Source organism: Aythya fuligula, chromosome 15, assembly GCF_009819795.1.
Source record: "Aythya fuligula isolate bAytFul2 chromosome 15, bAytFul2.pri, whole genome shotgun sequence".
In the NCBI taxonomy this organism is placed as follows: domain Eukaryota; kingdom Metazoa; phylum Chordata; class Aves; order Anseriformes; family Anatidae; genus Aythya; species Aythya fuligula.
The window spans coordinates 10,807-296,810 of record NC_045573.1 but is presented as its reverse complement, the minus strand read 5'-3'; the positions used below and the strand labels follow the sequence as shown (position 1 = coordinate 296,810).

The 286,004-nt window shown below is 39.9% G+C and overlaps 12 protein-coding genes and 2 long non-coding RNA genes across 26 annotated transcripts in view; 11 read left to right on the top strand and 3 right to left on the bottom strand.

The window, feature by feature from the left end:
• Positions 1-40,904: 40,904 nt before the first annotated feature.
• On the top strand, positions 40,905-46,917 carry KDM8 (lysine demethylase 8). The gene is made up of 7 exons (XM_032197453.1): positions 40,905-41,372; positions 41,469-41,635; positions 43,143-43,275; positions 43,710-43,751; positions 44,547-44,696; positions 46,310-46,402; positions 46,489-46,917. The coding sequence occupies exons 1-7, from the start codon at positions 40,905-40,907 to the stop codon at positions 46,651-46,653; spliced, it is 1,218 nt and encodes a 405-aa protein (XP_032053344.1). The 3' UTR covers positions 46,654-46,917.
• Positions 46,918-47,650: 733 nt separating this feature from the next.
• On the bottom strand, positions 47,651-55,861 carry NSMCE1 (NSE1 homolog, SMC5-SMC6 complex component). The gene is made up of 8 exons (XM_032197454.1): positions 55,624-55,861; positions 55,058-55,201; positions 53,387-53,508; positions 52,014-52,091; positions 50,500-50,646; positions 49,447-49,563; positions 48,510-48,630; positions 47,651-48,054 (listed from the first exon to the last, which is right to left on the bottom strand). The coding sequence occupies exons 2-8, from the start codon at positions 55,173-55,175 to the stop codon at positions 47,990-47,992; spliced, it is 768 nt and encodes a 255-aa protein (XP_032053345.1). The 5' UTR covers positions 55,176-55,201; positions 55,624-55,861; the 3' UTR covers positions 47,651-47,989.
• A 286-nt stretch (positions 55,862-56,147) lies between these two features.
• Positions 56,148-70,822, top strand: IL4R (interleukin 4 receptor). 3 transcript variants are annotated; one of them, XM_032197547.1, is made up of 11 exons: positions 56,148-56,288; positions 59,948-60,061; positions 63,206-63,341; positions 64,239-64,390; positions 65,428-65,582; positions 65,979-66,135; positions 66,927-67,026; positions 67,631-67,700; positions 67,838-67,914; positions 68,031-68,824; positions 68,879-70,822. In XM_032197547.1, exons 2-11 carry the CDS (start codon positions 59,989-59,991, stop codon positions 69,958-69,960), a joined length of 2,796 nt encoding a protein of 931 aa, XP_032053438.1. In that variant the 5' UTR covers positions 56,148-56,288; positions 59,948-59,988; the 3' UTR covers positions 69,961-70,822. The 3 variants fall into 3 exon arrangements, with proteins under 3 accessions (XP_032053438.1, XP_032053437.1, XP_032053439.1); XM_032197546.1 differs by having other exon boundaries at positions 68,031-70,822; XM_032197548.1 differs by lacking the exons at positions 56,148-56,288; positions 64,239-64,390 and having other exon boundaries at positions 59,985-60,061; positions 68,031-70,822.
• Positions 70,823-84,615: 13,793 nt separating this feature from the next.
• IL21R (interleukin 21 receptor) lies at positions 84,616-96,558 on the top strand. Its single transcript, XM_032197433.1, has 8 exons — positions 84,616-84,670; positions 87,812-87,917; positions 88,573-88,769; positions 89,327-89,475; positions 89,901-90,078; positions 91,677-91,773; positions 92,572-92,653; positions 95,656-96,558. The coding sequence occupies exons 1-8, from the start codon at positions 84,616-84,618 to the stop codon at positions 96,556-96,558; spliced, it is 1,767 nt and encodes a 588-aa protein (XP_032053324.1).
• A 4,142-nt stretch (positions 96,559-100,700) lies between these two features.
• Positions 100,701-117,588, top strand: LOC116495287 (interleukin-9 receptor-like). The gene is given in 10 exon segments (XM_032197685.1): positions 100,701-100,910; positions 110,134-110,224; positions 110,593-110,701; positions 111,926-112,119; positions 112,816-112,952; positions 113,281-113,317; positions 113,320-113,454; positions 113,776-113,890; positions 115,548-115,632; positions 116,575-117,588. Coding segments are annotated over 9 exon segments (1,437 nt in total). The 5' UTR covers positions 100,701-100,910; positions 110,134-110,145; the 3' UTR covers positions 117,121-117,588.
• A 6,890-nt stretch (positions 117,589-124,478) lies between these two features.
• Positions 124,479-148,686, top strand: PDPK1 (3-phosphoinositide dependent protein kinase 1). 2 transcript variants are annotated; one of them, XM_032197722.1, is made up of 14 exons: positions 124,479-124,607; positions 134,697-134,966; positions 137,884-137,926; positions 138,129-138,266; positions 139,448-139,592; positions 140,763-140,860; positions 141,646-141,721; positions 143,167-143,235; positions 143,747-143,843; positions 145,340-145,513; positions 145,920-146,137; positions 146,825-146,882; positions 147,773-147,925; positions 148,462-148,686. In XM_032197722.1, exons 1-14 carry the CDS (start codon positions 124,584-124,586, stop codon positions 148,567-148,569), a joined length of 1,671 nt encoding a protein of 556 aa, XP_032053613.1. In that variant the 5' UTR covers positions 124,479-124,583; the 3' UTR covers positions 148,570-148,686. The 2 variants fall into 2 exon arrangements, with proteins under 2 accessions (XP_032053613.1, XP_032053614.1); XM_032197723.1 differs by lacking the exon at positions 124,479-124,607 and adding an exon at positions 125,147-125,248.
• A 4,977-nt stretch (positions 148,687-153,663) lies between these two features.
• On the top strand, positions 153,664-187,494 carry KCTD5 (potassium channel tetramerization domain containing 5). 3 transcript variants are annotated; one of them, XM_032197466.1, is made up of 8 exons: positions 153,664-153,940; positions 164,962-165,070; positions 166,216-166,307; positions 167,330-167,425; positions 169,448-169,543; positions 170,543-170,659; positions 178,124-178,249; positions 186,026-187,494. In XM_032197466.1, exons 1-8 carry the CDS (start codon positions 153,704-153,706, stop codon positions 186,053-186,055), a joined length of 903 nt encoding a protein of 300 aa, XP_032053357.1. In that variant the 5' UTR covers positions 153,664-153,703; the 3' UTR covers positions 186,056-187,494. The 3 variants fall into 3 exon arrangements, with proteins under 3 accessions (XP_032053357.1, XP_032053358.1, XP_032053359.1); XM_032197467.1 differs by lacking the exon at positions 169,448-169,543 and having other exon boundaries at positions 153,666-153,940; XM_032197468.1 differs by lacking the exons at positions 169,448-169,543; positions 170,543-170,659 and having other exon boundaries at positions 153,671-153,940.
• Positions 184,576-195,260, bottom strand: LOC116495174. Of its 2 annotated transcripts, none has more exons than XR_004253928.1 (3): positions 195,018-195,260; positions 194,281-194,516; positions 184,576-186,130 (listed from the first exon to the last, which is right to left on the bottom strand). It is a non-coding gene; the product is annotated as an uncharacterized LOC116495174 (long non-coding RNA). The 2 variants fall into 2 exon arrangements; XR_004253929.1 differs by having other exon boundaries at positions 194,281-194,404.
• Positions 195,261-195,460: 200 nt separating this feature from the next.
• Positions 195,461-213,381, top strand: UBE2I (ubiquitin conjugating enzyme E2 I). Of its 2 annotated transcripts, none has more exons than XM_032197461.1 (7): positions 195,461-195,539; positions 201,162-201,240; positions 201,474-201,557; positions 206,963-207,035; positions 208,614-208,723; positions 208,978-209,057; positions 212,154-213,381. In XM_032197461.1, the coding sequence occupies exons 2-7, from the start codon at positions 201,175-201,177 to the stop codon at positions 212,215-212,217; spliced, it is 477 nt and encodes a 158-aa protein (XP_032053352.1). In that variant the 5' UTR covers positions 195,461-195,539; positions 201,162-201,174; the 3' UTR covers positions 212,218-213,381. The 2 variants fall into 2 exon arrangements, with proteins under 2 accessions (XP_032053352.1, XP_032053354.1); XM_032197463.1 differs by lacking the exon at positions 195,461-195,539 and adding an exon at positions 195,743-195,898.
• A 1,774-nt stretch (positions 213,382-215,155) lies between these two features.
• TSR3 (TSR3 ribosome maturation factor) lies at positions 215,156-219,174 on the bottom strand. The gene is made up of 6 exons (XM_032197460.1): positions 219,107-219,174; positions 218,784-219,000; positions 217,764-217,957; positions 216,779-216,949; positions 215,463-215,526; positions 215,156-215,385 (listed from the first exon to the last, which is right to left on the bottom strand). The coding sequence occupies exons 2-6, from the start codon at positions 218,930-218,932 to the stop codon at positions 215,265-215,267; spliced, it is 699 nt and encodes a 232-aa protein (XP_032053351.1). The 5' UTR covers positions 218,933-219,000; positions 219,107-219,174; the 3' UTR covers positions 215,156-215,264.
• A 101-nt stretch (positions 219,175-219,275) lies between these two features.
• GNPTG (N-acetylglucosamine-1-phosphate transferase subunit gamma) lies at positions 219,276-229,276 on the top strand. The gene is made up of 11 exons (XM_032197848.1): positions 219,276-219,326; positions 219,400-219,454; positions 219,685-219,752; positions 221,907-221,961; positions 222,078-222,161; positions 223,117-223,210; positions 224,781-224,895; positions 225,380-225,462; positions 225,733-225,861; positions 227,891-227,972; positions 228,509-229,276. The coding sequence occupies exons 1-11, from the start codon at positions 219,281-219,283 to the stop codon at positions 228,616-228,618; spliced, it is 921 nt and encodes a 306-aa protein (XP_032053739.1). The 5' UTR covers positions 219,276-219,280; the 3' UTR covers positions 228,619-229,276.
• Positions 229,277-229,446: 170 nt separating this feature from the next.
• On the top strand, positions 229,447-230,293 carry C15H16orf91 (chromosome 15 C16orf91 homolog). The gene is made up of 2 exons (XM_032197614.1): positions 229,447-229,485; positions 229,562-230,293. Exons 1-2 carry the CDS (start codon positions 229,460-229,462, stop codon positions 229,914-229,916), a joined length of 381 nt encoding a protein of 126 aa, XP_032053505.1. The 5' UTR covers positions 229,447-229,459; the 3' UTR covers positions 229,917-230,293.
• Positions 230,294-231,602: 1,309 nt separating this feature from the next.
• On the top strand, positions 231,603-277,844 carry UNKL (unk like zinc finger). Of its 6 annotated transcripts, XM_032197324.1 has the most exons (15): positions 231,603-231,684; positions 233,521-233,730; positions 239,852-240,028; positions 243,063-243,196; positions 245,140-245,275; positions 246,026-246,143; positions 248,624-248,708; positions 251,509-251,663; positions 257,996-258,184; positions 259,654-259,716; positions 263,366-263,531; positions 271,846-272,076; positions 272,413-272,615; positions 273,428-273,682; positions 275,887-277,844. In XM_032197324.1, exons 1-15 carry the CDS (start codon positions 231,605-231,607, stop codon positions 276,040-276,042), a joined length of 2,358 nt encoding a protein of 785 aa, XP_032053215.1. In that variant the 5' UTR covers positions 231,603-231,604; the 3' UTR covers positions 276,043-277,844. The 6 variants fall into 6 exon arrangements, with proteins under 6 accessions (XP_032053215.1, XP_032053216.1, XP_032053217.1 ...); XM_032197325.1 differs by lacking the exon at positions 259,654-259,716; XM_032197326.1 differs by lacking the exons at positions 257,996-258,184; positions 259,654-259,716.
• Positions 277,845-285,152: 7,308 nt separating this feature from the next.
• The window catches only part of LOC116495496, a 1,347-nt gene continuing 495 nt past the window's right edge, over positions 285,153-286,004 (top strand). Inside the window, exons 1-3 of the long non-coding RNA XR_004253946.1 lie at positions 285,153-285,221; positions 285,493-285,546; positions 285,647-286,004. The exon at positions 285,647-286,004 is cut by the window's right edge and continues 495 nt beyond it. This is a non-coding gene — a long non-coding RNA (uncharacterized LOC116495496). The remainder of the gene's footprint in view (positions 285,222-285,492; positions 285,547-285,646) is intronic.

Here is a 286,004-nt window from a genome sequence, read left to right as displayed (position 1 = left end):
AGTCTACAATTGAAGTCATTTGTGCAAAATGCTGTGACAATGTCAGCTGTAATTGCATCAGTCATGCCACACAACAAGACAAATGTGACTGGAGATGGCGTGTCAACATCAGAAATTGCTTAAGACTGAAAAGCAAGTGGGAGAAAGAGCAAGCATTCAGAAACAATTATTTTACTATGGTAGGAATAACAACAGCTCTCATTTCCTACACACAGTTCTCCTGGGAAATGATATAGAAAGTTGCCAGTCTCCTCCCTTTCCCATGGGATACTATCAGACTGAAAAATAAATAAATAAAATAAAACTCAGAGAATGTGTCCCATTTTTATTAGGGGTTCTGAAGATATAAGATGCACTTGCCCTGGACGCAGGAGTATCCTTTTTGAAATCTCCACTCTTCACAGCACACAATAGCACACAGATACCTGCCTCTACAGAAAGTCCAGTTCTGCTATATAGTGAGTAATTCTGCCCTGCCAAATTCATGCATAAGAGAGAATGCACTTGTCCCTGTTTCCTCCAGTGAGCTGTGAACAGACGTCTGATACAGCCCTGTGAAAATGTCGTCTTGACCACACATCAGATTGGCAAGCCTGTGCTGAAATGACTTCACGTTATACCCATGGGAAAGGACAGGGCAGGTTTCCACCTCAGCAGACTCTTAACCTTGTACCAGAGCTGCCTAGAGTAGAGGGCGTAGGAGGGATTCTTCTTACTAAAATTAAATAAATCTTATGTGAAAAATGCCATTTTCAATGTCTTGAGCTGTCAATTGCAAGAGAAGGAGATATTGATTTCTACAGAAACTTTATTTAAGTGAGTGACCTATTAAATGAAACTTATGTGACACCAGATGGCTCTTGCAATTTAATTCCTGAATGAAGTGATGTCTCCAAGGCTTTATGATGTTCTTTATCTTGAATGATGAAAGGCATTTTCCTTACAGCCATTTGCACCTGTATCCCAGGACATTTGCAAACAAAGTCTTCCAAAGAATCCAGAATGCTTATACCTCCATTAGCGAACTCCAGCCAATAAACAGATAGCCCAGCACATACCAATCCTTAGGAGCAAAGCTAAAAGGTGCAAAGAGACAGAGAACTGCCAGGCTCCAGCCTCCCAGACTAATGAAGGCACTAAGGAAAGCAGGAGGAATGCCAGGACATCAGCTGCCACATGCCTACCAGTCCTGGCCCTAGCAAATGCTTGTGGTCAGAGAAGTGCAGCTCCCAGAACTGAACAGTCAGGGTGACCTTTCAGTCCTTGTCACAGAACTCTTCCTCTCAAAAGCATGCTTAAAGTTATGGAGCCTGCATACCACAACACAAGCATTCCCAAGAGATGTCTGCAGAAGTGTTGGGGCTGCCTAGCCTCACCAAGCTCTCTCCTCCCACCCTGGGGCCATGGCAAGGAATTCACCTAGGTGAGCCCTCCTTTAACAGCAAGACAGTTACACTCATGGCTTTTCTGTCTGCACCAAGGTTAATTCCCTAAGAATGGTCTGCCAGTAAGCGGCTCCTGAGGACATGCACCTAAATCCTTCCCTCACAGGCAAACTTGCCTTGGGGCCTGACCATCACCCTGTCCTTCCCCAGCACCCACTGCCAGCCACAGCTTGGGCACAGCATCTGCCACCAACAACCGGTCTTGGCAATCTGCAAGAGCCACCAGTCCTACAGAGCAGACATCAGCAGGATGCTGCCTGAAGAGGAACAGGCCTGGGATTTCCAAAAGCTGCAGATAAACCTCCTAGGCCAGCAATTCCTTCTATATGCAAACTGAACTCATTGTGGCAGCTTTAGATTTGCAGCTTCCCAAATGCCTTGCAGCCTCTGTGGAAGGTGGTCTCACAAAGGTGGCATGGGTCCAGGAAGCATCAAAACAGACTCTCTGCCACCAATATCTGCACCCTAGAAAAAGTAAGTCTGTCACTGGCAGTCCCCAGGAATGTCAGCTACTCCCAGGCAGCCCCTCCAGAGAAAATCTGCCACTGTGTGGTCCATGCCCCTTCTCAGAAGGTGGCAGCAGCTCCTGGAACAGGCATCCACAGGAACAAAGAACCAGCCTCGGAAGGGTGAAGGAACTGATCACTATCAAACAGGTGATGCTACTCCTTGACTATTCTTTGCAGTATCCCCCGAGACCATCAGTTCTTCAGGGCAGGAACCATGTCTCCCAGAATGCTTGGGCAGCATCTGCACTTGATCTCACTCATCCCCTTGCATGCACTGCAACAGAAACAACAAGCGGAGAATGCACCAGTGTCACATCGTCGGGATGAAAGTGAGAAGCAATGAAAGTGAGAAGCACCCTGCCACTTAGGCAGGGAAGCAATTGGCAAGAGCTCATCAAGAGCAGTGTGCTCTCTGCAGTGCTTTTCTGATGGTGTTGATGCTGTGCCAGCCTTCTGGAGGGATGCTCAGACTCTAAAACCTCCTGCATTTCCTCCTGTGCATTTCTTTCCACAAGTCTCTCAAGGCAAAGCTAAAGATGGGAAGAGGCATTTGCTTTTCAGTCCAGCCCACTCTGCACCGGCCATTGAAGTCCTTGTTATCTGGCTGTGCATATAGAGCTATCTGCCATGCTTCAGAGACCACTCACTTCTGTTTACAAAAGCTTTTCTGCAGTTTGTTCTTTTAAAAGAAGCCAATTTATTTTTGTTCAAAATCTATAAGAAACAATTGAATAGTAAAACTGTCAGATTCTGTCTGTTCCATCAAAATGACTTAGTTGTGTCTGAAATGCCAGCGCCAAATAACAACCCAGCTCCTTTGCTTGCCCACACTCCCAAATGCTTCTGCTGCTGCTGGTCATCATGCAATCTTAGCAAGCACTAAGCTCTGCAGCACAGCAGTAAGCTCTGCAGCACACCCCAGGAAGCACCACTTTTACAGAGAGATGAATTCTAATGGTCCTTCTCACTCAGAAGCCCTTCCCAAAGACCCTTCATGGGCACAGACACAGTTATTTTGTAGTTTTAATCTCTCTCTTCCCCAAGACCAGGAGCTAAATCTGTCCCAATTTCAGGAAGCCTTCTTGCAGCTGCCTGCCATGCAGCACTCACAGGAGGACAAGGCAAAGCACCTTGCTTGTGTACAGGATCCTACTGTGATGCTCTGAACCATGTGTGGGATGGGCAAAGTCACACCTTGCTGTGCATGTGTTCATAGGACTGCTCCAGGAAGTTTTGGGGCTTAGTAAACACCTCAAGGCTAATGATGGAGATAAGCAGTGGGCATCTTCTGGGGAAGATGCCAAGCCAATGATACTCTTTCCTTCTGGGAGACCTCAGCCCATGGTACTGGATGCCGAGCAGCCCTAGGGAAGTAAAGTTGCCATCAACAAGCCAACAACACACTTACAACTTCCTGATCTGAGCAAGAAGCTGTCTGATCAGCTGCTCTTCCCAGTAGCTCACAGCAAACATCCCATCCCAGGGGCAGGAACAGCAAGCAGAGGCCTCTGTTTACTATGTCCCCCTTACAACATCAGTGCAGCATTATGGCTTCAAGAGCATGCAGCTGTTTCCTCATTTCTTTTCACAAGCCTACTGTTGTCCCACCTGTGTCCTATAAAGGGGCAGTACAGCCCAGCACCAAGTGCTTCCCCCTAGCAGGCAGACATCCAGACTTTCTATAAAACCACTTCTTACATTGCCCCTAATTCTAGTTCAGTCATGGCAGAGCAGCCCAAGGGATGTGAATGCAATTTTCTCACTGAGTTACACTAAATCCTTTGGGGAAGGAGCCAGAATTATGTAGAACCCATAAAAAACGAAAGCAACATTGCTATTCTGCATTTGAACTCTGTTATTATTTAGAGTTAACCTTTTCTACTTCTAAATCATAAACTCATTTTACATCCCACCGTCAGATATGGGCCATAAGCTACAGGAAACATGAGATGACTGTTTCATACTCTCATGAGTTAAAAGATAACAGGGCACCCAGTGGTCATTGCTCCTCAGAACCAGGCCTAGAGCAATAAATTCACTCAAGCACACTAACCTATAGTCCTTTTGTTAAAAAAGGACAAAACAATATAGATGAAAAGAAACATGGATAATACTGCAACTCACCCAGCTTGGCACAGGGTGCTTCACTGGCAGTGGACAGAAAAAGCACTCTCATTGCAGCAGAGATCCTTCCACGGTCATCTCCATCAGCTTTAAATGCATCAGTTGGAATCTAGAACATAAGTACATGTACAGTAAATACTACAAAAGTTGGAAGGCCACATTTAAAAAAGATCTGCTCTCTGCTAAGCTGTGAGAGTCAATACAGCCTATAAGCAGCACTGGAAGCTGAAAGGACTACTCTCTGCCAAAGCAATGTGTATTAGTTTTTATTCCAGGAATGGAAAATGGACTTGATGGACAGAGAGTTATACTACCTCTGACCCCTTCCATGTTCGCTACCTGCAGGACCAAGTTATTGAGGGCTGGAAGCAGCTGCCACAGCCACAGCTCTCATGTCCAATCTCTCTGCTGAACAGCAAGCAGTGTGGCATTTCCTCCACTCTGAACAACCAGACTGCTGCACCTATCCAGCCCCATAGTTGTACTCCTGTGGCTTCTTGTACCACAAGAGTTAAGGTAAGATCATTTCAACCTTACCTTGGAGGGAGGAACAGAAGTGGCAAGTATAGACTCAAATAGAACAACAAATTGGACTGGTTTATATGTTGATGGTAGTTTGATTTTCCCAGGAACCACAGCCTCACCTGTTCTGCTGGCAGTGCACCTGCACATACTGCATGGACATGGCTGTGCAGGATCCTTTTCAGCTAAGCTTTGATGGTATCAGTATCTAAACTGCTTTGAAGCATTACAAGGCTTTCTGGCTAGTGCACTGGGCATGTGCTGTCTCACAGAAAGGAGCAACAAGTTTAATCATCCTGTCAGTTCAAAGCAGCAGCTCATGCCACAAACCAGTAATTTGCTACTAAAACCAATTCCTGCCAAAGGTATTGGTACACTGCTGGAGCCTCCCTGCATACAGCTGATGGACTGCCACACTGATCTCTCACAGCTCTCTACAGATAACTGAAAGAATACATCCTTAAAAAGAAGTTTCCCTCATCTAACGTTTGTTTTGTCCCAGCTGCCTTTCCAAATGCCAAACCCTCTTTAAAAAGAAAGCACACAAGGCAGAGTTTAATTTATAAAACACTAATTTCCTTCTGAAATTTCAGCAAAGCTGAAACTTGACTTGAAAATTAAAACAAGCTGCATTTACTCTGTATACAATTAATTCCCTTCATGCCAAGTGTTACTTTGGGAAAGAGAAGCAGTCATAAACATATTCACCTGTCAAAAGAAAAAAAAAAAAAAAGCAGTTAAAGTAAATAATTCAAGAGATTTAAAAATAAATTCACACTTTCACAGAAACAGACTTCCAAGCTTCTTTTTATCTCTTCTCAGCAGCACCTTGCTGTAATAGAACAGTGATACAAATGTAAAGGGAGAGAGAACACAGAGCAGGTTCTGGGCCCATCTAGCTTTAAAACCAAAGGAGTCTGTTTGCAGGGACAGAGTCCTATGAAATTCACACAGAGGCATCCTGGATTTGCAGGTACACCTAAAGAAATTAAACCCTTGATATTCTGGGAAACCGTTACTAAATAAGTGCTGCTTCTGTAAGTAGTAACAAGCCCCAACCACAGCCCAATGCTCCATGGTGCCTGGTGGTTCCCCTCATCCTGGCTGGGCTCTGGGACTTTACCTGAAGTTTTCAGGCCTATCCATATCTGGAGAGGTAAAAAACTGCATTGTATCTATTGGATACAGTGTGGATTCTTGCCAGCCATGAACCCCAGACCTTGCGTCCCATGCACTGTGCTGAGTGGAGGAAGGCTCTGACAGCATTTACAGACACAAGAACACCACTGCAGCTTAGTAGCTTGTTTACACCCTGCTCAGTATTCCAAGTTTGTCATTATGTCAAAACTATGTTCTTGCTGTGGAGGCAGCAGAGAGAAAAGGGCTGTCTGGTGGTCCCTGGCCTGTCAGCTCTTGGAAAGCAACCTGGGCTCCTGCTTTTCTCCAGAATAAAATTCAAATCCTGGGAGAAGATGATGCATGCAGTCAACACTGCCATTAGCAGCTGAGGGCTCTTGCCAAGTCTGTCAGGGTGATTTGCACGGCCAGTAGGCTGATCTCCCAAAAACAGGACCTGTGGTCACAAACCCTATTTCTTTCCTTGCCTATAGGAAGCAACCTTGATTCATTCATTCAACTTGTATTGATCCTCTTTTCTTTATTTTTATGAGAAATGAATGGTGAGGAGCTTTTTCTCTGTTTAAACTTCAGAGGATATTGTTCAAGGACTTGTTGTGATGTTTCTCTGTCTGACAGCTTTATTGGGTAATAGCCACTGATGGTATATGTGTGCACAGACAGTCAGACCTTTTATACTATGTGTGTTCCCATAAAAATGATTGGTTTTAAGGTGTTATTCTAGCATTGTTGTGATTGTACCATGAGACCAAACAGTCAAAAAGGCAGATGTGAACTGAAGGCTGATTAGTAGATGTGCATTGATTCTCCCTCTTCTCCATGCCCCTATAGGGAGAAGCCACACCACTATCTGCCTGCTAAAGACAGATAGCAGGGAAGGCAAAAGCATGGCTTATTGGAATTCAGTTAGTAAATAATAATCAGACATCCCAGCTCCCAGGGAATGACTGCAGCCTATATTTCCCTGCCCTCCTGAACCAAGCTGGAGAAATTTGTTTGGGCCTAAAGAACCAAATGCATCTCTGTCACCCTAGGCACATTCTGCCTGTGACAGTGTCCCTGGCACCCAGCACCCAGGCAGACAGCACTGGACTTTCAGAGAAGCAGTGTTCTTTAGCAGGGAGACAACCAGAGTTCACTGCCCTCCAGGGCCTCTGGAAGCCCACTCTTGTAGCACTGGAAATGTTGTTAGAGTAGCCTCTGCACTGCTGCAATAATAGCAGCTATTTATGCAGACAGCCAGTTCTGCCCCCTTAAAAGCTGTACTGAAGACATAATTGATGCCACTAGCATCCTTGTTACTCTATTTCCAAAACAGAATGTGTGCATTGTTAGTTTCTTAGCCAGTGCCATTACCTACCAATAGTTAATTATTACACATTAATTGTAACTGAGATTTCAGATGATTTGTAGTTTTGATTGCTTATTTTTTCATCAGTGGTTCCAAAACCCCATCCAGCCAGAAGTGAAAAAGTTTAAATGTTATCTCAGGGATGGCTGGCTCACTTTGACACTGGTAAGCGAAGGTAATAAGGAAGAGTCATTGATTATTTCAAAAGAGAAGAACAGATGTTCCACATATTAAGGAGCTATTACACTAAGTGTCATCCCAGTGACTTGCGGGAGTGGCACACTCATTTGTCTAAGATTAGCTGTTACAACAAGGTCATTTATGCTTTAATGTAATTAGTTATGCCAGTATTGATAAAGAAAGAAAAAATAGAACCCTGGAAATGAAGCATCATTATCTCATCACAAGACTATCTCCTTGAGTTCAGGCTTCCTCAAAAATCCCAATAGAGTCCAGTTCATGCATGACACAAGGTTTTGCTCCTTCCTTTCCAGTGCTGCAGAGGAAAAAGGAGTATGAAATGTTGAACCCAATACCCCAATAAGAAATCAGAAAAAAATTTAGAACACCACTCTCCTGGGAAGCAGCAAAACAGCTAGAGAGCCCAAGAGATCCTTGTCCAAAACAATGTCCAGGAGAAACAGCCCCATGCACTTAGTGACCAAAAATATGTTGACTCTAGTTACTCCTACTGCAACTTGCCAACTTCTCTTTGGACTGCACCAGGCAGGACTTTGGTCCAGTGACCAAAACTTAAACCCTCCTCAGACCCAGCATTGGTTTTCTGGGCTTGACCTGATGTAGCTGTCATGATAAAGGGCATAGTGTTCCTGAGACTTACTGAAAGAACACAGCTTTTTTTCTATGTACGTATTACTAAGATTGAACCAGAAGCCTGGTGGTGCCAGCAGTTGTAAGCATTTCTATTTGCTTACGTTCCAGAGGCATGTTTTTTTTGTGGATGTCAGCTGGTCATCATATGAAATACTGATGCACACAGTCTTGACATCTACAAACTGTGAAACAAAGCAGCTTCAGAGCACTGCCTCCACTGCAGCATGTTGTTGAAACCTCACTAGCTGTTTCTGCAGCTTTTCAGCATCTTGAACAGCAGAGAGCAAGGAGGCCTCCATGTATCCTGCCCCAATTTGCAAGGAGACAGTGGCCTCTGGTCTGTCATCCTGGCAAAGGTTTCTGTCCTACAAACAAGGAAGATGAAACCCCTGGACCTTCTGGCAACAATGGGAAGAGTTCACCTTATAATCTGGCATGGCAAAGGACAGGCTGGTATCTAACCTGGTGTGAAACAATGCCAGCACCACAGACAGTAACCAGGTGAACCAGCTGCTAGAGCCAAACACGTGAAAGGGATGCAGGAGCAAACATGCCCACTGTCTCCAGGCCCTCCTGCCACCAGAGCATGCTGCTCTTGGCTGCTGGGCCCAGGCCTGCCAGCTGCCTCAGCCCACCCAACTCCGCTCAGTAGCCAGGTGAGCCTGCCGGGCTCCACGCTGCAGCCAGCCACGGCCCTCTCCTGGCCCGACTAAGGCAGCCGTGAGAGGCACCTGCAGCAGCTCCAGACCCTGCATCTCCTCTGAGCCCTGACCTCAGCATGCTCCACCGCAGGTCGCCCCCAGCCCATGCCTCGCATCAGTGGGCAAGCACATTGAGCGCACATCCACACCTTCTCAAATGGTGCAAAGTAAGTGAAAGAAGAAATGAGACTTAAGAATATTCAAATGGCTTGTGAAATTTGCAGGAAAGATAGTTTAGAAGTTTGCATCATATTCAAATAGTCTAACAATAAGTTTTTCAACAGCTGTTTCAAGAAACCCAGCTCTGAATCCACCCTCTCTTCTCTACAGTGCATGTCAAATCTGCATCAAACCACTTGCCACCTGTTTCCACTTTGCAGGCAACCAATCATTGTTTATCAAAGTAACAAAGCTGCTTTCAGTTTGAAAGCAACAAATCAAAGTTTAATTATTTTGTCCTTCAGAGCTTTATGCTATCTTTTATGAAGGCTTTTTCAGATATGAAGAACTATCATTGGCTGCCTTAAAAAAGGGAATAATTGACTGACAGCTGAAAAAACACTTCTAAGGACAATAGTATTTGTCAGTCTGGTATTTTTCACTCTGAAGACAAAACACATTTTATCAACACCCTGAAATTATTTTGTCAACAAAATTCACTTTGTTGCATTACCTTCATCTGTCAAACTGACAGGACATTCTCCAGAGCACTAAAAAAAAAAAAAAAAAAAAAACATTTTGCTAACACAATTAATTTCTGCAAAATTAAATTTTGCCTTTTAATCATATGTATGGGAAGATGTTGCAATACATGCACAGGAAGGTGTGAACAGCAATGCCATTAGCTCACTCACAGCTAGGAAGAGATCTGACATGCAAAATCTATGCCAGAGGAACACTACATCAGCCTGATACAAGTTGAAGAGACGCAACAGCTGATCAGTTAAATATAGACAAGTTCCCCACTTCAGTATATCACGTTTCTACAAATTATTTGATCATACTTAAAACATTTCAAATAACTTTATATAGCATTTTCCACAGCAATTAGAGAAAAGTGTGCGTGAATACACAAAATGAAGCATTATCTCCCTAACCCAAGTAGGATACATTATATATTCACTGGGTGGTTCTGTCACCTAATGGCATGGATGAAGTGGAAAGATGTACAAGTACCCCACACAACAACAACACATTGTACTAGTGAAGAATGATTTTTTACACACTCAGTACATTAATACAAGTAGCAAACAAGTGCTTTGGTTCTATGCCATATGTGGGATTTTTAAAAGGACTTTTCTGAACAGACCTTTATCAAATGCATACTTGTGATTTGGACACCAAACTCTCAATTACTTTGTACAATTCCTCTCGGACTCTTTTGACCATGCTTCTACCTGAATTTAAATCTGCAGCAGACACATAAATGGACAATTTTCATAGAATCTTTGCATCATTCAGGTTGGATATGTAAATGGACTATTTTCCTTATGCGCACTTTGTTTTTTGGTAAAATAATCCACAAAGAGGTCAAGTAACTTTCTTAATGTCATGCATTTGACCAATACCAGGTAAAGGAGCAAAACCTAAGCTTTCTGCCTCCAGTTCTGTCCCCCTATACAATAATACGCATGAATGTTACTCATGCATTGCCAGAATTACATGAGTGTGCCTAGATGAATAATGGGTAAATTGAGATGTTCTCAGAAAAGATTATATGTGCACTTGTAGAGACAGAAAGTATCTCTCTCACACACACACACCCTCTTCATGAATCACAAAAGTTGCATTTTGAAACTCAGAAGGTTAAAGAAAAAGGCATTGCTGAAACTTTAGAAATGAATTTACAGGCAACTGAAATACATTTCCCAAGAGCTGTATGACTGGGACACTTTGTGAAATCAGTAGATAACTAGAGAAACTAGTGTTCAAACTAAAGTGTGGATCTTCCCAGACTTCTGGTCTTCTGTTCAGAAGCACAAACACACAGATGCTCACAAATACTCAATACAAGAGTTGACCAACACAGTCGGACATGCAAATTTATGCTGTATGCTGAGAAATGCTGATAATTGTTATTCTAAGAAACAAAACATTCCATCAAAGTGTCTCCTTAAGCTTGTTTCTACATCTTTTACCAGTTTCTATCATAAACCTCAGACTCAAAAGTCAAGCTTGGAGAACAAGTTCTGCCTCACACCTTGGTTTCTTTTCTCTAATATTCTGCAATGCACTTTCTGATTTCCTGGGAGCTGATTCAGGGTGAAGCAAGGAAAAGCTACACAGTAAAGAAAAGCCAGAACACCTACACAGGTTTCATCATGAACACAAATTCCTTCCAGATGTAGCAGTGTCTGTGCGGTGTCTTCTTTATGACGTGTCTTCATGGTTAATGGCTGAGCTGCAAAACTTGAATTTTGACCTAGCAGGTGATGCAGCTGGTTATCTCTTACTTTGGCACTGCCTTCTGAATGCCTTGAGAGACCACATCTTCAATAGCCATTCACTGTCATGGAATTAAAATCTGGTACACCCCCTTCCCTGCCTTGTTTTTTCTGGGGCTTTGTAACAGCCACTCAGCCCCTCTCCCAATGCTCAGTTTCTTCTCAGCTCCAGAAACTGTTGAGGTTTTCATAGTCACAGCCACAAGACTTAAATACACTTACTCTCCCTGAACCCTTTTTGACACTGAATCATTTATTCATTAATCTGTTTTTCATATTTCTAAATAGAAACAGACAGTACTGGTGCGAATGATCAATCGCGCATTCTCTCATTCCTGCCTGTTTCCATCATTTTAGAATCTACCCTGCTTTTAATCTTGGGTCTTTTTATTAGAATTTGGTTTTGTGAAGAATTTGATACTTCATTATGGTAGTCCTATACTAACAGAGTTATTAGTTCCTATCTGCATTGGTCACTTACAGCTGACATCGCACATTCAAGTCCCTCTTGCATCTACCTGAAATACACTCCAAGAGTAAAAAGACTGGCCTTTGAGATCTGTGCCCCACTTTACTGCCAGTAAAGACACTTCCAGAGTGTATCAGGGCTAAGTCCATATGCCTTGCCTTCTGCTGCCAGAAGCGTTCTGCTAACGCTTTTCTCTTTCCTTTACACTAGCCTTGCACATTTGATGCTAGCTGCAGCCAGCACAGCAGCCCAGCTCAGACAGCACAGTCCAAAGCAGCAGAGGTGGTATAGCCTACAGTAGCACCATAGCCTAAATCTCTAGAAAGGGCTCATTGCAGAGCTATCAAGACCAAGACACACTTGGTCAGACCCAACCCAGACTCCTTCCAGCTCCGCATTCACATACTTGCCAGATAACCTTCAAGAACCCATGTGCTAAATGCAGTGAGAGAGACCCCCATTTCCTGCAGTACCAACCAGGTGACTCTGGCATGTGGATTCCCGAAGCAAGAGACATTGCAGAGGCAAGCTGAAACGCACCATCTGGTGGAGTCCCATCTCTGCAAGTCACCTTGCTAGATGACATCTTCCCTAACAGGAAGCCCAGCATTGTCATCTTTCCACCACATGATAGCCTGGCCTGTTCGGTCCTGTCTTCTGTCTACCACAATCCCTCTGTTGGATCTCTGCTGTGATCCAACATGCTAGATTTTCCTAGGCACTGACTCTTCTCAGGCTGTGGTCTGATGTGCCAGCTGCACCCATCCCTGGACTCACACAATCTCACATGAGTGACCAAGTGAGCTGACAGGTGTGCAACACTGCGAGGCTTCATACAGAAGGCAGCTAACTGAAGAACTCTGTGACCAGAGCTTCCATCTGGCTGTAATGTTCCAGAAAGAAAAGGACAAATTAAAGACAATCAGGTTTATATAATTATTTGGAGCCCAAAGCTGAACACAGTACTTGAGGCACAGTCTCACCAGAGCAGAGTACAGGGGGACGATCACCTCCCTGCTCCTGCTGGCTGCACTATTCCTGATACAAGCCAGGATGGCCTTTTTGGCCATCTGGGCACACTGTTGGCTCATGCTCAGGCGAGCATTGATCAACACCCCCAGATCCTTTTCCTCTGCACAGCTTTTTAGCTACTCTTCCCCGAGCCTGTAGCGTTGCATAGGGTTGTTGTGACCAAAGTGCAGGACCCAGCACTTAGCCATGCTGAACCTCATTGCATTGGCCTCTGCCCATCAATCCATCCTGCCCAGGTCCCTCTGCAGGGCCTTTCTACCCTCCAGCAGATGGACACTTCTCCTCAACTTGGTGTCATCTGCAAACTTACTGAGGGTGCACTCAATTCCCTCATCCAAATCAATAAAGATATTGAAGATGAAGGACCCCAACACCAACCCCTGGGTAACACCACTGGTGACTGGTCACCAGCTGGATTTCACTCCATTCGCCACCACTCTCTTGGACTGGCCATCCAGCCAGTTTTTAACCCAGCAAAGTGTGTACCTGTGCAAGCCACAGGCTGAGAGCTTCTTATGGAGGATACTGTGGGAGACTGTGTCAAAGGCTTTGCTGCAGTCTAGGTAGAGTATGTCAACAGCCTTTTACACCAGGTGGGTCACCTGGTCATAGAAGGAGATGAGGTTGGTCAGGCAGGACTTGCCTTTCATGAACCAATGTTGTCTGGGACTGGCCCAGGTTGTCCCACACATACTGTGATAAAGGCATATTCCAGGATGTAGGGAGTATGAGAGAAAGTTGCAGTTGTCCTGAAAGAAGCAGTGCCAGAAAGAGGTCCTACAGTACCTGGCAGAGCTCAGGATGTTGCTGTCTGCTACCAGCAATGAATACAGGACAGAGACAGCTACTTGAGGTAGCCTTTATAGGAGAGGCATCTTTTCCTGTCAAGCAGCCTAACTCTTGCACAGATCCTCAGCACAATAAATCCCAGTATTATCTCTTGCAATTGTAGATAGATCAGTTTTTCCCCTTAACTTTGTGATTTCTCTTGAAACCAGCTGTTCTTTCTGTGAGTATCATGTGCCTCGGGGCAGGTCTTCTACTAGAAAATAGTTCATGAACACAAAAAGTTCACAAAATTTACTTCAAACAGCCCAGCCAAAAAAAAAAAAAAAAAAAAAAAAAAAAAAAAAAAAGCAGACGACATATTTGCTGCAAATTTCAGAAAGAAAACCATGTCTCCCGCTTTTATGGTAACAGGAAAATCTGAAAAAGGCATTAACAGCTCCTTTAATCATTATTACAGAAGATGTCATTCTCTCTTCCTGCAATGAATGAACACATTGGTAGTTGGCCCCCAAACCCTCCCTAGCTGAATTACAATTGCTCTGTGCTAGATTTCAAACCAGACTGAACAAAGGCTGCATTTCCTTTCACTGTTGCTATAGTAAAAGCCTAATGGTCAAGGCTGCTCCCTTGAAACAGGAATTTGCTCTGTATAAAAGGTTGTAAACCAGCCCAGGTTCAGACCAACTAAAGAGGAAGCAGCAAAACACGAGACAGACAGTTCTGCCCTGTACCCCACACTCTGTCCTGAGGGGAATACAAGGTAACCCAAGAGGTCTTTCAGGTCTTTCCCACCTTTTACTCTGGTGGCTTTGGAAAGAGAAGGTTTTACCCTGGAGTTGCAAAGACAATGACAGAACATTATAACTTTTGTTTACCCAGTTCCTGCCTGTGTTTTCAGGAGATACAAGAGACCACAGACTGCACCATTGCCTATGCAGTGTAGTGAGCTCTGTACTGTACCATGCAAAGATGAAAGCAGCGAACCAGGGATGGCACACAGAGCTGCTGCACCTCTTGGTGACCTGTGCATGTGAGGCAGAGAGAGAGAAGGCAGCAGTGGCCACCTCCCTGTCAGAAAAGGGCCTACACCTTCCTGCATCATGACACCAACAGAGCAACATAGCCCAAGCCACCCATTCCTTCAGTCCTCCTGGCTCCTCCATGGTCCACCATGGAGGAGAATGTGTCACCCACATGGCAAGCAAAGGGGCAGAGAGGTGGATCACACAGGATTAGAGCCTTCAGCTGTTACACACACCTCTGGCAGCAGCTCCCTTGTCAACCAACCCCAGCAAGAATTTATTAATGAAACTTGCCTGATTGTTGATTCATTTGATTGTTAAAGCTTGTGGAACTTGTGCTGTTATTATTCATTGTTATTAATGTTCACAGCCCAGGTTCTCTCTTTCCAGTATGCTCCACAGAGGAAATCGACGGCTGAAGCCAATCGTTAGAGTAAATGAATGATGAAGCAGCTTGGGGATAGGAGTACCCTTGCTGCTCTGGGACTGTTGCATGTTACTAGGAGTCAGTTAATCTTCGGACACAAGGACTGCAAACTGAAAGGTTGTTTCAGGTCCATTCTCTGCTCTGTGCACAGCTTCTTCAGTCAACTGGTCAGTGAGAGTCACCCTGACAAAGCTGTCTCTGCGTCGGACCAGTTACCCAGGACAGGCTTTGATCTATGTGTAGAAACAGGTCTGAGTTCAGCAGGAGCATGGCCACTGCTAGGTGTGTTAGACACAAACGCTGAGACAGACACTACAGGCTATTTGTCACAACCTTGCAGAAAGCACACCTCCATATGACTATACATACTGGAAAAAGCAGAGCTGGCTGTCCTCAGAAAGTTTCTCCTTTGCACTCCTCTGCAAGTGCATAGGACAACACCAGAACAGTGCAGTAGGTGGTAGACAGAAGCTCAGGAGTGCAATACTTGCATATACCGTGTAGAAGAGGAATAGCATGCTGCTTGTTTCAGTATTTTTCCTCTCTTCTGCTTCTGCAAGCCTTCTCCACCTTTCCACAGCCTCTTTGCTACATGATGATTTCCAGTTCTTGCACCACATATAAATTCCCCAGGCCAGAATGGTAGAGGCCCTACCTGTCTGGTAGTCAGAATACCTCCAAATTCTCAACAGAGTTCTTATGCCAGCTTTCCAGAACAATGTATTGGTTCATGTTATACCTTTGGTGTCTACAGAGCTGTCACATACCGTATTCAGCCCATTATTCATCTCAAATAGAGAATTCTGCAGAGCAAGAGGAAATAAAAGAGAGCTTAATACAACTGTACTAAAATGGAATTTGCCAAAGACTCTTAGAAAAATGGATTTAATTAGGGCTGCTAATGGGGAACAGTTTGTTCCTGTGATTTAAGGCAGAAGTTAGATAGTGTCTATAATTTCAACATTTTAAATTATATATGGCAAGTTATTTCTCTTTTCTACCTTAATTATAAAAATCCATCTTTATGAATCACTATTTTGAGGCAAATAAAGCAAAGGCAGAAAAAAAATTATATTTTATTTAATAAAACTTGTAAGAACTCACAAAAGAAGCAAAAGATTGTGGATGAAACAGACAGCAAAAAAAAATGTTGCTGGACAGACTTCTGTACAGTACTTATAGACAGCACAAAAAGGTAATTTTTTTATTTGGGAACAGATGTATAAAGGAACAAGGTGTGTTCTGTTATAAAAACATGAAACTGTATTTTTTTTGCAATAATGTGAATGTCCTTCATTTCATTTTGCAGTCAATCAGAATACTACAGTTGCAGGCACTAATTGGCCTAAAGTGTTCCCTCTAGAAATCCTGTATTCTAGAATTCTCTGCTACCCCTTCTTAATTGATTACTGTCAAAATCTCTGAATTGCCTGAAAATTCCAGATAAAAGGGCCAAAAGATCTTGTTAGAACCACACCTCCAGTGCCTCTGCTGTAGCCTTGGTTTTATTTAAAAGTAATGAATGTTGCTTTTGTGAAATTCCTCCTGTTAGTTGGCTATGACCAGATGACCTAAGTAAATGAGTCCTAGAATTCTAAAGCACTGATTAATTTAATAACAAATAGCACAGGCAACTGACTAGCAAGCTAGACCTAACTTCTGTCACTGCTGCAGCTTCTGTACCCACTGCAATGTATTTTAATGCTGCATCTCAGATCAGAACAGAATCAATGAGTGAAGTTCAAATGTGGCACATTTCCTATTTCCCTGACAGCTTATTTCATGGATCACAGGGACCAAAGTACAGCTGCTTACTCAACAGAGGAAAGAATGAATCAATTTTCATTCTTTAATACACTATGTGACCTATTCTCTGATGCTCTATCCTTTACAATGGCTCTAGTCTCTTCAAGGCCTTCAATTTTGTCAGATAGAGAAAATTTAAAATAATGACAAAATGCCCTGCCCTAGGTCTGCTTCCAACTAACTGCTCTGCTTGTAATAAGTCCAAATGAAAGATACTGTGTCACTCAGGTTGAATTAAACAGACGAACTATAATCCTATATCATTAAGAACGAACATATCTCGTGGAAGATTTCTATGCTTTTGCTCCAAGTTACCCATGAAAGGTGCTGGACTCCATGAAGATTTTGATCCTCATCTGCTCCAGTAATTTCCCCTACTTCAAAACATGAAGGAACAACATGACAAAATGGCAGCCACTGCAGCAGCATCTGGCTGGAAGAGCAGACACCTTGCTGGGGAAATCCTGTGCCCACCTGTTGCCTTCTTAATTGAAGAGAGAGCTCTAGCCTTATGCTGTCTCCCAGGAGGGCAGTGAACCAGCAGGAAGGCAAGACACAGAAAGGCAGAGAATTCTCCCCAGCCTCAGTCCCTACACCGAACTAGGACATGAAGTTCTGTTGCTGTGCTCACCTGCATCAGACTTTCTCAAGATGGCAGATAAGGTCGACATTTCTATTTAGGCAGTGCTAATTTGGGCAGAATTAATATACTGAGAAGCATCATTTTGCAATTTCAGTGTGAAGATTATTTTTTTCATTTAGAAATATCCCTTGGTATTGTGGCTTTAATTACCCTCTGTGTGCCTTGTGTTTGTATTGCCTTATTATTTATTCTGAGTTCACAGGTGATATTCACACTGTTCTTGTCATTGATAACTTTGTTTCAGCCTGAGCATTCCCATGGTTGTAATCTTTTGCAGAAGGAAGGTCAGGTTCTGTGAAGGAGAAAGAAGCATGGCGGTGAGCATGACAGACAGCCACCCTGGGCACCACAGCCAGTAGGTGTTGGCTCCCCTGAGCCTGGGCAGGGGGTTCCCTGCACCCCTGCTGAGGGCAGCATGCGTGCACCTTGCATCAAGACACACAGGCAGACTATTGCACTGTGTGAACTGGACAGACTGCCAGGGAAGCACTAAGAGACCTCCACTGGCAATCAGGATTTCTGGCTTTCTTTCTCAAGCTTTCCAGCAGGCCCTCCTTCTGCCTCCTTGAATTTTATGGTTGGGACAAAGGTGAGATCCCATGAGGCTTACCTGGGCTTAACCCATGATGGTAATAAATCAGGCCTTATCAGAATATTATGTAGATGAAACTGACAACTCATGGCTGCCTTTTTTGCCTTTTTTTTTTTTTTTTTTCCTATTTATCAGGTAGTTCAATTTTAGGGCTTTCAAAGCATATGGATTTAACAAATATCAGTACTTCAGGGCACATGGGCAGACAAATTACTTTCTCCAGTTCAGAAGATGAATCTGAAGAGGCTGGGTCACTAAACTGTTGCAACAAATGTTCCATTCCAGACCTGTGTTTAAACAGGCTGGCAGCTGTTGTGGAGGTTGCTGGTTTGATTTGTTTGCTGCTGAGAGATTCATTTTCCTTTTTTATTTTTCTGCCTTTCATGAAGGAAGTCCAGAGACACATTACAGCTTAGAACACCCCATTAGCAACAGCTGTTCCACTTGCTGCTTTGGTCTAAAAGCAAACAGGACACTCAGTCTGTGGGAGCAGGTGGCTGAGCTGTGAGCACTACAGTATTTGCCATCCCTCCTCCTGAGGCAGCATTTTAGATGACAAAAAGAAATTTGGAAGAGCTGAGAATAGCAAGTGCTCTGATTTTGACATACAACCCTTCTCCTTCCCCTCTCCCCAGATTATCCATCTCTAATACAAAGATCTGTTCTTGTTGTTTGACAATGGAGCAGTTCTGAATGTTAATCAATTCTCCTTTCAACCATTAAGCTGCCCTTGAACCCAGAAGTCCTGTAGAATGAGAACAGACCTGAGGGTGCTATCCAGCTTGCATTCCCTGAGCCCCCCTGGAAGACAATTCTACAGCAGCACTGTGTGCATCCCAGTTTGCCCTTTGCACATGTGTATTGAATTGAAGTGCATCTACATGAGAATATTACTGCTGAAGCACTCCCCAGTTGTGGAGACACAACAGAGCCTCATAGCTGGCATCGAATGGGTTACACCCTTCTCACCACAGACATCTTCCCTTCACCCCAGCCTGTAAACTTGAGGCTATCTTCACATCTTCCATAAAAAGATTGACTTTTCCTTCACAGCTTTACCACGCTTATCCTTCTTCTCTCCTGTCCCTCTCCTGAGCAGATGAGCTGCCCATGGACTGGCTACTAGCAGTGCTCAGTTCACCGTGACAGTAACCTGGAGCTTTGCTCATCTGGCCAGGATTGTACAGCAGCTCAGCTTCGCATATATCAAGTTCAACTAGGTGATCTTGGAGGTCTCTTCCAATCTAAATGATTCTGTGATTCTGTGAAGTTTTGGCAGCCAGTTCTAGAGGACAGTGTTGAAGAGATGGAAACTGAGTAGCCAGCAGCTGTTGTACCACCAGCTGCTGAGTAAGTGGGTTTTGATGAAGTTCACCTGATTAGCTTTGGGTGCACAAACAGGAACTGTGTATGCAGCACTGAGCACATACAGCCATATGGGTTAGCACTTCATATCCCTGTCACCAGCACCCATTTGTCCTCCAGCTAGCAGAGGACATGAAAACTGCCCACCATGCTCTGTCAAAGTAATGTTTAAAATGGAATTCTAACAATATCTTTTCCCTTCAAACAAGCTACAAATTAACAGTCAGCAGCATTTGAAAAATGGCCCTAAGCCCTGTCTGCATTGGGAGTTTGTTCCCAGTGCAATGTGCCATATTATGACAACAATATATTCTTCAAGTGAATGAAAACTAATGAATAACTAACCTCCTGACAGTCTTGCTATTACTGAGTGCTTAGGAGTTGGGTAAAACTGACAGAGCAAGATGAATACAGCACTAAGATGAGATGTTACTTTGCATGACTGGTCAGGGGAATCCAGATTTAATGGACATTACAGATGGGTTAATTCTAAAGGCTGAATTTGATTCCAAGCTGTAGCTGCTCTTTGAGCAAGAGCTCATCTTGCAAATAGGAAGGCTTAATTACTTGGACAACTGAGTCACAAGGACTGTAGCCCCATTTATGAAGGAAACAGTGGGGGCATGGTCCTGGGAAGAAAGAACTTGACCTGTTGTCTCCATCTCCCAGGGAGCAGGCAGAGCCCTTCACCCTCCTTGTCAGAGTCCAACAAAACTCAGGCAGATGCCTCATCTACAAATGCAGCCAGAAAGGTTGGACTGTCCCTAGGAGCGATCACCAGAGCACAATGACTGTGTGCTAGCCTGTGTTCACAACACAGGAATCACAAGGCACTGGTGAAATTGTCAGGTATCAGACTGAAGGAGGAAGGGCGGTATGACCCCAGAACCAAATGTAGTGATTTGCCCAGAATGCTGTGGAGCCCAGATGTCTTCATGGGTTTTAAAAGGCTTCAGGTACACTCCCGGAGCATAGGCATAGCACATGATGGTAGGACACAACCACTACTCCGGAACTGTGAGAACAATCTCTGAGGACCACATGCAAATAATCATGTAATCCATGCCCTGCCTGTTATATGCTTTTCACAAGCATCTGCCAATGGTTATGGCCAAGGAGAGGCCCTGAGCTGGCCGACCACCACACTGAGCTTTCTCTGAGATTGCCTCCATAGTGGTGCTAGAGACCTTTCAGCAAAGGATCACCTCTCCTGATCCTCAGCAGAGGACCACCACCTCCTGTGTCTCAGTGAGCTCTTGTCCCTCCCCAGGCTAAGACAAACAAGTGCAAGGCTTGCAGCAGTAAGCAAATAACATACATTCCTGGAGTCATGACATGGCTGCACCTTGTTTCCACCCTCTTTCCCCACAGTTTAAATGCAACCAAAGTCAAATCTCCTCTCTCCTCTGGAGATGTGGAACAGGCCCCAGTCGGTACCTCTTTTTTCAGGTGATGATAACCTCATACTGCATCATCCCAGTAAAACTGTGATCACAGTCGTGTTGGGACATTAGGCACAAACCAGGAGGAGCCAGTTCCTGTAATTACAAAGTTGAACCATATCAGAGGAAAAATAATCAGCTTGCTGGATGCCAGCAAATTAAATATTAATCTAACTATTACGAACACAAAAATGTTAAACTTCAGATATTTTCTGACACGAGTGTCAAAATCAGAGCAGAACTAAGGCTTTGTTCATTTTTCATTATCAGTTTAAATAAAAACACTCAGAAAAAGTGGGCAATGATGTACAGAAGCCACTCAGCACAGATAATTAGAATGTAAGTTTAGGCAGCTAATCACTCCTAGAATATGCTTCTGATCGAGATAACTCGGACTGGCTTGTTTCCGTACTTTGTTAAATCAGCTCAGACAGTCTCTCAGCTTTGCCTGATGGGGATGAAGTTCCCAGAGGCAGCATCTTTAAATAACAAGACGGCTGTCTGGGAGGCTTGAAGGTTCACCCCGCCAGCCTCTACAACAGGAAAGCAAAGCAGGAAGAGGGAGGAACACAGCAGCCACCATGCTGGGAGGTGGGGCAGGGAGAGCCAGCAGGAGCTCTCTTGATGGTGCTCAGACAGGACAAGCTCCACAGGTTGCCCATGTAGCAGCCAGCTGCACAATCCTCATGCCTTGTCATGACCACACAGTGGTTGCACAGGACTCTCACCTGCTGCTGTGCTCCAACTATCACAGCAACCGTTTTCCCCACTGAGCCCTAACAGGCTGGAGCAGCAATACTGAGAGAGAGGTCAGGAAATGCAGCCAAGAGGAAATACTTGCACTGAAAGCAAAGGATTCTTCTCCAAGAAAATTCATTTATTTGGACTGTGGGCAGGAGGTAATTTTTTACAACCCTTTCACTGGCTTCTCCCAGTCCCAGCTTCCCATCGGGTGCCAGTGTGACTGCTGCCTGCAGTCACAGCGAGCACACACATCACAGTGGCAAGCAGGACTGGTGAACTCCCACTCAGCATGGGGCAGATGCCATGAATATGGTCCGTGTACTGAGAGATGGTGCAAGGAGCACCTGCATGAGACACAGAGCACACTCAGCTGCAATATGAATAATTTTGCATTCACCAGTATGTTGAAGCAATGTCTGACCATTGTATTTACTCTATCCAGAATGGAAAAAAAAAAAAAAAGAACTCCTCTTTATAGTTCCAGTTTCAATTTTTATGTTCTCAATCACCAATTTACATTGGCTTTTTGCTTGGAACTAGGGCAAGAAATATTTTATAACAGCAATCATGGATATTCTCTCCTCTGCTTAATTATTAATTTTGTTGTAGTAAATAAAGGGTGTTTATGAATTCCATCAATCTCTACAAACCTTTTGCATGTCAGGCACTCCAAGACATTTGTAATGAAGAAACAGCTTTCACTTTTCCTTTATTTAAAGGAATGAAATGATAAATATAGTTCTGTGGATGCTCTTGTGCAGTTCCTTAAATTAGAATGCCTGCCAGCAATTATGCCTGACTTACTAGCTGTATGGTTATAACAACCTAAAAGATAGGAGTGGACTGGAATAAATTGGGACTTTAAGAGCTTATATGCCCTTCAGCAACACAGGTTTTCAGAGGCAGCAGAAGCCTCTGAAAACAGTTACCACAGTGCTCGGTATTCTCTTTTGAAACTACGGTATCTCTCCATGTCAGGAAATGTGCATCAGTTGAACTCTTCAGACATGTCTCTGAACTCTGCTTCTCACAGACTCTGATCACTGTGGTGGTAGAGAGCTGCTTTGGAGGGAAGTGCAGAAATTCCATATTTGTTTCCTTTAGCACATTTTATGTCCAGCCTTTCTTTAGTCATTGTGATGGGCTTGTATTTTGAGGAGTGCTGCATTGCGCTATTTATTGTCCTCAAGACAACTGGCCTCACCATTGCAAATGCATCTCTCTAGAGACAAAAACTAAAGCAGACATTGTTCCTGGGTGTTACTCATCCCAAGACATTTCTTTCATCTACTTATACCCCATATTGCTAAACAGGCATTGACAGGGTTTCTTCTAATCGAGTCTGACCTAGACAAACAGTTGTTCCCCTGAAACAGACACTGGAGAATGTTCACTTCTGCCTTCTAAATAGCTATTCATCTTTTCCCCCCCTCTTGATTTCAGAAAGCCATAATCTTCAGGTGCTTAGCTGTGCTACTTAGGATGCTAAGGGCTCAATGCAAGCAACTGATACAGAAACCAGCAAATGATTTCAGCTGAGCAACATAAACAACTAGAGCTTTTGTCGATATAAAATGAAAATGACCATGCTCTCATTCGGGAAGAAACTGTGGTATTAGAAAACACGGGTTTGACAAGAAAAACTAAAATCTACAGTCTTCGGATTCCAATAGGCCTACACCATATTAATTATTTATCAAGATGTTTTCTTAAAGTAGTGTCTTTGTGCCTTTAATTTTCAATTCCCTTAATGCTATGAGGATCTCTGCTGGCAACTCATCAATTATTAACAGAGTTAAAACAATATTTGTTTTCCCCTGAATACATTTTTGAATGCTGTCCTCATACCAGTTAGGTTTTTCTGAAACTTTAATGAGGGTCTCTGATTTTCTCCAGACTCAGCTGAGGCACAGACTTGGCTGGGTCTTTGATTTGGCTGTCGGAGCATGCATAGCACTGCATCTTTCACACTGTCTCACTGGAGTTGGGGGAGTGATCAAGCTAAACATCTGTGATGAGGGAGGAGATGCAGCAGCATGTCTGTATTTGGGAATTTCATTTGCTGAGTTCAGAGGTTCTATTGTTCTAGGGACTGTTTTGCATTTTCTTATTCTAGCAGGTGTCCCCAGCCTCAGTAAAGAAAGTCTGTGCTTTTCCCACTTTGGAATACTTTTCTCCTAACAAAAAAAAAAAAAACAACAGCATGGTTCCTTTAATCTACAAGAAAGCCATTTCAATTCAGCAAAAGGACATTTGAAATATCACAGTTTTAAGAATTTTATGCTATCTCAGCCACTTTTCTCTCTGCCAGGGCAGATATAAAAAATTAAAATCCCAAATACTGCATCGTGCTTTTTTATGCCCTAATTATAAATACATTTTCACAAGGAGGAGTCAACTTAAGCCTAATATTGTGTGAAATCTTATAATTTCAATAGTCTTCACTTGATGTGGATTGGTAATTGGAGCTGTGGAATCAATTTTTCCCCTACTTGAAACACCCAAATGAGTATAAAATGTGTTGCATTTGTTCCATGCACGTCTATAGTTCTGCACTTTTCTTGGAGTGGGATGATCATTCTGATGTATTTTTTATAACAGAGCAATGTTTCCTCAGACTTTGATGTTCTACGTATGGAGCTATTATAACCATTTGCTATTTAGATGCATGATCTGTGGCTAATCTAGAAAGCTTTGATGCATGCAGTAATTATTACTATTGATGTCATTTGACCATATTTTAAAATATGAACATGTTTTTGTAAGTCCTCCACTCATAAAAAAGGGAGGCAACTTGTTCACCCTAAGGCTGGAGATTTCCTGTTGGTAAAGAGAAAACCTCTGAAACAGTGTAAGATGACATCCTATAACCTTCAGCGAGGCAATGGTGATGATGAATGCAAGGGCTCAGAGGGCAGGAAGGTGATGTAATGTCTGCTTTGGTCTCTGAACACAGAGAACTGCTCCAGGAAATTAAGCCCTGGGGTCTCCAGACGCTGCATTTTGACAATCCACTCTTGACACTTGACCTCAACTCTGCCTTGAGGCATGTTTCAGCTAACTCCCAAATCTAGGACTCTGAGTAGTTTTATCTGTGCAGTGTGTCACTGGTATTCTGGAGCCTGGTGTTCACTCAACCCTTGGTGTTCAGATCTGGCTAAACAAAACACCTGGAATTTCCCTGAAACTCTCCACTGCCCTATCATGAAAGCTGGGGCTGGACAGGTTGTTGCTTGGGTTGTTGTCATGACATTTTTTTATGAGAGCTGCAAAACACTGTGAGTTAAATATCCCTCTTGGACTAGCCAAGACAATGCCTTTCAGATATTGACATTTAATCAGAACTACTTGTCCTATACACATGCACAGGAACATGAGGAGAAAGTGATAGTCCCCAGAGAAGTTTGCTACTTGGGCATAAATCTTGGGGGCAGGTTTAGAACTGGAGGAACAAATGTGCTTGTAAAATTGAAGATGCTGTGATGTGGCTTTGTTATGCTGTAGTGAAGTCAAGGTTGCTCATGAACTTCATCAAAAAGCTAATTTCTATTCTCCTGCAAAGCGTCCTTACTCATTGATTGCTTCTTCAGCTTTGAAACAACAAAAGCCCAAATGTTCAATAGCAGCACCTTGTGATGAACTGGGAACCAGTGAGGAGGAAAAAGCTGCCATTTTTTTATGGCAAAGTAAACAGACCCTGGAGAGTCTTTCTGGTGTTGGAGGCAGAGGGAGAAAGTTGGGGTTCCTCTAAAATTGTCCCTCTATTCAAAGTTTTTTAAAAAGAGATTAATTCAAGAATCAAACAGATTAAGTTCAGAACACAGGTAGTTGTTAATCAAGCCTGGCCTGCATTCTGGACCAGGCCAAGAAACTCTCAGAGATGCACATGAAGATGACACAATCACCTCAACAAAGCTGCACAAGAACCTCTGGGGTATTTAACCATTCATCGGGCAATGTAGCACACTAGAGGGTTGCTTTAATGTAGATTACCAGCTGCCCTTCATGATTTATTTAAAATAAAACAGAAGTAGTGATGGGGGGCATTTCTCATAAAAATATGTTTGTATATCTAGATGGCATGGAATAAAGCTCTCTGATATAAAACTGATAACACATTAACCCTAGGTGTATATGCCTAGGGTTACCTACATTTCCAAACTAGTATTTCCAAACCAACACTTCATCTAGATTGCTCTGAATTCACAGAAATAAGAAACTCAGCCAGCACAAGGGCACTTCTGTCCCATCCCCTTGTGCTCAGTTCTTCTGCATCTGTCATCAGTTCCTGGATGGAGATGTGGCTGAGCGAGCACCATTGGCTGAGGATAGTACCACTCTGTCAGATTACAATCTGAGCACAGCATTTTTTTCTGGACAGAGCTCTAGCATGCCTGCATTGTCACCCAAGGACTCAGGATTATGGTGACAGGAAAGGAATGATGATATTTCCACAGGAGGGAAAAAAAAAAAAAAAAAAAAAAAAAAAAAAAAAAAAAAAAAAAAAAAGGTTAACCTGCTGTAGAGCACAGTGCTCTTTCCCATGGCACAGGAATTTTTTGGGCTGTGTTTTATCGTTTTATCTGACAACTTGTTCCAAACTCATTTCTCAATGTGAAAACAGACACACAGGACTTCATCGCCAGAAAGAAGTTGCCTTGGATGTTATTGTACCCCCAAACAAGTACAGTTGAAATACATGGCACTTCATTTTTAGGCAGTAATGTCAGCTTTGGCTTTTTAACTCACTATTCAACCTTAACCTGCCACAGGAATCAGTATGAACAAGGCTTGCTCAGCTTCTGTAGCATTCTCTCATTTATTAGCTGCCCAGGTCTTAGCATGCAAAGCACATAGCAGTTGGAACAAATGAACAGTCCTGTCTGAGAGAGAAGCAGCTGAAATATCCATAATGAAATGTTCTGAACTTATTTTCATTTTTTCTGTCTCATACTAAAAATCATTATTATTATTACCAAACATTTGATTTCATTTTTAAAAGTGATTATAGAACTGAGAATAACAGTAATATTGAGTTAGCCTTCTCAAGGTAGGCATCAAAGGTAGAGACTTGTTTAGGTAACTACTGAGCCTGTAGATGGAATGCAGACACCACATAGCTTCTAAGATACAAAATGGGAGTCTGGAAAGGATCCAGATATGACTCAGCTGGAGAGCAGAAAGGAGAAAAAATGAATTTTAGCAGTTGCTGGTCTGGTCACTCTGTCAACAAACCAGTAAAAGAGCCTCAATATTTACCATGAGAACTTCAAATGCTGCATCATTGTTGCATCCTCAACACGCTACTGAGTAGTTTCCCTGTTCTCTGATGTCAGTTCCAAAGAAGAAAGTTCTTATGAACAATTTGATAACACATTGGCTGAATAGGCTTTGCATAAGAACACCAGAACTCCTTATCTCTCGTCAGCCTATAAAGACAGTGGAAAATCTATGGGGAAGTGACCAGGCATCATATGCAGCAAGTTACACTCAGTGCTTAGCAAAGACCAAAAAAAAAAATAGCAAAGAATGAAATGCCACGCACAGAGAATTTCGACTATTTTTTCTTACTAAGTTCCTTATTTTTTCTGTACAATCTCTATCACACAGGACAATGACTCCTAGCACAGTCAGATGATGGCCTTCTGTGGCCAAATTCTGTATACATATACAATGTGGGAAACTGTTTTTACCACTGGAAGTTTTTCTTCTGAATCCCAGAACAGAAAAAAGCTGTGGATGCCTTTATAGCAGAGAGATAGGGCTTGGCAACAAAACAACAGTCACTTCAGTACCTTACTGCCTGTGAGAAATTTGGTTCTTGTCCCTACATCACCTCTCCAGAGAGTTCTCCTCATTTTTCCCAGTGAGGCTGGAAAACTTCTCAAGGCTAGGTTCACTACAGCTCTCTCCAAGCAGTTAAGGAATGAAAAAATGGCATACTTTTCTTTACTCAGCCCTCTCTCTCTTCCTGTCCCATATCTTTTTGGATAGCCAACTAGTCAAAGAGTCACATTCTGGGCAACTTCAGGAATAACAAAAAGACCCCAATTCTTTCAGCAAGGAGCCAGAGCTGCTTATCATCTGGATACACTGAAGAAATACCTGTATAGTATATAAATCACCTGTCATTACCCTCCCCAGAAAACTCATTATAATAATAGCCTAATCATTGTGATATCCACTGGTATTACTCACACTAACATTAATCCTGATTAGTTCATCTGGTATTAATGTGGATGTCACAAATACTTCCACAGGATTTTCCAGACTTCTTGCATGCTGTAGCCCATCCTGGTTTCTCCTTTGTGGAAAGAAAAATATTAAAAAAAAAAAAAAAATGCTGCTCATTCATCACTTGTAGACAGTCAGGCACCAAAGTCCCAGGATTTGTTAACTATAAGCTGATCCTTTCCCTTGCATCTCAAAATGTCTTCCTTTTAGTGAAAAGCACTTCATATGCTGTCATTGTACAAGCTCCTTGGTTTAGGGGCTTTGTGTTTTCATTCTGTTATTTTGTGTATATTCCACAGGATGGAGTACAACATCAGTGCTCAATAGTTAATTCTAGAATCATCAAATCCATCTGATATGTGGGGTCAGTCTTTTAAACTGGGGGGAGTATTTGGGGTTTCCTAAATGTTCTCTTTTCTGTCTGTGCATTCCACTGGACAACAGAGAGGGACAAGTCTGTAGACAGGTCACACAGGCACCACTTATTTTCATGTCAGACAGTCCGTGGCAAGGTAGCACAACTGCTGGTGAAACACATATTCTCCCACAGTAACAGGAAGAGGTATAACTCTGTCTGCTCAGTCCAGGCATCTTATCACAGAAACAAGAGTTTTACTACCAATTCCTTCAATGCTCTTCTAGATTTTACTAGCCCTGCCTTAGACATGTCTGGAATATAAAGTATAAATCCATGGGAAGGAACATGAGCTAACCCATGCTGCCCTCTTCAGGAGCTGTCATTAATTGATTTTCAGAGTGCTGCAGCAGCCTGCCAGATAGAGAATAATTTGGGCTTGGTTTTCATAACCAGGCACATAAAGAACTTCTTTTTAGCAAAGAAGAAAAATGTTACCTCTATGTGAAGAGAAAAAGAGGATTAAGAGCATCTACCCTTAGCAACAAGCTCCTGAAATCACTTTCCCAATGTCACTCCAGTGTGCAAAGTGCAGCAGGGGGTCCCAGAGGCACACTTGGCAGAGGCAGAGCACCCGTTCTCTGGAAGCCGCGTGGTGAGCAGAGCAAAACCACTCGTGTTGCAGAGCCCTGCAGAGGTTTTTAGGTCACTGGGCTGAGTGGCACAAGGTAAAGACAGTGCCCCTCAAAAGGAAGAACTTTTTGTAAGGTACCAAATACTCATATTGGCCCAGGCTCATAGAAGCAAGAATCAGCTTTTCTTCAGGAAGAACATGCACCCAGGAGATGCAAAGGAAGATAAAGGGTAACCGTGGAAGTAGCTACAGCCTTTGTGTGTAACTGGGGGTGGGGTATATAACGGATAGAAGGAGAACAGCAAAAGCAATGCTTCCTGTTTCATCTCTGACAAGCGGTCTTATAAAAGGGTGGAGAAGGACTCTTTACTCAAGTAGATAATGACAGGACAAGGGGGAGTAGTCAAACTAAAGGAGGATAAATGTAGATTAGACATTAGGAGGAAATTCTTCACTGTAAGGGTAGTAGGGCACTGGAACAGGTTTTGAAGAGAAGTTGTGGATGCTCCATCCCTGGAGGTGTTCAAGCCCAGGCTGGATGGGGTCTTGGCCAACCTGCTCTAGTGGGTGGCATCCCTGTCTATGGCACGGGGGTTGGACTTAGATGATCTTTAAGGTCCCCTCCAACCCAAGCCGTTCTATGATTCTATGATGCAGAGTATACCATTGAATCATTCAGGTTGGAAAAGACCTCTAAGATCATCTAGTCCAACCCTTAACTTTTAATATGGCATATATGGGCATTCCCTGATGGCATACACCATCACACTTAGATCATAGTGAGCTCAATGGTTTGATCACAGTCACAGACTTGAAACACTGGAAGATTCTATTTTGACAGAGGACTTCGTTGTTCAGGAAGCACCAAAGCAAGCTAGTTGGTGCACCCAGTGATAGGAATATGTTTTCTCAGAACTGGAAGGAAGGACATCTCATGCAAAGGAGAGGAAGAAACACCAGGAGCAGATGAACATGCTTGTCTGGGGTTTGTCCTGTCATAAACACTTGAAGTAGGTGTGGAGAGGGGGTGAGTATCAAACAACACACACAACAGAGACATAACAATCAAAATGCAAACATGAATGGATCACATGGAGTGGGAACAAGGGAATATTTTAGCATTACATCAGTATGAGGGGAGACTTGAAAGAAATTCAGAGAATTTCAACTATTTATGTTTCATTAAAGAGATAAGAACTCAGCATAAGTCTGTGTTTGAAAGGTGCAACTCTGTCTGGGAAGATCATAGTCTAGCATGTGCTGCAAAGGACTGACAGTAATGCTGTCTCAGTGAAGGGCTTTAAGCTTCTTCCCATTACACAAGAGAAAAAGCTAGTCCTATCATATCCAAAGCAGATATCTGGAGGCAAACTAAGGCACATTTCAGAGCTAGTGTGCTTATAGTGCAATGATATTTAAATCTTTTACTTCCATCTGCCACCCAGGGACATCTTTGCATTTTGCTTTTATTTATCACCAGTCTATTCTCATTCCAGCCCACAGAGGCTGGGGAACAACATTTCTTTATTTTTCATTCCAGGGGGGTATTACTTATGTTGAACCCATTTGTCCCTAACAGAGATGTAAGATGTAGCTCCCTAGGAATTCAGATGTTATTTAAAGTTCTTTTACAATATCTAATTTGCCTTTTGTTTATATAGGGAGTTATTTCAGCAGGAACCTTGCTGTTGAGAGACACCATGACTTGTTTACAGTGCTGGTCCTGAAGGCAGCCAGGAGCTGCGGGAGTCAGGCAGGCAGCAACATTACAGATTAAAGAAGTAATTACAAGATAGAATATAACACCTTAAAAAAAAAAAAAAAAAAAAAAAAAAAAAGACAAGGGAGGAAAAGGAAACATAAACTGGGAAGAATACACTAGTGCTTAGAATAATCACAGTGAGGGGACTGGACTGTGCTCTTGTGCAAGCACTTCTCAGCCAGACATTACCTCTTTTTGGAGCAGTTCTCCATACACATGTTGTGACGTGGTATGTGACTGCTAAATCACCCTGGCAGAAACACACCAGAAACACGCCTGGCCTACACCTTTCCGAAAGCTGTAGGCCAGGACTACAGCTGTTGGTTGCCGGGCTACTTCAGTAAAAAGACTCATCTTGCTGCAGCGTGAGCAAAGGGATGCTAACTCCCAGCAACAGATACAAGAATCCCTGTCCATGCCCAGCCCTGCCCCAGTGCAGAAATACTGTGCAGCCCTGAGCAAGTCTTTTCACTTTCTCTTCTGTCAGAGGTGCTAGTTGATAATGGCACTCCTTGCTCTCTCACAAGAAAGTGATATACTTGTGACTGTTCACAGCTGCTCTGAGCTTGCCTGGTAGGAGAGGAGGGGCTGAAGAAAATCTTGCAGGCATTCCCAGGCCCCCTCATGGCACAGCTTACAGCCAGACGCAGCAAGAAAGGGGGCTTGACTCGGTCAGGGACCAGAGGCTGAGAAACCTCATCCATGTGGAACCTCCTTGGGAGTAAGCCTCCTAGTATTGAGAGTGAGCTCAGATCCCTGTGCATGGCTCCACACTGCCAGACAGACACTCCCTCCGCAGCAGCAAAATAACCCACTCTAACTGCTCAGACTTCTGAATAAACATGAAGAAGACATGTCCATGCCTCAGATACAAAGTAGCTGCTAATTATTCCCCCTGCTTTTGGTTTCCTTTGGTCTCACTCTGTGATCATTTAATGGGAAGTAGCTTATGCAATAATTGAATGTTGGAACCAGCAGATCCCTCCACAGCAGGGGATATCTGTTATTTGCCCGTAAAAAGTATTCCAAAGGTTATTGCTATGTAAACTGTGATTAATTAAATTCACAGGAATTATTTCTGAGGCATGTAAGTGGGAAGATTCCTGCTAAGGAAAAGCTGGGAATCTGGCTCCACCCTGGCAGAAACAGCCATGGAGTGAGAGGAAGCCCTGAATTTACCCCCATGATTCTTGTACTACAGAGACCAAAGCATGCAAAGGTATGGGAATGGTGGAGACTGGATTCTGTGTCCCATTAACTCATTGAAATTTCCATCTAGAAGGGACACAGACTGCTGAACATCTGGTTTCCTCAGTGCTAGCAGGGTGTTATCCCCTTGCACAAGCATTAGGAATACTCAACAAAAAGGCACATAGGCTTAGAACAGCATCCACTGCACAGAAGTTTCCATAAGCACTCCCAGTGCCCCAGTGACTTTCTCACAGAGAATTCAGAATGGATCCCAGATGCTGACTGAGCCTCTCCTTCCTCTTTCTTCCTCCACCTTAGTCAGCAAAACATCACCAGATCAGGGGCTTGCTTACTGATCTCCAGTGGAATCTGAAAACCACACAGCAAAGCACTCGCCTCCTGTCTTTAGATTTGGCTTTCAGGGCTGCCAACACAACCTCCACTGCAAGCACAAAACACAACACAGCCTGAGGCTGCAGTAATCTCTGAAGATTCAGAGGTAAATTTTAGAGATAAAGTAACAGTAAAAAATATTGGACCTAAACATCAAACTCTATCATATGTAATTTCTTACCTAAAATGTGTCGAATTTAGAATAATATGGACATATAAGAGTGGCCACATGAGTTCAAACCTTAAGTCCATCAGCCCAATATCCTGGTTTTGGTAACAGACAAGAGAAGAAGAACATTTAGAGAAGAATGTAAGAATTAGAAAAGACCACAGCAATATAACCCCCAGCCTCCAGCAATGTGCATGTAGCTCCCAATCTTCCTGAGACAGAGAGGGGTGGGTCTTTGGTATTTAATGTTAACAAATGGCTTTTTCTTCCACAATTGTGTGCTGTCACTTTTTGAACTCCTGTAAATTTTTAGCACCTACAACATCCTCATGCAAGAAGTTCCACAGCTCCACTATGCACAAGGTGGATAAGAAGCCCCCTTTTCTTTTTGCTTTGAATTTGATATGTGTTATTATGGCTTTCTTCCCATCCCCAGCTCCTTCATAAACAAAGACAGTGAACAATCATTCCTTCCTCCTTCTTCCTATCCCACATGATTTTATAGACGTATATTTCATTTAACTGCATTTTTTTTTCCAAGCCAAAGCTTCCCCCCCAATAAATAAATGAATAAATGAATAGATAAAGTTACAGACCTTTGATCATCTTTGTGACTCTTGTCTAACATTTTCTAGTTCTGCTTTCTGCTTTCTGAAAAGGGAGAACAGTACTTCATAGAGTATTCAAGGTATGCAGCACCAGGAATTTATGAAAGGACATAATCATGTTACCCGTTTTTCTCCTTCTCTAAGACCACCTGACATGTTATTTACTATTTGATTTATATATCGTTATTTACTATTGGATTACTACTAAGTTCTAGGCCACCACTGCCATATAAGTATTCATTACAATCCTAAGTCTTATCCATTACTTAACAATCACTGCAGTACTCATTACTGTACATGTAATGTACAGTTTTTTAGGGTTGTTTCTCCTTCTATTCATCACTTTATATTTATCTACACTGAATTATATCAGATCAGTCACTCACTATACAGATGGGTTTCCACAGATCTCTGCATTCAGCTCGTATTTTTACTGTCTTCAGTAGCTGAATATTGTCAGCAAACATGCAGTCATTGCTCCCCCTTTTCTCCAGACCGTGTATAAATTTGTTAAACAGCTGAAGCACAGATCCACAGAGGATCCCACTGGTGACCTCCCTTCACCATGAAAACTGAACATTTACTCCTACACTTTTTGAGTTCCTTGTCCATCTGGGGATCTGTTCTTTTATCCCATAGCTGCTTGCTGTATTTAGAAGACTTTGACTAGGGACTTTCTTGAATTCTTTGGGGAAATCGAAGCAGAATATACAAAACATTTTTTTTTTTTTTTCTGTCCTGCATTTGTTGTCTCCTTCAGAGAACTCCAAGGGATTTATGAGACATACCTGTCTCCACAGAAGTCTTGAGTCTTCAGTGCATCACGTTTACTCACATGCTACTGACTACACGCTTTCCTAAAAGAACAAGACACTGGACTCTTTCCCCTCTCTCACTCTCTGCCCATGTTGTCTCCAGGTTTTCCCTAATTAGGTTGCAATGACTAATATACATGGAGCCTTCCCATATGCCAGCATTGGCCTATCCAGGGAATATTCAGCCAATTGTTCCCATGAAATCCTGCCTGAAGTCACAATGAGCAGCACAGGCCAGCTGGGAGAGGTGCCTCCATTCCTCTCAGTTCAGGTGCATACCAGAAAGGTCATAAGCGGTGCAATGAGGAGCTCTATCATATTCTCATGATAATGGTCCTTTCTCTAAGGGCACAGGAAAGCTTCCTGGTTCTAGCGTGCCAATCCACAGTTCTGCCACTGGCAATGAGCTGTTGATCTCTGCCCACTCATGCAGCTCCTAACATCCCACACCACAGGGATTCCTAAAAACAGCTTTAAAGCAAGGTTTCTGTTCCACTCTCAGAATAGCCTTACAGGTACAGACTGAAATAGCATGTGTAACTTGGGAGCCATTTGTCACAAACTTTGTTTAACTTCTTAGAGTGAAGAAGACAGAAGAATATAGGATTCATCACTTTAAATTCTATATAATGACAATCCAGCAAGAGCATTTAAGATCTGAAATATACTTTATAGACAGTAATGGCCATTGTTAAAGTGTAACCTGGCATTTGGATTATCAAAGACAGAGGCTATCAGTTTTAGCTTTTGTATTAAGGTTATTTTTTTTCCCCCATCTGTTGAAAGTGGATCTTTGTGATTTCACAGGGCATTACACTTTATGTGTCTCATTTGCTGCACCCAAAGGATTTCATTCTGCTACATTAAATAATACCTTGGAATGCTGATTAAGCTTTTAACTTTCCAGGACATGCTGTTGCATGTCTATCTCCATCCCAGCAGTTACCTTCTTTGAATGTCTAATTTATGCATACATACATATATGTGTATGATGTAATTCACAAGTCATACTGGTCTTGTCACAACAATCAGGATTCTGTCTCCATCCCTTTGTGCCAAATGCATAGTCATCAGCTCAGCTTCTACTACACTTGGTGGGAAGTGATATACTTGACCTCTGAAGAATACTTAGGTTCTGTATCAGTGCACTACACACAGAGGGAGGAACAGGAAACTTCTTCAGAGTTCATTTTGCCACAGACATCATGCAAATGCATACTGTACTCACATGCAGGTACATGTGGGCATTCTTTCACTCTCATGTTAATCTTTATTTTTATTTTATTTTTATTTTAAGGTAAAGTACAGGTCATTCTAGCTGTATGTTATCAATACCAAAGAAGGACTAGCTCCTGGAGAATCATCCCAATCATATCACTATGACTACCGTTCATTACAAGTGCCATCACAAAACCCACTACCAAATGCATCATGTTTACTTCCTCAGCAACCAAACATTGCTGTCACCAGTGATCTTGCCTCAGGAGTAAGTCTGGTCTCCCATCTTGTCCCAGGCTCCCAATGCCTGCAGCTCCCTGCATGTTTGCCTTCCTGTTATTGTCCCTATTACTTCATTGGCTCAGATCTTCCTGTGGTAAGATTCTTCTTCCAAAGGATCTTGCTACAAAGTAAATTTGGCAAAGTTTAGTACATTGCTCAACCAAAGCTTTCCACTGGGTCTTTCCCAGCCGTACTATTACTTCACAAAGCTGTTAACTGGAACTGATGGTATAGCGTGGTAGGTGACTTGAACCTGCCTTGCAACATACACTGCCAAAAGCAAAGAAAGGGCTAGGTACTGCACAATTGTGCAACCTGGTAGACCACCTTTTTTTAAGCACCATTCTAATCTGCAGTTTTCAAACACAAGCTGTGTGTACAACAAAGCTAGGTCACTCACTGAGAAATGCAGCCCACATCAAGGATGATGCATATTACATTTCTTTTTAACTCACTGTGGAGAGAATTTCCAGGACAGGGGAATCTGAACAGCACTTTCATGGCTTTTTAAAACACAAAGGGATACCGAGTGCACGCTGCTTCTGTCATCTTCACCACAGTGACCCAGAAGGTTCTCTTCCCCAGTGGTTTCAGCCTGCTTGAACAAGAGAGGTGCTCACAAATGGAGGACACGCCTTCCCAGAGCATGTATGAAAACACACCCTTAACTTTCTATTAATTCTCCTCACTGTGACAAGTAGCTGCTAATCTGAGCACAATGGCAGTGTGAGCTGATTTTGCAGCATGCCAAGCACTCCAGCTCTGGCCAGACTCTGCGTAATCTGTGAGGAGCTTTGCTACCACCCACACCATATGCAGTTGCTCAAGAAAAGTCAAAAACAAAATTCCATTTTGTGTAAAGCACATCTTGGAACTAGTCAGGAAGAGGCAGCAGAGCAGTAAGCATTTCTGTCACTGCAGCAAGCATCCATCTACAATCTGACAGCATGGAGAAAGAAAAAAGTATACGCAGTTTGAGAAAAATGCTAGAGAGCAATGCTAAGAAAAAGCCTCCTGTTTCTTGCTGAGCACCCACAGCGTCACAACAGAGTGGAGTTTCATTTCTTCTGCTGCGATTCACACCAAATAACATCAACCTACATACAAAACAAAGAGGTGCTGGGCATTACAGGCAAAAAAAGAAAAGTCTGAGCTTGATGTGTTTCTCTTCAGCATTTTCTCACAACCTCCAATATTATTGTGACGCACAACACCAGAGAATATAATTGCTGTAGTGATTACTTACAGCCATTACATTAAGCTTTAAAATGCTCCTTTCAAATTGAACAATGTTTTTTCAAAGTCAACAGCTGGCTCACAGCTTGAAAGCAACAGTTAAGATAAATTAAATAAAAAGGGTAATAAAATCACAGACTAAATTTAATTTCTGAAGCACATGCAAACTCTAGCAAAGGCTTTAAAATATCTTTTAAAAACATCCAGAGAAACAAAAGTCAACACAACCAATAATTATACAGTGCTCATTAATAAGAATGTGATGTATGAACACATATTATTGTGTACACTTCTAAATATACTTAAAAGAGAGTACAAAAACAAATTCATGCAGCATTCATAGCCCCAGTCTAGGTGACAAATCAAACAAAAGTTTCAAATGAGTTTAGTAATTCTTGGGGGCAAGAAAAAAAGTGTTTATGTGTATATTCCCCTCATTGTATGTATGCATATATAACATGTGGTTTATAAAAATGATTTTCCCACCCTTAGGATAAAAAGGTGATCTGGTATATGCTCAAGATCAGTACAATGCCAGGAGCCTTTATCAACTCTTGAAATGAATTACTGGAATGATATGCAAGATTTGAATTTATAGAGAGCACAACTACACTTAAGTGCCAAGACACTTTTCTCTGGCCTGGTTTTCTGTTTGCCATTGCAACTCATAATTCAAATGGCCTCTGCTCTGCTGGCTGACAAAGAAGTGACAAAACGAAACATCCATTTGGATGAGGCAGGGAATCTTAAAGGAGTCATGCGCTGAGCTTCTTTCACACTTCTGTCAAAAAAGCTTTCCGCTTACCACACCTTTCCAAACAGGCTGACTAGCAAGCTCTCTTTGCTTCCATCCTTCATACTTTTTTACCGTTATTCAGCTGTTCAGTACTTTACATCTTATCACACTTCAAAAAGAAAATGACACAAGAATCAAGAATAAATATTCCACTTTCTTTATCACAACTTTTTTTTTTTTTTTTTTTTCCTTATCAGAAAGGGTATTTTTTCCCCAGTGCTCAAAAGATAGAAGAAATATCCTAAATCAGTTTTCCTTGTACCTCTTACAGTGGACAGCCAGATTTGGTGTCACAGTTTTACAACACACCTATAAGAGACCTGCCTGAAACAGGCAGGTATGTTCTCTGAGCTATACACCATGTTCCTTCCTTCCTTGTGGTTCATTCCTTGCAAGTAGCAACAGGAACTAAGACAGAAAGAAGAGATTGCCCAACTACTTTCCACAACAGGTGATGACATTGGTGGACAAAGGAAGGGCAACAAATGTCATCTGCCTTGATTTATGTAAAGCTTTTAATAGGGTTTCACACAATCTTCTTGTCCCCTGGAGCACTGCATTCAGCTCTCAGGGCTCCCAGCATAAGAAAGACATGGACCTATTGGAACAGGTCCACAAGAGGTCACAAGGGATGATCAAAGGGCTGGAGCACCACTCCTATGAAGAAAGACTGAGAAAGATGAGGATGTTCCGCCTGCAGAAGAGAAGGCTCCAGGGAGTCATTGCAGCCTTTCAGTACTTAAAGGGGGCTTACAGAAAAGACAGAGGACAACTTTTTACATGGGCAGATAGTGATAGGACAAGGGCGAAACAGCTTTAAACTAAAAGAGGAGAGATTTAGATTAGACGTTAAGAAGAAATTCTTTACTCAGAGGGTGGTAAGGCACTGGAAGAGGCTGCCCGGAGAAGCTGTGGATGCCCCATCCCTGGCAGTGCCCAAGGCCAGGCTGGATGGGGCTTTGGGTGACCTGGCCTAGTGGGAGGTATCCCTGCCCATGGCAGAGGGGTGGAAACAGAGGGTCTGTAAGGTCCCTTCCAACCCAACCCATTCTGTGATTCTACTTACTCTGGAAATCATTGGTACTACCTGTGTAGTAAAAAACACATTAAGCACACATCCAAAAGAATTAGTTGAATATGTAAAAGAGGATGTATCCCATTAATCATAAGTAGACATCTCTGTGAAGACAGATTACACCAAATATTTTGCTACACTTAATGCGCAAGCAAGCAAGCACTCAGAACAAGAAGATGTGTTGGTTTATATTAAGTATGTCATTCACCTCACCTACACCTTGCCATATGAGGAAGAACTTCTTTACAGTTCAGGTAACAGAGCACTGGAACAGGCTGCCCAGAGAGGTTGTGGCGTCTCCTCCTTTGGAGATATTTAAAACCCACCAGGATGCAATCCTGTGTAACATGCTCTAGGTGACCCTGCTTGAGCAGGGGGTTGATCTCTGAGATGATCTCTGAGATGATCTCTGGAGGTCCCTTCCAACCTCAACCATTCTGTGATTGTGATATATTTATCTGCCTAAAAGGCAAGAAGGTCATCTAAGGTAGTCTTTTAGCTTCCTTCTATAGACTGAGGAGAGAAGCAGACACTCACATAGAGCAATTTACTTCACTTGCTTGTCCACCCTAACTACCCCATTTCAGGTTGGGAAGAATCCCTCTCTAAAGACATCTCTCTCCCATTACTCAAGAGAGCCTAGAAGAACAGCTTAGACTGGACACCTCATGGAATAAAATTATCCCCCTCCCCCATCACACACACACACACCTAGGGTCCCCTAGGGTCCAGCTGAGACAACAGGAGGAGTACCTACTGACATAAAGAATTTTGTAAAAATTTCTTGTAAACATTTTTTGTTTCATTTAACATTGAAGAAGCTGTCAGAATATGTTTGCAAATATGAAGGAGATTCAAACTGATATAAGCAAAAAGAGAAATAATTGAATTTTAAAAATAGTCTAACTTACACAATTTCCATTCAGCAAAGGTAATTAAGGCTACATATGTAAGCAATACTAATAGTGAATATGTCTCATTTGCTTCTTAGCACTGCCACGTATGTCCCAGATGGATGTTACATAAGATTTTTGGAAAAAGAAGCATTTTCCAATAATTTCTGAAAGTAGAACTTGGTGTGCTTTTATAGCCTGCTCCAGAAAGAACATTGTGTGTCCTACACATACTGCAATGAAATGCACTCCAAAGTGCCAAGCAAAATGCCACCTTATCTCACTTAAAGCTATTCCATCTAGTAATATCAGAGAAATTATGACAATATGTTGTTCTACATGAAAGTACATGACAGCGCTATTTGTGAGACCTGGCAGCTGCCACTCTGAGCAGAGCAGATGGCAGTGATAAAAACACAATGCAGGGAACAGGTTGATAAAGACATATCCATCATTACACTTTTGCTTTACAGTTATGCTTGACTCCAAGATACAATCAAAATGCGTGGCTTTGTCACTCTTGAGCAGGAAGAATTTGCTTATCTGTGGAAAATAATTCTTGTGCAACAGTTAATTCTCTATGTATTATTAATCAATATTATTCATCTCCTATCCAAAGGAGCAGGTAGAGGCAGCCAGGAAGACATCCAAAATCTGTAAGTCTTATGAGTTTATTATTTTGTTCTTTCGGAGGAAGAGACAACCATTCATCCTCTGTAATGGAAAATCAGTGTCAGTCATGATAACAAACAGTGCCATGGCAATTATCAGTTTACACTCTCACCAGAGGACCACAGGGCACACTTATTTATTTATTTATTTATTTATTTATTTATTGGGGGGGGGGCAGCTGGGGGGAGGCTAGGAAGAGCATTAAACGAATGTAGTTCTCATGGAAGGTACCAGCCCCAACAATCCTACTCACAACCTGTTTACCCTAAAACACACATGGCAGAGCAGCAGCAGCACCAGCCTTTCCTCCACTTCATCCCTGCGCCCACTGCTAACACTGACAGGCATCCTCTGCTGGGATGGGCAATGAAGGCTTACACCACTCAGGCCCTTCACGAGTGCATCTTCCCCGCTTAGACTCTTGCAGGGGATTACATATCCACCATCTCACACAAGCATCAAAATCACAGACATCGGTCACCATGGGCACAGTGCTAGTAGCCCTGACATGGCAGGTTGTGGTGCCTGCAGCAGCCCAGCAGTTTGTACGCTTGTGCCTGCCACCAGACACAAACCCACCTGAAAACCCTTCTCTCTTGCTGCAGAATGAACGAGCTACAGGTGCCAGCTCTGCCTAGATCAACTGCTGGAAATAGATTCAGAGAAAAATGGCTCTGAGCAATGTTCACTAATGTTAATGAATAAATATTGTTAGCTCCTGTTAACTCCATTAAAACATTTGTATATATAAGGATTTCTTTTTAAGTGGGCAAACTAATAAAACCAACTAGAATTTTAAGACACTCCACAAAGAAAACTAGATTGGATATGTATATTAATACAAATAGCTGCACCAATCAATCACACGATTACTAAACTCCAGTAGGTTTGCAGGTGAAGGGCCCAAGTGACAACTACACTGCGTGTTGGCGATTATTACAGCGTTCACAGAGACCTGGGCCGTAGGGGACACCTGCGCTACGAGGACACCCGGACAGCCGGCTCCCCCCCGCGTGCCCGGCGGGACGCACCCGCTCGCGGCTCCCGGGGCCGGCCCCGCCCGGGCCCAGCCGGCGCTGCCCGCCCCGCGCCCCGCCCGCGGTCGCCGGGACGCGGCTCCGCCCGCTCCGCAGCGCCGGGACGCGCCCGCGCTCCCCCGGCGGCGGCGCGGCCATGGCGGCGGCGGGCGCGCTGTGGGCGGAGGCGCGGGCGCTGCTGCCCGGTGCCGAGGAAGAGCTGTCCCTGGCGCTGAGCGGCGAGGTGGACGACTGCGTCCCGCCCCTGCTGCGGCGGGCCCGCGGGCTGCTCTACGGGGCGCCGGGCCCGCCGTGCGGGGCGGCGGCGGCGGAGCTGCGGCGCCTGGGCGACGTCCTGCGCGACTACGCCTGGGAGAAGCTGAACGCGGGGCCGTGGCGGGAGGTCGGCAAGGCCTGGCGGCAGGTCTACGCCTACGGCTGCCTCTTCGGCGCGCTGGCCGAGGTCGCCGCCTGCCGCCCGCTGGCGCCCGCCGTTCGCCTGTGCGACATGGGGCTGCTGATGGGCGCCTCCGTGCTGGACAACGCCCTCGCCCGCCTCGTCCGCCTCCTGCAGGCGCGGCTGCCCCGCGGGAAGCGGCGCGCCGCGGCCGTGGGCAGCGCCAAGGTACGGCGGCCCGGGGCTCCCCGAGGCCCCGCTCCGGGCGCGGTGGGCGGCGGAGGGAGCCGCGGGGACAGCCTGACGAGGGCGTTTCTGTTGCAGAGGGCCCGGGTTGACCCCTCTCCGGCGCCCGTGGTGCAGCCAGAAGAAGCGCTTCCACACGTTCGCTGCCCTTCGCTAGAGCACTTCAGAGACAACTATCTAATTCCGCAAAAGCCTGTTGTCTTGGAGGGAATTATTGACCACTGGCCGTGTATGAAGAAGTGGAGGTGAGAGATCAGTGTTTCTTCCCCGTGCTTATAAGGACGAGGATCATTTTGTGCATCAGATGTCTTGGCGCGCCATGTAGCGGTAGACACCTCTACAGAAGACAAGCACCGAGAGGACTGATTTTTGTTGGGTGTATCTTCCTGCTGCAGTTCTGTCTTTGCTCAGTAAATGTTTTTCTATAGATGCTAGAAGTAAAGTGAATCAAATCAGTTAGAACATCGTGTTGTAAGTGCTCCCGTGTGCCAGGGAAATCAGGTGCTGGCAGAGACTGCATTGGAACCCAGCTCTTCCTTTCAGGGTCTGGTGCAGGAGAGAACCCTGGCAAATTCCCTGCACGTTGTTGTACGTAACTGGAAACTAGAGGTGAGTATGAACCACTAACTATATCAGTGAATTTACTCTCATTTTAAGATCAGATGCTGGTGATACTTACATCCCAGAGTTTGCTGATAAATAGTGCAATAGGAATTTAATTTCAGAGAGGCATGAATAAAGCATAACTGTCTCTTTCATTCACAAGTGCGAGTAGTGATGTTTGCTCAGTAGCACTTTTGAGTGTTCAACTTCAGACAGCTGAATTTAGGAGTGAGTAATAACATTGTGCCATTAGTTTAATGTAGGCAATGGTGCCAACATTTCCAGTCATGAGAACCAAATATTTGTGAGCTAAAGCTTGTGATTCCTCTTAAAGGAAAAAAAAATAGTCAGGCTTAGTTTGAAGAATTGCTTATATCCTTCCATTCCACAGCCAAGGGTAAAATCTGTGTTAATTTAATGATTTAATGTAGATTGTTGTTACATATTTTATATATAACATTATGTGTGTGTATGTATATATATAATACAACTGGTTATCTATATTTTATATGTGTATGTATTATGTATGTAATTTTGTTATTTCTTAGGTATTTTTGTCTTTTTTTTTTTTTTTTTTTTTTCAGCCAAGGTACTCTTCTGCCTATCTTCAGATACTTAAAATAATGAACTTCTTAGTATAATTAATATCATGGTCAATGAAGAGATGTGTATCACCCTTCAAAGGAATTCCTCTGACTTTAGCCAGGGTGGATATTACTGGCACCTGTATACAGAATCTGGCACTGGTAGACAGTTGATCTAGCATTAATAGTAACAAGAAACAGTATTTTATTTAGCAAACTTGGTTGCAGGCAACAAAAAGATTAGCCATCAGTAGCCAAGAGACTAACTGCTTAAATCTCCCTAACTGTTAAGGAAACAATAATTAACTGATGTAAACAAGGTTTTAAAAACAAACAGGCAGTATATTATTTCTGTGTATTACACAGATGATGTTAGCCACTTGGTTTCTTGCTGCTTGGGTTGTTTACTGCTAACCTTTGTCTCTCATTTGTTGGTTTAAGAGAGGAAAAACTCATGGTAGTGGTTTTATTACCCTGAAAGATTTATTTCGACTGATTGTCCTCACATTCAAAAATGGTAACAAGAGAAATATAAAAGAGTGATGGAACTTTTTTTTCATTTCAGCGTGGACTATATTTGTCAAGTTGCTGGGTGTCGCACAGTCCCTGTAGAATTGGGTTCCCGATACACAGATGAGGAATGGTCTCAGAAGCTCATGACTGTCAATGACTTCATCAACCAGTATATTGTGAATGAGGTCTGTTACTCTAATTTTCTTTCATTTCCAAAAGCATCAGTGTGTACTGGTATAGAATATTTGCCTAGTTGGAGCTTATTAGAATAAACACGCTTGGAGGTGGTCCTGAAGGTGGGGTTAGGCGATAAGCATAGCACTGAATTAAAAGGTTTGACATTTGTGAGATCTGAAGCTACAAATAGTTACTGCAACGACCGTGGTTGTGGGGATGCGTCTACACTCTTACAATTTCAGTATAGATGTAAGTTGGTATTTCAGAAGACCCCTTATGCTAGTGAACTATTGAAGCAATTCTAGTACTCTTACTCTGAAATAGTACATTGTAAATACATGTTCTTACTTACAAGTAAATTTTTACCTATAAGTACATTAATGACCAAGAAGTCTTACCCTGTATGTCACTATGCATTTTTCTTTCTCTGCTGTAATTTCAGAACAGTGTAGGATACCTTGCTCAGCACCAGCTTTTTGATCAGGTAAAACTGCATAAATGTTTTTCCTCTCTGCAGTCAAGTGTTCCCTTTGTGTGTCAAATCATCCCTGAGACTGTCATTTCTACTAGATGGAAGGGCATATGAGGAATTGACAATAAGTCTGAAGTTTATATTCCAACTGTTTTGAAGGAAGGATTTTGTTCCAAAGGGAGGATTTTGTTCCACCTGAATGAAAGGAGTGGAAACAAAAGCCTTTCAGAGGTGAAGGTGTTTGATTTTAGGGCTGTTTCGGTACAATGTAGCACTTATTTACAGGGATATTACCTGGAAAGCAGCATTTTCCCAAAGAATAGGCAAGTTAGGGAGGAGGTTTGGACAGGAAACCGACTTCAGTGGCGATATGTTCATCAAATCTGCGATGTCATTTTAGCTAAGCAGAGATTAGGTTGGTGGGAGATAGGAAAAGGAATCATACAGAGAATCAAGCTTAGTGTATAAAAGATAAGCTGCTCTTTTTCCTTGAATAGCAAACCTGCTTATTCTTGTAGTTCTGTCATTCCCTGAGTTTCTCTGGCTTCTGCTGAAGCAAATGGGGTCTCTGAAGTATAAGAAACCCCTTTCCTTTTTTCTTCCACCTCCTTTCAACAGAATCTGCTAGGACAGAAAGCGTGAGGACATGTCCTGCAGATTCCCAGCAGCCCAGCTATTTCTCTGCCACCATTGCAGAACAAGCAGGTCAATTGTTTTCTTTGTGTCAAGCCCTGTTACTCTATGAATTGTACACCTTTTGCAAGTTAGTACATACCTTTTTTAATGTTCATTTCTTTATGGGAGTAGATCCCAGAACTGAAAGAGGATATCAGTATCCCTGACTACTGCTGCCTGGGGGAAGGAGAAGAAGATGACATCACCATTAATGCTTGGTTTGGCCCGGAAGGAACTATCTCGCCTCTTCATCAGGATCCCCAGCAAAATTTTTTAGCCCAGGTCTGTACTCTGCTTACTCTATGCAAGCCGTCAATGCTATAGCTAGAAAAAATGTGTATGGTGTGTAAGTATTAGAGACAAGGACAGCAGACAAGTTGATGGATAACTGAAAGATAGTGAATAGGCAGATACTATTTCGCTATTCTCTTGCATTGATGCAACAACACTGATGCAACTTAATGTCATCATTAACTACAACCAGTCATTGAGATTAACCATCACTTACCCTCATTCTACAGGTGAATGGAAATGACAATGCACAAATGCACCTTGAATATTGTTTTCAGTTTTGGGCCACTTACTACAAGAAGGAAATGGCCTCAAGTTGCACCAGGGGAGATTTAGGTTAGATATCAGGAAGAATTTATTCACAGAAAGGGTGGTTAGGCATCGGAACAGGCTGCCCGGGGAAGCGGCAGAGTCCCCATCCCTGGGGGTATTTGAGACATGTGGACGTGGCACTAAGGGACAGACAGGGTTTAGTGGTAGACATGGTAGTGTTAGGTTGATGGCTGGACTTGTTGATCTTAAGGGTCTTTTCCAGCCTAAATGATTGTATGATTCAATAACAAGAAGTGGCTTTTCCAAGGCCACACAAGGAATTTGGAACCAAATTGGGAAAAACCTTGATCCTGTTACAGTGTCCAAAGGACTTTGGTTTTCCTGAACAGCAGGATGGTGGGTAGACTTAGGTGCATCCACTTCATGTTACCCCATGAGATTATCTATTTGTGCATGCATTGAGAGTTAGGTGAAGTAGTATTTACAGTAACTAACATTTTACATAGTTCCATGCATTAGTAAAAATACCACCTAATGCTTGGTTCCTTAGAGAGCTAACTAATATCCATATTAATATAGAAAAATACCTTAAGGAAGGGTGCAAAGGAACTGGAGTTAAGCTCATTTCAGTGGTGCCCAGTGATGGGATGAAAACCAATGGGCACACACTGAAATGCAGGAGGCTCCATCAGAACATCAGGAAACACTTCTTTACTGTGTGGGTAACTGAGCACTGTCAGAGGTTGCCAGAAAGGTGTGGAGTCTCCATCCTTTGAGATGTTCAGCTGCCTGCTCATGCCCCTGAGCAAGCTGCTCTAGCTGGCCCACTTGAACAGTGGGGTTAGACCAGATGACCTCCAGAGGTCCCTTCCCACCTCATCCAGCCTGTGAGTCCGTGAACTAATTTAACGATGATACATAAATAATAACTAAAGGAGTACATGGAAGTTTAACATTCACTGCCAGGCTGTATCTCTGTCTGCTGATGTATTCTCAGTTCTTCTGACAATTGCTTCCTGGCTGTAGGGCTCAAATAACATTGCATAAATTGGGTGCCTTGACCACTGAACTTAGAAGTAATTTGGTTATAGGTGTTTGCTGGTATTTTGAATTTCATCTGTTCCAATGGAGCAGGTACTTGGATTCCCATACTCCGATGTAACTTTTTATTATAATAGCATCTCTACTAGTAACAAAAATAACTTATCTTTTATTTAGTGTTAAATGCCAACTGTAGCCAACAGTATGGTATGCTAGTTAATTGAACATGTCACTTTCCAAAAATAGGTAGGTTCATGGCAGATAGAAAACATTCATTTTAATATGTGCAGGTATTTGGAAGAAAGTATGTCTGTCTTTATTCACCACAAGATTCAGAAAACCTTTACCCACATGAAGGACAAATTCTTCACAATACTAGCCAGGTAAATAGTTGTTGTATTTTTAGTGTCAGTAATGTTACTTTATCAAATCATATTTAACACATTCTATTGTTGTTTGTTTTTAATAGGTTGATGTAGAAGATCCGGACTTAAATAAGTTTCCCAATTTTAGAAAGGCTGCATGTCAGTCCTGCATTCTGATGCCTGGACAGGTTCTGTTCATTCCAGTTAAATACTGGCACTACATACGATCTCTTGATATTAGCTTCTCTGTCAGTTTCTGGTGGTCATAACTTTGAAGCATGCATGAAGTTTGTTAGTATTGTAATAGCAATTAAAAGTCAGGAAAAGTAGCATCTAGCATGCTTCCCAAGTGAATTCTATTTAAACATGAGAATATTTTTTCACTATCCAGAGGCCAGAGCTGGATTAAAAAATAAAAATCCTTGTTTCAGTATGATGAAAGAATCTGGATGGGTAAATGTGGGTAAACAGCAGTTGCTTCAATCACTTTATTTTTGTGGATGTTTTCAATATAACTTTCTTGTAAGGAGCAACTGTTGGTTCATTATTGTGTATGTGTGTGTGTATCTGAAACACATCTGTGTATCAACAGTGCTATGACTGCTTTTCAAACTGGAACATCAGGTTAGTGTTATCTTCTACTTGTATTTAAAAATAGTAAAAAATGGAGTAAAAGTGACAGCCCAAAAGTTCAATATATCTGGAAAAAAAAAGTAACATGAAGCAAGATACCAGTCTCCTAGGTGGAAGAAGGTAAGTGTCAGGGACTAGGAAGGTAACTAAGTGTAGTTAATCCTTAGTTTAATAGCAATTAAATAAACTGAAGCTTAATCATACTTTGATAGTCAGCTGAACTGCAGACATTCTGCAGTGGAAGTCTTTGAGTCCCTTTCATTTCTACCAAGGTAAGATGTATTAACGCTCTGCTCTGGCACCTGGCAGTAACATTGTCTTTTCTTTAAGTCGCTTTTTAAAGAAAAATGAATCTTTACAGAAAACTGGAGAGAGTGAAGTCCTAGTTCTTAAATAAATAAACATTCAAGATTCTTTTAATACTTCACAGATCAAAGCTGAAATTGCCCCAAGTGTCCTGTACTACTCCTTCCCACTAGTTTTGACTGCGGGAATATTCCATCTCTTCCTGACCATAGCAGTCTGCAACCTGGTTCTGTAACATGTACTCCCTTCTGTCAAAAGAAAGGACAAAAACCAAGCCAACAGTGCCAGCTGAGAGTTCAGACTCTAGCCTTACATCAGACACAGGCATGGTAGCTGACACAGGTTTTAATAGTTCACAGGCATAGATCAGCTTTCAAGACTGAGCAAAAACATTTACAGTTTTCATTCCCATACATGCACTGAGAGTCCCAACCCAAGAATATGGAGACTTGTGTACACACAACCACCCTCAAGAAAGTTGTCTGGGCATAACTGTGTAGGAGAAGAAATCAATGATTGTTTTATTGTAAGCCTTTTAAAACTTCAGAAAAAAAAGTACACTTAACAGTGTACTGTTACTAATGAATACAATATAGTCTGGCTATTCTGCCACAGAATGGAGAAAAAAAATTAATTGAAAGTAATTTTTATTAACATTGTCTAATGCTAAGAATGAAGTTCTTTTCTGCTATCTCTTTTTGATGATGACTGGGACTCTATCCGACTCATGTCTGTAAAGAAAGAAAAAAAGCAAAGTTAATGACAGAGAAAAAAAAAAAGGGATGATACAGTATGACTTACAGATTTTAAAAATGCTTTATATATTTCTGTGCTCCTGTTCAGAAATGCCCAATTTCCCTGGTTAAATGGAGAAATCCTTAAAGAGTTTCCTATCTTCTTAGAAACTCGATATTTCCAAATGTTTTTGTGCTGTTCCTATTCATCCCTCAAAACTTTAATGTTACGATAAATGTATTCACAGGATCTGCTAGTGACCATAAGATAGAATTTTTGCAGGTTCAGTGTTGCACAAGGATGGTTAATTCTCAAATATACAACTGAAGCCAGAAACAACTGATAATCAACTACAATTGTAAATAATACTGGCAGTGCCATTGAATACCACAATTCATTCTTAAGTATTATTACACTTTTTTTTTTTTTTTTAAAATATATTGCTTGGTACCTGGAATCTCATGAGGCCAGAAATCGTTACAATGAGGACATCGTGGTTCAGTTTGAGCTTTGAAGTACTTTGCAACACAAGGTAAATGCATTGCAATTCCACAGGTTTCACATACTTGGCTCTGAAATCAGAAGTGTTACTAGAAAACCTTTCTAATCTATCCTTCAGTTCAACATAAAGTTGTCCCAATACACATAGGCAATGCTTTATTCCTGAGAATGGTTCATACATTACAGTTAGAAGACATCGGAAATCAAGGCTGGTAAAGGATAAAGAGTTTTTCTCCTAGAAACTAAGAAATGCTGTTTTCCTATATGGATATAACTTAGCTTGCAAGCCCAACAACAAGCTGCAATAAAGGAGAGCAATTAGGATGGAAAAAGTAGTATTATGGAAGCATGTTAGCTGGAAGATAAGATTCAGTGGTAAGGAGCAAGAAAATTTGGTAGTTTTGGAATAGGAGTTCAGGTTTTAACTTCTCACGCAAAACCAAACTGGAAACTTGCTATGTATCAACACATAGTCCTTTAGTAGTGCTATATATAAATACATGTTCACTCTGAGCCTAAATCCCCAAACCAAAGATGAATGGTTGTCATACAGAAGATTACCATTTGTAAGGTCCAAAGATAAGACAGCTAGCACTTAACTGTTATGCCTGTTTAAGGATAAGGGTTCATCTCAAGCCTGCTGGCTTTGGAAAGTAAGACAGGACAATAGTGTTGTTGGTTGGGTGAGTTCCCATCCTCCAAGTTTATACATTTTTTTCCAAAGACAAGATAAAAATATCTACATTGAAACATATATACATGTGCAATGTTTCCAGATTACAACACCAGTATTTTCAGGGTCTGTCTAATACTTGAGAAAGTATCACAAACTTTTGCTGTGACACAAGCCCATCAAGAGATGCCTGCTGTGGTAATCAAACTGTTACCTGGATGGCAAGGCTATGACAAATGTTACACTTTCTTGCTGTATCTTGGTAGATGCTGAGGATGTATTGTTCCATCTCCATTATGCAGCGAGTATGCAGAGTATATTCCCCATTTCTCTAAGGAAACAAATGATGAAGTTAGCACTATCTTTTAGTTCCTTTTTCCTTTTCAGATCTTCCTCACCACCTGCGAGGAAGCATTTGATAGCCAAGTTTTTTCTGCCATCATGAAACAAACATTCTTACATTGATAAAATGCAAAGCTGAAACACTTTTGATGAGGCAGAATTAATTTAAGAGAATTGTAAGAAAAAATCTCACACCTTTAACATAGTCCCTGAAAGGTACAGAGGAGCATACATGTTCTTCTTAAAGGCATATGGTTTGGGAAACTTTCATTTGAACATTAGCAGAACTTGTACTGTTTTTCTACACATCTAGACATTTACTACTTGAGGTGTCTGAAAATCTCTCTAACATAAGAAAACGTGGCAGCAATTCGGAGATCTATGATGTGATAAATCCAGGAGAAAAGGGATTGAGGTCTTACTTTTCATGGCAAGCAATTGTCGTGTCCACATGGTAAAACTAATCTCAATTTCTCCAATTTTTCCAAAAATGCGTTTCTGATACAGGAGATTTCAATGTGCTTGGCCTCACTGCTTTTCAAAGAATTCTAAATGTAACTGACAGTTCTGATCAACCTAAAAAGTTTTTCCCCAGCTTCTGTTTCAAATTTTAAGTATATCATGCTGCTGTGTAAAAAGGATGCCTTTTATGTTCTAAGGCAGGGCTGAGCACAGATACCTGCACTAGCTCAGGTACAAGAAACTGAAACCTCGTTGTCCCGTGTAGACCTACCGGAGGACTTTTTGCTTGTAAATGTACAAGCTTTTCTGCAAAAATCATTGACTAGAGTACCAATAAGCACAGGCTTAACAAAGCCATTTTTGCTATCATTTAACAAACAGCTACAGTTTCAGCCATCAATCCATGAGAAAATAACAGCTGGACCTATTAAAATACAAACGCTTTAAAAGAGAAAGCAGTTACCTCAGAGAGCCACTTATCCTCCACAAAAATTTTCAGCACTTGTTCTGCTTCCTTCTTCTTCATTTTCTTTGTCTTAAGTTGGTCAGCTAAGTTTAAAATATCTGTAGAACAGGCAAAGCCATTTTCTGATAAAATGATTAGGTCCATCTGTCAAAAGAAACATTTTCAATCATTAAAAAAACATGCAATTAGATAGACACACCTTATAATAACATGCAGCTTTTTCAGCACCCATACAAACCATCCATATGTATGGGTGCTGATAAATACTGCAGTATATGGCTGGAATGAGAACTGCAGAACGAGGGCCAAAGGCTAAAGCCATCATTGTTACCTTGACAATTTTAATCTTTGCCAAGAAAGCATTTCCACAGTAGAACTGTTCAGTGCTGCCTAAATGAAGCCGCAACCCTTCAGCATTCTCAGAAGTGACAGATCTGTTTCTTCTTATATGACCTCTGCCAATGTTCTTTTGAAGAAAAGTCTTTCACTACTAAAGTAAGATGGTGCGCTCTGGATTCATTTAACACTGCTGAACCTATCTGGCACACAGAGGTTATAGCAGTATTATCAAATTTCAGAGATTCTCTCATTGGGAATATTCCTGCTACACGTTATCACAGAGCAGAATGCAGAGATTATATGCTAGTAGTAACATGCACCATGACAACACCATCTCTGCGTTGCCGACATGGCTGTATAGGTTCTACCCCAATAAAGAGGGTGGGAAGACTCTACATACTACCAGTTTAGATGACACTTCAGCAGCTGTCACAGAACAATCAATACACCTCTTTCTAGTTTGTACAAAACAGTGTTAGAGTGCAAAATCAAGGAAAGTCTAATGGCTGGAGAAATTATGTCTTCCAAGTGCTAGAAAATTCACTAAAACATGCAAGATACAAAGCTATGATCACAACTCATTAATGTTTGTTGATATGAAACTAGACATTGCATGTTCTGGCATCTCAGCCCAGTAGATCTATTTGGAACTTTAGAAATTTCTCAAATGTATGTTTTCTTATTTGACGATCAGCATTCTGAGTAGTTTAATAAACAGAATAAATTGGCAACAGCAGTAATGACACAATCATTTCCATTCAAACCAGCAAAGGAATAATGTTTTTGTAATAACATTAAAATGTACAGTGTATTACTAAACTACTGAAGACAGTGAAAAATTCAGCAATCACAACTGAAACATCTAGGAGAAAGTTGCTGAGGAAGGATGTTTGTCTAACTAAAAGAAGATATACCAAGTCATAACTCCAAGGAGCACTCCCCCATTCACAACTACATTTTATCAGTAAGTGATTTTCATTCAACAGGCAATCATTACTTGCATATATTCCCATCTCTCACACCACACGTCCTATTTGATTTGAGATAAAATTAATTATTAAAGTTGTGCAGGATGGAAACTAATTCTTGAAAGACATCTCAAATTTTCATTCATTTTAACAGAGTACCTTCCCAGATAATGTGATTTACTAACAAGTAACTGACATACTTACAGTTTTTCTAAACAATTCTAATTCATTTTCTGCATAGTCAGATGCCATTTTAGTAATTTCAGTTTCTGCCAGATTCACCTACAAAAAAAAATACACTGAATTCAAAGCGCCCATGTGTTCCTACACCATAAATTGTAAAAAATCTCCCAGGGTAAAGAATACATCATCTTGAAATTAAATGAATGTCATTTCTTAAGTGAAATAAATGTCATTTCTTTAAGTGGCACAAAGATGGTACCCGACTCCTTTCTTTAAAACCCCTGACCTTTCCAGCCACACGTTCTCCAAAGCTGCCTCTGCCTAGTCCAAATTCTTAAACAATCCTACTTCCCACCCTCCATAGCCTGGAACAAAGGGAGGTAGACAAGTGCAAAGAATTTAAGGCCAAATTTTAAGCTTGTATTAAGCTAACAGAAAAAAATGACGAATTCTGACAGAAGACGCAAAGGAATACAGTAGAACTATATTCCACCAGCGTAATTGTGCTGCTGGACAGTAGCAGTAAATACTTTGTGATACACACTTGTTTCATTATGAAGAACAATAACTGATACTTAATATTCCTATTGTACACCCTACTGCTATTTATTACTAGCTCAACTTAATTCGCAAAATGACACACAAAGGTTAAAAGCAGAATCTAGTATTAGAAGACCTCTATGGTCTTTTGAAATCACTATATAACCTTCCTTCTTTGGCATTTGCATTACAGAGCATCCAGTGAAATTTTTTAGCCTATTCTTTAGCACTCCTTTATACTATTTTTTTTTAATTTTGAGAAAAAAAACCACACTCATATTGGAGAGCTCCCCATGTTTTCTAGTTTAAAAATTCCTCTCAAGAAAAAGTCTCCTGTGAAAAAGAAATCTTACTTCAGCACTTAAGTAATGTTTATGCTAAATAAATCAGACACTGCTATGGTCCTTTCTGCCATGTTCTGTTCCCACACACCTACACTCTTGGCAGTTTATCTTCACACTTCCACATTCTACAAGTAGCTTCTACAGCAGCTGTCAGCATAACAGTGGAATAGCCCCACAAAAACAAAACAAGACACTGCTAAGATTAAGTCTCAACATGCTGGCAGATGCAGCCTTCAGTTCTAACTAACTGATTTTTCTAAATAGCACTTGTATTATATACTGTAAGGATCTTAAGTAATTCAGTCTTCTTAACATCCAAAGATGGCACTTAGATTCAGTTAGGTTTTTTGCCCAGTTTACAATCAGAAGGCATGCATACTTTTTATTGGCACATTATTCAAAAGTTAATTTTAAAGCAGACACAGGAGACTGTACTGTTCCATGGGGTTCTGTGTATGCCCTCGTTATGAGAAGCCAAAAACACAAGATGGCAGCACATCACATACTTACTAAGGCATAATGGGCTCTCCCATCACCTTCAGACATTCCTTTCCGGATCTGCATAAACAAAGGCTGCAGCCGGATATTAATTGTAGTGATAAAATCATCCAGTTTATCATGTGCATAGTAGACTGAAAATAAGTAAGAAAAAAAACACAGAGAAAAAAAAACACATCAGGCAGACCTTTTTATGTGTTACCTACTGAAACATTTTTCTTACGTGTAATTAATTGCTAAGTTATTGAGGCAGAATTCAAACATCTCTAGCATTTATGATAAATTCTTTTACAGAAGTACGGTGGCTTGGTTCTCACAAACACAGGAGTATACCTTCAAAGGCCAACCATGTTATCCTACTGTTCCATTTTTTCAGTTGAAAATTTGAACAAGTGTTGAAATAAATTCTTTTGGCTTCAGAGTTTGAATACCTATGGACTCTGACTCATTTTAACTAAGGAAAATACATAAATTGTGCCATCACCCAGAAAGGACTCCACTTCTGGCAACAAGGCAAGATGGAGTTCACAACAGGTTGTGCACATCAGTCTCTACAGTCTCCTAACAGAGAAGAATCGATAGCACTTGTGCTGCTGAAATTATTGTCGCTTAGACATCTTGAAATGACCAAAAGCCCCAAGTAACATTTCAGAAGACTTTTAAAATAAAAGTCTCAAATACTAGAGAGCTAGCAAATAACTTCAGAGCATATCAGATCTCAAAATGTGTAATGGAAACTACATTTGCTGGAGTTTTCTGCCTTTTAATAGTAATTGGTTAAAACCACTACTTTGAACTGCATTTTGATCTTTCCTTTTAAATGGCTCTTTTTAATGGCTCTTTTTCCTTTTAAATGGCTCTTCTTACATTCTTTGTCCTTTTCAATTTTGTTCATAAACAATGATGAAAATACAGGAATTTTATTATTTTAATTATTTTCTGGGAAAATGTGATTGAGATATCTAAAACCAACTAATCAATTAGTGCTAAAAACATCACTCATTTCAGCTTTATTTCAGTTTGTGCCCACCACATTCTCAAAATTAGAGGTGAAACAGATCTCTGATCTGTGAGCAGATATCTGAAAAAAAGCATGAGCTGATTACACATTTCTGTACCATTGAAGTCTCAACATGAATTTCAAACAAATTAGACAGTACACAACAAAACTTTTGTTCCACATGCCATAAAATTGAGCTTGTTATTGCATGTATTAGAATTAACCAGTTTACAAAATAATTAGTCATGTGACAGATTTACTTGAGATGGATTAACAGCATACACTTCATATTATATTCCAAAGCAAATCTTTCCAAACAAGTATGAAGGAGAACATTCTGGAAACTTCACAGCTATGAATGTCAAAATATATTTAAAAATATGTATTTACACAGTCTAAAAAAAAAAAAACTTTGATAAAATAAAAAGCGTTCTTACACTTTTCATCAGAAGTGTGTATAAGTCTGATGGGATTAAAACTTAGTTTGCATAGTGCTGTGTTGTTGGGTTTTGTTTTGTTCTTTTAACTTTAGGAAAGAAAGAGAATATGTTGTTGAAGATTTTGTTGGTTTTGTTTTCTAACTTTTTTTAGGTGGTGTATGGTATTCAGAAATCTAAATATTTGTACATCACAAATGAAGAAAAAAAAATCTCCATCTCTCCACTTTTTCTCCAGAGACACACCTTTATGGATTTCACAGCAGCACCTGTGTAACTTCCTAGCCTCTGATCCTTCCATTATCCCATGTGACATCAGGACCTGCAAGAACCGTCGATGAGCATCAGACATCTGAGCTGCCATAGCAGCATTCCACCAGGCTTCGTATGCTGCAAGACACAGACACTGAAATTAATGCATATATTTCCACAAATTACAAATAATACACCCCAAGCATAAATAAGGTTTCAGTTCAACTCTCTACCATTGTATCAGGGCAAAGAAGCTGATGGCTCAGCTTGTTCTTCACACACAGTGCCTAACTACAACAGCCTATGAGAACGCTGCCAAAGCCCAATGAATTCTGCCTAACACTTTGAGCTACCAAATAAAACGACGCAGGCACTGCGCTGTCATCCCCAGGCCAACTCGGCAGCGTTACGCGCTACAGTCGGCAGCGCATCTTGCACAGCTTTGTATCGGATGCGTTTGCTCGCTACTCATCCAAGCACCTTGTCTAGTTAGAGCGCAACCTGCTTACGACAGGAAACCCTCCTCTGCACGTGCCGAAAAACGCCAGAAGTAAAATAACCTCGGGAAATTCCTCGCCCGCGCAGCCAAAGAAAGACAAAAGCTTCCAGAAACCGCCAATCCCGAAGAGCAAATAACCGCCCAGCCCGGGACACGCCGCTCCGGGCCGGGACTCGGGTCCCCCGCGTCGCCCCCGGGGGCGGCTCTGGGCTCTCCAACGGCCGCCCGAAGGCGCCGCCGCCTCCGCCTGCCACCGACCCGCTCGGCGGCGGCCGCCCCGGGCTGTGCGCGAGCGGGCGGAGGCGCGCGCCGTCGCGTGGTGACGCGTGCTGACGTATGGTGACGCGTGGTGACGCGTGGCGGGGGCGCGCTTCCCGCGGCTCCGGCGGAGGAGGGGCGGGGCGGCAGGGGGAGGGTGGGGCGGGGCTTCGCCGCCCGGCGCCGTGGGGCGCGGCTGCGCCCCCGCCCTCCCGAAGTCCCCGGCCGCGCCGCTCGGTGTCGCGGCCGCCTGGAGGCCGGCCCGGCCCGGCCCGGCTCTGCCTGCTCGCGGGGCTGCCGCGTGTGCTCGCCGCCCGCGCCCGGCGGGGGCAGTGGGAGGCTGCGGAGGCGAGCGCAGCCAGCGGGACGGGACGGGACGCGACGCGGCCGCAGGGGAGGGCTCCGGGCCGGCAGAGTGACAGCCGGGCGCGGGGGGCGCCGCGCCGCCCCGGCCGTGCGCCGGACCAGGCAAGTACAGCGGCGGGCCCGGCCGCGGCGGGAGCTGGCCGCCTGCGGTTCGCCTCGAGCGGCCGCTCGGTCCCTGCTGCCGGGCCGGCCGGTGCCGAGCGGCCGCCGAGCTGCGAGGGGCGCGGCAGGAAGCAGCGGGCGCGCCGCCGCCGGACGAGCCCTGGGCCCGCGGGCCTCGCGGGAGCCTCGCGGGAGCCGGCCGGGCCCGCGGGGTGCGGCCCGGGGCGGGGGGGTGGGAGGGAATCGGCCGCTTCCTCCCTGGGCCCGGCCGGAAAGCCGCTACGGTTCGTGTGTCGTTAAAACCGGCATTGGCAGGAATACTTCTTACTGAGACTGCTTAATTCAAACACTTCTGAAGCAACTGATTTTCAGGATAAAACCGGTAAAATTCCTAGAAGACTCCTTTCTGCTGGAAGACCTGCTACAGGAGGCCCAAGGGCTCTTACTGTAGCAGAAACCTCAGTAGCCGGGACACGTTTACTTCGATCTGAGAATCTGTCCCAGTAAGCTTGCTCTGAGCCGATGGTGAGCTGCTCCTGAATCTCAGGTTTCATTCTTTAAAATCTATTCCCAGCACATACGGATTCTCAGAGAGAACTTAATAGCAATTCACGATGAAGACTCGGAACCAGAGTCAGAGATGTAGGACTGGGAGCGAGCAATTCTCATTAGGCGCTTTTGTCTCTGGTGTTTTTGTCAAGGTGTCCGTTCTCAGTGATCCCTGTAGTTTCTGTCTGTTATAAATGGGAAAACATCTGAAGTTGCTTGCAAACTATGATTTGTAGCTCATCAAGTCATGAGAAAGTACTGCATTCGTTACAGGCTGAAATGACGTGTTGTTGTGCCCTTTGCTGTCTTTTGTCATCTCGAGCTCTCTAAAGAGAGCCTAGTCTAACTGTTCATCTACACCTCCTCCTCAATGCAGCATACTGGACTCCAACTTCCAAGTTCTTTTGAAAATCCACTTTGAGGCACCTACTCTTTTTCAATACACATGTTCTTTATGTGGTTGCCTCTAACAGTCTTACTGAGTGTCAAAGAGTAGGTATTGTGAGTTATGTTCCTGCAGGTCTTACATTTTGTATCATCACTCGGAGAAAGAAATAATTAAAAGCAGCAGTAATGAGAAATGATTCCCCAACTTCTTTTCAAATTTCGATACAAAATCAGTTGATGAACTTCTGCTTTGCTTTTGCTTTGTTTTTTAATGCTTATCTCATTTTAGTTTGCAGTTGTAGCCAATGCTTTAAATCAGAAAGAACAAGTTGAGCTGGACTTCAATTTAATTTTTAAAAAGTCCAGTTTTAAAACAGGGAGTTGTCCTTTACCTCTATAATAGCAGCAAAGGTGAATTAAGCAGTCTGAGGTAGAAATGACTATCATCTATGTTCTGGGCATGAGTTACACTTTGAACATAACTGTTTTGCAAATTATGCCTGTAGATGAAGTAGGACCCTAATTTATTTAGAAGTCCATTACAGGTGTTACAATTTTTCTTGATACTAAATGGAATCTTTTCAATCACATTATTTCTTCCCGATAGACAGGAATGAGCAACGATCTGAGCATGTAACTTGGGCCAATAAACAGGGCTGCTTCCAGCCCTGATAAAGATTTCTTTCATAGTTTTTAGGAAAGTCACTTCTGTCATTTACACTTTATTTCCTCGTACATATTGAGATTGCTAGGTTTGCTGTGAACTTAGTATTCTCTGTGTGTTGTATATTCCTCATTAATGTTTATCATCAGATATAAAGAAAAACTTAAGAGCCAGCAGACATGAAAGCTGTTGTCATTTTTTTCATCTTCTCTTATGTTTAGATTATAGTCCACAACTCTTGTCTTTTTAAAACAAACAAATAAAAGGTTTGTTGTTTCATTAGAACTATGGATTAACTCAATTTTTTTATCAGCACATGCAGAACATTTTTCCTATGAGGGAGATATTTTTTTCTCTGTCATCCGCTGATTCACATGCGCTTATGCGATACAGGATTCTTTGCCAAAGTTTTATGAGTTTCTTGGAACTCCAGTCATGGGACACTATTACCTAACAATGGACCGAAAAGCAAATACTTCCTCTCTTGTGAACACCAGGAAAAAAAAGGGGAAAGAGTGTTGTGTGCTGGAGCGGTTTGCCCTTTTTCTCTGAGCAGCAGAAAAAGCATTTATGTTCTACTGTGCTCAGCCATGTTTTGTCTATTTCCAAATGTGTACAGCTTAGCTCTTGAGTGTTCATGAGAAATGCATTTTTAAAGTATGTCCTGTATTTCTCGATAAGTAGTAACTACTGCAGATAAGATCACAAAGAAGTTTCCATTCTGGTCTTTGATTTTCACTCAGAGTTCGCATCCCTTTACCTCTGAGATTGACATCTTCCATGTTTAATCTTTGGAAGCTTATTTTAAAGTATGGCTAATCATGCATGTGAGAATGGAAATAGTGTCAGGGGACATGCCTTTTTCTGATGAGCACTGCGAGTTGGGATATGAGTTAATTATCTTGGAGCTGAATCTGACATGCTGAAGTCATGATTTACTATACTAGAAGCGGTAGTGTTGTTAAGAACGTTGAAGAAATTAAGATTCTTTTGCTACAGTTCTCATCAGTTTTATTAATAAATAAATCTATATAAATCAAAGGTCTGTTGTTCTTTCTGTAGAAAAAAAAAAAGTGATATTTCTGTCCCTTACTCAGCTGGAAGGTCGAGCTCTTGCCTATCTTGTGTTCATTCTAATTGGCAACAAATATGCAGTAGCTGAGCTTGAGAATCTTGCTAGTTGCGAGAATCTTGCTTCTTGCTTTGAGACGAGTTGTTTGAGGGAATATGGCTTTGGTAGCATGCCTTTGAGGCTACACAATCTTATGTATACAGTGCTCATACGCATACTTCCACAAGGTTATTAAACTTTTCCAAAGCTAATTACTTAACAAGGTTATACCACAGCAGAGTTTCTGATCTGTTGCCAATTCCTTGTGTCTTGTGTGCTGGTGAAACTCAAATCTGTTATAAGTGTCAAGGGCTGTCCTACTACTGTAGCTGAATTAAAGCTCAACTTCACTATGCTCCAAGAATTCTAATATATAAAAGCTGCATAACTTTCCTTCTCTGAAGTTGTGCTCATGGTCTTATATAATGATATATGTTTTACAGCTTCTAATTATTCACTGTTTTAACGAATCTGCATTCTGTTGAAGCAAAACTTAGAGTTCTTTGCTCAGAACTTTTTCTCTAACTAACTACGGTACTGGAGATAGGACTTGAGGAAATTGTATTACAATTAATAGATCAGACACACCTTGCTCTTCAATTCTTCCAGTTATCTGAGAGGAATCACAGGGCTCCAGAGGCATGCTGATACTTTGGTCTAGGGCTTACTCTTTAAATATGTTGCATACTAGAAATGTTCCTTTTCTAGTAGCTGAAATAAGTAGGCCCACTGCTGAAGTCAATCTAGTATCCTCTGTAATTAAAATTTTACAAAGAAGTCATCTAGCTCATTTGTGTTGTTCTTACTCTGCTACACATCTTGTTGAACAGCCTTTAAAGGGATTGGGCACTCCAGGAGATCTGAATCCTAACATCTAGCAGGACAAACTGCATCCTTACACTACTTGGGACACTGATGTGAGCTTTTAATAATGTCTTTTGTTGGCAGAATTTCAGCACGGCGTGACCTTCTGAGCCTGGCTAGTGTCAATGATGGCAAGACTTCTACGTGCTGTACTGCATACCCTGTGGATCCTTTTGTTTTCGTATGCAACAAGTGAAGGTATATTTATTAATGTTTTAAGTTACTTTATTAAAGTTTTTTCCAACATCTTTTTCTCATGACTAGGAATAACTAGCAGGCAACACTATTGCGATTAATTAACTAATACAAAATACGTCTTAGATCTCTTCATTTATTGGCCTTTTCCATGTGGGCAAGAAGAAAAAAAGAATTTGCAAGAAGGAGAAACCGAGGTTTTAAAAGACACCTCTGTACTTGCACATTGTCTAATCTATACTGGGCACCATGCTGCAAATAGGATGCTCAACAATAAACCAGTAACATCTCTGTAGAAATCTCATAAGAGTAGAAAACGTTAGTCTCAAATTTGTTCATTTTTATAGCTGCCACTGTGTGCCATGTGGACTAACCAGTAATAGACCTGCAGGAAGCTATGCTCATGAACAAGAACAGGAGCCTGTAGATCTACTGTCAAAAGGCATCTGCCAGTATGTGTTCTCCAAAGTGTGCAAAAATGCTGAATCAGAAAACTGAGTTGGCTAGATTTGAATGGATTTGGAAGGCATTTGCTTTCAGACAGTATGTATACTGATTTCTGCCTGTACACGGGGCCAGATGACTTCCGTCTGATCTTCCGTCACTACGCCTTTCATTTGGTCTGGCAAGATGTTTAGCTGCATCATGTTTTAGTGCTGCTTCTTAGATGATGGTTATATGATACAGTTCAACTCGAAGGATCTGAACGTGCATTTTGCTGGTATCTTTTAAAGATATTTCATTATAAAAAGAAGTTAGAAATATAAAATCATATTTTCTGACAATGCATCTTCATTCTCTGAAAAATGCATCTTACATCTAGCTTTTAAGTTATTCCACAGTAGTCTATGGGGGGAAGGTTACGGTTTGGTTTTGGTTGGCTGTTCTTAAAAACCAAAATAGTAAAATAATAATAATAATAATAATAGACCGTCCAAAAAAAAAAAAAAAAAAGATTTCTTAGCCATATGGCCCTAGTATACTGCAGGGAATCTTGTAATTTTGATTAATAAGAAGAGTAAAGGTTTGCAGGAGCATAATTTCTATGTCATCTGATTTAGGTAATCCCAGTTTTTCTGTAAATTATCAAGGTTTAATTTTACATCTTTTTTTCCACTAGGTAACTACATGTTTCAAGTTTCTTTATTATGTTACTCTAGTTGAGGATTAAAAAAGAAATCCAGCATTTCAATTCCCTTTTCTAACTACATGAACTGAAAACAAATTCTTTACTGTATGGGGTTTCAAAACAAAATTCTCGAATGTATGAGGTTTAAAAAAAAAAACTAATGTATTGTATCAGGGTTGAAAAAAGGGAAAAGATCACAGGAAAAGAATACAGAAAATAAGTCAGAGTCCTAGAAAGACATGAGGATGCTGAAAGGCAAGATAAAATTGCTAGCTTAACAGCAGGAACAGCTTCATTTAATTCCAGTACTCTTGAAATCGTAAGATGATTAATACATTGGAAATTAATGAAATTCATCTTTTAAAAGCCCATCATGAAGTGAACAATAAAAATAAAAAGGACAGCAACATATAAACAACAGTAACAAGGTAAACAGGTAATGGTTCTATTAAAATAAATGAGCACTGTGTCTCTCATGATATTATAGAAGTTTAATCTTTAACTTGTTGATGTTCTGATGATTTGGGGTTGTTTGGTTTTTGTTTCGTTTTTGAAGAACCATGGACCATTCAGAACAAAAGGGAACTAAACGTGGTGCTGCCATCCAGAAAGGATATGAGTGATAGTTCTTATCTACAAGATAATTATCTAGCCGTAGTAACTAAAGAAAAACATTTTCTAAATATTTGAATGATGATGAAACCATGAGCTGCAGTCAGTTCTAGGTTTGCAACCAGTCAGTATAGTAGGCAATTTAGGTTATGATTTTCACCAAACTTTAGAATGGTTCCTTGGTGTTGCCATACATCCTCATTTTCATAAGTGAGCTTCACTAAGATTATTGAGCTTACTCCAGTGATCCAGGACTGCTTGTTAATGAAGTTTTATGGGAGGCCTTCTAGGAAGGCAAATGAAAGTGATATATGGGTTTGAATGAGGATAAAAAGCCACCCATTAGCAGTACTAAACAATTAAGTGTTTGAGTCAAGTTTTTACTGAAGTACTGCGTGGTCTGGTGGTAGATACAGTGGTATGTAATGTATCACTATACCCACTAATAGAGAGTTGGCCATCATGTATGTTGCATTTGCAGATACTGTACTAAATCAGAGTGTGCAGAATTTGCATGAGAAAATTCAGGACAACAGAAAATTAGAAGTGTAAGAATAAGAATGAAATTAGGTATTTATGAGAACAAAAACTTTCAGAGGAATAATCTGGAACAGATTATTCCCACTGGAACCCACTGGGAAGAAGTCATCTTTGAAACTGCAGTGGCTGAAGAACATTACAGGATGTGAATTGTTGTCAACTAATCTTGAATTTGCAATGTAAATGACAAGAATGGAGAGTTGGTGATGTGCCAGGCTGTATAAGCAAAATTATTTACATACCATAGAGAAATGAAATCATGTCTCTATGTGTCCTTTATATAACTGCCACAAGAAAACTTCTAGCAGCATCCCTAAAGAAACTCAGAAAAATAACAGTTGATAGAATTATAAAAATCAACCAAAGCCATTCTGAATTTTTATAGGGAATTTTGATGTACAGCAGGAAAGAAGGAATTAGATCTGCAATGGGGAACTGTTCCAGGGAGACAGAGGGTATGCACTTGGAAAGCTTAAAACAGTTGTGGATAAAGCACAAATTCAGGTGTGTAGGCAGTGGTTTTGGTCTAAATCTGTTAATTATCTGCATTTTTGGCTTTTGAACCTTTTGTGTATAAAAGATAGGCTGATGCTCTTTCATGATAAAAATTTGGTGGTTTAGAGTTTGCATAATTAAAACTTGGCATTCATTAGAACCTCGCTCTCAAAGACGTTGTCTCCAGAAAGGTGGAGATACTTGGTAACATGCATCTCTTTCCATTTTACACAGAACATGAAAAAATTGCTTACTTCCTTTATAGGGGCTTTATGCTTCTGTTTAGAGGGAGAACTAATGTTTATGCTTAGTTCAACTTATTCCTTGGATTTTCTTGCTTCTTATTGTGTGCTACTTCTCCCTACTTACAGCTACAGGACACATACAAGAATTTGGATGCTTTAGTGACTTTGCAAAAGAGCTCGTTTGTGACTGGAAGGTGCCTGCACAGACAAACTGCTCCAAAGAATACCTGCTCTACTACAGGGAGGAAATTTTATCTCCCCAGTGAGTGTTTAATAGGGTTTACCTTCTTTACCGTTGGAACATTAAATACCCTACAGCCGCTATCAGCTTTGATTTCTTTACTCTGCTATGAGTGCCTGCAACTAAATATAGTCAGGACTATCCTCCTTGCAAGGAGGGAAATGTTTTGTTGCAATTAACAGTGTGCTCTGTTCAGTGGGCTAGTCTTTGACAGACCTCTGTGTTCTTGGTACAGAGGGTTGGTCAAGTACTGCTTGTAGGAGTTGTAGGGCTCTCATAAGTTTACTAAACCTTCACTTCATGAGAAACTTTAAATGATTTACCAGGCTGTAGCCTGTGTAAAATGAAGTCTCCCTTGGAACATCAGTGAATATTTCTGTATACAGTGTAACTTGGTATTCATGAACACACCGTTTGCACTGCTCTACAGCCAAGGCAGTATTCTTGTCATCTTCTACAGAGGAACATACATCAGGGCTTTCCTAGTCCTCTCCATAGAGGGGAGCAGTATGATTTCTCCATTGAGACTTCCCAATACCTTGATTTGCACTGCAATAAAACTGTTCCTGTACTAGCAGAGCATCAGTCCACTCCTTTGGAGGTTAAAGCGTAGTGAAGGTTGCTTTTAGTGCTAATTTTTCTGCTCGGGATCAGTTCTTAGCTTTTCATTAGTGCAATACCAATAGGTAGCCAAGAGGTATCTGGGTAGCCAAGAGGTATTTGGTCATCTGGAAGCTGTGTGGAGGGGTAAATTTTTGTTTTGGATTTGTTTGGACAGAGTGCTTCTGGGAACTGAATTTGAGCTTGCTTGTTTCAGATTTGATTGGCTCTACACATTGATAAGCTTGATTCCACATTTTGAAGAAATACTGTGCCACACTGCATAAACAATCATATCATTTTCTGCCTGTTTTTCAGAAACGTGTGTGTCCCTGAGAATGGAAAAGAGAATTTCACATGCACTTGTACAATATATCCCGATTATTTTGTATCAGGCCTCACCTATGTTCTAGCTTTACAGTTCAATGGGACTGATATGTGGAATTACAGTGTTACACCAGCCCTGGTTGGTAAGACATTGTTTATTTTGTCACCAGGATATCTCGTTTCAGGCTTTGCAATCTTAGCTAACTCCTCATTAATGACACCGGAATGGTTTTTCCTTATTAGATGTTAAGTGTCATGCTGGCTTGAATTAAAACTCCATTTGGTGTAGATACCTGATCCTGGACAAGATTCTAAAGGAAACAATATAAGTAATGGGGCAAGCAGAATGATTATTCCTCTCAGCTGCCAGCCATCCACAGTTTGTGGACTTAACAGTGTATTTTGTGCATTTCACTAGTGGCTGTAGAATTCAGGGATGAAGAGGACACTAGACTATCCCTACTCAAATTCTTCCATTCTCTGTCATCCTCTAATTTTTCATGCTAGTTGAATCATGCCCATGAACAGAGCTTTTTCCAGTAATTGTTGGATTACAACAAACCATGGTAAAAGGTGAATGACTGCTCTTTCACGTGACAGAGCATAAATACAGTTTATCTCTGTCAGCACCTGGTTTGTTTAAACCAGTGTGTGTTCATAACACTGTCATCTCAAACACTCAGAAGTCTTCCACGTACCTTGGGTGGGCATTGATCTACAGCAGTGAGCTGGTTCCTTTCCTATCCAATGTCACTGCTGCTCCTCAGCAGAATAAGCAGGAACCTGCATCTAAGACTCAGGTAGCCAGGACAGTCTGGCTGCAAAGTGGTCCTAAGCTCTCTGCCTACCCTACAGCACAGCGTGTTGTTGTGAGGGTACAAGTTGTTATAATTTCTGCAGGTTGAAAGCTGCATCCAGTGCACCAAAAATAGGACTTGAAGTTTGTTCAGCCAGCTTGAATATTCAATGCCTGTTAACAAAGACCATGCAGTTGCTCTGTCTTGGCTTCTATATCCTTGCACTATAGTGTAGTGAAAAGGTCTAAAATGGAAAGACTGAGATTCTGGTCTCTGGTGAATATCTTTATCTCTGCTTCTTTCTGTCAGTGCTGTCTCATTGCCTTGTTCTCCTTGTGTGTTTTTTTTTTTTGTTCTTTTTTCTTTTTTTTTTTAATATACAGTTAAGCCAAGGGCCCCCAGAAATCTTGCCATTGAGAAAGCTGAAAATGGTAATTTCAATCTGAGCTGGGAGGAGAGCTACACCCCTCAATCTATGCTCTCTGGACAGCCAGTCATCTTTGAAATAAAATATTGGAGCAAACAGCACCCAGGAGAGGTAAGAGAAAGCCAGTCTCTTCATTTTCTATCTCTGGAGCTTCAAGGGTTAAAAAGTCTTTTTTTAAAAGAAGTCTTGAAGGACTTTGAAACCATGTCATGACTAATGGTGTAAGGGTCAGAAAAGGAATGTTCCTGAGCACACTTGCTACTGATCACATTCCCTAAAGGTGGTTCAAACTGAACTTTAAGGGACTGAAATTCTTCTGACTAGTACCCCAAAGTGTCTGGTGATTACATTAGACAGGGAAGAGATTTAAAATACAGTACTTCTGTTACCCAAACTTAATTTTCTTTTTAGACATCAGGAAAACTTATGATGCAATTGGTATCTAACTACTTCCACTAACCCTTCTTCCCATAAAGAAATCAGTGAACTTCCTTACTTTCTTTTCAGGTTTCTATAAAATCAATTAACTACCAGGCAAAAAGCTTTGAAATTACTGCAAGCTCCTTGCAGAGAGGCTATGATTACATTGCAAGTGTACGGTGCAAGTATACAGACTACCCAGCCTACTGGAGTGACTGGAGTGACAGAGTTGAATTTCACTGTGGTAGGTATTGTAGCAAATAGCAGCTTGATAAAAGGATAGTACAGTTTTATAAACCCTGTTGTATATATGCCACTGCCTTTTAATTACCAGAGGAGAGTTACAGAATTATTATCTTCATCCGTTTGAATATATTGTGGATCAATCTGTAAAGGCTTCCAAGGAGACTCAATGCAAAAAAGCGGCTCTTGGGGAAACTGAGGAAGAGAAGACCAAGTTGGATCCTTCAGTCTTGTGGAAAAGAAGGCTGAAAGGGAATGTATTTGTTCTCTTTGCATATTTCATGAAGTAGGCAGCAGGAAAGAAGTCATGTTTAAACTAAAAAGCAATGTTTACACAAGTGGGTATAAATGAACAACAGATACTTAGGAAATTAAGCAATACTTTAACCATTAGAGGGCTGACTTTTAAAAAGAAAAAAAAACAAACAACAAACTGAAGAACAGTGAGGGTAAGAAGCATAGCTGCACTACAGCAGAGATGATAATGCCATTCCAGAAACTATGTGGCAGGTTTGTCTCAGAGAGCTGACAAATGGTTTCACAATTCATGTGGTCTCCCAGTTCCTTAATCACCAACAGTAACTGACTGAAGTACCTGCATTGACCTTTCAGACATGACACATACTATTGCCACTGGTAGCTGCATATGTTCTGTTTATCTGCTATGGGTTAATTTTACATCCTCTAAAGTAGCATTGCTTTAATATGCAAAAGAAGAACACCAGAATTCGTGTTGTCAGTACTTATGTTTATATGCACATATAGACGTAAATATATATTTTTATTTAACAGATTATCAAGTAACATCTGAAGACATTCTGCAGATGGCTGTTCCTATATCTTGCATCCTGATCATGGCAGTAGCTGTAACTTGTTATTTCTGTTTTACCAAGTATGTATCAATGTTCACAGGTTTTATAGACCAGCAGTTTGCACAGATATCAGTATTGCCATTGCTTAGTTGAATGTCTAGTAGTACAGGAATCTAATGACTTACTTTTCCTCAGCACGTTTATCTCAGACTCTATGAGCAAACATAAATCAGTTGTACTGTCATTTTGTGAAAAGAAAATTGAATATTTTCTACTAATCTTACTAGAATGGCTTGTTAGAGTATCCAAAACAGGTTGCATTTATAGGTCTGTCAGTTTCACACTCAGTCTTTGCTGCAGTTCCAGTAATGATGGTTAAATATCACTGGAAAAAAATGAAAAGAAATACTGATAATGTGAAAGTCGGATCCTATCTGTCTCACACAGCATTTTAAACGTAATTAGAAAAACATATGACTGTGGTTGTGCAGAGCAGTCACGCACAGAGCATAAACATCTTTGTACTAGGTTAATGAAAAAGCAGCATTTGGAGATATACGGAACAAGCACTTCCTGTTTCTGCAGTGCAGATGGCTAAGAGGGAGAGAAGAACAGAAGAGAGAAGTGTACACTGATCAAACCAAGATTTAGTTAAAGCAAACAATTTTAATTCTTGCCTTGCAGAGTGAAGAAAGAATGGTGGGATCAAATCCCAAATCCAGCAAAGAGCCATCTGGTCGTAAAAAATGTCAAGGTAACTTACGGGCTTTGCAAAAAATACCTTTTCCTGATCACCAGAAATAGAATACGTAATAAATGCTCTTGGCTGGCTTGTACATGAAATACGAAATACAGTTCTTGTGTTCTAAAACTCATTTCTGTTCTTATTAGCTTTCAGTCTTGTGCTACATCGATGAAATTAAGTTCCCTTTCCATGACATAAAGCAGAGTCATATGGAAAAACAAATGTAAGTAACATTAACCAGAAGGGGGAGGGGGAGGGACACACCTCCACTTTACGGCATGAAATGTTTTCCTATTACATAAACATTAACTGTCCTTTCCTTTTGATTTCCAAAAATAGAATTTGCAAAACCTGTCTGTCTCAAAGTTTGTCAAGCCAAAATTTCAAGGGAAAAGATAACATCAGAAACGCTGAGAAATCTTGCAGTTGCCGTAACAAGACTGGAGAATGGTTTCCAAAAGGCAGTAGTGCAGTTTTAACCCCTGAGACAATTCTCATTGAAGAGTCTATAGAAATCTGTGAATGTTTAACAGACATTGAAGCTGAGAGCCAGGAAGAAACTCATGACCAGATCACTATGTTTGAGTCTTGTGAGACCAGTGTCAGTGCTTTCAGGGAGCACAACGAACACAACGATGCACTAGCTAACATGTTCATTGAGCTCTTGGAAGATGAAAACAACATGAAAGATGATAAAGACCCAGATGTCATCACAAGTGAAAATAAAACCTTTGAGAAACTTGAGTCAAAAAATGAGTCTCAGCGAAGTCCTACAGAAAGCACAGCCCAGAGTCAGCAGACATACGGTATTTTTCATAGAGTTTCCCCTTTCACCAGAGCCTCTCAAGATGAGTACAATTGCAGTATAACCAGCAAGAAGTCAGTAGAATCAGAAGAATCCTTTGAATCTGGCTATCAGAGCTCCAGCACAAATTCTGCTTCTCTGGATGCAAGAGATTCTCCCCATATGCTTCATCAAAGCCTTTTTCCGTGCAGTTCTGAAAGTCAGCGTAACTCATCTGTCCTGATGGAGGAATCTCCAAATAAACTAGCCTTTGTGACCAACAAAGACAGAATAAGCAACCCTGCATACAAGAGCTTTGACACCCTTGTGTCTCCACCTGGGGAGCCAAGTAATTCTGCATACAAGAGCTTTAACACCCTTGTGTCTCTACCTGGGGAGCCAAGTAATTCTGCATACAAGAGCTTTGACACCCTTGTGTCTCCACCTAGGGAGCCAAGTAGCTCTGCATACAAGAGCTTTGACACCCTTGTGTCTCCACCTGGGGAGCCAAGTAGCTCTGCATACAAGAGCTTTGATACTCTTGTGCCCACATTCAGGGAGCCAAGTAGCTCTGCATACAAGAGCTTTGATACCGTAATGTCTCAGTCTATGGCAAACAGTAGCTTGACCATGCATTTTGAAAATGTGTGTTCCTCACTGCCTTTGACCCAACTTTCAGAGACACCAGAGCTTTGCTGCAGAGATCAAGTTTATCGACCCCCTAGCAATCAGTCATGTTATACCAACTGCAGATCTCCCTGCAATGAGCTTGATTTTCAAAACACCTGTTCAGAACATACTGATGCTCCATCTTTCTCCACACGTGCAAATGATGGAGTTTCAGCTTTCCTACCAGAGGAGGAAATACATAAGCAAGTAGCGTATCAAAATGTTCAAAAGACAGCCAACATGCTTTCTTGCCCTGTTGGACCTCAACCGTCTGGTTATCAACCTTTTGATACTGCAGTTAAATGTAATGGTACATACTTTGACAATGACAGTGAAATGATTTCTAAGTCATTGTATGAGCCCTTCATTCATGTGTTGTACAACAACCTGAGAGAAACACCGCCAGATACCATAATCCATGAATCTGACCAGAAGATAGATGACCATGTATGTTTGATTGTACAGGGCAATTGTACAGATTGTGGCATTGTCCCAGGTGTAACCTCTAGTGAGAATATCACACACAGTAGTGTGTGCTCTAACGAGCTGCCAAGTGATAGCAAAGATGAAAATGCCAGCAGAGGTAAACAGCTGTTGCATTTGTTAGAGGTGAACTGTCAAGATTTTAACAACAGAGAAAGAACTCTAAAGGGAACAAGCTTTAATGGCTATAACTGTAATGGTAAAGGAATGCAAGAGGACAGCAGTAACAAGCTAAATACTGTCCTGTGCCCCACACATAACCATTTGAGGAAGTTTGGAAATGAAAGGGAAAAAAAAACAGGTAGGAAGCAGAAGGTGTGGCTCAACAGCTAATTTGTCAGAAGAATCACTAGGCAGCATTGAGCTGAACTTAAAATCTGCAGAGCCACTGGGGCTCTTGGTCTCAGACAAGCTGTCAGCTCCTCTTTGTATGGATAACCACTGCCCTTCTGATTGTCTCACTGTTCACACTGAGGGTTGTAGACTGGCACCTGCAGTTAAAAAAAGACCAGCAGAATTATTGAGGGAAAACATCCGGAAGAATGAGAAAAGAATTAAACTTTTACATGCTCTTGCCCAAGAGGACAACTGTTACATGAAGGTAGCCTAGTCATATTTGCCAAGAGAACCACACCAGCCTTTGGAAATAAACTGTGTGGCAAATTGAAATGGTGCTTATTTGACCAATTTTGCCTAAAGTGAGGGCTACTACAGTACAAATGTGGATTGACTGGGTTGTAACACATACTTGCTGCAAAGGTGGCAGCTGGTATGTGAGGTGGGCCATTGGGGGACAGCAGGGGCTAGCACCTAATGTAGCTACAGCTCTGTCAGGAAAGCACAGAGCTGAAGTTTATCTGGCTATGATCATTCCTTAAAAGTGAGCAGGAGCTGCATAAACTATGAGTTCTTATTTGGCGCAGCTCCTGGGGTTGGTTACTGCTATGGGTCTGTATGTTGTTTGGGAAGCACAAAAGATGATATGGAAGTTGCTGACCTGGAAGTGGGAAGTACGTGCAAGTCAAAGGGGAAGTGACTGCCTTGCATTGGTGGAATTGCATACCTTCCGTTATTTGTTTATTGGAGGGGGTGCAGGGGGTGTTTCTGTGTTCCTGGCACCAGCATGTGGTATATGTTTTTATACTTCTTTAATCAAGATCTGAAATAAAGATTACTGTCATTTGGGCTTAAGAAATTGTTATTGATGATCAGCCTCTTACTTTAGAAGTAAGCAGTTGTTTCATACTTACACAGCTGTAAATGGAATGAGGCATCTCTAACCTGTTTTCCCAGAAAGTTTATCCAGTTTACAATCAGACTCCCTAAGTTCGTGGAGTGTTTTTTCAGCTTCTTGGTTTTGTCCAGTCAGAATGGAACTTATGCTTGCAGCTATAAAATAGCATATACTTCTTCTTAGATAATAGTTCCAGAAGTTTTGCTCATGACTGAACTTTTCTAGGGCGTTATCATGTAGTTTGGTATTGTAAATTCTTCACTAGTATGTTGGCAGTGGCACAAAACAGTTAAGTAATTTTATGTGTATAAACATACATACATATGTTCTCGTTATTTAGAAACCCCTATTAGTATTAACATTCATGAACAAAGATGGAAAGAGTAGTGCTAAGAGTGGATTTGTGGATGCTGCACAGAAACTCATTTGACATGTCTTGTAAAACTTTCATCCTGCAACTCTTCTGATGTTTCAGGTTGGCCCAGCAGTAGAGGTATTCATGCATCAATTTTACAACGGAAAAAAAATGGTACGTAAGCCCTGGAAGGAGGGTTGCAGTGAAGTGCCTGTATTCAGATGCAATATTAACTCTTGTGTAGGCACTGATTTATAGCCCACTATGGTGCTGATGAACATGTTAATATTGTTTTTAATTGAAAATACATGGTTGACTTTTATTTCCACATGGATGAGATTTAATCCTCAGAAATACTCTTAGAATCGTAGGATCATTGAATCATTAAGGTTGGAAAAGACCTCTTAAGTCCAACCATTAACCTAGCACCTAACCTAAACTCTTCCTGGAGGCAGGCAGTGCTGAAGTGGAACGGCTGTGGGGCAGAAAGATGAAGAGGCATGCCAGGACCCTTCAAACAAACCCTTGCTGAAATGGTGGAACAGGAACATGCACAGAGGTCATGAGCTGTCTCATGAGAGTGCTGACTCACTTCCCTATGTCCTAATGAAGTCAAGTTTAAGTAAAAATCCACAGCTACTTACTATGGCTACTCAGCATGGGTTACTCACTATTTGCGGTAGTAGCACAGGGCTTTTAGGGGAGGCACAGGGGCACAAGTGGTATTTTCTTCCCCTTCTGCCCCTGCACTCTCCCCTGTGCTCTGGAGGGAATTGTCCTGGAAGGCCTGCATTTGGCTGTAGCAGCCAGGAGAGCTCTGCTCGGGCAAGGATTGGAAAGCTGTTTGCTGTAGTAGTTCCTCTGCGGAGCCCCAGCTTCACTCTGCTTTTCCCTGGCCTTTTTTTTTCCCCCCCCCCTACATAGTAACCTTCCCCCCTCCCCCATCTACTTGTTTCTGTTGGATGACTTTCTGTGCTAGGGTGTTCTACCTGTGCTTTTCCGTTCAGTATTACTCTGGTGAAATCAAACTGCAGCTCTTTAAGAAGAGGGAGCCCTACTCCTGTGCCTTTGCAGAACCCAGAACTTGTGTTAAACATCAGGGCTGTCTGGGCTGCTGGCCTGCTAATCCCCCTATCATATGTCAGGCACAGTGCATGCATGACTGAAGTGTGATCTAAGTCAGTGTTCCATCTCCCACTTCCTCCACTTTTGCAATCTAGAGCAATTGCTAGGCTATATAACAGGTATGTTTCAAATGACAAGTTTCTGACTTAACTGGGAGTGTGCAAGAGTTCTGACTTTCGGCAGGCTTCCAGGACTGCCAGTGTGATGTATTGGCCTGAGTCACACATCTGAGGTACTAGTCTGTGTTTGCAAAAGCAGCTTATCCTCCCAGGAGAGGAGCTTCAAACCTAGAAGCTGGGGCCCTCCAGGCCTTTTTAGCTAGTAGGGGGTCCCTACCAGTTCAGAGAATTACCTCTCGCAGTAAGTGTATTTTCTTTTTTTTCTTTTTGTTCCCAGTTTGTTTTGAAAGACTGCAATGCAAATGGAGACTTGTGCTGAGTTTTAGCCTAGTTATAAAGCCATTTATTACTTACTCGTAGTCATTCCCCCTTCATACATATCATCCTTACCTGGCTGCCTACCGCCTACCAAGTATTAGTAACCTGACTCATCATTGTCATGAATGAGTGAAACAGGTTCCTTAGAAAAGCAGGTGTATTCCCAGTTCAGGAGAAACTAGTTCTGGTTAACTGTTTTACTTTTGCAGAGAATGTCACAGGCTTTCTTTGTTTGTTTTGTTTGTTGATTTTGTTTTCTAAATGTGAAGTTTAACAAGAGCAAGTGCTGTATTCTGCACTTGGGAAGGGACAACCCTGGCTCTACAAATGGACTGGGAGATGAGATGCTGGAGAGCAGCCCCGCAGAGAGGGATCTGGGGGTTTTGGTCGACAGCAAGCTGAACATGAGCCAGCAGTGTGCCCTGGCAGCCAGGAGGGCCAACCGTATCCTGGGGTGTATCAAGCACGGCATTGCCAGACTATTGAGGGAAGTGATTGTCCTGCTCTGCTCTGAACTGGTGCAGCTTCAACTCGAGTACTGTGTGCAGTTTTGTACACCACAATATAAGAAAGATTAAAAATAAATAAGTAAATAAACTGTTAGAGAGCCTCCAAAGGAGAGTTGTGAAAATGGTAAAGAGTGTGGAGGACAAGACATATGAGGAACGGCTGAAGTCACTTGGATTGTTCAGCCTGGAGAAGAGGATACTGAGGGGAGACCACATAACAGTCTACAGCTTCCTCACAAGGGGAGCGGAGGGTCAGGTACTGATCACTTCACTCTGGTGACCAGCGATAGGACCCAAGAGAAGGGCTAGAAGCTGCGACAGGGGTGGTTTGGGCTGGATATCAGGAAAAGGTTCTTCACTGAGAGGGTGGTCAGGCACCGGAACAGGCTCCCCAGGGAAGTGATCACGACACTGAGCCTGCCAGAGTTCAAAAAGCATTTGGACAACTCTCTGACAGTCTGATTTTTTGGGTGATCTTTTGGGGACACAGGAGTTGGACTTGGTTCTTGTGGTTCCCTTCCAACTCGAGATATTCTGTGATTCTTATCAATGCTCTTTAGAAATACGCACCTATATTGAAAAGGTGTTGACAAATTCCTATCAATCACAAATTTTGTCATTGCCCTTGGAAAACTAACCATAACCCCAAGAGAAGGGTGAGAGAAACATGGAGGTAGGGGGGTAAGCAGACCTGTGAAACAAGTTCCTGGGGGTAGAGGTAAGTTAACCAGGGCTGGGGGGTGTCCTCAGCTTTTTTTAATAACTTGTGTCTGCATCTTGTTATGGAATGTATGTTGTTCAAACAGGTTGCAAGGATGTCTAAGTGCTCATCCATCATAAGCTACTGTGGTGGACCAGACCCAGTACAGCTACAAACATTATCTAAGAAAACAAGTTCTGTTAGGTGTTGCTTTCCAGCAGCATAGTCAAAAACCAAAGGACTAGAGAACCAGATGTGTGACTTCCCCTACCCTGCTCTGTAATGTTTATCTCTGACTGTGAAATTATGTGAGAAAGCTCTTTAGTGAATAGAGACTGAGAAGACAGTTTGCTTTCTCCTAGCCATGTCTTTTTTTTGTGGGAAACTCCTTAGCATGATTTTTGCAGTTTGTACATCCAATGTATGTAAATTTGCATGCAGATGCCTTCACACAGAGTAGGTGTTTTTCTCAGAGGGACTGTGCCTGTGCAGTGCACATGCATGTGTACACATGCACACAAATATTTCCCACCCTCTGCAGACTGGTAAGAACAAATTCTGGCCTGGGCTCCCATATGGTGATGTATCATGATCACGTTAACCACAATTTTATTTTTTTTTTCACCACACTACTATTCCTGAGGCAGTCATGCTATGCTGTCAGATTTTCATCGGATCTTGCAGCCACTGCACAGAGCCTTCAAAGCCCCCCTGCCTAAACTGTGGTGATACGGTTGGAAGTGAAGCAGTAGCTCAGCAGGAATTTGCTGACAACCTGAGGAATGAGACAAATGTACTGGTCTGGTTTTCAGCTACAGCACTATAATCCTTACTTGGCTCTCAAAGAAGATTGCTCCAAGCAAAAGAAAACAGCATAGCAAAGAAGAGGGCACCTCTAAGGTACCTCACTAACATACTAATCAAAATTATAGTTTACCAGATTGCTGTACCTCAGTGTGTTTTCACAGAACTCCCATCAGCACCACTAATTTGCTAAGTCCTGACTACTGTCTGTCCTTTGACAAGCTGAGGAAGCAGTGTTGAGAGGAACTTGACATCTCTGTGCTGTACTCTCGCCACAGGTGCTTTGCTCTCTTTGTCTCTTGTGCTGTCCCATTTACATCCTGTCCATTTTCAGGCTTTCTACAGCATGGAATTTCCATGCACCCTTATTTCCACCCTTTACAGAACCATTGCAAGATGAAAGAAAAGAAAAACTGACCACAGTCCTGGAATGAACAGAGCAGGAGAACTGACTGCTGTGGCACTTGTAACTGCATAGTGAGGAGGAGCAGATGGTTTTTGTTTTGTCTTGTGCTTAGCCAGAACATTTTCTGTATAACTGAACACGTACACATTATGTGTTCTGAGAGCAGAGGGGCAATTGTAACAGCAAGAGTTGGAATAGTACCAATATAACCTGTGACATGTCTTTGGTAGAGGGGTGGCCGTGTTAGACCTCTCCTGGTCCATGAATTGCGGTAGGTGCCCTAAGGAGCTCCTATCTTGGTTGCTGGTTCTGTGACGGATCAGCCGCTCCCATGGTCCTATATGTGCTTGTACTGCACTGTATTAAGAGCAGGGCACTCAAAGCAGTGTGGTGTTTGTCCTCTGCTTGAAGGTGACTGAGTCAGTGACTAACATATCACGGGGACTTTCCTACTTGCTGCTGTTTCCCCAGCTCTTAGACATGGGGGAATTTGCCATAAGCTGAAGAGTTTGAGGTTGGCTGCTTCTCTCCAGCTCAACCACTGCTGGTTTCACTTGCAGTAAACCACCCACACAGCAACAAAAATTATAACAGAGTGCGGAAGTACTGGACTGCCTTTTGGGGAAAGAATTTCCACACCTGGCTCAGGGTTTTAATCAGTCCCATTTTTTTTGTCCTAGTGCTGTACATGATTGCTGTGAAAACCAGCTCTGCACTGGCTGTGGTTTGCCCTGAAGATAGTATTCTTGGTCCATGGTGAGCAGCCAGCAGAGGTCTCAAGGAGATGGCTCTAGCAGGTTTATGTTGTGTTGCATTCACTAACCAATAAACACAACTGACAGACTCTCGGCTTGAAAGTTATACAGGGCAGTTCATTTCTGGGGATTCTGCTCTCCCACTGCTTAGCAGAAGTGCTCCAAGAATACCTAGGCTTCCCTAATGCTCCTATACCATGGCCTCATTCTGAGCTGCGGTGGGTCTTCACAATAGACCTTGCTGTCCTGAAGCAGCAGGAAGCTTCCCACTTCTGGTCAGATGACCTCTGCTGTTATTATTTGTCTCAAAAAACCTCCATCTGTGTTCTCCAGTGTGAAGGGCCAACACATTCACCTGCTGTCCATGTTGTCTGTATTTAGCATGCTGTCTGCCATTGCTTCAACTTCTTGCTGCTCCTAACACATCACTTTCCAGCTTCTGCACATGCACAGTGACCGGGTAAGCAATGTGGAAACTGGGCTGTTCAGGGTTACTCTTTGCTGATCACAGAACAGCAACTAGGGGAGCCAAGCAGCTTCCCTATTTGAGCAAGAGCTTCACACCACAGCCAAAGCCACAGTAGAGCATGGAATCCCCCAGTCCCTACATTTTGTAGGAACAGTGTTCAGATTCCTCTTCTTGCTGAGCATTGTAAAAGTTTACCAGTGCTGATTTGGATGCAGATGTACTGATGTGACATGATTTCATTGCATTAGTCCCTAGGACTAATGGAATGAAACTAGGACTCTAGAGGAGCCAATAACCCTGTGTTTTGGCCTTTTTAGCCTCAAATAAAATAGCTGCTACCTTCTGCCACCTTACAGTGAACTCTTACCAGCTTCAGAGCAAAACCACAGCTTCCAGCAATAGGGACAGTCCCAGGATGGTTTCAAGAAGTCTTTTAGCTTCCCTGTGCAGAAATGTATTTTGAATTTTTGGAAACATTGGTTGCTTTGGAAGAGTCTGTTTCCATGAAAACCTTGCTTATCTCTAGTGTTGTTAATATGCCTCAATGTATTGCAAGGTGCTTCTCATAAACTCTGCTTGTTTGTCCATCCCGCATACCTATTCCACTTTTTCTCCTAAGGACATAGTATGTCCCTGCCAGTGATGTGAGGAGCAGCCAGTTGTGGTAGGACTGCATGGTCTGTGGGTTTGGGAGTGAGCCAGCAACACTACTGGACTCTGTACATGCCATGCGATCATCTGTAGCTTGTTACTTGCCACATGGAGGCAGCATGCAGCACAAGCCATTAGCTTTTGCTTTGAAAGTGTTTCCACACTCGCAAGTTGAAAGTAGCTAGTGTGTTTATCACCCTATTAGAGATATCAAAACTGTGCAAGGTACACGGGATTGCTGTACCCAGCCCAGGGCGTGGAAGGCCTGCTGCAAAAACTTGTGGCCAGGCAGTGTGGGTGAGGCACCCTGATTCCTGACAGCTCTGATAAAACAAAGATTCAAGAGGCTCAGGTGGGGCTCTTGCCATGAAAAGCTATATGCCAGCAGCAAGCTGTGATGTTGGCGCATCACAGGAAGCAAACAGGATATGCTGATGGATGATGTCCCTAAATGGGTCAGTTTCTGCTAACCTGCATGAAAGGAACAGGGAGCTCTGCCCGCACTGGTGACTCAGGGGAACACTGTGAGAGCATGTGGACTTCCTGACCTCATGCAGGGTCAATGTCATTTGTAAGCACAAACACAGAGTATGGCCTGAAGTGACTCAGGACCAGCCTGAGACTGGCTGTGATAGGAGACGGAGGAGAGGCTGGGATACATCAGCTGAACAGACATGAAAAGGCTGATGCTCAGTTTGTGAAGCTGCAGGAGCCCAGCTGTGGGATGTAGCTCTGATAAACATTTTTGGGGAGGGGCTGTCTTGTGGGGTATCCAGAGGGATCCACGATCTCTGAGGAAGGTGGTGTGCAAGATATCTCAGAGGGAACATACTTTACTGTAGGTTGAATGTACACCAGTCAGGATCCAGTGTAGTAAAGTGAGAAGAGGGTTCTGGGCACGTCCTTCATTGTGCAGATGAGGGTGATGGGTCTGAGGCTGAGCAGAGCTGTAGGTTTCTGTTCCAGATGGTCCGAGTGAGTTCACAGGCGCAGTCATTCCTGTTTCTGCTTACCAGCATATATCTGGTGATTTCCTAAGAGAAGATACATGCCTCTGTGTGCTCCCCTCCGTGTGAGCAAGATGTACGTAGTTACAGCTCTGTGAAGGTAAGCCCTTTTCCTCTGGCAGGAGCCAAAGCAATGTTCTCCTACTACAGCCTTCATGGAGAAGGTGTTTAAGCTTAATGCATGTTGGGGGAAAATAGAGGCTGAGCCCAATGTTGGTGGCTGTAAAGAAACAATCAGCAAAGGCAGAAGGGAGCCAGAAGGGCAGGGTGCTGGGGTCTGTGTGGGTGGCACTCAGCATTCCCCAGACTAAGAGCAAAGTACTCCTCTGTGCAGCATCCTGTGTCAGCTCACAGGCCAACATCTGGGGCTTTGTTGTTTTTAAACCTGCTGCTTTGCTGACTAACACCTCCGCATTCTGCCTGGCTCATTCATATTTTACCCCATTTCCTGAGCTTTGAGGTGGTTTCTTCTATTGCTTTCCCTTCCAGTAGAACACTGTTACTCAGGCTTCAGCTGTTCTCCTGTCATTTTTGACTCATTGCTTATGGTAATTCATGATTATCTCCCTCCTAAATGTCACCAGCCAGTAAAGATGTCTTTGACTCTAGAATTATAATACCTGGTCTTTATCTTTGAGGATACTTTGGATGTTGTTTTAATTCCACTGTGACAAGAATAAAATACAAAGGTAGTACTGATTGTGCAGATACTTTCCCCATGTCATGAACTTGATAACTGGAAGTGTCACTAACTCTCTCTTCTAGAGAAAGGAATTGTTAGTTCTAATTGTTATTTCCTTTGTATTTTTTCTTTCTGATAAATACATATAGATGTTGTCCTTCTTCCAGTCATGATAAAATGATTGTCTCATCAATAACTCTACCAGAATCTAGCAAAGCCTTCCATGGTATGCCCTTTATACTTGCTGTTTGTTGGATATAGCTACTGCAGGCTGTGCTGAGGTTACAGCTGAGTGCAAGTAGTTGCCTTGTATCTTGAATCAACATAAATCCATTACAACTGATAATCTTCAGGTCTAAATGCTTTATTTTAGCTGCTTTGAAGTACCATGGAACCTCAGGCATCTTCTGAGGTGCAGGGCAGACAGTGCAGAGTACCTCTAGAGCAGTATGTTCTTGGAGATGATCACTGCACAGTGAGACCACTGACTTGCTTCATTCAGGTGATAACAGGTTATCAGGGCTTCTGGAGATGCTGCATTTATATCCTACGTCATTCCAGGTTGGATAGAGAGAATACGGCCACTGAGAGACGTGGTGGTTCACACTGTGCTGGGCTTCCCAGGACTGAAGAGGTAAGCATCTCACAAGGATCACAGAAGGTGAGCTGTACAGATCTAAATTTTGGCAGTCTCTGAGAGATAAACTTCCTTAAATTAAAATGAACTGTTTTAAACAATTTCTAGCTGCCACTGTTTCCTTCTCTCAGATCTAACAACTTACCTTCAAACCTGCTTCTGCTTCTGTGCCCCTAGACAATAAACATCTCAATGCCCCTGGCTCACCCTTGGTTGTGAGAGGGGGAACAGGTGTCTTGGACCATTCAGGCCAGGGATGGTGTCTCTTGACTATGCTTGCCAGGTAGCTGCTGTTAACTGTGCTCGGCAATGTGCCAGTTGTATATTGATACAATATGCATGCAGAGGATCCTGTTCATGCATCACCTACAAGCATGGCATCAGGCCTGAACTTCTAGAAAAGGTTTGTCCCAGCAGATGCTGCCTATGGGTTGTAGATGTTGTTACTGCTGCGAATAGTGTGGCATAGTACAGGGTCAAGTAGGCTGTGAAACTAAGTTAAACACTTTGCAGGCAGTCAGTAATACTTTTCAGTTATGAGGTGAGAAGGCCAGGACAGTGGTAAAGCTTTTGCTCCATGGTTAGACAGGACTCTCCAAATTATGCTAGCACTGTAATTTATGCAGCAGAAGGAGGAAGGGACAGCATTATGTGACAGAGATTGTCCTGCAGGCACAAACCATGCTACTTCTAAAACATGCAATAATAAGCATTTGATATTACAGAGCTAATTTTCAGAACAATAATACTGGTGGTACTCTTACAACTACACCTGCTTTATGAATTTATTTTTGCATCTAAACACTTGTATTTTTCCTCAAACTTAACTCATTAAAATGAAAAAAAATCATGCATTACTTTAATATTTTCTTTATAACTGATTAGGCTGCAATTATTCTGTATTCTTCTTCTCCTGGGAATATCCCCCTGTGTAAAGATATCTCTCCTTGTTCCTCCCTATATATCAACCTAGAAATCCGAGAGCTGCTCATTTGTATTGTTATTAACAGTTACTTCATGGTTTTATATTCATTGCTCTAGACTGGGATTGGCAGCCATTTGAGGATGGGGTTCTCCTTTTCAAGAAGATATCATATATGCTGGTAGCAGTAAGCTCCTGATTATTTTTTTCAAATACCTTATCAGTACATAAGAGACAGCTGCTACTACTGAATGTGGACCCGGGACCTTCTGTCATTAGCATCTGACAATCTCATACTCTCTATGGTTTGTGATTGCTGCCTCCTGGTCTGCATGAGAGATGGGGTTTATTCTGTTTCTAACCTACCATAAGATTGTTTTGTATGTAGACCAACCAGCCATGACTCTTCTGTATCTTCGGTTTCCCGTTATGGTTAGCAGAGCCTTGGGTTCTGGGTGTGAGCTGGCCCCTGCTGGCAGAGCATCTGCTGCTATGCTATACCAAGTCTTTGCATCTCCTGCTGCTGCATGGTGGGTACATGTTTTTTAGCTCAGCATGTCTTGAAGGCTGAACACACAGCATAGGCACCCTGCACCCAGCTATTTTATGCCCACTTCACTGCTGCTGTCTCCTTGGATTGTTCCAGCTACTTGATCCTCAACCTCCTGCCACCTGACTATGCTGTATGTGCTGAGTCCTGTTCATAGTGCTGTTCCAATTCCTTTCTCCCTTGCCCAGGGGCACAAGGAGTATGCATTGTCTCCTTTATCCCCGCTTGATGTGCTAAGAATAGACCATCTTCCCTCAGTGGCAGCCTTGCAATCTGCAGACCTCCAGCCCAGCTATGAGCTGCAGGCATGGAGTTAGGGCGGGGAGAGGCATGGACCCACCACCTGTGCAGGAGCCAGACCACCTCCCTGCCTGTGGTGTGAGGGTTGTGCTGTCATCCTGGTCTCAGGGGCCATTTTAGAGACAGGTGGTAGCAGACCAAAGCGGTACTTGGGTGCCTCAGATGTGGTACATACTGTACTATTTAGCCAGGTTTAACCATTTAATGCCTTGACACTGATACCTCACCACTGCAAGCCTCTAACTCAATCAGCCCCACTAGTGACCTTTTAGCTCTAAGGTTTGTGAGTTTGTTTTATCTACTCTCCCACCTTTTTCTCACATAAGAGTAAGAGAGCAGAGCAATACAGTCATAAATGGTGTGTGGGTGTTTGGACCTGAATTCATTGCCTCCTCTGTGCTCACCACATCCTTCTATCGGCACAGTAATACTGATACAGTGCTGACGTCAACTGCCATCTATCACTGTATATTCCAATACACTGCAGCTCCCGGCTGCACACAAGTAGGCTTTACTCTGACTCAGTGCTGATGAAAGACACCTGCTTTCCAGCTCCCGCACATGCAGTGTCTGCACTCACAGTAGTGATTTAGCCAGGCCTGCCGTGAAGATGTTGAAGGGCTGAAATGGACAGCTGAAAGGACGGGGCAAGGTAATGTCCATGTTCCCATCAAGTTTCCCTGCTGCCAGTTTGTTACTGCTTGATATCTGTCACTTCATTGTAAATCTTTCTTGTCGCTGACGTGGCCCTGTGTCCCTGTTGCTTTAGCTTTGTGATTAGGTGGCAGTGTACGTTGAAAATGAAGTTTTCAGGAAGAAAGCTTGCTTTTGTGTTTAGCAGGTGGACAGAGAGACTTCCCCAGGCCTTCCACTCCTTTTACGTGGTTATAACTGTGACATTTATTTTCTCATGCTTGGAAATATCAAAATTATTTTTTTCTTACTTCACATAAACTGGACTCTTAGGTTCTTTATCCTGTGGAAATTTGACAAGTGCATATAGTTCCTGGACACATTTCAAATTGTGAGCTTAGACTGTATCCATGTTTGGCAGCTTGTAGTACCCTACTTCCAGAACCTTAGCAAAATAATCTTAAATGAAAAAAAAAAAAAAAAAATCCAATCCTTCCTCTGCCGAAGAAGAGGCAGCAAAATGTCTGTCTTGGCTTACAGGGAGGCCAAGACGGTGGTGCGTGGCAATCTCAAACCAACCATATTGAGATTGGGCTTCTGCAGCTGGTCACAGCACTAAGGGGACACTATTTCACTCCACGGTCCTAGAGCTGATGCTGGGTTACTGTCTGTGAAAGAGCATGAAGGCCTGAAGAGGAACAGCAGTAGCGCTGGGGATTCTGCATTTCCATCTGAGCAGGGTGCTGGCATCCTAGGCAGTGGGATCCCTGAATATTGCCAGTACAATTATTTTCTTGGCATTCTGCTGGTAGAAAGATGATTTTAAAAGGTAGTTGACAATTGCATAGCCCTGACTCTAGGACTGGTGACTTCTAGGCCTGTTCTAGACTCAGTGACCTGTTCATTTGGCACACCTCTTCTATGAACATGCTGCAAGAAACAGAGCTCTTGATGCTAAGAGGTCATGAGCAGATGCTGCATCAGCTGAGGAGGAGGCTGCCCATCTCCAAGGTGGTTGTTTTCATGATGCAGCCAGTCTTAGCATGGAGTTGGGTGAGCATGTTTCAGGTGGCATGATAACAGGGTGCCTTTCTTAAGGGAATAAGCCAAATTAACTTAGAGAAGAGTTGTGGATAAATGCATGGGAGCATGGGTGTGGTTCAGCAGTGGGCTGTGCAGCAGGCAAGAGAGACTAGCAGGGTGGATGGGGCTCCGTGCTGAACCAGAGCAACCATTTCATTTGGCAAAGGTGTTGGAAGGGAAGAAGTGGCAGCAGCAGCAGGACTGAGGTGCTGTCACCATGGCATGTTTGTGGAGCCTCCTGGGTGAGCCCTGCTGATCTCATCTGTATGCTGTGGTGCCTTGAGAGCAAGTCTCAGTGCTCACATGGGTCTAAAGGGGCTTTTTGGTAGCTGCTAAATTTATTTTGCTTTCGTTATTTGAGTAAATCTGGAAAATTTTTAAACACCACAAATATTCCCCAAGTAGGAGAGGCCTCACTGGCATTCTCTCTGCTGAGTGACTGGTTGTTTGCTGCTAGTAGTAGGGGAGGTGCAGGCACCCCAGGACTTGCACCAGGCCCTGATAGAAGCCCTATGTATCACTCTGGTAACTGCAGCTTGCTGCTCATTCTTCACCCCTTACCTTTTTCACAGTTGCTTCTCTGCAACCCAGTGGGTTTTTCAGGGCTCTAGGACTTGTTGCTTGCAAGTGTGGCTTGCAGCCAGCAGAGGGGCTCCTGTGGGTTCAGTCACCAACTCTTGCTGCTCTGTGGCAGGGCACGTGGACCCTCCTTTGTGTCTGTGCATCCTTGCAACTTGCTCCAATAGAATTATGTCCCAAAGCAGACTGTTTCTCCAAAGCCTTGTCCCTGTGTAGCCTAGCCCATTTCAGAACACTGTGCTGAAACCTGTAGTGGGTACCAACAGACAATACTCTGTAGGGAGTTCATTTTAACTCGTTCTGTACATATCTATGTATTTCTGTAAAAGTTAAATACTGTGAAAACAGCCTTAATACTATGTGGCTTGAGGGCCTGGTCTGGGAGCAGGGGCTGTGGGCTGAGCAGTCATTTGTATGTGGTGCTGTTTCCTCATGCTATTATAAACACCTGGTTGTCTCATTCTCTGAAGACTTTCCTATAGGTTCTTTTCACCAAAATGTATCAAGACAGTCTTCCCCTGAAAAGAGTGCTGTACTTCATTCTCTTCTGTTTCACATGGGAGGCTGTTATTTTTGTTTTATTTAATCTGCCTTCATGGAGTCCCTTACCTAGATAATCCATGCTTATTTAATCATGGGAGGGACAAATCAGTGAGTTCTCACAAACGTTGCTCAGACACACAATAACATTCAGACTCTTATTGGACTAGTTCACTGTAAAGACGTTTAAGCCACAGCAATGTCACTTCTAGTTGCAAGCCATTTCTAGTTGCAGGAAGCTAATGAAGAAAAAATGGGTTAGCACTTAACCCAAGTGTCTTCCTGTTGCATGGATAGACTGAAGCTGCAGTCACTTTGCAGCTTTCTTTGAGCACGTGCTGCTGGCAAGGAGCAGAGACTTCACTGATCTGTTTTATGGCGAGTTGGCAAGACCCCACCCCCTAACTCTTACTCCATGGTAGAAATGCATATTGGAAAGCTGAGATGCCGTGCCTAAATTAGGCACGTCACTTTTAGACATGTAAATGAAGGCTAGATTAATTTCACCTCAACCTCCAACACGCATGAGCAGATGGCTGAGCTGAACTCTTCTTTTTTGTGTGTGTGTGGCTTTTTTTGCTCTTTTCCAGGACATCCAGTCAGAACCAACATGAGGAACAAACTATGGCTCAAGAGTATTTCCTTCTTCCTTTTATTCCAGTACAGTAAGTTCCCAGATGTATTTTCCTAGGTGTACACTCACAAGCCTTATCTTTTTGGCTGTTAATGTAGGCTCTGCAGAGATACACAGGGCATGATAGTGCCATGGGACAACAAGCAGAAGACAGAGTACTAGTGGAGAGGGTTCTGTGGGACAAGGAATTATGGGAAAGTCTTCATGGGGGCAGTGGAGGATGGATGGGAGAGGTTACACAGCTGGGCAGAGCTCAGCCAAACTGCATCCCACTCCAGGGAGCAGCATCCATGAGGACATTGTGGAGGTAGTGCCTGCCTTGCACTGAAATGTCTTCTGGTGAGATGGGATTTGGGTCCCTACCTGGAACATTTGCCACAGGGAAGGTTTTGATGGCTGAGATCTGGGTATCCGTGGGACATATGCCCACTGTTGGCAGGCCAGCCACAACAGTGGAGTAAACCTCTCTTTCTCTGAACTCCTTTGCTCAGGACTGTGCTGTACAGATGGCCACTGCCTCTTTCTTTATGATTTTTACCCACCATCCAAACTTCAGCTTGACTCAGAGCTGACTTTCTGAACATGTCAACTGGACAGAAAAAGGCAGTGACAAGAGTGCCTGCAGGGAACAGGTGCAAGTTTAACATTTCACATGCTGCCTCTAGACAGAGCCTTGGACCTGCTCCAAACTTGAATTAGCAGAAAAGATGAATTCAGATGTATCTTTTGCCATACAGGGCCACTGTGATGTCTAGTCTGTATTTTGTGTAATACAAGCCAGGGAATTACCATGTATAATCTCATTTTGGACCAGACTAGATCTTACTGTTAAAAGTAAAATCCTTTTTCTTTGTTTCTGAAGCTGCCAAGAATGAAATTCATCCTAGATTTGACTGGGTTATTCTAACATGTAATTATTCCCTTACCAGTAAAAAGTTCACCTCTTCTAAATTTTGTTAGCAAATTCTTGCATAAAGAGATATGCTTGCAGCTTCCAGCTGCCTGGGAATAGTAGACTCTTAATTAATATCATAATAGCATAGAAGAAGGATAATTAGCAATGCTTATTAGCTTATTAATACTTGCTACCCTCGCTGAAGGAAAGCAGAGGTATTAGCCCCCTTTTTTACAGAAGAGTAAAGTTAGGCTAAGGAAGAAAAAGTGTCTTGTTCTCAACTGAAATAAGAAGTGTCTGTACCAGGGGCCTCAGGAAGCCTGTTGAGGGCTCAAAATGAAAAGTTAAAATTGAAATGAAACAAAATGAAATTAATGAAAATTTCAGGACAAAATTCTGAAGTCAGAGTGAAATGAAAAAGTCAAAATGAAACAAAATAACAACCACATAGTTTGAATCACATGCAGTTTAATAAAACACGTGTACACACTTGGAGCCAGAGTCTGTTGCAAACATCCCCAAACTTCTGTCACCATTCTACCTCTTCAGGGATCTCGTACACAAATCTGAGTGCTGCTCAGAACTCACTTAGGGAAAGCACTGTGCACCCTGGTGCCATATGACTTGCAAGAAATTTTATGGTGAGCAAAGTCGGGGGAAAAGTTGGGCATTGCTTTCCTTTTAATTTACCCTGGCCTGGAATTAGGCTGCGCCCTATACTGGACATACCTGCTGTGCGTTGTTACTGTGAATTCAAAGACAACTTGTTTGTGAGGATTGTTATTTGATCTGGGGGGTGGAGCAGATATTTCTGGTCCACAGAACACAGCCACACTTTTTCTCTTTTAATTTAAAACTACTACCCCTACACTCCTTGTTAGAGAGTCCCTCCCCATCTTTCTTATAAGTTCCCTTTTGCAAGGCTGCAGCAAGGTCTCCCCAAAGTGCAGCTTCTCTAACTAGGCAAGCAGCAGAATGGCAAAGGGAGGAAAACTAACAAAAGTATTGGCATCAGAGGATTTGGGTGTCTGATGGCTGTGAACTAGTATATGCCCATCAGGAAAGGGACAGTCTTGAGAATAAGCAAGGACGCATGTAAACAAGGATACATGATTTGATGTAACTACCTTGATACCTTCCCCTAGACAATGACAATTTTACTCCCATCAAGAAGGGGCAATATTGTACATGCAAGAGATCAGTTGTAGTAGACATGGTTTGCACTACCATGATATGCTACATCTCCTACAGGTCTCTCCTCATAGTTATTCCTAGGGTAACAGGAGAGGTTTTTGTCAGCCCATGATGCTGTCAAGAAAGGGCTCACCAATGCAGACATTTCTCACTGTACTGTGGTCTTCCCTGCCTTGAAATTCAGGGAGATAGACTATGTCATGCATAGAAGAATAGTTTTTTTGTACAGCATATCTCAGATGCTGATGTGTGAAAATTGCTTCTGCAGAATAAATAAAAGCATAAATGCTGTTTTGTGACCACTTACAAACAAGTTAATTTTCTTAATGACCATAGTGTTACTTCTACATTCCCCTCACATTCTCTTTAGGAGTCTGTTTCAGTTTAAGTGATTGATAAATTGTGCCAATGTAGTATCAGAATGATATATGGAAATTATAATAACTGCAAAGAAAAAAAAAGCTGCAAAATCTTTTTGCCAAAATTCCATGAAATTCTTATTCCAAGTTTATGGAACTGGATGTGAAAAGCATTGATGCTGCAGATATCAAGCTGTAGAAAACTGTAAACAGAGAGGATGGTAATGAAAGAATTACTAAAATAGCACTTTCAAAATGTGCAAAGTGCAATGAATGATAGATTGGCAAAGGGCAGTTCTAAAAATTTAGGAAATTATGTCATTAAAATGCTTGAATATGCTATTATTTCTGGTTGGGACACCTTGTCTTTTTTATGTGCTACATAAGCTAGGCCTCTTGCAGAAATAATATGCAACTCTGGTGCCTGTGTAAGAGGAGACAGAGATATGTTTGAAAATTCATTCACTGCTTGGGAATTTTCTGGTATTTCTGCATGTAATTTGCTGCAACTGCATTTAAAAATATTTTTCTTTAACAATTACTTGGCTGTCAATGACTCACCTTCCTGCAGAGATAGAACACATCTGTGCTCCACGACTGGAGATTTTCTGGGGTCTGGTTCTCTTCTGATGTAGTAGGAGTCTTGAGGGCTGTGTATGTTGATAAAAAGTTCTGCTTGCTTCAGCATGGAAGCTGACATTGTTTTTTCTTTTCAAACCTACAGCTGTGTATTGTGAAAACCTCACTTGTTTTGTGGACTATGTACAGACCCTGTCCTGTATCCTGAGAAATGACCTGAGTGCCAGCTCATATAACCTTACTGCGACATGGTATGTCTTAGTAGGATGAGGCAGCAGGAACTTCTAACACCGCTATACTGCAGTGATGTCCTTCTGCTGTCTTCCTTAGGTAGAGTTCTTCCTCCTGCCATGCTGATGTTCAATTTGTACTTCATACTTCAGTTGTCATCTGGCTTCTCCACTAGCAAAGAATCCCTGGTTCCTGCAGCCAGTGGCTGTGCTGCTTGCTGCTGATTGCTACACTGTCTCTGGCTTCCTTGGTGTTGTTTCCTCTCCTTTGTTGGGAGTACCCTGCCCATTACTGCTTACAATGGGCTGCCACTTTTATGTGCTGGCAAGGGATCATGCAACTTGTCCAAGCTTTGCATAGCTGCTTTTCTGCCCCAGCCAGGAAGTGGGGTGCAGTTCTGGGCTGTGCAGCTCTAATGGTCAGCTTTTCTTGAAAGCTGTTATTTCCACAAACACTTCAGCATCATTTTTCTGTTTTTCTCAGAAAGCTGCTGAGCTGAGCAAATAGAAAGGGGGGAAAAAAAAAAGTCAATGTTCAAAGATATTTTTTATTTGAACATGTTGCCTTTTTTTTTTTTTCCTTATGAATTTCTCATTTTTTTTCAGTAACAGATTAGTCCAACTACATCGTGTAATAGATGTGGACTACTTCCTTTGTTTTGTTTTGGTGTTTCAGGGTTCCTGAGGACAATCCAGAAAAAATTGTGGCTGCCTGCAGTCTCCTGCAATTGTCCAGGAACACCAGCCACACACAGTATATGTGCACTGTGGACATGACTGAACTCCTGGCAGATATCAAAGTGCAGGTGGATGTTATGGAGATAGCTGATAGGCGAAATGTGACTTCCAAAGGCTTTTATATGGTACAGAACAGTAAGTACAAAAATGGTGGGCTTGTTATATATTTCCTGAGTCTATGTCCATCTGCCAGGACAGTCTGGGCACAGAGTGAGCATGTCTGCCAAGGGTGGGGAACTGTGTTCAGTGTGCACTCCTATACACAGGACTCTGTGATTTTACTGCTGTCACTGTAAACTAAAGAACGTTTTATGCTGGAGGCTAAGCTTACAACTGGCCTAACTGTGCAAGTGACCATTACTACATGGAGACCTCCTATGTGATGAGTAGAACAAGGTGCTTTACTTCCCTCATCTCCCAGGAGTTATCAGCCCTTGTGATATTTCCTCCTGCTCCTTAGCTGATGAGGAAGTTCAGAAACAAGCAGCAGAGTCAGGAACAAGGAATATTCAGAGCTGCTGAGGTGTGAGTCTCTGTGCACTGCTCAGGACTGCTCACTCTGAGAGGATGGCCCACCACCACTGGGGCAGTTATGGTACCTAGTGACTCTGCCTTTCTGATACCATGCTGGGCTATCTCTTGTGTCTTCAGTAATGTAACAATGATTAATACCATCCTGTCTTCACCCACAGTCAAACCACAGCCTCCTTTCAATCTGACTGCTGTGTTCGCAGAGGGTTATAATATTTCTTGGGAAACTATCTACCAGAACTCTTTCTACTTTTTGAATGAAGAGCTGGAATATCAGCTGCGTTATAAGAGAAGAACTGACACCTGGGAGGTAAGTGAAATGTCAGTTTACCATCAAGTAAGATGTATCAGCAAAGAGGAGGCCAGCAGAAGGAGGACAGGAGCACTAGTGTGGAAGAAGGGTTCTAAGCGTTTTGAAAAGTTTCTCTTTGCTTGCCTGGATCAAAAACATACAAAACTTACCAAAAAATAAATAAAAAAATTGCGAGGCAGAAGCTGTTTGAAAGGTACAAGATGCTGTGAGGAAGACTAGTAGGTAGGTCATTTGCTTCTTATGCTGTCCTTCATGGAAGGATCCCCCAAGGCCACACGCTACTGACCAGACAGAACATGGTGCCGCAGAAATGGTATGAAAGCAGAGGGGATTCTTTTGCAGGGCTCCACACTGTGCATCAGTGAGAGTAATATTGGAGTAGTCACTCCAGCCTCAACTATTTGGTGTTTAATTGTTCACAGACTCAGAAGACTAAATCTGTTCATGAAGATAAACGGACACTGGTGATCCTGCCACAGGAACTTCAGGGAAACACTGAGTATGAGTTCCAAGTGAGAGCCAGACCCCGAGAAGACAGTGGCTACAGTGGATTTTGGAGTGAATGGAGTTCCCCGCTGACACTGAAAACCAGCCCTACCGGTAGATACTAGCTTTCCCTGCCCTTCCAGTTGGTCCCCAATGTCAGGGAATGCTTCTAGAAATCTAAATAATTAGAGTAAAAGCTAGATAGTAAAGGCAGGCATGTTTGGCTTGATTTATGGGTACACGAACCATAAGTTTGGGCAGGTATATGCTGTCTGTATTGATCTTACTGGGCTACAAAGCACACTTTACAGCTGTTGTGGTTTAACCCAGCAGGTAGTTAGCTAAGCACCACCCAGCCATTCACTCACCCCTCACCCACCTCACCCACAGTGGGATGGGGGAGAGAATCGGGGGGGGGGGGGCGTAAAAGCTTGTGGATTGAGATAAAGAGAGTTTATTAGGACAGAAAAGAAAGAAATAATAATGATAATAGTAATAGTATGCACAAAGTAAGTGATGCACAGTGCAATTGCTCACCACCCGCTAACTGATGCCCAGGCTATCCCTGAGCAGCAGTCCTTCCCTCCACACCGCAGTCAGCCATCCCATATAAATGTTCAGCATGACACCACGTGGTACAGAATATCCCTTTGGACAGTTTGGGTCAGATGTCCTGGCCTTGCCCTCTCCCAGTTCCTCATGCACCCCCAGCCTCCTCACTGGCAGGGTGGTAAGAGAAGCTGAAAAGTTCTTGACTTACTGTAAGCATTGCTCTACAACAATTAAACATCAGCATGTTATCAACATTATTCTCATTCTAAATCCAAATCACAGTACCATACCAGCTACTAGAAGGAAAAATATCTCTACACTAGTTGAAACCAGGACAACAGCATGGGAGGAGGGTTTGGTAGGGCTGGCTGTAGGTTTGTTGCCAATGCAGGAGTGTAGCTTCTACCTTCCTTCACAGTGTCAGACTTCCAGGGTCCTGCTTGCAGCTTTCAGAAATAGGAAAGATCTAGCGGAGGTACCTGCATTACTGGAGTTTTGTGTTGCCTTCAGCTGAGGGGAAAAAGAAGCCTGCTCTCAGGGCTAAGTTCCATATCTGGACTCCTACCTTTGATGGTTGTGCTAGGCATGGGTGTTTCATTCAGTAGCCATTATTCCCACTCTGCAGGGATCTGCCTTATGCACAGAGGTACACTGGTGTTTGCCATGGTGGAACAGGCTCTGAAACCAAAGACTTTGTTCAGAGGGGAGGGCAAGATGACCGTGGTCAATGTCAGCACTGTATGCTGTGCTTCCCCACTCAGGCTGATCCACAGCTCAAACAGAAATACTAAATGGTGCTGCGGCAGCAGGGTGATCACTTCATGGATTACCTGTGGAAGTGTCCCTAAATCAAAAAAAGTCAGAAACACCAGGAGTCTTAGGAACAGTGAGCTGTTCTGCCCCAGTCATGTTCGTTGTCAGCTGCCCTCTGGCCTGGCTACACCAGACTGATAGGCAGCTCCTTTTGTTGGTGTAGTCTTCTCTGAGCACCTTCATTCATACCTGACTGCATGTACAGGGGGCTGGGCCACAGGCCTCAGCATCCCTAAGAGAAAATCTGGGGTAGAAATTCAGGGTCTTCTCTCAGCATTTGCTCCTTTATTGACCAGGGTCTATTTAAACGCAAGGTGAGTCTGAATGAACCCTGTCTCTTTCTCCAGCAGTGACACAGACAGCAGGCATGGGATGGATGCTGTTGTTTGTTGTTGTCCTGGTAATCACTGCTTCAATCACAGCCTTTCTGGCCAAACATCAGAGGTAAGAGCCCCTAGGGAAGCTGGAGTAAATTCCCCTATTCTATTCTGCCAAAGATGGGGCATTCACATGCAGCCTTTTTTGCACCTTGTACAGTTGTACACAGACACAGGTGTGGGCCTGTGAGGGCAACGTAAGGTATCCATCTGGTGCACTACTAAGAGAGCCTTGCTTTTCTCTGGGGGCCTTGCTGCAGGCTGGGTGGGACAGGACACTGGTGCATGGGGATTAATTAGAGGCCACCCATCCATCCTGGGCTGTTTTCCTGGTCCTGCCCATGCTCTGAAAATGCCCAGACAGGAGCAGCAGCCTGCCCCATTCCAAAGCTAATGCAATTCCATCAGCGCAGGCACAGGGTCTCCCCCCTTTTTGGATGGCCACGTGCCCTTGCAGAGGGACAGTGTGCACCCTGCCACAGAGATGGTGCTGTGCTGGTGCAGCACCAGGGCTGGCACAGCCCATGGCTGAAGAACAAGCACTTAAGGCAGAGATTCTGCCCTGTGGGTGCAGACCACTAGCTAACACAGCCTGAGGAAAATGGCACCTCCAGCACTTGGTAATTTTCCAGAGAGGAGAAAAAAAAAGGAGCGTGAGTATTTTTGTGCACAGGTCATGCGGGCTGAGGCATCAGAGGCCTGGCTCACAAGAAAGGCCATTAGATGGCTCCAACAGCACAAGACATCCTTGAATCCCTATCCACTGATTTCAGTGATTTCAGCTGCTTGAATTGGCTCTGGAGATGCCTTGTTTTGGATCTGTAATGTGTGCTTAACCCCAAAGCCTTTCTCTTTTCTCTTCCAGCTTGTGGAAGAAGATGGCTTGCATCCCAGACCCAGCTCCCTTTTTCAAACCACTTTACCTGGTGCATAATGGAGATTTCAAGGTATAAATGGGCTACATGAGTCGAGCACATGACAAAGATAAACTAAAAGACCCAGTACTCTCTCCTGGGCAAGAGATTCTCATTAGGGCAGTAAGAGGAGAAAGCTGTCTCAAAGGAATGCCACATGAGTACAGATGAGGACCAGATCCCAACAGTGTAGGTTCTGTGCTGGGAAGACCTTTATGCCAGGGCTGTGCTGCTCATCCCCTGTAGGTACAGTCTTAGCAGGCGAGCTGAGCTCATATTTGAACTGTGAAGTCTGAGGTTGTGAAGGGAATGGACAAAGGGATACCAGGAGAGTAACTGGGATTCTTCCAAAACTCCGATCCCATACTGCCATGAAGGGTATGGAGTAGATTTCACCTAGGGTCAGATCTCCCAGTCCAGTCTCTGCAGTAACACAGGCTCAACATTAAGCTTTGTAGCTCTCTCTGGAGAGTCACTCATGCAGACAACAGATATGTATATCATCCTGGAAAGGTGAGTAGAGCTCTGGGAGGCAAATAACTCCTGTGTGACAATACTGTATGCCCAGCTGCCTCCCTATTAAGGAATAATCTTTGTGAACTGGGCAACTTTGCCTAGCCCTCACAAATTCTCTTCTCATTTAACACCAGCCAAACTTGTTCATCTGACAAAGTGGCTTGCAAAGACCTCAGGGTTTGCTGGAGTTTTCGAGACACAAAAGTAAAAGAACATTGAGTATACATAAACATTGTTTGTATTAAACTGAAGAGCAACCCACAATGCCATTATCAAACAGTAAAGATGCTGGCACGTAAGCGCAGACACCATTGCCTCTTTCTGAACAAGTTCCTGCTGATCAGCAGCACTGATCAGAGACATTTCAGTGTCTGCTTTTTGTTCCTGCTTTTTCTTGGACACAGTTAGAGGGACACTTGCTGGGCCCTAATGATCTTCATGTACTTTCCCACAGTTGAATGGCTGATGTTTGCAATTGGCTTAAATGGCAAGTTTTGCATGGGCATCATTCAAGCTGAAGCCTGCAGTGATTGTTTCTTTTTCCTTCCTTCCTTTTTCAGCCCAGCTTCTCATATCTGTTTCCAACCAGTACTTGCAGCTATCTCTGAGGCCGCTGGCACTGGTTGTTATCAGAGAAGGGAGCAAGTACCAGGTGGATCCAGTGCAGGAATTCCTAATAGTCAAGGGATAGTGCTCAGTGGAATTGAGGCCACCCTTTGACACCAATAGCCATGCTCCTGTCAGAGAATCCTGTTGCTTCACCATGCTCAGCAGGAATCCTGCTGCTGCTACTTTCTAATTAGGTCATTCAGTGCTGCTAGGAGGGAATGAACATCAGTTACAATATTGCTAAAGCTAAGTTGTTTCTGAGAAATTTAATAAATTTGCAGAATAAAGCAGCAGTCGCCCACACAGCCACAGCATAAGATGCAGAGGGTGTCAAGAGGATGTGGCAACCTCAATAATATGTGAACAGTCATCATTATCAGTTGGCAAAAAAAAAAAAAAAACACAAAAAAACAAAAAACAATTGATCTAAGGCTTATTCAATTGCATCCTGCCTGCATTAAAGCAAGTGTTTAGGAAACTTCTGTGAATAATAATCAGCAAATGACAATAGGAAAGCTTTGCACAGAACAGTCCTGGATTGCACAGGTAACAGTGAAAATGGTAGAGAAAAGTTAAGACAGAAAAAGAGAAGGAAAAGCAGAGGAACACTGTTCACTCTTGTGTGTACATGAGTTCTCACATTCACATTGGGTGGGAATGTGAAAATAATTGTCAAGAGAGCACAGTAAATATTCTTCTTGCTCAGTTCTGAGAGGGGGGTTTCCTGCTGTTTCTTTAAATGGCCATTTGCATGTACACGTTTGCACGTACAGCTTTAATAAGAAGCTCTTTGCAGCTTATGTTAAAAATAAATTAAAATAGACTTGGTGCTTCCTGCACATTGATTACTGTGGCATAATCTATCTCTCATGCAGCACTCCATGTCAGAAGCCTTCACGGCATTTGTGAGGCTCAGTGTTGTTACCTGTTTTATACACAGCAGAAAGTGGCACTTACAAGAGCCGTCGCTCAGTTCAGCCATCAGAAAAGCGTCAGATAGGTCTTGACTTTCAGTGCTGTGCCCAGCCTCTGAACTACACAGCCTTGCTAACAGGACTTACTAGCATTCACTAGTGGCACACACAAATTTACTGTGGTCTGAATGATTCAGCGACTTCTTTGAAAAGAACAGAATCATACTCTGCTTTTAGCTCAAAGAAACCTAGAAGTGCCTTTACTCTCAGATGAAACTGAATGCAAGAGGCTCGTGATCTAAACATAACACATGGAACAAGGCAGAATGTAATGCTAATGGTGATACAGAAGGGCAAGATTCAATGTGTGTCATTCCCCTGTCATTCAAATAAGTGTGATCTGCACCAGGCAGTGGCTACAGCTCTTTGAGGTTCATAGCCCCTGCCTACCCCTGCTTCCTTTGTGTCACTGTGAGAGAAAAGACTAGCCTGGGGCATAGTCACACAAAAAAGATCTGGTGAAGATTTGCCCTGACCCTCTTCCCAGGGTACTGCGAAGTGACAGAGTAGGGTTGTGTGTGTGTTAACTGCAGATACAGCATGTAGAGGAAGAAGCTGACTTTGCTTTCAGAGAGAGGCAGTTTCCTTGAGAAGAGATCTGGGGAGAACTGATGGCTTGGGGGAGGTACATCTGGCTGATGAGCCAGGAATGCAGCTGTAGGCAGTGGCATTCTTTGCAGCATGGAGAAAACTGTAAAGCCATGCCAATTTCTCAGAACTAATTGTTTTCAAATATTTTCAATTATTTGAATCAGTTCTCCTGCAGCTGCCTGTGGCTGGTAATAGCAGCATCTCATGCCCTGCCGTTTTGGAGGAGTCAGTGATTTTAGAGTTTGACTTTGCCTCTAAAAGCACAAGGTCTTTGGTAATTTCTGTGGAAACTCACACCTGATGCTACTAACCTCTCTCCCTCTCTCTGTATCTGTTTTTATGCAGAAGTGGGTTGGTACATCCCATACGAAAATGACCCTTGATTTCTTTGAATGGGGAATAGTCCTTCCGGAAGTCCTAGAAGTTTACAGCATGTGTCCTTCCAACAGTACCTCACAAGAGGAGATGAGTGAGCTAAAAAAAGATCTGCCTTCTAAGCCTTATATGTCCTGCCTGAGTACCCCAGGTCAGGATAGCCAGTCCCTGCTGTCTAGTGTGAACAGTAGCAGTGGGATTCAGGACCGGTCATATGGACATTTGTCTATTGACACTGTGACTGTAGCTGATGAATTTACACCTTGTAAATGTCAATGCAACTGTAACCGTATGTATAGGGGACATGAGCATACCACTGATGAAGACAGAGCTGGAGAAAACGGTTACCCCAAGGTTAAGATTGATGATGAAGACAGAAAACTATCCAGTGACTTCCATCTGTCTGACTTGAGTACACAGGACAAAATACTTGCCTCAGGCTCTGTGTCCACAGACCACCTGAGGACAAGTGTCCCAACCCACCAGAAAGTTGAAAGGGCTTTGAAGCAGGGATGGGAAGCATACCTAGAAGCCCTTTGCTTGCATCCTAATCAGTGGGATTTGGAAAATCCAGCTTCTCTACCTTCTCCTGATGGTGAAAGTGTTTCCTACAGTGAAGTCTGCTATGACTTTTTCCCTCACAGTGCAAGGCCTGGTGACAGTTATCCTACAATCTGCCTAGATTTGGACACTATTGACAGTGGCTTTGCAGACTCGGACTGTGGGAGTCCAGTTGACTGTGAATTTGAGCAAAACAGTCAGACCAACAGTGGGTCCATTCCTCTTGAGCAGGAAGGAGAGGACTTTCCACGGAGCTATGTCAAGCAATGGGTCTCTCATCGCTCTGACAACCCTGTCAATGGGACACAGTAACTAAGGACCTGATGTTCCTTTGCAGATTGCAGGGCCTTTTCTATACAGTACCGGAAGCAAAATGTCAGCAAAATTCAGAAGAAAAAAAACAACCAAACAAACAAACAAAAAAAAACAACAAAGTTTACTTTGTGTAAGCTCTACTGCATACAACTGAAAACTATTAGGTCCATAGAAATGTAATGCCTATTTCTGTTGCCACTTATCTTGTTAATGCTGTATCAAAAGTAACATAATTAATTTCTTATAAGCTTATAAATAGTACAAAACTTTAAAGTAATTTTCCCTGGCACGACTTGAATTTAGATGTACGTGAATCTTAGAAGCATAATCTATGACAAGCATGTTTGTTATATTGACACTCCTTTACCCTTTCTTAACAACACAGGTATTGTTACTTTTCCTAACACAATCCCCTTTAAACCCAGCTGTAATAGTTCATATTAATTATGGATTATACCCATCCCTGTTCATGAGGTATAATCAAAACCAATTCTCATCATCAGAGAATGATGAGTCCAAGAGACCAATCATAACTCTGGTTTTGGAGGCTTTGCAGGTAGAGTCTATAAATGAAGAGTCTTCAAAACATAATTCCAGATTAATTCTTTCTACAAAGGCTTCCTGCTGAATCAGCATCTCTCCCAGCATTTTCCAAGCACACTAACTATAACACTTAACAATTAACTGTAATTAACTAACTATAACAGCTGTTAGAGCTATGAAATAATTTCAGGAATGTTGTCCCACCTGGATATGCCTGCAACTCCATCTTCTGACTTGGACCTGGTCTGCTGAAGTTAACAGGTAGGTAGCACAAAGCTTAGTCAATTTCTGCTGGATCATAAAGCCAACCATAAAACTGCTAGTTGCACTGCAACTGATTATTTCCCTCTTATGTCTCTGTATGTCTGTTTAGGATAACCGTCTTAAAAAGTTAATTCAATACTGATATTGAATGTGAACACCTACATGTTATGCAGGTATAGTGCTACTAACCCAAGTACTGCTTGGCTGCAGAAGATCTTACTCTGAGAGAACCTGTGTGATTAACAATGTATGTTTCCAGTGCAGTAATAATCTGTTCTTGTTGTGATACCAATAAACTCTATTCTCTCTCCACAAGCTTTTACTGAAGACTTCTGGCAACCCCAGAGCTCTCTGTGGTGGTTTCGTGTGGTGGGCAGCTGAACTTCACCACAACACTCTCTCGCTCCCCCTCCTCAAAGGAGGAGGGAAAGAAAATACTATTAAAAATGACTCAGGGGTCGAGATAAGGAATGGGAGACTGCACACCAACTACCATCACAGGGAAAACAGACTCAGTGTAGGAAGATTTAATACAATTTGGGGATTGGACTAGATGACCTATCAAGGTCCCTTCCAATCCCTGACATTATGTGTGATTCTGTGTAATTTAGTTCCTATTACTAACAGATTAGAGCAGTGAAAAATGAAAAGCAAACAAAAACTACCCCTACTACCACCCCCAGTCCATCCTCTTCTGCCTCCTCCCCCTGAGTGGCACAAGAGAATGGCGGTTGCGATCAGTCCATAACACTGTGTCATCTGCCGCTCCTTCATGGTCATTATATTCCCCTGCTCCAACAGGGGCTCCCTCCCACGGGATGCTGTCTTTCCTGAACTGATTTTATGTGAGTTTCCCACAGGCAGCAGCTCTTCAAGAGCTACTCCAGTATGAGTCCATACCATGGGGTCCATCCACCAGGACAAACTGCTCCAAGATGGGTCCTCCACAGGAGTCAGCTCCTGCCAGACCTCCTGATCCTGCATGGGCTTCTCTCCATGGGTTGCAGTGTGGAAAATCTGAAGGGGGACAGCCTGCTCCAACATGGGCCTTGACACAATGAAACTTCTGCTCTGGAACTTGGAGCACCTCCTCCCCTCCTGTTTGCTGTTGTCGGTGTCTGTGGGATTGTTTCTCGCTCCTCTCTCCCAGCTGCTGTGACACAGCCACTTCACTGTTTTTGTTGTTGTTGCTGTTGTTGTTTTGTTTTGTTTTGTTTTGTTTGTTTTTTCCTTTCTTAACTACACTCTCCTAGAGGTGCAACCACAATTGGTCACTGGTTTACCTTTATCCAGCAGTGGGTCCCTTTTGGAGCCAGCTGGAACTGCTTCTTCTCTAACTTAGGGCACCTTTTGGACTCCTCACAGAAGCCACCCTTACTGGCCTCCGGTGATCAAAACCTTGCCACATAAGCCCAACACACTGTTTTAACAAGAGGGAGCACTGTAATGAAAGGAAGCTGTTTCTTTCACAATTGAGTGCTAAGAGATTTTTTCTATGCATCCTCCATTTGATATTTTACGACAACCATGGTGCCACCCACGCTGCCTTTTGAACTTACAGGGTTAAAATTACATTAGCTTTACTGTTATACATTAGTTTTGTACATTAGTTGTACATTAGCTTTGCCCATGTTGTTTTTACTTCCTCAATGTACCTTTTAGCTCTGGGCTTCCTGGGCATAGACCCAAGATACCAGTGGGTTTGGTTTCTTCCCTCCTTTTTCCGTTTTCATATTTTTTGCTGTCTTCTGCCACAGAAAGCGTTATCTTTGCATGCTTACGCATTCTCCCTGCTGCGGTGCAAGTACCCTGCATGCCCGCTACGAGGCAGCAGAGGAGCGAGCTAACTCCACTTCCTTGTTGAGCTGTCTGCCCCGCAGTGTCCTGTAAAGTCTGCATGCACCGTCTATCCAAATATATACTGAGCAGAAGCATCGCTGCTGGTCTGTTACAAGTATTCTGCAGCTGCATCAACAACAGGTAGTGGCATTTCAGAAACAACGTGGTGCTAACTGGCCCAGGATGTTTAGTGGAGGGGAAACTTGCCTGTCTTTCTGGGCCCTTTTACACCTCAGTTCTGCACACCCCATGCCTTAGATAGAATCATCGACCCCAGAATTGCCAAAGTATCTGTTTCTGTCATTGCTACATAGTCCGTAGCTGCACATACAATAGAAGTCACTGTTTCGCAGCTATGTTAGACTGGAAGTTGCCTCTGGTCATCCTAGGAGGCAGACTTCATGAGCAGAGAGAAACTTCCACGATATGTGGCACAAGGATGTGAAAATAAGGGAGACTATTCCCTTGGAGGCAGGCTGTAACGATTAAGCTTTCGGCCAAACATTTGTTGACACTGTGGATGTGGACATTTTTGAAGTGGCAATGGTGGTGTTTTTTTTTGTTTGTTTGTGTGTGTGTGTGTTTGTTTTCTTTTTGCCGTGGCTCCTAGTAGCAAACTTTGCAAGTGTCCCTGACCTAACAATACCTAACTTGGAAAAAACATGTACCCTGTGGAATGTTAGGGCCATTGGTCATGTTGAAAAAACCTATGTTTTTGTTGTTCTTTGTGAGGCTTTCCCTGCTCTCAAACAAGCTGTCTGTAAAATGTTTCACTCCACCCTTCCGTGACCTCAGTAACCCACAGTGGCAGATTCCTGAACAGCAGTGTAAAGCACAGGAAAGAGTTATGATAATAGTGTGGTAAAGGCATTTGATGTTTCAACATTTAGCCAAGCAGGCCTCCCTAAAAGAACAGAGATTACAATAGGCTGCTTAAGCTGTCCATTCCAGGGGAATCTGCTTAGCGACTACTGCCATGCTAAGGTAATCAGGTGATCTAAGTTTAGCATACCTTGCAGAGGTGAGTGCAGCCATGCATTAAGCAGTGTGATGAGATTGTAAAAGGTGACAGCAGCACCACCCATGTAGACAAAGTATTTGTATTACTCTGGTCTGCTGTGCTCAGTGTGGTATTCACAGTGGTCAGGGACATGAAAGTGTCCCTGTTTATGAGTCTAACTGAGACTATCTCAGGCTCAAAAATGTGCATTATTGTACAGGCCAAGAAATGCAGCACAGACAGACCAACTACTGCATGCCCCATTAGCTTCCACTGGAATATGATGCTTATCCTGTTTACTACTTCTGCCTTTATCGTGATCCAGAATCAGAGGAGATAGCAAAATATGCATGCACTTGACACTGGGCCAGCAGCAGACAAACAGTGACAATCCTATCCAAATGGAGCATTTGGGGTGGGAGGGGAAAAACTGCAGGTTAAACACAATGTAAAACATTAACTGGGGAGAAACAATGCTCACTGGTGGCAAATACTGAAGTTAGTCATGGGAGAGCCAGTAAATGAGTGCTTGAAAACATGAAAGAAGGGTCTGAGCAGCTTTTAGAAAACAGGAATTCAGTTAATGGTCTTTGGGCTGAGTATCACTTGAGGTAGGGGTAAAAAGCAACCTACAAGTAGCTGTGGTATTGTCAGAAATACTACTCTGTCTTTTGGAACAGTGATGTGAAGGGAAACTAAGAAGGTAAGTTTATGCCTTGCTGTTTGAACCAAACTTCTGCTGAATGTTTGTACTGATTTTTCTGTCTGCTGTAGAGGCAATGGGTCAAAGCTGTGGGTATCAGATGGCTGTAGCATCCTTATGGTGATATACAGCAGTAGGGGGAAGATGCAAGGATACAATTTGTCTCTAAGAGATTAAATGTTTTCTGTTGTAGTAGGCAATCTACAGGTGTCTAGACAGTTCTGGTGCAGCAGGTGTTACTTGTTCTGGACAATTCTGGTGTAGCAGGTGTTACTTGCTCTGAAAACTGCTTGCATTTTAAGGCTTTTCTGTTTCTGCTCCCATTTGTGATTGATGTAACAATAAATAGTCTAAAATATGTTCATATGGGTACTCTTAGGGCCTCATGTGAGTTGGCAGGAGTCTTACTATGTGAAGAAGGTCTGAAAGCAGGTACTTGGAGAATCGACATTGCTCTACCTGCAATAGAAACATCTGTCTCTGTTTCTACATTGCCCCTGTCCCTCTCTCTTGGCCCATGAAGCTAATGCTGAGAGACTGTTATTCAGTCAGTCCTTTGCTTGCATCTCTCTTTCCTTTCTCTGGAACCAGACCCACTTACATGACTGACTTGGTGAATTCTTAGCTCTAACACTATCACTGCAGCATTTCACCTGAATATGGAAAGATCTGTTCCCTATGCATTGTAGGATATGGACAGGGAAGCACTGCAGTGCTTGTTTGCCTCTGATGTTTCCCAAGTTGCCCCTTTAAGAACAGTGCTGGAAAAGGCTGTGGAGGAAGAAGAAGGTAGCTCAGCGGTGCCTCAGGTATTCAACTGTTTGCAAAGTTGGGCATCACTGTTGGCACAGTTGGGCAGAGGCCTTGGATGGAAGCAGTCTCACTTCACATTCAGACAGGACTAGGAAATGGCTTTAGGTCACTTACAGCTCTTTTGATGATTTTTTTTTTTTTTAATTAAGTGTTCTAAGAAGGTACTTTCATATTCAGCAAATTATTTGGCCTTCTAAATGTTAACCCCTTAGCAGAAATTCCTCAGTTTCTCCATCCCTAATGAGTAATTGCAGATGCAGCTACTTTAACTCAATCTGATAATCTGAGCAGTTTTTCATTGGTTCTTGAGATTATCTTTAAAATCGGGCACAGTAAGCTCTGCTTTATTATGCCACTGCTGCTACTGCCTGATCATCAAACCACACAGCCTAAACTATCAAGGGACAGAAACAGTGTGAAAAGTGAAGTTTCCTTTGAGCTGGTAAGATGGTTTAACATATTTCTGTGCTATGCATGCCAATAAATAATGGTAGGGTACATCTACTGAGCAAAAAGCAAGATATGAAAAATAATTTGTTAGCCTAAATGAGGGACTGTATATTATTTCTGCTACTAGGATCCTAGAACAATCAAACCACCAGAAGGGTCTTTGCGCTTTTTTTTCTGCTAGATTGCTGAGCACAATACCACACCCTATCACATTGATTCTGGTTTGGAGTGTGTTAGAAAGAGGTATTTTGAGCAAATTATCTTTCACACTCTTCTCTGTGTGAAAAAGATGAATGTAAATAAAACCTGACAAAATATCCCTCAGTGTTTGGGACTATGTATGAACTATGGATGAGGAAATCCTATTACTTTCTTATTCTCTAGCAGTTCACATGCTTACAGGCTGATCATGTGAGTGCACCACATGCACTTGACGTGTTTCTGTCAGATGTGCTCAGAGACCTAGGTATTCAGCAGGTAGATAATGTATCATTATTTTTTCTTAAAGAAAGGACAGGACAGGAAAGGAAAGGAAAAGAAAAGTACTTGTATCTCAAAGTATTTGCTTGTAGGAAAGGGTGACTAAAGGAGTGCTAAAGATGATCAATTATATTTCTTAATAGTAGAATGGATTGTTCTGGAGAATGTGCACTTGGGACTAGCCTTCATGAGTGGAGAAACGTGCATGTTGGTACAGGCACACTATTGCCTGTCAGTGTTTAGTTTCCTATAATTTAGTGTCCCGCCTTTCTTTAGTGCCTGTTGCTGCTGCCTCTCACAAAGACTGAAGCAAAGGAAGGGGTTCTGGCCAAGGGAGAGTAGGTCAGTTGTGGCTAATTGCTAACATGTAAGGGACAGAAGTAGAGTATTAAATGGGCCAGATCTGCTGTGCCTGCTCCCACTGCATACCACTCATATCTTAGTGTGGGAGGGAGAGCAGAGCACATTTCTGGAATAGCACAGAGCAGCTGCAAAATCAGAGCCTCAAGCCTCTAACTTCCTCTAAGCTTTAGGTGAACACAGCAGATCATATGAGTTGCAACAGAAAAAAAATGCACTGACATAACAGTATACTCCATATAATGATGGCAGAGGTGGGCTAAGACCTAGGAGTCCTGCATGTCTGTTGTGCCTCTTTCAACTAGAGGAGCATGATTCTTTTGTCTGCAGAGCTAGCATATGATATCACTACATGTATCAAATGAAATTCAAGCATGTTTAAGATTCTTATGCACACAGTTCCACATGAAACCCTTGCTTATGTTCTTTCATGACACTTCAGTTTCATATTTTATTTGGCCTTTGTAGAACTGATCTTGTCTTACCTGTATCCATTCAAAGGTGAGTGACACAAGGATCTTTTTTTGTACCTGTCCCTTTGACCCTATTACGTTTCTCTACACAATTCTTCCGTCTTCCTCTCTGTCATGCCAAATATAAGCTTCTTGTCCCCACCTTCAAGTCACTGACCACCTCCCCTTTTGCTCGTCATCTGTCACTTCCATACCAAGAAGTCAACTCTATGATACTAGCTTCCAGCTCCAACTAAATCATCAAACAAATCCCACTTTAATTTCTACCACGCTATAGCTTATACTCTGAAGGTGCTGCTTACAGTTCTCTCTTGAGCTACTTCAGCCTCATTCTTCAAGTCTCTCCTTAAAGCTCTGCTTTGCTGAGTTCCTATAAACCAGATAATGTCTAGGCTGACCATATGCTGAGACTGTAGGGACCACAGTCTTGTGTTACTTTCCCTCTCTATAGTATCTATCAATTCATTTATTTTACCCTATACATTCCTAAAAGCAAAGGCCATCTTTTTATTGTGTGTTGTACTGGACCTCAGATGTGGGGGGTGAGACAAAACTTTCAATACAGATTTCTGGTAATACAACAGAAAAACATAGCAATAACTGTCAACCATCTGTTCATCTGTTGATTTGGGAAATCTATGTTCATTGTAAAAATTCTGGTTTAAATGACTTTTGGGAAATGGAAGAAGCTGATAGAACTACAGGAAGGGATGATAAAGGCGTGGCTACAAAGCCTCATTTTCTTGACTGGATAGTAGGCAGAACTCTGTCCTGGAAACATGGAAAGGTTGGAAATACTGTTGAAACCAGCTGAGACCATCTAGGAACTCGAGGTCACCAGTCATATGCTGATGCTGAACCAACCTGGAATTGTGGCAGCACACCTGGTGTGTCCTTTCAGGACTTTCCCTCAGACATTTATTCGGTCTTTTTCTTCTATGCAGATTGAAGGTGGTTCTTCTGCTTTCCTCTGGCACCCCCACACCTCCACCACCCCAAGTTTTCACTCGGCTTTTCTGCCTTCACCCACAAGTAGGGCTGTATTGCAGGAACCGGGAGTTGGAAAACACACACACACACACAAAAAAAAAAAAAAGGCATCAAGCAACCTGTCTAGGAAATTGATGTGCATTCCAGTCCCCCAGCTGCTGTAATGCTGGCCTTGGTACTAGGATATATGGCAGACCGCCCATGCCAACAAGATGTTGCCTAACAATTTGATATCTTTCAGTGATGAGATGACTAGCTGGGTAGATGAGGGGAGAGTGGTGGGTGTGGTCTACCTTGACTTCAGCAAGGCTTTTGACACTGTCTCCCATAACATCTTCATAGACAAGCTCTGGAAGTGTGGCCTAGATGAGTGAACAGTGAGGTGGATTGATCACTGGCTGGATGGCAGAGCTTAGAGGGTTGTGCTCAGTGGTGCAGAGTCTAGGTGGAGGCGCGTAGCTAGCAGTGTCCCCCAGGAGTCAGTACTGGGTCCAGTGTTCAACTTATTCACCAGTGTCCCGGACAATGGAATAGAGTGCACCCTCAGCCAGTTTGCTGATGACACAAAGCTGGGAGGAGTGGCTGATACCCCAGAGAGCTGTGCTGCCATTTAGAGTGACCTTGACAGGCTGGAGGGTTGGGCCAAGAAGAACCTCATGAAGTTCAATGAGGGCAAGCAAGGGGTCCTACACCTAGGGAGGAATAACCCCAAGCACCAGTACAGGCTGGGGGCTGACCTGCTGGAGTGCAGCTCTGCAGAGAGGGACCTGAGAGAGTCCTGGTGGCTAGCAGGCTGCCCATGAGTCAGCAATGTGCCCTTGTGGCCAAGAACGCCAATGGTATCCTGGGCTACATTCGGAAGAGTGTTGCCAGCAGGTCAAGGGAGGTGATCGTCCCCCTCTGCTCAGCCCTGGTGGGGCCACATCTGGAGTATTGTGTCCATCTGTGGGCTCCCCAGTACAAGAGGGACATAGAACTACTGGAACGAGTTCAGAGGAGGGCTATGAAAATGATTAGAGGACTGGAGCACCTGTCATATGAGGACAGGCTGAGAGAACTGGGCATGCTTAGCCTGGAAAAGAGAAGACTGAGGGGAGGCCTAATCAATGCGGGGGAGGGTGTCAAGAGGATGGAGCCAGTCTTTTCAGTTGTGCTCAGCGACAGGACGAGAGGCAGTGGGCACAAACTAAAGCACAGGTGGTTCTGGATGAATATGAGAGTGCATTTCTTTACTGCGAGGGTGACAGAGCACTGGAACAGGTTGCCCAGAGAGGTTTTGGAGTCTCCTTCTCTGGAGTTATTCAAAATCCGCCTGGATGTCATCCTGTGCAACGTGCTCTAGGTGATCCTGCTCGGCTAGGGGGGTTGGACTAAATGATCTTCAAAAGTCCCTTCCAGCCTTGGCCATTCTGTGATTCTGTAATGGTGCTGGCATATAATCTGTTTCTGCTTGGTTCGTGGCTTGATTATCAGCTTGTTATTCCCCTGCTGCTGAGGAAAGCACAGATAGTGGTCAGAGATGATGTCCACTGGGAGGAATAATGAATGACTGCTAGGCCACTGAGAATCCCTTCCCTCCATTCTCACCAAAACTGAAAAGTGCTTTTGCACTTGTCTTGTTTTTGCCCCGTTCTGTGTCTGTCTTCTGTCCAGCACCAAGAGAAGCTGAGGATTGAATTGTTTCTGTTCACCTTGCCACGTGGCTTATCAAAACTTTCATATTGACTTACAGAAGAGAAAGAGAATGTCACTGAAGCAGTCGTTTTCTTCTGGGACTTGCCAAGACAATTTATCTGTGATCAGTCTGGGCTATCGTTAGCTCAACCTGCCTTAGGGTAATGTGGCAATTCCTTTTCCACAGCTGAGCAATTTGAAATGTGGGAAGCACAGTGAGTACAAAAGATAAGAAAAGGCACCTAAGTATCTGTAGGATTCTAGTAAAACTTACAGTAATTTTCTTGCAAGACCAAACTCATCACAAGTACGAGCAGACACAACACAGATAGCTTCACTAATGTCTCTGTGTTTGAAACCAGCAGTTCCCCTGAGCACTACAAAATGTATAGGTATTTTCTTTCTTCCTAAGTGAGAAGTGCCTGGCTGTTGCTGAGAAGTAATTCTGCCAGTTTGTGAACAAGTTTTTTAGAATGTAAACTAGGTTTTCTCTTGCAAGGCTGAAGATTGCAGATGTTAAGAGAATGCTATCATGATCACTTTAGCACAGAAAATTGTAACTAACAAGTCCTGCATCAGTCTCAGGGCTTCCATCTGAACAAAGGATTATTATTTTATATATATATATTTTTTTTATTTTTTATTTTTTATTTTTTTAGATACCTAACCAAGATTTACAGACTACCAGCACTGGATCTTATGTTTAGGCAAGAGGTTTCAGCAATAAATGAAGTGTCTCTTTGCATGAATTCTACTGTCTGACTTCATTTCTGTCTGACTATCCATCTTCAGTGTCTAACTTCTGGATTCTTTCATCTTTCTCTAGTAGATTTAAAAAAGATGCTTTTCTCCTACCTGAAATACTCTTCCCAGGTAGCTACTTCTGGATGGTATAAAATTGCTTCTTAACTTTTCCTTTGGGTAAGAGATTTAGTTAATATTTAGTTGTTCATTCTGAGGAAAGTTATTAAATCATTCTCATAAGCCTTTTCAGAATTAGTTTTTAATCTTTTTTCAGCAATATTTTGTTCAAACTGTGGAGCCCAATAGAAGAACTAATAATAGCATTATGAATGCTGCATGTAGCTGCAGTAACATTTCTTTTAATTGATAAGCATCCATGGTCTGTGTGAAAGCTCTTGTAATTGCATTAATGTACTGCAGGCTCTTGTTCACTGGTTATCTGCTACTTCCCCAAAATCATTTTCTGAAAACCTTTTCAGAATTCGGTTTTCCATTACCCAGTTATAACAAATATTCATAACTTCTAACATACAAATAGTTTTTTGTTTGTTTGTTTGTTTAGTTTTGTTTTGTTTTGTTTTTCCAGGTGAGATAGCCAGTAAATGTCTGGCACATTTCATATATTGCAGAACTGAATAAAGAGTTGGGGTTTGGTTGGGTGGGTGGGTGGGGGAGGAGAGAAGAGGAGTGGAAGGAGTGTTAATAGATTAGCTATGTTTACCTGGAAATAGGTAATTAGCTGTTTTAGTTATTTTGGCATATGTTTGTTCATCTGTGTGCTTGGGCAAGTTCTTGTAAGCATATGTATAATTCTACTTGTGCATGTACTTATGCAGCTCTCTCTATTTCATATTTAGTCAGTCTTACTGTACTTATCACAGGGATCATATGCAACCCTGATTAGAATGATAAACAGGAGAGACTTCATGCCTCCCAGCCTCCCCCAGCTAAACTCAGCTAACAGTGACACTTCCTCTCTACAACCCCCACTCTGAAGAAGGTCTGCAGCAAAACAGGATATTTACCAAAAAAAAAAAAACATAAATGAGGAGGTGGTGAAATGGAAGCCAGAAAGATTCCTTTTCTTTTGATCAGTTTCTGGTACGTTGTAGTTATTTTACTATTTAATTCAGGATAGCAACACTGTAAGGAAGCATAATTATAGGAAAGAGGTTGATACAGGAATGCTGCAGTTTAGTTGTCTGAAATCTGAGACTGGAAGGATACTTCTGGTCATGGAGTCTAGCTTCTGCTGCTGTAGACATCATATCATTTAATAACTTCAATAAAACAATACCGCTAATTGAAATATCACACTCCTTGCTAAGCATAGGCTCTTAGTCATTCACTCCCATTTAAGTCTACTTCAGGTCTCTTGCTGTTTAGAAACTATATTCATTCGGTAGCCTGGCTATACCCATTTGGCCTTGTGCAAATGTTGTTCTTAGTGCTTTTCCCATCCTGATATTTATCTTTCTCTTTTCCCCAACTGCTTCTGAAAGAGAGAACATAGGCCCTGGCATTGCCCAAAGCAAGCCAAGCTCTTTCAAGTCAGAACGTTTTCACAGACTTCTGTTACCCCAAACCAAGAGCTCAGTTCAGTATCCATGCTGGGCAAGCCGTGCAAACAACATTCCTCCAATATTTTTGAAATTTTCAAATAACTCTTTTTGTCTAAATTCAAAAGTGGACTCTTTTTACACACTCCACATTTTCTGGGCTCCACGTTGAGTCATGGGCTTCCTAGAGCAACACACTACCTGCAGAGGTTCTGGGCTTTTTTGGAGCATTAAGGAAACAGCAAATATTGCAAGCTGTTAAAACATCTTTTTTTAATTTAAAAATTTATAAGATTTTTGCATCTTATAAAACACCATGTATTACTGACTAGGTCAGGTTTCTTCATATTAAACTTCTGTTTGCTGGTTTATCATGAAGTCAGAAACTTTATACGGAATTTCTGTTTAAGAAGAAAGACAGGGACTCCCATGTAACCTCTGGGAGAGCCAGCATTCAATATTGCACACGGCAATATTTCAAATATCTATACAGTCTCCTTCAGTAAACTGGGGCACTGACCAGGTTCTAAGTATTCCACATCCCAGATGAGTTCTTTGACCAGGAATATACCAGTTGTTCTCTCCATTTCTGCCTTCTGAAATTTTCCTTGGCAGCAAGGAAATACTTATGGGAAGAAAATATGATCCCAAGATTCTCATGCTGTAGGTGAGCAACTTGGTTATCTGCCTGGAATTGTGGCTTCTTGTGTGTGTGTGTAAGAGAGAGAGAGAACTATGATAGATCTTGGTTTTATTCAGCTATTAAATGGGAAAAAGTCTAAAACAAATAGTCTTTAGGATAGAACACCCTTTTCTATCCCAGCTTTTGTACCTGACTTCAAATTCTTTCACAGTAGCTCAAGGCAACTCCAAGTGGCTTAAAGAAAGCGTCCCTCAAAAGTTTAATGACATAAGCAGCTCAAGAAAATATTCCTCTTGTAAAGAGAAAACAGATTTCTGCCAGGAAACTGCCAGGAAAACAAACAAACAAACAAACAAAACAACAACAAAAACACAACACAGTTACTTGACTCTGTCAAGTTTAAACAACTAAATAAATAATCCATCATTAAATGTAGAGAGCATAGAGAGTAGTGTTTATTGTGTAGATGGCTTTCAGAAGGCAACTACTGTTGATGGATGAGCTCATAAGAGGAAAACCCACTAAAGTCTTGAAGATGCAGAAATTATGTCTGTTCCAGAAGATCTGAGCTGCAAGTGTCTGGAGGCTGAAAAGGTTCTCAGAGAAGAATATCTATGCTTTCCCTATCATTACATTTTTCTTTAAGCACCTGTTTTCAGTTACTGTCAGAAACAGGACACATGAGCCTTTATTCTGATCCACTGTGGCTCTGTGCTGCTCTTAAATTCTCATGTGCCAGGTGCATGCAAAAAAACAAACAACAAAACCCAATAACAACAACAAACAACAGAAAAGGGAAGTAGAGAAAAAGACTAAAAAACATCAATTGGCAGGAATTAAAAATCTGCTTTCAGGTGGCTAGTGCTTTATATTCCTATGCAAAGTAATATTTGCTGCTGTGAGAAGAACAGTCTCTATAGATGACACAGCATACCTGAGTTGGTGCCATGTCTGACAGACAAGGTCAGCTTGTATCAGGCTTCAGCCTGCTGGTACAACTACTGACAAAACTGCTTCTAATGACTGGTCTATTTTAGATACTGTCTGGAATGGGACAAGATGTGCAGCAGCTGGGCCTTCACCTGTGCATTACTGCTGTGCTACTCCTTGGTGGAGGACAAGGCAGAGGTAAGGGAAACCTGGAATAGGTCCACGGTGGGAGGGGTGTATACACGTTCTTGTTTTCATACACAGACACAAAAGAATAGAATACAAGATCTTGTGATTGCACTTTCTGAGGTCCCAGGAACTAGTACATCTGTCTGACAATGCCAGACCTAAGCAACTGAAAACATACTGGACAAGCTGAGCAGCAGAAAGAACAGCCACTGCTTGAGGTCCCTGCCCTAAGTTCTTACACTCATCTCATGCAGAGAAGTGCGGTACAGAGGAAAAATATCATGAGGAAGGCATCAGTAAAGGAAGCACTAGCAAGTAATATGTTTTAGGCCTTATCAGGTGGTAACAAATGCAGCTCTGGTCTCCTTCTTCTGCAGAGTTCCCTGGCAGTCTGAGCTGCCTGAATAACTATGTGACTACTGTGAATTGCATGTGGGCAATGGAGGAGCCTGTGGGTGATGGACCTTTCTACCTGCACTTCACAAAGTAAGAGTTGCAAGCCAAGAGCTATCTGTGGTAGTCCCGGCACTGGTGTGGGAAGTACAGCATGGAGGAGCCAAGATGGGGCCTGGCTGGGTGCTTTGCTTGCTTTGGGCACAGCCATCTCAGCCATCTCACTGCTACAGTCCTGGGCTGCCTTGGTAGCTGCTCCCTTTGCAGCAGTCTTTCATGGGCTCACAGTCACCAGGGGTACAGCAGAGGTTTCGTACATGCAGCTGCACAGTCTCCTGCAGGCTCAGGGTGGTCCATCAGTCTGGTGTCATCTGCTGGCAAGGGCCTCTCAGTGCAGAGAGCCATCCCTTTGCAGCCTTGGTTCTCAGCCATTTGAGGACTTCCAGGCTGATCCTACATGAAGCAGCCTCATCAGTTTCTAATCATCTTGCTGCCTAAAGAGTAAACTCCTACTGGTTTAATCTAGTTCATATATATGCTTAAAGGATTTTGAAAGTCTAGTGAATTAAAAGTTTTAGTAATGGGTTTATTATGTGAATAATTTTATCTCTAACAGAAGAAAAACAATGAATAGTTTGCTAGGTGACAGGATAATAAGCATTGTGATACGGTAATTCAAGATTAATGTGTTTACATGATGTAATAAAGTTGTCTTGATTACTAATAACTAGTAAACTGTTACACAAGGGAAAGCCACTCCAGCATTAGATGCCTTATTATATTCTGATATAGTTAAGTAAAAAATAGCGTAACTCTTAATGATACATTATTTTAAATCTATGGAAAAAATGCCAACTTGATAAACTATGGTATCCAGTTTATTGTGGGGCCACAAGCAACACGAAAAATTTACTAATAAATGGCTATATTAGGTGGTTTACCCCCTCCCCTCCCCCCCATGCCCCGCCACTTTCCTGGCAGCAATACATAGCAGCTGCAGGGAAAGTTAACATTCCAGCCAGACCCAGTACAACCTCTCACTTTGAGAGGGAGCAGGGGGCAGGTGCAGAGTACTACGTGCAGCTGCTGGGAGGCTTAGTGCGCTCAGTAGTGAGGTTATGAGGCTGTTTCCTTCCTCCTCCTTCAACCCTGCTGTCCAGCCATTTTTAACATTGCTTTCTCTGCTGTTTGCACTAAGGAGGGACATACTCTTCCCGAAGGTGTTGCTGTGCAAAGCTGCCACACATCTTTCATAAACCATAAAGCAGTTAATTATAAGACTTAAAAGAAACTTTCAGCCTTTTTCATTTTTTTTAGCCTCTGGTCAAAGGGACAAAATGCCAGCTGCCAACTGACTGCCAGAGACAGTATGCAGAAACAGTATCATTGCACAATCCACTTAGCCAGCCAGATCTTGGAAACAGATGGTTATAGAGTCTCTCTCCAAGGCAACTTCTTTGGGAGTAATCATACATACATTACCTTTCCAGAATACAATCCCCGCAAGCACAGTAAGTATGAACCAGAGCAGATGTGGAATGAGGCTCTGCCTAGCATCTTTGGGATGGATCTACCATACCTTCTGAAAAACAGTGTCTCAAAGACAGGAAGTGAAAATAATGGAAACAAGCCAAATTGTCCATTCCTGCAGAGTACACTACATGGTCTTTATTATTAAGGATGCAGTTCCAGTGTCTCTATATTTTGACTTTTTCTGGACTTCAGAGAGGGATGGTTCTGCAGCACATTTTGGATATGCTTCTGGTCTTCATCCTGTTTTCTTGTACAATTGGATTGCTTCTATGTTTTGTTTAGTTTTGTTTTTGAAAGAAATGAAGTCATGAGGAATCTAAGTTGTAGATAAAATCCTAGGTCCCATGGCCGGGTACTTTAGACAAATGCCCTAGTATTTGAAATCTCAGAGCCTGTCTATACTAGTGTTACATTGGAAGAGCAGAATGAGATATATGGAGTGGTTCTTTGATTGCAGGACTATCCCCAGGGGCTATCTGAGTTATCATTAATTTTTGTCAGTTCTGTAGCTGTTCTGACCTACCCTGTAAGCTAATGCAGACTACTGCTGGTCTTAGTATCTCTCTTTAGAACCAGCTTTATCTTCCAAGACTTTAATCAGTCTAGAAACATGCATCTTCTTCTGTGGTATTCCAGTCCCAAATATTGTGGAAAACCTACCTCTCTGTTTGCAGTAAAGCTTGATCCACCTTTGAACATCCAGAGCAACATTACTGCAAGCAAGTGTCAGATATGGTGGAGTGTGCCTTGGTACCTCGTTGACATACTTCAATATGAGTTGCAGTACAAGGAGTACAGCGTGTCATGGGAGGTAACTGGATGAGCCACACACTCATGCTGACTTACTCTTGGTGCAATGAATGGCCTTGCCACTCAGCTTAGGGTCTTCTGGAAGCTGACTGTTTTAAGCTAACCCTTCTGTCTTTCCATATCAAGACAGAAAGATTTTATGTAAAACATCAATAGTGAAGAACAATGCATCATCATCTTCTGAATCCTGCATTCAGAAGTCATTCATCATTATGTAGGCCCTATTCTTGGACCAAGAACAGAGGGTTTGGAGAAGGAAAAAAAAAGTTATTAAAAGGACCATCCCTCTGCCCAGCCTTTTTAATAGATTTTTTTGTAATGATTTGCAGTTTGCATTGAACAAGACACCACCCAGTTCACTACCACAATAGAAATTGAAGGCACAGAGTTTCACAGTGGTGTCTCTTACATTGCACGAGTTCGCTGCAAAGTTTCTGAAAACGAGGATTCGTATCATAGTCAGTGGAGCGAGTGGAGCCAGACAACAGTGTTTCAAAGAGCAGGTACAAAGAATATTGTTTTCGTCTTAATTCATGTCTTTTCATGTCCATACTAATTTTTAAAAATGAAAGGAGGAAAAAAAAAAAAAAAAAAGGAAGATGCTTGGTAAAATGAAGCTTTTAAAAATCAGAATCAGTTTCCTTCAAGTTTTCTTAACCAAATTACTTTCCTTGAGGTCTTTAACTGCTTATTTCACTTGTATTTTTGTATTGCTTAGTTATTTGGGGATCTATCCTAACTTTCAGGCTTTTTATCTTTTTTTTTTCTTTCTTTCTTTTTTTTTTTTTTTTTTTTTTTGGTGGGGGGGATGATTCTTTTCCTAGGTGTACCAGAAGTGTCTGAAAAGCTCTTTAATTCCAGAACTTTGCAGTTCTTGTTCATTCCTCTGAGTTTTGGCACCCTGCTCTATTTATTTTGGAACTGCAAGCTTTCTTCAAGGTATGTTATAGTTCTTCTTTAAGTTTCTCTTGATCTTTATAACCTAAAGAGAGTAAACAAAGTGTCCTTATATCCATTTTGCTTCTTGTTTCTGCTGAGCAGATTCTAACATGCTCAAAAGCTCTTTTGATGTTCTCAGGATATGACGTGATTCTTAGCTAATGACAATTAATGACCCACTATTCAGTCATTAAGGAGACCAAAGTGCCTTCTTGGCACCCAAGCTCAGCTAAAGGTCGAGGCTGAGGGTCTCTTGGAGTTAAAGAAATTTAAACCTGTTGTGGGTTAACCCGGCCAGCAGCCAAGCACCACACAGCCATTTGCTCACCCTCCCTGTCCCTGCCCTGGGGATGGAAGAGAGAATCAGAAAAAAAGTGAAACCTTGTGTGTTGAGATAAAGACAGTTTATTAGGACAGAAAATAAAGGAAAATAATAATAATGATAATAGTGTTATTAATAATAATTTGTACTAGACAAGTGATGCACAATGCAATTGCTCACCACCGACTGATGCCCAGGTTGTCCCTGAGCAGCAGTCCCTCTTCCCACACCGCAGTCACCCATCCCATATAAATGTTCAGCATGATGCCACATGGTATGGAATATCCCTTTGGTCAGTTTGGGTCAGCTGTCCTGGTTCTGTCCCCTCCCAGTTCCTCATGCACCCCCAGCCTGCCCACTGGCAGGACAGAGCGAGAAGCTGAAACATCCTTGGCTTGGTGTAAGCACTGGTCTGCAACAATTAAAACATCAGCATGTTATCATTATTATTATTATTCTAAATCCAAAACACAGTACCATACCAGCTACTAGAAGGAAAATTAACTCTATCCTAGCCAAAACCAGGACAAAAAAAAAACATGGAAATTTTGAGTTGTCTCATGTACATGTACATATAGGTAACCTAAAGGTGGAAGCATACAGCAATCCATAAAGATGGTTAAACTGATATCAATGTTAAGCTATTTGTGACATACCTGCCAGTAGTCAGTATGTGAAATACCAATATAGGCAAACTACTCAGGTTCTGTGTTTTCTTGGTTCTGGGACCAAGTCATACAGAAAAAAAAAAAAAAAAAAAAAAAAGTGTCTCTAAAACGTTGGTTCGACCATTCATCTCCATTTTGTGCTGGTAGCACAAAAGCCTTGACATACATTATTATGCTCCATATACATGCTGCTCAGAGGGAAACAAAATATATGATATTCATATGATAAAATGTTTGTAAAGGATAAACTGTAATGGATGGACTGTGATATATGGCAGAATTTCTCTGTCTAAATTTAATGAAACTTGCATGCTCTAAAATACTTCTAGAAAAGGTGGTTTAGAATCAAACAAGATGCTAAACAATGCATAAACAGCTCAGTACATACAATGAGTAGTAGACTAGTAATGAGTTGAGTACATTGAATATAGCATTCCTCAGAAAACTTTGAGAAGGCTGCGCTTTGGGTTAGGAATATTAAAAGAATGTCTGAGAGGCAGATAATTGCATATCCACAAGATGTCAGGAACCACATGAAATGAGATTCTACTGCAATCTTTCTATCAGAAGAGTTGGGCTTTCATTTAACCAGTGTGCTATATCATTGAGACAGAATACAGAACAATTGTCTGGTTTTTGATTTTAAAGTGTTGTTTTCTCACTTTAGGGCAGAAAGCCTCTCCTGCTTTAACATTCCCACACCAGCTGCTTTCTTTCAGCCACTCTATAATTTGCATAATGGGAATTTTAAGGTAAGAAATGTTTAATTTCTTTCTTATGATCCTCAGTTTATGAGTGGAGGATTTTTTTTCCTAGGATTGATCATTCTAGGTCCTGAGCATTGTTACCATGTAACATGGTTACCATGTTAACATGTAGGTCTGGTCTTCCTGGGACTTCATGGTTTCTCACTTAATTTCCTGCCTCCACATACTAACTGCACCACCAGAGCCACTGTCCATCTTCTCTCTCCTTAAAAATAAAACCCCTCCAGTAGCTTGCTCCTAATCCATCCATTACCTGTAGTGTTTTTCTATATCCAGAGGATCTTTCAACGTATTACCAGTAAGTGATGCTTTTCATATTTTTCAGACGGATAACACTGGTAACCAAGCACAGTATTCAGGGGTTACTTTGGTTTAACAAATCAGGGTTTCCTTCCACAGAGAGTATTTTGTCTGTTAAGTAGAAAAAGCCAAGGAATCACCAGTCTTTTTCTCAAGTGGCAGCTTAGTAGTTAATCGACATTGCTGCCATCCTCTAGCATGTTCCTCTAGCATTCCCAATATCTTAAGTATGTTTGAATAGCGTAATTGAAAAAAAAAAAAAAGGTGAAAACAAAACAGATCCGTTTCATGGAAGAAGCAAAAACCAAGAAACATCATTAGTGCACTTGCATTCTCTCATCTTCCATCTTCTTGTACACTTGCTGAACATGAAAGGTGCATGCTGCCTTCACAAAACCAAAGGAATACAAGCAGCTTGCAGTATATATTCTGGAGGTGAAATCTTGAAAATTTCATGTTTCTTCAGAGCAGTTAAATGCTAGATTCTCTACCCTATTACTTAAATTTTGCCCATTAGATTTGCACTAAACCTCTGGATTGCTGTGCCAAAGCCATACAAAAAGAACAGTTATTCTGAAAATTCCACCTCTGAGCAAAATGTCCTGAACTTACTGATCCTTTCACTAGGACTGGGTTGGACCTAATGAAGCTTGGAATCAACTCAGAAGAGAAGAGGCAAGCAACTCAAACAAAGTAACTACAGATGGAGTTTCTGAGCTAAACACCCAGGAATTCATTTCCCAGATTTCCTTGAAACCTGTGGAAAGCGCAAATCTTGTTGCTGCAGAAGAAATGCTTGCGTCTGGTCCAAGCCAGCAGTATGTCCCCAGCAGATATGTAAGAGCAGAAGAGATGGAAGTCCAGCTGGCACTATTCTTAGCACAAAACCATGCTGATGATACAGTTGGCCTGAAAATTTCTGAAATAATTAAAGCCAACCTTGACAGATCTACCATGGGAAGGAGTTGTCCTTCTCACTTACAGCATGGAAAGGGTGACTTCCTTATGCTTCTGGAATCTTTGGAGATGGCAAATGTGTCCTTCAGCAACAGTGACTATTGCACCTTGTGTGACAATGATACCACAGGAGGTTTGATTGCTGCTGAACTACTGAAGCTCTCTGATGGTGATGGTCTGGTCAAACATCAAAATGATCAGAATGGCCTTCCTTGAGGAATGCTGCCCACAAAGATCTTTTGCTGCCCTCTCATCTCACAACACTGTCTTTCCAAATGGCTTAAATGATGTCTGTGCAGACAATTACAATCATATATCATTCTTAACTAAATATTTGATTTTTCTACTTCAAGAAAAGATTGTGACCCACTCCTCTACCCAGCAAATGCTATCCCTGGCACGGCCAGGACTGACCACAGCAAAATCTGCCATCTCAGGAGACACATGACCATGCCTTTCCCCAGATTAACCTCCTGGCAGCCACAGAAGTCCAGCAATCCTCTAGTCTAAGGATGCAGTAGCAGACCTGCTATTTTTCCCCAGGAAGAGCTGTTGTAATTGCATGCAAGATAATGCTTTCCAAACTTCATTGTGAGACAGCTGTTCTACTCTCAGCACGTAGTTCTTTCCTCACTGTAATTCAGATTAACTCAACATTTACTGTAGCCTGAAAACTAATGCCTGCTGGACTGAGAAGCAGCAATATTGCAATGTACTGTATCATGATTTAAATCCATTTGTTATTTGAGAACTATGTATGACTCTTCATAAAACCATGATATATATATATTTTTTTTTTTTGCTAAAGATGCTAATTTTGCTTCTTAATGTGGATTCTAAATAGATTCAAATGATTCATGATTTCACCAGAGTTTAGAATTGCACTATTTAAAAATAATTGGGCAGTGGGTCTTGATCTTCATTATCCTGAATAGCTGTAACTTTTTATTTTGCAGAAACTAAGCCCCATGTACTGCTTTGATTTTAACCTAAGTGTATTCCAAGGTTAGTTGGCTGGGATGATCTAAGGGAAAAAGGTGAAAAGCAAGAATAATACAACCAAGGTTTCATCATAAAACAGGCCAGGCCCACTGCCTCTTCAGGGATTTTATTTTTTCTCCAGAATTGGCTAGTCTTTTGCCTGTCTGCTTAGCAGGTACAGCCTTTCTGAGCTCAGTTTCTGGAGTTTTACTTTCTGCCTTAGAGACATAAAACCTTATATATGGTTGATTACCCACCAAGCAGATTCCTGGAGTCTTAGTCGCATCTCCTAAGTTTAAAGGTCTCAGCAGTTGTAGCAAGCATACAGAGAAGTGTACATGTACATCTATGCTAACTGGCACATGTATACCTACAGTTGTTCACATTCATTCACTGCTTCTCTTTGGGAATGAGTCACATGTTTCTGTTGACTATTAGCAGTGACTAGTTTTATCAGTGCAAAGTAAGCTTTCATTTATAAGTAAAAAAGTAGACTGACTAACTCTTCCCCAGAAAATACGTGCTAAGCCAGAGAACTATTGTGGGAAGTCTTCATTTGCGAGAAAAGCAGCAAAAGAATGAAGTGTCCACAGCCAGCTTGCGAGACAGCCATAGAAGGTGCCAGCAATGGTTTGTTTTCAGTGTGGTAAGCACAGGGATTTTCTGATATCTGAAAAATATATCCCTTTTCTGGTCCTTTGTGCTTTTTATCTTGTAAAGACAATATTCAAGGGTGCTTTTTATATTATACCACAATCTAATGGCAAGAAAAGAACCTGATCAGTTGCCATAATCTCCTATGCAGAAGAAAATATGTAAAACAAGACCACATGCCTGCAGGATTTTGGTGATTCCCAAGCTTTTAGACCCCTTTTTAGACCAAGCTTTTAGTCTGGCTTAATGCAGCATTCCCAAGTTTCAAATCTTCAGAATCAGAGGGATGTTTCCTAAAATTGTCAAATCAATTGTATCATAAATCTCTCATATCTAGACAGCCCTTGCATACAAATGTGTCTGCACAGAAAATGAAGCAGTTTCATGAAGTCTTGTTTACTTAAAAAGATATTCTAAATTAGTAATACATGCAAAAGGATAAAGGGAATAGTTGTAATCAGATATGAGCATAAGGAGCAGCAGGTCGGGCTATGGAAGGGAGAACATAAAACTTAACGAGATAGAGAACCAAAAGCAAATAGAGACTGAATGTAGTGTCTTTTTCTATCACCACAGGCCCCTCCAGACCAGCATAAGCCCTCATTTGAGGGGAGAATGTATGCTCTTTCACAGAGCCATCCACATTTTCACTAATGCATACATTCTTCTAGCCAATAAAATCACCAAAAATTAAAAATAGTCATTTTAATCTTCAGTAATTTAATCTAATCTACAGATCTGTTCCTGCTAGAGGCACTGCTGAAATTCTGAAGAGAGAAGCACTAATCAAGAACAGAGATCTAAACTATCAGTTTTAAAGCAAGAACTGTAGTATTTGATGACATACATATTTTTGTGCTGGTGATAGTATTTGGTAAAGAGGAGGGGTTGTTCTTTTTATGCTAGAAAAGGGAGTTAACACACAAGGGGGGAGGGGTGCTTTTTTGTTTTTAACAGCATGCAAACCAGGGATTAAGTTGCAACACAAACTACAATGCTTGGATTGCTTCTTCCTTGACATTCATGAATAGAGCAAGTTAATTGGCAAAATCTTAAAGCCCTGTGTTAAGCCTTATCGTTTTAGGACTGTTGGACAGATTGCTTTGATCTACACACTTCTGATCTTCACTGCATATTGCAGTGAAGCACAGAAACTGCTGCAGCAATGTCAACGCTAGACATTGTGTGTCCACAGTCCAGTATTATGCAGTGTGTCTAGAAGCAGTATAGTTATATTAATTTGATACTGCAGACCCAAAACTATATGGCTTTCTGAGCCAAGCTGACTGATACAATGTCTAATACAGGCAGTGCCAGAGTTGTACTCTCCAGACAGCTCTAAATAAAGCATCCGTTTAAAACAGAAATTGGGGCATTGGTGTGGACAACTTAAGACTTTTTCATAACATGCTTTCACATTCAAAAACAGACAATAAGTATCTTCAGAATGAGATTCAGAGTACTAGAGAAAAAAATTACAAATGCTTTCACATAAATTAATAGCATGCCTCCCTTGGTTTCTGTGTAGAACTGGTTACCTCATCTTTGCAATGAGATCACAGGTTTTAGTAGCTTGCACAGTAGTTTTCCACAGCTATTGCAGTAGGAGGTGCAACAGTGCCAAACATATAGGTACTACAACATTTTGACTCCTAATACCAGTTTCTTCTTTTAAAAGATTGTATATGCTATGTAGAGACTGTTGAACCCTCACATCACTTTCTCTTACATTCATGCCCTAAAATCATGAGGAAATGGCCTCGAGTTGTACTAGGGAAGGTTTAGGTTAGATACCAGGAAGAGTTTCCTCATCAAGCATTGGAACAGGCTGCACAGGAAAGTGGTGCGGTCCCCATCCCTGGTGGTATTTTAAGAGATGTGTGAACTGTCTGAACACTGAGGGACATAGTTTAGTGATGGGACTTGGCAGGTCAGGTTGATGATGGAAGATCTTTTCCCACCTAGATGATTCTGTGGTTTTATGCCTCTCATAACTTCTGATGTTTGTTATATTCAAAGTTTTCCTACTACTGCAACAAGGTTGTTAGCATTTCCAAATTGTGTATTAAAAAATAATATATCTCTTTGGGTTTAATACCATACATGTGATTTTCACCTGTGCAGTCAGTTATGAAAATGCTTTCTGTAGCCACAAGATTCAGAACACTGATGGAATACATTTCTCTGTAAAGAAAATTGCTGTGTGCCATCTGTCTTAGCATCACGGCCTTAAGAGTACCAATAGGCCTTGTCACCTGGGACCCCTACCCCGCATCCTTGGCTCATCACCTGGAAGATCCATTTAGCTTTCATTTAGGTCTATGTTTGTCTGCAATTGTGTCTCCGTGTCATTTCCTGGATGGCCTCTGGGCCTGGGATATAAGTACATTTGTAGTGGGTTTACGTGGCAAGGTTTTGGTAGCAGGGGGCTATAGGGGTGGTTTCTGTGAGAAAGATCTAGAAGCTGCCCCATGTTTGGGAAGGGCCCCATTGTTTTCAGAGCTGAGCCAATAAGCGATGTTGTTTTGCGCCTCTGTGAGAGCATATTTAAGACAGGGAAAAAACGCTGCGCCAAACAGCAGCCGGGAGAGTCAAGGGAGTGAGAAACAGCCTGCAGGTGCCAAGGTCAGTGTAGAGGGAGGGGGAGAGGTGCTCCAGGCGCCGGAGCAGAAGTCCCCTGCGGCCTGTGGTGAGGACCATGGTGAAGCAGGATGTCCCCCTGCAGCCCATGGAGTACCACGGTGGAGCAGGGTTCCACGCTGCAGCCCGTGGAGGAGACCACGGTGGAGCAGGTGGCCCTGCACCGACGGAGGCTGCTGCCTGTGGAAGACCCCTGCCGGAGCAGATTCCGGGCCGGACCTGTAGCCCGTGGAGAGGAGCCCACGCAGGAGCAGGTGACCCGGCAGGAGCTGCTGCCCGTAGGGGAGCCAGGTTGGAGCAGTTTTCTCCTGAGGGATGGACCCCGTGGTACAGACCCATATCTGGAGCAGTTCTGAAAGAGCTGCTGCCTGTGGGAAGCCCACGCCGGATCAGTTCATCAAGGACTGCATCCCGTGGGTGGGACCCCACAGCACAGGGGACGAGAGTGACCGAGAAGGAGCGGCAGAGAAGAAGTGCTGTAGACTGACCATAACCCCCATTCCCCCGTTCCCCTGCGCCGCTCGGGGGGAGGAGGTGGAAGAGGGTGGATGGGGGGGGAAGGTGCTTTTGGTTTGCTTTTTCCTTTGTTTTCTCACTTCTCTCACTTGTTAGTAACAGGCAATAAATCTTACTATCTCCTTATGCCGAGTCTGTTTTGCCCGTTACAATAATTATTGCGTGATTTTCTCGTCCTTATCTCAATCCCTTTTCACATATTTTCTCCCCATTCCTCTTTGAGGAGGGGGAGTGAGAGAGCGGCTGTGGTGGAGCTCGGCTGCCCACTCGAGCGGAACCATGACAGTCTTTATATAGACATTATATAATGGATGAAAGCTGTGGACTGATAATGTAGTTTTATCTCCAGTCCTGTCTCGGAATCACAGCTGGATCCTGAAACCATGTTGTAGCCTCATGTCTAGCCCTACCTCCTAGAAGGACCTTGGACTTTTGTTAGAGCTTTGTCTGTAGGTCCACCTTCATCTCTACTGCTCCTGTGTTGGATCCTGGACCTGGTCCACCACCTCAACTTGTTTGGGAGTATCAGCAAACCCTGTTACCAGGCTCTGCCCACTTTGTTCAGACCAGGCAAGATTATGCTGCACCTTGTGCGGTGAGGGACTGCTGGTGCTGGGATCGCCCTATTTGCCCCACCCTGTGTTAGGGCAGCCTTGTCTTGTGCTGCTCCCTGACACTTTGTACTAATGCCTTGTAATACAGCATATTCTCCAACATGACATTGCCCTCTGCTGGAAGATCACCGGTTTCACAGACTTCAAAGGTGTAAAGTAGAATCACAGAATAGTTTGGTTTGAAGGGGCCTTTAAAGATCATCGTGATCCAACACAACTGCCATGGGTAGGGACATAGTTCACCAGATTAGGCTGCTAAAACTAGAGTAGGATTTTTCTAAGTTTTGAATCAGTTTAGATGTCATGTGACAGGTGAAGGTGAGCACCCTGTGCTGCAGAAGAATGTACTTGCACTTGGTTCAGTTCTTGGAAAATTACAGATAATTCCTGAGGAATGCTGTTGAGGTCATACAGTCTTGAAGAGTAGGAAAATATTTGTAACTTAATTAGGGAAAAGCATAAGATCCTCTTATCAAATAAGGCTAGGCAGAAGAATGGTACTGTTATTGTTAGTAGTAATAAATACTACGGTATCATGAAAATAAATTACTTCTGGGAAATACTGGAATATGGTAGGGAGACTAGGAAAAACTCTGCCAACTAGCAAAAAGCTTATTAATAGCTCTGATAGGGTATTGATACTGTAACAGTATCTGTGGCTATTGAGCATGATGCCACTCTGCTGGTTTTCAAATACGTGAATTCAAATAGATCCTTTGCATCTTTTTGTTTCACTAGCACAATATGGTTTGACTATGAAGATAATTAATATGATTCATTTTAACAAGATGATAGTAGCATATAGAGCATTTGACTTAAACCACTTAACAGGTTTGTCAAATTCTGCAGGGCTAGATGGAATTCACTGTAAAGTATTTTTGCAAAACAAACATCTTCATGAAGATGTAAACTGGTTGTAAAGAATCCTGAAAAGAAAACACAGCCTGTAAGAAAGGCCAAGAATTTGGATAGTCTGAAAAAGAGAGGAGTGAAGGTATGAATATATATATAATATATGCACATATATGTATATTTAAAAAGGAATATTGTGATCTGTTGTCCTACATGTCCATGAAGCAAAAAATCACTATGCAAGAAAGTTGATTTACAATGGCTATTGTAAAAACCTTTCTAAAGTAGTTCATCACTAGGACACTGCAAGACTGCTGTCCTGCCCAACTGACCCAGCCCTATTCGAGGCTAATTATCTGTACTTTGTAGATTCTGATGCGGTTCTGCAAAAAATATAGTCTTGCCTTGCATTACCCTTTTGAGTAATTTCTTAAAATTCAATAATCCTTTGACAAATTAAAATAGTTTACTAGAAGGTGTCATTCACAAAGGCCCACCATTCTGTTTGTGATCCTAGTTCTTCACACTGGATCTGGCTGGCTTCTGTGAGTAAAGGACATTTGATATACTCGTGAACACAGGTTGGCAAGGCAACCTGTTGAAATGCTTTATGCATACACACCTACCTAAAAGAACAAGATCTTATTTGTTATACCATATAGCAGTTAAAGATGCTGATGTGTATTTGTTGGGTGATGAAAATTATTTACTTGCGAGACGGTGAAAGCCTTGTAATGAAAAGTGCACTTCAGATTCAGTGAATTCATACCCAAGGAGCACAGTGCTTTTTTTTTTTTTTTTTTTTTTTTTCCTCCAGAGAAGTCAGACTTTTAAGAACGCCTGCAGTGAAACTGTATCTGTTACACGTCTGGTCTCATAACAGCAACGAGAACTCGACATCCTCACTGGAAGCTGGCACCCCGAGGCACGGGCCGCTGCCGAGAGAGCGGCCGGCACGAGGCGCGCTCGTGGACGCGCACTACGAGGCAGCGGCCGCCCCGCGGCGCAGGACGCGGCCCAGCGGCACCGCCCCCTCCTGCTACCGCCTTCCCGCCGCGGGGAGAGCCCGCATGCGCCCTTCGGCCGGAAGCTGGGGAGGCTTCTGCCGCCCTCACCCCACGCAGCTTCCTGGCAGGAAGCGGGCCGGAGGGAAAGTCCAGCGTCTGCGCATGCCTGCATCGGCAGCGGCCGCTGAGGCTGATGGGGGACGCTCCGTCCGGGCTCGCAAGTGAGTAGCAGGCGGCTCGACCAACGGCTCGGCGGGCTACGCGGAAGTCCTGCCCGCGGCGGGGGGAGTATTGTTGTGGGTGACGTCACGGGCGGAGGATGCGAGAGCCCCATTGGCTCGGGGCGGGCGGCCGTGCGCTCGGCTCTTAAAGGGCGACGGGAGCGCGGGCCGCGCCGGCCGGCCGGGCGGGGCCCATGGCGAGCACCAGCAGCCACCTGGTGAGTGCGCGGCGCCGGCGCCGAGGCCGCTTGGGGCTGCCGGCGGCCGCGGCGCGCAGGGAGAGCTGGAGGAAGGCGCGGGCGCGAGGCCCGGGCGCCGGGCCCGGTCCGGCCGTGAGGGGGCGGGCCGCCCGGGGCCCGCACGCTGCCGGGGCTTCCGCGGGCGGCCCCCTCGCCCGCCGCCTGCTCGGGCGCAGAGGGCGGCTGGGCGAGCGCTGCCGTCCGTGGGACCGGCCCCGGCGCTGCCGCCGCCGATTCTCCTTCCGCCTCTCGCCTCCCGGGGGTGCTGCGGGCCGCGCGGAGGGGGTCCGCTCTCCTCCTCCTGCCCCCGGCGCTGGCAGGGGCTTGCGAGCGCGGCGACAGGTGCCCGGGCTCGTCCCGGCAGCGGCAGGAAGCGGGGCCGAGGCGGAGGAGCTGCCCCGCGGCCTCTGGCGGAGCGCCGCTCCCCGTTCCGGGTGCGGGGCACCGCCGTGTCTCTGCCGGGTCGCCCTCCCCCAGCAGGGCCCGTGCTGCTACGTTAGGGGAGCCGCCTCTACACCCCGTAACCGACTTCTTTTGTAGTGGGAAGAAACGTGTGGGAGAGGCTCCGAGGGTAACGGTGGAATGCCCTTTCAAACAGTTGTTTACATTCGTCTGAGAGGGTAAAACTCTTCCATTTTGTGAATGCTGATTAATGTAGTATGGGATTGTGGCTGATACACAGAAGGGGAAATGGTAGAGCTTAACTTGCGTTGTAAATTACATAGTGTAGTTAATGTAGAAATTACCTTATGACAATTTTGGGATTTTCTTTTACTTCTTTATACAAGAATAGCTACCAGTATTCAGTAGTGGTAGCATAACTAACTGACAACGATACTTTACATATCCGTGTTTGGAAGTAACTAAGAAGGGTCTTCTGCATACAGACTGATACATCTGTATAGATTCCTGAAGCCTTGTTTTATAATGTGCTCTACTCTTCATGTTTCGTGATTTTTTTAATTTTTTTTTTAGGGTCTTAAGGTAATTGTATTTATTGAATGAAAATGGGAGTTAGTATGTAGAATAGACCTAGAGGGTAGGACATGAAATATAGCATCAAGGATTAAGAAATAAATGCACGTTTGATTATGAAATGAATTAGTTTTGCTTTTCTGCCACTTGATAGAGCTCCATATGGCTGCTTACTGGCATCAGAGAAGACTTCTGTTTACCTTCTGAACCCACTTGAAGAGGAAGCGTGCTTCCTTTTGTGCTTCTGTCCTTGCTCATCACTTCTTTCTGTTTTTCTTTTTTTCCTTCTCCAAATAGTTCTGTTTCTGTTCTTCTATATGCAGTTCAGATCTCTGAGAGAGATGGATAGAGAGCAAATGAAGAACGAAGTTGACAATTACTTTTTGTTAAAAATAAAATATTTATTCAGAGTAACTTAGTTTCAATTCCTTCTCTTCCATCCCATTTAACATTTCCCTGTTCAGGTGAGTGTACTGGCTGGTGTTAGCAGACAGGTGGTTTGATTCAGCTAGCCTTTTTGTAAATCAGATTATATCATATTTGGGAAATACATTATTTCTGAAACTCAGCAAGATGCAGTTAATATTACTGTGATGGAATTACTGAAATCAATGGATTCTGTGATTATTTTACTAGGAATGCAAAAGACTTGGGAGTAAAATGGAACACAGCTTTAAAAGAAATAACTTTAACAGTCCTCTGCCTGAACAGTTAACTTTTGTATTCGTATATGTGGGGTCAATTGCCTAAAATGTTCTTCTGAAGCAGTACTAAGGAGAGAATTGCATTTTTAACAGGAAACATTTTTAGTGCTGCTATAGTTGAAGTTGCCAGTGTGGTCTTAGTTATTTGCTGCTAATGCCTTCATTGTAAGGATATTGAGTCTTATATCAACATGTTCACTTCCTCTTGAAATGAAGAGTCTGGAAGAACAGTTCTTTACATCTTTAACTTCAGCAATGTCTTAAGTGGAAGGTTTAACTGCTCTAGTAGTTATTACAAGGCAGGTTCCATTCTGCTAATGTTTCTGTCCTGATAAAAACTTGTAGTATAGTCATGGATATGTCTGAGCAAAACTGTTAATGTTGTGTCCCCCCCCCAAATTTCTCATGGAACAAATATAAATTGTTTTTCAAAGAACTGGGTACTTTATAGAGTAAGTTCTGCATCTACATGAGGAATTGCAGTAGGCTGATAAGAATTATGCTTGTAGTTATTAATAAGTGTAAAACTTTCAGACAAGATAATTTCTTTTTCCTATACGCCTATCTACTTAGTATTCTGTTCTCTTGGGTTTCAGTGTAAGGCTATGACTTGCTTTTATCACTCATGCATAGGCTTTTAATTGGCCTAAGTTTTCTGCAAATCTCTTAGCAAAGCCATCTTCAGGAATAGAAAACAAGAGATACAGATGTTGAGAACTAAAGATGGTGCTCAAAGGCAAAAAAAAAAAAAAAATGCTTAAGAGGAGCAATTTTATATACATTCCTGTTTCTAACACAAGTGGTGGTAGCTAGTGGAAAGGAGATAATTTGGAGGGTTGTCTGGATGTAATCATAGAATGTTTTGGGTTGGAAGGCATGGGCCTTAAAGATCATCCAGTTCTGAGCCCCCTACCATGGGCAGGGACGCCTCCCACTAGACAAGGTTGCTCAAAGCCCCATCCACCTGGCCTTGAACACCTCCAGGGATGGAGCATCCACACCTTCTCTGGGCAACTCGTTTCAGTGCTTCACTACCATCATAGTAAAGAATTTTCTCTCTAATATAAACCTACATTCTTTTAGTTTAAAGCCATTACCCCTTGTTCTATCACTACGCTCCCTGACAGGGAGTCCCTTCCCAGCTTTCCTGTAGGAACCCTTTAGGTAATGGAAGACCACTATAAAGTCTCCATGGAGCCTTCTCCATGCTGAACAACCCCAACTCCCTCAGTCTGTCTTCATAGGAAAGATGCTCTAGCCCCTTGATCATCTTTATGACCCTCTTCAGGACTCATTCTAATGCTTCCATGACAATTTTCAACTAAATAGCGAATCCAGTATGTGGGTAGGTGTGGGATTTTTATTTTTAAAGCAAATCTTTGTTTGGGTAACTTGGTCTATTACTTACAATGCTAGAAGTAATGTCTGTTTCATATAGCTCTTGTAACTATACAAGTAGAAATTCTGAGACACCCTTGCAGAATTGGGCTCATTATGCTTCTCTAAAGCTGATTAGTTGAAAGGATGCGTTGCAGGTAGAACTTGGAAAGAGATGCTGGTAACTGAAGTATTTGCAGGATTTTTGTACAAAAGGCATGAAACCAGGAGTGCAGTCACTTGTTTTAGACTGAAAAAAGTAATAAACTGGCAAAGTAATAAAATAGGCTTGATCTATGAAGACATAAAATGTTTTTGAAACACATGTTTTTCAACAATGAACTTGTATCTTTTTCTACATTTTTTTTCTAAGAAAGCTGTAGAATTAGCACGTTTATGGCATCAGATAAAGTATGCGAGTGAGAAATTACTTTTCAGTATGGAAAGAGAAAAATGTGATTCAGAAAAGTGCTTGGAAGATTAAAATCCTTCTCTAAGTTCCTCATATTGGAGCTTTCTGAAGAATTTGTCCAAAACCAAGGAACTACTGTTTCTGGTATTTCAAATGGGATTACTATATATATATATATATATATATATATATATATATTTATTTTTTTTTTTGCAGGTGGTTAAGTTAGATTATGTATATGTAATGAAAAAGGGGAGGGTAGATTAATTTTCTCCTTCCACACTTCCCTTTTTGACACCTTGCATTTAAGCTTATGGAAAGTTAATAAGGTCTGCAGAAGAACTGGATGTAAACATTGAAGTTGAGACTTCCTCTTCTGCTTTAAAAAAGTTGTTTCACTTAGCAAATATTCTGTAATGCTTTATAGCAAAAAACAAACAAACAAAAAACCACACATGCAAGGATAAACTTGCTTGGCACTTCTGATAAGAAAGTATTAAGTTTGATGTTCAGTTCTCTGGTAATTCTGAAGGAATTCATTACAGTTCTTGATTGTGCCGGCCAACCCTTCTACACAGTGTGTACATACTGCCACCTCTTTTGCTGCTCCTCTGCTCTTCACTCAAGCCTATTGTCTCTGCCTCCTAAATCCTCACACTGCTAGCAAGGAATCTGGTATAGGAAGTTCTTTTGTGTTTATTAGCTGCACAACACCTAGCACTGTTGTGCTTTATCAGGTAACTGATCATGTAGAATGTGATCGAGACTATTGCTGTTACAGATGGCTTTTGTTGTCTTGTGAGCTGAGATGGATCTGTTTGCATGAAATGAATTCTTTAAGTCTTGTTTACGTTTGTAGCTATTGGGGCCATAGGCTGACTTTAGGTTCTTAGAAATCTTTGTGGTTTCCTGTTTCTGATCTCTTTTGAGGCTCCGGGTTGGGGGGGGGGGGGGGAGGGGATTGGGGCGGATGGCCTTAAATAGTGTCTGCCTGTTAAGGTGCTTGGTACTTGAGTGCTTTGCTTAGAAGTAGAGGAGGTTAGAGGGTAACTGGATGGTATGCAGATTCTTTCAAATCCTCTCATTAGCTTTTATCCTTACCTGAATATGGAATTTGAATCCTGTAAATTAGTGGCAGGAAATACCACTGTATGTGTTGTCAAATTTAGAAAAAGGTATTTGCGTTAACTGCAGTGTTTGGGCCAACAGTGCTCTTTACATAATATGTTAATTCCTGTAGAAACAAAGTCAGTCTCGTAGATAACATAGGTTTATTCTCTAACTGAAAAAAATCAAACAAATCTAACAAAATAGAGATGTTCTTTTTGCTTACAAATATTTGTGTCTATCAGCTAAATTATATTTTTTGCTGTTACTACATGAATGTGATTTCCTCGTTACTGACTTACAGATAAAGTGCATTCTAGATCTCTAGAAAGTAGAGATGCGATGGTAGGTGGCCAGATCAGTCATTAAGAAGATAGTATCAGAGCTGAGCTTTGGTTCTGATGTTCTGAGATTTTTTTTATATAAACAGTTATTTGCCATTAACTTTTTCAGAATGTATATCCAAAAAATGAATTTGATTCTTCATGATTAATCTTCTTGACTGCTATGAATATAGGACTTGCATTTTCCAAGATTCATTGAAGACACAAAGCAAAAACCTGCTCATTAGAGCTTTTTTAAAACAAACAAACAAAAAACCTCCTTGTGCTTCACAGTAATACAAGTAAATGTCTATGAAGAAAATTTTACAAATCAAATTCTCATAGGTTGTTGCAGCATTATGTTATGTCAAGTTTAGCCAGGGCTTGTATATATTGCCTTTGGCATTTGTTTATTTGTTTTTTAGAATCTGAAAGTATTGAAGGTAGTAAGTGTTGACAAATACATCTATTCTAAAATTATTTAAATTTACAAGCATTTAAGCATATATAAACTATATGTTATGGAGTTTCATTAGTTATTCAGTATATCGTTTCTCACATGCACTCACATGTAAAATGGATTAACAGAGAGTACTGTAGGCTCTTTAGCAGAAAATCCAACTCGATTTCTAGATGAGTCCCGAAAATAAATAGACGTTGGGATACAATGTACAAGAACTATGTTCACTGCAGTTTGACAGCACACCAATAGGAAAGTTGTGTATAGTATCTCTTGATTGCCACTTCTTACTCTATTTTTCATATACAAGATCTATGTTTCATGCAGTTGTTTTATCTTTTCTCAATCTTCTGAAACACCAGTGTGCCATGAAAATATAATAAATATAACTGCCTGTTAATGTAAAGCCTATCTAATGTAAACTGTCTTTAGCAGAATCACAGTATAAATAGCAGCAAGTCACATTATCTCTAGCACTACAAAACAGTTGTCCACTTAAAACAATTACTTTCTCTTAATGTGAAGTAAAGGCCTTTATCCCTCCTTAATCGCACAGATAAATAGATGGGCTCCATATTTTTACTCGAAGACAAGTGTATTAACTTGGATGTTGAATCTTAGATTCATAGAACTTGGAAGATCTTTCTGTATCAAAGGACTGTTTGGCAGAGATGTAAAAGCAAGGGTTGGAAGAGGTACTGTGACAAATGGGGAGAATATCTTGTGCTGTATCATGCAGTATCTGTTTTAAAAGCCTCTCAAGCTCTATTGCAAATGAAAAGATTAATGTGTAGGCATCCTAGGGTGCTGCTATGTTACTTTCTGAATTAGATCATTGATGAAACAGATTTCCCTGATGTAGGGCATACATGTTGTTATTGATTTGTATTCCTAATTGTCTCTGAACTTCTTATTTTGATTTAGCCTAATGTTCATTACATACAGTACTCAGTAATTTTTATATGCAGTATGACTTCTGTTGAATTGCAGGTCATCCTAGTTTTTAGAGTCCTGGGTGCTCTGATACCAAAGGGCAAAGACTAATAGACACAGATTACAGGAGCTCAGTCTAGTCAGAGGATTAGATGCTTCTTCAGGGGTTCAGTTTCTGGACTTTTCTCCTGAAAGTAGTTGGTTTTGATTTATTCTCTAATGCTTGTCCAGTATTAGTGGCAGGATCCTATTTCCTGTTAGATTCCACAGGCTTCTGTTCTTCCTTGTTAGGTTTTCAATATCTGTTGTACAAAGAAGCAAAGAATTTTCATATGGAGGTAAACTTGAAACAGCACCCTTAAGAGCTTGGGAAGAAGGTAGTGTTAGAGACCGATTCTTAAAAACAGATACAGAATGATTTGAACAGTGGTTATCAGTGTGGTAGCGTGGTCCGTGGAAATCCATGTTGTGCAATAGGTAAGGGACACAAGTGTGTTGTCACTGTGTGAGGGTCTGTGCTTTCATTGACTTGCTAGTTGAGAAATGTTGATAGTTGCTGGAAAGAGAGCATCTTCAAGCTTCTGTAGATGCAGCATAGAAGTTTTTTCAATTATTCAGTAACTGACTTGCTAAAATGGTTGGACTTAGCAGAAGTAGTCTTAAACCTGATTTTTGTAAAATAAATAAATAAAAATAAATAAAATAAAAAATGAGGCTATATGAGGTTAGACTTGATGAGATGGCCTCTGTTCTATTTCTGATATACATGGAGACACATGTAGAAACAGTCTCTCTAGACATGCTTTTTTGGAATCTCTTAAAAACAAAAACAAGAAGGTAAGCAATCCAGGACATGAAATACTATATAAAAACATGCAGACTGTGGCAAGATGAGTGTAGGAGTGATGTTTTCTGTAAATGTTCAGGTGCAGCATACATATTCGTATAGTTCTGTCACTTTCTAGGTAACTGGTATTTTAAATCTTCTGCATCTTTGTCTGTTCATTTTTCTTAATCTTGACTTTTCTTTGAGAAGATGACTAGCTGATGTTTTGACTAACTAGTTTTGTCTAATTGGTGCTATACTTTGGCTGGAAATAACCTTCTCTTCCTACAACATCCCTTATTCCTGTCTTTCTTTTTCCTTTAAGGATAGTACTTTTCTATATGTGATATTCATTGTGATTTTATTTACTTGCACAGTATATGAAATTAACTGCATCCAATACCTTTTTTTTCCTCTGCTTTCTTTCCATGCTCTCTGGTGCTTTAGTGTTTTTTTTGTTTGTTTGTTTGTTTTGTTTTGTTTTGTTTTCCATCAAGGCAATCGTGGTAGCTGCAAAATCCAATCAGATACTCCACAGTGCTATTTCTTCGTTTACCTGTATACCCTTTGTTGCTCTTGGATAGCCTGACTGGAGTAAGTTCATCATTTAAATCTTAATATTACAGTCTATTTACTACATTTCAATTAATGGGACGCTTGCTATATTTGCATCACCTCAGCAGTTGAGCAGTCAGTTATTCTTGTGCTTGGCTGTTGCTGTAGTCTTTGTGGAGAACAGTGCAATCTGGTTTTAATTGTAGCTACTGTGTATCTTTATACAAGCTGTCCTTTGAGTTGATGTCTGAAGGTAATGTGATTCAGCTGGGCTATGAGAATGTGAGGGGAAAATAACTAGTGATCATTGATTCTGTGACAATCTGGGGAAAGTGTCAACTCAAATATCTGCAAAGATGGTGTAAAAGGAATAGCGCCCTACTGCATGTATACTTTGCCTGTGCGCGCTGTTTTTTCATAATAATAGCATCAACATACTTCTCTTCAAAGATGAGAATGCTGTATAACAAATTCTGAGCAGGGACATACGCTGTTCTTGGAGGGAGTTAGTGAACTTTCAAAAAACACATTTCTTCTCCCGTCAGCCTCCAAATCTTCACCCAAACTTCACATCCTTTTGTCCTCACAAAAGCTGTACAAAAAAAAAGCTGTACAAAATATTGCAAGTAGTTATCATTATAGGCATATTTCTTGTCAGACTCTGTTATATCACAAGGTTCAGACAAGGTCTAATAAAGGAAGCTACTACCTGTTTCTGACCTCCTGCTCTATCAGTTGGCTGCACTCCTTAGAAAAAGCTCTAAGGAGCGGTAGAGTGCTTGGTGCAAGTAGGCTATATTCAGATTGGAAAGAGAATGCTTCTTCCAGGGATTATGTATACAACGGTTGTTTAATACTTTAATTATACTTTTCAAACTTACAGTAATTGATATCTATTTAATTGAAAGTGGAAAAAAATGATAATTTTACCTGTATTATTTTTGACTTTGTTACCTTAATCTGAATTTACAAAGTATACCTTTACAAGTGTAGAAATATGTTTGTATATCTTTGTAATGCCACTGAATGGTTAAATTGTGTTTCTGCTGCCTTACTATATTATGTAGAGCACAAACAAGTATAATAAGTGTTAATTTTGGAGCTAGGTGCGTTAAGCCTAAATGTGTAATTGAACATAAGTCCAATTCCCTTCTAAAGTGAGTTTTGATAGGAATGCAGGAAATTGTTCTGAATCAAACTGTAACTCATTAGATGCTATTTTTGTTGGAAGTAATGTATATTTGAATATCAAGATGAGATATGTCACAGACTAGGTCAGGATTGTATAAGCTGTTTTGAGGCTAGGACACTTCAGCTGTTTTTGTTTCATTCTGCTGACTGTATGTTAGAATGCTAAGATTAAAAACCCATGCTCATCTACAGTGTTAATATTCTCAAGTATTCCGTCTGCATTGCATTTCAGTTTTTATTGTCAGAGGAGGTTCAGCAGAGCTCTCCCCTTGTCTGTGTTTTCTGGTCAGTTTCAAGTGAAACATTTGAAGCAGAGTTTGACAGACTAATGGAGGTGTATTAGGAACAGGGAGGGAAACCAGCTTGACTAGTTTGCTTGGTTTTACATGAGAAAAATTGATGAAAAGGTACCAAATGAAGACTTCCTTTGTATATTATAAGAATTGGTGTTTGGGGTGTCTGTTCCTATATTTGCTGTGTCTGGTTCTTTGTTTTGGAATTGGGATGTCTTTATGAGATTAAATACTGTAAAATCCTTTGTCATAAAAGATCAGACCAGTGCATTCTTTAAAAAATAAATAAATATTGCTGATACTAGAATCATTCAGCTGACCTGCCCTTTGTATGTATCTTGTTGGTGTCCTCTCCCTCCAATGTCTGTTAGAGAGAATACTGTTAGAAAAAGTGAGGTTCCAATTAAAAACATGTAATTGTAATCTGTGTATGTAGAAATATATCCTTTTGTCTATTGAAGTTTTTGTGATTTATTTTTCATCTCTAATGTTAATAGTGAATATAAGTGTTAATGCAGAGATATGTAACTTTTTTTAAGTTTCAGGAAAACTATCGCTTGTTAAGATGGTTTGAGGCACAGCTGTGAAATAAACCTTAATGATAATGTTATCTGTAGGAGAATGTACCTTGATATTTGACTCCTTAGTGTTGGAGAGGACTTCTTGAGTCTGAAAAACTGCCATTTGTGAATTAAAACTTTCAGACTTTTGACTTACAGCTATATGTACGTATGCAGCATGATGTAAACAGCGTCTGTTTAAGAGCTGCCATCTCCAAAATAAACACTTAGATTCTTTCCTAAAGACATCTTCATGATAGTCCTTTCAAATAGGAAGGAGTGGAAAGAAAGCCCAGATGTGTGGGATAATTATTTGAAGGTATGGGGATAACAGTTTCTTTTCTCTTTTCAGTATGATGCTGTTCCAATCCAGTCTAGTGTGGTGTTATGCTCCTGTCCATCCCCATCAATGGTGAGGAGCCAAGCAGATTCCAGCACTCCATCTGTCATTTCCACCTGTGGCAGCAGACAGGGATCAAACATGGAGAGCACTGCAGCTGAATCAAGATCTAGTTCAAACTCCTTGCAGCAGCATACAGGACAGCAGCCTCCACAGCCTCGAAAGAAACGACCTGATGACTTCAAATTTGGGAAAATTCTGGGTGAAGGATCTTTTTCAACGGTAACCTTATTTTTTAATTTAAAAAAAAAAGCTGCTTATAGTCTGCAAAAATAGGAAAAACTTCAAAATTTGTTGCGCAGAAAATATTAGGAAGATTTAAATCTGGAGAAAACAACTTAGAGTAAATGAGCAGGGTGTAGTTGTTTAAATGTTAACAACTAATATTAAGTCTTGCACTGAATACAGGTGCTGAGCTTTAAGTAAGTACCTTTTTAACTCATCAGAAGTTCCACTGTATCCTGATGACTCTTGTTTTTAAGAGACAGTGCTTTCTAATGTAAGTTTTTGATGCTTAATGAGTTATGTTAAAATTTTATTCCATGAAGGATTGGAACTGGTCTTGGAGTTGGTCATGGTAAGAACTTCTACCCAATATCTTGTTTGTGATGGGACCCAGTGCCAGATGCTTAGGGAAGAATGTAAAAACAATGATATTTTTCTGGTATTCTTTTTCAGTCTTTAGTATCATGGCCGTCAAGGACTTCATGAGCCATAGTTATTGTATAGTAGTTGTCAAGAGTAATTTGCACTTAATCGCATAGTTTGGAATTTGCAGGTTTCCTTAAAGAATCCAATAGAGTTGTTGCGTCTTGTTGGAATACTTAGTGACAGTCTGCTTCAGTAAGACACTTTAATTTCTGCTTCTCTTCTCTGGAGCTTAGCACTGTGTTCCCGGTAAACAGAGAAATACATAAGGCCCAAACTCCAAATAAACTTCTGTTCCAGCATTCTGCTACCTGTTCAGTGGTAGGGTGTTTTTTTTTTTTTTTTTTTTTTTTTGTCCTGAGTCAAGTCTAAGTTACTCAAATGAATTTAGGTGGGCAGTACGAGAGACTGCATACCATGGAAATGTTAATCCATATGTAGCATTATTGTTTTGAGTTTTACAAGCAGAATTTTGGTCACCATAATCATCAGGACCTCAGGTAGGACTGGTGAAAGTGTCCAGTCAAAACCAGTTGTTAAACATAGACTTAATCTCTGGCAGACTCAAGCATTTGTTCAAGCTTAAGAGTTTAATGGCTTCACCATTATGTCTGCCAATTATGTTGGCAAATGGTTCTACTTTGTAGCCTCTGAGAGCTCTCTGCTCTTCTTCCCTTGCTGAAAGAAACTCCCATTTGAAGGGTTTAACTACAATTTTTCCCTTGCTGCTTGAATTTGTCACTTACACGGTTGCATGTTCTGTGAATATTTTTTGTTTTAGCTACCTATCTGGTATAATTCCACTTTATGGAGTTTATGTTCCCTGGTGTTACATCTTCTCATACTGTGGATGATGCCCATGATAGTACAGACGTAGTATTAATATACATCACTGTGGCATTTTTTTCTTGTGATTCTGCTGTTTTTGTGGAATTGTTGTTTAGGAGAAAAAGAGGATATATGATTTACTCAGATGTGTTCAGTAAGGAGGGGACCTAAAGGAACGTGATGATTCAGGCTAGGAGGAAAATAAGCAATCTGCTGTACACAGCTGCTCAGTATGAATGTACATGTGTGGGTAATTTATCTGAAACATGGTAAAAAAAAAAAAAAATACAGTACAGGACTAAAATAGTTAGTCTTTGGTGCTATACAGGTTAATACAGGTTTGGGTTATTAGCCAAGATGTGTTTTCACCTGTGTCGATAAGTCTGCAGATGAGACTGTTAGGTGGGACTGTTGATCTTCTTGAGGGTAGAAAGGCTCTGCAGTGGGAAATGGATAGGCTAGATAGATAGGCTGAGTCCAATAGTGTGACGTTCTACAAGGCTAAGTGCCAGGTCCTGTTCTTGGGTCACAACAACCCTGTGCAATGCTACAGGCTGAGAAAAGAGTGGCTGGGAGGTTTTCTGGCAGAAAGGGACCTGTGGGTGCTGGGGGACAGCTGGCTGAACATGAGCCAGCAGTGTGCTCAGGTATCCAAGAAGGCCAATGGCATCCTGCCTGCATCAGAACTAGCGTGGCCAGCAGGACTAGGGAAGTGATTGTCCCTCTGTGCATTCCAGTGAGACTGCACCTTGAACACTGTGTTCAGTTTTGGGCCCCTCTCTACAAGAAGCAAATTGACTTGATTGAGTGAGTGCAGAGAAGAGCAATGAAGCTGGTGAAGGGACTAGAGAACAAGAGTCATGAGGAGCAGCTGAGGGAGCTGGGATTGTTTAGGCTGGAGAAAAGGAGGCTGAGGGGAGACCTCATCACTCTCTATAACTACCTGAGAGGAGGTTGCAGTGAGGAAGTTGTCGGTCCATGTGAGCACATCAATTTCTATAATGCAGAAAGTCAGCACTATGTATCTGGGTATTTATTAAATAATGAACTTTAAGTTACTGCTTTCAGTAACTTTAATAGTAGACTTGATGAAACCTGGCAACAAAAATTAGAAAAGTTATGAACATTCTCATCTTATTGCACAGCTTTAAATAATATTGTCTGTGTATACACAGAAGAGTTTAAAAAAATCCTTTGGTAAGGACACAGCTTGCAATAGACTGGCTGTTTCTAGTAGAAATGTCCATTGATTAAATAATGTGAACTTCAGTGTATTTGTAGATGTTGCACTTTTTTTAGTTGTTTCTTACCACCACACTGAGATTTCTGTTTTCTAATGATGAAAGAGAGCAACTTACGTGCAGTTCTCCTGTCACCATGAAAAAAATTAATTGACCTGAAGAAGGGCCTTATTTGGAACTTTTCTTTCTAAATGTATGACATTTGGTATTAGGTGTGTATGCAGTACTCAGTATAACTGGTTTTGTTTAGGGGCTAGGGAGCCAGTGTACTATGAACACATGCTTAAATCTTTTGCTGATTGTGTTTGTGATACTTAGAATACTGCTTGTCCAAAATAAACTACCTACTGAAAGATCAAAAACAATGTTACCATATGTCTTTAATAAATAGTTATATTATATTCTCTCTTCTGTGCCAACAGGTTGTCTTGGCTCGAGAATTGGCAAGTTCTAGAGAATACGCCAGTAAGTATTAATTCCTTAAACAGAGCTTTTTAAAAATACTTCATGAATGTGTGCCTTTTACAAAACACCTGTTAAAAAGATGGGATAAAACTAGTGTTTTCGTGATAATTTTATCTTAACAAGAAAAAATGGCAACCAAACCACTGACTACTTAAATGGACTTCATTTTTTGTATCTTCCTGTGTTTTCACTCTTCATTAAGTTAAAATTCTAGAAAAACGTCATATCATAAAAGAAAACAAGGTGCCATATGTGACACGAGAGAGAGATGTAATGTCCCGCCTGGATCACCCTTTTTTTGTGAAACTCTACTTCACCTTTCAAGATGATGAAAAGCTATGTATCCTTTAAGTTCTAAAACTTTGTTATATTTTCTTAAAAATAACAATCCGCAGTTTTGGTTCCTTTGAAACATTGTTTGACGGGAATGATGAAATAAACCTAAGTTATTTAAAATGTCTTAGTTGTTTGTGATGCAGTTTTTTTTCAGTAATGCTTTTATTTAAAATTAAGTGAATGGAATGAATGTGCCCCCTCAAAGAAAGAGGGAATGACGTGGGAGACAGGAGAATGGATCTCCTATTCTCCATGTGGTAAATGCTGAAAGGTGACTTGCACTTTAAAAAAAAAAAAAAAAAAAAAAGAAAGTGTTTGAGAAATGTTTTACTTCTGATATATAGAGTAAAACACCACGATTCCTGTGTTTAAAATAGGAGTAGCCAGCTACATTTATTTTTCACTCAAACAATTAGATTTGGTAAGCACTTCTATATAACAATTTTTACAGAATAATCTAAATGAGGAAAAGAAAGGAAAATCTTCTATTTGGGCCACTGCTTCATCAGTTTCCTCTAGCAAAGTGCAGCTTCATCTTCAAAGCTCATTGCTTTGCAATCAGCTTTTTTCTTTTGCTGTGAAGAAATTTTCAGTAATGTGAATTTCCTCCTAAACATCCTGTTTGGAAGTGGCTGTGCCAAGGGTAAAAGGATAGATCAGTTCATTTCTGGGGTCAGTAAGTAGTTGTTGTTTTGTTTTTTTTTTTTTTTTTTTTTTTAAGAGGCTGCTAGCAATGCTAACAGGCTGTGTGTGTGTGCACGCATGCACTAACAGAACTTAAAGGGCTGTCTTTATATTATAAATATTTGCTCATTGTACATTGGACTGATATTTTTGTACCTTTCCAGATGATGGCGCAATTTTAAACTTATGTTCATTATTAATGTAAATGGATGTTTATGTAAGCAGTTACATATACAGGTGGAAACAATTATTCAGGTGAAAGATTACAAATTGAATCCACTATGTAGTCTTTGCAATGCTAAGAAACTGGAACCTGTATGCTAGGTTTTTAATACATTTAATTAGACATAGTTTTGGGTTGCTGCCATGTAAAGTTTCACATTAACCAACTTCTACCGTTTTGTTCATGTCTTTTCAATATTATTTATGTTTTTTGAATGAGGTCTGGGGAATTTTGTTTTAAAAAAGTTTTAATGGTAGACCTTAACTTCTTACATTCAGATTTTGGGCTTAGCTATGCCAAAAATGGCGAGCTGCTAAAGTATATACGCAAAATTGGCTCATTTGATGAGACCTGTACCAGGTTTTATACTGCTGAAATTGTATCAGCCCTGGAGTATTTGCATGGGAAAGGAATTATTCACAGGTAATATGGAAAGTCGAGATCGAAATGCTTTTGATTATGCGCAAGGAATGTTCTTCATGAAGTGTAAATTGAATATGGATTTTGTGGGAAGCTAATAACACAATAGCATTTCATTAGTAATAGTACTATTAACATAACACAAGGAACTAAATAGTGCAAACTTCATGAGGAGAGACAATCTGTTATTAGACAATTTGGAAAAAGTAAGAGAACTTCATGATCTAGAACTTACATTCCCAAAAGCTTGTCTGTCTTGAGATGAATCATTAGGCTAAAATCAGACTGGCATTTTTGCTAACTTTTTTTTTTTTTTTCCCCATATCGTGTTATGTACCAAAACCAGCTAGAATTCTGCTGGTGTGTGAATCTGCATGCAGCACATCAATAAGAAAAGTAAAATTCAGTTTTGGCCGAGTGAACAAATTCCACAAAGTTGAATGAGAATTAGGTAAACATTGAAATTTACCAAAGTTTTTAATAGAACCTTTGCAGTGTTTCTGATGTACTGATATTGTCTGGGTAAACCATGTTTTGTCATGAATGTTTTTAAACAAATAAAAGCTGGTTCTGGTGCAATATTCAAATAAGAGTGAGAAGTCTGAGCTACAGAATTTGTTTTGGGGAAGAAATCTATTCTGTCTGTAGATACCAAAGCAGTTGTTCGTGGTAAATGATAGTTGGCAAAAAGCTGACTGATCTAACTTTTTTCAGTTATTAGAAAAATACTGTCTAAGTATTCTTTTCTGTGAAATAGTTGAGAATAGAATCTATAGGGGCCGGATGCACCATTGTTTGACTAACTGAAGTTTTCTGCTGTGAATAAGCAGGCCTAAAAGATATTACTGCCATATCAACTTGTCAGACACTACCTAAATTATGGCTTGGGAATTGATATTCGCTTCATTTTGCTCAAAAAGTGAGGTATACAATAACCTAGTTTTGTGGTCAACTATTAATTACTTAATCTTTTTAGGAAAAATGTTAATGAATGCACTTTCCAAAATGTGTTAGCAGCAGTCTGCATGTTGACAGCTGCAAGTCAAGGAAAACTTAACACAACATTGTTTACAGAATGTCTGCATCATTTATGATAATGTGCATGCAAAACACCATACCATTTTGCAATACTAATTTTTGTGCTGTTTATATACAAAAATCTGCCTTTTCTAGGGATCTTAAACCAGAGAACATCTTGCTAAATGAAGATATGCACATTCAAATAACAGACTTTGGAACAGCAAAAGTATTATCTGCTGACAGCAGACAAGGTATACCATATTTAATTTGCCACATTATGTAGTAGAGAATAGTACAGTTAGAAGGGAACTACAAAGATCAAGTCCGACTGCCATAGTTATATAGATAAGTGAGCCTTTGAAAATACAAGTATATTGTATTTATCAAATTGTGACTTTTAGATATCATTAGCTCTTACGTAAGAAAAAAAAATACTGAAATATATTGAAACAGTTTTGATTCTCTACTTTGATTATGGCAGAAGACATAGTATTTGGTATAGTGGTAAAGCCAGCTAGATTGCCAAATACCAGGTGGACTGTTCTCAATGAGAAGTTTAAGTACTTGAAATTACTTTTCTTCTGTAAGACAAGAATACAAACAGATAGTTTGTCTCAGCTGAAACAGTAAGCTATTATTCTGTGCATGTTGTATTTAATCCCCCACCGACTATCAGAGTTGCTTAAATGTAGATCATTGAACTTTTATGCCACTAGCTGCTTAGTGTTAACCTGTGAATGTGATACTGCAAACTATATCTGAAAAATGCACTGGGCTGAACTGATTTTCATTCACTAAATTTGATAAATGAATTTTTTTACTCAGATTTACTAAGCGTGCGTTGGTAGAATTTGTGCTAAATGCCTAGCTTCTCAAACCAAATAGATATCACTGAGATTAAAGCAATTTGTCTCCTCTGATCAGGTTTTGTGAATGGGTAGAGAAATGAAATTCCTGTGTGTTTTTGGATGGTGTGGGAGGGGGTTGGTTTCTTCACAAGTATGTATTTACTTACCTCTTTCAATTTTCTTCACAGCACGGGCAAATTCATTTGTAGGGACAGCACAGTATGTTTCTCCAGAGCTGCTGACAGAGAAATCTGCCTGTAAAAGGTGAAGACTATTGTATTTTAGAAATATACGGATTCTGTCAGATGCTATCAAATGGAATGCAGGGAGTGAGAGGATGTATCTTAGTATTATGTATCTTAGTATTTCTAAGAAGCAAGATACTCGAACATAAAGGTTAAGAGTTTGAGTTTTTCTTAGCAAGTATTGCTTCTTGTCTGAGTGCTAGTTTCATCAGTTTATCTTACCTCCTACAAACAGAATTTACCATTGTTAGGAGAAGGTAGTTTGTGGTGAGCAGTTGGATTCCTCTTCCCCATAAATATCTTTCTCTATTATAGAAATAAAATCATTCTGAATTCTTATTTTGTGTAAGATGGCTCTATTATGGTTACTCCTGAGATAAAAGCAACAGAATGTTATTCTGTCAGTTAGGGGAAAGGTTGCAGCTTGCTCTGAGTTGTATTTGGATCAGCTTGCAGTATTATTACTAAGCTCTGCTTGGGGTTTGCAACAGTTTAAAGATCATCTCTGTGCCTGGTATGAGTAACATACTTAAATGAGATTCCCGTATGAAATTTCTTAAATAGGTTATTGATAGTAACCTACGGATTGTTGTGTATCTATTTTATTACAGTGATGGAAGAATAATCACTCAAAGTAATCACTGACAAAACATAGGGGAAAAAAATCTCTATTTTGTGAATAACTCTCCTGTGGTAATTTCAGCTGTTATTTTTTGAATTTATATAAATGCCACCAGCCCTTCCAGTTCTGCTTCTAGTAAAAATGTTTGGGCTGGTTTGGATAATGTAAAGACTTCATCAGGCTATCATCCCCCTTTAGAATTTCCATAATACCTCTGCATAAAATTCCTAATTTGAGCAGGTCTGAGCCGCCATTAGAATTTTAGTCTTCTATGAGGATTTCTAAGCCTTGCCAAATCTATGTATAAAGTACTCTGAGGTAAAGTAAGTTTAAACATACTCTTTCAGGACATCACATTAAAACTTTTTCTCTCCTTTGTACCATATAGCCTGCATTTTTTCTTTGTGTCTGAAAGAAAGCTTTTGGTGAAAAAGTGCTATGGTGATGATTTTTTCCATTAAATATTTAGAGGAAATGATTCTAATTCTGAAGGAGCATATTTTGCATTAAGTTGGATTTGTCTTGGAATTGTGGTAGTGGTTAATAAGACATCTTTTTAGTCTTATTTACCCATTATGTCAACTGAAAATTCAGCTGTCTTGCACATGTGCTTGTAGTCAGTTGTTGGGGGATGGTTACTGTATGCTTTCAGAAGTAGTGTTGCAGGCCTATTCTCCAGACAAGGAATAAAGTGAATAGTGTGGAAGTCACACTAACAGGCTTGTCTGACATATTTGTGATGTGTTCTAACTAGCAGGAATTTAAGAAATTTTATTTTTGTTTTACAAATTTATAGAAAAACATGCTAAGGTTTTTTTTCCTTTTTTTTTTTTTTTTTGAAGCTCTGACCTCTGGGCTCTGGGATGTATAATATATCAGCTTGTAGCTGGATTGCCTCCATTCAGAGCTGGGTAAGAGACTTATGCTACTAGTTCTTTAATGTGGATTATAAATACATTTACTTGCATTGGGTTTTACTTTACTATCAGTTCTGAAGTACAGATTTTCATGGTGCACTTTTAGTGTTGTTATGCCTGCTTTTATTTGTATAATCTAGTTCGTTTCCTTGTTGAAATCGTGAAGATGCTAAGAGTAACTAGAAGTCCTGAGAGAGGTTATTTGATTTATCTTAGGACTTCAAATGTAGTTTATACTGTAAGGTAACTATGCCTCCATGAAGGTTTCTTTCACCTCTATATTGAGGCATTCGACCTTTCCCTGTTACTGTTCAAGTATTTCATGCTTACAGGATCACAGATGCTTATAAGCAACTGCTTCCCCTTAAGTACACTATAGAAGGATTTACGGGAACTTGACTTATAGCTTGTGTTTCTCAAATTTAATATTTGTCCAGATTATGCACTGTTAAGGTAAAAGAACCATGGAGAACTAATAACTAGCTAATATTTTTCTCTTTTGCAGGAATGAGTATCTGATATTCCAGAAGATAATAAAGTTGGAATATGACTTTCCAGAAAAATTTTTTCCCAAGGCAAAAGACCTTGTAGAAAAGCTATTGGTAAATATTTACTGCTGTTGAATGATTTGATGACATTGGAAACATTCAGCTTTTTAATGTAGTTCTCTTTTCCTAAAGTTTCTATCTATTCTACCATGAACCTTGTAATAAGAACAACTCTGAACTATTAATTGTACATAAGAGTATCTCAAAAGTCAACATCCATTATTAAACAGCACTGATTTATCTGAATTATAAAGCATGGGCAAAGAACGTCTCTGTCAAGTGGAAGCAAATATTTCTAAAAACTATGCGTAATACAAGTTAAGATTCAAACACTTGTGCTTGCATAGTACTCGAGTTAATTTTTGAGTTGTATAATATATCATTTAGTTATAAAGAATGTTCTGTACATCATAGAAAGATGTATTCCTTAAATAAAGATGTATTCCTTAAATAAATTGATATAAATCAATTTATCCTTCATTTTAGGGCAGTTAATGCATGTCTAATAATAGTATCAGCAAAAGTTTTATTCTGCACATGAATGTGCAGTGAATATGTAAATTATGTAAAAATGCTTACACATTTTGCATGGTGTAAGCTTCTTGAAGTTGGATGGTCTAGCTTATTAGGGAGAAAATTCTGTACATTATGTTTGTGAATGGTGGTGAGTGCAACCATTATAAAAGGGCCTAATAGCTCTGTGGCCAAGCCAGCATTCTCTGAGTGGTAAGGTCCAGGATGTGTCAACATCCTGAGGGATGGTGGTAAGGTCCAGGATGTGTCAACATCCTGAGATCTGTGCTGTTTTAGGGTGCTTGAGGTTGGTGTTTGGCACCAACTATAGCTTTTACAGCTGTCTTGCATCACTCACAGTATGATGTGGGACTATATTTAAATGAGCCGTGCTCCATCATGCAGCCTCTGTGGGTTTGCTTGGTTTTGTTTCCATCTTTATAAAGAAACAAAGCAAAAAAAAAAAATCTGTGGATCCAAAGAAGTGCTTATTTCTCTAGCTATGTGAGCTGATGAAATACTAAATTGTGCTAACAAGTCACACTGACAAATAACACCTTGTATTACAAGGGTGGGTTGGTGGGTAGAAGGGGTGTCAAGAAGATGGAACCAGACTTTTCAGTTGTGCCCAGCAACAGAGAGGCACTGGGCACAGACTGAAAACATGGGAAGTTTCTGTGAGAGGAAGTTCCTGATGACAGGACACTTTACTGTGAGGGTGACAGAGCACAGGAACAGGTTGCCCAGAGAGGTTGCGGAGTCATCTTCTCTGGAGGTATTCAAAACCTTTCTGGATGCCATCCTCTGCAATGTGCTCTAGGTGATTCTGCTTGGCAAGGGGTTTCGACTAGATTATCTTCAGAGTCCCTTTCGACCTCAGCCATTCTGTGATTTTATGATAAGCAGTCTCCTTGTATGTGCCTAGAAGAGTAAGGCTGACCAATTAAGTTTTTGCATATTGCTGTGCAAATGTGAATGGTGCTTGCCCCTTTCTTGTCATTAATTTATGCATGCTAACTTCATTGTAACCTGTTCAGGTTCTAGATGCTACCAAAAGATTAGGCTGTGAAGAAATGGGAGGATATGGACCTCTTAAGGCTCACCCCTTCTTTGAATCTATTGTGTGGGAGAACCTACATCTTCAGACACCCCCAAAACTTACAGCATACCTACCTGCCATGTCAGAGGATGATGAAGACTGTTATGGAAATGTATGTTTAGCTATAGCTATATTCAGCTCTGATGCTGCCTAGACTTCCGTTAAAACAAAATTATTGTATATCAAGTACTTTCATTGAAGCTACTGGTTGGTTATATTTTAATGAAGACTTAACTATTAAGAATCTAATAAACAATTTCTGGATAAAATTTGATCTAGTCAACATTTTTTTTCTGATGGAGTGTTTTTCTTAAAAAAAAAAAGTTTGCTTTTGACTAAGCATAATTCTTTTGAGATATGCCAGTTAATTTGTAGAGAGTAGTCTGCCTTTTTTTGCGCAAAAGCCAAAGCATGCTTAAGTTAAAAGTAACACTAGTTATTCAGAGCAAAATAAGCTTTTTAAATAAACAAGCAACTCTTACTTTTTTTTTACTTTATTTTTTTTTTCCTCCTTTTAGTATGACAATCTCCTCAGTCAGTTTGGTTGCATGCAAGTTTCTGGTTCTGCCTCTTCCCATTCACTGTCTACCCCAGAGACGAGTACCCCACAGACATCAGGAGGCAATATTGAACAGTATATTCATGATCTTGACAACAATTCCTTTGAGTTGGATTTACAGTTTTCTGAAGATGAAAAGAGGTTACTTCTGGCAAAACAAGCTGGTGGAAATCCTTGGTAAGATCTGTAAAAATAGCTCATTTGTTACTTGCATTGAAGTGAGGAATCTAGAAAAATAATTTTTTATTCAAATTAATAATTGTCAGTCTTAATATCTTTAAAGAAACTAATATTGACTAGGTTTTTCCTAATTTCTTTTTTTTAAAGCAACAGCAGCAAAAAAAAAAAGTTTTTAAAGTTAAGGGCTAAAAGATGGTGTGGGTATAGGAAGAGAAGTGGTACAGTGTAAAGAATTCTTCCCTCTACAGAGTTCCAGAACTAGAAGATGTTTTTTCTTTCTTACAGCTGGCATAAGTTTTTTTTTGTTTTGTTTTTTTTTTTTGAATGATAATATTCCATTTATAACTAAAATATGTCCAGGCTATGCATTCATTAGCATTTCTCTTCATTCTTGATAAGAGTTGCTTGTTTGTGATTTTTTTAAAGGACAGCTTAAAAACAACAAAAACAAAACAAAACAACAACAACAAAAAAAATAACTACTAAAAACGTACCTGTTTGGTGTAAAATGAGGAAGAGGCCAAAATTCACCTAGTAGAGATATTCAGGACTCTTCGGAGGAAATTATACTAGAAGGAAATGGAAAATTGCTTAGTAATAGTAAACAGTTCTTACTGCCATTGTTATGTGGAAGAGTTATATCTGAGGTAATAGTGTTTTTTCCCTATTGTTTTGTTTTTCAAGGCATCAGTTTGTAGAAAATAACTTAATTCTAAAAATGGGCCCAGTGGACAAAAGAAAGGTAAGGGGTTTTCTTAATTTCCTGTAACAGGATTCAGTTGTCATGCTTTTACACATTCGTAATGAAGATAAGGAACCTGTTTTAGAACTTACTTGTCTAAGCTATTTGTAAGTGTCACATTGTTTTGTTTGTTTTTTAAGATGTGATGTTTTCCTGTGAATAGTTTTTTAAAATTTTGTGTTCTTATTTTTTTGAAAAGGCTAAAAGTAAATATTCTGTTGATGCTTCGCTTTGAGAAGACTGTAGTAAACAAGTTTTTGTACAACCTCTTCCTACCAATCTGATACAGTCGATTAAATACTTGGTCTTGATGCATATCTGTATGTGGATTGAGCCATTAATATTGGAAAATAGAATGCAAACTCATATTGTCCTCAGCAGTGTTACGTTTCCTCAGTCTGACTAGTTCTACATCCTAAGAGAGGTAGAGGTGGCATTAGAACTGCTATAATTAATAACTTTAACATAGTACAGAGGAGCTTCAATAGTCTTTGTCAGCTATATAGGAATGTAGGTTGACTTTCATACAAGTTCTTACCTGTTTGTTCCTAATTTTCAACAGAAAATCATGACAATAGATTTGTGTGCCAGCATACTTGACAAATATATTCTGCTTTACTCTTTACAGTTAGTTGTTTTGTTTTGATAGAACTCAAAGATGAGTTCTTAAAATAGTACTTTTGTCACGTATTATGGATGCACTGCAACCTCCCCAAAAAGGAGTGAGGTCAATTAAATGAAGCAAAAAGAAAACAAACTGCCCTAAACTCAAACATTTTCCTCTCACTGAGCTGTTTTAATTCTGCCTCTGTTGTTAAAATCAGAGATGTACAGATTTACCTCTTCTCTTTATGCTTTTTTTGCGTTGCTGTTTTTACTTTTCCCGTTAGGGATTGTTTGCACGTCGACGCCAATTGCTCCTCACAGAAGGGCCCCACCTGTATTACGTAGATCCTGTCAACAAAGTTCTAAAAGGAGAAATACCGTGGTCTTTGGAGCTACGTCCAGAAGCCAAGAATTTTAAGACATTTTTTGTTCACACAGTAAGTTACTTTATTTAATTTCTTTGCAAGTTGTGCTAAGGTTCTTGGACAATTATTGTAAATTTTGGACAATATTGTAAATTCTCCAAACAAATTTTGTTTGGAGAAAATACAATTTCATAAATACAGGTGTTGATTGCAGGATTACTTGTTAGTGTAGGTTAATAGATATAACTTCAAAACAAAACTGACATGCATCTTCCTGCAAAAAATACAAAAAATACAACTATTTTTTATAATTCAAGCATAAGTAAAATATAAGTGGACTTTGTTTTCTCAAAGAAGTTCTTAAGAAGGACTTCTGAAGTCTGCCCTGTTTCTATACAGCACTTTGCAAGGAGTGTGCCAACAGTGTATATTGTCTGTTGATTTGACTGCTTAGCTTAATACTGAGAATAGATATTCAGTAGAATAATAATGTAATTAAATTTTGGAAAGTTTGAAAGCTGATTCTGAATTTTTTTTGCTGTTGAATAATTGTCGATGTTTGGTTTAACTGTGCTTGGAATACTCGTTAAAACGTTGTTTACTTACAGCCAAACAGGACATACTACCTGATGGACCCAAGTGGAAATGCTCATAAATGGTGCAAAAAGATACATGAAGTGTGGCGGCACAGATATCACCAGAATGCTGCAAAATAGTAAAGCTCATCCAAAATTTCCCAGTTTTCCTTCATGCTGCTAGAACTCGACGTGCAGCCTATCAGAGGAATCTTTCCAACCCATCTATTACCATCTCAAGGGGAAGCATATGTCTAAATGTTCTGTTTTTTTTTTTTTTTTTTTTTTTTTTTTTTTAAAAAAAAAAAAAAGGAAAAAAAAAGGCTAAAACCGAATGGAATTCAGGGTCGCTTTGCTCGCTCTTTGTGCTTCTGTTGAGGCTTCCACATGCGTATCATTGCAGTGAAGATCTTGCTTTTGTGCCCTTCAGCTCAATTTCTGCAGCAGACTAGTGGATAGACCTTGTATTACCAGCTACATTTAAGATGAGTTAAAACCAATCCACACGCACATGCCCCGAGTCATGTACCAGCGTTACATTTTATGGGGCTAGAGTTTTCTGTGACTTTCACATTATCATTTGATCTGTATTTCATCAGGGAGCTTTTATATGCCTCTCCTAAGCACCACCTGTTTTCTTTTCCTTTCCTCACAGTCCCTGAGCTTATTGGTGTATGGCATTTGTAGCCAGGTCAGTTGCACCCTTGTGTAATTCTTAATATAGTTCTGGTTGCAGGATTTATGTGGTACTTAAATAATTATGTGAATGAATCAGATGTGTGTGTCTGGCAGACAGGCTCCAATGATAGAGGTTGTGAGAGTAAAATGCTGAACATGGCACTGAAAATTTTCTTAAATTGAAATGTTGGCTTCTGAAGCATATAAAGTTTTAAACATTCAGTTTAAATTTTAATATGAATCATGTGTGCTTAATCAAGAGACAATAAACTTAACAGCATGCTTTTAACTAATACTAACTAAAAAAAATAAATTAGTTAGTATGGAGGAAAAAAAACCAACAATGTTACTATTGAAGTAGTAAATAGTTTTTCTCCTTTCCAGGGGATGAGAGCTAGAAGCTTTCTTTGCAGGGTGTGCATGTTTTGTGCATTTTAGCGGGGCCAACCTATTTACCTGGATAGAGAAGGAAGTGTGAAAGCTTTGTACAACTGATTATTTTGTTTGTTTGTTTCTTTGTATAATGAGGTGTACAAATCTTATTTTTGGTCTTTGGCCAAATATTTCAGAACTCTTAGCAACTCCAAAACATAAATAAATAAACTAAGCCATTTAAACATTAGATCCATACTGTAATCTGGTTAAAAATTCAACAAAATGTTGATACAATGGGGAAAATATATGGTACTTGAGGCATATCTATAAAACAAAAATATTTTTTCATATCAGTCTTTTATCCTTTTCAAATTAATGCTTTTTTTTTGTGGTCAAACATTTCTTGCAATGTTACAAAGACTTAACTTTATGTGCTAAAAACAACTTCCCTATTTTCAACATACCTGTGTTCCTGAACCTTGCAGAGAGGTATGACCTAGATCTGGACAAAGGCATTTCTTCTTTGTTTTAAAAGTGGTATAAACATCACACCTATTTATTCACCTTCTACACATAGCATCTTTTTGTATGTTGAGGGTCTCTATGATGTGCTTTTTCTCCTATCAAGGAAAGAAATGTTCCACTGTAATGTTGAAAAAACTAATGAGCTACTGTTCTGAAAGCAGTGTTTTAAAAGCAGTGGCTTATCAAACTGTCTCATAAAATACATGAATATTGATGTTTTTCATTATTGTTGATGTACTGGGTGAGGGAGATTTATCATTGCTCTTTAAAAAAAAAAGAAGGCAACAAAAAAAATAGTATTATGTGGTTGAGCTTGAGAGTTCAGTTCTTCCAGCATTTTTTAGGTTTTATAGGAGAGAGTGCAGTTGCCTTTTCTTTTGTAGGAACTATATTCTTACAGTCTTCTATTACCCCATTACATATCCATGCATGACAAAATTAAATCAGTAGCTTACAGTGCATGGTGTTAAGGGAACTAAGGTGTCCTGTAGCTGACTGAGAAGACAAAAACAGAGCACTGTTCCCTTTGCACAAGGAATTTCACCATATAGAAGGTACACTCCTTGTCACTGAGATTTGAATAGCATAGTATTATGCCTTCCACTTGTGCCTGTAATTAATTCTATATTAGCTATCTTAAGTAAGATGGTAATTGTGAGTTTGCAATGGTACCCAGTCACTCTGTAGCTGTCAAATTGTCCACTTGAGGCAACTGTAAGCTTATGGATTTAGTCTTTAGTATAGAGATGTAGACGTGTTCCTAACTTCAAACAAATGGAGTCTGGCAGTGATGGAGCTTCATGGTGCTGCTGCTGGTTTTTATAACAAAACTTAGCCTTTTATTTGTTTATAAAACAAACAAACAAAACTCTCACAGAAGTTGTTCTGCTAATAGCAAATTCCTCAGCTTCTGCAGGAGCTAATGATCTCCATTGGCTTCTTTACTCTACCTGACTGGGTGGAAATCTAGGAATGCTTAAACACATATTCTGTAACAATTAAATGTGCAGTCATCTTGCCATTCAAAAAAAAAAAATTATTTTTCACATCTTGAAAATCTTATATCAGTATCTTTCATTCCTGCCTACTAAAACCTTTCAGCCAAAGAAATATTGGTAACAGTAAGCTGTAAAAGTCAATCTGTAAGACTGATGCCTGCATTCCAGCATTCCATTTTTCTTTTGACGAGGCTGTCATTAGAAAACTGTGAGGCTCTTAGAGGAAACCCACCCCTCAGAACTTCTGTGTTCCAAATCAAGTATTCTTTAGCTGCTGCTTTTTGGGGGAGGGGACCAGAAAATTTCTGGAATTGGTATTTGTCTCTCTTATACTTTAAGTAAAATCTGTGGTTTTGAAAGGAAAAAAAGCAGTTGTGGATTTAAGTATACTTCACCAATTTGTCCACTTAAATGCATGTTGGAAGGTGCTGCTTATTACGAAGGGCTGTTTCCTGTTCTAGATGTATATAGCAAGATAGCTTCAAATCTTTATCTTGAAGATTACTCCTATGGTTTGTGGGAGTTCGTGGAATTAAATTTTCAAAGGAGATTCTTCAGAGCTGCAAATAAGCCAGTTGCTTTCACTGCTCTTTATCTAAGGTCTTTCAGAGCTGGTCATTCAAAGACCCTTCTTGACTCCTTGCTACAAACCTACTAAAAACCAAATTTGTTTAGGTTCTGTCCCTTGCATTTTGAATGACTACCAGTCAATTATAAAGATTCTGGTGACGAGTGTAATTTCTTTTGATTGGGATTTGAAATTCAGGAAGGTGTTTATTCTGTTTTCCATTGTATGGTGTTTAAGTCTGAAGTACCACTGCTAGAAAGGAATTTTGAATTACGCTATTCTATTCAGTGTCCTGCCCAATTACAGAATGTTGAAAATTACTTTGATAAACTGGAGAGATGGCTTTATTAGGATTGGCCTTATAGCCTGTTTTTTTAGAAGGATTTATGTTAACAAAGTCTTGCCTCAGATGTTATGTTGAAACATTGTGAGCAGACTGATACCAGCTATTAGTATCTCATTTGTTAAGTGCTAGGTGCTGAATGCATCAAGATACCAGATAGTACTGTGCTCCACTTATTTTTCTCTGTCTAGCATGATTTAATTGTGAAGCATCTGCTATCTATAATTCCAGGAAAAAAATGTAGGTTGAAACAACGATGTGATAATTCCAATCTAGTTTCATAGTATGAGATGCTTGATTTAATATCTTTGAAATCATTACATTGTGTTGAAAATCCCCAGGGTTCTTTAAAGTTTTTTTTTTTAATTATTGAATTTACATGTAGGAATGATTTAGTAAAGTCAACATAATTGCTTAAGTTGGCCCGTGGACAAAAAAATAAATAAATAAAATTCAGCAAGCTGTTGAAGAAATCACTTGTGTGGCATAGTTACCTAAAGATAGTGTGTGGATTGTGATAACTTTTCTGCTATGGAAATACATGAATAGGTGTGGTATTTATATCTGAAGTTTTGCTGAATGCCTGTAATAATTCACACAAGTATTTTATTAGTGAAGGGGAAGTGCTCCTGCAAAGCTTCATGATACAGATTGTGTGTTGGTTGGTCAAATGGGTTTACAGTAATTCTCCATTCCAGTTTGGCATCTTTTCAGTTAAGACACGAATTCAGGAATTTGTTTCCCTCTTTTAAAAAGTAATACAACCTTTTATTTAGCAAACAATTCGAGAAGTTCTTAAGCACCCAGTAAGTTGGTCTATCTGTTGGTGTGGCAGTGAATGTAATGGTTGCCATTTACAAAGCTTCCTAAGACCTTGTACTAACTCTGATTGAATGTGGCATATGTTCTAAATTGTGGCAGAGTTTACAATTACTGTATCTGACAAAAAGAAAAAAAATAGGAATCAGGAACCATAATCTGTTTTGATAGTTGTATGCTAGCTGTTCTTCAGGTTGGTGGCAGTCAGTTGTGTGTACTATTCTCTACCTGGTTTGTAGCTGTAACTGTGATGTACAGATAAAGGAAAAAAAAAACACAAACACCCCCCCCCTCCCCCCAGCAACCCCTCTCCTCCAAGAACTTATTAAAACAGAAGCAAATAATGCAATGATATGATACACACTTTTTGTATTTTTATTCTTATAAGGTTATTTGCTGGCTTTTGTTGGCCTCTAGTTCAGTCTGTGTTATTTAAATTCTAATATATGAGTTATTTGGATTGAATTCATGTTCGGGGCCATGGTGTTGTATGTATTGATGTACAGCCTTGAATGTGAATAATTATTGTAAACTATATTTTACACCTTTTTTCTGGCTTTATTATATAAATTTTCTATTGGTCGATGATTTAATCATATCTCATAATTTAATAACTGCTTATTCTCCTTCCGACAGATCTCCGTGCTGTAGATGTGTAGCTAGTGACCGGATGATGGATTTCACTTATGCTTGGTAGTCTGTAATAAAGGCATGTAGGGTCCTGGCCGGCCTCCGCCTCCTCCTTCCGCAGCGCCGCGTGGGGGGCGGGCGCCGCCGTCTGCCCGCCGCCCGGGAGCCGCCGGAGCCGCTCGGGCGCCGCCGGAGCCGCTCGGGCGGCCGAGCCTGCTGCCCGCGCGGCGCAGGCGCCGGGCGAGGAGGAGGGGAAACGCCTCGCGCGGGGCCCTTCCGGTGGGCGGTGCGCCCGCGGGCCCGTAGCTGGGGCGGACCCTTCCGGCGGCGGCGGCGAGGATGGCGGCGGAGAACCACTGCGATTTCCCGGGCACCCCGGCCGGCGGCCTGGGAGGCCCGGGCGGGCCCTGCCGCCGGTGCAGCTCGGCGCCGCCCCCCGGCGCCGTGCCGGGCAAGTGGGTCCGGCTGAACGTGGGAGGCACCTGCTTCCTGACCACTCGGCAGACGCTCTGCAGGGACCCCAAGTCCTTCCTCTTCCGTCTCTGCCAGGCCGACCCCGACCTGGACTCGGACAAGGTGAGCGCGGGCTCCGCCGCTCCCGCCGCCAGGCTCCGCCCCGCGCCGCCGGCCCGCGGCTCCGAGAGCGCTGCGGCGGCCGCGCCGCGCCGGTGCTGCCGGGGCCCGGCGTGCGGCGTCGCCTGCCCGCGGGGAGCGCTGCCGGCGGTGCGACCGGGCTGAGACGGGGAGCGCGAGGCCGGGCGTCGCTCCGGGGGCACGGGGGAGGCTCGGGCTGCGGGAGCGGCCGCCGCTGGGGGTGCGAACGAAGGGCCGCGCTGAGCGAGTTCCCGTGGTCGGTGGAAGTTCAGCTTTCAGGGCGAGAGGAGGCTGGTTTCTTGTGAACTTCTTGGGTTCCTGAATCACGCAGCCGCTTCTGTGCAGCCGCCTTACAAACGGAACAAAGAGAGCACCGGATCGTTCGTGCGTTTATTTAACCGGTGGCGTTGGCTGACTGTCTTTGGTTTTAGCACTTTCGCGGCGCGTCTGCCTGCACGGATGTCGCTCTGTTTCTGCACTGTCATCACCCTCTGGTTCAATTTCAAGAGCCGGATCAAACGATTTCTTTTCATGAATTGTTCTGTTTGTTGTAGAAGAGTGCTTTATGAAGCTGAAATTCAGTATATTGGGAAAAAATAACCTTTTTAATTCGGCCATAACGTTCTGTGTTTCAGCACTTCACCAAATAAAAGATTGCATATAGTGTACAGACTGCAAAAGGTGGGTGATACTGAGTATTCGTGCATTCATTCTGACTCAGTAGGGAAAGAGAAGCTACTGATTAAGGCTTTACTTATGGAATGGCTTGTATAATGGGTATAAAGGATTCATGTAAAGTTCTGGCTCTGAAAGAGATTTGGTAATGTGATGGATGAAAATTGACTTCCAGTACTGGATGTTTAGGGAGAAAAAGGGAACAGGTTACAATCCTCAAATATATAACTAACAGATTAAAAGCAAAGACTTGTTATTTCTATATAATTCTTTTTTTTTTTTTTTTTCCAGTGTTCAGCTAGTAGTGGTTCTCTTCATTTTTTATACGTGACTTACAGAAAGGATGTTTAAGAAAATGTAGAGCAGAATCTGAACAAGGTTCCCGAGCTAGAGAAAAAATATCTTAAAGTGTGGTATTTGGGAGATCTGTTGTTGCTATCTTTGTTTTGTTTTGAGAGGTTTAGCTTAGACTGACCTGTGAAAACAGATGTAAAAATGTAGGTGGATTGCTGGTAGGTCATTGACTGTTTTTTCTTGTGAGGGAGTGGGGAAGCTTTTTTTCTAAGGTCTCTTAAATAAAAGATAAGGCATACTTAATAATTAAGGTACTGGTTTCAATTGATCTACTGCAAGAAAAATTGGTTATTTGCCCTCCCTTGATGTAATCAAGAGGTGCGTTTTTAGAATAAATGGTTTAGCCCTGTTTAAGCCATTTGGGTGCCTTTTTCATTAATTGATGAAATCAATCCTCTTTCACAAGTATATACTTAGTGAAGTGTTGATATCGTACAAAACTTTATGAGGTATTAATCTAAACATTTTCTTTGTACTGTGCTTACATGTTTTGGTTTTAGCAGCATATCATAAATTTATGCTAAGGTTATGTAGCTGTTTGGTAGGATACGGAGACACCCGATGAATTTCTTGATGTTTCTAGGCTTAAATAGTTCATAGTTGTTAATAGTGTACCTGATAAAGCTAGCTACAGTAACAGCTATAGGAAGATATTCTCTGCTTACAGGGAGCACATCTCTGCATTATTTGAGCTGCTTAGACATTACTGTCTTCCAGTGTAGAGTTCTAATGAAAACAGCTTTTACGAGATGCAAACAAATTGCATTATCCTGTCCATGTGAGTAGCCTGATTGAACCCACGGTAGAACAGAATTGGAATTGAACTAAAATGCAAGGTAAGAATGTGACATTAAGGTGCTCTTTCCAGTTTGGTGTTACTAAAACAGTTTCACAAGGTGGTTATAAGTGGATCTTATATTTAAGATTGAGTCTTACTTTTTAAAATAAAATTGTGGCTGGTATAGACATCTTTAATAGATTATTGTGCAAATAAGTAACATGAGGCAAGTAGTAGGGAAAACTACAAATTGTTTTGGAAAATCTGGATTTGGAGAAATATTTGTTATTCAGAGTTGCATTCTCTGGGTTAATGAACCCAATTGTCTTCAATATGATGTACCTAAAGCATTAAAAAAAAAAAAAAGCAGCAAAGCCTTTCCTGATTAAATGTCTACTATGGTCTTTTCATTCCAACATCTGTCAGAGTTACGTGCCCCATTGTTTTGAATATCTGCACTAGAGTCATTGACTTTCACTTCATCCTTTCAGCACCTGTGTCTGCACTAATCTGCTCTCTTGGATTTTGCAGAAGTGGCCTATCTCTTAGATTATCCATCATAGCGCACTCTTTCAGTACAAAACATTGCTTAAATGTGTAATGCCTGTCTTCCAAGGATTCAATTCAGAATCTTCTTTTAGAATTCTTCATATTCTATAGAAAACAAGTCATAGTCGAATCAGTTCCTTGCTTTTCTCTGATTTATAGGATAACAGATATCATAGATGTTATTGCAAGAGAAAAACAAAATCTTTCCCACGCATCTCATCAGTTTGTGGGTATACTGTCTTGATACAACAGCATATCTGTAGATTGTCTCTCTGGTATGGTTGTGAAATATCAAATGTCTTTAACTGATGAGCACAGATATTTCAAGGGAATAATTGGTGATACTGTCTTGGACTCTGGTTCTTTTCCTTTGCCATGAATATATAATCTGATAGTAACAGATCTGTTAATTCTCTCATGGTTTAACTTTTTGGAGTCTCAGTGAGCTGTAAACTGATACTAAAATGGAATGTTATTCATATACTAAAGTTTATTCACAACAACTGCCGTAGTATACAATTTTGTGCTTATAAAACAGTAGTTCTTGCAAGATGCAGCTGATAGTTAAGGATAATGCCCTCCTAAAGTTTGGAGAGAACTCGTCTTTGACCTATGATTCTCTGATTTTGATTCCATTGTGTTTTCTTAGTGAAAATCACAAGGGTTTTAAACACCTAGTTTTAAACTTGAAAATTGTCAGTGTAAGAGAATGTGAATGTCAGCCTTGAGAAGAGAAGACTGAGAGGGGATCTTATCAATGTTTACAAATATCTTATGTGTGGGAGACAGAGGGATTTGGCCAACCTCTTCTCAGTGGTTTGTGGGGATAGGACAAGGGGCAATGGTCAAAAAATGGATCACAGGAAGTTCTGCACCAACATGCAAAAGAACTTCACAGTGAGGGTGATGGAGCACTGGAACAGGCTCCTAGGGTGGTTGTTGAGTCTCCTTCTCTGGAGATATTCCAGGCCTATTTGGACACCTACCTGGGCAGCCTGCTCTAGGGAACCTGCTTTGGCAGGGGGTTGGACCTGATGATCTCTTGAGGTCTCTTCCAACCCCTAAAATTCTGTGATTCTGTGAATGTGAGCTTGTAGGTAGGCCAGTGGCCATTACACCCATCCCAGACATAGTTGACCCTACCTCCAGATGAGGAGGGTAAGGGGGAGCGGAGAGAATCCTGAGGGATGAGCCAGCAGATGCAATAATGAAAACTGTTAGACACAGCCCTCAGTTAGAAAGAACCATATAAAAAAAAAAATAAAATGTAGCCTTAGCAGGTATATCATGATTCCTGTATGGGCAATTTGTCTGAGATGCAATTTGATAACTTCCTTCAGGAAGTTTTATCTTGTATTGTCAACAGGTTACTACTGAATTGTGCTTATAATTCAAAATGCATTTTGTATTTCATAGGCATGTTTCATATTCTTGTGATCATGCTCCATCAAAGAAGCGTGTAACACAGCAAAAATGAAGGAGGCATATACATACATACATATATATATATATATGTATATATTTAAAACTAAAGTGAGTTAAGCCAGTTTGTAGAAAGCTCTAATGTTGTCCCAGCTGACAGAAGGGGGGGAGGGCAGATTGCACATTTAGGTGCAAGACCAAGCAGGAGAACCACAAATTAACTCATACAACACTAAATATACATCTTTGAAGAAAAAAAAAAGTTCAGTTCATGTTCCTTCTTGTTTTGCAAGATTGCCAAATCAGAAGCATTAGAAAATGTAACCATAAGAAAAGCTTTTCTCAGTTGAGAACAGATCTATAAGTGTTGCGAGGACATTTGTTGTCGACGGAAGGAAGACACAGACGCTCAATATGAGTGATCAGTGAACTTCGATTTATTGGATAGCTCAGTCGTCTTTTATCTAATTCAATATAATTAGCTCATACATATTGCAAAAGCTAAGCTCATGATTGGTTAGTACATTTCTCTATTTTATCAGCTAGTTTCTCACTCCCATCAACCGAAATAACACAGTTAGTACTTTCCCAGACCACCAACAGATATCATGTCCTTGTACCTGAAACCTCCCTGAAACCTCCCTGAAACCTCCCAGATTTTACGTACTTTCTCAGACTCATATGAGCTGCGTTCAATACTTTGTTAGCTCGCGACCTCCTAGTTGCTCAACATTCACATGACCTACTTCACTTAACCATTCCTCCACATATAAGCAAAACCAAAAATCAGTAATAGAACTGTTTCTGCCCAAACTAAACAAGTGAAGCATATCAGCCTCACCCATGTTGATACATAAGTTTCATGTTAACTGGATGAGTTTATTAGAAATTAAAATAGAAAACTGAAATAGTTAATGTTATACTTCATACATGTTATTTGCTTACATAATGATTTTTCTTTACTGTAACTTCAACACCAACTTTTTAAGAAACAAACAAACAAAAAAAACAACTACAGAAATCACAGTATTTCCTTGATTCTCGGTGTTAAAAAGTCTTCAAGAAAGGCAGTCTGTTTGCCTTCGAATGACTGGCAGGTGCTAAGGTTGAACAAGGCTTTGCAGCCTGTCCCTAGATAGGCTTCTAGTTGCAACAGAGGGTAGACTAGGTGCAACAGAGGGTAGACTAGGTTTGCCACAGTGTGTGCCAAGGTTAGTGTTAAAAGGAATAATATATTGATACGTTGATCCTCTGACTTTTAACGTTTGATGGTGTGTTATGATTTTGTATTTAAGACTATTGAGATTCATTTCAACAAGTGAATGAAGTGGTAGGGGTCATACCCAATGTTCATAATAGGATTTGTTTTCAAGAGTATTTAAATTTTGGTTCACAGATGAATATGTAAAAATAGACAAACAGAGTCTTGCTCACTCTCTCATCCTTGTTTAACTTACTTAACACTTACAAGTTTTACAGCTAGGTATTTCCTGATTTCAGCACCTTCCTGGTTTATCTGGATACCACTTTTTCTTTTATAAACTATTTTATTATTCATTAGTCTTTTCCCTAATAGAGAAGACTGCCAACCTTTCTTAATAAGGTTTTTGGCAACAGTATTCATGATTGATTTTTAAAACCTGTCTTAAGTTAAGTGTAATAGTACTGAGACTGTTAAGGAAGGAAGGAAACACTGGATGTTTTAGAAAGAATCAAAATCTTTCTGGCAGCACATCCTTAGCTGTCAGCACTAAATAATTAGTGGAAAAAAATTATCTTAGTTATATCTTGGAATAATTACTATAATTAAGATAAACTTTATTTTGCCATGAGGTTTCTGGCTAGTTAGGTGGATGTGCTGTGATATTAGTGTAGTTTTGATTAGTATTGACAGTCAGCTGTTGTTCAAAGTTTTTAGGTCACACAATTTGAGAAGAATGTGTTCTGGGTATCAAGCTCAAGATCTGGAAATACAGGAGGGTAGGGGAGACAACTATTTCTAAATCTTGCCTTAGTGCCAAATATTATTCTGTTTCTGCGTATATTACTGTCTTTGCCAGAACTTTCGCTTGCTTAGTATATGTAAATGATTTCACTTTTTTAGATATTAACGTTGGAGCGTGGTGTTGAGCCAAGAGCTTGATGGTGAAGATTCTGAGTGTGTCTGTTCAGGAAAAGTATTTAAGGAGAAGTCATCAGACTCGTTTTGACCTCAGTGAAGTTACTTAACTGGACATAAATTTCTGACATTTTAACAAGCATATTAATGCAATTCTCGGGGAGTATGTTAAATGGCATTACACAAGTGTGTGTGTGTGTGTTCATACTGGAGTCCTGTACCTGATACGGGTATCCATAACTTGTGGTTACTTCAAAACCTGGAGGACTTGGAAAACGGTCACGATGAAATATGATATAGGGGAAGGTTATGAAGAGCAGAACTTTTTTAGCAGAGAGCTTAAGGAGTAACTTTTCAGTGTAGAGGTACATATGTGAAGATAAGCAGTCTCATAGTTGAAGCCTTTTCAGTCTAGCAAAGGTATTGTGAGATCCGTCTAATGAAACTTGAAACTGTACACGTGCAGACTAGAAAGTACATATTTTTAACAGGGGCAGTAAGTAGTTATTGGAATGTCTTGCACAAAATTGTTAGGTTTCACCACTACTGCTTAAAAGGTTTTATTTCACTTTAAGAGGAAATAAATTGAATCCTATGCAATTTTTATATGAAGATCAGGTGAAGTATTCTTAATGGTTCCTTTGAACCTTAGTCTGCTACTCTATAAAGTTGGAAATGCCTGAGAATGGAATACATGATCACTTCATTGTTTTGGGCTATATTTTTCAGTCTTTGAAAATACATACTTATTTTGAGTCTCATGTCCCCTTGAATGCTGGATAGTAGGTATACTTCAGGGTTAGTTCTTAGGGAAGAAGGAAAATTGTGAGCTACACTGCCTTTATACCTTTTCAAGCCTTTTCGCTGCATTCCACCAGGCAAATTAAACAAAAATTTTAAACGCTGGACAACCAAGATTTGGTCATCTCACCCAGGGTGTTGTGTCAGTCAAACTCAGAGCCAGGCTTACAAAAATGAAATGCAAATATGCAGCAGTTAGCTACACACAGAAACAGATACTACTTTGATATATATATATATATATATATATATATGTATATATATATATATATGTATATATATATATAATATATAATATATATATAATAAATATATGTATTTATAAATATAAATATATATAAATATAATATATTTATATATATATAAGTATATATAATAATATAATTTTCAATTACATGGTTATATATATATATATATATATATATATATATATATATATATATATATATAAAATTTAGCAGCTAGTTATTAGGCTTTCTCTAAAATTCCATGCTATTTGTAACTTTATTCTGCTACACAGTTGAACTAAACGCTGAAGTGGGAGAGTGGTAACCAAATGCAGCTTTCACTGTACCTCAGCAATGTTGTTTTTTAAATTATATCATCATAAAGGAGAGCAGGTGTGGAAAATCTCTAGGAATTCCAAACAAGGAATTCCTTCTCTTTTGTTCCAGAGAAGATAGTAATACGATCATAGAATTGTATAAAGATACAAGCACCTGTGTGGCTAATTAGCACTCTTGTGTTGGATACACAAACACAACTGTTTGTTTTGAATATTCTTAAAAAGAGTGGCAAAATTTGTATGAAACTCTTACTCAGTCAAAATGTGGGATCATATGATTATACTGAGTAGAGAAGAAACATGAATTGCAGCTGCTGTTATGGTAAACATTAACATGTGTTTATGTAGAATATATCTACAGGAAAGAAAACGGATACCTTATTAAAATATTGATATGTCTAGCGCTTTAGCACAGTATTCATCTAAAAAATTTGGGGAGGTGGGTTCACTCTGCTTACGACAGTGAAGAGTCAAACTTGCTCAAAGGTTGTAGAAGTATAACTAACTAGTTAGCAAAAGAAGTGGCATAGCTGCGACTATACAGTTTATTAATATTCAAGTTATCAAGCCCAAAGACCAGTTATATTTACACAAACTGTAGCTATGCATTTTAACTGCCTAAATCACAATTGAAGCACACGTTCTTGTTCTTATCTTACATTAAAGTAAAACTGTTTATTGTAGGAAGGTTGTCTAATACGCCCATTACATAGGAGTACAATGTATTTTCATGTGCATGTGAATGAAGGCACCCCTGACTTACATAATAAAATAAACCCAGTAATATTCTGAAGGTGTGGAATGAACTCTTATGACCCATATATTCAGAGTTCTAGGTGGAGCCAATGATTACACAATCAGCTTTTATTGGATTTATGTTTACATAATTATCCTTAAAGATCTAGTGTAAGCAGCTTTTCTTTGTGATTTTAACATCAAGTGCTCAGTACATGTTGAAGGGATAATCAGGAAGCTCAATCTAATGGAGGAGTGAGAAAGCATTTTCTAAAGGAAGATGCTCAAGATGTCAATTCTATGCCTCACTTACATCTGCATCGTTTGTATTTTGTTACGGTATTCTTTACTGAATCATTTATGTTTTGTGTCCTGACTTGAACCAACCTGAGTTGTAAGATCAAAGTCCAAGGAATTCATTTTTTTTTTTCTTTGGAATTGTGTTAATGAATGCATGTTCTCCATATCTGTGATCTAAGTAACAGGGTGGCCAGTTGTTTAGTGTATTCATAATTTTGCATGGAATTTATATAATAGAGTGGATCTTATTGACAGAATTTGGATTGCTCACAGAATTTAGCTGGAGTTCTTAAACTTCAACTGTTGATGTTTACAACTTAAAAAAAAAAAAAAAAAAAAAAAAAAAGACTATTATACCATAAATTACAAGACATTGAAGTTCCTTTTTCTTCTTTTTGTTATTTTTTAAAGATGCATTACAGACTTCATAAACTGTGGCAATAGTGCAATGGCACTTTATTTGTATATGCTATGTTATAGTTGGGATAGTATTTGTATTCATCAGTGTGAAGACTAAGTATTTTTATACATTCTATGTGGTAATTTGGTGAGGAAGAAAACTTGATACTGGTGAGGAAAGAAAATTATAAGTGAAAGGAAGAATGAGAGAATGCAAAAAAAAAAAGTTTGTAGGTGATGAGAAAAAGGTTAAAAATACTTAGAAGACAAAAGTAATTATATCTTATAGTGGATGTTGTCTGGAAATGTAAAGCATGTTTGGTACATGTGCTAATGGGATGCTCTGCTGTGCATGCTACGCTGATAAATTCAGGTAATGCAGGCTGCTGGTGACCCATCATTAGGTGGAAGTTGCAAAAGATGACCAAAGACTCTTTTTCTTTCTTTAAAGCAGTGTTTCTTTTTATCGGTTTTCAACCTTCCTTTCCAAATTTGCTGTTTTCTGTTCCTGTATTAAATAATGCTCTTCAGTTTGTAACTCATACAGTTGACAGCTAATTTAATTTCTAAGGGTTGTTTCTATGGACTGTTCAGTCATGAAGTGCTTTAGTAATGTAAATGCACATAAATGTGGATCATTAAAAATATACTGTTTCACGCACTTCATCTGTCAACTGGTTTGGTGCATAGTCTGAGACCACGAATTTCAGTCACAGAAGGAACTGTGATTGGACTTCATCAAGCACTGTCTGCTCTGTGTGTTGGTTAATTGACAGCACATTTTAATATAATAGCGGTATTTTCTTAAACATCTGTATAGTTTTATGTGAAATATAGCATCCCTCACTTAGTTCTAAAATCATAGTGCTTTCTAGTGTGCAAAACATTTAGTGTGAAATGATAGAAAGATGTTCGTTTTTATTGTACTTCAGGCTGTGGTCTAGCTTTCTGCTAGCCCTGGTTAGATAAATGCATTTTCTAGAAACTAAATTCATGTGCCTAAAAATACACATGCAATCATTTTCAGTGAGACATTTTAAGAACCTTAAGAAATGTTAAAGAGGGAGAGTTTTCAGGTATTACAGTACAGTCATAAAACCTTTACATATCAGCAAGAATTTCTAAATGCTAGGAATTCGATCAGCAGATTTTTTTTGTGTGTATATATATATATGTGAGAATGATTCAAATTTAGCTAGTATTGTTGGTATTTATGGTATTTAATGCTTTTTAGTATTTTCTGTAATCTAATCAAATATTAAATAAAATTACTAAACTAAAAAAAAGTACTTGGCATGCTGCTTCAAGTTTCCAGTATATATTTATAGGATATATATATATTGAAGCAAAACTTTAGGTTCTGAAGTACTAATATTGTCAGTGATCTGTTTGTTAGTAGAAAGGACACATGTATCTGTTAGACAACTGTGTTATCGCTTTTTGCTGTCCAGAGCTCTAAGGAAGAAGATTATGTCAGTATTGCATTACTCACGCATAGAAGGTGTGCACACGTAGACTCTAAATTGTATAGGAAATAACAGTTTTACTCCTTTGTCTTTGTCAAGAATATCAGCAGGAAAATTCCTTGAACTGTTTTCTGATCAGTAAACTAAGCATCAGTTGTAAGTTGATCTTGATCCTTCTTTTGTCTGCATGAGGTAGGTAGGAACTGCATCTTCAGCATACTTTTTTTTTTTTTTGGAGGTGCACATACAACACTTGCTTGGTACATGGCAGTTCTCAGTACCCTGTGAATGTTTGTACATCTCAGCTAAGACAGAAACAAAAGATCTTAGAACAAAATGTTCAGGTTAAAGAAGAGGTAGGTTTGCTTGCTTTTAATTGAAAACAAAAAGGGGGGGGGGGAGTGGAAGCTATATTACAGTGAGATTCAAATACTAGCCTTTGTTCTTCAGGTTTCCGAACAAAATGGTAGTTCCTGTATTATTTTTAGCCTTAGTTTTCAGTGTTCTCACTTACTGCTTAGACCTTTCATGGTAACAATGGTCTGATGCTTTAATAATCTTTTGATAAAGAGGGGTGGGAATTGATCAGTGAAAGGTGTCTAGTACATGATTGAGTTGATTGACCAATCTGATATATTTACATCTACATTATTGATTTCCATTTAATGTTTTAAACAAATTCGGCTTTAAGTGATGTAGCTGTAAATGAGTACCAGCTTGTTATTCATATACCAAGCTGAGTATGAGCTTACAATTAATTCCTGTTTGGGCATTCAAATCATTTTGCCTTTTTGGCTGTCCTTTTTGTTTGTTTGTTTGTTTTGTTTGTTCCTAATATAGGATGAAACAGGTGCCTATTTAATAGACAGAGACCCGACCTACTTTGGGCCAGTGCTGAACTATCTCAGACATGGGAAACTGGTTATTAACAAGGACCTAGCTGAGGAAGGTAGGATATTACAAAATATCTTGTTGCTTTCTCATTATTCTCACTGCTTTGAAAGCCACCAAAAGTAATGAACCTGTAGATGGTAAATCTTAATCAGTGTAGCATTTCAATCTGTTTCAGACAAAGCTGATGGGTGTGGTTATAGTATTTGCTGCTACTGGAGTGTTCTAAGCATGATTCCTGGTTTCACAGCCCCTGCTCCCAGTTAGAAATAGAACATTTTGCCATGAGGGGAGATGCCTTTTATCATACAATCTTGGTGGTTTTTGTTTGTTTGTGTTGTTTTTTGTTTTTTTTTTTTTCCCCCTGTATAACTGTGTGAAATAGTTGTTTTCAGTCTTCTTCAAGCAGATGAATATTGGCTGCAAAATAAGCTTCTGAAGATGTAAAGCCAAGTATGAGTGAAGTTTTTGAAATGTTCAGATATGTGGAATGTGCTGTTGAAGAGTAAATTCTGCCACTGGCTTCCTGGCCCCAATTCATATCAATTTTATTCTAATGGAGGATGACTGTTTTAGTACTAAAGCTGTGTTGATAAGATAGTGAACAAATTGATTGAAGAGAATGGAGTCTAAGTAAATTAGCAGGAAATAATTTGAACTAAGATTTCAACCTGTTTAGACAACAGGTAAGACTTGAACATGTGAATTGTTGCAGTCTGTAGTATGCTACAGCAGTCAGAATCTTAAAGATGTTGTTCAGGGACTGAGGTCTCAAATGACAAGAAGAAAAATTTTCTGCACGCTGGTAATAAGAGAGCTTTTCAGTGGGAGAATTTGGATTTTTCTTTAGTGTTCTAGAGACAGGGTTTGAGCTATGGTGGTCCATCAGACTGCTGTAGAATGGTATTTGTGATCCTATTCTTGTTTGTTTGTTTTTATTTCCTGCCTCTCATTCTATGTATGAAATGGCATCATTTTTTTTTAAATTGTTTTTAGGACAGTTTTTCAGAATGAGCTAGACCATGAGTTATATCTGCCTGAAGGAAGCCAGAAAAAGTTTACCAGTTAGGCTGGTAAACAAATTGATCCTAGGGAAAAATAAATTGTTTTCTGTAGCAGAACTGGAGATCTTAGGAACTGGGTGGTGGTTTTGACCTGGAACCTTTGGTTACATGCTCTTTTCAAAAAATGTTCTCATACTAGGTGTACTGGAAGAGGCTGAATTCTACAATATCACATCACTAATAAAACTGGTAAAGGACAAAATAAGAGAAAGAGACAGCAAAATCTCACAGGTGAGGCTGTTTTCTAGTGTGTTTTTGATTATTTATGATACAGTAAGTAATTGGTGGTTCCTTTTTTTTTTTTTTTTTTTCCTCCCATGACTGCTCATTTCCCCAGTAAGATATTGGATAGCTGTACCCTTCACAAAAGGCACAAGCAAACAGTTCTAGCTCTCATTCAAAAACTAAAATTCTGTTGTTCAACAGTTGTTCAAAAATGTCTAGTTATAGTGGAATTTCTTTGTCAAAATATTTCTGGAAATAGCTATTTTAGAAAACACCTTGGCTAGCATTATTTTTCTCATACACATTTAAATGCTCTGAATATGAGATATATGATGAGATGTGTAACTGCTGTTTATACAGTATACGTACAAATGTTGTTTGCTACAGAAGATTAAGATGGGAACTAAAGTTACTTTATTTGTGGTCCTCTATAGTTTTGGAGACCCTGCCTCTTCTCACATCGGCTCATGAATGTTTCTTCATTAAATGAATATCACAGAGAAACTGTTAAGTAAAGAGTATTCAAGTTTGCGATTGTTCTTTAACTCTGCTTCTCTGGCCTTCAGCTGAGTCTTCATAGAGACATTACAAACTTACTGTTGCCAAATTTGAAGCTGGGCTGTGGAATTAGTATTTTCTGCAGGGTTTCACCTAATGTGGTCTTAGTTATTCATTGCTCTGGAGAAGTTACTTTGATAGAGAAATAAAGATGTTTTTGAGTATGGTCAGACATCTGTTAAAGGTGGAATATTAGCCTTGATTTTGACTAATGTGGTTTGCTACGACATGGAACAATGTAGGAAGCTCATCTATTTATGGATAAGTCTTAAGATTATTATAACTCTTTTAAGTAGCACTTTCAGTCCCTGAAACATTCATGAAGCACTGAGTCTTCTGCAAGGTGACTCCGAGCAAATGAGAATTCTACAAAAAAATGGGTTGGTGCTTACTATTTCTAAAGAATAAGTCAAAGTTGCAAAGATAGTGAATTCCATGCTGTATTGAGCATCTAATATTTCTTCCTAAAGGTGCCAGTCAAACATGTGTACAGGGTGCTGCAGTGCCAGGAAGAGGAACTCACTCAAATGGTCTCCACAATGTCTGATGGCTGGAAATTTGAACAGGTAACAAAAACGTATAGGATATAATTTCAAAGTCTTGTAAAAATTTAGTTCTGTGAAAGAGGAGTAGGAAGTCAATTCTGTGCATCTTTTTAAGTGCAATTGTTATCAGAAATTGGATTAATAAAAATATACGTGATTAAATTGAAATCTGATTTGTATTAATATTTGTCAGAGAACAAAAGTGCTGTAGCTGTCTGGGGGTTAAACTGATCTGACTTTCTGTAAAAACATACGTCATGTTTGAAATGTAACTCTTTGAGGTCTACACAGCAGCAGGGTGAATAAACCAAAACAATCTAATGAAAGTTTATAGAAATGGTAGGGCAGACATTTGGTAAAAGAGATGAGCTTGAGAGATAACTGTTAGTTAGGCCAAAGCAGTGGTTCTTCAGGTAAAGGACTGATATGTATAATAGGGAAAACTTAACCAGTGCAGATGGGAAGCTGGATGGGCATGAGCTATGTGTTTTCCATCTTTGCACTGCATAGAAGTAACTTTGAAAGTACATAAGTAAATTGGAAAACACAACGTGAAATTACAAAATGATTTTTCTTTTCTCTTTGATGATCTCTGGAAATAAGAAACTACGTGCATGGCCTCTTCATCTTTTACATTCCTCTCCTACCAGAATATCTAAACTGCACAGAAGCAATGGTTCTGTTAACTCTGGAATGAGATCCAAGTGCTCAACCAACATCTTTTTCAGTGTCTGGTGCGAGCTGTAGGAGAGATCGGAATATAAGCACAAACTTTTTATCCCGTGCACTCTCCCCCTAATAATACAACAAAGGAACATTTTAAGAATACAGCACACAAAACTAAAAAAGAATGTTTTGTTTGTATTCAATAAAATGTGTAAGGCTCCTGTATCATAGAGAAAGCCGCCACGATCAAATAAACTAAACCAACACAGAGAAAGCTTCTTATACTTCAGTTGTCCAGTTCAAGTATTAAAAGATCCATTTGGTGTGCCAGAAACTCAGTATTAAGTCACTTGAAAAAGCTCTCACTAAAAAAGCTCTCACATGGCTGGTTTTTGACCAGTGCGTTGACAAAGTTTTTTTAGATATTCTTTGTCATGAGAAACTAGCTTTCACTACAAAACAGATATTCTTTTCTTTTTAACAAAATAAATGATAGTATATCTTTTAGCTGTCTTAAAATTCTGCGTTCTTTGTGAAAATTATATTTGGGAGTATTTTTGCTTTGGCAGCGCAACTGCAGAAAGAACCATTATAATCTCTCTTAGAATTTATATTTTGGGAAAACTCCAGTGGTTTTCTTGAACGTTATGTCCTTCATTTCATCCAGCTTCCTTCCTACTTCGCTTTTGCCACATGCTGCTCTCTCTTGGACACACAGTTTGAAGTAGATAGACACAATAGCTGTATGGTCCCTTATTATTCAGCTTCTCCATTCCTCAGACCAGGTCCTTCTCTCCTTTGGTTTTATGGCAGACCTGCTTTTAGTAGACATCTTTCACTTAGAACATAATTATAATACTCTGTATAATCCAAGCAGTTTTATTATGAAGATTTGAATGCACAGTAGCATTTCTGTAATGTATTTTTTCCTAAATAAATCTTTGTTGCTTGGCAGTGTACTTCCTTCCGAAGCACTCCTTGTAATGGCACCTACCATGTTATGTATATATTAACATTGATGGTATAGAGATCATCAACTTTTTCAGAGGAATAATACTCCTGTGGGTTGAGAGTCCCTGTGCTCTGTGCCCTATGTAATGTGTTTTAGCACTTGGTTTTTTTATTTCTACTTTTTTATCAAAATACAATTGGATGTGACAAATAGGAAAGTGTTAAACCACTGGTGCACTTATGAGTTATCAACTTATGCATTGATGCATTTTTCTAAAGAAAGTGAATGAGTGCTGCTAGAAAAGCGCAATTATATATCAGTTTCATTCCAAAAAAAACTAGCATTAATAGTTGTGCTGCCCCACTTCCGTGATTTTAATGTGTTAGTCTGTGGATTATTTTTAGCTTCCATTGTTACCTCTTCAGGCAATCAGAAGAATAACATTTTGGCATTACTGCATAATGAGAAACTTTGGGCTATGTAACATTGCCACATACAAAGGCTTTAGACAACAACAGCATGTAAGTCATGTAAATTTTAATGATTAATGTAACCTGAGTCTGTCACCATAATGCTATCCTCAGTAGGTTCACTATATGAGAAGGACAGTATTTAGCAGCTGCCTTCAAAATTATTCACGTAACAATTACAGGATAAATAAATTTACTGTACATGAGTCTTTTGTCAGTGCTGATTTCCAGTATACTGTGAATAGGAGGTTGTTGTCTAGTTCTTTGCACTTAATGTATAGCTCTCACCTTTCTCAAGTGCGCTGATGGGCCATGCTTTAAACGGGTTAGGAAGTGCCATGTATTATTAAGATAAAGTATTTTTTGTAATAAATTATGAAGTATTGCTGAGATTGTTATGAACTTCTGAATTTTTAGACATTTAGCAATTGTGAACAGTGCTCATGGTACTAACCTTCATGGGAACGAGACAGTTTTTTACACTACAGTTCTTTTCTTGGGTCTTCTGTAAATTGGCTATTCTAAAACTAGTTTAGAATACTTATTTTTTTTAATTTCTTTTTTCCTCTAGATGACTTCATATATTTCCTTAGCTATATTTTATTTAACAATTTTCAGAACAAGACGAGGTTCTTTAATGTACAGGCTTGGATATGTTGCTTTGCATAACACCTTCCAGTCTTACATCCACGTTACTGTTTGCACTTGGCATGTATGACAGGAAAATGATTCTCTCGCTTTCATAATATGCCAAACTTTGTTTAGGTTTTTCAGAATAGTTGGTTACACCACAATGATATGGAGAGTTTTCTAACTTATGATCAGTGACACCTTTAACTTCCCTTGAAATATCAAACGGCTTTGCAACTGCCTCCATAACTTTTCAGTAAGTTAAAATTAAATTTCTAGCTTGGTAGCAACTTGTTCTAGGGGCAAGTAATTGTTACCTACACATTTGAGCTCATCTGTTATTTGTGTGATTTGGATAATGGTATTGCTTCAGCTTTACAAAGGTTTCTTTTTGTGTTTTGCTCTGATTGGTTATTTCAGCTTGTCAGTATAGGTTCCCAGTATGGCTGTGGCCGGGCCCAGCAGTCAGAGTATCTGCTGATAGTGTCACGGGAAGTGAAAGGGGAAGAGAGATGCTTCCAGAAATGCTGCAGTGAGGTGTGTCACACCGTTCTTTTTGCCCTCACACTGATATGCTTGGCCTCCTTGCGTTTTCTGCTGCTTTCAAATCATTCCACTTTATTCCTAGGTGTACAGCACATAGTAGTTTGTATGTATTTGTGACTGGCTTTTATTTATATTCACAGTATTTCATTGCACATTATGAATGTTCATATTGTTTAAAAAAAAAAAAAGCAAACAAAAATTGTTTATTTAGACTTGAGTTAAAAGTTATTCTAAAGAAGAGTTCTTATTTTAATAGGTAACTTTTTTTTCCTTAAATCTTCCTCCAAAGTTAACAGCCTTTGGTCCATAGTTGTTAAGTAATAGTTGTACAATTTAACTATCAGAAGCCCTGTAAATACAACTTCGTGTTCACTGATTTCAAAAGGGGCATTCTTCCATTTCAAGTATATTTCACATACCTAATAGCAAGTTAACTTTAGAGTCTTGAGTCCTTTATTTCTGGTATCTCAAAACATAATTGGTTATTAGGTGGATGAAATATATTCAAACAGTAAAAATTAAATTTTCAGAGATGAAAAATATGGAGGATTGAGGGGATAACAAAAGCAGCAGTTAGTTTTAAAACTTGTATCAAGAGGAAGGAATATCTTGAGTTGTTTTTTTTTGTTTTGTTTTGTTTTGCTATTAGGCTGTCTCATCCTTTCTGCTCCCCTTGTTCCCAAGTCACTGCTCTTTTAATCACTGTGTTACTTTCCAGTGTTCAAGATCTTTTTGCTAGACAGTAATACCGGAGGCAGTTCCAAGTTCTCTACATAGCTGTGCTCTGTTTCATAGTGGGTTATGTGAATTGATTTAGGAACCTGGTATTCTTTAGTATTTTTCTCCAATAAAATACTTGGAGTTTTTGTTGTTTTCCTTGCTATATGTATGGTTATTCAGTCTGAAATATTAGTATAACACCATGAAGATAATATGACAGACTTAAGAGCAGAACCTTGCCTATGATACGGACACTTATTCTTGCAATTCTAGTTTTTAAACTTGGATTGCTGCTGAAGTATATTCCAGAAACTATGTTCAAGGTACTAAGCAATATCTGTTTCCTGGAGTTGCATAGGTAACATTTGGAATGTAGAATAATGTACTAGGTTTGCAGACTTCCTGGAATTGCGTAGGAATATTGAGTGTAGCTAAGGATGTATAGGGTACAGGCAGCATGATGTTGTTCATGTGTTTGTTGTTGAGAACTCAAAGTAAAATTCACTGTAATAAAATGGGAGATGGGTGAAGGCAGTAAAGAAATTTAAGCAGATTTAAAATAAATAATAAAAAAATATTAATAAAAAAATCTGGAAGGAAACCTTTCTTGCTGCTGGATTTGAAGTCTGAAAATTGATCAAGAGGTCTGAAATAAATACGCTTATTGTCTTAGAGTCATTCATCAGTGCTGACTTAAGGGCTGATGTGTATATATCTTTTTAGCCTTTTGCAAATAATTTGAGAAGGCAGTTGAGTGAACGTAGTAGAACTCAAAATGGAGTATGGGCCATTCATAGAACAGAATTTGTAAATAAATAAATAGAGGGGAGGACTTCCTTTCATTCTATCAGCTGTTAGTATTAAAAAAGTTTCCAAGACAAGCCTTCTAGTATACAAGCACTTCACCAAGTCTGAAATAGAAGCAGTAATACTCAAAGTAGAAGAATATTCAAAATAGAACTTGAGAATAGTTGTGGTGTATTTTACTGATCTTTGAGAATCAGACAACCACAGAGAGAAGGAAACTGGTAGTCATGAAGAAGAGTTAGTTAATATGAGTAAGAGAAAGGGAGGTAGGCAGTATGTTGCTTGTGCAAGTTGTAGTGTTTATATTTGATGGTGATACTATTGCTGATTTTGTCCTGTAAATCTGTTGTATAGATCTGAATCAATACTGTTAAACCAGGATAGACAAGTTATTGAAATACCACATTTTGAGATCTGTCTCAATTCAGCTACGCGTGAGATTTGTTCACTTCAAAAATAAGGTTCCTAAAAGTGATGCACCAACCATTTTACATTTCAGAGGGATATTTTTAGGTGTACAGTCATTAATTTAAGACAAGGAGAGACTTATATTTTCTGCTGTTATTGAATAACTTGATGTGGGAATGATTTGACCCATTCTTTCAGCTATGCCAGTTTTATCATAAGTTCTTCTTTAACTCTTTTCTCTTTGAAAACAAGCCTGACTGTGGGTAGGTATCAGGTAGTCTCTGTCCACCATTACTTATCACAGAATGGTTGAGGTGGGAAGGGACCTCTGGAGGTCATCTAGTGCAACTCACTTGCTCAAGCAGGACCAACTAGAGCAGGTTGCCCAGGACCATGTTCAGATGGCTTCTGAATATCCTAAGGAGGGAGACACCTCCACACCTCTCTGGGCAACCTGCCAATGCTCAGTCATCTCCACAGCAAATAAGTGTTTCCTGATGTTTCGATGGAACTTCCTGCATTTCAGTTTGTGTCCATTGTCTCTTGTCCTCATATTGGATGCTGCTTAAAAGAGCATGGCTCCTTCCTCTTTGCAGCCTCTCATTTTTATTGGTAAGATCCCCTTGAGCCTTCCCTTCTCCAGGCTGAACAGTCCCAGCCCTCTTGGCTTTTCCTGCTAGGAGAGGTGCTCCAGTCCCTTCAGCATCTTTGTGGCCCTTCATTGAGCTCTCTCCAGGATTGCCATGCCTTTCTTGTACTGGGGTGACCACTGTATTCCAGGTTTGGCCTCACTATTGCTGAGGAAAGTGGAAAGATCACTTCCCTTGACACGCTGGCAATACTTCGCTTAACGTGGCCTTTGCAGGAAGGACACATAGCTGGCTCATGTTCCTGGCTGGTGTCCCCCAGGCCTTTTTGTGCAAAGATGGTTTCCAGCTGGGTCATCTGTCCAAGACCTGTCAGCTACCCCAAGCCCTCGTGGGTTAATTCCGTCAGGCCCCATGGACATGTGTATGTCCAGTTTGCATTTCATGGTCTAATCCTTTTCCACGAAAGGCACGTCATCTTTTCCATGTTTGCTATCGGGACTGGGATTGCTGAAGGCCAGACTTGCTAGTGAAAACTGAGGCAAAGAAGGCATTTAGTACAGCGGCCTCCTCGCTGTCCTGTGTAACCAGGTACTCTGTCTCGTTCAGCAGCAGGCTCATATTTTTCCCTACTCTTCCTTTTGTTGCCAGTATGCTTAGAGAAGCCCTTCTCGATGTCCTTGACATCCCTGGCCAGGCTCAATTCCTACAGGGCTTTAGCTTTCCAAATTTCATCCTAGGATGCTCAAATAATGTCTCTGTATTCCTATCCTTGCTTACAACCTCTGTATGCTTCCATTTTTGCCTGACTTTGTGTTTTTTGGTGCAAGGATCTTTACCTTGCTCAGTAAAGTGGGTTCCATCTCTCCCAGGGAAATGCTGGTACACAAACAGGGTCCCATGGTCACAGAACCCAAAATGTTGTTTCCAACATCAATTCCATAGCCAATTATTGACTTATGCTAGGGATACCTTCCTCCTCACACCCTTTTACCTCTGGCGGTATTGAAGACAACACTACCTGGGCTCCCCTAATGTTGACTGTTGCCCACAGAGCTTTGTAGTCACTTTTGATACAGTCTTGATTTTCACTTGGCAGTATCATTTATGCCCATGGGGAGTAAAAGCAGGGGGCAGTAGTCAGAGGGCTGGATTAGCTGTGGTGTTCCCTCCACAATATCCTGGATCTGGGCCTCTGGCAGACAGCAAACCTCTGTAGTTAAGTCTGTCTGACAGATGGATGCCTCTGTTCTGTGTAGCAGGGAGTCACCCATTACGATGACTCACCATTTCTTCCTAGTGGCCTTGCATGGTTTAGGGTTAGGTGGATCAGATTCTTTGCTTGTAGGCACATCTGGCTTCCCTTCAGCTTTTAGGGTGGTAAACCCGTTTTGTAGATGTATGCCCTTAGGTGGGGCAGGGGCTGTCCACTTGGTACCAGAAGTCATTAGCTTCCACCCTTCCCTTTCTCCAGAATTTTGCTAAACAATTTATGCCATTTTTTTTCCTTTGACCTTTCTGATTGTCATCTTTTATTTTAAAATTCAGGCTTTATGACACAGAGACTTTCTTCTTGTTATTTCTATGTCTTCTCAGGAAAACCCGGACACATATTGGCACATTAGGCAGTATAATACAAATAATTCTGCTTCTCTTGATTTATGGAAAAGAAAAATTACTTGCTCTCCATTTGTGACTTTGTTAATTACAGCTAACAGCCTAGTAGCATCAGGAACTTTAGTCCATGCAATCAATGAATGGATCACAATCAAATACATTTTCTGTGATATGTAATGTTTACATTTTCCTATGCTCAGTTACAGCATTGTTGGGACTCAACACATGGAAGGAACAAAAACAATGAGGACAAATATATATACATATACTTGTATTTATATGCATCTAATAATCATACAAATTGTGAAATTCATAGTTTAAGAAAGTTTTTTCCTTCCTTAAGTTGTTGGTCATAAAAAACTTTATCTGCTGTTGACAAAAAAAAAAAAAAAGTTTGTCCTTTCAGAAAACATGAGAAGCAGCAGGCTGAACAACCTGAAAATTCTCCTCCTATGCATTGTAATACATAGATGCAGTGATTTGCTGTGTTTGTGTTGTTTTGAGCGGGGAAGAAGGTGGAGGGGGACACAGAGGTTTAAGAACTCCTTCCAGTTTATCAGCATCCTTCTTAAAATGTTGCTGCCTACTCTGGGAACACTGAGATGACTTGCTACAATACTGCTTTATTTCTAAGCGTACTTTCTGACACTACAATTCTAATCTGCAACCATTTTTTACTGTTTCTTTTTCTGCTATCTCCTTTGTTGCTGTTCATGCATCTTGAAGCTAAGATGAAGTGTGTAGCATCCTATTGATAACTCCGCAAATAATACATCATAGGCTGTGGATATGTAGAACTATTTACAAGAGTACAGTGCATTGAAGTTTTGAAGAACTTGTTGTTTAACGTTGCAAAAGAAACTTTGTCTTGAAATGCACCAACTATTTAATGTTGTCAAAAAGTCATCTATATTTATTGCAGTCAGCAACATCAATAGTTTAGTCCAGTGAGCTAATAAATAGTCAGTCTGACACATCTCCTAAAAAGACTTACATGCAAAAGGTCAACTAATTTGAATTATAAAGCATTAGTAGAGGATTTAAGTAGCTATCAACTGAGGAACTATCGACCAAGTTGAATCAGGATTGAACATTTGGCTAATGTTTGGATCTTGTGACATATCTTTCAGAGAGATCACTTATTACTGTTGTGTGTCAATGAGTAAAGTATTATTTTTTTCTGGTAGGACAATTACTACAGCTGTTATAGTTTATCTAATATCAAGTTCTTGCTATTTTGCAAGACTATACTGAATCAAATCATATGCTTGAATTTTATTCTTCAAATTTCTCTTCAGAGAAGGTTAATTATGTATGGTTTTTTTAAACATGTTTCCAGCTTCTTGAATGTGTTCTGGTCTATAAGTGGTTTAAAAATACTGTTTAAAATATTTCTACATTTTACCACAGTAATTGAAGTAGTTGCTGAGTTTGTATTATGTAGTTTGATATATAATGCATAGACTAAACTTCATACCACTTCAACAGGCTTAGAGCCAACTTAACAGCTTTTTTTTTTTATTCTTCTAAAAATTGTTATCAATTATACTATCAAATGGTATTGCTCAGTCGGGTATGCAACAACTCCACATGACAGTTCTACTTTATGGCAGTTCTGCTTAAAGTGGGAAGGTGAATAACCTTCCTTTCAATTACTCTTCCTTCTCCCTCCTTAAAGAGAGGCCTTGAAGATAGTCATGCAGTAGCTCTAAGCAGGACACAGTAGGAGCAGAAGATGAGCTTTGTAGAATGGGACATAACAGCTGTGATTAGGCATCCGTAATGCCATCCGGGTCTAGAAACTTTGATATTGCCCAAGCCTGGCATCAGGTTGTTTCCTTCTGCAGACATACTGCTTGATGTTCTTTGTAGACACTAGCTCTTTCAGTCTGTAGATGTTCTTGCTTGGCTTGTCTTGTCTTACCAGAGTGCTGGAACATCTGAGTATCTCTCTTCTCTCTCCTTAAAAGTACAATTAGATTTTATTTTCTCATGACAGTGCATTATGGAAGCTGCTTTTTACCTTGATCTGCCTTCCACTTTTGTTGGGGAAATTGTCTTACCCCTCAAGTAGATTATGGACCAAAATTTCATCTTGGTTTCATCTTTCCTACTCTAACAAGTCTTTTACTTTCTTTGGTGGTCTGCTAGACTAATGGAAGTATGCTTCTTTTTAGACAAATAGCCATAGTTTTTCAAATGCTGCTGCTTTAAAACATAAGCCAGGCCTTTTCTGTGGAGCCATTACCAGGGCAATTTAATGATATAATAGAGACTGAGGAATAGGACAGCCTTATTACATGTTTGTGGTGGTTTGGTAGGTAGATGTAATATAGTTTCAGTAATGACATTTAGATACAGTGTATCTGTGCAACAATTTGATTTTTTTAGGTCCTTGAACTGTGTCAGTAATTACAGCACCATACATTATCTTGTCATGCTTTTGAAATAAATCTTTAAAAAAAATGAACCAGCTACATCTGAATTGATTCTGTCTGGGAAAGGCAGGCTATGTAAAGCTAGCATTAGGTAAGTGTACCATGTGTAAGGTAAGACAAGATATATGAAACTAATGCCATTTGATAGACATGCTGCATATGAGGTAATACTGACATTAATTATATCCTTCCTTATCAATAAATTGTCATTTATCATTCAGTATAAAGACTTGCAGGAGCTTGTAAATAGGTCACATTTCATTATACATGGCTTCCGCTTGTAGTGCTTCCTAAATTACACTTCCTCATAGCAGTACACATGGATTTCAGATGTTAATCTTAGTGTCCCAACATGCTGTGTCTTGCTGTTTTTCTGATTAAGGACAAATTTTGACTTTTGTCTACTCAAAATATGTTCTGGTAGAAGTATTTTTATTCTGTAAATATAGTGGTAGGTATCCCTCCAGGCTAAAGTGCTTCCTGCATGCAGCCATTTACATACTAAGTCATACCACGTTAAGATACCACACTCAAATGTTTTTAAAATTAACTTTGGAGGATGGGAAGGTTTCCATTAAATAGCAGGAACAGGGAACAGGCTGCATCTCCACTGGCCTGCCTTTGTACCCTTTTCTTTGACAGTATAATCATAACTGTAAACCATTAATTCTGTAAATGTTTAAAAAAGAAAAGCTATGTTTATCTTATCATCAGATTGTCAGTGTATTTGTCAACATCAAAATGTATTTGCATTGAAGTAGAGAGTCATGTGTCAGGCACAGCCAATCAGTCTGAAGAGTGAGGAGTGTTATTTCTCATGAGAATTTATGGGATTTGTTTTATATGGAAATGCAACTGACTTTTTTTCTTTTTTTTAGCTGGTCAGTATTGGTTCTTCCTATAACTATGGCAATGAAGATCAGGCTGAATTTCTGTGTGTTGTCTCGAAGGAATTGCATAACACTCCCTATGGCACAACCAGTGAACCCAGTGAAAAAGCAAAGGTAAGTTACTAGACATCAGAGTAAAGAAATATTGTCAAAACAGGTACACTTTGCTAAGTCATGCTAGGCCTACCTCTCTTCTGGACTTTTATTGAATTGCCTTTTCGCCCTCCTTCAAAACTGATAATGGTTCCCTGTTCATTGTATAAGAGAGTGTAAATGGTAAAGTCATCATAAATTTGTTATACTGGATGGCTTCTTTAAATGGAATATTCTGTATTGTTCCTGATACCTATCCTGTTTTTTGAGTTTTCACAGATACTTGCTGTTTACAGTTGAGTATCTACATTTTGTTTCTTACACGTTTTAATGACTCCTTATTCTTTAAATGATTCATTTGAAAAATGTTTTCCTTGCTTGAGTTCAGCTGAAGACATCTTACTGTCACGGATTTTAGAATGCTGTCTTTGAAAAACAGTGTGCAATATGTTGTAAAATGAAGATTTTTTTAGCCTATTATTTTCAGTTTCCATATAGTTCTCCTTCCTTTCTGTAACCCATTTTATAAAAAGACTGTAATGGGTACAGTATCTTAGCATTTTCATCAATTGTCTTTCAGAGTATGTACAAATGAAAAATGTAAAAACAACTGAGCAGTAATAAGGCAGACTAGTTATGTATGTAAGCATATTCTATTGCTTTGTGTGAGGAAACTACTGTAGGTAAACTGGGTGCTTTTGTAGTTGGCTTAAAAGCTTTTCATCTAGTATGTTTAAATGGGAAACAGTTGGTAGAACATCAGTGATTGCTTTCTCAAGAATCAACTTTAAAGTAATAGATCTTGAAATAATGCTAAAATGTGAAGTGGGTCTTGGCACTGAGGCCCCAAATAAATAAAACTTCACTACTTGCTCTGCTGTGTAACTTCATTTAGCTGCTACATCTATGAAGACATTTTTTAAAATTACACTTTAAAAGTACTCCAGGCTTTTGTTTGGATGCTTTAGTGAAATGATTGATTTCTGCTAATTTGTTGCTGTTGAGATAAGATTTCCAAGGAGTTGTAAGGGCTTAATGTCATCAAGGGTAAACAGTGAACCTGTGTAAGCCATGTCACATTCTTTCCTGAACCCTAATCGTGGTCTGCTTTCACCAGAATGGTTAAGGAAAATTGAAAAGTTGACAAAGAGCGATGTGGCAATAGTTTATGGCTGAGATACATGCCTGAAAAAAAAAAAAAAAAAAAAAAGAGTGGAATTCTTGAACCTGCTACACACATTCATAAGGAATAGTAGTACATCTTCAGGGAACTTCAGAAGTTGCCAGAGTTACATTGCATCGTTAGTTTAATAGAAAATATGGATCAAATCAAACTTAAACCATGAAAAGAAAAACTAATTCAGGACTCCTGTACAATTAGTAGCTCTGAGAGAAGCTAAATCCTAGACCTCTCCATTCAAGGGCTTCTTGGTCATCATTTTGGAGAGGAGTGCAGAGCATAATTTGACCAGGGCAATGAATAAGACTTACTGATAGTTTTTGGTTGGTGATATAAGCACTCGTTCCTTGTTTCCTGGAAGAGTTGAGCTTTTGCTAGCAATAAATGGCAATGTCTGAAAATTGGTTTTGATACAGTGTGTTTCTGCTATATATTTTACAGGTATTTGTTGCACTGGGACATGGGGGGAGGAATTCCTTTTAGTTTGAGAGGTTTCTGACAGCAGTGTGAGAAATTTGGACTGGTCTTTGGGAACTGTAGATCCCATCTGCAACCTCTTCATTAGTGTCTGAGTTGGTCTTCATGAAGTTTGCATGATTGAAATTATGGTATACAGTGATATATACAGAATGATACATTCACCTCCTAGGACTGTCTTCTAGAAACAATGAGAAAGTCTTCCTAACTATTACTTTTGCAGCAGATTGAGATACAGAAAGAAAAAAAGCACCAGTATGTAATTTTTATTGACGTGCACTTCAATTTTAAATTAATAGTACTGGACTTTCAAAATAGGAAAAAAGCATTCTCTGATACCCCATCTAATCCAACTTCACCTCATTCCTTCTTAGAGACATTTTTCTTATGTTTTCTTGTTTGGAAAACAGTTTGCTTAGGTAGCTTAGAAGAGGGAAACGGTTGCAATTAAAACTTTGAAATGTGGGACTCCAGTATAATCAGAATCTCTCATTGTTATTGGTCTATGCAGTCTTTACTGACTCTCAAACCTGTACACCACTTAACTGAACTATGTATTGGTGAAACTCAAACGTGGCAATACAAAGCATAACACACTATTTTGCTGATGTAAAGCATAGAAAGAATACAGTGACAAATAGCAGAAAATCTGCTGTGCTATGAAATATTAGTGGTGATCAGTCTTGTAGTGTATATTTTCCACAAAGCAATTTTAGCACTTTCCTGTCACTGGCGTTTTTAAGGGGAAAAAAAAAAAAAAAAAAAGCAGGCCAAAATTCACCAAAAAAATAAAACAAAAACTACAAACAAAACTATTTAAGAGATAGTAAAGTACCAGTCTTTAAGTGTATTTAAGCGCCTGCCCTTCTTACTTAGTAGCTGACTTTTGCATAGCCTTTTAATATTCCTGAGAGAGGGAATGTAACCCCATTTGGAGCATTGACTTAAATTGTTGCAGTGACTTTTACAGGAAGCCACGGCATTATTAAAAGATAGCCTGTGTTCCCACAAGCATTCTTCTTTTTCATACCACTTCATTTACCTGTCACTCTTGGAAGTAATGACCAAAGCCTGTTCATAAATCTGCATTCAAAGTTAAGTTTTTCAAGTGCTATCCTTCCCATGTGTGGGGAACAGTAAGTGGAATAAAGATACCAACTCCGGTTTGTTTAAGCTTTCTCTATACCTAAGGTCCCTGTTACATTGCATGGCACTATTGGCTTCTATCTGCTAACTGTAGGATGTTTGCGAAAGGAAATTTTCATGAAATCTATAGTGTTCCTGCTTGAAATTGTCTGCTGCCATACTTTTTTACAAAGAGCAGGGATACTGGATAAAAGTAAATAAAATAAAATAAAAATAAATATCACTCCCAGATGCTTCAAGTGTAAGTGGACTGTACTCTGTTGCAGCACTGACTCACCTGCAATCTTTTCTTTTCCTTTCCTTTCTCTATACTTGCTGCATGCTGCATGCCACTCAGAGTGAAGATGAAGAAACGGATTACGATATGAATGACTCAGATTAAGTGTAAATGTCATGGTGAGCACTAGCTGCCCTAGGATTTTACCCAGATGCTTTTCTGCCCCATCCAATTCCTGCCCCCACTAGTGCTGTCCTTTGGCTAGTCCTGGTGGTGTATTTGTTTGTGGTTATAGTTGTGGCATGGTTAGCAAAAACAGAATACATGTTCTGTATGTTGCTTCTTTGACAGAGTAATCAATGTTGCTGTTACCAGCTGTACTATGAATCTATACCTTTAAAGTTATGCTGAGAAGAAAGTGCTTCATATAGGTTCTAGGGGGAATACTATAGGATCAAAATTGGTTTTGATTTATATTTTCCTTGCACCACCTTTTCTGTCAATTACTTTTTATGTGTAGGGGTGTCTCATACAAGCTTGGAGTATAATTTTCAGCAAATGTTTATGTGGTAATAAATTAACAAACTTAACTGAAGTGCAGTGTAGTCAACAGATCTGATAATTTTGAAGTAATAATTTTTTAATCAAGACCTGGCAAATACAGGCACATGGATGTAATTTAGTGCTACAGTTGTCTTTACCGCAGGAAACAACTGTTCTCAACAGAAGGGTCAGGTCCTTTCTACTGCAGTTTGACATCCTTATTGAAGATCAAGGTACTTTACAGGTCACATCAGGAATCCGTATGTATCAAAGATGCTTATAATTGCATGAGACTGAGCTCCAGCATCTCATCTACACAGCTGAATATTTTAGCTGTAAAGCAGCCTTATACTACCTCTGACTGTGTTGCTTCCACACAGCTGAAGAAGATACCTTACAACTGGTTGAAACTAGGTAATCTTTAAGGTCCCTTCCAATACAAACCATTCTACTATCCTATGGTTATTATCTTTCCCGATGCTACAGAAACTACTGCTGAGGTAGAATAAGGTCTTCTGCTAAGTCTTCTGGAATGGTTACAAGGAATGGATCAAATCTGAAGCTTCATGAAAAAAGTAAATTGATTTCTTTGATGGAACTGAATGCAAGCTCTCTCAGCTGCCTGAGAGACAGAAAGTCTCTTAAGATGTTACTCTGTCTGCAGCAAATTTATTCTGAGCAAAAGGAACTACCACACTTGGGCCCTTAGGATGAGAGAGTTTATTCAACATTGCTGAGAGTTTTTAAGTCAACTTTGGATCTGCTGCATCTGGATAAAAAACAATAGAAACACGGAAAGCAGGAAAATTCTGAAGACAACAGATCTAAAGTATAAGTTCAGAGGAACATTATCCGTTGAAAGTCTCTGTTTAGCTAATAGAGTGTGTTTTCACATGAAATTCTTCTTCAGTGCCTGGTTCTGCTCAAGATATGTTCTACAATCCTAGCACTGGCATTTAGTTACCTTTGTTAGTGTTGAGACATCTTCTCTCAGCATTTTTTGCACAGGAAGTGACTAAAATTTTCAGGAAGTCTCATTAAAGTTTTATTTTCATGAAAAAAGGAGGAGTTCGGATTGCAGAATAGAATTGGTCATTCTTTCGGTAATTAGTAATTCAAATTTTGATAGAATTCCTGATAATTGAAATTCAGTGTTCTCTTTTCCTCTTTGGACAAAGTCACTGTTCATGACTATAGAAGATCCTCTATCACCCAATTTCTAAACAGAGGTTGATGGAACACTTCCCTTGAGAGCTTGTTGATGAGAAATCATTTCCTCTTTAGTAAAGTTAGGGGTTGCAGAAAAAGTACCAAGTAAAATGTGTTAAAATATTGCCTGAGCTGATGGAATTTTCTATTTTATGTTGGATTTACTGGCGCAGCAGTGTGCCAAATTCAACATCTAGATCTGGCTTAGCTTGTCTTATTTGTATGTGCTCTTGAAGTTACAGAAAGTAATTCTAACTCTCTTAATCTTAAAAGCATTTTTTATCTTTTAGGAAAGAATAAACTCAAATGTTGCATTTCAGATGGGAAACATTCACAAAATTAGTTGATCCAGTAATACTTTCTAACTGCACATGTGCTTATTTCAGCCATGTTTTTGCCTCTCTTGGCACTTATTTGCTACTTTTGATGGGTCAGACTGTTTATCCACAATGTGGACTTCTGCCCCAGTACCTTATTCTCTGCTGTGACCGACTCCAAATACTTGAGGAAAGAGACTAAGCATGAAGCATTTATCAGAATAACTCATGATGTATTTCCCCAGCTTCTGGTAAGGAGCAGGTTAGAAATTTTGGCTTCAAGCCTGCATCCAGATCATTACATGAAATAGGTGTCATTGGCACTATATTCTGTAAGTTTGTCTAATATCTTTTGAATGTACTAGCTACTGAGCAATTTTCAAGGCCTGTCTTTTCTGTGCAGAATGCACCTGTATCTTTCCGACATCTTAATATGAAAAGTTTTTTGCTTAGTACACATAGTAGATTCCTCCTCATGAAATATGCATGTTTGCATTTAAAAATATACCTGAAAACGCATTATAGCCCATCAGAGAATCCTTCTGTATTTTGTAAATTTATCAAAGTACCTGCAGTGTCACTTCATTTCCTAACTTGTAAATAATAGTAAGTCTGACTTTGAAATGAAACAGAACTTTGTGACCAAAAAGTGAGATCCAGGTACTGCAGGCATTCCAGGGAGCAAGTGATAAAGTGGATTTTTTTGTTTGTTTGTTTTTTAAGTTAACCCTGAACTGTCTCTGAACTGTCCTTGAGAAGAGCATACAAATGGCGATGGAGTCTTTATGAACTCCAGTCCTTAAAAAAATCCCATGGCATTGTGCAATGCAGGTGAGACCCTACTTGACTATAGCCTCTGTGAATGACATTAGGCTTAATGACTGATAAGAGGCCGATACGGTAAATTATCAACATTCTAACAATACTAAAAGGAACCAAATACCTAGACTTTTCATTTAAAAACCAAACATGAAATTGGCATGCTCTGTTAATTTTTGGTGTGACAGTTTTTACCCAACAGGCACAAAGATCGTGTGTACTGTCAAATTCTGTGAATCCTCTGGGGGGTAGAATGTGCTACTGAGTGCTACTAGCATGAGGTGTTTGTCATAATATGAGATTAAATTGAAATCATCATAGAAAAAAATTCTACATTGAAGACAGCTATGCCATTTCCCAGGGACTGTGCCTTTGGTTTCTGCCAGGTTTTGAAGAGCTCTTCTCAGTACTTGGAAAACAACCAGGAAATAAAAGAAAATGAATTAGAGATAATTTTATTTGCTGATAAAGTACTTGTGCTAAGTACATTTGAAGCTTTGCTTAGTCTGTTTTTGGCCATGGTCATCACTGGTTCTGCCGTTTGCTTGCAGGCTTCCCTGTGGGTACACGAAAGCAGCTTCAGAGCTGATGTCATTACTGCTGATTGCAGTATTCAGTTTAGAGTAGAAATGTGAGAAACACAGTGGCCTGCACAGTCAGTCCTAAGACATGGATCCTTTCTTCACTGGAGGTGCTGAAGAAGGTTGAAAAGGGGAAAATAAAAAATCAAAATAGAATACATAGTCTTTGTGTTATAGGATGCTATATACAAGGTTTCCTAGGTTCTTCAGGGGCAGATAATTTGGTTTCATTAGACTTCATTCCCTATATTTAATATACACCTATTAAACAAGTCAACTGCCTTTAGGGGAAAACCAAATCATCTTATTCACTGTAATGGGAATCTCAGTTCTTGGTAACAGTGGGAGAAGCAAATTCCTTACACAAAATTTCGAGAAATATATTCCTTCTCATGAAGTCAAAGGCTGCGACACCTCTCAGCTGCCTGGCTTGGGTGATTCAAAGGATAATGATGGATAGGGTAGTGCATGAAAAGTGCAATGTGCTATGTCCTGTCTCTGCAGAAGCAATTTTCCTGTGGACTGGAAGGGATACTTAACAATCTTGTGAGATCTACCATGAAACAAATAATATTAATGTAAAATTATTTTAAACTGTTGTCAAAGTAGGATTTACTGTCCTATAGGCGGTGAGTCCAACTGATGAGCTTTGTATATCCGAACTCCACTGTAAAAAAAAATTTACTAAAACTTTTTACTATGAAGAAATCTTGTTGTCTGAATTTAGTTCATGCTAAAGATCAAGTCTGGACATCTATTTCAATGTCAGTTTAGTTCTGTCAACTCATACTGTTGGTCTTTGAAAGCTGTATGCATCATCTCACCCAGTATGACATTTGTGCGCATTTTAGGTTGCTAATTACGTTTTCAAGGAATACAATTGCAGCTGAAATTTGAGAGAGTAAAGGACATTTACTGCAATAGGAAAAATTTAAGATTAAATCCCAAGTTTTAAAATGTATCTGGTTCATTTACTATATGGGACTTAAGTATCTTTAGAACAAGGATGAAATAAAATGGCTTACTACTTATGTATTCCAGCCCTTAAGCTTTGGTTATATTAATCAGACTCAGTTACTAGCAGCGATGTACATTAGTTTTCATGATGTTTGATAGTAAAACATTGTATGTATTAATCCTTCTTTTTCAATCTTAAAGCAAAAGCTTCAAGAATGTCCTTGAACCAGCTTCTTTAAAAATTCTTTTTTTTTTTTTTTTTGAAGTAGTCGTTATGTTGTTCTTTGTCCTCCATTCTTTAAGAATGACATTCAGAGAATTTTCATTTATAAAATTGTTGGTCTCTTTCAGATTTTGCAAGAACGAGGTTCCAGGATGTGAAGACAGTATTGAACGGTGAAGATTTTTTCTCTTTTATTCCAAGATGCAGTGAATTGTCACATTGAAGAGGCTTGGCTGCAAAAGAAAAAATCTGATTTAGACAATTTTCTGTTGATCTGGGTTTCAACCATTTTTGCCTATAAGCTGGTGTCAACTGGCTGAAAGCATTGCAAGATTACTTAATGGGAATAGATGGTGTGGGAGGAGTGTGTTTTAAGTTTTGGTTGTAGTGCATGGTTATACTGTCTTATGGGCTGACTGACAATGGCCATTTGAAAAGAAATGACCATGCACTTATATTTTCCTCTGAGACATGTAGCACTTAATGCTTGGTGCTGGATGACCCAATGTTGATCAGTTTGCAGAGATTTTCCTACTAATCATTGTAAACATTTAAAGGACAATGCAATTGGTGCTACACACACACACGTTACAGCCCACAAATGCAAATATTTGGGCCTACATTGTTTTCAAATCAGTGACAGCCCTAGTTGACTGTCTTCTACTGCACATTCCTTATGGCTCTGTGACATTCTATTTCGTAAGAACAGCCTAGGAGATCAACTGAAACTAGCATGTAAAAAGTTACACAACAGACAAAAGGTTTCTTTAAAGGAAGGTTGTATATATTGACTGTGGGTTTATGGCATATGTTAATACACAAAGGGAAGACTAAACTCTGAGAAAATGGCCTTCATCTGAGTAATTCTTGATGTTCTTTCTCTCAAATCAGTCTCCTCCTGCAAAAGTTACGCTCCAGTCTTAGCCAGATGTTTGGAAGGGGAATCAAAATTCACTTAAAATGAACAACTGAACTTTCTTTCTTTTGAGATATTTGTATTCAAATGTGTGTTTGTACTTTTAAAAATTCCTATAAGTGTTGACCTCTATGGATTACAGTTGAGATTTTTCAAGAGCTGGAAGTTTTACAGAAATATGGTTGGTTAGTCCTAGATCCCTATCTCTGTGGCTGGGATTAGAATCAACCTAGAGCGTGAACACAAGCTCATGCAATCGAAATACTTAATTACTTCATACATTCAAGATACCTGTAATCAATCTTTCTATACTGTTTCAACTATGCAGTTAAAGAACACCGTTTGAATACATCTGGTGCAGCTTTATTAGTTTATGTCCTTGATGAAGGCTAATACACAAGACTGGAGCTTTTTAATACACTATGTTTTGAGCAAAATCTTTCACACATCTTTAAAACACTTAATGATATTGACAGTATAAAACTCAGCTTCATTGACTTAATAGCTGAAAGCAGTGGAAGGGAGTTTCAAAAAGCTGTAAGATTGTTTTGAATTCTACAGACATTTGTTTTCATTCTCAGTAACATCAGAATTTATGCATATACTCTATGTAATCCTTTACACAAAAGCCCCATTGTCAAACACCCAGGGTCTACCTTTATTTATTTTTTTCAAAAAAAATTAATAATAATAAAAAAAAGATTATACATTGATAAAGGTTTGGCAGGAACAATTTGTAAAAAACATTTATACTAAGCTGGTTAAACAGTGGGCTAAATGTTTTGTCCATGCGACTAATGCTTGAAAGGGTTTGTAATGCATTTTGCCACTTGGATGTGGTCTGCACTGGAAGCTGCTGGCCCCTCCACAACAACACACAAAATGTTTGTCTTTTTTTAAAATGTTAAAACTGAATTGAATTTACTAAAAATGTAATTGTGTAGGGAGCAATGTTTATACTTTTATACTTTTTTAGGCACCCATATTTTATCAGCTTAAATTTAACACCCAAGTTTCCCCTAAATAATAACAGATTATCTTATGTATCTGAATATAAGCATAGCTATTGTCTGTGTTAAGTACATATTAAAACATTTCCTCTGCTGCAGTAGTCACTGTGTTTTTAAACAGCATGACTCCACCATATTCCCTGAGTTCTCTAGCTCATGGAATTGCAGCCAAGTAGGTTTCTTGTTTTCTTGATGTGCTTTACAGAGTAACACAGCATTGGCCTAACTGGATTCTAAAGCCCAAAATATCTGTGTAATGATCCTTCCAAATCTGTATTTCTGTTGTCTCTCTTATTTAACTCCTCCCAAAATGAGTATTTTTGTCTTATGAACTGAAATTTTCAAGAATGGCAGCAGCAAAGAATAAGTAACAAGCTGAGCAAAACCAGAACAAATTTAGAGTATGTAAAAGGGTGTTTTTTTTCTAAGTATGTTTTTTCCACTGGAGTTTTTTTCAGTTTAAAAACATGCTTTTATGGTGAGATTACCTGCTATCTAGTTTACATTGTATCCATGTTGTAGCAAATTTGGGGGAAATGGGTGGTTAATCATTCTGCACTTTGTTTCCAATACCTCACACAGGTTTTAAACAAAACAAAAAAAGAGAGAACTTTAATAGGTACCTTGTAAATTATTTTATATATGCTATTGTTTGAGACCACTTAACTACCTACTTTTCCGTTCTTGCTATTGTCATTGTTGCTTTAATTTTTGTGAACATCTGAGGCTTTGAGATAGTTGGAAGTGCAATTATATGCCTTTTTCAAGGCATTAAGAATCAATCCCTCAAAAAGTATGGTTTCTTTTTATTTGACTCTTGTAATGTCAAATAAAGTTAGCTATAGTAACAAGGTTGTTGTATTAGAGTCCAGCCTACATCAAGTTTTGCAAACATTGCTTCATATGTTAACATCTTGCAGGATGAGGTGATGTACTGATGTAGTTTAAACTGGAGTCTTTTGTGTCTTTGCTGTCATTTGGGGAGTATTTACCTCAAGCAACCTGCCTGTGATGATGTCAAAGTGATATGTACACTGAAGGATCTGTAATTGAAAAGTTATACTGCAAAAGCATGAGATGAACTCTGGATTTGTACAGCTTATCTTTAAATCAAAACAGTACTCCAGGCTAGAATTTATAGAATCATTTCTATGATTCTATGAATTTAGGGTCCTGAGCATAAAAAGATTATAGCAGAAGAAAATAATGCAGGAAGGGAGAGGTACCAAAATAAACAGTCAATCAAGGTAAGCTCTCATGAAAAAATAAAATTCTATGGAAGGTTTAGTTTTCTACACCTTCACTATATGAATATTCAATGAAGTAGTTTGACATGTTGACCATGGAAAATGAGGTTACTTCTGTAGATTATTAGAGGATTTCTTAAATGTCTGTCATTTCTTAAATGCAAAACTTGTGTAAAAACTAAAAAGTTCAAGGTAGCCATTTCTTTCTTAAAGTTAGGAAACAGATTGTTTGGACTTAAATTTAGACAGAAGTTATTTTTTTTGTATGGGAGACAACTGTTTTCTATGTGAAATGCTTTTGGATTTCAGAAGGTGACAAATCGAGTTTATCTGCAATGAACATGTCATTCTGAAGCTGCTAAGATGTGAATGTCACCTGGTCCATAACTGTTCAAAAGTATAGTCTGACTCAGCTCCCACAGTAAATGAGAAATAGCTTTTTTAATTAAAGATACAAGGTTACCTGGAATTTTCTCCTACTTATTATGGAGTTATTAAGGAGTCTGGATAATTGCAGTTTGTTATCTGTTAGTAACTTAATTGTGTGTCACAGGCTTGATTGTATTTAGAAGCTTATATTGATTGTCTACTGAACTTTCAGTCCTCAGAATCATATACTCAAAACATTTGAAAAAATGTTCTGTTTTTTTTTTTTTTTCAAATTTAGCCAGGTGTCTTGTAATGATACCAGTTTCTTTCATCTTTCACCCTAGCTTTAGTAAAAGATATTCCTGAAAAAAAAAATGAGCTCAAGATTCCATCTAATTTCTTGTCTTCAGATTTTCTTCAGACAGTAGCTGTGTAGCTCCATTTCTAGCAATTTTTATGAACAGTCATGATTGATTAGAAATGGTATTATTTCCTGAAGATACCAGAATTGAATCAAACTCCTCCTTCTCTGAGAGAGTTTTTTTTTTCAGGAGAAAAATGTACATTTCTAGCAGATTATACAAAAGAATATGCAAGTGTAGGCCGGTGCAGGGAACCAGTGTGTTGAGTGGGATGATGGTATTTTCAGAATTCTCAGAACAGAACACTGCATTCTCTGAACATCTGTTGAGGTTGTTGGAAGTTGTTGATCTCTTTTTGAGCAGTATCACCAACAAATTAACACACTCATATTAATAACAAATTACCATTTTACTGGTATTATAAAAATGAACTTACAATGCAAAAATGCAGAAATGTGTGAATGAATGCAATTATATAGAAAATGGGTTATAATGTGTACTGTCCAATCATTCAGGTATACTGGAGTGCATTCCTTGAAAAGTAATGAGAGAACAGAAATACTGGGCTTTTCACGGAGATCAAAGTAAAGTGGAAAAAAAGAGTCTGAAGATGAAGTGTGGCATTTTGTTCACTTAAAATGTGATAAAATCAGAAAGTGTCGTTCTCCTATTTTATTCGCTCTTTCCACATCAAAAATCTCTTTGAAGTTTTTCAAATTAATTTCTTAAATCAGCCATGAAAGGTGGGGCCCTTGAAAAAGACCTGGGATTTTGCTTTGCCTTTAACAGTACCTGCTAGCTCAGGACAGTGAAGTATCTTCTAACACAGACATTTTGAAATATTTAGTCTGAGGATGCTGTCTGTTTGCTTCATTGTAGTTTATACTGTAGTTATTTCTAGCTTTAAGTACGATCTCAGGAAATTACCTGAGTTTGCATGTAGGATTATTGATTCTTAAAATAGCAAAAATATTCCATTTAAAAATGTGGACACCTGTCTGAACTCAGTGTATTACAACTTCTCTTTTCTTTTGGTTCACAACAAGCGGTAGCTGTCTTTAAAGGCTTCTTACTAAACTGAAGCTTTAAAGGGCTAAATAGATCTTTCATTGCTCAGTTTGACTAAGTGAAGGAACTCTTTTCAGTGCAGAAATGTTAAGGGCTAAAATACTTTCCAGGGCTAATCTGGGGTTCCAGGAAAAATGAATAAATAAATAAACTTCTAAAAAACAGGTTTTTTTTTTCTTCTTCTAACAGATGCTACAATCATTTTTAGAAATTGCAGATATAAGTGTGTTCCTGTCTTGCTTGGCATTTCAATACGCAACTTGGTAAGGAGTAGAGCAGAGAAGACAGCACATTTGCCCACCACTTCATTATTGCCTATGTTGAAATTTAACAACTTTTGTGAATAGAACTGGCAATAGAGAGGCTTTGAGGAAAATTCTATGACAGGAAATTCTTGCTGAGTATTTCATTGCAACTTAGCAGTCCTTTACTTTTGCAAAGTCTACCAAGGCATAATAACTATTATAATCAGAGAAAATTACTTGAAGTTATTTTGATCCTTTCGGGGTGGCTGTGGCAGGAGAAAGTTCTATAAGAGTATTCTCCTTGCTGTAGAAAGCTGAGTCTAAGTTTTGATCCACCTGGAAGTTGAGACTTCCAGGCCTGGTGATATGAAATGTAAGAGCTGATACATCTATGTACCTGATTCTTGCTCCTTTTGAAGATTTTCCAAAAGAGTATGCACAGTTTCAGTAAAACTTAAGTTGGCCGATGTATACTTGCTAGGATGAAGCAAGTGCCAAGATGTTGTAAAAGAAGTGTTGCCAAGCTGTCTACTTCGGACTGCACCAAGATCACCAAACCGAACAAGTATCAAATGGCAATTATTTCTACTCACTTTTGTAGTGAGCCTCATCTGAGCCTGGCTATGAAAAATCTGTAAATCTGTTTCCTATAGACTGTCGCGGCCCACCTACCTAATTCATCAGGTTGCTTGTTTTGGTTTTGTTTGTTTGAAATTACTGGTCTCACAATTACCTGTACATCAGTTGTGTTGCTGTCCAAGTGGCCATACTTCCAACATGTTATTTCCTGGATAGTGGATTAGCAATAACACTTTATTTTGTGCCAATTCATTATCTCTGAAGTGTTCTTACTGCAGCAGAGTTTGATTTTTTGATTTGGTTTTAATGCTTTTGCATTAGCCAAAACTCTTAGCACAGACATGGACAAAAAAAATGAATCCAAGGAGTTTCCCTGGATAAAAAAGAATCTGCTAGGGCTTCCCAAAACATCTGAAGTTTCTTACAGTTAGCCATCATTTTTAAAACAAAGATAAAATTAAAATGTGTGTGGGTATTTTTTTAACCTCCTTTTCATAACACTAGCATATTGTAAACTGCATGAAATAAAATTGTTTTTTTTTTCCCTTTTAAAGTCTGATGTCTTAAATCTTTCTTTTCTAAATCCATTAATGTTGACCGCATAAAATCACTGATGTGCCAGGTTTAATACTTCAGATATAAAATACAGTTTCACATTTGTGCAGTGATTCAAAGCAGTAATACTTCTTCCTTTGTAAAGGAGATGCATCTTTTTCTGCTGCCTCAAAGACTTTACCACAAAAAAGCCATGTTTATTTGTATATTTATCCACTGGGAAATTAAGGTATTTTCCTTAGGGTTTACTCTGACTGTCACTGATCACTGTAGTAGGAAATTGGCCCCTCTGCTGTGGATATGTATCTACCACCACAAAGAAAAAAGTGTAAAGTGTCAAGTTCTAACTGATCAGTTTGTAAACATTTGCTTTCATACAGCTCACAAATCAGCCTACCTAGCATTGCAGATTTCTTGTAGAATCCAATTTTTAATATAAATACTTTTGTATGGAAAGCTAATCAAATTGACGCTTTGTAATAAGGCCAACATACACTATAAAGTAAGAAATATAAGTCACTTTGTCAGCTCTAAAGTCTTACAGAGGCTGTACAATTAAGAATGAGGCAAATTTCATCATAATAGTTTTAATCGTTTTTAAATGTGAAGCATGTTCTAATCTTTCCTTTTATGTTGAGAAATTTTAGTGAAATGGTATCATTTTACTAAAGTGATTTCCTGCATTTTAATTGTATTTGATTTTTATTAAAATAAATCCTAAGTACAAACTCTGGTAGGAATTAAGTACTTAATATGATCATTATATATTTTTATCAGGCTTTGTTATAAAAGTATTTGCACTTTACAATTAAAAACACTACTTTCAATCAAAATTCCTACTGTGCATATCTGTAGTTTCAAGTGTCTTCACAAATTAGTGAAAATGAGAGCACAAAAGGGATAAGTGTGTACCAGATGCCAGTTAATACGGGAAACGTAAAGTAGATCTTTCTCTTACACGTCACCTATGCCTTACATGTCCAAGTCAGTCATTAACATCCAGGTTGGATCCTCTATAATAACTGGAGTTTATTTGGCGCTAGCTTTCCTTTTAGTGGGATGTTTCATTTCAGGAAGATGAAAATGGCCATGCAAATTCATCTTTTAGTGTGCTTAAGTCTTGCCTGGCAGTAATAAACATAGTCCATATTTATGTGACTTTATCTGAGGCTGCAGCCTGTACAATTTTAAGAGATAAAACCTGTGAGTGGTGTGTTAACAGTCTCCTCTAAAAATCATTGCTTTTGGTAATGTCACTAGAATCCTCAGGGTCTGCAATGAAATGTGATTTCTTCCACTATCTCCATTCAGATCAGTAATGACAATCTTCAGTACTGAGTTTTGAAGGATGCAAATTCAAGCAACTGAAAGGCTCTGAAAAGTGAACCTACTACAATACAGGAAATCTGCCAGCTACATCAAGGACCACACTACCAAAGCTGCATTTTAAATCTTTGGCTTCGAAGCATCCATACTGCAAGTGACAGGATACTTGGAAAGGTAAAGGGAAGAGTACATGTTTGTCCTGGTTTTACTGTGGATATTTGTGGCCAGTGGAGGAGAATCCAAGGGCTGAAAGAGTTTTGACTCTTTCTCTACGCCTGATAGATGTGGGATTCCATGCTCAAATTCACACTCCTCCTGGAACTGGGGGATTGAGTGATGTATAGCTGTTGTTTAGTATGTCTACAGAAGCTTTAGAAGCAGTTCTTCCTTTTTGTCTGCTGGCAATAACATCTCTTAAAAACATTGCCTAGCTAACATTTGAGATTTAAAACAAAGATCTGTGGCAGGCACAACCCCCTACTTGGACAGCTCAATGTGGGTTTTTTTTGAGACCAACCTAGAAAGGTGAAAACCAGAAATACACACTTTTTCCATTCCTTCTGTAGAGTCAAACATGAAATAAATGAGAGCACGAGCTTTATAAGAAAAAAAAAAAAAAGCTTGGAAGGGCTGTAACAGACTACTTGGCTTATCCTCTTGGCTAAACACAGGATTAAATATATTTTAAGCATGTATTTTAACCTACCTTTAAAACTCCAACCAATGAAGACTCCACACTCATCTTTCCATTAGGCAGTCTAGTGCCATAGCAACTTTGTCAGCAGCATTTTCTTAACACCTGATCCGCATTTTTCTCACTGCAGTTTAAACTGATGACATCGTTATGGATATGAATAGTAGATTATTGCCTTACTCTCTGCTGTAGCCTTTCATTTTCTCAAAGACAAGTTAAATCTCTACATGGTGTGCGTGTCTGAAATGCTACAAAATGTCAAAAACAACAACAACAAAAACCAATAAATTTCAAGTGAGAATTTTAAAAGCCAAGCAGAACAAAGTATACATAAATGTGTCCAGCAAGTTTATATTAATTCTGCCAACTTCAGGTGCCAGCTGCCACTGAATCCCAGTCACCCAGGGCTATGAAGAAACAGGCTTCCAACAGAAGTTTTAAGATGTCTAAGACAAAACGCTCGTGCAGCTGCCTATTCACAAACTGGGATGATGGGCAAGGAGGTTCCTAACCTCAGCACAGATTTTCATTAGGACCAATTTAAATCCAAGAACTAATTAATTCTAGCGTTTCCCAGAACAGAAACCATTTTGATCCTGAAGTACTGCATGGGAGGTGCACAGCTCAACACGTTACCAAACGCAGACCACTGCAAGGCATGGCTAAGAGGAAGTTTCAAGACAGAAATTTCTTAAGCTATATCAAAATTTAACAAAAAAAAACAGTCAAGGACAGAACGTGATTCTTACCTGATAAGCTACCAAAAACGAATTCTTAGAAACAAACGAGCAAGGAAGCAAAACCACGCGGCACAAAGCGTGCTGCCTCTTAAAAGTCGGGTAAAGTAGATTTGGGACAAACGCGACTCAAGGCTGCGCTAGCGGTCACGGTCAGCGTCTGCGCTTTCCGACGCCACAGGGACCCGGGAGCCGCGGCAGCCGCGGGGCCGTCCCCAGGGCGCGCTGCCCGCAGCACCGCTCCGCCGCGGCCCCCCGCCCGGCGCCGGGCCCTGCCGCCCTGCTGGCAGCCCCGCCCGCCGGCTCCAGCGGGCGGGCCGCTCCGCCCCGCCCCCGCTCTCCCCATAGGCTTCCTGGCCTGCCCGTCACCGGGGCCGCTCCCCAATCCTCCAATCAGAGCCCCGGTCGAGCACAGTGGGCGGGGTCGTGCCGGGCTCGAGCGTGTCCCGGGGCAGGCGCAGCCTGCCAGACCCGCCTCGGCTGCCTGCGCCAGACCGGACGGTTTTAGGGCACGGGTGGCTCTCGGCGCCTGAGGTAAAAACCCGCTCGGTTGCCCGACGGGGGCTCGTGGAAGCCGAGGGGCACGAGGAAGAGAGGGCTTGGGAGAGCCCCGCTGCTCTCCCCGCTCAGGCGTTGTTCCGGTAACCTCCGGGTCCTGTTTCACGAGGATGCGCAAAGCGCGGCGGACGGCTCGCAGGCAGGGTCACAGCGCGCCGGCGCAGCGGCACGGACGGGTCGGACGGAGGGACAAACCTCGCCGCTGCGCTCCGCACCGAGCAGAGAGGGAGGGAAACTCCGGACCAGAGACAAAGGGGGGGAGCCGAGTCGGGAACATCCGGGTCACTCGCTGCCGCCTCGATCCGGGACACGCGCGGGTGCCGCGGCCGATCACGGTGAGGCCTGGCCGGGCGAGGGGCCTGGGACGGCGGGGCCTGGCGCGGCGCGGAGGCGGCCGCGGGCCCTGGGGGAGCGCGGCCTGGGCGGGCGCTCTCCGCCTTCGGCGCAGCGGGACGGGCAGCCGTGGGGCGTGCGGGCCCGGCGGCTCCTGTTGCGGCCGCGCGGCCGGGCCCGCCGGCGCATAGCTGCGAGCTCCGCGTCCCCCGCTGCCCTGCGGCCCGCTCGGGGAGGTCTCGGTCGCTCCGGGACGCGGCCAGCGAGGGGGCTCTAGGCACCACCGGGCCCGCGCGAGGCGGTCCCCGCCGCGACAGCCGCTTGCCCGGGAGCCCGCGGGCGGGCGCCGGGGTGCCCTGTGCAGGCCTCGGACGCTGCCCTGGCCTCCTTGGAGGGCTCGCGATAGCAGCGGCCCTCGGCAGGGGCAGGCGCCGCTCGGCCCTGCCGCAGCTCCTCTGGGCGAAGTCCCCGGCCGGTCTGTTACCGAGCCGTCCTGCCGCGCGGCTCCTTTTGTTGTTCTTGCGCTTTTAGTAGCCGTTCGGACTAGTACCGCCTCTTTTATCTATTTCTCTGCGGCAGGCGGGAGGAGACTTTCTGTATCAGTCTAGAGCTGATGGTATGCTTTGATTAAGCTTCATCCCTTAGTTTCCTTGGCCCTTCTGAAAAGTTAAGGGTGTCCGATTTGGGGGCAAACTGTTCCAATATAGGATTTCTTCCAGTGTCTGCGTGCAGTCGGTAAAGTGAAAATGAGAGGCTAACAATCTTAATAATTTTGGTTTGTTTTGATAGAATAAGAACATATTCTTCATTATCTAGGGACTTGTCAAAAGCCATACTTGTGGGTTGTTACAGGGGCACAGGAACACTGTTATGTACAAGACTTGCTTTTTCTGTTTAGATGTAAGTTCTCTTGCACATACGACCCCATATACACACCTGAAGATAGAGATGGCTTAGTGTTTTGGTTTTGTTTGCTTCTTTTTTCTAAAGCAGGTAGTAGTAAGAGCAGCAGAGGTAAGCTTCTGAGTAAACTTGGAAGTTTCTGGCAGTTTTCTAATGAGTTGATAGCAGTAAGAGGAGCATTGCCACTTCTTAATCCTGGTGTGTGTGTGTGTGTGTGGAGGTGAGTAAAACCAAATGAAACATGAAGAGCAGCCTCTTACATTTGTGTGGCAAGATAGAGTTGATAAATTTCCTCTGGTTTAGACGTTCATATTCTTTCCAGTGACGTAGCTGTTCAGTATTCTGGGACTTTGGTTCTGCTTGTTCCGGGTAAATTTCTCACGTGAAGAAAAAAGCAAATCAGTTGTGATATTCCAAATTAAAGAAAACTAAGAGCCTTTAAAAAGATAAGTTTCTACAGATATTTGGGCAAACAATTCTTTCAAAGGGAAGAGGGGGGAAATGTACATAAGTAATTGAGGAAGATAACAGTGAGAATATCTTAGTGTTTAATAATTTAACACGCAGTTAGTACTGCACTTCTTCCTGCTACACCATAATTTGTGAGACCAAAAAATATATATAACAAGATGATCAAACTCTCTTTATCCTGTCACGCTACAGCAAGCAGAGCTGAAGTTTGCATAAGATATCTAGTTTTTTGTTTGTTTGTTTGTTTTTACTGAATTCCTGCTAGAGTGTACGTATTGACAATTCGTTATTGGATTGGTTCACTTTAGAGGGGATTCTTAACTAGTGGGATCTCCATTTTTGAAATATCCCTGTTTTCTCTTGTACTTGGTAAGTTTGTGATGAGAGGCTTTAGATGCTTCTCTGCTCTTGTCAGGGTTAACTGACGCATGTGGAACTTTTTGAAGAGGTTTGCCAGGCACTGACCTATTACATGTAAGATACGTTGATATTTGTCAAAAAGAAGGTGACAAGCTCTATAACTAATAGTTTGCTCTTCCACATTGTTTTGTGCTGGCAGTTCTTTGCAGTCTTAGGGTAAGTAATTCAGGAGAAAAGCTGTGAAATTCAGTGAAATGACAAGATGACAAAACCTAGACTCCCAATTCAGGGTTTATTTTTAAAAGAAAAGAGAGGGTTAAAACCATATCATGTTTACTTGCACAATGCAGACAATAAGTCTGTAGCATTCTCTATCCAAAGATGATGATTCTAATTATTTTAGACCTTTCTAAGATGATGTAACAACAGTAGTGCAGAAGAGAGACCCCAGGTAGGCATTTCTCCATACTAGGTAGGATAAATATATGTACTTGGAATCTAACCTGAAAACATAAATGCTTATCTCTGTCAAGCATCTCTTAAGATACCGTAGTTAATCACATTTGAATCATTAATAGATTGTTCAGATTTGGACATTTAAGTCCAGAACTTTAAAGTCACAGATTCCACTTGGTGTATAGTAATGCAAATGAGTCTGAAATTTTCTTCTCTAAAATATGCTGTACGTTACAGTTCATAAATCCTGCTATTGAAGTATTTAGACTTGGAGCCAAAATGTCTCTTAATATTACCTGTAACTACTTAGCTAGGCTGCAAAATAAGAGCTCTGAACTATTTTTACATGCCTCTTTTCTCCCTCTTTCCCTCTCCATTCCTGTGTGAAATATATCCTGCTGTGAAATCGATAATTACAGTTAATTTCTTGTGCAACTTGGGGGGGGGGAGCACGCAGAGAAATTTTCATTTCAACAAAGGAAATGAAAGGTAAACATTGAGAATGCAAAGGTACTACATTTGGGAAGGAAATGGTGTGTAAAACTCCCTCTTCAAGGGGTTTTACATCTTGAGGTACAGAAGAGTTAAAATAGCACACTTGATCTTTTTTGATTACAACAAAGCATTTACGTATATAATCATTAAGGTTGGAAAAGATCTCCAAGGTCATCTGGTCCAACCATCCCCCTACCACCAATATCATCCACTAAACCATGTCCCGAAGTACCACATCAAACCATTCCTTAAACACCCCCAAGGGCGGTGACTTGACCACCTCCCTGGGCAACCTGTTCCAATACCCAGCTAGTCTTTCTGAGAAGAAATGTCTCCTAATTTCCAAACTGAACCTCTTCTGGTGCAACTTGGGCTACTTCCTCTTGTCCTATTGCTAAGTTATCTGTGAAAGGAATATACACTGAAAAAAAAGGTGTGTTGTCTGATCAGTGTTTAATTAAGTCGAATGCCTCAAGATTTTGAAGGGTCTTTTATAGAACAGAAGAAATCCTTAAATTTACCAGGGCATGATATAGTGCAGAACCAGTTGCAAAAACAAGCACGATACAGAGCTCAAACTCAGTTTCTTCTGCTGAAAAAATTAGTTTGCTGTTGTTCTTTTGGACATACGTGGCTTGTGCCCTCTGAGAAGTTAGTATGTCCTCTCAGGTGTGTATCTAATTGTCTTTTAGTCACAGAAAAAATGATTTATTTATTTGAAAGCATCCTATAATATGTTTCCCTGCAGAAAAAGGTATCTGAGTTGCTAAACTGTCAAATATTTGAATGGCGTATAGGCACAAATGATTTTTTCATATTATTATAGTGAAGTTAGTGTTAGTACAGTGGATCAAAAGGTGCTAACAGTACAGCTGAAAATGTCATGTACTTATTAGTTCATTTAGATTCATTGTAAGGGTATGAGCTCATGCAATAAAATTACTCCCTTTAGAATTTGGCTGAGGGAAAAGTGTTTTTGTTGTTGTTGTTTTGATGATCTCTCCAGTGACTCCATTTCTGCTTCTGAATGGCAAGTGGTATGTACAGTTTTAGTGTTGACTAGGTTCCACAAATCTTCTGACAAGACCAAGATTCAGATGCATGTATTGGAAATATTAGATGGAATGTAGCTTTTTTTTTTTTCCTTGGTGCATGCTTACTGCATGGACTGTTAATGGTCCTTTTTTTAAAAAGCTTTAATTTTAATTAAATTCTAGCAGAAATTGTATTGCTAGCTGGAAGTTGAAATAATGGCTTATAGTCATCTAAGCAAAACTGACTTTGGGAAAGAAAAAAGTGGAAGGGGGGTGTTTCTTAAGGTCTTGTTGTTGAGGTGTCTGTGCTGCAATGCCACTTGTGATGATGTGTAAGTACTTACACTGGAAGCCTACTGTATTCTAATCTTCAAAGGGTATCACAGATGTGCATGAGTAGTTAAGTGTGAGATTTTAAAGCAAGGACCTTTTTGAACTACTGTTTGTATGGTCAAGAACTCTACGTATGCAACAATCCTGTAGTATTAATAATTCTTAATCAGTGTTTCTATATTTGCTCTAACAGAGTGGTAATATTTCTTTCACTATTTCTGTGAGCTTCTTTAGTGGAAGGGCACTACTCTTCTGGTGGTTGTATGAAGTCAGGCCAACTGTTCTAAAACTCTCCAGCTACTGATTATTAACTCTAAAACGGGTAGAAGTGCAATAGGAAGGAGGATTAGAAACCTTCATTGGATCTTTTTTGACCATGTGGAATCCTCCCCGAATTTGAGAGTGTCACTCTATTGCAATCATCATGTATAGAACTGTTCTTGTGTCATCTGTAGTAGTGACCTGTGCTATATGTATTTCTTCAGCAGTCTTGGTCACTGTGTGCTCAGCTGTAAAGAAGGCGGTGAAGATGCTCAAGGGTTATTCAGTTTATACAGGAGTTAAGGACCTGTCTTGAGGAATCAGTGAGCCACTGATTCTTCCCCAGTTGATTTCTGTATTGCTGTCTATTGCTGCTGCTTTTTACAAGTCATACAACATGTATGACACAACAGTAAAACCGAGATGATGTTAATAAATACTGTGCCTATGTTGCCTTTGTGTAGAACTCTGGCTTTTAGCAGGAGCTTGGTCTAAAATTGACATTTCTTATTCTCCTATTTGCGAGAATTAGGAACAGTGCAGGCGTTTGTCTACAGAAGAAAGCCATAACTTTGTGATATAGTAAGGAGGTAGTTACGTGTTTGTTAGTCACACATAGGAAACGTGAGCCCTTTTCCCATTAATAATAATGTTACTGTTGTCAAGCTACTGTCAAAGTCATCTTGAAAACATGGTTCAAATATTATGCCTACCTTGTATTTTAAGCTCTGTCAGGTCCAGTAACTAAGAGGTTGTTGGGGGGATGGGGGTGGTGGTGTCAATATTATTCCCAATGTTAATATCTGCAGAATGTGCAAAAATGTCTCTGCTACAGTACTGAGAATTGAAGGCCAAAGGAATTCCTGAGAGATCAGAGCTTTTAAAGAGAACATAATATGTTATTTACATTGTAAATAAAAGGTTATACTAAAAGCAATCATTTTTGTTTTAGAGGGACTCTAAATATGTCTGGCATAGCTCTCAGTAGACTTGCACAGGAGAGAAAAGCCTGGAGAAAAGATCATCCATTTGTAAGTATATATAAATTCTGTTAACTTTCTGACTATTGCTGCTGTTTTCATGTTATGATGATTTCTTTCCCTGACTTGTTACTTTATTTTTTAAATAAGTTCCTTAAAACTACGTTGTGCACAAAGGAATAACTTTGTGTAAAGAGCAAATGTGTCATAAAGTACTGTAAGTTTCTTCTGAAATTCTTTTTTTTTTTTTTTTTTTTTTTTTTTTTTTTTTTGCCTTTTTTCAGGGATTTGTAGCAGTACCTACAAAAAATCCAGATGGCACAATGAATCTAATGAACTGGGAGTGTGCTATTCCAGGAAAGAAAGGGGTAAGACTTACTGTTGTCCTAATATTTCGCTTATGCTGAAAACTCTCATAAGCCTGCTGGTATATTATGCTGAGGACTATAGGAATATAACTTAAACATAGTTTAATGTAAATGCGTGGATCATGCTGTAGGACAAAATACACCATGAGCCTGTTCAGCTGTTGGCACTGTTCACCTTAAGAAACAGGATTCTTACACGTTCCTCTCAAGAATTTGAGTGGAACACACTTGAGATAAACAATGGTGTGAACCCTAAAGCAATGATTGCTTCTGCTGGTTAACAGCCAGTACCTTTTTCGCCTGATAAATAGTGAGATTCTTCAATCCTACAGAAGTGCTGCACAGTAGCAGTTTTCAACTTTTTGAATTTCATGGAAAATAATAGTTGCTAGCGTGAAAACTAAATGTCTTCAGTTCTATGTAGTCTTCCCATTTTATATTAGGGAAATAAGAATAGAATTTTCTAAAATAGTTTCTTTTGATCTGATTTCAGTTGTGTTTCTCCTAAAAAAATAAATAGTCCTGGACTTTTTTCTTTGACCTTGTTATTTTAATCAGTTTGGTCTGGTTCTAGCAGATGAGACTAACACAAACCTTTATGTGGAGATGATTATTAATGCTTGAGGCTTTTTTGATTTGTATAGTACCAGTATAACTTAGTCTGAGCAGGATTTTTTTTTCTTTTTTTTTTTTTCCAAGTTATTTAGCAAGGAGACATTATTCTTGAATTCACTGGATGCATTTTGATCTTCTGGGATAATGCTTTTAATTACTTTCTTTTCATTCTTTTACGTCTTTGATGTCTTGCATTGGATGTATGAGGACTATTGCTTTGCCTGGTCTACTGCTACTTCCTGCTGGCTTGCTTATGTTCCCTTAAGATCTCCTTTCTTCCTTACCAAAACATGCAGATTCCATACTATTGCCTCAGTTAGTTTAATGCTGAACATGATATTACTGCTAAGGATATAACTTAGCTCAGTAAGTTGATAGATGTCTGCATAACAGATATCTGCTTTTTTGTTTGACTCTCGAAAAATGCCCACCTCAAGGTAGTTCTTGAAGTACCTAAATAAATAAATAAATAAATAAAACTTAGCAGTATAAGGAAAACATCATTCCATTACGTTCTGCTAAAACAAGAGCATTCCTCATAGTGGATAGTTACGTACCTTATGTCACCTTTAAATACTTATGAAAGCTTATGGCATGAGAATTTTACATACTAATGTTTTGAAGCTTCGTAAACTGCAAAAAAGTAAACAAAACCCTTAAAACCAACTTCTTGCCTCCTAGGAAATGCTTTCCTTAGGAATGTATCAGTTAGATTCATGTAATTTCTGATAGGGATCTAATTTTAAAAAATGGGTCTTTTACTCAAGTGAAAATGTCATTTCTTCAGCAAGAAGCAGTATACACTGCTCATCTCTACCAGGAAAAAAACAGTTGCTGTATATCGCCTTTCTGTTTGGAGGCACACTGTACTGCAGCTGTTTCCCCTCAGACAATAGAATGGATGAAACCACCATTATGCTTTCTCATCAGCCAGATGAAAAATTGTGGGAAAGGAATTTGCAGGTGGCTTCGTGCTGTTTCACACGGCCCTGAATTAGAGATAATGAGGAAACAAGTGGTAGAAACAAAAACTTGAGCAAGGTTGAGATAAATTTCCTACAGTGTTAAAGATGAGCTTTGGGCAGTGGCCAGTTGCTGGCTGGCTGGATGCGCGTCTGAGGGTCCCTAACCAATTGTATGACAGATTTGGGCACGCGGACAGCGTGTGGGGCTACGAGGAAAGTATATGTAGTAGTGAAAAAGGGCAAGAAATGTCTCCTGTACAAGAGCCATCAGGAGTGCATGTCTTGCATCCCTTCAAAAAATTGTAGTGGTATTAGTGCTAGGTTGGAGATCTCCATTCACTCTCTTTTCTGACAGCAAATCACTTCTACCTAGAATCTGACTTGAAAATTATATCTGTAACTGGTCCAGTAATGCAGGAAGATCTAGATGATACTGCATGCCTACTGTTGTTATTTTAGTATGGCCTTTAAGTATCTGCTATCTTACAGTTGTCAGGTGTGTTGCTCTATCAGAAACACAGTCAACTTGTTTGTTGACTGTCTGTTCTTGTGTTCTAGTTGAACTGTTTGTTAAAAGCCACTTATCTTTTCTCAAGACTGATTGAGAGGGCTTTAAACTAGGATCAGTGGGGGAGGGGGATACACCTGAGGGAGATACCACTGAGATTAAGCGAAGGGATAAAGCACTGTCTGAGGGTGGCATGGCTGATGGGAGTATCTCTGCTGCTCTGGGGAGCACTACAGGTTCAGGAGCACACCTGAAATGCTTTTATACCAACACATCAATATGAGGAACAAACAGGATGAACTGGAAGCTTAGGTCTTTTTCTGGAGTATATTGTTGGTATTAGTGGGACTTGATGGGATGTGTCCCATGACTGGTGTGCTGGAATGGAGAGCTATTGGTTGTTATGGACGGATAGGCAGGGCAGGCAAGGTGGGTGTGTTGCGTTTGTTGTAGGGGAGAGATTAGGCCCTTTGTCTTTAGAGATGATTCCATAGAGAGGCTCTGGGTGATTATTAAGAGGACTTACAGCAAAGCAGATATTGTCATGGGTGTCTGTTTACCAAGGATGATGGCACAGATAAGCTATTTTTTAGGCAGTTAGAGGAACATCTGGATTGGTTGCCCTCATCCTTATGGGACACTTCAACTTCCAATACATAAACTGGGAATGTCATATTACCATGACAAATAAGTCTGGAAAATTCCTGAAGTATGCTAAAGATGACTTCCTGTCACAAGTAGTGAGGGAGCCAACTAGCCTTCCTGGATCTGTTGTTTAAGAATAGGAAAGGCCTTGTAGGAGATGTGTGGTAGATGGCTCGCTTGTGCACGATGATTGTGAAATAGTTGAATTGAAAATTTTGGTATAAGAAGAAAAAAGGTCTGAAGAGTTGCCACCCTGGACTTTAAGAAAGGAAACTTTAAGCTTGTCAGGGAACTAATTTAACAGTGTCCCTTTGGAATTGGCTCTAGAATTCGGGGGTCCACGAGAGCTGGTTGCTTTTCAAGAACTACATTTTATAGACTCCGGAATGGGCAGTCCCACTGTGCCACAAGATGAGTAAATGGGTCAGAAGACAAGCCTGGCTGAACAGGGAACTCTTCCGGGATCTTGGGCTAAAAAGGAAAATGTGACTTGGAAACAAGGTCTGGCTTCACAGGGAGAACACAGAGCTGCAGTTCACATCTGCAGGGAGAAAACAAGAAAAGCTAAACCTCAGTGCTAGCCAGTGTGGTGTCATACCACAAAAAAAAAAAAAGCTCTTGAGTATGTCAACAGCAAGAAGAGGTTAAAAGTAAATGCTGGGTTCTGCACTTGAGATGGAGTAATGCTGGACACGGGTACAAGCTGGGAGATGAGTGAAGAGCAGCTATGCAGAAAAGGGATCTGGGGGTGCTGATGACAGCAGGCTCCACATGAATCAGCAGCATGCCCCAGCAGCCAAGAGGGCAAACTGTATGTTGGGGTGCATTAAGCACAGCATAGCCTGGTGGTCAGAAGAGCTGATTCTCCTATGTTTAGTGTTGGTATGGCTTCACCTTGGATATTGCGTACAATTTTGGGGTCCACAGTATAAAAATGATACTGAGATACTTGAAAGCATCCAGAGGAGGGCAACAAAGCTGTTAAAAGGGCTGCGAGGAGAGTTTGAGAACACTTGGTTGTCTAGTCTGGAGAAAAGGAGGTTTAGAGACAACCTTGTTGCTCTGTGCAGCTTCCTGCGGAGGGGAGGTACAGATCTCTTCTCCCTGGAAACTGACAAGGACACATGGGAACGGCACAGAGCTGTGCCAGGGGAGCGTCAGACATTAAAAAAAAATTCTTTGTCATGAGGGTGGTCAAACTGTGCAACAGGCTTCCTGGAGGGGTGGTTATTGCCTCATGCTTGTCAGCATTCAGGAGGCATTTGGACAGTGCCCTCAATGTGCTTTAACTTTAGTTTAGCCCTGAAATGGTCATGCAGATGGATTTGACCTTTGTAGGTCTCTTCCAACTGAACTTGTCTGTTGTAAGACTGAAAGCAAACAAAATAAAAGTTTATCCTTTCTAGTCTTCTAAAAAACTGACAGGTTAGTCTCTTCTGAGAAGTTACAGAGACTAGATATTACCAGTTGATGACAACTGACTGTTCAGAACCATTTCTTTAAATACATCAAATGTAATCGAACCCATTCACTTCTAAAAACAGCTTCCTTAGTATTCTCTAACACAATTTTTTTTTGCATTCTAACTCAAATCTTTACATTTTTGTCGTTACTTACTGTGCAGAGCTCTCCTTTTTTCTTCTCCAGGAAAAAACATTTAATTCAGGTAGGGAAGAATTAGGTATTTCCTCCTAAGGTGGTCTTCAGTCATACCTGTCTGTACCTGAGGCTGAGATTTAATCATTTACACTGATAAGATACAAGACCATCTCGACTCCAGTTTGCCTGTTAAGAACAACCCAGCATGTACTTCCCTTTCAGTAATCCGATAGCAAGGGCAGTTTATGGAGAAATTGTCTGAATTTTACATCTATAAAGAACTTTCTGTATATCTACACTTCTTAACAGAAATCAGTTTGTCAGTAAAGGGCTTTTCTCCTTTTTTTTTTTTTTTTTTTCCAAGTAATGATATATTTGAGATGTGCTTTTTGTCTTTTCCTAGGTGTTTTTAGTTTCTTAGATGACCCTTCTGAGTAGTGCTGTTTTACCTAGTCATCTGTGTAGCACAGAAATTGCTTTTTTCAAAGCTCTTGATTTCTGATAACTTCTTGGAACTTCAGAAAAATGTAATCTACAAAGCTACATGCTACCAAATGCAAGCAGATTAATTTAGACTAGTAAATCTCACATTAATTGTAGCAATACTACAGTGCTCTCTATTTTTTTGGCCACATTTTGTTGAGCAAATGGCAAAATAGAAGCCATTTTTATTCAGCTGCTTAAGGGGTATATATGTATCCTATCTTCTCAGACTTGGTTTAAGTGGGCATATAATGTCTCCCTTGTTACATGCATATAATTTAGAACTTTTAAATATTCTGTTTCTTATATGCTTTATACTTGTATATGGAATTCATGTTTTTTTTTTTTTTTTATCAAATCTATTGGTGTCTTAGTACCACTTCGAGGCTGTGAAGAAGTGGAAAAGCTTTTTTTTTTATTTTATTTTTTTTTAACTTCAACTTGCTGTGTCAGTGGGATAACTCATTTCAGTGTAGGCAGCATACTATCATATAGGACAGTTGTTTTTCTCCAGTGTAGAAGAAAGTGTCTCAGAAACTGTTTGACTTTTCTTTGCAGTAATCAAAACTCTACCTTAACTTCTTTTATAGACACCATGGGAAGGAGGCTTATTTAAACTACGGATGCTTTTCAAGGATGACTACCCTTCTTCACCCCCAAAATGTAAGAAAAATGACAATTGTATACCAAGTAGAACCATATTAAGCTAGTCCATGAAGTTGTACGAATGGTTGTGATTTCTTTTGATTTTTTTTTTTCTTACTGACAATTTTTTGTTATTTTTCCCCCCTTATTCTCTACTTTGCATTTAGAAAACTGTGACCAACTGAGCCAAGTGCTTGATATAACACCATCAAGAAGAGAGGGGGGAACTACTGTTTGGGTTTCAAAGTTTGACAAAAGCACCACTTGAAGTGTTCACTAGATCAACATTTTAGAAAGTAATAAGTAGGCATGGTTAGTCTAAATCCTTTGGGGGGTGTTTAGGCACTTTCTTGCTGTAAAGTTAGTCTTCTAAGCTGAGAACTCAGGGAAAAAATACTTCCATGAACTATAACCTTTTCATCCATTTGCTCTAAATATAGAGCAAACAGATCTGTTATTTTTTAAGCTGACGTACAGCGGATACTCAGATGCTTTTCCTGTTAGGATAAGGAACCTTCTAAAACTTACCTCAAACTTGCCCATTTCAGAAATATGAAAACATTTCTTGCCTTGTCCAGTTTTTTGGTTCTTGATTTGGCTACCCTCTTAAATCAATGGAAATGCTTAAACATCTCTTTTTGACTGTCCTTCATTAGTGTTTCCGCTCTATCAGTCGTTTTGGCTACTTGGGTTTGTTGCCACCTAAATACAAGTGGACAAAAGAGGAAATACACCTTTCAACTAGAAAATATTTAATTTGTTTGCAACTAGCATGCTCTGGAAGTGTTAAATGAATTGTCATGCCTTAAAATAATACGTATTTATGACTGGTAGGACTCATTACTAATGCTGCTTATGCATTCCTACTGAACTTCATTGAGCAGCTGATAAGCAAAACATATTTGTGATATAAGTTGGATTAGAAAATTGCACTAAAATAATGTAATGAACACTTGCTTAGCAGTACATAAAATGTTAGCTGTTGCATTTAAGTTATGCATAGATTGAAGAAATGACAGATTAGAGATTGTCAGAAGGAAAACTGCACCTCCTCAGTTGGTCTTGCAACTTAGACTTGGTTCTTCTTGTTCAGTGCATGTTGGTTATACGTAAAGTGAAACTGGGGAAAAATATGCTAGAAAATTGTTCTTCTTTGTATGGAACACAGTATCCTAAAGTGAGGGGGAAGTAGGTGAGTGAACAGCATTATCTTTTCTTTATACAACAATATGTGTAGCTATAAATATAGGAAAGGTTTAACAAGCAATTTGTGAAGCTACTACAGACTGTCAATTTTCATTTCTAAATGAAGATATTACTGGTCACAGTGATACAGTTAAAGTTTCTGGACTGATAACACAGTCATGATAGAGTACTTGCTTTAGGTACAAGTGAGCCAAGAAGCAAACTGTATCAATAGCTCCAGAAATGTCAGGCTTTTTGGATGGTGGGCGGGTGGGTGGGTTGGGGGGTATAGAAGGGGAACAGGGTCAGAGAGAAGTGTGTTTCTTTGGCCAGTTCTTTACACTGATGGTTTAAACCAACTGTCTGATAATAACCTTAGCTCTGCATGCAAGTAACTCTTTTTTTCTTCAGGTAAATTTGAGCCACCGTTATTCCACCCAAACGTGTATCCTTCAGGCACAGTGTGTCTCTCCATCTTAGAGGAGGACAAGGACTGGAGGCCAGCAATCACAATTAAACAGGTCATTAATTGTACATATGTGTATACTTAACCTTCTTACTTGCTTTGCCTGCTTATCTTACATGAATGTAAAATGTTCACTGTTTGTTTCTGTAGTTAGTTACTTTCTAACTTAGTAGAAACTTAGTAAGTTTGTAACTGTAGAAAGTAACTAGTAAGTCTGTAGTTGGTTTCTTCCAAGAGTGTTTTTTTTTCCTATGTGGTACATCTCTTATAATGTCTGTGCCTGCGTTATATCTATACCTTCTTCCACAGATCTTGTTAGGCATACAAGAACTTCTAAATGAACCAAATATTCAAGACCCAGCTCAAGCAGAGGCTTACACAATTTACTGGTAAGTATCTTTGTGTGTCAGCTTGAAAGCTGCCATGTTACCTATAGCTGTCTATTGCTAATAGTATAACGTGCAGATGTTTACAGGAATGATCGAGGGATTTTTCTTGCCTGCATGAGTGTATCCTGCAGAGATGCCTAGCTTATGCTAAGCTTAAGCAAAGCAGTAGCTTCACAGTTAATAGGCTAACAGGCCTTTTAATAGTATGACAACAGCACAAAAGCATGAAGACATTCAGCTGGACCATGGCTTTCATCTTGGTTCTAGCCCAACATTAATTCCTTTACATTAAAGGCTAACTGACGAGTAGTGGTGAAACATGATGATGTAATGAGACCGGTGATAGAGAGAAGGTTGAGAGTGGATTAGCTGACAAGTTCCATTGATCAGTACAGAAATAATTCATGCCTATCCAGCAATGTGTACCTATAAGCACTTGTGCCTGAAGGATGAAGAAGAGATACTGTGATTGCTGTAAGGAACTTGTGGCATTTTGTGAAAATGAATGTTCAAAAAGAATAGTTTCAAAAAGTACAGAAAGCTTGTAGCCTTAGAATAAAAATTTGTGAACTAAAACCTACTCTTTTTAGACTAATCTTAAAATTTTCCTACCATTAAAAATGGATGACTGACTCATAATCTTTAAAAGAGCAACAAACTCTAAACAAATGCTTTTGGTACTGACAGCTACTGAAATAATGACCAAGATGGGAATGCATGATTACCGTTCTGGACAGAAGAACAAATCTTTAGGAGAGTGCCAAGTTTGGAAAAACAGCTTGCATATGTGAAGTCTCATAAAATATCATGTCAAAATCTTCTGTTACAGGACCCTAGTGAAAAGGAAGCATAGGGGTGGATAGGGTCTGCAGTTAATTACAGACTTCACTCAAGGTTATTCTTCAGTATCTACTGAAGACTGGATGGGACTGCATGCAGATGAAGGATGGATGGAAGGCTCCTTTGGGAGCAAGTAATGATGAGGCAGCCCCACCACTTTTTTTTCCCCTCTAGGAAAAGACAGAATAGTCTGAGGAAATCTGGTGCAGGAATAAGTACGCTTCCATAAAACTATATATAGGCTATGTCTCATCTTTATACTTTCCTTCATGTATATATGTGAAGCAATCTCTGCTAGTCTTGTTTTTGCTTTATTAAAGAGACTGCAGAGACAGGCTCTTGATTTTTACCTTGATGACTAGTTAGTGCTAATCAGTACTGTTTTAAGTGTGCGGTAGTTCATAGGAAATAAAGACCAGTTCCCGTGTGCATAAGCTTTAAGCTGACTTTGCTTTAAGTAGGGGGGAAAAAAGATTGGGGCGGGTGGAAAGGTCATGTATAAGCTGCTGTTTGTTGTTGCACTAAGGCTCTCCAGATAGTAGTCAAGCATTGTGCTTCTCAACCTGTTTCTATACAAGCCACTCTCCAAAAGCAAGATCTGCTGGATGTGATAAAATAAAAATAATCCAATTTTAAAACTTTTAATTCTGTAAGTGCTTCTAGGGAAAAAAAAATTACATCTATTGAGAATAAATTCTTATGCATGCTTTGCAGTTTATTTCAGACGTGTACTCTCTGGTTTATCTTTTTTTGTCGTTGGACATGCATAGCATTTCAGCAGGTTGCTGTATTTCTGCAGCCCATAGTGTGACTCATTGCGACTTAATGAGAAATTGTTAAAAGCAATTTCTTTTTGTTAAAAGAAATTTGTTAACAAAGCAAAATTGTTTACACATCTGTAATTTGGAATGGTTAAATACTGGGGAAGGTGCAGTGTTGTTCAAGTATGTCTTTTAGTCAAGTTGTTGAACTTCAAGAATAAACTGTATACAAAATAGGACTTGTTCTCCTCGGGATTGCTTTGGTGCTGTTGTGCTGTAACTTCAACACTCTTAATGAGCTAAGCTACCTCCTCCTCGCCAGTAGGCATGCAGTCTGCTATGGAAGGCATTGTTTTGTTTGGATACTCTGAGTGGGAGACTTAAGATCTAGGCTGTGTTTTCATCTGACAGTGCAGTATAACGTAAAGAAAAAAAAATGTAGAATGAAGCTTGTAAATTTGTGTATAAAAAGAAGATGCTGTATTTTCAGACATTGGCAAGCCTTTGTAGCTGAAAGCAGGTTAAGCTTTCGCTGAAAGGCTGCCTGAAAAATCTAGTTGCTCTGAACTAACTTTGGCAAAAAAGTAATGATAACAATTTTTTGTTTAGCTCTTGGTTGATGCTTTGGACAGCTAATACAAAGTATTTTGACAGCTAACGCATAGCTGTCAGTATTAGGTGTTAAATGCAAGTGAATGATCTATTAAGTTGTTATCCTGTGTTGGCCTAAGTATGGAAAACAACAAAGTTTGCCTTTTTTCTGTGAACACAATGAGGCTTTATTGTACATAGTTCCTTGAAGTAGTAACTGCTTGTTCAATCAATCTATAGCAATTATGCTACCTGTAGTGAACTGTGGTGCTTTTTTTCAAAATGTGGTTTCCCTCCCCCCCCCCCCCCCGCAAAGGTTAGGAAAAACTTAACCCTCTGAGTTGGAGTCTGCGGAGATAAAGGCTGAAACTGCCATTATCATTTTCCACTTTCTTAAATTTCTTAAAGAGCAGCGCTTCCCTTCTCTCAAGACAGGTGAGATAAAGTTCAAAATCATATTCCATCAGCTGTTATTAAATTGATCTCATCAACCAGTTTATCCTCTTGGAAAACTGGAATTTGTTAATGACCACAGGTGGAAACTATGTTGATGAGTAAGAATGCAGGTAAGGTATTGCTGACCATAAGAGAAAGCATGCACAAACCTGATGCATACAGATAGTTCAATCTGTATTTCATCTGTTGCCAAATGATTGGTATGGCATGAAGTTTGTGCAGTAACTAGTTAAACAGAACCCGACTTCCCTCCAAATGAAATTGTTGGAGTAATGTTCCAGGAAAGTCTTTATTGTATATATTGTGGTCTTCAGTGAATTCCTATTTAATGCTTTTGTCTTCAGCAATGGCTTCATTTCACATTGAAATGAAATGGAAGAAAAGTAACTTTGCAATACAGTCTCTGATTTCTCAAGCTTTAATTGCCCTTTCTCTTTCTTCTATTCAGCCAAAACAGAGTGGAATATGAAAAGAGGGTTCGAGCACAAGCCAAGAAGTTTGCACCATCATAAGCATCTGTCATGCAGCATCTTGAAAAGGAAGGGATTGGTTTGGCAAGAACTTGTTTACAAAACTTTTGCAAAATCTAATGTTGCTATGTACAATTAATATCCACTTAAGGGAGGGGGTTGTATGTGTGCCATTTTCCATATTCGCCACTTGTATACAGTTCTAAATTTGCTGAATTGCCCCCAGTTTTTTCATACAGGGTCTCTTCCTTCAGTCTTTTGTATTTTTGATTGTTATGTAAAACTTGCTTTTATTTTAATATTGATGTCAGTATTTCAACTGCTGTAAAATTATAAACTTTTATACTTCTATAAATTCACTAGTATCTTTAGTTACTTTGCTATCTGATGCAGGCATGCTTTAAAATGTTAGAACTATATTTAGCCTTTAGCTGGCTGTATGAGAAAAAAATCATGCCCTCCACCCCCTTCCCTCCCTGAATTTGTTTTTCTATCTTTCAGAAACTAGGTTGTTATTGCTTAAGAGCCTCTGAGATCCAAAGTCAGCCAGCATCCTTATTCTGCATCACTTCCTTTGTGTTTATATGGCGTTCTGTCTGTGTTGCTGTTTAGAGTAAATAAACTGTTTATATAAAGGGCTTTGTTTCATTATCTTCATTAAAATTAAGACTGCCATTTAAATGGCTGTGAACACAAATCAGTTTTTAAGGTCTGTGATGCTGTACTTCTCAGATGTTGCCCTCATTTATTTTCTGCCTCCCTACCCCTGACACAAGTATGGTCTTTTCTTTGGGCCCTAAATCATGATTATTCACAGCTATTCCACACACTAACAGTTCCTTAAACAGCATATAGAATTGTGTGACTTGCTAGACACCAATTGCTTACTATACATGATGGGATTGACATACTGGTATGACCGCTTTAATATAAAATATCACAAGCATATTTTAACATGAACAATAATAGGAACTGTCCAGGGAACGTAAGGGGACAAATAGCATCTGGGGATTTTAAATACTTAATCATCAGAAATACCTCTGTGCCTTCTTCCATATGTCAATGTATATAGGTTTTAGGAAAAGGATGTGCTCTATGCAATTAGTTTCCTTCTGTAAAGAAAATCAGTTAAATTATGTAAGTTATTTTTCATGTATGTTAAGTTGATATGCCCTCTATTAAACTTGACTCTTTTTTTTTATTGTATTTTTAGTCGGAATAATTCTGGGAAAAAAAAATGAAGTATGAAGAGCTTTGTTCCATCTGAGCTGTAGCTTTTTCAGTGCTTCTTTTATTAAAAACTGGTTACTACTAGAGACTCGAGTTACCTTAAGTGTGATACAGCCCTTCTTTTAGATCTGCTGTATTTGTCTGCATCTGATTGTGAGAGCTCTGTAAAATGACAGCGCTCCCTCAAATGAGAGTAGTTAGCACATTCGCATTATTCCTGGTCCTTTAAAAAAAAAAAGTGATTGCTTCCTTTTTGCTGTCTAGAAGTCCTTGTTGCAACATCTCATTTGGGAAACTGGGGTGGGAGAGTTGAGGAACTGCTAAAGGAAAAGATTCTGAGTTAGATTTATTGACTTGAACTTCTTTTTGAAGGGGAACAATATTTGTACTATTAAAACTGCTGATGTAACTCTGAATTGTATCGTCCAGGAGAGATAGAATTTCATCTGTAGTAACAAGTGAAAATCTTGCTGTGGCTTGAAGAAGTTGCATATGCAAAGGTAATATGGACTGTCCTTAATATATTCAATTCTGCTGAAGCATTTATGGAGTTTAGGTTTAAAATCTTAAACCTAAGATTAAGTTCCACTTGGGTTCTGGATACTCAGAGTATTCTATTTAAATGTACAGAAACCAGGATACATCTGCTAACAGCTCCACTTTCATTATATAAATAAACAAGCATATGGAGAAGTGAACAAAGATACCAGTGCTAATTTGAGTCTCGTACTCAGATCTTTAAGGGTCAATGTACACTTGTGACTAAGAGCTATTTCAAGTAATGCAAATGCAGTCAGATGGCATGTTCAACAATGCTATCTGAAATTTTATGGCAAATTTACGAATATGAAATGTTCAAGTGTATGTTGCTTGGGACTGCTTATAGCTGAGTAAATTAAAAACTAACAATGTTACTGAAAAGACATACTGAGGTTTTAAAACTATTTGAGGAAGCATTTTTCCTTTTAGGCGTTTTGTTTATCCTAAATATCCTAGATGAAGTAGTTGAAATGTATATGGCAGGCTTAAGCCTGCAAAAACAAGTAAGGTTTCTTAAGTGGTAGATGCTCAGAACAGGGCAATAACTTAGTTGTGTTTTCCAGCTGAGATACACTTCAGAAATTAGAACTGTTTTCTACAATCTGTGAGTAGCTAGAAGTAATCCCTCTACATCACTCACCAGAACCATTCGTTATGAGTTTTTACTTACGTAACTAAGCTTTGCAACCTTAATGTAATCATTCCATAAACAATTACCTAAAAGTTAAATAACCTAAAAGCTTTAGGTGCATTATTCGATTTATAAACCTACATGTAACCTGAGATTAGAGGCTCACCTAAACAAATGTGTTTGCTAAGTACCTACTTACAGATGAAAAAGTGTGGCGTTAGGACACCAGGGTTCTTTAATGATCAGTAACTGCTGCTACTTTATTATACATAGTAGCTTCATTATCCATGTTGCCTGCTCATACTGAGGACCGGCTCCCTTCTTAGATTATTTGCCCCACAGCAGCCCTTTTCCACTAGTTGAGTCAACAATGCAGCTCGGCAAACACCCAGCCAGCAAGTTCCATGCCTTAATGGCTGGAGAATAAGCAAACCAGAACGGCAAGGCATCTCCTGAATCACCCTTCTTTGTTCCCTCTAAACTCTTTACATTCCTGATGGCCTCATCGTTAAAAGCCCGATGTTACCACCAACCATAGGGCTTGTCGACCCCCATGGCCACACTCCCGCAAAGAAGTCACAGTGTTAACAAGAAAATTTATTTATGTAAGATATTACACCTCTTTGGGACTGTTGGGGTGTTCTTATTCTTAGTATTAATATATTAACTTTTCAAATAGTTTTACTGGCTACTGTTGCAGAAACTTTCCAGTGCTATCTTCTTCGGGACTGTTCTCATTACTGCTCTCACTGACGTCATCTGGAGTGCTCACAATGTCGTCCTCAGATTCTTCATCACTTTCTTCTATTCTGGAAATGTTTTTCAGGATTATAAAAGTACAACAATTTCTGATAAGAAAATTAATGCTTAAATTAAACTTTATTACCCTGGGGAACTGATTGGTCTATTGGGATTAGAAAATTCTTTTCCTGAGTCAACATCAAATGGATCTGAAAAAAGAAAAGATGTATTGATAAAGCAGGCTTTTTATTTATTTTTGTGTGTGCTAAAACAAAACATTGACAGGGAGGGGCAGACATGCAGCCTGGCCAAAACCTGTTCCACATTCCAGTCTTCTTACTGCTAAGAGTTCCCCTTCCCAAGGAGTTGTAGTAGCTCTTGAGGGACAGTCAGACTGTGCACATAGGTTTTTAAGACTTTTGGTAAGAAAACATGCATGTTCTTGTAATTGTTTAATTCTAAAAAGGTTATCTAGTTAGTTCATGGCTACTGAAAGGTGAGGTCTAGCTCTTACTGCTGAGTAAAAGTAATGCTAGACTTACTTTGGTCTGCTCAGCTGGGGAGAACTGTTACAAGGCATGGCAGCTTTGATACTACATCCAGAAATACACAGGACTTTGTGGAAGTCTGCCTTATTCATCATCGTGATGTTGCCCCTTAACATCTGTCTTCAGTTTAATGTAACTGTAGTTAGGCTTCCAGCAAACAGGACTACTTTATTCAACCTAGTTTGTCATAAGAGACTGAAGTTGAGAGAAACTAGAGCCTGTCTGCCATGCCCTTACAGTAAGGTCCACTGTCCTATTTTTATTGGACATAATACCTCTGAAACAGAAATTGTCTTCATAGGCTCTCATATTGGCTTTGATACAGTCTTTTCTGTGCTGCCTTGAATAAGACCAAGCATTTGTCTGTGAATACAACCTAAAATACCGAGACACCGGTAAGTTACTCTCCACTTATAAGGTACTTTCATTATCTATACAGATTTGCTTTTAAATATCTGTTATTGACTATATAAATATATCAATTAAAGGTTTTTCCTTTTCTAACTTGCTGTTAGACTGCATGCCTGTATTTCTCTTACAGGCCTGCCGAATTACTAGTCCTCTTTACTCATACTCTGCTTTTAGTTTTTGTAGATACAAGGAGGAAGATGCATATATTTTTACTCCTTAGTCCTCTAATATCCTTAATTTAATTGAGGTACCTGTTTCATGGTTCAGCTAAATATTTAAATATACTACTATAGGTGTTAAATTGCTACAGTCTTTTATCTTTTTGGGTTGGAAAAAAATAAACTTGCTTATAAGAGAATACATATTATAAAGACAATGACGTATGTCAACAAAGCTCTTCTTTGCCAGTATTTGATGAGTTTGAAGGAAAAAATTGCAAGAAGACTCTTGAAGAAAAAGAGGAGGGAAAAAGGTTCTGCTTTTTTTTTTTTTTTCCCCTTACCTATTTCTTCTCTTGTTTCTTGGACACTGGTTAAAAAATCCTTTTCAACCCCAAGCACTTCTTCCTGGCAATGACAAGCTGCATATTTTTCCAAGAGATTTTTGTTCAAGTCAAGAAATGCCTTCCCCCATTTAAATTTCCTTAGAAGAAGGGTGGCTAGGTCTGGAAATCCTTTAACAGAAAATAAATTATCAGTGTACTTCAGTGTGAGATTTCACTCAGCTTATTGGTTTCTAAGTTTAGCACCTACCTACGTATCGCTACAGGAATGAGATGTTTGCCAGCATTTTTTCAGTATTCAGGGATTCCAATTTTAAAAAATATTATTATTTTTTTAAATTTCAGTTTAACTTGAAATATTTAATTAAAGAAAAGTTAATAGCTGTTTTGTAAATCTTATATAAAAATATTTTGTACAGGTAACGTTTCAGGCTATAGCCCCCGTAGTTCTTCGGTAAAAGAGCAGTTGTACGTACCATATTTTCAGAAGGTAAGATCTGTCTGCAGTGTAGTAGAGGAAGTCTGTTCAGTTGTCAGGAAAGTTCTGTGATGAGTTTGCAAAACAACTGCAGAGTGGGCAATTTCTTTTATTGTTCTTAATCAGAATGCACCCAGTTAACAGCTTTTAACCTCTCATGAAGACAGAGGTGACCAAGGAATCATGCTGTTTTCTCTAGCGTTTTTTTTTTTTTTTTTTTTTTACAAGAATTTTTCTAACACTACGTATCACCTTGACAAAACCTGGATCATCAGTTCACGTATCCTCTTTAGTAAATGACAAACTTCTCCCCAGAGATACCTCAATGGCTACCAAGTACAAGCACTAGGAAGAAAACTAGAGAATTTATCTCATTATAAATTCAAGATCAAACTGATGATCATCGGGTCAGCATTACAGTTTATTCTGTCGAAGATTATCTCCTCATTATATGAAGGACATGAGAATTTCTGGTACGTATTTTGCATTTAACACCAAGTAGCCTACCAGCAATGCAAAAAGCTGCAGCAAAAGCTTCCACACAAGATAGCTTGCACGGCCGGCCATAATTTACAGGATTTGCAGCCACCAGGTAAGGCAGCAGCCGTAGATGACTTCCTCTCATTCTCTTAAAGGGAGTTTCTTCTAATTTAGCCCATGAGCAATCTATGACTGCAATTCCATTCTGAGCAATGACATGCCTGGAAAGAGAAACATCGCTGTATTTGAAAAAATATTTGTAATTGTATTGATAAAGTAAATTAAAGTTAGAATTCCAATTGCCACTTAATGCTGGTGACCAATTTGCATACCTCCCCCTTTGTCAATAAAAAGTATATATTTTACAGTGATTAAAATACAGATGTAATAAACAGGACAGTATGTTTTCCTTCAGAAGCTGCGTACAGCAAGTAAGGTTTCAAACTAAAAATGCAAAATTGAAGGATTAAAACATAACAGAAAAGTGTAGTTATAAGTAATGTTGGCATTCTTAGGAGAACATCAAAGTTCAGATTTAAGTTCTCAACTAGCTTCTAAAGACTAATATTTCTCTGAATACGTCTTTATAAAAATTCTGCAGACACATTTGAAGACCATTCTCAAAGTTCTTCCAAAAGAAGTTATAGTTAATGCCTTGTGTTGCCAAAGTCTAAGAACTTGAATGTAGTAGCTATAGGCCCACGTGATTCTGAACATATTAACCTACAAACCACGTACTTTGATCACACATGTTTTTCTCACCTAACTCCAGCTGTGTAGAAATCGTAACTGGACTTAGTAAAATGGCTGTATTTCTCATTCTCTTCTAATAATTATTAATATAATGCAACAGAAGACCAAATGTATCCCATTGCACAGTTCTGGCCATGAATCAGTGATTAAAACGTTCCCCTAATGTACCAACATGCAGTCTCTGAGCATCACAATAGCGTTTGAGCCAAATGTTCTTCCACACGGCCTGCGCTTTCATCTGCATCGCAAACAGGCGGTGAGATCATTTGAACATAGGCCTCATCAGCGACTTACCTGTCGGCTGGAGAAACATATACGGTAGCTAGAGGGCTGAGAACGAGGCCTGGGAATCTCTGGCTGAGGCGCAGGGTTCGGAGCAGCCCTTTTCGGGCCAATTTCCTCCCGGTGCATTTCTTGGGATCGCAATGTCCGAGCTCCCACATGGCAAGCGGGCACGGGAACTTCGCCTCCCGGGTTTCCCCCTCAGCCCCTCGCTCTCCCTCCAGGCAAGCTGAAAACGGCACCGCGCGTTAGTCGGGGGCGGCCAGCCGTCCCGCTCGGCGGCCCGCCTCTGCTAGGCCGCCGCTCGGCACGGAGCCCGCGGCACGCTCCCGCACCTCTCAGCGCGGCCTCCGCTTCCGCAGCGAAGGTGTCGAGGCTGCGCCGCGCCGCGCCGCGCCGCGCGCCCCGCGGCGGGGCAGCGGCACCGGCGGGCCGCGGCGGACGCCTGCCGCGCCTCATGCTGCCGCGGCTGGGCGGAGCGGCCGCTTCCCTTTCCGGCGGAGGCGACGATGGCGGCCGCTCGGCTGCTGCGGGCGGTGGTGGGCGCGGCGCTGGGTGAGGGCGCGGGCGGTCCGCCGGTCGGCCCCTCCGCCCCTCCCCCGCCCGCTAACCGTTCTCTGCTCGGCAGGTCTCCTCGCCGCGGCGGGCAAGATGAAGGTCGTGGAGGAGCCAAATACGTTCGGGTGCGTGCCCGTCGCTCGCCGCGGCCCACCTGGACCTGGTGGGCTCGGGTCCTTCTGCCGCTCGCTGTACGGCAGCCCGCGCCTTGCCCCGGCGGAGCACCAGGCGGGCCGGGGCCGCTCTGCCGACCCGCCCGGGGGCCGCGAGGAGGGACCGCCGTGCGCGGTGCGGGTGAAGCAACAGCCGGGAGCGTAACGCAGTCTTAAGCTTGTAACTGTCGTTCTTTTGAAAGGTTGAATAACCCGTTCTTGCCTCAGACAAATCGGCTGCAGCCAAAGGTGCCCCCTTCTGCAGTATCAGGTATATGCGAGCATTGCCTTTTCCGTACAATTTTCATCGTTTTGTGACGATCATTCGTACAATAGTTTGCTTCACATATATGCAGGCAAAGACTAGTTTTACTTCTCATGTTGGGAGTTATGGAAAATAAACGTGACCAAATAAACTTCATTGTCCTTCTGAAGGGTCAAAACCTCGCTTGAGTTCTTTGGTGTTCCATGTCCCAGAGTTGTTCAGACTGCTCTTGTCAAAGTGCTATCCATATGTTTTATTTTTTATTGTCTGAGGCAGCCACAGATCCCTCTAATCCTTATTCATGCCTTCTTCTTGACATAATCTCTAGCATCTTTGAGATGGACACATGTAAGGTAGCTTGGCATCTGATTTGGGTACTTAATACTCAAAGCAATTGTTTTTAAAATGATTCTAAGACTAGTCTTGGAAGAATTCACAGAAGCTCAATTTCCAACACAAAGCTGTAATAAAAATCCAACGCTATAGCAAAATAAACAAGAATTTAAAAATTTCTAGACTCTCTTGGGGGAGAGTAAATAAAACGCCCACCGATTACAAACACTAAGCAATATGAAAGGGCAGTAAATGGATTATGTCATAAATTGTTGCCTCCTAATCTTAGGTACAGACCTAAACCTTACAGGTTCAGATTCACTAAAGGCATTTTCATATGGTGACACTGAACATGGTTATCCTTATTTCCATGTGAAATGTTTTATAAAACCAAATACATGTGTTTTTGATATACTGCATGTGAAAAGTGAATTAGTTAGAAAGGGGTTCAATAACGGTGAGAAAGCTAAATGGAAACATGCCAAAATGATCAGGAAAAAAAGTTAAAGAAACAATGCGTAAAAAATCCTTCCTTCCTGGACATAGGAACTTAAATGTGGCCAAAAATTGGGAATGACTATGGAACTGCAATCTAGGGCGTTGAACCTTGCCTTGCACAATTACTTCTTTAGTATGGAAAACTGACCTAGTCCTTTCTTTTACAAGACAGTTGGTGTAATACCTCCTATGATTATGCTTTTAGAATGTCTGCCCAGGAAATGGAGGTGCAAATTTAATATGTTCCTCAGAGACATTAAAATCTGATTCTCTTGATATATGGGGAGCATCCTACTCATTAGGATACAGACTGCATTTTGTAGAGGGGCAAATCTTTTGTCTAAGACTGTGATAACCTGTAGAATAAATGCAAAATAACGTGGAAAAGAAAATCTACCAATGCTCCAGTGGTTAGGGCTTCTGCAGGGTAAGATTCTAGTGTTCTGTTCTTTGCTTCTAGGAATGCTTCTCTGTATCTTTGGAAAAATTTAGGTAATCTAGTCCTGACAGTGGAGGGTTAGAGTCCAGGGTGTTTTCATTTTATTTTATCTTATTTTGTTTTGTAATCAATTTTTTTTCTCCTTTCCACAAAAACAAACAAACAAACAAACAAAAAAACTCCATGCAAAATGAATTTAAATAACTGTCACTGAAATAAGTTCTGTAGCACATAGTTCAGAACTTTTGGCCTTTTTTTTTTGAATAACAAGTTACTTGTATTGATTTTTTTTTTTTGACAGCAACATTGGAATGGTCAGTTATAGAGGAGTGTTGTAGCTGCTGACCTGTTGGACAGAAAAAAATCATCTTGTTGAATATTATTTGGATCAGGCTGTGAAGGCCAACTGTGAAAAAGAAGTGTCTAGTTTGAGAATCTCAGCAAAATTTGGATATGCAACGCTATCACTGTTCTGAGCAAAAGGGTTTTATGGGTGTAAATATGAGGAGTTTGTATGACTCAGGACAGACAGCTGTCAAGCAAGAGTTTTATTGATTTCAGTGTTAGACTTTGACAATATCTGCACTGATGATCCCTTTTATGCATCCGGCCTCCAGATATTTGTATTCGGGTTTCTTGTTTCTGCTGCAGAAGGAGGCTAAACTATTTAATTGAGTGTTGAAGATGAAATATGTTAAAGATTATGAAACAGACCAATGTAGTACTAGTGGGGAGTTAATCCATATAGAAGATATGTTGTCCGTAAGGATTTCCTTATGTACAGCAGAAAACTAAATTTATTCTATTCCTTACAGTTTTGTCATCACAATAACTTGTTTGAATCTACCTGAAACAAACTCTTCTTTGATAACATTTTGTGGTGTTTTTAGGCCCTGTGCATCTCTTTAGGCTCGCTGGCAAGTGTTTCAGTTTTGTGGAATCCACGTGAGTAATGAATTTGAATATTTGACTATATATTTTTATTAGGAACAAACCAGTTCTTAATTCCCATCTAAAATATTTCTTCTTCTTTTTTTTTTCTTCTTCTTTTTTTTTTAAAGGTATAAGTATGAGTTTTGTCCTTTCCATAATGTCACTCAGCATGAACAGACTTTTCGATGGAATGCCTATAGCGGGATTTTAGGGTGAGGCATTTAGACCTGTATGTTTTATCTGTGCTGTTAGGAGACCATTTTATGTGTTGTCAAAGAGAAGGCAACTTTAATATTCTTTTATGGGTCGTATTAGGACTTTGAAGGTCACAAGGTGTTATGCATAAAATAACTTCATCTTGAAATACTCAGGTTTTTTTGTAGATTAACACCAACCTCCTGTTTTAACTGGAAGCTTATTAATAACCAGGGCCAACTGAAAGTATGATATGTTCATATGAGAAATCCATTAATGTATAACTCATATTAACAAGGTTTTCATGTCTTTTAACTATTTTCACTTTTACGTTATGTATAACTGTACAGAATAAAAAGACAGACTTATGCCTAGTGGTTGTGTTAAACGTATTTAATAAAAGGTAGGAAAAGACTTGATGTAGATCCTCAAAAGTATCCCAAGGTATCCAAAGACCACAGAGTACCCAAAAGATTTTACAGTAAGCCAGAGCACTGCTTTATAGTTACTGCCTTTCAAAATATTTTGTATATTGATGTTTGTAGAGTTTGAATGAAGAACTTGTTACTTTTATTTTCATAGAATCATGGAATGGCTTGGGTTGGAAGGGACCTTAAACATAATCTTAAAAAAAAGAAAAAAGATCCAAAACCACTCAAAATAATGATACGGTCTATATAGCAATCTGGCTAACAAACTTAAGTGGTTGTAAAGTCTTGGCTATAAGAAATTGAAATAAAAGATAAGATTTAGTAGCTTAGTGGGTAGTATTGGTGATGGGAGGATGGGTGGACTAGATGATCTCTTGTAGGTCCTTTCCAACCTGTGAAATACTGAAACAAACAAAAAAATGAAAAAATGAAGTGCATACAATTAATTTGAAATTCTGTAAGGCTATTCCTATATTTCTTCCTGAGTTTTCACAGTTTTCTTCCTATTAACATGAAGTAAAATGAGGCTCTATTTCTCCAGAATCTGGCATGAATGGGAAATCGACAACAACACATTTGTTGGAATGTGGATGAGGGAAGGAGACTCGTGTGAAACCAAGAGCAGACAGACAAAGGTATAATAATGAAATACTTAAATTATGCTAGTTCAGACAGCATGCTACATACTCTACAAACTGAAGCATTCCTATGTGAAAGAGTTCATGGTTTAAGATACAGTACAAAATGTAAGGATGGATTTCAGTAGCAACTACATTAATGGGTAGGGGATAGAATCTGAGATCAGGATAAAGTTCTGACTAAATTTCATTGTGTATTATCACTGGTGACTTTTAACTCTTTTCCTTGGTAGCATGGAATACTGTGGTATCATCACCGCTGTCAGAAACATACAGTGCTTTATAATTTGTGTCAGGAAAAATAAACAAGAAGTGTTATTTGTTGGATTCAGGCTGCTAGTCTATTGTGCTTAAGAACATCCAGAAAAAAGGAGGGAACAGAAACAACAGTATGCCAAGAAACTATGTATTAAAGCCAGGTATTAAAAAAAAGTTGAGAGGGCATGCAGGAAGAGTTAAGGAAAGAAAGATAGGGAAGTGGTAGAGGAACCTACTCATTAGTAACAGATTGTGGTATGAGTACAATTTAAAGGAAAAAAAAATCCTATTTTGTTAAGTAGTTAAAGTGTTCCTTTTCACATTCAGACTGTCTGTGCTAAGTAACTGGTCAACTAGAAGGGTTAGGAAGGGTGTCTGAGACTTGCTCAAAGTGTGACACGTGATTTGCATGTGTCTTTTCTCAATTTATTCATTAATGTTTTTTTTTTTTTCTTTTCTACCTTCCATTTCAGTGTTATACAGAGCTATAGATACAATGAATTAAACCTCATATTCCCTGATGACTATCATGGAGAGCTAAAGATACCATACAGTTCACAACGCTTATTTTCTTGTAGAAGATACTTAGGTATTACAACGATGATTGGCAATACAGTACTAGACAGAGGAATATATAACTGGAATAAAAACTAAGGGGAAGAGATAAGGGACAGTATATCTTGGCCAAGCTTAAAATGTTTTGTATGTGGTGATGCCTTGCCAACATCTTTATTTCCATAGGGAAAAAAATAAATCTACAGAAGGAGTTACTACTCTTGCATGACCCTTGGTACTGGTATTCAGATTTTTCACTGGTATTTAGTTTTGAACAGATGTGAAATACTGGTGCCAAATTCTAAAGATTACAACAAATTTCTAATGTCCAGATAAGTATTGTTGTCTTGAACAGTAAAAAGAGGCTGTTATCTAGCAGAGTGGTCATAACTAAATTTTATAGAATGAATTCTGCTTAAGTCAGAGGAAGTTCTAAAGGGTGTCCTGTTTATCTTCCTTTTTTACCCTCATTCTTGCTGGAACTATGGTGCTTGGGAGTCTAAAGAACAGTGAGTGATAGGTGGGGATCTTTTCCCCATTAGAGGAAAGAATTGTCACGTTTGAGAAAGTAACTTAATTTGTAAGATATGCTCTCTCTGCTTTTATTTCTATGGGTGACAGCACTCTAAGCTTTGCAACAATGGTATATACAGAAATGCATCTGTTAACGTTGGAAGACAATAAATTGATCATTGGTGCTGGACCTGTTCAATGTGGAGGTGTTTTACTCGTCTTTGTTTTTACTGGTATTTAGGTTCATCTTGTTTGTGGAAAGAGCAACAAATTGGCTTATGTGTCTGAGCCAAGTACTTGTGTTTACTCCTTGACATTTGAAACTCCTCTTGTGTGCCATCCTCACTCCCTTTTAGGTAAGATTTAAAAAATCATTTGGGTGTGGAACAAAAGGCTTATTACACCAACTTCAGAGTGTAAATTTTTAGGATCTCTGAGTTTGTAATTTCATAACAATGAGAATTACATGCAATATGTAATGCTGTGCATTTTAAATCTCAATCAATATAATACATAGATATTTCAAAAAAAGAAGTTATTGGTAATATTCAACCAGTCTGATAGCTGCTGTTTTTTTGAACTGGTCATAGGAATCAATGTAGTATCAGCACATTTACTTACATCACAAAAAGGGATAGCCCAGTTAGAATTATTTTCAACAAAGAATAAAATATAACCTTATAGCTGAAAATGAGAGAAAAACTTGGTCAGTGGCATTCTCCAGAAATTTTAAATCTGTGAAGTGGAATTTAAGTTTAACGCCAACTCTTGAAAGCCCCACGCCTGATACTAGAGAAGCACTTAACTGATGAAGGACATGGTTTGCTTTCAATTTTTCAGTTTATCCAACTCTGACTGAAGTACTGCAAAGGAAGTGGGATGAAGCAGAGCAGTTTCTGTATGATCAACTAATAACTGAACAGGTTTGTTAATATCTTCAAGCTCTATTTGTTAAAGAATAGTTACTGTCAAATAGTTAAACCTGGCTTCTGCAGTTTCTCCTCTTGGAATGGTTGCATTTATTTTGCAGTTGACTAATAGTACTTTCTGTACTCTGTAACTGCTACGTTAATTGATAATTTCAATATTTTGTACAGTGAAGCTTTAGGAATTGGAACAGCCACTGCAAGTTGCAAGCAGAGGTGAGTGTCAGGTGGACTTATTTATTGTCTCATGGAAACTTTCTTTTGTAGGGATACAAAAAAATACTGAAAGAAATATTTGAGGAAGCAGGACTTCTAAAAGCAACTGAAGAAAAGGAAGTTGAGAAAAAGAATAAGAAAATAAGTCTGCGATTTGAAACAGTGGAGAAGTGTAATAAGGTATAGAGCATAATATTTACAATGTGAAATTGCCACCTTTTTACTGTATGATTCAGTGTGACAGCATTGTGTATATACTCAAGATTTAACTGAAATCTTTTAAAGGGGCTGTCTATTTTGGTTTCTTTATGTAATGGTCTGCTTACAAATAGAGTAATCTGATATCTTTATTCTTGCCCTCCAGTCAAAAACAAACCAGTACAACTGAATGGCCATTAGGAAAATGGAAGGGGTATGTAGGAATTAGTGAAGGTACATGACTTATGAACACCTTACAAGTGTTCTTCACAGGGAATATTAGTCTGGAGATACAGACATTATAAATGTGCAGTCAGCCTTGGAAATGCTGATGCTTTTCTGTGCAGATTGTTACCCAGACTTGTGCCAGCATGTGGTTGTTGTTGCTGCATTCAAAGGTAGAATGATATATGGTGTTTCTATTTCTGAATGACTTTGATATATGAGAATAGCCTTTTTGCAATAGAATTAAAATGGGAATATAGAGGAAGAAAGTGTGCTCAGCCTAAAAGAGCACATGTTGAACATGAAAAAAAGAGCATGAAGGGCAATTAATCATAATGCAGGGAAGCCGTTGTTGTCGTTTTATTTGAAAATGTGGCAAAGACGAAACACCACCTAGTAATTGAACACAAGCCAGCAATGTGTCCTTGCCAGAAAGGTAGCGAATGGTATCCTGGACTAAATCAGGAAAAGTACTGCCAGCAGGTCGAAGGAGGTGATACTTCCACTACTCAGCAATGGTGAGTCCACACCTGGAGTATGGTGTCCAGTTATGGGCCCCCAAGTACAAGAGAGATGTTGGAATCCTGGAGAGAGTGTCAGAGCTGCAGAGATGCTGAAGGGACAGGCGTACCTCATACCTCTTCTAACAGGAAAGGCTGAGGGGGAAAAGGGAAGGCTCAGGTGTGAGTTTTCTCAACACCTGAAGGGAGAGTGGAAAGAGGAGGGAGCCAGGCTCTTCTCAGTGGCATACAGTGACAGGACAAGAGATGCAAGACAAGAACTTAAACGCGAGAAGTTCCAATCTGAACATCAGGAAACACTTACGTACTGTGCAGGTGACTGAGCACTGGCACAGATTGCCTAAGGTATGTCCAGATGGCTTTTCATTATCTCCAAGGTGGGAGACTCCACAACTGCTCTGGGCCACCCTGCTCTAGGTGGCCCTGCTTGATGAGCAAATGACCTCTCTTCCTAATTGAACCATTCTGTAATTGTATGATTCTGTGAGTTCCTGAATGCAGCGAACTAAACTGTGGCTAAGCTATATATACCTTTATAAAGATAACCATTTTGATGTTGTACTGTTAGGAGCTGGAAAATTCAAGTATTTTTTTTTTCAATACTTACTTAATTGGTGCCAAAAAGGAAGTACTAATTGTTAGCAAATCTTAATTGACATAAACTTAGCTGTTCTGCTAGCCATAGAATCTTAAATAGTTCATCCTTTGCTCTTTCTTGAGTCAGGTAAAAAAAGGAAAAAATACACTTCAAACCAGATAAGTGGTTTGAGTCTGAAAAGTGCTAAGCCATCCCTGGCTCTGTAATTTAAAAGAAACTGCTGAAAGTAGGAAGATGAAGTTGGTAGGTCAAAAGTTGAGGTGACAAATTTCCAGACTGACATTGTAATATAAACTTAAATAAGGCTGGTGCTGTAGCAAACATACAAAGGTAATTTTGTGATATGATAAAATGCTAATTTGAGGAGGGATAGATCTGTGTTAGTTACAGAAAGCATTCCTAGATTTACTCTCAGATTCAGAAAAGCTGGCCCCTTTTTTGACAAGGGGAGAAAAAAACGTGTGTGTATGTGTGTGTGTGTGTATATATATATATATATATATATATATAAAAGAATAATTTTGTACCTTGTTCTTAGAATAAGCAGATTAAGATCATTAGGTCAAAAGCTGTAATAGCTCTGCACAGACAGATTGTTTGATAAACTTCCATGTTATATTTTATATGTTTGGAGAGTGAGAGAACCTTTTAATATTTCCTTTCCTAGGAATACGAGCAACTTTCTAAAGAAATAAAAAACCTTCATGATCTATTAAGTCAGCACAATATTGCATACAAAGCAAATTCTGGTGAGTTTTTGTATGATTCTTTTTCATTGATTTCTATTTAGAATGCATGTACCTAATTGTTGGTTTTGGCTGCAGCAAGGATTAAATAATCTGTCATACATATGGAGAAAATTAAACGCAGCTTTTAAACAGTACCTAGATCTTGATACCTGCACAGGACTTTTGGTCCTAAAAAAGTTTTTTGATGACTTGAAATTTCAGCTTTTCTTTTTTTCTGAAGAGCTGACTGCTGTTGTCAGTGATTGCCATGGTTCTTCTTGTTTTGAGAAACTTTTTTTAAACTGTTGTCTTTCTTTTGTAGAGTAACTTAATCATTAGAATTTTTATAAAACGTATTTGTGTGCTTTAATTATGTAACTTGCACAGTATTTCCACTTGCTTGCATGGTAGCTTACTTACTTATTGCAGAGTAGAACGTTAATCAAAAGCAGGATTCATAGTTTACTCTACTTAATTCTAAACTATTTAATGAATTTTGTGAGAAAAATGTTTCTGTGTTCTGTGAAGTAACTGATGTTTTATACTGAATATTACAGCTGAAAATACCAGTATTGAACACGTAAATCATGAAGGGGCAACTGCAGAGACAACTGTTCTTAACAGGTCAAAGAATGATGAACACCTGCACGGAGATACAGGAATTTAGCATGACACTGTGCATGAAGAAACTTGAGTGATAAATAGCAACTTCATGTGAAACGTCAAGCTGGTTGCATGTGTGTATCATGACACTATGATGATTTGCCTTTTGCGAGCATTCTTGACTTTCGGAATTTCTGCCCTAAAGTAAAAGGAACATAATGGAACGAAGTCTTGCTGTTACTAAGATCAGGAGGCCAGTTCCTGACAACATTTGTAAAAACTTCTATACTCGGGCTGGTATTGGGTGTAGGCTTACAGATTCTGTGTCTCCAGGTTCAGCTTTGTTATTTTCTTTGATCAAGCACGGTAGCAAGTGGTGTAACTACAAAATAGAACCATACCAGGGCTCTAAAGTGTTGTATGAAAGGCACTAAGGGACAATACTTAGAACACGTTACTTCACCTGTACACTAAAAGAAGTGTTTTCTGTGCCGCCTCTAGGAAAAAAAAAAAAAAGTTTCCTGCTGCAGCGGTGCATAGGAAGCAACTCCATCCACCTCAGCTTAGAGGCTGATGTAATCATGGATAGCGGGTGCATAAAGGGTACACTGTTCAGGATCTCCAGGAAAGCTGCTCTGAGAACACCAAGTTGTTGCGGGATAGTCGCGTTAAGCGAACACGTGGCAGTTCTCCGAACGTAACAATAAAAAGTACTGCGCTAACACGGCCTGTGGAAACGTTCCTGCAGAAGCCGGTGGATGCCCGGCAAGCCCCCTTCTGCCGTTCCGCCTCCTGCCGCCGTCCGCTTGGCGAGACCCCGCAGGCCGACCTGCTTCCGCCGGGGACGTCCGCCGCGGCGCGCCCGCGCTTCCGCTTCCGGGCGGCGCGGGGAGGAGCGCGGCGGGATGAGCTGGGTCCTGGGCGGCTGGCGGTGAGGCAGCGGGCGCGGCGCGGGGGGCGGCGGTCGCCCGCTCCGCTTCGCGCCCCTGACTCGCGTGTCTTTGCAGGGCGCGGCGTCCCGCGCGCCTGCTGGGCCCCCAGAGGTGCCTCGCGAGGCGGCGGGGCCCCGAGGGCGCGGCGAGCGCGGACGCGGACGGCGGGGGGGCCATCCCCTTCTCCGCCAGCAAGGCCACTCCGCGGCTGTGGAGCGTCAGCCGGTCTATGGGGAGCGACCACCAGAGGCCGTGGGTGAAGGTGCTGCCTCTCAGTTTGCTGTGCGGCGGGCTGCTGCTCTGGTGCGTGTTCAGGGAAAAAACGGAGATTGACGAGCGGTTGGAAGCTGTGTTCTCTGGTCAGATCGTGGACTCTTTAGATGCGGCACAAAAAAGCCGTTCTCCCTTGCAGCCGCACAAGGAGAGGTGACTGCGGCGCGGCTGCGGTGAAGGAGCTGCCAAAAGTTTACTGGCGTTCACCTGGCTGAAGGCTGCTCTGACACTTTAATGGGAAAACTTGTTTTTCCAGCCTATCACCAGCCTTATCTTGCAAACGATTCTCTTATTTATCGTGCCGCTTTCTTTGTTTGTCTTAGTTTAGTAATTTACAGGGATAGTGGAAGGAATGTTTTTTTTTCTCCCTGCATTGCACAGCAGGGATGAACAGGATGTACTGCACATCAACTTGTATTTGTAGATATGCTGTATACAACTCATTTCTTTTCCATGGATTGTTTCTTTTTCTGAGATGCACAACATATTAAAATATCAAAGGTGTATGCCTATAAAATCATTGCCGAAGGTGAATTTCAGTTGACTCTACTAGTCATGAAGTATATTCAAATTATATTGATGACAACTGTGTTAGTGTATGATTCATTAATACATTATTCTTATTTTGATTTTTTGCAATTTACTAAATAATTCAGAATTTACTTTTTAAAATGTTTAATGCATAGTCAGTGCTTGCTTTCTGCGCTATAACATCTTAGGCATGCCTAAGTAATGTAAGTAGTTATTGAGATTTTTGCAGGAAATCATAAGTGATTAACCTACATTTGAGGGGAAGGGGAGAACCCGTTGTTTCCTTGAACAATGTAGTATCTAGTTGTTCCTTCAGATTTGCAGATACTTAAAACTTGCACATTCTAGAGACTTTCTTGGGAGAGGAAGTATAAAGCTACTAATATGAGTTCTTTTTAGAGTCATTTTATAAGCTTTCAACTGTAAAAATGCAAATGTCTTCTGTGCTACTGATGTCTGTAAATAAAATCAAACAAACAAAACAACATAGCAGCAGATAGTAAGGCTGGAGCTAGAGAGAAAAATGGCTTATTTACATGCTTCTCTAATGCTGCTGATTAGGATCTAAGGACAGCGAAGTGGATGTTGATTTTGCTGTGGATTGATGCCTTCTAAATGAGTACAGTTGTTTTGGCACTGTCTTAAGGTTTAAATTGTCTTGGGATTCGACTTCTACCACAAGGGAATGGTGCAGGTGAAATATATGCAGGGGAGCATCATAGCAAATAAAATAGCGATCCTGACTTCCGGATGCTGACTTAAAGTGCAGCGCCTGCTATTTTGACTAGCCGCCTTCTTCTCTATTCTGTTGCAACAGTGAACTTAGAAAAGTACTGCTTTGCTGAAGGAAACAGAGGGTTCCCGTTTAGTGTGTGCGATGTTTTCGGGTGATGTGATAGGCGTCCTGACAAAGACCCCGCTCCACCCGTAAAACTCCTTTCAGTTTCTTATTTTTCAGGTGTTGGAGAACTTAAACGTTGCCTGCCGCATTCTGCTGTTAAAAGCAGAGAGTTTGAGGCTGTCGGATGAAGCTCGCTGAAGAAGCTGCTCGTGCTTGGTCTCGAACGCGCCTTCCCCAGGCAGTTGCGGGCTCTGGCTGGTGGCGGCCGGAGGCTTCTTGCGGGCACGCGTTACCGGGGCCGGGCGGCGCTGGGGCTCGCGCTAGGCCTTGCCGCGAGGGGCGGGGCGTGGCGTGGCCGCCGGGGTCGCGTTGCGGTAAGGCAGGCGGGCGGGCGGGGGGGGGCGCTGTCGCCCGCCGGGGGGCGGGGCCGGCAGGACGGGGCCGCGCCTGCGCCCTGTTGGCCGCGGGGGACGATGCCGTCGGTTTCGAAAGCGGTGTCGCGGGGCGCAGGGTCCGGTGGGTCTCCGCAGACTGAGCAGCCGACGCATTATACGTAGGTACCGCGCCCGAGAGACGCCCCACTTCCTGGGCCCCGGGGGGTGCCGCGGGGAGGGCCTCAGGCCCCGAGGCGGCGGGCCCCGGTCGTGTGCCAGGCCTGCCCCGCGCGGCCTCCTGGTCTGGCGGCGGGTCTGAGGAGGTCGCCTGGCCGGCCTCTGCCGTGCTTCCTTCTCGGCTCCGGACGCCGCGGGGCGGAAGCCCGGTTATGTGTAGGCCGAACGCAGGCGGCCCAGGCACGGCTGACCGCGGAGCGCTAGCGGCTGTTCGCGCTGTGCGTCTGCTCCCGCGGTCGGCACTGTCCAGTCCGTCCTGTGAGCAGCTGGCATCCTCCGGCAGCCTGAGCTTCCCAGCACGCTTTAGCATTCCAGGACTGTTCTCAAGAAGCTAAGAAAGCTGTCCTCCCGCTTCTCTTGAGCGTTGCCTAGCCAGTCTCAGCGCGAGCTCGTGGAACGCTTCTCTGATGATTCCTGCAGACCTTCACATGCTGAAAGACAGCTTTGGTGTTCTCCCTGGAAACGACAGCTTTCCTCAGATGCAGTCTGTTAAAGTTCCTGCAGCCTCCTAGCACTACTGACAGCCCCTCTTGCATACGAGCACATGCTCCCCACAAATGCAGAATAATTTATTGCTTAATTTTTGCATTCCTTTCATCCCATCCCCCATATCATCACTTTTATTGTGCCCTGTTTCCAGCACTCTCTGAAGGACCACAAGAACATAGCCACTTACTAGATGCTGCTACAGTCCTTTCTACGGATTAGAACATCCAAAAAGTCTATTCCCCATTTTTTTCCCCACAGTCCTGAATAGTTTAGAAATTAAACTTGAAGGCATGCTTTGTAACTGCATGTCATCAAATTCCTTGTATGCATATTGAGTAGTTAAAAACTAAATGATGCTCTTGATTCTCTCTAATCCTTCCCTCGCCCAGAATCTTCAATCCCCCCCTGTAGCCCGTTACACATGCTGCACCCTTTTTGAGACCTCTGGGAAATCCAAGGTTCTTCTATAGAGTCCCCAGGTACTCTTTCCAATGCAAGTACTTAGAACTTTAGGGATCTAATGAGCTTGTTAAATTGGCTAATAGATACATAAACAGGAAGAAGTAATGTCTTATATCCTTTGACAAATGCTATAGTCATGCTGAGTCTGGAATGATACTGTATGGAAAGGCTCAGACTTCCTAAATACCTTCAATGCTTGAGATGCCAATGAAGGACTGTCTTACTAACACCTAAGGAACCTTCAAAAAGACTTTCAGTTTGTCTCAAAACAAACCTAACAGTCTCTAAGTTTGCTGAAGTCTTCTCGTAGACTCTGATAACTTTCTTAAACTACTTTTAATCCTCTAGCTTTTGATATAGCATGTCCATGTTATGGGGTTACTGTGATTAAGCACCAGTGTTTAAGTTAGATGTGGTATTTAGCTAGAGTAGCCATTGTTGGACTGTTTTGTGTGGCAGCAACCTATATGAATGCTCATTCAAGTACCTTGGCAGATTTATAATCTCTGCTTGGTGGTTATTTAGGGCAAAATTCTGACTACTGTGGTTTTAAAGTTTGTTTATTTGTTTTTAATTCAGTTACATAACATATTATAATTTGCCAGGCATTCCATGGTATTTTATTCACAATGCATCTGTCATGAAAGAATGAAGTCACTTGTATTCAGCCACTAAACAGTAAATCATGCATAGGAGCTAAAACTGTATGCAGGTACATCAGTAAATTTTTTCATGGGCTAAATGCACGCAATTGTCAAGTGCCCTGTTAATACTGTAAAAATGTGCCTCCAATAAGATAAACTTGTAACACAGTTTAATTTTTTTAGGTATCTAAAGGAATTTAGGACAGAGCAGTGCCCCCTATTTTTGCAGCACAAGTGTACCCAGCACAGACCATTTACCTGTTTTCATTGGCATTTCCTAAATCAGCGTCGTCGTAGACCTATACGAAGGCGTGATGGGACTTTTAACTACAGTCCAGATGTTTATTGTACAAAATATGATGAGACTACAGGAATCTGCCCAGATGGAGATGAGTAAGTGGTTTCTTTCAATCCTAAGTGTTTGTAGTATTACTGAATTTACAGAAAGATGTTAATTTCTCCTTAGCAAAAATGATGGATAGAATCCTGAAGTTTGACTGAGAACAACTTTTTATAAATGATTTGCCAATTTTTGACGCATATGCTTTTATGTAAGTGTATATTCTTTAGGCTATCGTAGAGTTAAAACCACATTTTTGCATTGTAACCATCTTTAAAGCATAACATAAGAAATTAATTTTCTGGTAGTATTGTTCCTGTTGTTGCTGCACATTTTTTTGGCAATTGTGCTGCCTTTTTGAAATGGCATGTGCAAGTTGAGTTGTATAGAGATTGATGGATAGTAGAGGAGAATGGCTGTTTTTTGATGCCTCCACAGAGAGAACAACAGAAGTTCATAGTTCGTTGTCTGGCTAGACCATTAGTATTTGTATTTCCAAGGATATGTCATGTCACTTCTAGAATAAGACTACAGGGGACACGTGTAGTGACATGGGGAGGGGATTAGGCTTTGCGGAGATGAGAATGTATGGCAGGCAGGCATATGTGTGCATATATATATATATATATATATATATATATATATTATAGGAGCTGGGTATACTGTGGTCATATATCATAGAGGAGCTAGCTTTATCTGCAGTGATGGAAGCAAGGAAGGGCTTCGGACAGAGAAAACATCCAGGAAATACATCGTTATGCTGCTCACCTGTTTTGAAAAAGGAAGATAGTCGTTTTGGTTATTGTAGTGTTTAGTAGCACTTATCATGGACCAGGTATCTTTTGTGTTACAGGCTGTAGACACAGAAGAAAAAGGGTGGATTTTTCACAGAGGTGTTAAACGCTAAACAGCAAGGATAACAAGAGAAAGTAGACAACAAAAAAGCAGTGGACAGTGTGACAATATTTAGAACCATGCCCAAGCAATATAAACAAACAAACAAACAAAAGTCTTTGAGGGATGATTTAAAAGAGAACAATTAAGTACTTTTTCAGATGTTTGTAAAGCACTTCTGCTAGTCCTAGGGCAGTATGAGCAGTTCTTGTTTGAACATCAACAAAAACGTAATGGATGTTTGTGTCATGTATCGACCAGGGGCAAAAACTGACTTTTCATTATCGAGTGGTAGTTATTGATGCTAATGGCAGAAGAAGGAAGCAGTCTTTTAAAAGGATGTTAGCTAGGTAAGATTGCACTGTTAGAAGCAAATAAGAGGGTGTTTCAATAGCTGGAAAGTGAGATGAAAGTTTGCACAATCTTTTGCAGTAGATGGATTGGAAAGGCTGTACCCTACAATTGCTGAAGATTACTCCCAGGTTAGAAGCCTACATGTCAAGGGATGATGGTCATGTTGTCTGGCATAACAGAAGTGCAGAGGACTTGACAAGTAAAACCAGTAGTGAGATTCAGACCTCTGTCTTAGCATGTTGTGCTTATAGTTTGCATTAAATAGATAGGTCTGGGAGTTAACAGCAAAGAGGTAGTGGTTTTAAAGTTTGTGTTTTGCAGAGAAGTCGCTCAGTTGAAGAAGGATAAGAACAGGGACTAAGGTTGGAGTCCTGTGAGACGTCTCACCAGAAGTATAATACATGTAGAATGTTGAAGTTGGAAGATACGTTGCAGGAGAAATTGAGAGGAAAATGCAAATGTAACTGAATTCTTTTAAGCAAAGAAGGACAAGCCAGGTGGTCAGAGGAGATGATTCTCCTGCTACTATATTTAGTGTTGGTGTGGCTTTTAAGAGAAAAAAATGAGTAAAGCAGACGGCAAATTAGGAAAACAAAGATATAAGTGAATAAAGAAAATGGAGTCTGTTTTCTTCTGTTCAGTTATAAAGTGAAATTATTGGAGATGTTTGTGAGAGAAAATTCAGCTGGCCTTATTCTAGATCTGGTACTGAGATTTCGTGGCTAGAAATGGCAGTCAGCTACTGTAAGCTGATAGCCAATTGAGGCTAAGGTAGAAGAGAAAAGGTATATAGGACAAATAGTTGGAAAAGGCAAGAAAAACCAAATGTAAATTTCTTAAAGATATTTAAGAAATATCCAAAGCATATCTGTAGTGGCAGAAGGAGAAAATGGAGGGAAGCACCAGCATTTCTGAGAATATGCCCACAGAATAGCAGCATTTCTGCTACAGAACTCCGCAAAATATTTTTTTTTTTCCTTGTTTTGTCTTCTGCCTAAAATGTAGCCTTTATTTGGAGCAATTTCAGATTGTTAGAACGAGGTTAGAAACGGCAGTGCCAGGACACCCCTGTTTTAAGCTATCCATGCCCATGTGCTTGTATTTTTTTGGCTTTTATGTGTATCTCTATTTTCCAGTTCTGCTCATATGAATACAGGTAGTTTAATGGAGTTTGAGTTAACATAATGCTAGCAATTAAGGAAAAATGTTGACATCCATAATTGTTCTCAGACTTTCAAGAGAGCTAAGTAGAAATTGTAGGTTTTACCTAGGCTTGGCTGTATTATTTCATCCCAAAATTCAACTTGGAATAAAAGGAAGCCTAAAAATTTAAAGCTGTTTAGAAGAGAGTTTTTCTACAGATAGCAAATTAAAACAATCTGTTTTAAGGAAGGGCCTGTGAGAAAGATTAGATTAATTCAAGAGTTAGAGGAATATATTATGAGCAATGAATAGTGTTCCTCTAAATTTGACATGCGAGAGAAGTGATACTTTTTTAAAATCTGATCTGTTTTTAACCATTGTAGTCAAATGATGTCAGATTGTAAAAGAGAAGCTTATTTTGGATATATTAGTGTCCACAACATCAGACTTCTCTAAGATTGAAGGAATTACAGTGAATTAGAATGAAGTCTACTACAGAAGAGCACTGTGAGTAACTCTAGGCAAAAATGTCAGTGATCAGAACAGAAGTAGAAATTTGTGGTTCTTTTCATACATTTGAGTACTTCTAGTATTTCCCTTTAAAGTGGATGTTTTTGTTTGTTTGTTTATCCTTAAAGGATATCTTTCGAATGTTTATGACATTGTGAATTAAGAAGAGTGTGGAAAGGAAAATTCTTTACTTAAAGGGTGGTGAGGCAATGGAACGGGTTACCCAGAGAAGTTGTGGATTCCCCAACCCTGGAGATGTTCAAGGCCAGGTTGGATGGGGTTTTGGGCAACCTGTTATAGTGGGATCAATCTCATACACTAGAGTTGCAAATTCTGTGCAATTATTCTAAGATGGAGATGACTGTAGAAATACGGGCCGTGAAATAGTTATGTTAATTTCCAGGGATTTTCTTTCTAAACTTTTTTTTTCCTAAGGAGTAAGCGATGTCTGAACAACTTTAGTATTAATGAGTGGCACGTAAGAATGAGTTTATAAGTTTGCAGCTATTTAATCAGATGATAATTAAAATTTACCATTTTAAATCAAAATACTAAATTTGTTGAAAGCTGTATATTACAATGGTTTATATTACTGGGAGATGAGTGTCTGGAGAGCAGCTGTGCAGAAAGGGATCTGGGGGTGCTGATGACAGCAGGCTTCACATGAACCAGCAGCGTGCCCTGGCAGCCAAGAGAGCAAACTGCATGTTGGGGTGTATTAAACGCAGCATAGCCAGGTGGTCAGAGGAGATGATTCTCTTGCTACTATATTTAGTGTTGGTGTGGCTTCACCTTGGCTATTGCATACAGCTCTGGGCTCCACAGTATAGCCTAAGCCAATGGCAGGGGGGTTGGAACAAGATGATCTTTAAGGCCCCTTCCAACCCAAGCCATTCTATGATTCTGTGAAAATTCAAATAAAGAGTCCCAGGCACACCGGATTGCCTCTTTAAAACATTCTTTTGGTGACAGGAGGATTTCAACTTTCAAATGGGACTTTTAAGGCAGCTAGCAAGGTGTGCAGTAGGATGGCCATATTTTCAATAAAATTCATATTTTATATATATATAAATCTGTACATATTTATATATATTCAGATTTTTTGTTGATGTCACAAGTATCGAGTCTTAGGCCAAACAAAAGTAGGTTTAATTGAGCAGACACAAGTGTCTTGTGCCACAGCTTATACTTCTTTCCCAGCTTGTTTTGGGAATCCATTTTGTCTTTATGTGGGAAAATTTGTATCCTGAATATTGCAGTCCTTCTCACTTGGCATACAACAAGCTGTGTCTAGTTTGTCTGACACTCTGACATGTCTATATTCCCCAGTTCTGTCTCTCTCTTTTTTTAAAATATAATTGAAGGCTTTAACATTTTGTGGGACATCCATTGATAAGGTGATTCCTGTAAGGAAAAGGCCCAGATATCTCATTGCTTCCCCTCCGGGGAAGGGATGATGGACATAGAGATAAGCAATGAAATGTAAACCTTTAGAGTTCTGTGTGGAGTATGTATTTCTTGTTTCCAACAGGAACCAGCAAAATGTGGAAATGGAGGTGTAAGCATTATGCATAAGAATATGACAGAGTATTCTCACCTTTGGGCTGTGCACATGAGTGAAGGATTAGAGTTTGTAATGATCAGTCTCCTGGTCTGCTTTTCCATTTAAGTCCTGCACAAATTTTGCTAGTGGTTCAACAGTAGCAATAATGAAAATATAATCTCAAATATAATCTCAGATTGCAGTTCCTTTCGTTTAGAGTTCAGTACAAGACTGACAAAAGTATCTGACAGACCTGTGGGTTTTCTTGTTTTTCTATGTCAGTAGCAATTCTAGCAGAGCAGGAGGGCTGCATAACACAATTCACACATCACAAAGCATTTCTTCCAAAATTTAGATGAGGCACCAAAGTAAGTCCTACAAAAATTGCATCCCGTCTTATCCAATAGAACCAAGAAGCATACAAGAACAACTTCTAGATACTGATTTTAGACTGTGTTTCATCTTAGATTGAAAAAAATGAGATGTAACACTGAATTTGGTATACCAAGTCTTCCCACTAATTAATTCTATTGGGATTTAAAGAGATATAGGTACAAATCATCAGCTGCAGTCCGTTTATCTTGTTTAATAATATTTTTAAATTCCTGGAGGGAAGAAACTTGATTCTCAATAATCATAAAGATTATTGATTCTTGGAAGCCAGTGCAAGGTGTGGGTGTTTTAGCACAGCAGGAAAAGTATATAATTTTGGTTATAATGTATAAATACCAAACTTGTAAATTTTTTCAAATAATTTGTTTAGTTTCTAAGCAAGCTTTTAAAAATACGGTAGATAAAGCTTAGGCCTGCATCAGTTCTTATGAATCTTAAACTCTACTTAGCACTTCACCTTTCTTCCTCTATTTACACATTTCTATGTTTTTTTTTTTGTTTTTTTTTTTTTATGTTCTGTACCACTCCCTGAGTATTTTGATGCAGTTTCTTTTTCTTTGGGATGTGGGAAAGTAATTTTCAGAGATAAGTATTTTTTCAAACCCAGAGGTGACCAAAATTAGTTACACTGAAATAAACTGAGGGAGAACAGACATGTCTGTACGTTTATTTATTTAGTTATTTCATTTGTTTATAATTGGTAGTTAGAATTACAATCCACACATAATGTTAGCAATTTTAGAGTACAGACAGTACCTCGTATAGTTGTGTGTGAAAAATTGTTAGTATATCTACAAAGATGTTTTGCTGATGCAAGAATTTTCTCTTCCTTTTAATAGAAGAGTTGTTTTAGATTTGCTCTCAGGTTGTTCAAGAAGTTTCACACTTAAAAAGATCAGGCAGAAAAAAAAAATCATGATGCTTCAAGTACCCCCTTGGTCTTAGATGACGATAGCATTAAAAAACAATTAACACTTTCTTTGGACCTCTTAGTGAAGAATGACTTAAGCTTGTATCAGTATGGAGGATGTAATTTCTTAGTTCAGATGTTGTTGCTTGTTATAGTAAGCATATATGTGCTTACTATGTTTATTAAGGATATCTTTGTGAACCATCTTGCTATAAATTCTTATAACTCTAGATGAGACTAAGAAATAGATTAACATTTTTAATTTTCAAGTTGATCTGTAACGATAATTTATTGGGACAATTTCTATTTGAAGAATCTTGCAAAGTTGTTTGTTATAAGTTAATGAGAGAGAGAGTATAATTCAGATTTTACCATTTAAAAACAAAACTCAAAGCAATGCTTTAACTTTCCTCTTTCTACTGTATAGTTGTGCTTACCTGCATCGAACAACAGGAGATACAGAAAGGAAGTATCATCTCAGATATTACAAGACTGGAACATGCATCCATGAAACAGATGCCCGGGGTCACTGTGTGAAGAATGGAATTCACTGTGCCTTTGCTCATGGGCCACATGACATTAGACCTCCAGTATATGATATAAGGTAGTCTTGTTTCAAATTTTGCAGACTAGTTTGTCGGAAATACCATGTCTGTTATCACCGCACACCAGAAAATGTCGTATGCTTTGCATGAAAAATATACTTTCCTTTGTAACTATAAACATAAGAGTGTATTTTACTGTGCATCAAGATAGCACGCTGATGATGGATCTAAGTACACTGGGGAATACAAACAGTAATGTTTTGTGTCTTGCAGTTTCAAGAGACATCTGTGTAATTCTTATGACTGATGAAAGATAAGATACTTCGTGTTATGCCTTGTAAATTTGCACATGGTTTTTACATTTACAAATTACATCTTTCAGTTTCTGAAGTTGTGTTAGGCATTTTTAAATGGTCTGTATACACTTGATAGGAAAGAATAGCAATTCCTTTGAAGCCTTGGAGGGTGACAAGTATCACTTTCTGGACAGTGGGTGAGCATTCTGGGGAAGCGTCAGTATGTGTTTGCCTTATTCTTACACTCTTCCTTTGGCGTTTGCTGTTGGCCACTGCTGGAGACAGAGTTCCAGGTTTAAGAGAACCTTTGATTTGAGCTGGTATGGCTGCTATACTACATTATCTCCTTTGTTATCCATTATTCCCAACCATGTGTTGGGGGATCGTATTTTGAATAAATTCATACTTTGCCACAGAATTCACTGCTGCATTGCCTGGTTGCATACTGGATGTGTATTATTGTGTGTATTACACATTACTTATATAGAGCTTTACTTTACAGAAGACTCCCCTCCATCAGATAGCTGATGTTTCTGCTGCAAGACATCTGTCCACATCTGTCCATTTTTTCTTTTTTTTTTTTTTTTAACTTCCCTCATTTAGCATATGCAGTATGATACTATGTCAGTTTGAATGCAGAACAATTAGTATTGTTATAATCTTTTCTAATTAGAGGACTTCTGAGGAGTGGCTGAGGTCACTTGGTTTGTTCATCCTAGAGAAGAGGAGACCTCATGGCGGTCTACAGCTTCCTCATGAGGGGCAGTGGAGGGGCAGGTGCTGATCTCTTCTCTCTGGTGACAGCAACAGGACCCAAGGGAGCATTATATTCAGGCTGAGTATCAAGAAAAGTTTTTTTTTTCTGAGAAGATGGTCGGGCACTGGAGAAGAGCCCCAGGGAAGTCATGGCACCAAGCCTGTTGGAGTTCAAGAAGTGTTTGGACAATGCTCTCAGACATATGGTTTGATTTTTTGGGTGGTCCTGTGTGGAGCTGGGAATTGGACTCAATGATCCTTGTGGGTCCCTTCCAACTCCGGATATTCTATAATTCTATGATTCTGTAAAGTATTAGAATGAGGAACCAATGTATGGCAATACTGAAGTCAAGCTCTCTTTTCTAAATATCTTTTAATGTGTTCGTTTGTTGGCGACTGGCTGCATACAAAGCATCAGGAGAAGCTGAAGACACTCATGGTAGGCTTCTACATTTTAACTGCTTGAACCTAAAAGTAGGCTGCCTCAGACGTTGGTGTTTGTGAAAAAAAGTCATATGCCATTGCTTCTCTGGATTTCAGGCATTCAGCATTCATAAGGAAGTCCAAACAATCAGACATTCTTGTTTGGTGATCTTTTTGCTCTAAGATGGCCAATGATACTAGGGTTTCTTCATTATAAGTAAAGAGCAAAGAAATCACAGTAAATCAATGGTGCAGACATTGACGTTATTTCCCTTAAAAGACATGCTTTTCTGCACATTCACATTAAAGAAAAAATGTTCTTTAGAAATAGTACCTCTTTTCCTTCTCATTGCCCATGTGCTCCTTGAATCTGTGAAAGACATATTTTGACAGTTTGAAAGACTCTAGACTAGGCTTTGGGGTTTGTCTCATTTTCTTTTCCTTTTTGAGATTTTTCTCCTTGGAGGACACTTGGGGTCTGGGAAGTTCTCTATATAAGTTATATAACTACTTACATTATAAACCCCCGTACCTTTCAAATTCCTCTTCAGAGGTCCTTGTTTTAGTAGGAGTATTTTGGAATAGGAGTTAAGCTCCTTGAGTATGTCTTTTGAGAGAGCAGTGCCAATTGAAAATAGAGACTTCCGATTCTCATGAAGACAGAGTATTATAGTTCCACCTCTGGTATTTGGTTCCTCACCTTGTTTCTTCATTGTTTCAAAGTCTGCCTAATATAATTTTGCTTTAGCATCCTTTTTTTTTTTTTTTTTAATAAAATAATCCATTGTATTGGTTTGCCTTTGTTGAATCTCTGTACAGCTTGATTTTGTTAAAAGGGTATAATGATGTTGTCTTGGGTTTTTGGTAGTGGTTTTATACTGCTAATACAATAAGTTTTAGTTTAGTAGTGGTCATTTCTGATCTTTCACCGAGATTGTGGCTGCTTACCTGAAAAGCAGCTGTAAATACTTGCAGAAGTATTCCATTTCCTCATAATGATTGTCATTTGCTACTATGTCTCCCAAACGACTTGACGTACTTTTATTGCAGAATGGTACAATGAGCCAAAATGCTTTGGCTTCTTTTATATGATCTAGTTTTCTGTAAATAATATTTTGCATCTCCCTTCAATCTTCACTTTTCCAAGGTGAAGAGTCTTAAAGTATTTATTTCTCCCCTATGTAAGTGTTTTCATGTATTTCTGATCACCCTTACTTCTCTAACTTTTTTCATTCTACCACTGTAGTCCCAAACTCATATGTGGCAGTGGAATATTAGGAACTAATAACATATACAAAATGTCAGCATGCTGACATGCAGAGGTACGGATGGACATTGTTGATACAAACATTGGCTGTGTATGTAAAGCCAGCACTCTTTCATATGTTGTCTTTGATTAGTTTATGAGGTTATTCCTTATGTCTATTTACTTGCTTTAGTGCAAGTAATGGTGTGAAACAGTCAATTTATTTTTTCTTCCAATTTAGGCTTGTTAAGACTTATATTAAATGACATAATTTTGATAGAATAGGACATGATTTTTTTTTTTTTTTTGTAAGACAGATAGGGTTACTGTAGCTATACAGTTTAGCAGTATTATTTTCTTTCCCCATTCCAGAGAACTTCAGGTGCAGGAATCTTTCCAGAATGGGCAGCTAGGATGCGGTGAAGGTATTCCAGATCTGCAACCAGGGATTTTAGCAAGTCAAGCAATGATTGAGAAGATCCTTAGTGAAGATCCAAGATGGCAGGGTAATGTTAGCCTGTCTCCTTTCTTTGTTTATTGGTGTTTGATGCAATTTGTTGATACTCGGTTAACCCTGAGAGAAGTTCAAGTCTTTTTTATAATAGAGTAAAAAATTGGTTTAATAAGTAATACGTGTATTTGTGAACAATTTGTACAGTCTGTCCCATTCATATTCAGATTGTATATTGAAAATGTTTTGAGGATGTCTAATAGTTCTCCTTCAGTTTACTTAATACAAGAGTTGCTAATCTGTGTCAATTGAATAAATGCTCTTAAAGTCAGTAGAAGCTCTGTCTTGCGCTAAGTAGTAATAATGATTAGAGTCTTCATTTTTAATTTACTAACGGACTAGTTAGAAAACTAGTTAGTTACTTTAGTAAGTAAACTAGTTTAGTTAGTAAACTAGTTAGTTACTTTATTCTTTGCTGAGCTTGACTAACAGGAATGAAGTAGAATATTAAACAGAAAATTGGAGGAGAATATTAAATTATGAAAATGTCTTGAAAGCATTACATTGTGTACTTAATTTCAATTGTCTTGGTTTTCCGAAGGCTTTCAAATTTGGTTCTCATGTATTTTGGTTTAGACTTGCATGTTACACTGCCAAAGATGTTAGCATTAAAAGGATATTAATAGAGCTCTTGCTCAAATGTTACTTTAGAAAAGATTGCACGGTACAGTTACTTTCAAAAATTCATGTGGGGACAGTAACATAGTAAGAGGTCAAAGGAAGGTGTTGTCTCTAAGGAAATTGAGGGAGATAATTGCATGATACTTGTCCCTGCTATACATTTTGAATCTACTAGAGGGTGAGTTCCAGTCATTTAAGTACTAATAAAGTATAGACCATAGTCTTTGCATTGTGATAGGGGTATGTTATATAATGTTGTATGGTTTCGTTCAATCCTGAGTATGGTGAGATGGAACATAATCACTAGAGATTGAAAATAATCATTCAGCTGGTGACTTCAGCTTTATATTCTTAAGTTTTAAATGAAACTATTTAAAAGGACTGAACAAAGAGTAGATGCTGTGTGATACTCTGATTAGTAATCTCTGCTATTTAAAAGTATGTCATTAATGACTCTTTGAGAATGCTTTTTTGTCTAGTTTTCCACAAATCCTGCAGGAATCTTGTCGTATTCTGCAGTTCATTTTTGAGAACATCTCAGATTAGAAGGTTTGCTAATGTCAAGGTGCATGACATTGATTGCTTCTTTATATGTACAACCATTTTCTTACCTTAGGAAGGAGTTAGATTGATTTGACATGATTTACTCTTCACAAATCCATGCTAGCTGATAGCTGAAGTTTGCCTCCTAATTTATGGTCTTCTACAGTGTTTTTCTAACATTTTCTTAGACAGAACCTTGTCTAACATTTTCTTAGACAGAACCATATTTTTAGACAGAACCTTGTTTGTCATCTCATAATTCCTCCTTACTTGAATCAGAGATGTAGAGACAGGCAAAGGGAGAGAAGAGACTCTAGATTTTGTTCAGGAAGATTTTACTGGGTAGTCTTAATATGTCTTAACACGAAAGTAGTTTTGGTGAAGTAAGGACTATTAACACTAAACTTAAGAAAAATGCAGATATAAAATTTGAAATGGTTTTAGTTTTTGTCTTACAGTTTTGGGTATTCATTTTTAAAATGTTGAATGTGTATAATGAGAATTTCTGGATAGTTTGTCTGCCGATAGGTTGCTAGTGCTTTATCTGTGTACTTTATTGAACAGTTGCTGTTGAATGTAAAAGTGATGAAGATTACTTTGTATGTTGGTATATTGGACTGTATTTCAAAAATGCAGATTGTATATAGTTTTATAAGAACGAGTGAATCTGTGACTTTTTATTACAAAAAGCATGACAATTAAGCTCGCTCACTTAAGACTCTCTGAATGCAAAATGTTGTTGTTTATTTCTTTTAATTTTTGACCTGTTTACAGACACAAATTTTGTATTAGCTGGCTACAAGACAGAACAGTGTACCAAGCCACCCAGACTCTGCCGCCAGGGTTATGCGTGTCCACACTATCACAATAGTAGAGACAGAAGACGAAGTCCCAGAAAATTCAGATACAGGTACATAAATATTAAGAACAGAATTTTGGTCAGTCAGGATAGTTGTTAATGCTCTGATCTGTATGTTTTTTTGTATTATGCAATTGGATATTCCTAGTGGAATAAAAACATGTCTTTTCCAGTAGACTTGCTAAAACTTTTTTTTTTTTTTTTTTTCTAAAAAAAGCATCTGTTCATAATGATCATGTAGTTCTGAAGAATAAAACCATGAAACAGTAATGAAATTTTCCTTCTTTCCTGTGAAGGATGAAAACAATATCTATAATTCTTAGCAAAAATTGAGAATCACTAGGTAATACCCTCTTTGATATGAAAAAAGAGTTATAATTTCTGGTATTCTTCTTTTTTTGTTCCTAAATTTTTCTGTTTATGAGCAGAAAAATTTTGGTTCTTAGGACCAAAATTTAAAATTTAATGCATTGCCTCACTTACTTTTGGAATGAGCCTATCATTCTAAAACACCAGTTTCTTTATTGATTTGGTATTCTTTCGTGCTGTGGTGGAAGATTTAGAATTGGTGGGTTTTGCTTGACAGTCTCAGGACTGTCCATAAATTTCACCAGACAGAAGAAAAATGGAATCCTACTAGCTTGTCCTCCTTCTGTCAAAGAATTTACAAAAAGCAGGTGTCTCCTAGAATTCACAACATTCTAGGTCCCAGAAGCTAAGATTCTGAGTTTTAATAGGAAATTTCTTGAGACTTCTGCTAGGATGTAGATAAAAACATGCTTGGACTTCATTTTTTTATAGGTCCACTCCTTGCCCCAATGTAAAACATGCAGATGAATGGGGTGAACCTTCAAGGTGTGAAAGTGGGGATAGCTGTCAGTATTGTCATTCTCGTACAGAGCAGCAGTTTCATCCTGAGGTAAGAACTATGTTTCTACTTACCTTTAATGCTTTTAAATTTATTATGGAGTTGATTGTTGATTAAAGATGATACCTGTGAAATACTATGTGGCATTTGGAGAGAAAATTAATGTAATGCCTCAGGTAGTTGAGGTTTTAGCAACAAAAAAAATGTGCATAGAAATAGTTATTTGTACTGCTGTGATTCTCATTGATAGGCATTTTTATTATACTTTTATGAAAAATGAATTACCGTTCTCTTCAATGGTTGGATGCCTTTAATCTGTTAGCTGGATTGATTTGTCACATGGCTCATGTGAAAATACTTTTTTCAAGTTGATGGCCCATATGTAAGATTGGGGCATAAATAAATGGGTTCTCTTTTTTTGCCTAACTTTCTGAATCAGTAATAAAGTCACAGTACTAATTGCATTTAATCAATAACTTGGGAAAAAAAATCTATTTTAAGTTAAGAAGATATATGTCAAATTATTACAAAAAAATGATTAGGTCAAGAGGAGATGAAAAGAGCAGAAAACTGTCCTAGTAGCTGAAGACACTCCAGAAAAACAAGATAAATTTAGATTCCGCCATAAGTGAAGTCATTGTGACTTTGTTGGATTCATGAGCATAACAGTGAAGTGCTAGGGAACAGAGCAGTGCCGTGCAATCTGCTGAGATTTAAATCTTTTGCAACACTAGGAAAGTATTAAATTTGCCAGTTAATGGAAACAAACATGATACTGAATAGGCATGTTACGTGAGAAGCTGCCTGTACATCTTTAGATATCTGTTTTGATTTTGGGACCTCTGAATGGACATGAAGAATTCACAGCAGAGTGTAATTTCTTGCATTAGGAACTTCAACACTTAACTAAGGTATAAGCAAATACCATTTGAGCAATTGCTATTTTCTCTTCCAATTATGAAGATTATAGAAGGCATCTCAAGAGCATACCAGAATACTGACTTTAGAGTTGTTGCAAACTCTTTATCATACTTTCCCTATCATAAATTGAGCATCTGCATCTTTATAGTAAATAAATCCTTGCTATCTATACTCTTAGATGCTGCTCCAGAATTTCTCTGTCCTTGTTTCTAGAGATCTTTTGGTCTAGATTTATTTCAGATTATTTAATTTCTACTTTATATTCCAGCCCTTTTCTGTAATAACATTGTGTTCCTGCTTAATGACTGCTGTAGCATGACTACCTTACTTTCATTTATGACAAAGCTCATAATGAAATTGCTAAAATAAGTCACTGGGCTGATGCGTGAGTTGGGATACTAATTTTGTCTGCTGCCTTCCTTTATTATACCACCCTTTGCCATCTTCCCACTTGTTTAACAGCAGATATGTAACATTGGTAAGAGTCATGATCTTCATTATCTGAAATAATTAATCTTACACATCCTGTATTGAAGTTCTTATTAGAATGACCACTTTTACAGTTTAGAGGAGAATCTTTGATTTATTGGTTATACGGTGAGTCTACTAGGATGTGCCTTAACAAAATGTATTTTTAGTTTTATCACTTTTTTTTTTTCTTCTGTCCTTTCTTCCGTCCGTCCTTCTGTCCTTCCTTTCTTCCTTCCTTTAATTAAACTTTGACAGAATAATTAGCGGACTTGCAGTGGCCTGAATCAGCTATTTTTGTTCTTCTCAAACTTAAGTGTGCTATACTTGAAACACCTCAGTCAGATGTACTACTTCTGATGTGACAGATTTGCTAAGAGTACATACTTACTGCAGCTGTTTCATATGCCAGTTCTTTAAATATTCTGATGCAACAATAACCTAATTAATTTCCTGACCCTGAACCAAACAAAGGTGATTTGCTCCCACATCTGCTCTAGTCACTTCAATCTTTGCTTTTATTTCCATTAGCTGTGCTGCCTTTGTTGTAATGTTGAACATAATTCATGCTGGTATTCAGGACAGCTTGGTAGGCATAGGGTCATCACCTCTCTTAATTTTAGTTCAAGCATTTAATTTCACAGGAATGAGCAACATGCCTTTTCTCAAAGGAAGAGTTTTAATTTGACATCTTACCCTATGATCCTTTCGCTTCTTTGCTTAAGCTCTGACTTCCTTTCAGTTGTGCGATTAGAATGCACAACTTCTAATTTCTTAACAACTTTGATTTCTTAAAGTGATGTAAATGACTTTGAAAAAATTGTTGTTGGTGTTTGACTTGTTTCCATGCCACATGGAAAACCAAAACAGTTTGAACAATGCTTTGCTAGAACACCATTGTTAATATTTATTATTACTACAGAAAAACGTTAAGATTCTCATCTCCTGTTTACTTTTCTTACAATTCTGCTCTTCTATTTAAGTTTAAAAAAAAAAACACACAAGAACTGAATTCCCTGAGAAAGTGTATTGCATATTGCTATTAAATATTTAGAACTCTTAATTTAAACGTTTGAAAACTTTAATTTTTTGTCACTACATAGCAAATATGTGTAAGTTAACTATGCTTCTGTTTTGTTTAGATATATAAATCTACAAAGTGTAATGATATGCGTCAGACAGGTTACTGCCCACGTGGTCCGTTTTGTGCATTTGCCCATGTTGAAGGTAAGTAAGAGAACAGTTATTTTGTATCAGTGTTCATAAAAGTGCGCAGTCATTTCTAAGTATCTGTAACAGAAATGACTTTAAGTCATTAATTTTAATGTATAAATAGCAATTGGTGTCACATGTTTTTAGAAATCCATTCTGTGTTTTCCAATACACTATGTTGTTATGGGAGCTTGCTGCATTTGCATCAAATTTGCAGCAGCAGTAAAAACAGGAAGTGCTTTTCTTTACAAATGCAGCTTGTCCCGTTAACACTTAGAACTTGATTTATCAAATGTATACACACGTTTGAGTTTTGTTAAATACATGACTTGTCCTATTGAAGCCTATGATAAGCTTCAAAACAAATAAATAATGGTCCGGTCCAGGCTTACATTTTACCTTCTGCTTCGAGGGATGAAGAGAGGCATTAGGTGCTCTACCGACTCTGAAGATCCCCAGATTTCTGTGATTAAGTAGTATTTAGCTTATGATTCTGTAATGATGAGTAATGGCAGTTTACCTGTTCTAGGCAAATGTGATGTTCTGTACAACCATTTATTGCAGTACTTGCTTACCTATGTGGAACAGGTAAAGGAATATTTTCCAGCATTCATACAAGTATCTTGGCATCTTCTGTCATTCTGTGTTGAAATAAATTGGGGAAGCACATGTTCCCTACAGTAACATTCTTTGTCTTCTCACAATGAGTTCTTCAGAATCAGCAGGAACATTTTATCTTCTTTTTTTTTTTTTTTTTTTTTCCTACCCTTCCCTCTTTTCTGAAGACCACAATATTTTACTGTTCCTCCAAGACAGATTTTCAGGAGCTCCAGTGATCTCCATGATACAGGCCATCACACGAGACTGCTGTTGTTTTTTCAGGTCCAACCTCCCACAACAGCAATCCATCTCTGTGAAAATACACTTAAACCTGGGGGAGGTCTACGCTGTAGAGTTTGTAACTTCCATGAATCAGGCCAGAAACTATGATGTTTACTCATTGAAGGAATTAGAATAGTTGTAGAAGCACACCTTCCAAATTTAATGTGTTTCTTTGACTTACTGTCAATAAGCAGAATAGCAAAAACTAATTATGGTGTTATTCCTATATTCTTTGAAAAGAGAAAGGAGAGATTATTTTTCTCTTGAAATGTTTCGAAGGTACTCTTAACAGTACGTTCTTAGGGTGTTACATCTACTTAAACTCGTTTATAGAGTACTAGAGGAGCATGTGGTTGTGTCACAAAAAGAAGACTTGTGAAGATTTAAAAGAGAGTGGGAATCAAATAGTGTTTTTCCTATGACAATGTGAGGGTTGGCTGGACATAAGATAGCTGACTGGACTTGCTCTGTGCAAGCAGTTACGCCATGAAATGATACTTAGCGAAAGTGAGAATAAATCACGAAAAATGAGTGCATCTGTTTCTGTTGTCCCAACCGTTCTTTTCATACTCATTTTGTAAGAGGAACAACAGTGATCTACTGACATCCTCTTTGTAATCCCTGCAGATTCTTTTTTTTTTTTTTTTTTTTTTTGATGTGGCTGGACTGGACTTACATACATAGTGGTACTTAAGACAAGCTCTTTTCCATTTTTCATGCGGATGTCACTGCCTGATTTTTATACTTCATAAAAGAGTTAAGATACTTGATAAAGCACTGGACCGTATACTAAGAGGCTGATGGAGTTACGATAAATAAAATGATAAGAAAAAAAAAAGCACCTCATCATTAGAAACTATCCTCAGCTTTGTTATCTACCATGTAGAGAAGTACTTCCGTATTTCACATTCTTATCCTGTTTCTGACAATGGTTTGCACTTCTGTACCCTCTAGCAGAGCTACTTATTATCTGGGAGAGAAATGTTCGCATTTGATTTTTAAATGTAGTTCATTGTTACTTCTTCGGAAATGCAGTAGTGACTAGAGATGAAAAAAATCTTACAGTATCTTTAGAGTTTATTAAGGTACTTTGTTTTCAGTCCTGACTAACTTATTTTGATATATTGTGTGCTGTGTATGAATTATGAGGTGAGGAACGTCATTAACTGTAATAAGTAATTTTTCATTAACTCATCATTTGTATGTAAATCTAGAAGTCTAAATCTCGTCTATATATTTTTACATTTAAAGAATCAAGTATCTGAGATGTTGAAAAGGTTAACAGTAGTCTTTGGGAAATCGGGAAGTAATTGTTCAGTTACCTTGAGCTAAATTTTTTGGTATCAAAATTAATAAATTATTGGTTACGATTTATGTCTAAGTTAATAGTGACCTTTCTCAAAGATTATTATTCATTTTTAAGTTAAGCACTGTACGTACCAGCTTCTCTTTACTTACTTATTTATTATTAAGTGAAATGTTTCTAGACTGGATGGAGGGAAAAAAAAGGCAAAACCAACTCAGTAATTATGATGCCACTGTTACATTCCAGTCGGGGTTATTATTAAAAAAAAAAAAAAAAAAAAAAAAAAAGTTTTTAAACTCAGGAGTGATAGACATTCTGGAGAACAAAGCAAAATCTATAATATGGTAAAACATTTGAGTTTTGATCTACCATCAGTTTTTGATGAAGCAAGAAAAGTATCACTACAGTAGTTCACCTTTGTTTGTAGCCACAAATACATAATGATGAATTATATTATTCTTACCTTGTCTTCGTGCTTTTATTTAAAGAAAGAGAGACATTTTTTGTGTGTGTGTGATCGATGTTTCTGTGTGATGGGTGTTTTGTTTGGTACTAGGTATGTAATTGTTAAATTCACACAGCTAAGTATCAAACCTGTGTGTAATTTGTTGGGGATTCCTTCAACAGAGGACACCATGAATGTAGTCATACTGCAAACTGGTTGTCAATCAAAGCCAGGCGCTCACCTGTTTCCAACAGACAGCATAGGAATTGCAAATGAATGGAGCAGCAGTCTTAACTCCACAAACAGCATTACAAATAACAGTGGGCAGTCTGGAAATGTAAGTGTAAATCCGGAAAAGCTACTACTAATAATCACTGTACCAATATATAATTGTTTATTTTATTTCTTAAACATCTGTTTTTATTTCTTTGTACTTCATCAAAAAAGAAAAAATCACAGCTACAGGAAATGTCAGGCAGTATTACTTAACTGGTTTTGAAAACCTAAATGGAATGTCTGCCCAGGGCACCAGATTTAATTATGTATTACGTGTGTTTTCTGTTCTTGTTTTCTGTCTTAAAGTGCAATATTTTGAATGCTACATTGAGGAATGTTGTCGTTAATCGAATATACAACTACAAGACAGCTTAATTTACGTGTCTGTTTTTTCTGTAGGAGAGGTTTCATTCATGGAAGATCTTGCCTGATAACGGCCCTCTTCTCTGTCCTAATTTGCTAGTGTTACAAATTAAGGCATGTCCTATCCAATCATACTTTACTTAAAGCTCCTTGCAGTGATGCAGTACAAGCAGTGTGTTTGTTAGTAGAGAGGTGTTTGATTACAAAGGTGGTAAATGTAGTCTATGTTAGCAAATTTCATCAGTAAAGGTTGGGGACAAGAACTAGCAAGGTATATTGCAGAATTTTTAATGATCTTCCTTTTATTATCAGTTGGAATAGATCTTTTTGTTTGTTTTGCTGCAAAATAATTGTTTTTTAACCCAGCAGGCAGCTAAGTACCACATGATCACTCGCTCCCCCAGTGGGATGGGGGAGGTAATTAGAAAAAGTTAAAAATGCAAGAACTCATGGGTTGAGATGAAGGCAGTTTAACAACTCATGGGTTGAGATGAAGGCAGTTTAACAAGAAAGAAAGATAAACAAACAAAGCCACAAGTAATGCAAAATGCAATTGCTCACTACCAGCTGACTGATGCTTAGCCAGTCCCTAAGCAGTGGCATCTCCTCCCACCCTGGCCATCTCCCCCCCCCGTTTTTATTGTTGAGCTGATGCTCTATGAATACAAATATCCCTTTGGTCAATTTGGGTCGCTGTCCTGGCTGTGTCCCCTTTTAGCTTCGTGTGCACTCCCAGCCTTCTTACTGGCAGGACATGAGAAGCTGAAAAGGTCTTGGCTCAGTGTAAGCATTGCTCTGCAGCAACTGAAACATCAGTGTATTATCAGCGTTATTTCATCCTAAATCCAAAACACAGCACCATACTAGATCCTATGAAGAAAATTAACTTTGTCCCAGTGAAAACAAGGACAATAATATATAAAGACAGCAACATCTTTGTTTTCTTTTGCGATTTTTTTCTTAACATATTTTTAATATGTAAATACATTTATTACCAGAATTTCATTTCTAGGTTTCCAGAAGTGTTGGTCTATCCTGCTTGGTTAGAAACTACATGAAAGGACATAGTGTAAATAATGTTTAAAAGGAATTGTAAGTAAATAGAGCAGTTGTTAAAACTCCTGACTTTTTCTTGTAGTTTCATTATGGTGTCCTGTAGATCAAGAATAAAGATACCAGTATGCCAGCATTTTATCTCAGGACTCCAGGGCAGAAGCCTGGAGTCCTGGCTATAAGGTTCTCAGAGAGAGTCCACCTGTTTATTTGGCAAGCTAACCTTCTGAAACTTTCAGGAGAGACTCATATCAGAAACTTCTTAGCCTGTCATGAATGAATTCATTACAGCTGAAAATGCTAATTATCCTTATGTGCCTTCCAGCCATGAGAAATCTTCCTCCATATACATGCGTTTTTCTGTTATAGTCATTGGGATTCTGATTAACATTGTGTACATTTTCCATTCTGTTTCCAGTAAGAGTGCTTGCATTCCTGTTCAAGTGTGAAAATGCAGAAGTTGACCCTGCTGTCTTTCCTGTACTTTCTGCTTGAAGTTTTATTACAAGTAGCCATCTTTTTCTGTTCTCTGGCAAAATGTCATGCCATTTCTTTCACTTGATTACTTACCTACACTTCCATTATATTTTTTTCTGAATATTCAGTTCCTGATTTCTTATTACCAATTTGGTCTTAAGTCTTTATATGTTTAATTCTTGAGTTTTGTTGCTTGCTTACTTGCACCATCTGCATCTGCTGTAAACTGCTTTCTGTTAGCATTAAAGCAGTCACTGTATGCTTTCCTACCTCCCTCCATTTTTCTCTGCTCTGGCACCATGTTTACATTCTTTGTTCATGCTTTTCTCTCTGTTCCAATAAGCTTTGTATTTCTGTCTCCTTCATCTTCATTCTCAGCACCATCAGATGCTGCTCCCAAGTGAACTTAATTTTAGTGATTTTAGTGTTTTTTTTTTTTTTTTTCCACTCCATAGTCAGACTTTCTCACTTCTTTTGAGTCTTCAGAACTAAATCTCTCTATTCATATTCCAAAACTTCTTTCACCTGTACTGCTGTATTACGCCAGTGAAGTAACCTGCTGTTTTCTTTACTTCTAGAGGAGAAGGGTGGTGTAGTACTTAGAGCACAAACCTTGGGCTTGAGAGACCTAACTCGGTTCTCTGCTCAGTCATAAAAAACCTCCTTGACTCGGAGCAAGTTGTTTAACTACCTGTTGCCTATGTCCACAGTTTGAGAGTTTAATACTATTTCCCTTTCTATAAAAAATATTGAAAGAATGAGCCCATTAAAAATGCTGTACAATCCAAGTTGTTAGTGAGGAGACTCTGTTTTAAATAACTTTTGTAAACTAATACCTTCATTACATCCTTACATGTTCATCTAAGTATTTATAGTTTCCCTTCCTCTCCCTTATGCTATTTTTCCTTCTCATGCTGATATTACACTTATTTTGATGTTAGTACTAACATTTGATTTCATGTTAATTATGAACAAAAGTCCCTTCTGATACAAAATGCACGTTCATTCGTCATCTTGGCATTGATATTGCACTAAGTTGAATGACTGTTTCTAGTGATACATTTCTTGACATTTCTTGAATGTTCTTTTTATCTTACTTGCGCAAAAAAAAAGCGAGATCGTTGAGATACAGGAGCAGTGGTCTTAAAGGTGTCGTGTATCAGGCTGCAATAGATGACTAAATATTTGAGAAATTATTTTTTGTCAGATGAGTGGCAGTGTAACCTGTCATGATTTCTCTGTGGAGTCCACCTACCTTTGAGTCATGGAAGAGATGCATTTTCAAGCCTGGACAGAAAGGTGGAGGACCCTGATAAGTGTTGACATTAAGGGCTGGAACATCTTCACCAGACCTGGAGGAGTCTCTCAAAGATATGAAAAGGAGGTGGCCCTAAAATTCTTCCATTTGCCTTCTCTGCCTTAGAAATTACTTTTGTTCGATGACCTTAGATAATGACCAGGATCGGGTATTTTTCCTAAATATTGTCTCTTGCCCCCTTTTGGTAGCAGGATATTAGCTTGGGTCTAATCCAACAGCTCATCTTACTACATTTATATTAGGGGAATAAATGTACAGTATAGGGGCTGGCAGAAGATAGGAATAAATTCCAAATAATAACTTCATACCAAAAAGACTTACTTTATATGTAAACTGTCCTGTAAATTCATCCTAGGCTTGAAATGCAAAAATTTATTTTTTCCTGCTTGTATATTTTAGCCTACTGTGGATATTATATGACACATTTTTTTTCATGTATTCTCTGCAAGTTGAGTCATACAGAATTTGTGGTACTATATAACGTAGTTACTAAAACTTAATGTGTTGTTGTTTTTTTTTTGCTGGAAAATACAAAAGGCAGAGTAGAGGCTATTGCTATCTACTCTCATCATGGTTGACTCTTCAGAGTTTAAAATCAAAAATCTAAACATATGTGTAATCAGATGCTGCTTCCTGCAGCTTTGGTGGCTGAGCAGTATTTACTTATTTATTTTGTGGCAAAACTACACAAATTATTATTGTGTAAGTTCTTAATGCTTGAAGCTCTCTCTGTAGATGTTAATGCTACTGTTGATACCTACTGTAAAAACGAGGGTCATATGAATGGCACCTTATAATCTTACCTGACAGTATACACATCTCATAGCATCTGAGCTTGACCAGTAGCTCTGTACCTCAAGCCCTTTACTTCTGGTTGAAAAAGAGTGTAGTTCCATATACGGTTCTATTGTCTGCAGGTAGCTCTCCAAGATAAATAATCCATAATGACTATCTTCCTTCCTCCCTTTCCCCTAGACTACATTAGGTCACATTGTGAGGGAGTAACTGCATTGCAGGGGGGTAACCATGATGTACGTCTTCCTCTGCCTGTAAATTAATCTATGTTGCCTGCCTATATGAAAATGTGGATGTGAAATTTACATCTGAGAAACATTCTGTGCAGATAAGGGAAATCACATCCTTAAATGGAATCTGTAGTTTATCTAGACTATTATCTTACTTCTGGTGTTAATGTGCCTTCACTGTCTACTCATTTTAATTTACCTACTTGTCTGCTGCATTAAGGAACCCTCTGCTACCAGAAATATGTTTTTTAAATATTCTTAGAAGATGTAACTGTATTGTTCATAATAAGTTTTCAAAATCTTTGGATATGGAACTGAATACCTTAACAAGTTTTTGGCAACAAAACCAAACCAAAACTCCACAGGTTTTTAATTTCACTTAAGATCAATGTTTTTTTCCTGGCAGTGTCCCTTTTTTTTTTTCTTTTTTCTTCCTTTTTTTTTTTTTTTTTTTCTTCAATTTTCTCTTTAGGATAAGCAAGATTTCAATATATTTGAATTTTAAAAAAATTGCTACCTTCCTAATCCATGCACAAGGGCAATCCTCAGTTTTGGATTTGCGGTGAATGGTAACAGAAAGAGAAACATTATGTGCCGTAACTAGCTTGTGATCAAAACATGAATTCTACAGCCTTTGACTTCAGTAGGAATTTTGTCTGAATAAACCTTTGCTATCAATTTAATTACTTTTGCTGTGGTGTCCACTCTTGTACTTCTGTTGTCTGTCAGGCTATATGTACATGTATGTTTCGTTCTTACATAGGTAAGCTCTCTTTGGATTTCAGAAACGATATAATTGCGCAACTGTATGCAGATAAGGTCTGCAACAGCAGATTTTATGTAGGAAAAGGTGTGAGTGAATGCATAGGTAATAATACTCAGTGGCTGTACGGCTTACATTTGTTCAGGTGTTTGTTCTGTCCAAGGTTAAGATGACCTACCTGTAGGTTCACGTGTGTCCTCTACCTGATTTAAAGGAATTTGAATCTGAAGTTCCTGCTGTGCAGGAGGGACATCTTGAGGTTATGCTATTCTGGGGAGAGAGGTGTCTCATTTTAAAATCCTGATTTGTTTAAAATACTTTCACATTCTTTGGAGCATAAAGTAAGAGTTAAGGTTAACCTTAAGTTGAGAGTTTAGTAGTAAGCTATATAGTTATTTTCAGTCTGTCTGATTCAGTGTGTGTTTTGTCTTTAAACAAATGAAAACAACTTTGGCAGAATTTTACTCCACTATCGTACAGAGCCTTGACTAGTTCAGGTTCTTGAAACTTCACAGACTGTTCTGAATCAAGTGAAAGAGGGATTGAAATGTGTCTCATCACTGAGTGTTCTCACCACTGAGAGAACTGAGTCTAGTTATTAGCCTGGCTTGAAAAAATTAAAAGGTTTATTTAAAAAAATGTAGAAACAAGCAGTACCCACAGTTTCACTTGAACATGTTTATTGTAGGAATCTGCCACCTGACTTCTAAATTTCAGGTTCATTGGAATTATACTTTGAGTGAACATATATTCCAGGCCTGCTTACAAAGATTACAACTTCACCTTAAGCCTTTTACTTCAGAAATTTATAACTCTCTGGAAGTTGTATATCAGATCAAAAATGTATAAATTCAGTAGTGTTTTAAATTTTAAAGTGTTGAGGATGTTTATTCATTAATGAATTATTTAAGAATCTCAGAAAACAGCCTTTTGAGATATACAAATGGGCATTGACTTACTTTTTGCCAAACTTCTACTTGACTTTTTCTTATTGAACTTGATCCCGGTGAGTTCTTTGAAAGTGTGAAATGTCATACAATGCTTACTTCAAACTAAATAAAGAAATACATGAATGAATGGTAGTCATAGTTGTCAGAAAGCAAGTAATTTCTGCCTGAGAGTCATTTTGTGCATAGGGAACAAACAAGGCAATATTCTGGTATGTACAAATGCATCTTCTTTTGAAATTTGTATAGTTACAATATCTCCATGTTACTTTTGCTATCAGATAGTTTTTAAGGTAATATCAAAAAATACACAGATATGCTGAAGTTGGCGTTGTATTAATAGAAATTGAAATTGATCTATAATTTCAACTAATTGTGTTCTAAAGGGAAAATAGATATGTAAAAATATTATAGAGTATATTAGACACTGTTTTCTGTCTTCTACAGATTTCCTGTTCTTCAAGTCCAACTGTAACATCAACTTCTAGTAGCAGTAGTTCTTTGTCACCTCTGGGACCTCTTTGTAGACAGAGATCATTAGCAAATGGTGTTCTGTGTTCTGAGTCTAGTACATCAGGTGTTTCTTCACCAACATCTAGCTATCCAAAAGCACCAGGTTTTGAACGAGAAGATCAGGTATGTGAACAATATGGGTGTAGAATTACAAATGCAATCTTAACATAATTTGATTCAGAAGAAAATGTTCTCTGCCTCACATATCTGCCCTCATTTAAAACAGAGTTGGGAGCTGTCTTCTGTTGTGAGCTAAACAGTGTCAAACTACAGTTGTCACTGGCCAAGAACACCCTTGCAAAGTGTCAACTGATATATAGTAAGTTGTAACTTTGCAGAAGCATTGTGATTGTTATTTTGAGCCCATGTAGCCTAGAATAAAGCAAGATAACAATGAAAAAACAAACAAACAAAAACTATCTAGACTTGTTAGGGTTTGCTTTTAATTTTTGTTGAAAACATGGTGAAAATACACATTATTTCTGGCTGTTGAGACTATTTATGAGTGCTAATCTTTGATTAATTTCTGTTTCTTGTCCCACCTGCAGCTACCTCTCAGACAAGTTCATTGCTGAGACAGAACAATGATAAAATACAAGCCTCTTAAAAAGAGAGCTCTGTAGCAATAATTGAGAAAAGATGTAACATTGATTAAAGTCAGTTTTGCCACTTAGTTCACCATCAGTGAGTAATGTACTGCTACAAAGCATGTGTCTGAACAGCAAGAAAGTCATGTGCTTGCCTTTTCCTGGCCACATTGAATCTGTTTAGAGAGGAGGCAGTGAGGGACTTTGGAACTGAGAAAAAAAGCATGGAGGCTTATAAGGAGGAGAGTTGCAACCGGGAGCATTCACTGCAAGAGAGATTAGCAATCTCCCAAAGGAACAAGCGCAACAGAACTGCTCAAAGGCAGCAGAAAGAACTGATTATTTTTTTTTTCCTAAAGAGACAGGAGCCATGCAGAGGTTACTGTAATTAAGGAAATCACTGAAAATTATTAGTCTGAAAAGAGATGTTTTTCATTCTGCTCTTCAAGAACACAGCGGGCGTAGAGAAAATGCTTACAGTTTCCTTTAATTTATATATGTTTCACTCATTTCAAAAGTTATCTTATTACAAAATGGTCTTCAAATAAAATCTGCCCTTATGTTTGAAATTGTTTTGCTTGTTATTTGTAGCATCATTACTTAAAGGGAAAACATAGGCAGTTCCACTGAAACTTATGGCTAACTCAGGCTTCTATCTCACCAGCCTCTTGGAGAATTATTCCCCAGCTGGTGAGCACTTCAAACATGTTATTTAAGTCACAACATAGTGCTAACATGGCTACTCAGTTTTTGGACCAGAAATAACTTGCATGCGCTCAGTTGTGCATGTAAGTGGAACAGTTGCAGCTGCCTTTCCTTTTTCACGTACATTGACTTTATGAGCATAAAAATTCAGTGCTCCATATGGGACTGCAGTGAGGAAAACAAAGTCATCCTCTTTAAGGCATCGTTACAGGGATGCCAGTGACCCTTCATAAACTAATTAGATAATTTATAGCAATGACTCATTAAGTTCATATATTATATAGAGTTTTCTTGTTTTAGGCAAAGCAGCGAAGTTTCTCAGCTGAGAATCAGCAGAAAATAAGTGAACAAGACAACAAACAGGTATTGCCAGAAGCTAAACACTGTAATATTTTGCCCTTTTTGGTCATCCATTAATGCAGTATCAAAGTTCTGTGGCACTTTGTAATATTCTAAGGAAAAATTGCAACTAGTGACAAGACAAGAGGCAGTGAACACAAGAACTTCTGTCTGAATAGCAGGAAATGCTGCTTTACTGTGAGGGTGACTGAGCACTAGAGCAGGTTGCCCAGAGAGACTGTAGAGTCTCTGTCCTTTGAAATATTCAGAAGTTGTCTGGACATAGTCCTGGGCAACCTACTCCAAGTGCCCCTGCTTGAGCAGGGCGGTTGGACCAGATGATCTCCAGAGGGTCCATTCCAACCTCAACCATTTTGTGATTTTGTAGTACAGGGTGAGAACAAGAACTAACAGAGGGAAGCGGCACTGTGTAAAAGTGCCTGAGGGTCTATGTAGACAGCAAGCTAAATGTGAGACAACAGTGTTGTCTGGCTGCAAAGAAGACCAAACATTATCCCATGTTCTATTAACAGGAGCATGGCAGTAGATCAAGGGAAGGGTTTACTCCACTCTGTTTTGCACTTTTTAGACCACAACTAGAATACCACATTCAGTGTTGGCCCCCAAGTATTAGAATTACCTCAATAAACTACTTAGAGCAAGCAAGTTCAGTGAAGGGATGACAAGATGGTCTGGGTCCAGGAGCACTTGTCCTGTGAGGAGAGGCTGAGGAAGCAGAGCTTGTTTAACTTGGAGAAAAGAAGGCTTCAGGAGGACCCAATAGCAGCTTTCCAAATACCTATGGGGAGCTCAAGAAGACAGAGCCAGCATGTTCACAGTGATGCTACTGGGTGGACAAGAGAGAACTTATAAGCTGGAGCAAGTAGCTAAGACTGGATACAAGGAAAAGTTTTTCAGCATTGGGAGAATCAAGCAGTGTTTGCAGAATTTGCTTGTACACTCTTCATCGTTGGAGGTTTTCAAGATCAGACTACTTCATAGACAGATTAGCTCTGATCAAGTGGTTGGACTAGATGCCCTGCTGCAGTTCCTTCCAACCTGAATTACATGAATTTTCCTATTAGCTAATGTTCCTAAAAATATTTGCAGGTTGTTTTCATTCTTTTATTCTCTTCTTATTAAAAAAAAAAAAATAAAAAAATTAAAGCTATATAATTTGCACTTAATTAGTGCAGAATGTTTGAAATTCTGCTAAGTATTATAAATTCTTGACATCTTTTTTTAAATAACCTTTCTCTCCTGACTCGTTTCTGTTTATTTTGTCTCTCTGTTCTGTTTAGATATCCTCCAGCATGGAGTTTGGAAGTCACAGATAGTGTCAGTCTTGGTCTGTCAAAAGAGAGGAAGGAAAGTAACCTTTGAGCAGCTCAAGTGCATCTCTGTGGAAACAGGGTGGGACAAGAGGCTTGCTGCTTGTAAATGTGGTAGGCAGAAATGAGTAAATAGTCCAGCAGGTGTAGGTATTTTTGCTGGGGAGAAAGAGTACTAATTGAAAAAATCCATCAGCTTTTTGTGGGTGTGTGAGGTTTCTTCACTCCACTCGCACCAAGAGGCCTCAGCTTAAGATGGGACAGGCCAAAAGGGCATGTATTTTGAATGATAATTTTTCAGTAATATAAAAATTCTTAGCATGTTGCATTGATATATTAGAGAATATGTTGTTAATTCAGTGTAAATTTTAATGTTGGAACAAAGCTTGGAAAAGCCTATCATAGAATCATAGGATAGTTGAGCTTAGAAGGGACCTCTGGAGGTCTGTAGTCTATCTTTCCCCTTGTCAAAGCAAGGTCAGCTAGAACAGGTTGCTTAGGACCTTGTCCGGTAGTGTTTATCTTCAGGAAGGGAGACTTAGAGCTATATGCTTCAATGTTTGGCCACAATTGCGTGTTTTTTTTTTTTTTTTTTTTTTTTTTAAAGTTCAATGTCTAAGTGTAACTTTATGTACTGCAGTTTGTGGCTGTTGCCTCTTATCCTGTCACTGGTTGCCACTAAGAAGAATCAGTCATACCAGGTTTAAAATTAATGAAATTTCTGGTTTTGTAATTTTTTTAAAGACTGTACCACAACAGCCTGAAATCCTTAAATCCTTTTATATATCATAGGTTGTATAGTTTGTAATAAGATGTATACAGTTTATTTAGATTATTTGTATTTTTCTGTAAATCTGGCTGTTAGAGTAGTTTTTCCTAGCTATAGCTAAGGAAGGAAGTTGGACTTCAGCTGAAATTGCAGCAAATGCATGGAACAAAAGCATTACATTACATTTTGTATAGGCTATAGAGCAGCTCTGCTCCTCCCAGAAGATTTTGTGACAGTAGTTAGCATCACATACTTCAGGCAGGACCTGAAAAGCAAAATGTCTGTTGTTGGGAGGGGAAAGGTGGTGGAGAGAAGTTGTTTGGCATCGATGAAGGGATCTTCTCTCCTTTGAAATAGATATTTATTTCTGCTTATACCAGATGAAAGAATACAAGCTTGGAAATGAGATTGTAATTGTATTTGCTAATCTTGCAGAGTTCCTTGGAAATTGTCTTTTTCATTCATTCTTTCAAAGTCATACTGTAAAATACAGTGCATGTCTTACACAGTGAGGATGGCCAGAGATCAAAACAGAGAGCCAGAGAGTTTGTGGAATCTCCATCAGCAATTAAAACACGACTGAACAGTTCCTGTAGCAACGTGATCTTTCAGTCTGGACAGAGATACTTGTCTTATGTTCGTGGTTCATTTTGATGGTCATTATCAGTCTCAATCTTGTATTACGTCTACTTTTGAAATAGGAAAAATTCCATAGTATTAGTAGAAATCAGGAGAGTACTCAGTAGATAATACACAATCATGGTTCATCCCATAGAAAGCAACGAGAGGATGTTGGATTGATTCAGTCACTGTTAAATGTTGTTTTTCTTAACCAAAAGACTCAAGGAAGTGGGTAAAACAATAAAAAGAATTCATATGCTGGAGAGCTTTCACCAAGACCATGTAGACTTTGTGAAGTTATTTGCTAGTTTAGAATGCTTCATGGTTACATTTTGTTTGTATTTATTACATTTTTTAATTTAATGGTATGAATTCTATGACAACACTATTCAGCTAGAAAGAAGTAGCATAGATACATGTCGTTATATTATGTGGTACATGTGTGTAGGTCAGTCATGTTTCGCAACTGTCTAAACTGAAGATCAGTTTATGTGCCAACTGTATTTAGATTAAATGGGAAAAAATGCAGATCAAATAAATACGTGTACAATATGTGTACAAATGTATTATGAAATGGTACAATTACTCAGTAGATATTTTCCTTTTGAAAAGGGTCATCAGACTACAGCTGACTAACTATGATTGTAGAGTTTATTTGAAGTTACTTAAAAACCTTTTTTTCTGGAAGCAGAATTCCCTCATGTGATAGCCATGTCCAACCACATTAGAGAAATACACGTTGGTAAATTATAATGAAGATTATTCTAATCTATTCATTTAGAGGTTTCTTCTGGATTTCTTTTTCTTAGAACTGAAATAACTTTTAAAACTACATTCTATTTATTTCATGTGTTTTCACATAAGTCTCTGTAAGTATATATGTACTAATATATATATATATATATATATATATATATATATATATATATGTTTGTTTGTTTGTTTTTAACAGAACCATCTCAGTGTTTTTTCAGTGGTTAATCCACTTGCTTCAAGTATAACTTCCAGTCTGGCCTCCAGTGTTGGATCAGATTGTTCATCTCCTCCAACTGTCTCAGCTGTTAGTGCCAAAGCTCTCCCATTTTATTCTGGTGGTAACACAGTTGAATCACTTACAGGTAAGTCTTAACATTCAACCTCTGATTGTATGTGGTTTGTTGCATTATTCAATTCTCCTTATTTTAATGTAGGTTCAGAACAGGTTTTTGGTAAAGACAGTAATGTTGTACGTTCTTTATTATATGTAATTAAAAGCAATATCTGAATGTTAATTTAAATGATTTTCCCCAAAATCATTATTTTTCACAACGTCTCTAATGTGAGCATAGGAATGAGTGAACAGGACATTTAAACTAATTTGTCATTGGTAGTGGCCAACATAAACCCTTTGTAATGCAACTCAGTGTGTTCCTAAAAGTAATGTCAAATCAACATCTGTTGATGGGCTGCTGAGATTTGACTTTATATATATATATATATATATATATATACACACACATATATATATATTTATATGTATCTATTTATGTTTATATATATAAAGCACCTATCATCATATTGATAAACACTTTTTGGAACCACTCTGATGACAGGGGTAAGAACAGGAGTTGGCCTATTAGTACCTCTGCACTTCTGTTCCCAACAAATTAAAAAAAAAAATAAAAAAATCCACATTACTGTGCTGACAGCCTGTCTGACTGGTGTTTAATAGTGCTACTCTATCAGGGTTGGAGGGACGCCTATTATGAGTGGCAACAGTTTGCACTGTGACACCTCCAGCTGTGTGGCAGAACAGTGCAGGCGTCACAGAAGGGCAATGGGATGTGAAGGCTCAGACCCATTACCAGTCAAAACATACCAGCAACAGTGAGCTCCTATTAGGAGAGCGCAAGCTAACTTTGCACACAGAGCATGCTGTCTCTGTGCTTGAGGCTGAATCAGTGAACCTTCTGGACTCTTCCAAGTTTCAGAAGATCACCAGACAGAAATGCATGTCAGTTAAATGTATCATGTCAGGGGGGATGGGTGACAGGGGGGACTGTAAGCTCAATTTTAGAATGGGTACAGGGAAGAGAGAAAGAACGAAGACATCTTAAATTTCCAGTTCTGCAAACAACAGCCCTTGATTTCTGGGTACCCAGGACAGGTTCAGGAAATACTCAATTCCAAAATCTGTGTCCTTAACCCAGAGCCTTTCCCTTGTTTGCAAACAGCTAGGTTTTTATGGTCTTATGGCTTTTTATGTGGAAAATGGTAAAAGGGTATAAAATATTTGAGTAATAGACACTGATTTTCTATCTAAGTTCTTAATAGCAGAGGGAAGAACTTCAACAGTAACTTCATGCAGTCGGTGTTCGGCAATTGTATCACGTTATCCTGTTCTGTTCATTGTCACCAGAGAATGGAGATAATTAGGTATACTCAAGTGTTTAGACATAAGTACGTTCTCACTCCAAAAATAACAGAACTTGACACGTGGTGGGAGAATATCTGTTTTCAACAGTATGTATAGAGAGGTACAGACATTTTTATCCTAAAGAAGGAAGATACCACTATCTTCCTAACCATAGCTGGATGTTGATAAACTGGAAAATATCTACTGATACAGTGTGAAATACAGTGAGAATTACTCAGAATCTATCTGTTCTCAGCCCCTGAAGACCACAGGTGCTTTGCTGGAGATTCATCAGGTAGAATGTAATCTTTATTACATTCATTATATTACTGTACTCATTGCAGCTTTTCAGTACTTAATGGGGACTTATGAAAAAGATGGAGAGCAATTCTTTGCTCAATCAGATAATGACAAGGCAAGGGGGAATGGTTTTAAACTAAAGGAGGGGAGATAAAGATTAGATGTTAGGAGGAAATCCTTTAACAGAGGGCAGTGAGACACTGGAACTGGTTGCCCAGAGATGTTGTGAATGCTCCATCCGTGAAGGTGTTTAAGACCAGGTTAGATGAGTCCCTGAGCAACCTGATCTAGTGGGTGGCATCCCTGCCTATGACGGGAGATTGGAACTAGATGATCCTTAAGGTCCTCTCCAACCTGAGTCATTCTGTGATTCTGTGATTCATTATTTCCATTTCTGATGCTGCTGTCAAAACTTCACAGAATCACAGAATGGTTGAGATAGGAAGGGACCTCTGGAGGTCATCTGGTCCAGCCCCCATGCTCAAGCAAGGCCACCTAGAGCAGGTTGCCCAGGGCCATGTTCATATGCCTTCTGAATATCTCAAAGGATGAATATCTCCAGTAACTTCATATCTCTCCATGTACTGGGCAGCCCAGAGCTGGACACAGTACTCCAGGTACTGTTGTATCAGCCCAACACTTCTTTAAGTATCTGCCTCATGGCAGCACAGAACACTAGCAACTTGAAATTCCAGGGCTTATGTGTTCTCCAAAATGAAACGTACACATTGTGTACATTATCTAGTTTGTAGTTATGTAGTTTGGCCTGATGAAGTGCTATGTACTTTTTCTGACATCATATCACTGCAGGCTGAACAATGTGTATTGCATGTTCATCTCCTTCTGTCAAGAAATTTGTTAGTCTTTGAACACATATCAACCATCTCATGCTGCTGTTGGTGGTTCACCTGTCTGAATTCACAAATGTATTGACAAATCAAATGAATCGTTTCAAGAATACAAACTTTGAGAGTTTGGGGATGATGTGCGTATTTGATCTACAAAACTGTGCTTGTATCAAGATTTGCCTTTACTGAAAATGTAGTTGGTATGGCTCAAAAAACTCTCTTCTCTCAGTCTTGTAGTACAGAAGGGTATAAATGGCTCTTGAGCCAGCAGTGTTCACTCTGAGAGAAACATATCACTGATAGCAGAAAGGAGTGTCAGGATATTTTCACCTTCTTCCCAGCCTTCTAGAACATTTTTGAAGGAGTTATGTCCTTCAGTTAACCCACTGTTCTTTTGCTGTGAACCTCCAAGAAGCATATGGCTCCGTGAACATTAGGTAGTTGAAGGTACTAATTAGTTTTTCCCTTAGCTTTCTCTTTCTTGAACAGAACAAACCTGTATCTCTTAGGTTGTCCTTGTATATTATATGCTTCAGTACCCTAGCCATCCAGGTGGCAACGAACTGGACACACTCCAGTTTGTCAGTGTCTTTCTTGCACTAATTGTGGTACCCCTGCTATGGTCTCACAGGTGCTTGGGAATAGTTGCTTCCCTCAGCCTTCTGCCTATACTTCTACTAATGCAAGCCAATATGCAGTTAGCTTTTACTGCCCACGGTGCATACTGAATTCATTAGGACTCCTAGATTTTTTTTCTGCAAAGCTGCATTCTGGTCATTTGGCCCCCAGCCTGTACTGTTGCAAGGGGTAATTCTATCCCAGGTGCAGCATTCTTCTATTTGCCTTTGTTGTACTTCATGATGTTTCCAGCAGTCCTTTTAGACAGCCTTGTGTGATTCTTTTAAGTGGCAATCCTGCCAGCCAGCATATGCACAAACTTGTTGAAACACAGGGCACTTTTACAGTAAATATATTTTATTCAGTAGGCTATGACAGGGAATGTTTTGTGATTCGAAAGACACTGTTTTTTCACATCATGTGGTGTAAGTCACATGACCAGGGAGTTGCTGTGATTAGCTGGTATACTTGAAGGTTTCTGTGTTTAAATCAATGTGTACCAGAGACCAGGAGCCTGCAGACAGTGAGTCAGCACTTAGCAATGGTAAGTTAGGTGTTTGCTCTTCTAATGTTTCTATGAAATAAATGTATATAGAATATAAAATCACAGATCTTTTTCTGCAGTCTCACAAGTATATAGCTTACTTTCCTAAAAGATTTGTTTTATGATCTGGGTGTTAGAACATAAAATAATTTTAAAATTATTTTTAGATGTCAAAGTTAGAAGGAGATGAATTTTAGTTTGCATTCTATGCAAGTAATATAATTTTGTCGGCTTACAATTAATATTTTCAGAGATGCTATGGATTGAAAACACATTTCTGTCAAGACAAACAGTTCTGTTGGAATAAGTAGGGGCTAGTTGACTGTAACAAGTTACTGTGAGATCCAAGGTCTAATTTTCTGTACTAGATGTGCTAAGTCAATATATTTTTTTAATTGTGATATACAGAACGAGTGTTGCAAAGTAATCATTTAAGAAGTTGTATGCTCTGTTTCCCATGTCCCACTGTCATTCTATTATTGAGATTAAGAGATTCTTGATTCTTCTGAGACAGAATATGCCTCTGCTGTCCACAGCACCTGTTTTTATAAAATGGTTTTCAGGATGCTATTTTTGTTAACTGAATATGAGTCATAACATACACATCTCATGTAAGTATAAGTTAATGTACTTTACTGTGAATGTGTAGGTCTTGTATTTTTTTCTCAAAGGAATTTCATATATGTAAGTTCTTTTTCCAGAGTTCTACTTTGTGGATATACAAGACGGCATTGAAAAGGAAGTGCTGAGCAAAGAAAGTGAAGTGAAGTGAAAAGAAAGAAATCTGAGTAGAGCAGAAAAATAAAACATTGTAAAACAGAGAAGAAATACATAGTGTTCTTGCAGGAATTGGTGCACTGAAGAATTCTTAAAAAAAAAAAAAAAAAAAAAAGTAAAAAAGGAGCTGCAGCAAGAGAAAGGGCTAGGTGGGAATGGGAAAAGGGGATGAAAAGGGGATGAAGGGTTAGGGGAGATGCGGGAAAGAGTTGCATTAGCAAGAACTGAAAACGCTTTGTCAGACTTTGTCTGTGGGGTCTGAAGCCTTTTCTGTGGTCCTTCATCTTGATTTCATGGGGAGCTGCAAGCCTTCTGTGCTCAATAGTCCTCAAGAGCTGGGGAAAAGAAGGAGTCAGGGGAATCGAGAATAAGTATGCCAATCAGATAAAACAAGCATTTAATATTGAGGCTTGGGTGGTATGTTGAACACTGAACAAAGATGGAGTGGAAGAAGGTGTGTTGCTGTTATCTACTCCTGTCAGATTCCAGGGAGATTGGGTGAATAGCCTGGTTTTGTTCTGATATAAAAAAAAAAAAGAAAAAAAAGAAAAAAAAGAAAGAAGCTTAAGTTGAGAACATAAAAGCTTCACTTTGCGTGAAGTAGTGAAAAATTTTAAAAATGAATAAATGAAAATATTTTCAAAGAGATAGGAGAAATTGGAGAGATTAGACATGCAGAGTATCAAAGCAGAAAGATTTGGAGAGGAATAAATAGGGGAGGGGCAGTAGTGAAAGGAAAACCATTCAAGTGGTAATAGAAAGAAGGTGAGACCTTAACACAAGGGTCTGTTTGCCAGCCTGATACTTCACTTTGTTGTCTGTGTTAGGTTCTGGGAATGTTTTAGTTACTTGCTTTGATTTCTGTTGGATACTCAAGCATGGAGATTTTGCCTGTCTGAGAGCCTTGCCATTTAAGGAAAACCTGTGTCTCTTCCTTTGCCTCCCATATATGTTGTGATCTTAAATGCTGTCTGTATTTGCTCCCTGCACTCCACTGACTTTCCTCGGTGTGAGTTGGAATATGAGAGAGACAGAAAGTATCAGAAGCTTTAAAGTCTAGAAAATAAATAGTAATAAAAAGTCAGCCTCTTTTATGGTAGGGGAGGACCAGTGTGGCAGAATGAGTTAAGGCCTGACTCACATGAGGAGAATGTGACAGGTTAGTAGTCTAGTAATGGTGCAGGCTTAGATTTGATCTACTAATTAAGCAGTACGATTTATGTCAGCCTTGCAGTGTGTTTTATTCCTGCCTGTCATAGTTGCGTTATAACATACTGAGCCAGGCACTGCAAATAACTTTTCAAATTTTCATAACATCTGGGTGATGTAGGGAATTGCAAGAGCTTGAACAAAAGAGTTTGTTTTGCTCTTTAAATATAATGATAGTGCTAATAACTGGATTTTAAAGCGTCTGTATGATTGAGAGAATTTTGATTTTTTTGAACGAAGAGCTCTTTTGCTCTAAGAAAAGTATCCTTCAAGAGTTGCCAGCTCTTACCAGTTCCTCTATCTCTAAAGACAGTATTCCAGGGGATCTCATCCACATTCTCAGGTATCTTTGTCGTGAGCATGATTTTGTAGTATGTGAACCTTATTTCTTACTGGGTATTTTGTTCTGAACCATTTAGCTGAGCTCTGTTCCGTGGATGCTATTTCTAGTTCAGTAAATTCCCTTTATGTATTATCTGGAGCTCCAAGACTGTGGAGTTGGTTAGATAGCCCTGGTCAGCATTAGAACATGCCAATAGGTAATAATCCTATATTGATCTTGTATAAATTGTAAGGGGTTGAGCTTGGTGCATAGCCAAATGCAACCTCACTCCCCCATCCTCAACAGGACAGGGGGAGAAAATAAGGTGAAAAAAGCTTGTGTGTCAAGACAAAAGCAGGGAGACTGCTTACCAATCGCTGTCATGGGCAAAACAAACTTGACTTGAGGAAAATGAATTAAATCTGTTGCCAATTAAAATGGAATTGGACGGTGAGAAACAAAGACAAAACCTAAAACACCACCACGCCCTTTATCTCAGGTTCAACTTCATTCCCAACTCTTCTACCTTGTCCCCCTTCCCCCTTCCTCCCTAGCACTGGTAAGCACAGAGGGATGAGGAGTGGGGTGTTGCAGTCAGTTCATAACAGTTTTCTGCCGCTCCTTCCTCCTCACGCTTGTCCCTGCTCCAGTGTAGGTCCTCTCCATGAGTCTGCAGTTCCTTCAGGGAACGGCCACTTGCTTCACCATCATTCTGTCCATGGGCTGAAGGGAAATTCCTGCTTGCACCATGGACTCTTACATCGCCTCTTACTCGCTCCACTATGGTGCCTTCCAAACCTGTGGGTTGCAGGGAAATCCCTGCCCTGGTAGCTGGAGCACATCCTCCCAGTCTTTATTCTTTGACCCTGGTGTGTTCGTTCACAGGGTTGTTTCTCACACCTTTCTTTCCTCAGTCCTCAATGCTGTGCAGCTGTTTGCACTGTCTGAATTATATTTTCCCAGAGGCAGTCAGTTTCATTGATGGGCTCAGCTGTTTCCTGTAGCAGGTCTGCTATAGAGATGGCTGGAACTGGCTGTGTCCAGCACAGGGCAGCCCCTGGCCTGTTCTCACAGAGGCCACCCCTGCAGCTTCCCAACAGCTGCCAAAACCTTGCTACGCTCAGGCAGATCGTATTTGCCAAAATTCAACTGGGTTTGAAGAATACTTTAAGTGCTAGAAAAGAAAAGTCTCTGTTACCATTCCATACAGCATTTGCTTGGGGTCTTTACTTTGGCTCTTAATGTTTAAGAGAATTCTTCCTGTGCCAGATCTTTAAACTAAATTCCTTTACTTTGTTGCTTCCATACTTATCTTGCAAATAGTGGTGTAGGTTTATTGTCTGATATGTTGTGTGCATCTGTGGTTATATTTATGTCTGTCCTGTATCTTCCTCATATAGTTGGACACAAGGCTGATTTTGGTAACACATGTTGAGTATTTCAAGATACATTTTGGAAGACATTGTGGCAGCGCAGCTTATAATGAGCATCCCTCTCTTCATTTTTTTGAAATACTTCTTAAAGGAATGACGTTTTCTCTGATGACATGAATTCACCAGTTTTAAGCAAAAACTGAAAAATAGAATTGTGACTCATGCTTCAAGTACAATTCATTTTACTGCTTTATTTTCTTTAAAGAAAAGATGATGTAATTTTTATTGGACATTCAAAACTATTGAGGACTAAAATCTTTAGAGTAAATATTGAATTGTTTCTTGACAGGAAAACCCAGTGCATCTGTGCATGTTCATTGAAGTAGTTGTATAACTTAACATCCTTTTAAAAAATAATAACAATAATGATTTTTATTATTATTATTTTGGAAAATTATTGACAACACAACTGTTTGACTAAATTATTATTTTAAACTTCATTTCAAAATCATTTTTTGTAGAATTAAGTACATTTGACATTTAAAATCTACTGAACCAAAAGCAAAACTATGTAGAAGAAAGAAATTGAGCTATTTCTGGTTATTACGCGGTTTAAAATTTTCAAGGTGTATAGTCTTACTTTCTCAACTCCAGTTTATATATTGAAATAGAAAACAATTTTTTTCTTACTCTTCAAGTTCCATTCAGTTTTACCACTTCTATCAGTTGGCTGTAAATATGACTGAGTCAAATAACCCGATCTGAAAAATGTTTTCTCTTTCTCTGGAGCTGCAGATGATGCCAATGCTATGTAAAGCTACACATTCTGTTTTCAGGTGCTTGGAAACCTAATTCTAAGTGTTCAGTTTAAAAAATATTTTTGCAATAGCAGATAAATAATGTTTTATTTTTTTAATGACAGGTATTGGAATATACAAGAATATAAAATTTAATTTGAAATTATACATTTTTCAGAAGAATATTTACAGAGATGTGTCTTGCTTTGGAACTTTTTTTTTTTTTTTTTTTTTTTTGTGAATGCATAGGTCAAAGATTACTGGGAAGTTCAGCACCTGTCAGTATTCCAGGTTCTCTTGTTCGTTCCTCATCTTTACACTCATCATCATCCCTTTCAAGCTCTCCACTCAGTTCTCTTTCACAATCGCTGTCTCAGTCTTTTGTTTCATCCACTATGGTTCCCCACCAACAGCAGCCCCAACCCTTGAAGTCAGAACACAGTATGTTGGGCACCTCAACCTCTTCTCACAACTCTTTAGGTAAGTTGAAGGCTGCACTTTGCATATTTTAAGAGAGGAATCAATGGCAGGTCAGAAAGGCTCAGTTCAAGGCTTTGCATGTTTCCTGTGAATTAATCTGGAAGATAAAGCCTAGCTAATGTGGTGTATGGGAGAAAGTTCAAGGAGCTAACGTTCCTTCCTAAACAAGGGGGAAAAAAGAAACATTTTCCAGACTGTACATGTCTGAAGATAATAAAATAATGAGTCTTGCAGATAAAAGTATAAATTTTGTATGCATGGTGCATTTACTTAGTCTGAATGTGAAAAATTTTTCAGCAGAGTGTATAGACTTTTTTTTGTGGTTTTGTTTTACAGGTTTAAATGGTGTTACAGGGAGCATTTGGGACTTTGTGGCTGGGAGTTTCTCTCCTAGTCCGTCCCCAGTATTAAGCATTGGCACTACTCTCTCAATAAGTTCAAACACAAGTGGGAACGAACTAACTCGAGTTAGACAGGAACTTGATGATGCCAAGAGAAAACTAAAACAATGGGAAGAATCTTGGCAACAAGTAAAACAGGTACACTAATTCATGGTAGTACTATTTTTTTTCTATATTTTTATTAACAAACATGTACCTCCTGTTTTCCTCTCTTACATATTTTATTATTCTTGGACACAGAGTTTCATTACATGCTGTGAAATGAATAGACTGCAAATGCTGTTTCTTCCATCTTCCAAATAAGCTGGTGGCATAAAGGAAACAGACCTTTTTAAAAGTCAGTCTGCCTCTCTAGACCGTGACACTTACACAGCCTCAGGATAGTGCTGAACAGCAATGTATCTCAATGTTAGGTAACTAAAGGCATACTTTCCCTCCTGTATCTCTTTCAGTTGGTAAGAACACACACAAAAAAGATTTGCCAGTAACTATGGCTGTATAATGAGCCTAGATGATACACAGCCATCTCAGCAGTCAAACCGGGGCTGATGATAACTGCCAGTCTAGTGCATTTTCTGTAGTCCTTTTCCTCCCCTCATATCATTCTCTCTGTGACATGGAGTAGCAAAGTAGCTCTAGTACATTTGGAAAGTTTTTGATGTCTCCTGACATTAGATTATGAATATGTGTTCATTTATAGAGCCCCAAAAATACTTCTAGATGTTTACAGACAAGTAGCAGTGACATATCTAAAAATTAGGTTAAGGCAAAACAAAAAGAATTGTTAATTAGACAGTAGAATAAGTAGGGAAAAGCATTAAATCAACTGTGATAGCATCCTTATATCTAAAATTAGAGATTGCTTTCATCTTCGAAGGCTTTTGAATTTGCTCTTTCATTTATAACTTTACAAATATATTTTTTATATTCTGGAAAATGTTTTCTCCCAGGCATGTGATGCGTGGCAAAAAGAGGCTCAAGAAGCAAAAGAACGTGCTGATGTTGCAGCTGCTGACAAGCAACTCGCTCTTCAGAAGAAGGAGGAAGTGGAAAATAAATTAAAAAAGCTGAAGGTGCAGTTAGCTGCCTGCCTATCTACTACATTACCTTACATAAAAAACTCTGGAGACATAGAAAAGATATCCTTGCCAATGCTTCGTTCCTTACAAAGTCAGCTGCACTTAGATTTAGGGACAGTAGATGAGGTAAGTTTTCTTCATCTGTGTAACTACATTTGCTTAACTGAAACTGACAGCTCAGTCACCCTCAGTGAGATACATATGCCAGGTTTCATTTCAGAGAGCATCACTGATCTCAATGTCAAGTCTTCCTTTTCTGGATTACACAGTGGTTAAAATTTCTCAGCCTAACGGGTTCTTCTAATTTTTAGATCAGCTGTCAGATAAATGACAAGAGTTTCACAAGAACTCTAAGAATAATTTTAAAAAAATAATAAAAGATCTAAACAGTGGTTTTCCTCCCAGTACCTAAATAAATAAAGAGTTGCCCAGAATAAATGAAAACAGTTACATGCTATTCACTTGTTTAGAAGGTGGATCGTGAGGTTTAGCAGTAAGAGCTTGCATAGTCAGAGACTAGTACAGACTTGGAGCATAGAATCACTGACATTAGAAAGGACCTCTGGAGATCATCTAGTCTAATGCCCCACTCAAATCAGGGAAAACTTGAGCAGGTTGCTCATGGCTGTTCCTGGAAGTGTTTTGAATATCTGCAAGGATGGAGACACCACAACCTCTGTAGGCAACCTTTTCCACTGTTTGACCACCCTCACTGTAAAAGTGGAATTTTCTGTACTTTTACTTAGTGCCTAGTGGAACAATGCTCTTCTTTCATAGGATACCACCAAGAAGAGGCTGTTTTCTTTACCTCCTGGCACAAAGTATTTATGCACACTGATAAGATGTCTGCTCTCCTTTCAGTCCCTTAGTCACCATAGTGGCATAATGCTGTATTCCATCTTCTCTCAAATCTAAATATAAGTTCTACCAAAATGTAGGATGTTCTTTTGCTGTCACATGGACAGCATTTCTCAGGGCTGTCAAAGCTTGGAAGTCTGATGCCAGTCCTCAAACCATAATCAAGGAAGATAATAATGACCATGGACTGCTCCAGGCACAAAAAGCCTCATTCCTACTTAAGACAGTCCTGGACCCAGCTTGGTTCCCGATTTCTTTTTCCTCTGCAGTCTCAAAGGATAGTAACGCCATACATAATGTCAATTCTTGCTATTTTGTTTGGACTGTGACAGGACTGTCCAGACAAAAAAAAAAAAATTTTAAAAAATCCTTTCACTACTGAAACAGTCTGCCGTACCCCAGTACCTGTTTACCTGTTTGAGTACAGCAGTGTCTTCCCTGTCTCAGTGCACCTCCTGTACAATGCCATCTATATCAGCATGAACTGGAGCCTTGAAAAAAAGCTAGGCTTTCTTTGAAGACATTAAAACATAACTTAAGTCTTTGGCAAGAAAGCAAGTAGATGAGACTTGATATTTACCAGGTTCCTATTACCAAGTATGTTTGGATTAAGGACCACTATTGTTTTTCTCCTTAGGGATTTTAAATATGAGCAAAAGAATCCTGGAATCTCTTTATCTGAACAAAGTCATTAGATCCTGGAATGGGAATCATCTCAGCCGGCTGGAGTGATTAGAATCATTACCAGCCTTTACAGTTCCTCAGTCTCTCTTTCTTTTACCACTGTGGTCTCTTCTCACCTAGCTCTTCCTTCCAGGAGAAAGTTGCTGTCTTACACAGTGTTATAGTGTTCTGGATACTTCTCTTAATCTGAGCGTCTCTCTTTCAAGGAATTAACATGCCTTGTAGATGCCTTTAAATGCTTCCTGTTCCTTAGTAAGGTTCATATGGTTTACTACATGGACACATTTATTTGTAGTTGTAACATCCTCCCTTCCCCAAAGTCAGTATCAGTAACTTTATTCAAAGTGTGTTATATTTGTGAATTCCATTTTGTCTTCACACAAACATTTTTCACAGACTAAGAAAATGTAGTAGTGGTTTAAAATGACAAAATAGGGAAGTACGTGATAATGAAAAAGGGTACTTCTTCTCTCCTTTTTTTTTCCCTTTTTTTTTTTCTTTTTTTTTTTTTTCATCACTCATCTCAGTCATGCAGGAAAACTGCAGTCCAGAGGTGCTAACCTAGATGTTTTCCATTCTAAATGCACATGTATTCTTCTAGCTGCTACTCTAAATGTTGTGCATGCATGCAGTACTCATGACCTGCAACTCAGCTATTCATCATACAAAAACATTGTCCTTTGTGTTGCTACAACAGAAGTTTATCCGGGACAGCTAAGCATCAAATCACTAGAATGTGACTGTATAGCTTGGATTCATTTTCACTGAGTGCAGTAATCATCTTACAGGTGATTTTTCAGCTTCAGTCAAAGAAGTGTATAGTATGTCGAGAAGGTGATCGTAGCATTATCCTGAATCCATGTCAACATTACATACTTTGTGACCACTGTGCAGCTAGACAAGAAGAATGTCCCTGTTGCAAGAAATCAAAAAATCCACGGTAACATAGAGGCATGGTACTTATATCATGTTTATGAATTAAAACTATTTTATGTTTTTGTATTTTGTATAGGAATTATATAAATCACTGATAATTAGTCAACTTAATAGTGCTAGGTAGATTTTGATTTTGTTGTAAGAAACTTAGTTGCTTTGCTTGCTCACCTTTACATATCAGTTTCAGCCATTCAATGATTTTTTATTAGTCTTGAGATTCTTTCGTTCCTGCCCAGTTCCATCCCAATCTTTTCCCATCCACTTACATTCTTAGTGCGCAGTCTACCTAGCTTCATTTGCACCGTAATCACTTAGTATAAATTTTACCATAATGCATGAATGAAAGTATTTATACCTATTATTTTCCTTATCAGAAGATAGATACATAGATATAGTAGCTACACACTAAACAGTACAAATGGTACCTTTGCCATGTCTGTTGTGTATGGTATGCCAGAGCCAGTATTTTGGAATTGGTCTAACAGTATGTTTACTTGTTTGTTTGAAAAATTATATGAATAATATAAATGCACTTTTTTTTTTTTTTTTTTGTTAGAGGATATGTTGTAAATTGCTTCAAGCTGCTTTCTAGGTCTTAAGTTTATTTTTAATACACAATAATATGATGGTTTATATATGTGTACTGTGAATTTTAAATATTTCAGATGGTTTTACTGTTAAATCATAATATGATTAAATAGAAGTGAGATCTTACCTAGATTTTTTACAATTTATAAGTTAATTGCATACTACAGTATTTATAAATGTACCAGTGGAAAGAAAAACAGTGAGGCACATGTGCTTTCATATTCAAGGGTATGTTTTACATTTTGTGAGACAGATCAGTTTTAGTAAACAACTGTGCATTTGCATTTCTCTCTTTGTTTGGATGTTTGTAGTCTTAAATTTTTTGTATATTACCTAACTTGTGTGGTACTTAATGGGAACCTGTATGATACACACAATAACTTTTATAAAGTGCCTATGCCAAATGTCATATAGAATAGCAGAAGACATAAAAAGAGAATTTTGCAAATAATTTCTATTGCATAATTTTTTATCATACAATTTGATGATAATTAGAATACGTCTCTTGCTTTTATAAATATTTAAAAATACACTTTTTCAACAATGAGGTAACACATTTGAAAGGAACTACAAAATTACTTAAGTATGTAATCAGGCAGTGGCACTCTTGACATAGCGATTCTTTTAAAAGGGTGGTAACAAACTTATTTCATCTTGGTTGTTTGGAACATTCAGTTCAGGAGGAGAAATTAGTCAATTACTGTATGTTACTACTATCTACTTTTCTTACAATTGCCTGTGTTATTCTTTCTTTTGTTTAATACAGGTGTGACACTAGTACAGCTTACATTGAAATGACCTACTACTGTGTTACATGATTTGTATCTCCGTATTATTGTATTCAGAATAGGGATTGAGTTCATAGGCAGTAAAGAGTTTATCTATTTAAAGTTAATTCATGCTGAAACAAGCAAACATAAAACAACAAGATGTATACTAAAATTATTGTTGTTAAAACAGATAAAGCTTTTTGATTTCTGTCAGTATTAAATATAGGACCCAAGCCAAAGGTACTTAAATTATTGTATCCTCACTGGGTTTTGTAGTCTTTGTATGAAGGCTTCAGTTAGCAAAAAAATAATCATTACATACTTCTGTGATAACTAAATGTACAGGCTCATTGCTGCTTTCCTAAGACATGCCAGCCTGCAAGAACGTTACAGACTTTTCAGGAAGGGAGAAGAAGGATAAAATATTAAATATATGTCTACTTATTCCTATTTTAAAATTTTGTTTGAAGATCATAGTAGTCTATTTTAAATAAACATCAAATTTGGGATTTAAAATGTGGTTTTGCTGACTTTCACACAGTTGCTCAAAAATACTTGTATTGAGAAAAGTATAAAATTAGACTATATTGGTATTTTCAAACATGCTTTTGTGCCCTAATCATGTCCTAAAATAAAATGCTGTTCTGTTTTAAAGGTTTAACCAGTTTTGGACTTTTTTTATTTATTTTTTTTTAATTTAAAAAAAAAGAACTTTGATCATCAAGTTTGGCTGTCTTTTTGCATCTCTGCAGTCTATGACAAATATTCGTTTTTGATCTGTAACAGAATTTTGGACTAAAGCAGAGTTAGTCACATGAGATTTTTTAAACAATAAGCAAATCAAGGAATAATGTGAAACAAGATGTTATTTTGGATACTGGTGTACTATATTTATCCACAATGTGGAACAGTTTTCTGCAACTGTTGTACTCAAAAACATGTTTAGAAAGAGTTTGGTCAGAAATTCTGCTGTGATATTTTAGAGGAAACCAGTTCAGCCCACATTGTGCTGCTGATATGCTGCGATGTGACATTTGTTTCCTAAGAGATATGGAAGTATGTTTTCTTGCTTCTTGTCAAAGTTTATTGTTCGTTGTGTGAATTAGTGTGCAATTGCCTGTGATCCTATAGCTATTTTTGGTCTTTCTCTTTTTACATTTTTTTTGGTAGTAATAGGTGATTTTCCTCATCTTGTGATGCCAACAAAAAAGAAATTTAAACAATATTTGCAGCATGAATCATCACATTGACATTTATAGTTTATGTGTGTTGCTTTTTTTTAGAGGAAATAAATGAATATGTTGAGTTTGTTGCTTTTTAAACAGTTGTATGTTTTGTGTTTTATAATGATGAATCTTGAAAATAATGTTGTGTGTCCCATAGTAATACCAGTATTGAAAATTTTGCATATGTTCCCCTGCAAGCTTTTGTTGCGCTTAATTATGGACACAAACTATTAACAAATCACTTAGTGAAGAAGGAAAAAAAAAATCAGATGAAAGAAATGTACCTATATGTGAAATTGTCAGGCTGGGCAGCTTGCTATAACTACAGACAAACCTTACGTGATTGCTTGAACCATACATAGCACTCAAAGGGAAGTGCTATAAATGTTCTTCATAAAACTCTTTATGTGAGAAGTTATAAGCAAAGTTTTATGTATCGTAGTAAAAAGTAAGTCAACTGCCAAGACAAATAAATGTGTACTTTTACTCCAGTACTTTAAAATGGAGGATAGTAAGATACATGCACTTGACTAGAGATGACTATTTAGAAGTAAAAAGGGAACCCTGACCCTTATAAGTATTTGTCCTTGTGTTATATATACTATCTAGAAAATACATTATATTTTAGTGACACTACAATACAGTAATTTGCTGCATTTCCAAAATATTTTAAAGCAAACTAAGTAAATTTTCAAGATTCATTTTGTTTTTTAACAAAATTTTGTGTTAATTTATGTAAGAATATTATTTTATTGTGGATGCCGTTATGCTGTCACAATTATTATGGCCTGGGGAATAATAGATTAAAACTGGGATTTCTCAGGGTTTTTACAGTTAAGAGCTGTAATTTAACCGAAAGTATGCTAATCACTGGTAGATCCCAAGCTGCATGTTATAAGTTTATTACTAGTTTTCTTTGAATAGCTGATTATTACAGACATACTTGTTTTCTTACATATTGCCATTCAGAATATTCTAGTATAAAATACAGGTAATCATATTATTACTGTCACACTATACATGTGTTAACTGTGGTCATCATCAGACCTTAAATAAAAAAGGAATTTTTACTCGTATTAATTTATGAAAGCTGTTAATATTTAGAGTGTACAGAAAGAAATGATTTTGTGAATTGTTCTTAATACAAAACATATTATTTATAATGCATACCCATTCACTTGTAGTGAACTGTTTAAAATTCTTAACACTTGTCACACTTTTCTACATGATAGCATTTATGCAATGGTTTACAGAAATCATGGAATTATTTTTATTACCAACATGGAAATAAAATTTTGATCTTTATTTCTGAGCTATACCGTGTTTACAGAGAATCAAAAATTTACAAATCTGTTTTTCTCTGCAATCTAATCATAGAATGGTTTGGATTTAAAGGGACCTGAAAGATCATCTAATTTCAACCCCTCTGTGAAGGGCAGAGATACCTTCCGCTAGACCAGGTTGCTCAAAGCTCCATCCAACATGGTCTTAAACACCTCTGGATATGGGGCATCCACAACTTCTCTGGGCAACCTGTTGCAGTGCCCTCATCACCCTTAGTAAAGACTTCCTTCCTAATATCTAAGCTAATTCTGCCATCTTTTAGTTTAAAATGATTACCCCTTGTCTTACCCTATGCTCCCTGATAGAGAGCCCCTCCATGTTTCTTGTAGGCTCCCTTTAAGCATTGGAAGGCTGCAATAAGTTCTCCTCGGGCCCTTGTATTCTCCAGGCTGAATAACCCTAACATTTTGGCATTCCTAATCATTTCAAGTTTTCAATCATCGGTATTTGTGTTTACTGTTTCAATAAAGGAGTCTTACTGTCCTAAAAAGGTAATAATTTAACAGCACAGGCTAGAAGATGGAAGCTGTCAAAGTAATTAAAACAATTGCTCTTCTGTTCCATTCTTCTCTGTACCACATGTGCTAAGATCATAAAAAGCATGCTAGTAGGTTGGAGCAACTGTCATAAGTCTAGAAGGGCAGTTTTCTGCCCTTGACAGTGGCAATATGAGGTGCTATTTAGGAGGAACGCTTTCCGCAGTCTGTTTCCCTCACACCCCCTCCTGTATTAGGGATGTTAGAAACTGAAGCCTCTTTAAATATTCTCACCTTGTCTTTCATGAAGTGAAAAAAAGTAACTGTGTGCAGTGCTGAAGATCAGGATTCGCCAAGGTTTTCTAGATATGTAAAACACTAGCTTCTTCTCTTGTCCCCCCTATGCTTCTGTTAATGTCCAGGACTTTTTTTGATTTTTTTTTTTCTTTCTTTCTTCCAGCAGCCACTGTGCATCAACTGGATCACACATGATTAATTAGTAAGGCAAGTAAATTAATGCCAGGTATTAAAAAGTCTCAGCTCACATGCTCACAGTGCATGACAAAGTCAGTAACAAAGGTGGGGATAGAGTGGCGGTAGTGATCATACCAACAAGAGCCACCACTGAGTGTTGCCGACCATATGACAAGGACTGTGGCTGCAAGTTCTATACGTGCCGGGAGGGGGCTGGAGGGCACTGTGGGAACCTCCTGGGCAAGATGACAGAAGTATCATTGCATAGCCAATACCACCCTTTTCCTTCTGGAACCGTCCAGCTGGTTGAATTTGCCCAGCCGCTAGTCGTACTAATATCAATTGTTCAATTACAAGATGTCTGATTTCCCACATAAGTAGTATCCGTATTTATACAATGCTGTTTTCCTATACCCTTAGGCGGGTTACACCTTTGTACACATACATAATAGGATTCTAACGGCACGAAGCTACTCACTTCTAGTTCCAAAACTTCTTAATATTTTCGACCCCAAGATGTGTTTTCCCACAAATTAGTCCAAGATAAGTTTGCAGACAACGGAATCCCGATTAACGATACACCCTTATTCCCATGCTGTGGCAGATGGGTGCATACCCAACAGTTCGTCTTATTAGTTACTTGAGAAATTGTTTGTATTAAGGTCAGGTGTAAGTTCTCATCCCAAGTTGCCCACCCCGAATCCGAGAACCGCACCCCTGCAATCATTAGGATCTGGAAAACCGTAATTTTGTTGGTCCAATTGGAGTAGTGGTCTATATCCTCGCCGGGACCTTCTTCACCCTTGAATTGTGGATCCAAGCTGCTTGCTTCTTAATCTTAATGGCGGTGTGTGTTGTCAGTAATACTTGGTATGGTCCCATCCACTTTCCTTCCATTTTTCCTGTAGGGGTTGTCCTGAAAAAGTCTTTATATATATATAATCCCCGAGCTTAAAGGGGTGGATTGGTTGATCCAACCCTCTAGCCCTGGTCCCTAAAACAAATTTATGTACTTTATTTAATTGTTTCTGAAGTTCAGTTATATAAGCATATAAATATTCTGATCCTAACTGCGTTAGGTCCTCTCCACTAAATAGAAATTGCTATGGCCTAGCAAATACGTTGGAAAAAATACAGCCACAAGCTCCGAATGGCACAGTAGGCGAGCTGTGATCCGCCCGACAAGGCCTCCCGCGGGCGCCCTCTGCCGCCACCTGCTGGTGGGAAAGGGGTACTGCAGGCGGCCGAGGGGCGCGCATAGCGCGGTGACGCCCGCGGGTGCCCTCTGCCGCCTCCTGTTGGTGGGAAACGAGTACTGCAGGCGGCCCGGGGGCGCCCTCTGCCGCCACCTGCTGGTGGAGAACGAGTACTGCAGGCGGCCGGGCGCGCGCATGCGCGGAGACGCCCGCGGGCGCCCTCTGCCGCCACCTGCTGGTGTTATTCGGGTACTGCAGGCTGCTGGGCGGCGCGCATGCGTGGAGGGGCCCGCGGGCGCCCTCTGCCGCCACCTGCTGGTGGGAAAGGGATACTGCAGGCGGCCGACGGGGGCGCATGCGCGGTGACGCCCGCGGGCGTCCTCTACCGCCACCTGCTGGTGGAAATCGAGTACTGCAGGCGGCCGGGCGGCGCGCATGCGCGGAGACGCCCGCGGGCGCCCTCTGCCGCCACCTGCTGGTGTTATTCGGGTACTGCAGGCGGCTGGGCGGCGCGCATGCGTGGAGGGGCCCGCGGGCGCCCTCTGCCGTCACCTGCTGGTGGGAAAGGGGTACTGCAGGCGGCCGGGGGGGCGCGCATGCGCGGTGACGCCCGCGGGCGCCCTCTGCCGCCACCTGCTGGTGTTATTCGGGTACTGCAGGCGGCTGGGCGGCGCGCATGCGTGGAGGGGCCCGCGGGCGCCCTCTGCCGCCACCTGCTGGTGGGAAAGGGGTACTGCAGGCGGCCGGGGGGCGCGCATGCGCGTTGGCACCCGCAGGCGCCCTCTGCCGCCACCTGCTGGTGGGAAATGGGTACTGCAGGCAGCAGAGGGGGGCGCATGCGCGTTTGGGCCCGGGGGCGCATGCGCGTTTGGGCCCAGGGGCGCCCTCTGCCGCCTCCTTTTGGTGGAAAACGAGTACTGCAGGCGGCCGTGGGGCCGTGCATGCGCGTTGCTTATTACGTCGTTGTTTTTTTTGATGTGTAATTTCCTACGCTCCTAGATTTTTCTTCATATGTAAATCACACAGAATCACAGATCTTCTAGGTTGGAAGAGACCTCAAGATCATTGAGTCCAACCTCTGACCTAACACTAAAGTTTGAGCTAATTCCCGTGGAAAATATTTCATTTACTTTCTTGGTTGTATTGTCCTTTCTATGTTCAAAGCTGAGGCATAAATACAGTAAATTTTGCTTCTAGAAACACCCCAGTTCTCTTGTCTGCACTCTGCATGCTGTAAACTAGGGATAGGCACAAAAAACAAACAAATAAATAAATAAATAAAAGAACACAGCTGCTGCTGCTCCTGCTCTCTTTCTTGTGGTTTGCCCCCTCCTCTTTCCCAGGTGATTGGGTTTGGGTGCTGGGCGGGGCCAAATGGTATATGAGCCCCAGGCACGGCATCAGAGAGCTCCTTCTGCCCGGGCTGCTCTTTGGGGTCAGTGCTTTGTTGATGCTTCTGTTAGCTACATGCAGAGTTCTTTTGGTGGGTCAGGGTCTGGTACGATCTTTTAGAGGAAACCGATCTAGTAGTATGTGCATTTATTGCTTGAAGCTCTTTGGAGGTGATTAATTGTTATAGCACATTTATGGATAGGATGTCAATGTTATTTTGTGCGTTTGCTTTGTTGTTCTAGGTCCCTCGTGATTTTTGCAGGGTTACAGGGCAGATGCCACCAGATCTACCCCTTTTGTTGTTTTTGTTTTGTTTGATTTTTTTTTTCTTGATTCTTCTTTCTTTTTTGGAAGGGGGTTTGGGATTTGAGCGTCCTATTTTTTTGGGTTTGGGATTTGAGCATCTCAATTTTGCGGGTTTGGGATTTGAGCGTCTTAATTTATTGGGTTAGGGGTTTTAGGCATAGGACTTCAGGGGTTTAGTGTGGTAAATAGTTTGGGTTAGGTCCGTAGGGGTTTCGAGGATGTTTAGGGATAGGGCTTGAGGCTTTTTTGTGTAAGGGCGGGAAGGGCTAGGGTTACAGTGAGTGCTGTTAAATGTAGTTCTCGAAAACTCGGCCTCTGATTGGCCGTGCTGGCTGTCCAGGGAATTCTGGTAGGTGTAGTTTTCCGGCACCAGGCTTCCGGTAGGCAGTGTTGACTGCCCAGAGCATGCCGGGAGATGTAGTTCTGGGACTCCGAACTTCCGGGAGGCCATGTTGGGTGCCCGGAGCATGCCGGGAAATGTAGTTCTGGGACTCCGGACCTCCGGGAGGCCATGTTGAGCGCCCAGAGCATGCCTGGAAATGAAGTTCTCGGGAACAAGGGTTGGGGTTAGGGACTAGGGCTGGGGCTAGGGTTAGAATTTAGGGTGCGGGTTGGGGTTAGGGTTAGGGCTAGTGAATGCTGGTTCTCTGTGTTTGCAGATGACGGTGAGCGTGTTTAAACTAATTCCAGTTGAAGAAGTTTCAGTTACTTGCTTGGTGCCGTTATCAGTTCAACATTAAAAGCTGCAGCAAAAGCAAAAGGGGATTTTTGCTTCTAGAAACACCACAGGTCTCTTGTCTGCTCTCTGAATGTTTTTGAGATAAAACAGATTTTAAAAAACAAAGGAAAAAAAACAAAACAAAACACAGCTGCTTCTTTTGCTCTCTTCCTACTTTCATGTGCTTTGCCCCTCCCCTTTCCCAGGTGATTGGGTTTGGGTGCTGGGCGGGGCTAAATGCTATATGAGCCCCAGGCACGGCATCAGAGAGCTCCTTCTGCCTGGGCTGCTCTTTGGGGGCAGTGCTTTGTTTTTCCTTCTGTCCGTTGCAGGGTTGTTTAGGCAGGCTGGAGTCTATGGATTTCTGGATTTTAAGTGCTTGGAATTCACTTAGGAGAGGGATGTTTAGTAGGGGCTGCTGGCTCAGTTTGGGGCGCGGTTGTCACTGCAGTTATTTTCCTACAGCCAATAGAGTAAAATTCCAGTTTGCCTTTTAGAGGTGCTATAAGTGGGTAAAGAGAACAGATGGAAGCGTGTGCCATGTGGGGTAGGCAAGCGGCTGAGGTACAGGAGGGGATGAGAGTATGTGATTTTTTTTTTTTCCTGGGGATGAAATGGAATCAATTTTGTTGGTGTATAATGTGTTCTGCTCCTAGATTTTTCTTTCAATGTGAAGAAAAGTTTGAGCTAATTCCAGGTAAGAAAGTTCCAGTTACTTGCTGGGTCGTATTGTCCTTTTAATATTCAAAGCTACAGCAAAAGCGTGGGGATTGTTGCTTCTAGAAACACCCCAGTTTTCTTGTCTGCACTCTGCATGCCGTTGAGCTAAAGCAGACTAAAAAATAAATAAATACAGGAAACACACACACAAAAAACAACAATAACAAAAAAAAAACACACAAAAAAAAAACCACCATTGGCTGACTTGTTGTGAACGCAACGATCATTTAATCCCTTTGTTTTCCCAGGTGGTGTGGATGATACTGGTTGCACTGTTGGAGCTTGGATTTGGAGAGGAACAGGTGGGCATAGTTGTATGTTGCATCAGCAGTAGTCAGCATTGTGGAGAAGGTGGGCATCATGACCGGCATGCTAGTGAATGCTGGTACTCTGTTTTTGCAGCTGATGATGAGCCTGGCAATTGCCTAAGATGACGACCAGTGCCTGTGCATTTCTTGAGGCGGAGGGAATTTACCATGCAGCAACCTGAGAGCTAAGTTGGGGGGCACCTGGTATTTGCATATCTGGGGTGGCTAATGGGAGCTGGGAGCCAGAGCAGCATGGAGCCAGCTGGCTGACTAGACTTGGTGCCACTGCGAGGGTGGTTCAGGCTGGGTCACGTTCAGGCTGCTTGTGGCTGGGTCACCAGGCTAATAGAAGCAGCGGGATTATTTTGTAGCGTGAGTGCGTGCGCCAGGCAGGACAGTTTCCTTCTGTTTGTCTGTCCTGTAGTGTTGCTTCTGCAATGTCTGTTCTGTGC

Coding starts and splice junctions, on each gene's coding strand:
- KDM8 (XM_032197453.1), top strand. CDS start 40,905: ATGGCGGCGGCGGGCGCGCTGTGGGCGGAGGCGCGGGCGCTGCTGCCC. Junction 41,636..43,142: donor CCGTGTATGAAGAAGTGGAG/GTGAGAGATCAG, acceptor TTTTCATTTCAG/CGTGGACTATATTTGTCAAG. Junction 43,276..43,709: donor ACCAGTATATTGTGAATGAG/GTCTGTTACTCT, acceptor CTGTAATTTCAG/AACAGTGTAGGATACCTTGC.
- NSMCE1 (XM_032197454.1), bottom strand. CDS start 55,175: ATGGCAGCTCAGATGTCTGATGCTCATCGACGGTTCTTGCAGGTCCTG. Junction 49,564..50,499: donor AGGATAAGTGGCTCTCTGAG/GTAACTGCTTTC, acceptor TTGTTTCCTTAG/AGAAATGGGGAATATACTCT. Junction 48,055..48,509: donor CTGGCCTCATGAGATTCCAG/GTACCAAGCAAT, acceptor CTTTCTTTACAG/ACATGAGTCGGATAGAGTCC.
- IL4R (XM_032197546.1), top strand. CDS start 59,989: ATGATGGCAAGACTTCTACGTGCTGTACTGCATACCCTGTGGATCCTT. Junction 60,062..63,205: donor TTCGTATGCAACAAGTGAAG/GTATATTTATTA, acceptor CCCTACTTACAG/CTACAGGACACATACAAGAA. Junction 67,701..67,837: donor TGGTCGTAAAAAATGTCAAG/GTAACTTACGGG, acceptor TGTTCTTATTAG/CTTTCAGTCTTGTGCTACAT.
- IL21R (XM_032197433.1), top strand. CDS start 84,616: ATGAGGAACAAACTATGGCTCAAGAGTATTTCCTTCTTCCTTTTATTC. Junction 87,918..88,572: donor TATAACCTTACTGCGACATG/GTATGTCTTAGT, acceptor TTGGTGTTTCAG/GGTTCCTGAGGACAATCCAG. Junction 89,476..89,900: donor GAAGAACTGACACCTGGGAG/GTAAGTGAAATG, acceptor AATTGTTCACAG/ACTCAGAAGACTAAATCTGT.
- PDPK1 (XM_032197722.1), top strand. CDS start 124,584: ATGGCGAGCACCAGCAGCCACCTG. Junction 143,236..143,746: donor TTGCCTCCATTCAGAGCTGG/GTAAGAGACTTA, acceptor TCTCTTTTGCAG/GAATGAGTATCTGATATTCC. Junction 145,514..145,919: donor ATGAAGACTGTTATGGAAAT/GTATGTTTAGCT, acceptor TCCTCCTTTTAG/TATGACAATCTCCTCAGTCA.
- KCTD5 (XM_032197466.1), top strand. CDS start 153,704: ATGGCGGCGGAGAACCACTGCGATTTCCCGGGCACCCCGGCCGGCGGC. Junction 153,941..164,961: donor CCGACCTGGACTCGGACAAG/GTGAGCGCGGGC, acceptor TTCCTAATATAG/GATGAAACAGGTGCCTATTT. Junction 165,071..166,215: donor CAAGGACCTAGCTGAGGAAG/GTAGGATATTAC, acceptor TTCTCATACTAG/GTGTACTGGAAGAGGCTGAA.
- UBE2I (XM_032197461.1), top strand. CDS start 201,175: ATGTCTGGCATAGCTCTCAGTAGACTTGCACAGGAGAGAAAAGCCTGG. Junction 201,241..201,473: donor GGAGAAAAGATCATCCATTT/GTAAGTATATAT, acceptor GCCTTTTTTCAG/GGATTTGTAGCAGTACCTAC. Junction 201,558..206,962: donor CTATTCCAGGAAAGAAAGGG/GTAAGACTTACT, acceptor CTTCTTTTATAG/ACACCATGGGAAGGAGGCTT.
- TSR3 (XM_032197460.1), bottom strand. CDS start 218,932: ATGTGGGAGCTCGGACATTGCGATCCCAAGAAATGCACCGGGAGGAAA. Junction 215,527..216,778: donor AGAAACAAGAGAAGAAATAG/GTAAGGGGAAAA, acceptor TTCTTTTTTCAG/ATCCATTTGATGTTGACTCA. Junction 215,386..215,462: donor AGACCAATCAGTTCCCCAGG/GTAATAAAGTTT, acceptor AAACATTTCCAG/AATAGAAGAAAGTGATGAAG.
- GNPTG (XM_032197848.1), top strand. CDS start 219,281: ATGGCGGCCGCTCGGCTGCTGCGGGCGGTGGTGGGCGCGGCGCTGG. Junction 221,962..222,077: donor TTCAGTTTTGTGGAATCCAC/GTGAGTAATGAA, acceptor TTTTTTTTAAAG/GTATAAGTATGAGTTTTGTC. Junction 225,862..227,890: donor CAGTGGAGAAGTGTAATAAG/GTATAGAGCATA, acceptor TTCCTTTCCTAG/GAATACGAGCAACTTTCTAA.
- C15H16orf91 (XM_032197614.1), top strand. CDS start 229,460: ATGAGCTGGGTCCTGGGCGGCTGGCG. Junction 229,486..229,561: donor TGGGTCCTGGGCGGCTGGCG/GTGAGGCAGCGG, acceptor GTGTCTTTGCAG/GGCGCGGCGTCCCGCGCGCC.
- UNKL (XM_032197324.1), top strand. CDS start 231,605: ATGCCGTCGGTTTCGAAAGCGGTGTCGCGGGGCGCAGGGTCCGGTGGG. Junction 251,664..257,995: donor ACAGTGGGCAGTCTGGAAAT/GTAAGTGTAAAT, acceptor TGTCTTCTACAG/ATTTCCTGTTCTTCAAGTCC. Junction 259,717..263,365: donor GTGAACAAGACAACAAACAG/GTATTGCCAGAA, acceptor TGTTTTTAACAG/AACCATCTCAGTGTTTTTTC.